Below are 288,358 nucleotides of genomic sequence, written 5' to 3'. Positions count from 1 at the left end.
AAAAGCGTGTACACATAATGGAGGAAGAGGTCAAGAACGTTGGCAACCAAGTACAGGGTAATTGAAACTGTAAACAGACAACAAGAGTCATCCGAAAGAAAGTAAGAGAAACAGAGACAGTTACCTGGAGCCAAAGAATGGAAACAAAAAGGACCATGGAGATTTACAAGAAGGAGAAGAAAGAAATTAGAAGGGAAAATCTGTATGATAACACAAGGAGCACTGCCTTGTTATTTGAGACTCGATCCGGTTGCTTAAGGGCAAAAACGTACTGGAATAAATATTCGGAAATAGGTTAGGCATGTGCATGTTGCAGTAAATATCTGGAGACCACTCCGCACATCCTAATGGAATGCGAAGGGTTCAGCCAGTGAGAACCGTAGGTAACGTACACCTTCCAGAAGCTCTTGGGTTTAAAGTGGAGCGAAGCGTCAACCGGTCAGCAGTCGAGATAAGCAAGAGACATTTAGAGTATTGGTGAAAAAAAGGCAGGGAATAAATCGATGCTACGGGATTGATACTACCCCCGCCCCCACCCTCCACGCTTTTCGCTTTCTTCGCATAGGCTGGTATAACGGACGCAAATAATAATAATAATAATAATAATAATAATAATAATAATAATAATAATAATAATAATAATAATAATAATAATAATAATAATAATAATAATAACAATAACAATAATAATAATAATAATAATAATAACAATGATGATGATGATGATGATGATGATGAAATGCAGGTAGCTTGGGTGGCAGAATGACACGTGACCTCGATCTCGCAATGTTCCTTGCTTCGGGGCGCATATGGGCTTGGTCGCTACGCGCCGATCGCCCTCTTAGCTTCATATAGCAAATTTGATTTCACTGACCCTCCTCGTTTGAAAGCGGATTCCTGAAAGAAAAAAAGAATCGGCCGACAATTTTTATTGTTTTCGGTTTAACCCGGAAACACTGAACCCTAACAAGAAATTACAGGCATTCCACTCTGTGATATCACATATCTTCGAAGATGGAATGGCAGCGAAAGCTGACAATCAAAGCTCTCAAACAAAAAGCAAAGTGCTTTCGCTGCCATTCCATCTTCACTGAGGGGGATGGTTGTCACTATTTGCGTTGCATGTCTGGCGTTGTTGCTCGTTCGATGGTGCCCGGGCTCGCGATTCTTGTTTTCGTTCAGCATCGCGGGAACGTTCTTCGTCGGTGGTCGTTTCTCGCCGGCGCCGTTTACATTCTCGTTGCTGTTCCCTCCGGCGCCCCTCGTACGCATGTTGTTTTTCTGGTGTACGAACTATACGTGTCTGCCCCATCGATAACGCAGCTGCTTTTAGCGCCGATACCTCTCCTGCTTATATACTGCGATAACCTTGACGGCGTGCTATTGTTCACGGCGAGCGTTCTATGTCTTCCGCATTTTGACATCTGCGCCGCCACACTGCACCCGTATGGATTTGTTAGAAATTCCTCAGTCCGTTTCTGTTGCCGGACGCCGAAAAAACTACGCGAGATTAGTCATATACAGCTGTCGCTGTAAAAATCGAAAAACATTCAACATTTTGCAGCGTGACAGGCTTTTGAGAATATTTCTTTAAGTGGAAACCTTCGATAATATTCTTGTTCCTTTATCTCGAAGCGTGATCGATGTCCATCTACGGTAGATGTTTTACCTTTTTGTTTCCCTGGCTCGTAAACCCATAACTTGCTTAGCAACTTGAATATCCTTAATATAATTTTTGTGGGCCGGAAATAACTTTAAACGTGTACTAATGGAGCTGTTAGTGCAAAACAAACTGACTAACAAACTAAAGAAAATGCCTAACGATTTCGGTACGCTTTAAAGATCGTTAGAAGTTCTAGGTTGATCCACATTTTTTTCCCCAACACTTCCGACTGTGAACCACAAGGAGGCTGGTCCCCTGTCGAAACTGTTGGGAAACTGAATCATTCACGTAGATGGATCACTAATGATTTATTTATTTATTTATTTATTTATTTATTTATTTAGCCAGACGAGTCCATGTGAGGTTAACAGATAATGAAGCCAAGGAAAGCATAGGGAAAATTATTTGATGATTTTAATTTAAATCTATAGGAATGATAACGTAAATGTAAATGAAAGTGGACGAAAAAACAAGCTGCCGCCGGCGGGCGCCGTTGGGTTCGGCGCCCGAAAACCGGATAATCAGTAAGGTCGTACCGGCATTTAAAGACAGATACCAATTCTCGGCTTATTGCGCTCACATCAAGCTGTTGTAATGTGATCGCGGTATAAAAACAGTATCTATCCCAGGATGCAATTCCTAGCGGCTATCAACAAGGTCTTCGGGAGGGGTTATCAGTGAAGTAACAAAATTGCTATAAAGTGTGGACAACCTCGTGAGTTAATGATCGACGGTAAGGCACAGATAGACATGATATATACATTTATCTTAAAAATGATTTTGATAAGGTTAATAACCGAAAATTAATACTTAACTAAAAGTTAATTTAGGAAGACAGGTTCATTTAGTCGTATTGAAGATTTCCTCACTGATCGCCGGCAGTTTGTTCGTATATATATATATATATATATATATATATATATATATATATATATATATATATATATATATATATATATATATATATATATATTTATACAAGGCAGAAACATATTTAAACAACGCGCGCAGCTTCGTGCGCCCCCTCAAGAGGACAACGGCGTATTGGAGGAAAAGACGACGAAATAATGGCACGTGTTTTCGCCGCACGCACTCGCATCGTAGGTGGCCGTTGTCGGCGTCTACAAGAAGAAGAGGTGAAGCGACGCTCGAGAGAGAAGAAGAAGAAGGCATTCCTGATGTCCTGTTTAGAGCGCGGCAGTGCTTTTTATTTACCCCCAGGGCACAAGTTAACCCACAATAAATAGTTGTGTCTGGACTCCCTTAACTGTTTGTTACAATTCTGGTAGAGGTGCTGGGTAATGATTTCCAGCCCAATTCGAGTTGGAGAAAGCAGCCCGGAACCACGCCATCTCAGACCCAACGAGCTCACGCCCGTCCACCAGCGCACGAGCCGTCGCCTACGTGGTGAGCCGCCTGAGTTTCCTCTTTTGCCGGAGCAAACTATAATAGCAGCAGCAGACAATACTGAAATGACATCCCAGACAGCCTCAACCCGCATCGTTGTTGATCAGCCGCGGACGCCCGAGCCTTTTCACGGCGACACCTTCGAAGACGTCGAGGACTGGTTGGAAGGCTTCAAGCGCGTCGCTGACTACAGTAAATGGGACGAAAACCGGAAGCTCCGCAACGTTTACTTCGCGTTGCAAGACTGTGCGCGAACGTGGTTTGAAAACCATGAAGCTCTCCTCCAGTCGTGGGATGACTTCTGACGGGAGCTGTTGGCCACGTATCCGAGCACAGACCGCCGGGAAAGAGCTGAAGCCGCTTTGCAAGCAAGAAGCCACAGCGGTCTCTTCGTTAGCAGAAGTGGTTCGCGAAGAAGTGAGGCAAGCAGTCCGCGAACAGCACCCGCCAGCACAGCCGCAAGCGTCGTCACCGGTACGGCCGACGGCATCGTACGCTGAGGTACTTAGAGGATCTGCAGGACGTACTTTTGTCGCGGCAACTACGCATGTACCCGAACCTTGGTTCTTGCCGACTCCGCCGGAGATGAGATTCCGGAAGGATGACATATGGCGCACTCCTGATAGAATCCCACGGTGCTACCACTGCGGCGAAGCTGGTCATCTCTGCAGGAGGTGCGAATACCGCAGAGCAGGACTTCGGGGGTTTTCCGTAAACGCTCCTTGCCCAAGAAACGGTGAACGCCCTTTCGAGATCCAGGAGCATTCGACAACGCGCCAAAGCCCGCAGACTACACAGCAACATCAACCTCGGTCAACAGTGCCGCTGAGGTATCGATCACCGAGCCCGCGTCCAACCTCAAGCTCCCCAAGGCGACGCCCCCAAAGCCCACGTCGGGAAAACTAATACCGGCGACCTGTGGAGGTGAGGCTGCTGTCGACGCAAGAACAGAGCCTCCGGCGCTGATTCCGAAATGCGAAAAAAGTGACGTTGCTTCCGATTTATGTGTGTTTATAGACGGCTGCGAAATTACTGCTTTAGTAGACACAGGCGCAGACCATTCCGTTATGAGTAAAGTACTTGCCAGAAGACTGAAAAAGTGCTGACTCCTTGGAATGGAGAGGACCGCAAATTCGAACCACCGGAAGACACCTTATCAACCCGGTGGGCAGGTGCACTTCTAGAATCGGAATACGCGGTTTTACATACGTCGCCAATTTCATTGTCCTGTCAGAATGCTCAACTGATATAATTATTGGAATGGACTTTTTGTAGGCGAACGGTGCAGTTATCAACTTGCAGGAATCCTGTGTGTCGTTCTCAACGAAGCACGCCATCGCGACGTTCGAGTGTGAACAATTTGATGCGCTTCAGATTATAGACGACGACGTCACGATACCCCCAAGATCCAGCATAGCTGTCGCCGTAAGAAGCACCGTATTCAGCGACTATGAAGGAATAGCAGACAGTAACACTGGACTCTTACTCGAAAAAGTGATCTGTATGGCAAGGGGTCTTGTTCGGCTGCGTGACGGGTGTTCGAATGTCTTCCTGACTAATTTTGGAAATGAAGTCCAGCATGTTGCGAAGGGAACCGTCATTGCCCGCCTTAACGATTATGAACAGATTACGGATTGGAGCCCTTCCGATGCTGCACTACTGGATTCTGACAGCGTAGACTCCATACTCTCATCCGTCAACATCGAAGCAGCACTATCACCGAGCCAGAAGCAGCAAATAGAGAACCTTGTACGAGAATTCGCCTCGTGTTTCTCAACGACATCGAAAGTCCAGAGAACATCCATCGCCAAACACCGTATCATTGTCGACGAAGCTGTGAGGCCTATTTGTCAGCATCTCTTCCGAGTGTCACCGAAGGAGAGAGAGATCATCAGCAGACAAGTCGAAGAAATTCGAAGAAATGCTTAGAGACGACGTAATTCAACCATCGACCAGCCCGTGGGCTTCGCCTGTGGTGCTGGTAAAGAAAAAGGATCAGACCTTGCGCTTCTGCGTTGATTATCGGAAGCTAAACGTCGCCACAAAGCGGGATGTCGATCCACTTCCGAGGATCGATGACACCCTCGATAGACTACGGGATGCGAAATTATTCTCCTCTCTCGACCTCAAAAGCGGATACTGGCAAATAGAAGTGGACGAACGAGATCGTGAGAAGACAGCATTAGTCACACCAGACGGACTATACGAATTCAAGGTACTTCCGTTCGGCCTCTGTTCTGCACCTGCCACCTTTCAGCGGATGATGGACACTGTGCTCTCCGGGTTAAAGTGGCGGTCCTGTCTGGTTTATCTTGACGATGTCGTGATTTTTTCTACCACCTTTGCTCAGCATGTGGAACGACTAAGGACTGTGCTCAAAGCTATTAGTTCAGCAGGGCTGACGATAAAGCCACAAAAATGCCACCTCAGCTTCCATGAGCTCCTTTTCCTCGGCCATGTGATTAGCTCCGAAGGCATCCGTCCTGACCCTGAGAAGACCGCAGCAGTAGAAAAGTTTCCTAGACCAACCGATAAAAAGGCCGTTAGGCGATTCCTAGGACTTTGTGTCTACTACAGGCGTTTAGTCAAAGAATTTTCGAAGATTACCGAGCCGTTAACGCGATTAACGAAAGGAGATATGCCTTTCGTCTGGCAAAGTGAATAAGAAGATGCATTCAATGAGCTACGACGGCGACTTCAAAACCACCCGGTCCATGCGCACTTTGATGAGGAAGCGGAAACAGACATCCACACAGACGCCAGCAATTTAGGGCACGGTGCTGTCCTCGTTCAATGGCAAAACGGAGAGGAAAGAGTGATTGCGTACGCTAGCCGCACTCTTTCGAGGGCTGAAACCAACTATTCAGCCACAGAAAAAGAATACCTCGCAGTAATATGGGCCATAGGAAAATTCCGACCATACTTATACGGCAGACCGTTCCGAGCAATCAGCGACCATCACTCATTGTGCTGGCTTGCAAACCTGAAAGATCCTTCTGGACGACTTGCTAGATAGAGTCTGAGGCTGCAGGAATACGACATAACAGTCGTGTACAAGTCAAGTCGCAAGCACAGTGACGCTGATTGTTATCACGTGCGCCGGTCGAATCTGCTCCTGTGAAAGATGGACACGACTTTCCGTTTCTTTGTGCCGTGACCACATCTGAGATGGCCAAACACGAGCAGTCTGGCGCCGAGTTGCTCCTACTCATCAGGTACCTTGAGGGACACTCCGTTCATGTCCCGCGAGTTTTCTGCCGGGGATTGTCATCGTATGTGATGAGAAATGGCGTCCTGTACAAAAGAAATTTTGAGCACAGCACAGAGAAATTTCTACTCGTCCTTCCTTCAGCTTTGCGATCCGAAATCTTGGAAGCCTGTCACGATGACCCGTCAGCAGGACACCTCGGAGTGAGCAGAACGTTCACCCGAATTCATGCTAAGTACTACTGGTCAACGCTATTGAATTCAGTACAGCATTAAGTACGAACATGTCGGAATGCCAAAGACGCAAAACGCTTCCAATAAAACCCGCAGGCCTCCTTCAACCAATAGAACCCCCAGGAGCCCCGTTCGAACAAGTAGGAATGGACTTGCTCGTTCCCTTCCCGACATCGTCATCAGGGAAATGATGGATTGTAGTAGCGAAGGGGGATGATGATACAAGGTAGAAACATATTTAAACAACGCGCGCAGGTTCGTGCGCCCCCTCAAGAGGACAACGGCGTATTGGAGGCGAAGACGACGAAATAATGGCACGTGTTTTCGCCGCACGCATTGGCATCGTAGGTGGCCGTTGTCGGCGTCTACAAGAAGTGGTGAAGCGACGCTCGAGAGAGAAGAAGAAGAAGGCATTTCTGATTTCCTGTTTGGAACGCGGCAGTGCTATTTATTTACCCCCAGGGCACAAGTTAGCCCACAATAAATAGTTGTGTCTGGACTCCCTTAACTGTTCGTTGCAATATATATATATATAGTAATCTGTCCTTGGAGCACCCGTCCCTTCGACTTCGACCCCCACCCGGACTCTCTCGACTCAAGACAGCAGTACTTTACCGACTGTGGCTTGGTGTCGCTTTCACAAGATCTTTCGCCTTCCGAGTCGGTATGGACGAGAGCGCGACTTGCAGTCACTGCGGCGGCGAGGAGGCTATAGAACACGTACAACGCGCACTGGCTGTCCCTCGCGGCCGTGTTGGCACGCCTTGACGACAGGCCACTTTCAGAACAGTCTTGGAATGCCGACATGAACTGTCGTCGTACCGACAGTCGGTCAAGGCTTTGCTGACCTTTTTACGAAGCAGTGGCCTATTAGAAAGACTATAATAATCCCATCCCGCCGCCCCTCTTTCTTTACGCCTTTCTCTTTGTCCCCTCTCTTCTCTCCGTCCTTACCTCCCCTCTCCCTTCCCCTAGTGCAGGGTAGCAAACAGGAGGCTATAACTCTAGTTAACCTCCCTGCTTTTCTCATTTGCATCTCTCTCCCTCTCTCTCTCTCTCTCTCTGTCCTTAGAGCTATGGTGTTTTTGATATTCATCAATGACCTCATGGAAGAGTCACCCTGTAGTTAGAGCAAGCTTATTCGCCGATGGCTGTGTGTCTTACGCGGAATTAAGCTCAATTAACGAGAAAACATTTTTAAGCAGCTTATAGAAAATGTAAATGAATGTTGCGACACAGTGGTAGATGTCTCTAAAACAGGAAGAAACAGTGTGTATGATCAATTTTGATCATTACTGACAAGTGTGAACTGCATCATTTCGCGAACTCATTTCAAGGTGAACCACTGCGTCGAGTAACCAGGTGCAAATGCCTTGCAGTGACGTTAACGTCAAGCTTCAATTGAACACTATACACATCAACAAAGTAGTAGGAAAAGTGACTAAGAAATTTGGTTACATTCGACGTGTGCTTATAAGCTCGCCTCCACAGCCACAAAACAGACAGCTTATATGATGGTTGTGCGCCCACCATTAAAGTATGCGTGCGAAATGTGGAACTCGTATGTCTAAAAGACAGTGAAAATTTTGAGAACTTGCAAGCAACCTCATAGGTGGAAAGTTTTTATTTTTCCGGGGAGGCTGGGGCCCGACCAGCTTTCCGAACTCCATGTATGTCTGTGTATAAATATAGGGGGTTTAGGTACATATATAGGTATATATGTAGGTACTCTGACGAAGGCTGGTGCACCAGCCGTTTATATATATATATATATATATATATATATATATATATATATATATATATAGGTCACCTATCGAAGAATATGAGAATTTACAAGACGTCATGGTAGGAGATAGTTCAGTTTCACAGCCCGAGTCCTCTCTCACCACCAAGAATCTGGCGTCTCTCGGTGGTATAATCTTTCTTCGGGTAATTGTCGCATACTTGGCTATCACTATACTGCTTCACCTTTCCGGTGAAACTGCTGCCTCTCTCTCTCTCTTCTTTTATTTTTCTGTGAGTCCAAGTATAAGCGCTGCTGCGCACGACTGCTGTTGATTCTGATTTCGAGTGAATCTGGCTTGGGCCTCATTTCGGTTACTGAGTGAATTATACAGGGTGCTCCAACTATCATGCACCAAGACTTAGAAGAAGAGCAGTAGCGTTACTCCAGCCGCCAGTAATTTTTTTGTTACTGAGATTTATTTCGGTAATTGCAATTAATTATCTAATTTGAGAAGTACTGTCCCAGTTATCAAAGTGTCCATGGGAAATTTGTAGTCACACCCAAATGACATCTAACTGCGGTGTTTCCTGCGACGTACTAATTGCGTACAATTTTTCCCGACTGGCAAAGAAACCTCACGAAATATGAAAAATATCATGTGACTGCGCAGCCACCCAAATCCATAAAGCAGCGCCTTCAAATAAATTGATTGAAAGCAACTGGATTGTATGTCGCAAACCCGAAGAGACAGCGCATCACCTTGATAATGGTACGAAAGGAAGACCAACAGCAGGTTTCGCATTTCGGAGCTATTCCTTCCTCTTATTTCCACGTCACATGCACCTATTATCCGTCTCTCAAAGCCCACCGACTGATCACATTGATAACCAAAGCCTCTTGATAATGCGGCCGAAGCGCCGCTCTGACCACGCACGAAACGCGAGAAGGAATGCAATGGGCATACAATGTTTCAACATCCAGGATCCGCTCGCACTGCATCGAAAGAGTGCGCGCGCAGCTATATTTCGCACCAGAAACTTGCTTCGGACCAAAGCCAAATTGACGTGACGGTTTTATTCTTCGTGAAAGTGTATGCGTGCTGTAAAAACAGGTTCGTGGCAAAAAAAAAAGGCGAAACAAACAGACCGAGAAGCGACCCACGTGTAGCGAAAAGGCAAAGCCCACTCGTTCAAGAAAGAAAATATACCGCTTCTAATAGAGCCGAATTGGCAGTCGGGATCCCTGCACAAAAAAAAGTACAAAATGAAACATCAGGTTTCAGAGTGCCCTTATTATATATATGAATTCATATGCCCCGTTGAGCAATAGCTGCTGAACCGCCGTGGTTTCTCAGTGGCTATGGTGTTGGGCTGCTGAGCACGAGGTCGCGGGATCGAATCCCGGCCACGGCGGCCGCATTTCGATGGAGGCGAAATGCGAAAACACCCGTGTACTTAGATTTAGGTGCACGTTAAAGAACCCCAGGTGGTCAAAATTTCCGGAGTCCTCCACTACGGCGTGCCTCATAATCAGAAAGTGGTTTTAGCACGTAAAACCCCATAATCTAATTTTAACAATAGCTGCTGCCTAGAGGGCGTGCTCGAATAGGTCTCCTTCTGCAGATATACGCAGTACTGAGTCCGCTTTATCACATCTTCTGTGGCTTTCTTGATGACCGACGCTGGAATTCTACGGCAGGCATCCGTTATCTTTGCCTTGAGCTAATCTGACGTCCGTCTTGATCATGTAAGCACGATCTTTCACATAACTCCAAAGAAAGAAATCGAACGGAGAGAGGTCAGGTGACCTAGCTGGCCAATATACAGGCCTGTGCCTTCCAATCTATTGCGCGTGAAATGTCGCATCCAGCCAGTTTCGTGCTCGGCTGCTGCTGTATGCGGGTGCCCCATCTTGCTGATGCCACACAAGTGGATCCGGTGACAGCGGAAATTCGCTGAGAAACTCATCAACCACTCCTCCCGGATTTCGTCCACGTAAGGCTGTCCAGTCAGTGTGTGATCGAAGATGGGACCGTGTATAGCAGCGGCGTAAATTCCGCGCCACACATTGAACAACCATGCACTACTGGTGCCAATTGCACTTTACCCAGTGTGGATTGGAGTCATTTCAATAGTGTGCATTATGCAAATTTACCTGGGCGTTTATACGAAAATTTACTTCATCTGTGCACATGATGTTGCTCAAAAAGTCCGGTTACGCATCGGCTTTTGTGACGACCCAATTCGAGAAATCTAGGCGATTCTACAGGTCCCTATCTTCCAAGCATTGGTGCTGGTTAAAGTGGTACGGGTGAAAGCCCGTCATTTAGAATCATCCAAACTGATGACTTGGAAATTAGTACCTGGGCTAGCATAAGGACTTGAGACCATAAATGGTAGAACATCCGTGCGTAGGCTAGGACTCAAAGATGGAGTCCTCCGCCACTGCTTCTTGAAGCTGCCAGTTTGCCTCAGGTTTTCATAATTTCTGACGATAGTCGATGCGTTTGGTCTACCGCCACACTTCCATGACTGATATATATTTGCGGCCTTCCTCTTGTTGCCATTTGCAGTTCCCAAGGCAAGGATCATGTTTTCCTTCTGCTCATTAGAGAAAGGCATGGCGACTGGGACGAAACAAAACGCAGCTCTAAACATTTCCACTGACGTTGTCAATTTGTTTTTGTGGTGATAGGTTTTGTGGCAAAAGAAAACCACATCCGTGCACTTTATGTACGCTAAGACAACAGCTATCGCAGCTTATTTCCAACTAACACTAAACGAGACGTGTTAATTCGGTCGGGGCGCGGCAGATAAGGCACTAGCTCGATCACGATGTTTTTCTCTATTTCCTTTATTTCGTCCTGGCTAACTCAGAATGAGCATGTTCGAGGGCGCTTCTTTAGAGTGCGGGGGGAAGCGCAGTCACGTGGTATTCTCCATATTTCGCAGGGTTTATTCATCAATCATAAAAAATTTGTACGCATTTAGTACGTCGCTGAAAATACCGCAGTTAGATGTCCATTGGCTGTGCCTACAAATGCCTCATTGACACTTTGTTAATTAGGATAGTACATCTCTAGTTAGATAATTAATTACAATGACCTAATTAAACGTCAATAACGAAACAATTACTGTCAGCTACTTCACTGTACTGGAAACCATATGCACTACAGTTTCTTCGAGTAACGCATTGCTCTTTCTTAAATCTTAGTGAATGATAGTTCATTGGGACACCCTGTATACTTTTATGACCTTTGCATGCATTTGACTATGTTTCCATCCCTAATAAATGTTATAAATTATTAGAAATGCTTTTTTTATGAGTCGTTAGCATTGCTTACTGGAAAGAGAAGCAATACTGAGACAGATATCATTCACGTGCATTTCACATGCCGTTGATAAAAGACTCTGTCGAAGGGGTCACTGAAGTCTATAGGTTTTTTCAGGGTCAAAAAAGCACGCAAAGCAATTTGAAGCGAGGTGAACATACAGCAACATATTCATTATCTAGACATAGGCTGTCCGTACCTTTAGAAATAATTGTTAATTGGCTGCCTCCTTCTCTGCCAAAATTTAAGTAAGTTTGTCCTATGTATATATTTAAATATGTTGTGTATGTACATAGTGCCTACAGTGGAAATTTAAAACGATGTTGAAGTGAGGAAATGCGGATGAGGAAGCCGTCACTATTGCTTCTAATGCGCTTGTCCTCCTATTGTCTGGATTTGCAGAAATAAAGCCAAAGTATGAATTAAAAGCCCTGCACGTCAGTGCCAACAATGATGTGGTAAGCTATTAGCCACAATAAAATTTCAAGTTAGAGGTCGAGGCAAGTCAAAAGAAACCTCAAATGATGTGGGTGAAAAAGTTCTAGTAATTTCTAGTTATAGTTCTAGTTCTAAGTAAGGGGAGGACGGGAGGAGGGAAGCTTCGGCACCGCCGGGGAGCGCTCAGCCCCCCCCCCCCCCTCCCCCCGCAAAACTCTGGAGCGTGCTCGGGCCCCGTACCTCGCCACCTCCCCCCCCCCCCCCCGCCCCCGATAGTCGGTGCTTATGGCGAACCTGCCTCTGTAGTTCACATTATCAAAAAAAGAAAAACGCTTTCATCTTTTCTGCGTATTCAGTCATTAACCAGCCAGTCTTATCAACAAGCTTCGGTACATAAATGCGGCAAAGACCCGAATGGGACGTAGTAAACATAATAGAATGCATCATGTAACCGCACAAAAACAAGGGACAAAGAAGGAACACACAAGACAGGCGCGGAACTTCAACGCAGTTGAAGTTCCGCGCCTGTCTTGTGTGTTCCTTCTTTGTCCCTTGTTTTTGTGCGGTTACATGATGCATTCCATTAACGACCACCAACTAGCCCGCTTATCCCTGTTAAATAAACATAATAGACATGTTAGCGAATGACGTTTTTGCAAGGATTGTTATAAATACTATTTTCTTTTTCTTTCAACCGCGCGTTATTGGAATTGTCTTCCAACACACATTGTAAACGCAAAACCTCGCCTCAGCTTTCTGCTGTTCTTTTTGAATATTTGCAACAGTATAGGATGTATGGTTAGATTGCTATTGTTTCTGGTTCTGTTAACTGTGTATTGTATGTTGAATGGTCATTGTCTGATCGCCGGTATTTGTTAAATAAAAAGTAGTAGTAGTAGTAGTAGTAGTAGTAGTAGTAGTAGTAGTAGTAGTAGTAGTAGTAGTAGTAGTGCGCGAAGATTATTGTGCCTATAAGTTTCTTTATTATTTCTTTGTCTCTCTCATTTTTCTCGACAGGCCACGTTAGTGCGGGTCGTCCAAGTGTCCCCCCTGAGCGGGTTTTTAAAGCGAAACTTTCTTAGCTTCTTCCTGTATTTTGGAGTTATAATCTGAACTGTGTCGACTGCGCAGGCGCGCACTAATGTCAAAACGCCGAGCTCCAACAACTCATGGAAATCGTGCAACAAGATTATATGTGAAGGTGCCCTCTAGGATGAGCAGACAGCTGCGGAACAAGAAAAGGTTGCCGTTGTTGAACACAGTTAACCCAAGTTTGTCGAGCGACAACACAGTTTTGCTTGTTTTTGGAAAGGACGCAGTTGCAGCTCGGCGCCGTCAGCAACTAGCGCATCTACAATTGCACCACAAGACAACACACAGACGCTGCTCGGCGCGGCAGCAGTAGCAAGCGAATTGACCTTCGTGCTGCGTCTCCTTTCAACGCGAACTAAGCGTTGAAAGCACAGCGCATACGAAGCTACCAGCATTCGGCGCACTTTGTCCACATCGCAGATCGCTTTCAAGATATGGGCGCCCACGCGGCGTACGCAGCAGCCGCTGGTAGTGGCCAGCCAAGTCCCAGTTTGCCCTTGGCTAAACTTGAAGGTCAATTTACGGAACCAGGCGTTTTCTGAGTTTTTACTTGGAGTAATAGAGCTATCGCTCTAATAAGGAAATGAGCCGTAAGCACTGACACGTCGTAATATAATACATGTGTAAGGATGTTTATTGAGCGAGTCCAACAAACGGGCGGTAGCTCGGAACAGTGAGCACGGAGAGCAAGATGGTGGTGTTCGAACGCCGGTCTCGAGCCCTCCGCTCTTGATGATGATCGGTATGCCATTCTCTTCCTTTCTTCATTACAATTGCCCCCGTCGAGAAAGGTGGAGCCATCCTGGCGATCTAACAGGTGGGTACAAGAGGGTCGAAGTACGGCTTGAGGCGGTTTACGTGAACAACATCACGTCCACGTCGACGACGGTCGCCGTGCAGCGTAAGAGGCTCAATGACATAGTTTACGGGGGAAGTACGCTCGACGATGCGGTAGGGACCATGATAATTTGGGAGCAGTTTGGACGACAAGCCAGGGGCGCAGGGTGGTACAAGCAGCCACACAAGTGCTCCAGGAGCGAATGTTGCGGCCGGAGAGTGATCATCATCGCGGGCGTTTTTCTGGCGTTGTTGGTCGGCTGTAGTAAAGCGCTTGGCTAGTTGTCGGCAATCTTCAGCGTAACGGGCCGCTGCTGACACGGGCGTGCACTCTGAGGTATCTGGTGCGTATGGCAGCAACGTGTCGATAGTGTGCGTCGGCTGGCGACCGTACAAAAGGAAGAAGGGGGAAAACCCGGTTGTGACTTGCGTAGCGGTGTTATACGCGTATGTCGCAAATGGGAGAACCAGGTCCCAGTTTGATTGATCAGATGCAACATGTGTCGCAAGCATGTCGCCCAGAGTCCGATTAAACCGCTCAGTGAGACCGTTCGTCTGAGGGTGGTAGGCAGTACACGTCCGATGCACAATGTTGCACTGGTGGAGAAGTGCTTGAATTGCATCGGAGAGAAATACGCGGCCACGGTCACTGAGGAGTTCGCGAGGAGGACCATGCCGAAGCACAAAACACCTGAGGATGAAAGAGGCGACGTCCTGTGCTGTCGCCGTGGGGAGAGCAGCGGTTTCGGCGTATCGTGTAAGGTGGTCGACAGCAATGATAGCCCATCGGTTTCCGGCCGTGGTCAAAGGTAAAGGTCCATAAAGGTCAATTCCAACGCGGTCGAATGGGCGTTCTGGGCATGGAAGGGGCTGCAATGAACCTGCGGCAGGATGCGGTGGTTTTTTTCGTCGCTGACACTCGTGGCAGCCGCGAATGAACTTGCGGACAAAGCGAAACATTCCGCGCCAGTAGTACCTTTTCCGTAAGCGTTCATAGGTCTTGAAGACACCACCGTGAGCACACTGCGGGTCGGAGTGAAAGGAAGCGCAGATTGTAGAGCGAAGCGTTCGAGGGATAACTAGGAGCCACTTCCTACCATCTGGCGAGTAGTTGCGCCGGTACAAGAGGCCATCACGGATGCTGAAGTGCGAAGCTTGGCGTCGCAGAGTTCGAGTGGTCGAAAGAGTGGGTGCCCCGGATAAAACGTCAAGAAGCGAAGCGATCCAGGGATCGTGGCGCTGTGCAGAGGAGACGGTGGCGACGTCAAGAGCTGACAATGGAAGGGCTATAGTGGATATGGACGCAGTTTCGGTGGATAGTGGTGACCGCGACAGTGCATCAGCATCGGCATGCTTGCGTCCGGAACGATATATAACGCGGATGTCAAACTCTTGAAGTCGAAGAGCCCAGCGGGCAAGGCGACCTGACGGATCCTTCAACGAAGACAACCAACATAATGCATGATGGTCCGTAACTACATCAAACGTGCGGCCATATAAGTAAGGGCGGAACTTGACAAGCGCCCAGACTATTGCCAAGCATTCTTTCTCGGTGACGCTATAGTTTGATTCAGCCTTGGTGAGCGTTCTGCTGGCGTATGCGACGACATACTCTGCGAACCCAGGCTTTCGTTGCGCGAGGACAGCACCGAGGCCGACACCGCTGGCGTCTGTGTGCACCTCAGTTTCGGCCGTAGGATCGTAGTGGCGCAGTATAGGTGGTGACGTCAGGAGACGGCGAAGGGTGGAGAAGGCTTGGTCACACTCAGAAGACCATGACGAGATATTGGAGGCGCTGCTTAGTAGTTGGGTCAAAGGCGCAATTATAGAGGCGAAGTTGCGCACAAACCGACGAAAGTAGGAACATAACCCTATGAAGCTTCGTAACTGCTTTAGAGTCGTCGGTTTGGGGAAGTCAGTCACGGCACGTAATTTAGCTGGGTCCGGAAGCACACCATCCTTTGATACAACGTGACCAAGAATTGTAAGTTTTCGCGCAGCAAAACGGCACTTCTTGAGATTTAGTTGCAGCTGAGCGGTTTTCAGACACGTCAGGACATGGTTGAGGCGTTCGAGATGGGTTGCGAAATCTGGCGCAAAGACAACAATGTCGTCGAGATAGCAGAGACACATGTGCCACTTCAAACCCCGCAGAACCGAGTCCATCATGCGTTCGAAGGTGGCAGGCGCATTGCAGAGGCCGAAGGGCATGACATTGAATTCATATAGACCGTCAGGCGTGACGAAGGCTGTCTTTGAACGGTCGGCCTCTGCTAAAGGTACCTGCCAATACCCGGAACGCAAATCTAACGACGAAAAAAACTCGGCACCTTGTAGGCAATCAAGGGCATCGTCAATTCTGGGTAAAGGGTACACGTCTTTTCGAGTGACCTTGTTTAGGCGCCGGTAATCCACGCAGAAGCGAATCGATCCATCCTTTTTTTTAACGAGAACCACAGGGGATGCCCACGGGCTTTGTGAAGGGCGAATAACGTCGCGTTTAAGCATATCGTCAACCTGGTCGGTAATAACTTGACGTTCCGCGGTGGAGACGCGGTAAGGGCGTTGTCGCACTGGCGAGTTGGAGCCGGTGTCGATGTTGTGAACAATGGTAGAAGTTCGGCCAAGGGCACGTTGGGCAACATCGAAGGAGTCGCGGAACTGGTAGAGCAGCTGGAGAAGAGCAGAGCGTTCAAATGGGGACAGTCCGTCTGCGATGGACGAATCGAATAGGTCAGCAGCTGGAACATCAGAAGGGGTAAGAGCACTGATGACGTCGAGGTCGCGTCGAGCTGAATCTTGCTGCACGGAAAAAATTTGGCCGATATCAATGGGTTGCACGCATCCAAGGGATTCACCTTTAAGCAGTCTGATGGGATATGGAAGAGGATTTGTGAGGCAGAGAGCGCTTGTTCCATTCGAAATAGAGAGGGTCGAATAAGGCAAAAGAAGTGGCTTCCGATTTAGAAGAAGGCGTGATGGTTCAAAGAATGCAGCTTCATCACATATGCTGTTGCAGAATACGGGGAGCAAAACAGCTGCTGTCGGCGGAATTTCTGTGTCTTCTGTGACGACTATTTTGTGTGCGGCTTGATGAGCGGGGTAGTAGGACTCGTCACACAAGGGGAAGAGCTCAAGTTCAGATCTGGCACAATCAATAACGGCGTGATTATACGATAGAAAGTCCCAGCCAAGTATAATGTCGTGCGAGCAAGAGGAAAGGACGATAAGCTCGACAATGTAGTGCTCTTTAGCTATAATAAGTCGAGCAGTGCAGGCAGCTATAGGCCGAACAGGGTCTCCATTCGCTGTACGTAAGGGCATCATCTCAAGAGGCGTGGTCACCTTCCGAAGCTTGCGGCAAAGTGTGGCGTCTATAACAGAAACGGCAGCACCGGTATCGACAAGAGCATATGCACGGATGCCTTCTACGAAAACTTCGACAATATTCGACGGCAAAGTTCGAGGACTTGAGCATTTCGACAGCGCAGTTCTTGCCTCACGAACTGCGGAGGCTAGTTTCCCTCATTTTCAGGGGCTGGTCGACGACGCATGGGCGACAAGGAGCGGCGACGGGGTGAAGGTGAGCGACGAGACGTGGGTTGCGGATAGTCACGTGAAGACGTGCTTGTTTGGGGACCCGGATCTTCATAACGAGAGCGGGGACGATCTATGTAGTTCGGTGAACGGGCGTCTGAATATCCTGGCGCGCGACGGCGGCAGAATCGGGCGATATGACCAGGGCCACCGCACGCAAAACAGATCGGCCGGTTGTCGCGCGTTCGCCAGGGATTTGCAGGGATGGGAGCAGACCATGTCACGGACGGCTGAATCGGGGCTGCAGCATACGACACACCATGGGGTGGTGAGGGCTGTTGAAGCTGCTGCCGCTTTACTACCTCAGCGTAACTAAGAGGCGCGGCGACAGGTTGCTGCTGAATGGGCACCGGCATGGCCTCGGAAATCTGCTCTTGAATGACGTGTCGAAGCGCGGGAGCCAACGGGATTGGTCGCTGCAGTTGCTGCTGTTGTGGGAGCTCCTGACGCTGAGCAAACGGCAGGAGAGACAACTGACGGGCCACCTCCTCACGCACAAATTCTTTCATTTGTGCGATAAGGTATGACTGGTCAGGCATGATGTCCAGTGCAGCGAGCGGTTGATTGTACGTCTGAGATGAACGTCGGGTGAGAGCCCGCTGCCTTCTCAACTCGTCATAGCTGTGGTAAAGAGTTACAACTTCTGACACAGTGCCAGGAGACTTCGCAAGAAGCATCTGAAAGACATCGTCGTCGACGCCCTTCATGATGTGCTGTATTTTGGCACTTTCGCTCATTGAGGCATCGGCGCGCCTGCAGAGATCGAGTACGTCCTCAATATAGGCGGTAAATGTTTCATTCGGTTCCTGTGCCCGTGTGCGCAGCCGTTGCTCGGCGCGTAACTTCCGCACGGCAGGGCGACCGAAAACGGCAGATATCGCCTCCTTGAAAGCAGACCAGTTTTCAAATTCCGATTCGTGGTTCGTATACCACAGCTTCGCCACGCCAGCCAAGTAAAAGTTCGCGGTACTCAACTTAGCAGCGTCATCCCACTTGTTGGGTCCACTAACTTTTTCGTAGGACGACAGCCAGTCCTCGACGTCCTGGTCTTCCGTACCCGAAAATACCGGGGGGTCTCGCTGGCGAACGGGGCCGGGACAAACGGCGGCCGGGAGAGGTGGCGGCTGTTGGGCTGCGTCAGCTTGCATGGTCGAGTGCAACGTGCGGGATCGGAGTTCCAGGGTGCCGACGATGTGCGTACCCAGCACGATCCACCAAATGTAAGGATGTTTATTGAGCGAGTCCAACAAACGGGCGGTAGCTCGGAACAGTGAGCACGGAGAGCAAGATGGTGGTGTTCGAACGCCGGTCTCGAGCCCTCCGCTCTTGATGATGATCGGTATGCCATTCTCTTCCTTTCTTCATTACACATGTAATATTTATTTGTTTTTTCAAATACCCTAAAGGCCCGGGCAGGCAGGCATTACATAGGGGGCGAACAACAGTAAGTACAAAGCAATGCAGCACTACGATGTGTACAGAAGTCGTTCGCCGTTAACAGCATGTTGAAAAGAAAAACTAAAAATATAAAGACAGATAGCAACAAGCATCAACAAGCATTCAATTTTTGCAGAGAGTAGCGTTATATATATATATATATGGGGGGGAGGGGTAGAAGGAAGGTTTCAGCTCAAAGTGACGTTTCAGGCTGGTTACAAACGCTTCGTAATCGATGACAGATGCAATGGTGGCAGGTAGAAGATTCCATTGACAGATAGCGAGGACGAGAGCCGAATGAAAGAAGCGATTAATACGAGCAAAGATGAGTTCGACTTTCAGTTGGTGGTCAATGCGTGGGAATATGCGATGCGCTAGCGTGATACGGGACATAGCAAAGGAAGAGTAGCTGTGATATAATTTGTGGAAAAAGGACAATGGAAAGCATTCTACGTCTTTCAAGAAGAGGTAACTTGGGAGCTTTCTTTATTTCAGTCACACTTACCGTACGCGATTAGTTCTTTGATATGAATCGAGCGGCTTTATTTTGAAGAAACTCCAATATAACACATGTTGTGTGTCAATACACCGTTCCCCAAAACTAAGAAGAAAGAAAAGATGTTATATTCGCTTACATGGACAGACGTGTTCCGCCTAATGTTCTCTTTTTCTTTGTTTTTGTGGTGTTCGGGAGAGGGGGGGCGGGAGTTGTCTACCATAAGTACTGTGGAGTTCGGACCCGGGCCCTCTCGCTCAGTCCTTGTGTCGACCGGCGTTCCCTATGCGCAACACATCAGTGGCAGCATGGCCTCCGAGATTGCGCACGTTGGCAGGTTTTGCTGCGGCCATCATAATTTAGGCCGTCCCATTAGACGCGCTCTTGCAGCAAAAAAGAAAAAAAAAGTAATGCGGCGTGCGTGCCCGTCTGCTCCGAGGTGGCGCTGCATGCGGGCTGCATGCGGTAAAGCTGAGCAAACGATGGAGCATGTTTTATTAGAATGCAAAGATATCTGCCCGGTGGTCGATTTAGGCACCTGTGGACTCCTTGAAGCTCTTGGGTTCAACGAGAGCTGGGGGAAAGTAAACATGTCCGCAGTAGAGATTAGTAAGAGGCGATTGGAAGATTGGTGGAAGAAAAGTAGGGAAACGACAAAAAACGGAGACGTACAAAAACAAAGTTCACAATAAGAGGTCAGAAAATTTGTTTATGGGAATTCATCGTGTGTGTGTTTTTTTAAACCTAGGTAGGACATTAGGCAGTATAATAGCAAGAGCTTAAAGGCGCGACCCACCGGGGACCCACCGGGGGACCCAAAGGGGACGCTCATAACATCCACCCATTCATGCCCGCGGAGATGGCCGTAAAAGGCAAACCACGCGAGATTTCAACGCACGCGTTGTCTTTATTTTCGCATGTTGCGGGAGATTTTGTTAGGATGTATTCCAGACAATTTTTCAGCTCTGCCTCTTGCTTTGCCTCGAACATTTTGCCCTCTCAACAGTTCAGGCCTTTTGTGTCGTTATTTTTTCCTGTACCTTTTTTACCCTTATCCACTGATTTTGTAATATCTATGAACCGTACTTATGCTATGTTTATTCATTTGTTTTTCTGAACAAATCATGTGTTGGTTCGCACACCATTCATTGTCTGAACTTGTAGCTTATCGTATAAGGCACACTATAATTGTTGCTTGCCTAGATTACTTTTTCACTTTACATTGCGATGATTCAGCAATTGGTATGACAATTGTCACGTTTTTACGCCTACTCTGTAGTGCGATGATGCTGGTGTAATATTTACGAGTATCTTACCGTGCGTGCTTGTTTCTGTTTGTAGTTTCATGTTGCGTCATATTGCATTGTGCGAATAATGCTTTCTTACATGAGGTTTCTTTTTTTTCCCTTGTTGATTGACACTTGTTTTACGTTGATGTGACCGTATTCCCACCATTTTTCAATGCCTTCCTGAGGGCAGGTAAGGTGTTTGTAAATATCATTAAAAAAATAAACATGCCGTAAGCAGGCATGCGGAAAAGTGACTAGTCGATGTAATAAACATTTTAATCAGTTTTAGTTATGGTAATGCCTTCTTGGGCGGTAACTACTTACACTATACATGAGTAAGTAGTTGCATAATCTATCTTTTCACATTTGGTCCACAACTGCTCGTTCCATCCAGTCTTGAGACTGCGGCACGTAGCAGGTAATGGCACGCACCTCACGCAGCAGAACACAATTTTTTTTTTAATCCGCAAAAATAACTTTCTCAAATCTTGTTGCGCCTTAGCTGGAACATTCTTTGTACGGTTTCACATTTCAGCGACACTTCATCTTGAATATTTGCCTTTGGACTGGCATATTATTAAACAAATGAATAAATAAGTTAATGAATAAATAAATTCTGATTCACACTTGCTAAAAACACGATATACCTATATGAGGCACGCTCTATTTGGAGGGCTCCGGATTAATTTTAACCTTCTGGGGTTCTCTAACGCGCGCCTAAATCTCAGTACACGAGCGAGTGTGGCAGGTTTCTGTGGGCGGATCATGCTAGGTCTTGCTTCACGCGTTATTACAATGGCAAAGTGCGCAGACGAAAGCAAACGCCGACACCAGCAGCTGGCTCGTTAAAAGTTTCAAAACCACCTCACAAAACGATAGACATACATATACCCCGTAAATCGGGAAGTATAGTGCGCTTCTGGCACATGAAGTCTTGTATATATATATATATATATATATATATATATATTTCACTTCTACATGCCCTGTGAATGCAGTGGGAGTATGTGCGTGGAAAAAATTCACCGACAATTAAGGTACTCCCTAATGCGAAATTTGAGCGCAGCTGTACAAGTGTTTTCATTTCGCTATATATTGGATGGCGCGGACAATCTGTCTCGTTTGGCTCGTTGCTCGCAGAGCCGAATTAACCGTGCTGAGGGCCCGGTTCAGAAAAACAAGGGGAGCCCCTCCCCCGCTCCCGCCTTACCTTCTCGTCATTTTTGAGACTTGACGTTTCTTAAAATTCGCTACAAAGAACACATGCCGTATTTACTCGAAGTATCTCCGGAGTGTTTGTAAACATCGCCTGGGCGTCTACTTTCTCGCAGAGCACGTGGAGAAATTGTCATCGGAATTTAACTATACCAGGAGACGAAGAGACATAGAGAGCAGTAAGATTTGTCGGGCTAGTTGGCCCATACTGAAAGAAGAGTAAATTTTTTAAAAACACTTTCGAATAAACAATCATAGATATTTTCACTTATGCACAGATCGTTGACTTTTAAGCATGTAATACATTTACATTTTTGTAGCAATAGCCACTTTTATAAGAGAAGGAAACGCATTCATATTGCACACGCCTTTTCTGCTAATAAATTGCGGAATAAATTTACATTTTTACAAACATCTTCTACTTCAACAAAGCGTAGAAAATAGGTTATGCATTTCGCTGAAATTCAACCTTTATTTGAGGCATATATATACGTATTAACAAGTTTTTTCTTTTTATTCATTTTTTAAGAAAAGAAAGAAAGGTATTTACACTTCTACAAGCGTTTTCGTGCCTTTTGCTGGGACAGTTTGTTGATGGGATTTTCAACATTGATCCTCCTAAGAATCTCCGTCCCCACGCTCAGCAGCGACAAATCTCTGAGGCGGCTGTGAGTCCTCATTGATCGAAACCTGTTCTTGATCGATTCCTGAATGGTCGTTCGCCAGTGCAATTTGTGACCATCAAGCACAAAAAAATTCTAACAGCAACATGAACATCTGGGAATGAACCTTCAAGCTTGTCACGAATTAGGAATTTCAGCATGTCTGCCACAGAAGAAGAGCCTTCGATGCTCGCAAATGAAATAATCCGTTCAAGCTCATCGGGAAATGTGCCAGCCAGACCAGAATCATACTTTTTCACAAAGTCCATTGCCTAGAGGCGCATCTGTGCTGGGGAAATTTAAGCAGTTCCAATCTAAAATAACAGCAAATTGCCAGCAGACTTCGGTGTAAGCGTTCAAGCGAGCTGTGAGAGCGGCAGGGAGATTGTCAATCAGGAAGGCGGTTTCACAGCGGAACTTAGCTGAAGGATCTTGTGGCTCTGGCGTAGTCGTGCCTTCAGTGCTGTCGTATCGTGTCGATTGTTTTCGCTTTCTCTGGGTGCTTGCTCTGTACGAAGCATTGTCCGACACTTCCTTCGCAAGCTTTTCAATTTCATCGAACCTCTCTCTTAAGCCGCATACACAATCACACAACGATTTCATCAGGCTTACGGCAGCATTGAATGACAGTGTTGGGCTCTGAAGTGCCTTGCTGGTGACGTTGAAGCGCTGCAAAACTCTATCCCCAAACTAGGCCATCAGCGCGATTTCCAGCGTTGTCATTGCCTTCGGAAAAGAATTTATCTCGCCCTTCGTTTCTGCTCGTTCATTCATCATAATCTTCGGATAGTTCTATCAGGGCTGCTTTGATTTCTTTAGAACCTGCCACGAGAGCCTTCATGGCGTGCGCTCGCACTGACCACAGCGTGTCTGAGACTTGCTTTGGGATTACCGCTGTCGCGTTTTGTTTCGAGTGAACCTGGAATACAACCCAGCGATGAGTAGACGCAGCAAAGAAAACGTATATACGCTGTACAAGCCCGAAAAAACTAACGGCTTGCCTACAAGGATCTACAGCATGCGTCCCGACCAGGTTAAGAGAGTGAGCAGCGCAAGGGATAAAATTTGCTCGCGGATTGATATTTTTTTTTAAATGAGCCTACATGCCGGAGTATTTGCCAGCCATACTGCTCGTGTTGTCGAATGACTGGCCACGACAGTCTTGAAAGTTAACTCCCAGATTTTTTAAGAAGTCTAGCGTTGACTTCGCGAGATCTTCCACTTTGTGACTGGTTATGGGTAGAAACCCGAGAAAATGTTCTTCAGGCTCGTCGTTAGCGACGTAGCGAATGACCACTGTAAGCTGATCCCTGTGACTCGAATCAGGTGTAGAATTAACAGAAAGAGAGAAGTACTTGGCACTTGCAATCTCGTAAGTGATTTTTTTTTCGGACTTCAGTTCCAAGAGCTTCTACAACCTCTTCCACAATGGTTGAGGAGAGGTAGGATGTCTTGCCACACCCAGCGTTCCCAATGTTCTTTATACGGGCAGCTAGGAAAGTGTCAAACTTGGCGATCAGTTCAAGAGACTCAAGAAAGTTACAATTTTGGGGAGACACGATTAAATCGTTAGATCCCCTGAGAGAGAGCGCTCGTTCTGCCAGAAACATTACAACAGCAACTACGCGCTGAAGGACATTTCTCCAATAAGTTGCCCGTTCCGAGTAATGTTCTTCAAGGGATCGAATGACTGAGGTTCTAAGAGAACGTCGCTTGCCTGCAGGTCAAGCGCGCATTCTCTATGACACTCACATCCCTCCTGTGTCTTTAACTTCACATATGCCTTGTTCCATGAACTGAACCCATCTGGCTAAGGAAATTGGTCCTTTCTTGCCGACATCAGAGTACAAAGAAAGCAATATGCGGATCCTTTGGAGGGACTGTACAGCAGGCATTTGCACAAGACGACTTCGCCGTTGGTGTGGCGAGCATAGAACATTTCTTGCTTGAAGTGGCGGTGGTAGCCCTTCGGTGACACGTCAGTTGGCTGAAAGTGCCTCTTCAAGCAAGAGTAATCACCTTGCATGTTTCTAGCATTTTCACACATATCCTGGGTTTGTGCCACCCAAAAGTTGACACTGGCTGCGTGCTGGCAAAACCAGTCAGCGGGATCCATAGACCTGCAAGGACCCTCACCAAGCAATGGCTGGCCTGTCTCGGTCGGGCTGCTCGTCCCTGGAGAAACAGGCTTCATCGTAGTTGAAGTGACTGGCGCAAGAGTAGACACGGGACACTAAAAAGGCGACAAGGATAAGCGCACACTTCCAATGGGTGTTTATTACGAAAAGGTATGTATATATACTCTCGCGCCTTTTTAGTGTCCCGTGTCCACTCTTGCGCTAGTCACTTCAGCATGGAATACCAACTATATAGCCCGGTATCACACCATGCTTCATCGTAGTGTGCGATGAAGTTGGTTCTTCGAACATGCTCGTTGAGGCTGTTGACTGTAAAGCCATTGACAAGAGTGTTTCTCTTGCGTCTCCTTCAGCACAAACAGCCCCGCTGAGCGCGTGGTCCGCTTGGTCACCTTCACTGGCCTCACTGGTCGACGGATTACTAGCCGAGCTGTTGTCGCTGGCAAAATAGCTAGAAAGCTTAGGCATTTTTTTTTCTAAAGTGTCGCTAATTCTTTTTTTTTCATTGCTGCCAATGGCGCTTTTGAGCGCCAGAGAGCTCCTTTTTCCGTAGCATGGTGCAGTCACAGAGCCTGCAAGCCAAGTTTACGAAGCCATAAGTAAGTTATGTGAAGTATGTTTTTTTACAAAATTACTTTTTATTAAGCGCGACAATGAAGAATAAGCTCAAAACAAATTTATGAGTTGCATTACGGTAATTTAACAACACAATGAAAATCGCAAGAAGAAAGCAGACATTGGCGACAAACTCGCCGACGCGAGTTTAACGCATGGTCCGGGTTTCTGCTGCTTCCCGTATACCAACTACTCTCTCGACATGATCCGGATCTGTCTACAATATGAAGGAAGTTCACAGAATAAGACGATACAACAGGAATTCAGTTTACAATAAGATCTTTAGGTCATTATTGTTCGCATATCCTCAGAACGTTATGCACTCTCACGCGTACTCATTCAACTTAATTACAGCGACGCTCGCTCAGTCCAATGAGAGGAGACCGACAGTCTCCAAAGATGGCAAAAACAGAGCCGAAAATGTTGAAGCTTGGCGAAACCTGCCGCTCTAAATAAGGTAGTTAAAGAAAGCTCGTACCTGTTAATCACATCTGATGCTTATGCATAAAATTATTTGATAATGATCGAAGCAACACAAAAGCAAACGCACGCACTCCTTCATTGCGTAATAATATATTCGTAATCTAAGTCTTCAAATGCTAATCCGCTGAATATTATTTTAATGTTCCCAAGGGTCTCGCAGGGAAGTAGGTTGTGCCTCAACCTTCGCAAAATAACGAAAATAGCAGCACTGCAACTCTCACAGGAAACGTGCACACTGTACTTTCAAGCTATCTTAAAGTGCCCGTGTCAATTATTCGACATCAAATATAATAAATGCGCTTCCACTTGTTTCCGATACTCACATCAGATGCAATTTTTCAACGTCTTACCTTTAAGGTCAGCAGATGATCCGATTTTCCTTTAGTAAATAGACAACGACGAGTACAAAGAACAGGGCAGGGTTCAGAGCATGAAGGTTTGACTGGTCGCGCGCACACACGAGATTTAGTCAACCTGCGGACAAAACTCTAGCGAAAGCTGCTCGCCGGCTCCGCTCTGTCTACGTCCACTATGGCGCCACTAGAATTTGAGCCTTCTGTAAGGTTTAGCGTGTTGCTAGTAGAATTTTCTCAACCGTTTTTTCGTCCCTCGAGCGTAGCTCGGATTCGGTTACTGAAGTTACCTTTTTGGCTACTTCCGCTGGATCAGCTTTTGCATTTTCCGCTGAAAGCGACGCGATTTTACGAGCTTGGCCTCGCGTCAGCGCCTGTACTACGCCCTCTCCCAATTTAAGCCCTTTGTCACGCAGTAACTGATCCGACCGATTCGAAAAAATATAAGGGTACTGCAGCGACAAAAATTTGGAAACTGCAGCCTTGGTCACGGGCTCCCCGAACGGTCCACTGATTTCGACTTTGGCCATGGGCAGACACACGCTGTGTTCTTCTACAACCTGTTTGATCCATGCTACTTCTCCAGTGAAGTCATCTACCGTCACGTAGGATGGACAATGTCCATAGTGGCGGCACTGTCTCGCAGCACCCGGCATGGTTTGCCATTAACTTGCAGGTCGTGAAGATGAAGATATGGGCTTAAAAGTTCCATATTCTCGTCTTTTTCATCCACGTAGGAGAAAACTACGCTAGGCTTCCCGCAGTTTACAGCGATATGTCCGAGTTTGTGGCACTTATAGCAGCGGATTGGTCTAAAAGATTCGAATTTTCTTTTCTGCTCTTTTTGTACGGTTTCCCCGTTTGATTTCTCCTCGCTGTTTTCTGAGGGCTTTTACTCCACGTCTACAGGCTCCGGTGGTCTAGTCACGAACCCTTTTTGAACGGAAATGGTTTCCGCGGTTCATTTCGAACGTCCCAATTTCCATCCCCGGCGTTCAGCTTTCCACGCGTTGCGTACTCTTCGGCTAATACAGCCGCCCTTTCCCCAGTGTTTACATTTCCTCTGTCTTGCACCCACAGCTTCAAAAATTGTGGGATGCTTCTGTAAAACTGCTCTAGACACATGCATTCAATAATCATGTCTCTGCTCTCATACGCTTCCGCGCTTTTCAACCACTCGACTGGATTGGCCTTTAAGCTATTTGCAAACACCGGATACCCCTCGCTATCCTCCTTGCCCGTGTTTCTAAACCTCTGCCGAAAAGCTTCGGCTGAAAGGCGGTACTTCTTCAAAAGACTAGCCTTAACCTTTGCATAATCATATGCATCTTGTGCACTGAGTCTGGCGATTACTTCCGCAGCCTCACACAGCAACATAGACAGCAACCGCTGTGGCCATGTACTCGGACCGAAGTTCAGCTTCTCGCAAATCCTTTCAAAATTTCCTAGGAACAAGCCTATGTTGTTCCCGACCTCAAATGGCTTTAACAGCCTGTCCATGCGGTATTATTCTGCCTCACTTGATCGTCCCAGAGCCCCTTCACTTCCTTGAGACAACTCCAAACGTTTGCTTTCAAGCTCAAGTTGCATTTTTTTTTCAACTTGCGTTCCTCTCTGTCCGGTTGTTCTCTCTCTCTGTCCCGTTTCTCTCTTTTTCTAAAATGTTCTAACCCAATTTCAATGTCCTCCTCACTGGCCTGTTCGGAAATCAGCTTGAGCAATTCCGATTTTGGCATTTGCTTGTGTACCTCTAGGCCCAGTTCCTCACCAACAACCAACAATTCGTCTTTCAACAGTGTCCTAAACTCCATGATTGCTGCTTTACTGCCTTGGTCCTGCTCGCTAAACCTAACTAGGGAAACACAACCTAGCTAACAATCAACAATCCAGTTTCCCTACTGACCTAAACAGAACAACCACAATATGAAGCCTAGAGAGTCAAAGCAAGAACCAAGCACTCACCGCAGACACAGCACCACGTCGCAAAGTCTGTCTCACCGCTGTTAGCCAGTTGTAATGGTTGGGGTCGGGCATGAAATAGATGGCAGCTGGCCCATGCCGTCGTCCAACTCATCCACGCTGAGGACGCGTTGTTGAAAGGAGGGACTTGTTCTCATCGAGAACGAGGAATATATGATTTATTTACAGTATCTACATGAGAACGTTACAGTTAATCAGTCTAGCATGACTGAGAGAGAATGAACACTCCGCAGCCGCGCAACCGCTGCTTATAAACACTCTGTCCTCCCTAGATCTCTAGGGGGGTGGGGGGGACGGCCGTTCAACCGTCGACCAATTCGGAGCGTCCAAAGGCATCGTAGCCGACGCGCCTTTGAAGGGGAGGGTTTACACACTCACTTCCGCACAGGTTTCACTGACCACACCAAGGTGAGAGGGTTTTCGCAGACACGGGTCTTGCCTCGAGCAGGCGCCTTTTGGTGCTAGAGTTGACCCCGCAGACGGTGGCCGCCCGCGTCTGTCCATTGACTGACGACTTCTAAGACCCGTGAGACGGCGCGGCAAAACACTTTGTTCCAGGAGTTCTACCGCTTCAAACAAGCCGTGATGGTGATGGCGAATACACTAACAATACATGGTCCGCCGACTGCGTGTAGACATCCCGGCGTCGTTCGGTTGGGGACGCCGCGCATTGTGGTCCTTACAAAGCGAGTCGTCGCAGCAGACATGGTGGTGCTAACGCGCTGGGGACTGACGTATTGTCGTCCTTTCAAAGCGAGTCGCCGCAGTAGACTTGGTGGCACCGTTCGGTTGGGGACTGTCGCTTCCCCGAAGATCGTCAGCGACTGTCGCTTCCCCGAAGATCGCCAGCCTCCGCAGGTCGAACGTATTAACGCCTTCACAGACTCTAGAGGCTGACTGGCGATCCTGAACTCTTGTTCCCTTACCCGGCTATTGGTCATTATCTTTGTCTTATGCATATTAACCTTCAACCCCACTCTTGCACTCTCTCTGTTAAGGTCCTCAATCATTTGTTGTAACTCGTCTGCAGTATTGCTGCATAGAACAATGTCAACGGCAAACCGAAGGTTGCTGAGATATTCGCCGTCGATCCCTACTCCTAAGCTTTCCCAGTTTAATAGCTTGAGAGAGAGGGGGGAGAGAGAGTAATAACGTTTATTTGCACTCGGAAAAAGAACCCCGAGGAGTCAAGAGTCTTCCTGTCTCTTCGGCTTGCTCCTCCCTTTTCAGCTGGCTGATGCTCCTTGGAGCTCAGCGGTGTCCAGGGCCATGCGGATGTCTTCTCTTTGATCCTCTTCCTTCGAGCTGGTCATTAAAATCTCCCAGGATTGTCTATCCCTATCTGGTTTACTGGCGGACATGATCCATATTATGTGGATCATGTCCGCCTTTGCCCCGCAGTGTTTGAAATTCATATTCTCAGTGTTACGGCGCCATCTCTTCGGAATGTAGGGGTTGCAGATCACCTCCGCTTGGTGTTGCCTCCATGTTGTCTTTTAATTCTTGCATACTTAGTTTCTTATGCGCCTGTGGCAGTGTTTTCCTTTCCATTCTATAATAAGTAAAAATTTCGCTGTAAGTGTTTATACCTTCTTCTTTCTGTTGGGGCTCCCTGGCTGGAAAGGCAGCATTGTTGCACCGGTGAATAAGCTCTCGGGCCAATGCGTTCGCTTTCTCGTTGCCGGAAGAGCCTTCGTGGGCAGGAGTCCATATAAGGTTTACTAATGCTTCTGGAATTGGTCCTTTCTCCAATACGTTAGTGCCTCTTTGGAGATTCTCCCTGCGGTATAATTCCCGATGGCTGTTTTGGAATTTGACACTATGATTTTGAACCCTTTTTGAGTCAAAGCTAGTGCTATGGCCACCTCCTCTGCAACCTCCACTCTGTTTTGCGTGGTGCGGCAGCTCTTTGAGTTCTCACCGTTAGCCTGTGTCGTCACTGAGAGGAAACCTGGTCTGTCTTCATATTCTACTGCATCCGTGTAGAACACCCCTTGCTTTTTATCTAGCGATTTTTGTGATGCTTTAACCCTGTCTTTCCTCCTATCCTGGTGGTGACTGGGATGCATGTTCTTCGAACGTGGTGGTATGCGCATCCTGTCTCTCATTTGTGACGGAATGACTCTTGTGTTTCTTACTTTGTTGTGGGTTTTGTATCCTAGTTTCTCTAGAATTATCAGACTACTTTTGCTTATCATTAGTCTCTGTTGCTGGGAGACTAGTGTGGCTTCGATCAACTCTTCTATAGGGTGTTTGAAATGCCCATGTTTAGTATCCTCTGCGTAGATGTGCATGGTGGCAGGTTTAGGGCTGTTTTAACTCCTTTCCTAATGAGCATTTCTATTTTGTTTTTCTCGGCCTTTGTTAGTTTAAGGTACGGTGTTGCGTATGTGATCTTGCTGATCGCGAAGGCCTGGACTATCTTGTTGGTGATTCTTCTGAGGAGTCGACATGTTTGGCTTACGCTCATTTCAAGCTTTCGGATCGTTTCCGTATATCTTTCATTGTCCTGAATGTGCAAGCCTAACACTCGTATAGCTTTTACGTTTGGAATCGTGTCCCCGTTAAGCATGAGTTTTATCCCATGGTTAGGGGTTTTCTTTTGCATTTTCTGTGGACTGATGAACAGAGCCATTAAAAATAGTGGTGTTTTTGACTTTGTAGCTGAACATTTAAAGGGACCACTAAAGCGAAACAATAAATCAGTTTAGACTAATGAAGCATTGTTTGAGAACCCTGCAGGCAGTCATTTCAAAATAATAGTTTGATTATTAGATGAGACAATGAAGGTCGAAGTATCAGTATTTGAATTTCGCGCCGAAATCCCGACGCCGGTACGTCACTGTGACGTCAGGGATTCCAAAGTATGTTTTAGCATTTGGGCCGCGTTGGCTGAGTAAAGGTTCCCGAAACTTGCCGTGTTTAATATTTGGTTTCTTTAGAACACAATGTAGTCAATCTGTACCGCTATATAATTAAGTAGGCCCTAGAAGGTGCCATCAAAATCCATGACGTCACAGCGACCAGGTGCGGGAACTTCAAGGAGTTGTCGCCACCCATCTTTCATTCACGCGCTTTTTCTGGCTTACTAAGAGTCTTATCACAGTAAGAGTGGTGTTTTTGGCGTCATAGAAAGGTAATTTACTGATGCAGAAGAAATCATTTTTTCTCTTTAGTGTCCCTTTAAGTCCGGCTTTTTCTAAGTGCTCTTCAATTCTGTTGATCGCCTTTTGCAGCGCTTCTTCTATGTGGGCGTCACTGCCTCTATTTATCCATAGGGTGATGTCATCCGCATAGATCGTATGTTCTAGACCCTGTAAGTCCTTAAGTTTGTGCGGGAGTCCCATCATTAGTGTGTTGAAGAGAGTGGGTGAGTGTACAGAGCCCTGCGGTGTTCCCTTGTTGCTGAGCTCTACCTCTTTCTCCTCGTTACCCCCTATACTGACCACTACCGTTCTGTCAGTCAGAAAGTCCTTTATATACTCGTAGGTACGTCTCCCTACGTTTAGGCTACTCAATTGTTCTAAGATTGCATTGTGGTCTACGTTGTCAAACGCTTTGGCCACGTCTAAGCCAATGATGGCATTCGTGTCCTTCGTTTATTGGTCGAGAATATGCTCTTTAAGCTGTAGCATGACGTCGCATGATGATAGGTGTGCTCTGAAGCCTATCATCGTGTCAGGGTACATATCTTGGTCTTCCAAGTACCTGTTGATTCTAGATTGTATGGCGTGTTCCATTAGTTTCCCGACGCATGACGTGAGGGATATTGGTCTTAGGTTTTCGAGACTGAGCTTTTTCCCCGGTTTTGGAATTAGGACTAATTTAGCATCCTTCCATTCTTTAGGGATTTTACCCTTCTCCCAACCCTCATGCATAAAATTGGTCAGGTTTACTGTTGACTTGTCGTCTAGGCTCCTCAATATCCGATTGCTGATTCCGTCCGGTCCTGCAGCTGTTTTCGTTCTTAGTTGATTCAGCTAGACCCTAACCTCTCCTACCGTGACGGGGCTATCCAAGAGGGAGTTTTCTTCCCCTTTGTAGTCCGGTAGTGTTTGTTGCGGGCCGCATTTAAGATATCTATCCTTAACTTCGGCGAACAATTGTCCATTACTGCCTTCGTATTTATACACTAGTTTCTGCATGGTTCTATGCGTCTCTGATTTGCTGCTTTGGGGATCTACTAGGTGCCTCATTAGTTGCCATGCGTTTGATTTACCAATTTTGGGATCCATCTTTTCCCATATGCTATTCCAATTTCGTTTCGTGAGTTCAAGTGCGTATTCTTCAATCTCTCCTTTCAGGTGCGCTAATGCCCTTCTAATGTTTCGATTGCTTCTATTCTCTTTCAGTTGTTGCTCTAGCTGCCTCTTTTTCCTCCATGGTCCGACCATTTTCCAGTCTACTAACTCTTGCATTTCATCTGCCTCCGCCTTCTCGGTGGCCTCTTCAACTGCTTCCAAGAGGGCTTTGCTCCAATTGCCTACATCTTTGAGCTCCTATTTTTCGACACATTTCTGCCTAAAGAGGTACCAATTTACCACTTCGATCTGCTTGGAGTTGGGACTTGGTATGCCGTGTTCTTCCACCGTCTCTATTCTGTGGTCGCTTCCCAAGTCCTCTCCCGTGTTACACCATCGTGCGGTTATGTGTCCCCCTATGAGAGTAAGGTCCTGTGTGGTGTCCCTGCAAATGCTATTTCCTTTTCTCGTCGAGATTTGAGGACCTGCTAGTGTTAGTCCATGCTTGGAGATACTATCCCATAATTATCTGTCTTTTTTGTTGCGAGCTTTTGTACCCCCAAGCCGTGTGTCGCGTGTTAAAGTCTCCGACTATGACTATGAGCAGGCACGTACCAAGGTGGGGGGGGGGCGAAATTAAGCGGCATATCCCCCTCCTCGCCCACGCCACCACTCCTCACACACATTCATAAAGCGCCGAAAAATCAATCGATTCGGCGGTCAACATTTTGCTGCCTTTTACAGCTAAAACTGTATATGACTAACCTTCCGTAGTTTTTTCGGCGTCCGTCAACAGTAAAAATCATCATGTGGGCCGATCCTGGTGATAGTGCAGAAAGAGTCAAGCTCGATGGCGCATACCCCTGTGGGCTCGGGAACCTGTAAGGCGCCCTTCGAAATCTTCGGGATGGGCCCACGTATGGGGAGTGCCTAATGCCTGCTTCACCTCCGCCGCGGGCCGGCCCGGCATTGCACTACCGTCGGGATCGGCCCACGTATGGGGAGTGCTTAACGCCTGCTTCACCTTTGCCGCGGGTCGGCTCGGCATTGCACTACCTACGGGCCGATCCGCAGCGGAGGTGAAGCACTTTGCTTTTTGTTTGAGAGCTTTGACTGTCGTCAGCTTTCGCTGCCATTCCATCTTCACAGAGTGGAATGGTTGTCAATTTTTTTCACTCTTCTTGGATGACGGTAGTTATCGGCATCTCCTGGGGTATGAGGGCCATCTTTCTTATCGATTCAGTGCCCGCGCGATTAAATCTAGATGAGTTCAGTTGTCACCATCTATTCAACGATCACGCGCATCGCTGTTGCTTCGTTAGTTCAACCTTCTGTGTTTAGACTGATCCAGGGACCAGGAAAGCGATTCGGTTCGTAGTCAGCTGGTCTGTATGCTCGTGGAACGAGTTGCGGCCGGAGAAAACGCCAGTTGCGTTTAACTTTTCCTTTTGCTTCATTATTTCCTCGAGTGACGGCTCGCCGCGACGCTGGCAGATCCTAGGAAATTTCATATACCCGCGACATGTGTTAGATAAGGTGGAAAATAAAGTAATGCGAAACAGCGTCCATCATCAGACCCTGCAAATACCGTTAAACCCAGACGCAATATGTCTGTCACCCGTTACCTCGCCTGGTTTTTCCTAATTGTACAGCACTTTTCGTGCAATATTGGCAACTGGAAACAAGAGTCGCAAGGAGTTGAGAAATTAAGCGATCTACTAAGGGAAAGCGCCGAGGCAACAGCTAAACAGGAAGGAAAAGCGAAAATTAACAAATTTAACCATTGTTTGTGAAAATATTTATGGATGAAGATCTTTTATTATAAAAGGAAGCAGTCAAAACGCAGCCGGAAGTGGAGAATAATGTTTGGAATGATGCTTCGACAGTTATCAGGCGAGCCACCTGACGTAGCCACTCCTCTGCTGTGCTAACATGGGTGTTTTCATAACCTTTCGCGGTGGGCGCAGTACGTCTAGAGTCGCAGCGTCCTGCGCTCTACGCGGGTTTACGAGACTGGTGACTACGCATCGCTACGCAATTTCCCGAATAACAACACGAGTCGGTTTTGGCACTTAAATTGGTAGAGCAGTAAACGAGGGATCCGAAAGAACTGTGATTGTTCCGCAAATATATATATATATATATATATATATATAATTATGGGGTTTTACGTGCCAAAACCACTTTCTGATTATGAGGCACGCCGTAGTGGAGGACTCCGGAAATTTTGACCACCTGGGGTTCTTTAACGTGCACCTAACGTGCGCCGCCGTGGCCGGGATTCGAACCCGCGACCACGTGCTCAGCAGCCTAACACCATAGCCACTGAGCAACCACGGCGGGTATATATATATATATATATATATATATATATATATATATATATATATATATAATTCTTCCAGAGCCAATTCAAAAGAACGCTACTAGAAATCTTTATTCTACACTTTAGCTTGTTTACTTGTTCTTGTCAGTGTTCTTCCTGCGTTGCTGTCATGCGCGAGTCCGTCTGATGTGGTTCCTTGTTTGTCAAGTAAAGGAGAGGTGTATCTCACAGGCGTACCTGTGAGGCACACCTTACTTCAATTCTCTTTTGCGGGTTTACGCGTCTTTATATGGCGAATGGTGGGCATTATTCCCATTTGTACTAGTAAAGGTACCTCCCCCCCCTCCTCATTTGCATACAAAAGTTACCTTGGTTTGCGCCCCCCCCCCGCCCCCCGAAAAAAAAATCCTGGGTACGTGCCTGACTATGGGGCTGTTCCCTGCAATATTTTTGGCCCTTTCGATAGCATTGGAGAGATTGTGTCTCCTTACTTGACCCCTTTCTTTATAGGTATCTTTATATATATATATATATATATATATATATATATATATATATATATATGTGTGTGTGTGTATATATATATATACTTTCACTATGAATGTGCCACCCACTGTGAGACAAGAGATATGAAACCTGAAAATGTATATAGATATGTGTAGTACACCTCTCATCAACATCCTGCCCTCGACAAGCATCATAGATGGCCTTCCTCCTCAAAACAATGCTGCGCGTGTGTCACCTACAAGCTTCGCGTCATTAATATCGTCGCACGGGCACTTTTTTATTGCGATTTAGAATTTGTCTGATTATTTATTTCTCTTTATTTATTTAGAGTTTATTTCTCTTTGATCGGGGAGGCGCGCCTGTGTGCCCGAATTGAAAAAAAAAAAGAAAGAACGGGAAAAAAAAAATTAATGAAATACGAAAAGGAAAAGGAAGCGGTTGTCATCAACACCGTCTCTTGGGGAACGCACTGCAATAGGAACGTATGTCAAGTGAAACAAAATGTCTGCCGTGTTAATTTTATCGTTTTACTTTCCCCAATATGAACACGAAAACATTAACTTTTCATGTTTTAAAATAATATAGCCTGAAAATTGATATTGACGATTAGTATGAATTTAATATCATTCTTTAATTACAAAATTCGATTTCAGTAGTCTTCCATTTTTACCTACTGTCACCCGATTCATGGCCGATCCCCCGTAGTGGGTTGAGCCATATCCGTAGGCACCAAACCAAACCATTGCGTTTATTCGTTTTTTGTTTTTATCCCAAAAACATTTGGCGCTTTTTTTTTTTTTCAAAAACGAAACAGAAACTTTTATTGTACTTAATGTAGCTGTACTATGGCTTAGGTATCTAATACTAAAATATTATGTGCAGTTTTTCCGTGGCTGTTAGCAAGTTCCAGGAGAAATTAATTGCATTCCAGAAATAAAATGGAAATTTTCTTTAGCGCAATAGGCGAATTGCTGGTTCACAACGTTGTGATCAGCATAAAATGGCTGCAAGTTTAGGTAGCAGAGCTCCGTCAAAGCGGCATAAATGGCACTTTGCTTCTTCTCAGAGGCAAGTACAAGCGTGTTACTGCTTACGATTACTTTTTGTGGCGCTAATTTAAACTAATGCTGAGCATATGTATTCCTACCTACTCTTGTCTTGTTGTTTCGCTTCTTTCTCTTCGCACAGGTGCAGCAGAGTTGTGCTCGTTGATGACGTTGCGAAATAGTTTCATGACCACATTTTTAAGCAAAAAAACATGACCTCCTTAAAATTTTGAAGCTTAAAGGCTTGTCCTCCATGGGTGTCTGCCCCTGTTCCTCATTTTTTCTTAGTTCATACATAAAACACGGCTGTGTATTCCTGGGCGAAATGCAACCGGGGTTTCATTTCCATGAGTCAACGCTTGCAAGCTTGGGGAATTGAACTGAGCTGTGACAATTTTTGTTCCTGCAGACGCTGTCAATAGTGCCTTAATCTTGTTTCATGGAATGCACAAGCTGCGTACGCCTTGTTGGTGATCATCGTGGTATCGATTCTGTCTTGCAAATAATGCAGCGAAATCATGTGTGAAAGAATACTGTCGTAACTGTGTCATGAAAGTTGTATTGAACACGTAGATGTGGCCATGACAGCATGAATGGGTGCTGTGTGTCGCTTCTATACTTAGTTGCAGATAGGATCCGGCGATTAGTGCCCTTCTGTTGCACCTTTCACCAATTACTCTTTCTTGTCTAATAAACGAGACTTGACTGTAACGCCATGTTTCTGCTTTGTCCTGTAGGCGAACTGATAGAGTGACGGAGCTGGCATCACCTCCGGGCTTTAGTTCATCCCTTGGACAAGGGCACAGTGAAGCTAGTCGTGAAACAGAAGCAAACCTTATTGTGAAGGTAAGATATCTTAAGTTCGAATATCTCGCAGTCGATAATATAGCGAACTGGCAAAAGACGCGAAGATAACACGAAAATGCCATATTTGCATAAACCATCCTGCATGAGCTATAATCTTTTCCCATATGTTGTTGCACTTTTTGATGGGGTTGCTTGCCCACTGATTCTCACCTACTCCTTCCTCATTGTCTTCATGCTGATATCTTCCACCTTAATAATTCATTGAAATAATTTGTTGCCACTTATTGGGCCAATCTCGTGTCCATTTGCCACCAGTCAGAAGTCATTGATTTCTTGTGGACATGTCCCTTCTCATTTGGTCAAAAGCAGTCAGAATACTTGCAAAAACTTCAGTTGCACTGTTTTAATGTCATGTTCACTGACTAAAAACATCATTTGCAGACTCACCCCCGTATTCAGAAATGCGACTTAAGTCGAAGTCCATGCTTGACCTGATTTAAATGACGCCTGGCGTTAACGTGCCCAAAGACGCTCACTGCGTTTCCTTCGGCGCAGTCACGATAGGCGTCACTTATATCAAGTCAAGCATGGGCTTCGACTTAAGTCGCATTTCTGAAGTTGCTTTTCCTAAATGGATTTTTCCAAACTCTCTGCTGAGTAAAGCGACATATGTAGCATTATAAGGTTTATGGATAGCAAGATATCTTTGTGTATCTTTGCAGTTGGCTTCGCAAGGCAAAATAGACATAGGTTCTCTGTAACCAAGGCAGAAATTGTTTTGTTAAACTATGTACTTGTTAATCACCATGCTTAGCATCATGTGCGTAATGATGAAATGCAACTTGGATAACGCATTGCAGCAACTACTGTGGTGCAGTGTGAATATATCTTTCTTTGAAGTGAGTGCAATATGTGACCTCTTCTATCAAATTTCACAGAACAAAAAAAAGGAAAAGGTTGTGGTCTTTCTTATTTATCTTTTCTGTATACATTGTTGTCTAAATTTCATATCTTACCAGTAATGCTCTGGAAATTATTCACTGATGATTGTGGGTGTATGAAGAGCATTCAATAATTTATCCACCTGAGTGTGAAGAAAACAAGCCCGCAATTTGAGACAAGTGTGGAGATGTTACGACAAGTCCCAAGGTAACCTATACAGAGTAGCTTCTCATGTCTGAAGAGACCAAGTACTGGGAGAACCCTGGTGTGCAGCAAGTATCTGTATGCTTGATCTGCTGCTTAGTCATTAAACTTTTTAATAAAGAAGGGAGAAGTCCAAAGGAAACCCACGGATACATGGCTGTAGTTTATGATCAGTCTACCCCATTCTCCTACAAAGTAAATTTTTGTAGTAAGCAATTCAAGTTGGGTAGAGACTCCATTGAAGACGATCCTCACACAGGATTGCCTGTGCAAGCAACTTCCACAGAAATGAGCAGGAAAATCGTGGATTAAATTTTGCAAGACATATGGTTTAAGGTCTTCAGATTAAAGTCTTCGGAATTGTTTTCTAGGGGGTTGCTGGGACCCAGCCAGCTTTCCACCCCTCTCTCTCTACACACACACGCGCACGCGCGCGTGCGCTAGGGTTATTGAAAAAGTAAGGGTCGCTTGCTTATATTTAAATATTTACACGTCAGAATAAAGTTTTTTTTTTGTGCAGTGCCATCAGTTAATTCTTTGCGAATGTAATGAAGTTATTGTTTTGGCTAAGTAGTTGTCTGCTTGTGGAGGAGTGCAGGTGACAATGTCCATGAAAATTGTTGCTCCCGCCTGTTGGGAAGTGCGAGCTGCAATTTGATTTTTGCATGCAGAAGGATCATCAGCTTCTCAAATTCATGGAGAGTTGTGCCTAGTTTATGGACCTACGGGGATGAGTGAAGGAAAGGTCAGAAAATCGGTGTCGAGACTTCAAAAATGGCCGCACAAATGTGCACGATAAAGAGCAGAGTGGCAGGCCCAGCATCCAGACCAATGGAACTTTTTAACAAGTGGACTGGGAATTGCGATTAGATTGACAATTGCCAGCTAGTGGTCTGGCTGATAAATTTCCTCTTGTTGGACGCACTACAATTTACACGATTGTAACTGAATAGCTCAGATATCACAAAGTGTGTGCAAGGTGGATACCAAAAATGCTTATCGACCAACTCAAACAGCAAAGAATGTCAAGTGGACGAGGGTTTTTGGACCGCTACCAACAAGACATAGATTAGTTGTTTTCGCATGTTGTTACAGGCGACGAGACTTGGGTATCCTACGCCACTGCAGAAACAAAACAAAAATCAGTGCAGTGCTGCCACTCTTCACCAAAACTAAAAAAATTCGAGCAATCTCCTTACTCGAGTTGGAAAATGATGGCTACCGTTTCCTGGAACAAAAAGGGCGTTCGTCTGGTTGATTTCATGGAACGTGGGACCACGGTTACAGCTGATGTATTGACACATGCACTTGTGTATCTTTTTCGGGTGACTGCTTTTCACTGTCATTACCACGTGACATCTGGTGGAGGTGTGGGGTATACATGATCTTGTTCAGTTGACGATAATTGATGCAGCAATGTAGGGTTCCGTACTTTTTCTTCACCAAGACTACAGGAGATGCCCTCAGGCTCTTCGACGGCTGGATGATGTCGTCATGCAGCATTTCATTTACTTGTCGCCTTATAGCTTCACATTCTCACTTCGAAACTTGGGAAGGGCTCTGGCAGAGTGGTTGAGCGCACTTTTCGGTTATTATGCGATGCTTTGCAACAGGTATTTGTCGGATCCTTGATGATGTCGAAAAGCAGTCCGGTCACTGTCAAAATCGGAAGGCAGTTATTCTATGACCGAAAAGGAATGCCTTGCCATCATTTCAGCTGCAGCAAAATTTCGCCCTTACCTATATGGCAGGGTGTTCAAAGTCGACAGTGACCATCACACGTTGTGTTGGCTAGCGAACTTAAAGGACCCATCAGGATGCCTGGTGCACTAGAGCCTCCTTGCCGACCATTATAGCAGATCGGGATGGATTTGTTGGGACCTTTTCCGACGTCAACATCCGGAAATAACTGGATCATCGCGACGATGAACTACCTCACCCACTTCGTTGAAACGAAAGCTCTGCTGAAAGGTAGCACAGCCAAAGTGGCAAAATTCTTTAAGAACATCCTGCTGTGACATGGTGCGCCAGAAGTCCTCATCACCAACAGAGGAACGGCTTTTACAGCAGAGCTCACCCAATCCATTCTGCAATACAGCCAGACAAGCCACAGGAGGAGAACTGGCTACCACCCACAGATGAATGGTCTTACGGAGCGCCTGAGTATCCTTGCCAACATGCTAGCAATGTACGTCGATGTCGAACACAAGACGTGGGATGCAGTACTGCCATTCGTAATCTTCGCTTATAACATGGCAGTGCAAGAAACAACTCAAATGACTCCGTTCAAGCAGTTTTATGAAAAGAACCTGACGACGACTCTTGACACCATGCTGCTGCATGTCACCGACAAAGAGAATCTCAACATCGCCACCTATCTCCAGCACGGCGAAAAAAACGACAGCTTGCCCGCCTGCACATCAAGAATCGACAGAGGACCGATAGCTGGCACTACAATCTTCGTGTTTGGGTTTGGACCCCAATATGCCGACGAGGACTTATTGAGAAGCTTTTACGCCGCTATTTCGGACCCTACAAGATCATCCGATGCATTGATGCACTCGAGGTCATGCCAGACGGCATTTCGCTATCACAGCGGCGGCACTCACGACCTGAAATAGTCCATGTTGTGCGACTTAAGCTGTTCTGCCAGCACTAACGAACTTTGGGACTTTGCATAGCTATACTTTGGACTTTCTCTTTTTGGACTTTCTTTTTTTTGGACTGTTACTTTCGACTTTGTTTCTTTGTTGTTTTGTTACTTTTGTTTAATAAGAGTTCTTTTGTTTTTCACTCTTCTGTTATGCTTGTAGCGTGGGGACGATGTTATGAGAGGGGAGCATTGACACATGTACTTGTGTATTTATTTCGGGTGACTGCTTTTCACCGTCACTACCACATGACAGTATACTGTGATATGTTCACCAAACTGAGATGTGCAATCCAAAATAGACAGCGTGGGAAACTGTCCTCTGGAATTGTCCTCCTCCATGGCAACGCGCATCCTCACACTGCTGCCCAAACCAACGAGAAGATTCAAGATTTTGGTTGGGAACTTCTTGATCAGGCACCCGACAATCCCAACCTTGCACCAAGTGACTATTTCCTCATCTTACACTTGAAACAGTGGCTCGGGGGACAACGCTTTCAAGACTCCGAAAAACTCAAGACTGCCGTTGTCAACTGGTTCAATTCCCAGGCGGTGAACTTCTGTGCACAGGGTCCAAAGAAACTGGTGCACCGGTACGAAAAGTGCTTAGAAGTTAGCAGTGATGTAGAAAAATGAAGTAGGCTTGTACTAAACTAAACCCCTTTTAGGACCAAACAGCCCTTACCTTTTGAATAGTGCGCACACGTTTGTGTGTGTGTGTGTGTGTGTGTGTGTGTGTGTGTGTGTGTGTGTGTGTGTCTTTATTTTCTGACGTCACAATAAACATGTCTTTTGTGTGTGTGTACGTCCTCTAATAAGTAACACTCTAGAAAAACATTCTGTGGATATACATAATACAAAATTAAGAAGCGGGCCACCCGCCATGGTGTCTTAGTGGCTATGGCATTGCACTGCTAAGCACGGGATCAAATCCCGGTCACATTGGCAGCATTTCGATGTAGGTGAAATGCAAAAACATCCATGTACCATGCATTGGGTGCATGTTAAAGAACCCCAGGTGGTCAAAATTAATACGGAGTCCCCCACTACAACGTGCCTCATAATCAGATCATGGTTTTGACACTTAAAACCACAGAATTTTAATTTTAAGAATGGAGCTTACAGATGTAGTAGCATACTCGGCAGGTTAGTAATGTCACATGCGGTCATTGTCGGTGGCAGTTGGCCGAAAAGGTGGCCAGCCACCACCGGCAACGTTCGCACGTGACATCACTCTATAAACCTGTTCAAACTAACCCGCTGAGGATGACAAGGCCGCCTTTGATGAAGGCCCTCTTATCGAAATGCTGGCCAGCCTTTCTGAAGCACTTTATCCCTGTTTATAACCTTTGTACCACGAATATATATGTATTTTCTTGTGTGAGCCTTTCATTGATTACATTATTGCGATTAATATTTATCGGCTTTGTCAATTTGTATGCAAAACATATAAATTCATGAAAAACTGCATCTTAAACAGCATCATTGTTTGAAATAGGCTGTGGAATAATGTGCAGGCTGGTGAACAGGTGGCATTGACGAAGGAACTAGCATTTTGCTTGGTGCTGCCAGAAATTTAGATATGTTGTAGCTGCACTAGTAGCTGATGCTTATTGAGACTGTCTAAATATGCGCTTGCAATAATTGTGAAATAAAGCTTCAGTCCAATACGCTGCATATTTTCACAGTGCATTTTTCAAAAGGGGGGCAAGGCACAAGATTGCTAGCAAATCGCTATGATTTGCGTACTAGATAGCTTCAATTTTGCATTAAATTATGTTCCAAAATTGTTGTTGCACGCTTAATTGGTAAGTTTTAGTTATTTACATGCTTGATCAGTGGAATTGTTCACACATGTGATGTCCACTGTGGAGAGCATAAAATAAGCCGCATAACTCGCATATTCCTATGTACATAAGGGGCGATATTTTCATTACTGATAAATATTAGTAATAAAACAGTTACTTTGTGAGTCATTAGTGCTGCCTAGTTGAAAGAGAAGGAATAATGCTGAGAAACTTATAATTCACTTCTATTTCGCACGTCATTGAAAATGACCCCACCGTAGGAATTGCTAAGTCTACAGGTTAATTTTTCGACATGTAAAAAAAGGCAACAGACGTGTGTGACCTTGTAGAATCATGGTCCAGCTGTTTTGCTGTTTATTTTGCTCAGTTGCATTACAAATTTCAGTTGCTTATAAAGAACCACACACTTAAGAATGGTGCCTGCATGTGACTCGTACATTGACACTGTTCCTCACAGGCTCTTAACGCTTTCAATCTCTCAACTGCTATGTGTTTCTTCATATTGTGTTTGTCTTTAATGCACTTTTATTGTGTTACCGAAAAAACTCGCCCAGCTGTTACTTTTGTTTAAGGAATTTTCAGCCAAGGCTGTACTTCCACCACATGCTTTTTAACTCCAGATGCATATTGGCCATAATGTTCCCCCATCCACCAAATTTGATATTGGTGGCTTATAGTTCTCCCAGGTTGGCAGGCTAGATTCTACACTGTAATTGGACGACACCCTCTGAACGTTGCCTACATATCACCAGAACGTTCCCCCTATATTCATGGTATATATACAACATGACTCGTTTATTCATTGAGGACACCCAGGTGTCATAAATAACATATGAAAATAGGGAGCAAACGACGGTTCAGTAATTATTTGCAGAGATCCTTGTTAATTTAGAAACATTAATGTTTCACCACACAATGCACATAACACGCCCCAGTTTTCACCAAATTGAAACATGTGATGTAGAGTCCTTTCGGGACATTGGGAGACACAGTGGATAACAGCTGTATAACACATTCAAGCACTTGATGATGGAAAGAAGTGTTTGGAATGCAGAATCTTGCAGATGCACTTGTCATGTTGTCAACTTCGTAGTTCGCCTGCACATTACTATAACATTTTCCCTATTTTCACGGAGTATGAAGAAAGTAGCTCAATTAATTCACCGAACACATCGGAGAAACTGACTATGAAAAAGTGGTAAGTATTTGTTTGCAAAACTCATACTCACGCCAGAAACGTCAATGTTTCGGCACACATTACACTTAATATCGCCCTCTGTTTTCAGCTAATGTAAACTCAATGTGAAATATAATTATCTTGCGACACTGGGAAACATAGCTGATAGTGGCATATGACGCTTTCGAGCACTTGCTTAAGAAATTTTTCGCAAATGGAAGTAATTAAGTGATGCTTTTTGAAAATTTTGCCCCTGCATCACGCATAATATGCCCCTTATTCTCTCAGAATGTCAACTTTGTGGCACATTGAGTTCTTTCAGGACATTGTGCAAACTTCCTGTAGAGTATGTAAAATACACATGTAAAGCTTTCGGTACACATCACCCATAACGCGGTACCCATTCTGTGCAAATACAGAATTAATACCACCTTTGCTTCTTTCAGGGCAGCGAAGAAAGATTGGGAGCGTTTTAATAATAATCTACACAGCCAAAAAACGAAGGTTTAGTAATTGTCATTTAGTCATTAATTAAGCAACATATTTGAACATTTTTCTGTCTATTGCCGCCAGCATTCCGTCTAAATATAGCTTAGTTATATAGGCAATGCACTTGAGATAGCATGCACACTAAGAAATTAAGTGCTTCTTGGGAGTCCTCACTTATTGTGTCCATGTTTTTTCAAGTGCGCTCGTATAACAATGTCATGAATTACCAACTAGCTTATCAGGATGCCTTAAGCTCCGAATAGAAAACTCTGTGAATTATTTAGTTCTCCCAGGATGCTATTAAAAGAACCATGTAACATTTTCGAGTGCTTCTAGTTGTACTAGTAACTTAGCTGTAAAAATTTGCAGAGCAATGTTGGAAGCAATGTGAACATTTAGCAACATATTTATTCTCTAAGTAGATGCTGCCCATATAACATTAGAAATGAAGATTAGTTTTCTAAATTCCTCTTTAATGAGCTGTTCTTTCAAATGTCAGCATTCACAGAAGTTAAGTGAAAATATTTATTAAAAAGCAGAGGGACACCCACATGAATAGTAATTAATAAGGGAAAGTTAGGAACAACTTAAAAGAAACCTCAGATGTTGGTGACAGAGGCCTGGCAATGACAAATTAGGCTGCAGGAAAGAAGAGGGGCTCTGTACCTGTTCCCCCTGTGAGACTTCGGAGGTTCGGAGGAACTCCTCTGCAGGTTCATTTACAATAATTCATGAAAAGTTGGGCATGTCGAAGGTTGGTGCATGATGGGTTCCAAGAGCATTGGTGCCATTCCAGAAATTTGTGGGCTTCAGTGCTATTAGGAGAACTGGGAACTGCACCATGATGACTTGGTCATTTTTAAAATTATTATTATTTAGTGACTGGTGACGAGACATGAATTTATTGTAAAAAAACCTGGGTCCAAAATGGAATCAGTCAGCCGCACCCAATAAATTTAAGACAGAGTAATCTGCAGGGAAAGTCACAGCAACTGTCTTCTGCAATGTTGAAGGAGTTTATTTTGAGAGCTAATGCCACATAAAAGAACCATAAATGGGGCAATCAGCATTACATACTGACTAATTGTCTGGAGGCAGTCAAGGAGAAAAAGAAGACGAAAATTGACTGCAGGTATGCTGCTCTTTCATGGCAATATGCCAATTCACATGTGTCATCAACCACGAGAATATGTGCTGCAGTAGCTTAGTGGCTATGGTGCTGGGCTGCTAAGCTTGTGGTTGCAAATTTGTTACGAGCTGGGGTAGCTGCATTTCGATAGGGGCAAAATGAACACACGCTTGTGTACTTGGATTTAGGTGCATGTTAAAGAACCCCAGATGGTCAAAATTAATCCCGAGTCCCTCACTATGGCATGCCTTGTAATCTGATCATGATTTTGGCATGTGAAACTTAAAATTTTATTCATTCATTAATATTAATCGTAAGAAGTCATCCGAGAATGTAACTTACAGAAGCTGAACCACCCCTGTGATGTCCTGACTTGGCTTTCTCTGATTTTATTCTGTTCAGTGCTTTGAAAAAAATCCTTCACAGACAAGTTTTCAAGCGATGTACACGTCAAGGAAGCTGTGATGACCTAGTTTGATGATCAGAAAATTTTTTTCAGAGGTTTAAAGTCACTGCAGGAAAAGTGTATGAAGTCTGACGAGCTTTCAGTAAAATATATTGAAAAATAGAACCATAATTTTACCAAAGGTATTTTTGTCCCTACTGAAGTTGATAAATTATTGAAGAACCCTCATTACCTAATACTGCATGTAATGCTGTATAAACTGAAACTCTGCAAAACCATGGTGAATGTGCTACCAACAAGATCAACTTAGTTTCAACACAATGGAAAATGTTTCTAGCGTGCCTACATACAGACCATTAAATGGCACTTTGCTGTACTGACGAAAAATTTGTGAATAATTTTTTAAAGCTTGATTCATGGTGTTTAATGCCGTAATACGCACTGAAAATAATCAAGAGCCCTCCACTGGTCCTGTTATGCTTTTTGCGGGGGACCATAGGGGAGGGCTCTTGATTAATTTTCAGTGCATATGGGTCCTTTAACGGGCACCTAAATCCAAGTAAATCGGTGTTTTTTGCATTCTATGTACCAACATCAGAATGCTGTCTTCATGGCCAGGAATTCATCTTGAGTTTCATCATATTGCTAGCCGAGTGATTTTCAGTGGACACTAAATGGTGACTGTAATTGAAGCTTCGTGATTTGCCAAGTAATATAAGCACCAGAAAATTAATAAAACAAACTATATTCCCTTAGAGGGTTGCTGAACCGCTTGTCAGGCTTGGTGAAATAACATAGTCTGCAGGTAGCATATTGACACGTGTACTAATCTTTATCGGGCGACCACGTTTCGCCGCTTAACAACTGTAATCGCACAGCGACGGACGCGCCTGCATGTATCCGACGTTTCTGGAAAGTTATCGATGCTTCTACCCGGCTGTCTGTTGTCGCCGAACCTTGTGTTATCTGATTTCATCGCGTAACGCGAATGGTGTAGAACTTTGTGGAAGGCACGCGGGTCCAAACGATTAGTCTGGAACATTCGAGGACTGCTCTATAAAAGCCGACGCGCTTGACCCGCTGATCAGATTCCCGACGATCGCCGACCGTGTTCGCCGTTATCGTTGTGTTATAAGTGTAGCCTGTTATTGTGGGCACAGGTTCGCCCAATAAAAGCTAGTTTTATATTCCACCGTATTGCTGCTTTTCTTCACCATCACTACCACGTGACATCTGGTGGAGGTGCTAGTGCGTTCATGTACCGAACGCCCCCGCAAAGCCGCGTTCCAAGCCCAAAGCCCGAGGACAAAACCAACATCGCCCAAGACCAGCGTGCTAGCCGCCGACTTCAAGGACTGCCCCCAGAGCACGGACTTCTACCTGAGTCGACAAAGAAGATCGTGGTCAAAACAACCCCAATGGCTGCCCCAGCGTCCCCCGTTATCCTACAACAACCTCGGGACCCACCAACCTTCCATGGAGCAGCGACTGAAGACCCGGAATCATGGCTGGAGACCTACGAACGCATCACGACGTTCAACAACTGGGACTCCGACGAGAAGCTGCGGCATGTCTACTTCGCCTTAGAAGACGCCGCCAGAACTTGGTTTGAGAACAAGGAATCGACCTTGACAACGTGGGACCTGTTCCGTAGCGGCTTCCTGCGCACCTTTACAAGCGTCATGCGCAAGGAAAGGGCTGAAGCTATGCTGGACGCCCGAGTGCAGCTACCAAACGAGAACGTTGCCCTCTTTACGGAAGAAATGAGCCGCCTATTCCGCCACGCCGACCCGGAAATGTCCGAGGAAAAGAAAGTCCGGCTACTGATGCGTGGTGTAAAGGAGGAACTTTTCGCCGGTATGGTACGAAGCCCACCGAAGACCGTCGACGAGTTTCTTCGTGAGGCCACTAGCATCGAGAAGACACTCGAGATGCGAAACCGGCAATTCGACCGCCATACCAACTCTACAAACTATGCCGGCGTTCAATCGCTGGCCTCCGACGACCTGCGCGAGGCTATCAGGGCAGTCGTACGAGAGGAGCTCCAGAAGATCTTCCCGTCGTCGCAGCCTCAAGTGGCCTCGATCGCTGACATCGTCAAAGATGAGGTTCAGCGGTCGCTTGGGGTTCCGGAGGTGCAATCTCAATTACTGCAGCCCCAGCCAGAAGCGATGACCTACGCCGCCGTCGCACGCCGTCAAGGTCCCCCTCCGCGACCACGCCAGGGCCCTGCAACGACGCAATTCCGTCGTCCGCCGCCGCCGCCGCCAGCACGCCCACCCGTCGCCCAGCGCACCTACGCGAGGAAGACGGACATTTGGCGAGCCCACGATGACCGTCCGCTCTGCTATCACTGCGGAGAAGCCGGTCATGTGTATCGCCGATGCCCATACCGGGACATGGGACTGCGAGGTTTCGCCGTCAATGCTCCGCGCCCGCAGCGAGGTGAACGCCCTCGCGATATCGCCGACTACCTCGCCGCTACTCAGTGGAGCTCGCGACGACCGTCGCGTTCGCCATCACCAGGCCGCTACCTGTCGCCGCAGCGCCTACCATTCACTGGCCCAGCCCGCGGCCGGTCAGCGAGCCCATATCCGGAAAACTAAAAGCAGCAACCGATGGAGGTGTGGTTGCTGTCCGTCGAACTGACGAAGACCCCCCGCCGCCGACGAAGACGCCGAAGAAACTACCTCGACAACATAACGACACGCCGCCGTCCCGACGAAGTCTGGAAAGAAAGAATGCGACGACGAAAGACGACCTGACGACGTCACATACCAGCCACAGGTCAACGCGACGCAGCCGTGATCCGACACCAAGACCTAACTGCAACGCCAGACAAAGAACCACCGACCTCGAGGTGCTTCTGGACGGCCACGCAGTTACTGCCTTAGTGGACACAGGGGCTGATTACTCCGTAATGAGTGGACACATCGCCGCCCAGTTGAAGAAAATTAAGACCGCATGGGAAGGCCCTCAAATTCGGACCGCTGGAGGACACCTCATCACGCCGACTGGAATCTGCACGGCAAGAATAACCATTCATGACCGGACTTATCCTGCCACCTTCGTTATCCTCCAACAGTGTTCACGAGACGTCATTCTCGGTATGGACTTCCTGGACCAACACGGCGCAATCATCGACCTGAAGTCGAAGTCAATAACGCTGTCGGAAGATAAAGCGATGCCGCCGAAGAGCCCTCGTAGTCACCACGCCTTGAGTGTGCTCGAAGATCAAGTGAGCATCCCGCCGCGCTCCAGCATTATTATTTCCGTCGGCACTGAAACACCCGCTGACGTAGAAGGTGTCATCGAGGGCGACCAACATCTACTGCTCGACCGTGAAATTTGCGTCGCAAGAGGGATCGCTCGACTCCACGGAGGGCAAGTGGAAGTTATGCTAACCAACTTCAGCCAAGAGTTCAAGCACATCAACAAGGGCACGACAATCGCATACATCGAGGAAATTGTGGAAACCAGCAATGCCTTTGTCCTCTCGGATTCAGCCGCATCTACCCCGATGAGCATTGTCCCCGAACCAGACTTCGACGTGAATCCAAGTCTTCCTATGAGTAAGCAGCAACAGATCAGAAGTCTTCTCCGACGATACAAAGACTGCTTTTCGACGTCATCGAGGATTCGACAAACATCAGTTGCAAAGCATTGCATAATAACCGGAGAGCGCTCGACCACTCCGCCAGAGCCCTTACCGAGTTTCGACGCGAGAACGTGAAGCTATTAGGCAACAAGTCGACGAAATGCTGCGCGACGACATCATCCAGCCGTCGAAAAGCCCGTGGGCCTCTCCTGTAGTCCTGGTAAAGAAAAAGGACGGAACCCTACGCTTCTGCGTCGATTTTCGTCGACTGAACAAGATCACGAAGAAGGATGTGTACCCCCTTCCACGGATAGACGACGCATTGGATCGGCTTTGCAACGCTAAATACTTCTCGTCGATGGGCCTAAAGTCTGGCTACTGGCAAATAGAAGTCGACGAGAGAGATCGCGAAAAGACTGCCTTCATCACGCCAGACGGCCTCTACGAGTTCAAGGTCATGCCATTCGGACTGCGCTCGGCACCGGCAACGTTTCAGCGCGTCATGGACACGGTGTTAGCCGGACTGAAGTGGCAGACGGGCCTTGTTTACCTGGATGACGTCGTTGTCTTCGCCGGACATTTCGACGATCACCTTAGGCGGCTTGCGACAGTGTTAGAAGCCATCAAGTTATCAGGGCTCACTCTGAAGCCGGAAAAGTGCCGTTTCGCTTACGATGAGCTTTTGTTCCTAGGCCACATGATCAGCAAATCAGGAGTACGCCCCGACCCACAGAAGACAGCTGCCATCGCAAAGTTCCCGCAGCCAACCGTCAAGAAGGCAGTGCGCAGATTCCTTGGCATGTGTGCCTACTATAGGCGCTTTGTCAAGGACTTTTCACGCATCGCTGAGCCGCTGACAAAGCCAACTAAATGTGAGATCGAGTTCAAGTGGGAAACGCCGCAGGCAGGCGCATTTCAAGAACTCAAACGACGCATGCAGTCGCCGCCCGTACTTGCGCACTTCGACGAGCACGCCGATACCGAAATACACACTGACGCCAGTAGCCTAGGCCTCGGTGCCGTCCTAGTCCAGAGAAAAGATGGACATGAAGACGTGATAGCTTACGCTAGCCGGTCGTTGTCAAAAGCGGAAGGCAATTATTCTACAACCGAAAAGGAATGCCTCGCCATGGTTTGTGCTACAGCGAAATTTCGCCCTTACCTCTATGGCAGGCCATTCAAAGTGGTCAGCGACCATCACGCGTTGTGTTGGCTAGCTAACTTAAAGGACCCTTCAGGACGGCTGGCGCGGTGGAACATCAGACTACAAGAATACGACGTCACTGTAACATACAAGTACGGAAGAAAACACTCAGATGCCGATTGCCTATCCCGCGCCCCCATTGACCCACCGCCGCAAGATGACGAGGATGACGACGCCTTCCTTGGCATAATAAGCGCGGAAGACTTCGCCGAACAACAACGAGAGGACCCGGAGCTAAAAGCCCTAGTCGAGTATTTGGAAGGGCACACCGACGTTGTCCCTAGGGCATTTAAGCGTGGATTATCTTCGTTCACGCTTCAAAACAACCTACTCGTGAAGAAGAACTTCTCACCAGTCCGCGCCAGCTACCTCCTTGTTGTACCGTCAGCGCTGCGTCCAGAGATACTGCACGCCCTACACGACGATCCAACCGCTGGGCACCTCGGATTCTCCCGGACGCTGTCGAGAATACAGGAAAGGTATTACTGGCCGCGTCTGACCGCCGACGTCGCCCGTTACGTCAAGACATGCCGAGATTGTCAACGACGCAAGACACCACCGACAAGGCCAGCTGGATTACTACAGCCGATCGAACCTCCTCGCCGACCATTCCAGCAGATTGGGATGGATTTGTTGGGGCCGTTTCCGATGTCAATATCCGGGAATAAGTGGATCGTCGTGGCGACGGACTATCTCACCCGCTTTGCTGAAACTAAAGCTCTACCAAAAGGCAGCGCAGCCGAAGTGGCGAAATTTTTCTTCGAAAACATCCTGCTGCGACATGGTGCCCCAGAAGTCCTCATCACCGACAGAGGAACGGCTTTTACAGCAGAGCTCACCCAATCCATTCTGCAGTACAGCCAGACAAGCCACAGGAGGACAACTGCCTACCATCCGCAGACGAATGGTCTCACGGAGCGCCTGAACAAGACCCTCGCCGACATGCTAGCAATGTACGTCGACGTCGAACACAAGACGTGGGACGCGGTCCTGCCGTACGTAACCTTTGCGTACAACACGGTGGTGCAAGAAACAACACAGATCACGCCGTTCAAGCTGGTCTACGGCAGGAACCCGACGACGACGCTTGACGCCATGCTGCCGCGCGTAACTGACGAAGAGAATGTTGACGTCGCCAGCTATCTCCAGCGCGCCGAAGAAGCCCGACAGCTCGCCCGCCTGCGAACCAAGAGCCAACAGAGGACCGACAGCCGACACTACAACCTCCGACGACGCTTCGTCGAGTACCAGCCTGGCGACCGTCTTTGGGTCTGGACCCCGATACGCCGACGAGGACTCAGTGAGAAACTACTCCGACGCTATTTCGGACCCTACAAGGTCATCCGACGTATTGGCGCTCTGGACTATGAGGTCGTGCCAGACGGCATTTCGCATTCACAGCGGCGCCGCGCACGATCTGAAGTGGTCCACGTGGTGCGCCTTAAACCCTTTTACGGACGCTGACGAACTTCATTTTTGTTCTTTTCTTTGCTACGAGTGCTTTTGTTTAATACTTTCGTTTGTTTGCAGCATCGGGTCGATGCTTTTTAAGAGGGGGGTATTGACACGTGTACTAATCTTTATCGGGCGACCACGTTTCGCCGCTTAACAACTGTAATCGCACAGCGACGGACGCGCCTGCATGTATCCGACGTTTCTGGAAAGTTATCGATGCTTCTACCCGGCTGTCTGTTGTCGCCGAACCTTGTGTTATCTGATTTCATCGCGTAACGCGAATGGTGTAGAACTTTGTGGAAGGCACGCGGGTCCAAACGATTAGTCTGGAACATTCGAGGACTGCTCTATAAAAGCCGACGCGCTTGACCCGCTGATCAGATTCCCGACGATCGCCGACCGTGTTCGCCGTTATCGTTGTGTTATAAGTGTAGCCTGTTATTGTGGGCACAGGTTCGCCCAATAAAAGCTAGTTTTATATTCCACCGTATTGCTGCTTTTCTTCACCATCACTACCACGTGACAATATGCTGCTGTGAACATCTCAGCCAAGGTTTGCTGTCGTACGCTGTGCATGGAGCTCGCAAGCGGATCACAAAGCCACTTTTCTCTTAAACACTCTCTTTTCAACAGAAGGCCCCCTCCTAACTCTTTTCTGGACACTTTATTTTATCATCGGACACTTTATTTCGTCTTTCCCTTAGACGACTGCTATTGGCTGAAAGCTGACATAAAGCTGCGGTCGGCTACATGGTGTAGATACCGCAGCAGCCACGAGTTCACTGGATAAGCTCACTGCGGCTCGCGGAGGCCAACCATGTTTGGCTTATGTTTAGCGTGTCGTAGACACCAAAGGCGGAAGTCAAGTGTCTACGTTAACATCCAAAATGAAATTTGAACTGCGCACCATGGTGATATTTAGAAGGCGGAGTATTGTGGGGGGGGGGCATGTCCCACTGCACCATAGCTTTCACAGTGCAAGGCATTGAAGAAGGAATGGGAGCACAGCGGAGGCCGTGTTCGATTGCCAATAACTCCACCTCTGCTGAACACATTGAAGTACTTTTCGCGGCAAAGTATTTATGATACAGCCTATTTTCATTTCAGGGCCATTTAAAAATGCCGAAGCATGGGTGCCTAAATTTGTACAAAAAGAAGTGCAGATTCCACAGTGAAGCGAGCAATAAAACTCAAGATGGTAATGCAGCTAGCAACAGTGGTAAGGGAATGGAACTGCTGGCATTAAAGAGACACCAGTTTGGACATATTCTTTCAAAACTATTTTTCTTTCATTTCACTAAGAGAAATCCTTTTTGGTACAACTCACATGGGTCAATGGGTATGTGCCACTCTTCATTAACAAAGAAAAATAATTGAAAAAATTGTTTTTGTTTGTTTTATACCTTATCAAGCCTCCTCCTTCATAAGAGTTAATGTGATTAGCATTCTTTGGGAACTTCACGCACTTTCAGGAGACTATCTCCCTTTCTATCAAACCGTTTTCCCACCAAATTCGGTGACTGGGTATTCCATAGTCTAATGGGTACAGTATCAGGCTTCTGTGCTGAGGGAACATGGTTCAAAACCAACCTTCGGATGAACTTGAGTGACTGGGTATGTACCGCCCTTCAATGAACCTCTTTGATGCCAACTTGGGTCACTGGGTAAGTGCCACTGTTGAATGACCAAAAAAAAATTGTAAGACCTTTCTTCGGTGTTTGGGTAGAATCAAACCTATATCATATATTCTCAGATAATCTTGTCTGAATATATATTAGCATATGTGCCACATGTGGACTTCACGGCGACGGCGCTAGATGGTGCAGCGTATTCAGTGGGAAGCGCGAGAGAGGAACCCGGCTGCATACAAGCTTCATACATAACACATCTATGCTGTGCCAATATGGTGTGTCGCTACATTGCTTCACCGCTAACCGCGTTAACGTTGTTCTGCCATGATTTTTGGGTATCGTGCAAGCACAATGTACTAATACAGCTCAGCATAATTTTCTAGTTGGTATTACTTGTAGAGTGTAAGTGCAAGGACATGTAAATTGTACAAGTGCCAGTAGTGTCAAGTGCCTATAAGCACTGCTGCCACATTTTATATCATTTAATGTTGTCCATTTAGAGAATTATCTTCCATGTTTATAATCACTAAAAAGACATTCAAATACATGGTGTGTGCTATAACAAACACTCATTCATCTTTTATCCTTGTCACTGGTCTTGTTATACGACACCACGTACCCGAGCACACGAGGGTCGGACCCTCCCACGTTTAACCGTGCGCGGCTTAGCCGTGTCCGGGAAAAGGGGGATCCTGGGGATTGAGCCGATGCCGGGTGTTCGGACCTTTAAGGCCCCCCGGCGGAGGCAACATACCTCTTTGGCCTCTGCTTCACGTAGACGGCACCCCCGGACTGACCCACCTGGGGGAAATCGGTAGTTGCCTTTTCCTGTCTCTCGCTCTCCCTCCAACCTTCGTCTTTCTCTCACTTTCCAGCTTTCCTGTCTTCTCCTGGCTTCCGATTACTTCCACTTTTTCCAGGCAGCAAGGGTTAACCTTGTGTGAATAGCCAACCTAGGTTATCTCATATTTGGTTGAAGTGATAACGTATAGCTGGCGTTTGCAGGACCTGTTTTTACAGTCCCTGTAGAGTCTTTTTGTAGGGCTCCACGGTGGGTGGCTGGCGTTATTGCCGAAAATTACATTATTCTATGGCTAGTTCCTTCCCTCCCCTCCCAGATCGCCCTCAGAAAAGAGGGCGCACCGAAGATGTATTTCAGTTTTTTGGACGACGAAAACCCAACTTCCCACGATTTCACGTCATTCATTCGGAAAAGTCAGATAAACAAGTATGCACAACCTCCCCATTTCTAGTTTTGAAGTCTTTAACTGAGGCTCTTGGTCCAGGTTACAAGGCATCAAGGATGGCAAGTGGAGATCTCCTTTTGGAGCTCCGTGATCTGAAACAATACGAAAAGTTACCCAATCTAGTGTCTTTTGGGGACTTTCAAGTGACAGTGACTCCGCACCGCACTATGAACACTACACACGGCGTTGTCTCAGATGATGACCTGCTTCAGCTGACAGAGGCAGAGCTCCTAGAGGGCTTCAATGAGCAAAATGTTGGTAATGTGAAAAGAATAAAGATGAGGCACGATGGTAAAGAAATTGCGACCAAACACCTAATTCTCACCTTCAATTCAAGTGTCCTGCCCGAATCAATCGAGGCCGGGTACATCAAGCTTCGTGTTAGGCGGTACGTGCCAAATCCGCTCCGATGTTTCAAATGCCAGCGCTTCGGCCACAGTTCGCAGAGCTGCCGGAGCCGCCAAACATGTACGAAATGCAGTGCCCATGAACACACCACTGAAGCTTGCGAAAACGCTCTCCACTGTGTAAATTGTGATGGGGAGCACGCCGCGTACTCACGGTCGTGCCCATTCTGGAAAAAAGAAAAGGAAATTGTTACAATCAAAGTCGAGGAAAACATAAGTTTCAAGGAGGCATGCAGGCGGGTTTCATACCTGCCCAAGAAAACCTTTGCCGATGTGACGCGTCAGGGGGCAGTGTCACAACGGCCTCCGGCGGCTGTCTGACCCACAAGCAGTGAGTCGGCAGTTACGCCGTCTGCCCCCACGGTGGTTGCAGCTAGCGCTGCTCCGCCAACCGAGCAGAAGGGACCTTCGACCCCGAAGGTGGGCGCAGCTGAGGCTGCCCCAACCTCCCCGGCCCCTTCCAGCGCTGGCAACGGCCGGCGCAGCCAAATCCCTCAGGGAGCCCCATCGACCTCCGAGCTGGCGGGCGCAGGGATCTTGCCCTCCGAGGCGGAATCCTCCCTGGTAACTTCTCGCTCGCAAGAGCACGTGTCCGGCGCCTCACAAGAGGCTATGGACACTACACCTATCCTCAAGGCGCACCAAGCGCCAAAGGGGCGGCGAGGTTCTCTCGAACGCTCCAAAAAGGGCCACATCCCCGTTACAGGGCCTGGAAAGAGCTCTGTAAACTAAGGCATCACTTCCATTTCCGTAAACACAGCACCAATTTACTTGAAATATGGATACACAAATTATTCAATGGAACGTCAGAGGTCTTCTTAGAAAGCTTGATGACGTACAAGAACTCATCCACAAACACAATCTGAAAGTGCTGTGTTTACAGGAAACACACCTAAAACCAAAATACACAAGCTTTCTTCGACAGTATGTTACTTTTCGCAAAGATCGCGATGCATCATCGGGCGGTGTTGCAATTGTAATTCAAAAAAGCATAGCGTGTCAACGTTCACAGCTAAGAACGGCCCTTGAAGCAGTGGCGGTTCGAGTTGTTCTGCTAAACAAACTTATCGCTATTTGCTCGCTTTATATACCCCCACATTACAAACTAAGCAAACATGAATTTCAGTCCTTTATAGATGAATTGCCAGAACCCTATGTTGTCCTTGGCGATTTCAATGCACACAACTACCTGTGGAGCGATCCTCGTATAGATACGCGAGGACGTCTTATTGAACAGTTCCCTTTTTTCGTCTGGCGCGTGCCTGTTGAATAAGAAGGAACCCACGTATTACTGTCTTGCAAATAGAACCTTTTCTTCAATAGATCTTAGCATAGTTTCCCCATGTATACTGCCTGAACACGAATGGGAAGTTATCAACAATCCTTACGGGAGCGACCACTTCCCCATACTGCTAAGATCACCTGAAGAAAACGAATATCCACCACAAGCTCCTAGGTGGAAGATTGAGACAGCTGATTGGGAGAAATTTAGAACTCTTACTAGTATCTCATGGGCTGACATGTCTTCGTTAGGAATCGATGCTGCAGTGGACTTTTTTACAGCCTTCATAATAGATGCCGCATCTAAATGCATATCAGAAGTAAATTGCTTGGCGTGCAAACGGCGTGTCCCGTAGTGGAACGATTGTAGGATCGCTCGTAAAAAACAGAACGAAGCGTGGGGGTTGCTGCGGGCCGCTCCCACTTCGGAGAATCTTGTTAACTCTAAGAAAGTAAAGTCCCAAGGCAGGAGAACCCGCCGACAGGCCAGAAGAGAAAGTTGGCAGAAGTTCTTATCGAGTATAAACTTGTTTACAGATAAGACCAAAGTCTGGAACAGGGTTAATAGGATAAGAGGGCGACCAACATATTCCCTCCCTTTGGTAAACACACAAGGCGATACCCTGCAAGACCAGGCAGATTCACTTGGGGAGCATTTTGAGAGCATGTCAAGTTCAACGAATTATTCACAATCTTTTCTCAAATATAAACAAACAGAAGAATGTAAGCCAATAATGAGAAAATCGAGACAGAATGAACCCTATAACCGGCCTTTCAGTATTGCCGAGTTGAGAGCTACATTGAACACATGCAAAAGCACTGCACTGGGACCTGACAGTCATGTATGACATGATCAGAAACCTACATACTGACACACAAGTTACACTACTCACACTTTTTAACACTATTTGGGCATCAGGATACCTCCCATCCACATGGAAAGAAGCAATTGTGGTCCCTGTTTTGTAGCAGGGGAAAGACCCATTCCTGGCGGTAAGCTATCGCCCGATAGCTCTTACAAGCTGCATGTGTAAGCTTTTTGAAAAAATGATTAATCGGAGACTCGTGCATTTCCTTGAACTCAACAATATACTTGATCCCTATCAGTGTGGCTTCAGAGAACGCCGGTCGACAACAGATCATCTTGTACGCATTGAAGGATATATTCGTGATGCATATGTACATAAACAGTTTTTCCTATCAATATTCCTTGACATAGAGAAGGCTTATGACACAGCATTGCGCTACGGCATCTTGCGAGACTTGTCGGGAATGGGCATCTGCGGAAATACGCTGAAAATAATTGAAAGCTATTTGTTGAATCGCATCTTCCGCGTGAAAATCGGCAACGTATTGTCACGACCTTTCACACAAGAAACAGGTGTACCGCAGGGAGGCGTGCTTAGCTGTACGCTCCTCATCGTGAAGATGAACATGCTTCGTGCTTCGCTACCACCTGCCATTCGTTATTCTGTCTACGTGGATGACATTCAAATTGGCTTCAAATCGTGTAACCTCGCAGTATGCGAGAGACAGGTGCAGCAGCTCTTGAACAAGGTTTCCAAGTGGGCAGACAAAAACGGATTTAAAATCAACCCCCACAAAAGTTCTTGTGTTCTTTTTACTAGAAAGAGAGGCCTGGTTCCAGATCCTTGTGTTACATTGTGTGAACATCAAATACCTATCAACAAAGAACACAAATTTCTAGGTATTATACTTGACTCCAAGCTTACTTTTATAAAGCACATTAAATATCTTAAAGAAAAATGTCTAAGGACAATGAACTTACTTAAAATTCTATCCCACTCAACATGGGGTAGCGACATGAAGTGTCTGATGAATGTTTATAAGAGCCTAATTCGATCACGATTGGACTATGACGCCGTTGTATATAACTCTGCCGCTCCGAGCGCACTAAAGATCCTAGATCCTGTCCACCATCTAGGTATCCGCTTAGCCATTGGCGCTTTCAGAACAAGCCCGATTGAAAGCTTATACGTGGAATCAAATGAATGGTCCCTCCATCTACAGCGAACTTACATCAGCCTTACATATTTCCTGAAAATACACTACAATCATCAACATCCATGTTTTAACACTGTTAACGATATGATGTGTACTACACTTTTCCATAATCGTCCCTCTATAAGACAGCCTTTCTCGCTTCGTGCGAGGGAGCTTAGTGATGAAATACATGTCCCACTCCTCGAGCTGCGCCTAATGCATCCAACCAAGTTGTTACCACCTTGGGAGTGGCAGGTCCTAGAATGTGACATATCCTTTTTAGAAGTAACAAAACACGCACCAGAGATCGAAATCCGAACGCATTTCTTAGAACTCCAGCACAAGCACTCCTGCGCATAGTTCTACACAGACGCTTCGAAGTCTAATGCTGGGGTGTCCTATGCTGTCATCGGCCCATCCTTCTCAGAATCCGATGTACTACATCCGGAAACAAGTATATTTACGGCCGAGGCCTACGCATTACTGTCTGCTGTGAAGCATATAAGAAAATCAATACTTCAAAAGTCAGCGATATATACAGACTCCCTAAGTGTCGTGAAGGCCCTGATGTCACTCTATACACACAAAAATCCAGTACTTAATGAACTATATTCCGTCTTGTGTAAAGTTTACATATCTAACCAGCATATCATTATATGCTGGGTGCCTGGCCATAGGAGCATCGAGGGTTAAGTTCTGGCGGACGAGATGGCCACGTCAATCGCATCGCAAGCTGTTTACCCTACCGCTGAGGTGCCTGTCACAGATCTGAGGCCTTTCTTGCGAAGGAGGCTGCAAGACCCCTGGCAACGCATGTGGGATGCGGAAACGGATAATAAGCTCCACCTGATAAAACCACAGTTAGGATTCTGGCCCTCTACCACAAAATCGCGACGAACAGATGTCCTATTCTGTCGTCTCAGAATAGGACACACATTTGGCACCCATAATTTTCTTCTCACCAGAAGTGAGCCTCCATTGTGTGGTAGATGCGGGGAGAGGCTGACCGTGCTCCACGTCCTTCTGGAGTGTCAGGAAAAGCCGAATCTGAGAGAATGAGACATTTTTCCTCAGCATACAGGCAGCACATTCCTCTTCGTCCTGTAATGTTTCTCGGTCCAGAACCGCTTTTTAATACAGACACAGTCCTAGGTTTCCTCAGAGATGTGGTCTTGCATGTTATTAGTCCCATGCATTCGTAGCGCTTCCTCTCTTTAGAGGATGCCGCTGGGATAGTTGTACTGTATAGCACATGCCTCCAGGCCCTTGTGTTTCAAGGGCTCTAAGGAGGCAGTAGTGCTCTAGCATATCTTATAACCTGATATATTTTTACACATCGTATTATTTTTCTTAAATGCATCTTAATGTTCATAGCACACGTCATACGTCATCGCCATAATCTTATTATACAGATTTTACGCACGTTAGCGCGACTATTTTTAAGGTTCCTTTACAGCCATGTCACACCATTTTCATAGAACGCATAATTACACTGCGAATTCATCACCAAGGACATGGCGCTCTTTGGCCATACCTGGCCCTTGCGCCATTAAACATCAATCATCAATCAAATCAATCTGGTCTTGTTATACCGTAAGTTATGAAATACCAGCTTGCTCCTTTTTTTTTTTTTATGTGCATTAATCAAAGGATGAGGTAAGTGATTTTATCACTGCAGAGACATTTGCTTGTTGTGGCAGTGTATATTTCTTAATACAGCTTTAGTTTTCTTCATGCATCTAGGGTATTTTGCACACTTGGTAACTCATATTTTGTGTGCTATATGCTTGTATCTTCTGTAAAGTTTACATTTATGTTATTTAATTTTCTTTGTGTTATGCAGAAATCCTGGGATGTAGCTTTGGCTCCATGGAAGCAGGTGCCTATGAACCTTTTCATTATGTACATGGCCGGAAATTCTATCTCAATCTTCCCTATCATGATGGTGGGAATGTTGTTCTTGAGACCTGTCAAAGCGCTCTTAACAATTCAGTCAAGTAAGTTATTCACACTAGTTTTTCTCATGTTGTTGCTTGTTGATAGTGTTTTTGTTTTCTGATAGCCTACAAATATAATTTGCACATGTGCTTTTTTCATGAACCAAAGGTATAAGGTGTTACGCACACAGTCTTTCACGGACACCATACTGTTGCCATATTTATTGCCATATTTACAGCTCTTAGCCATGCTAGATGTAGAGCACAATTGCAACCACGCCGTGGTCAGTGCATACCCCCTTAGCGACAACTGATGTTCTGAATGAAGCTGAAAGGTTCGATAATTGAAAATGTCAAATCATGTTCCCCTCTTTAGCTAGTATTATTACATGTTTTGCCACTGTATTAGCAGACTGTTCTTAAGGATGCCGAAGCGTGTGTGCCAAAGAGTGGTAGAAAAGAATGCCAAATCCACAGTGTGGCCAGACATTTTTGTCACACTTGTAGTGAGTACTGAATTGCATGCTACTGCAAGCTATTCAACTCCTTGAAAGAGCTAAGCCTGAGGAACAGTTCTGGTTCAGCAGCTACCATAAATGCTTAATTGCTATAGTGGAGGTCTCATATTAGTCATACGTATCCCCTTCAGGCGCCGTGTGCACGGTTGTGCTTGCCAAGATAATACATCAAAGGCATTGTTGTAAATAGTGATATTTAAAATGTGTCGCAAACATCTTGAAACAGTTGTGATTGAACCTGTACTCAAAGTGTGAATAATATGCATAAGGTGTTTTAGTAGAACAACTTGCAACGTAGACATGTAGTGGTTTGCTCTCAGTAACAGTATGTTATCATGCAACAGGTTCACGTCTTGCATTGTTCTTCACAATATTTTACACCCAGCTTATATTTCAACTGGCTAGTTGAATGCTTTCTAATTATGATAGTCATGAAACAGCTGATGTTCTCATATCCGACGTTTCTATAAAGAGTTCTCGCGTGGAGTCCGCATTCTGTAAATGTCTCAAAACTCACTGAGGCATTGAAAATTCTTGATCTCTTCTGCAGCAGTGCCTTTTCATGATTCTGAAGATGCAAAAACTTGGTGAACTAAATTTTCAATTGAAAAAATTAATTGGTGCTTGAATGGGATGCGCATTAACACTGAAGTGGGACAATCGTGAACTTCTTAAGGCATCCTTTTTTTCTCGTGAACTTCTAGGGGCAAATATTGTGCCCTACTGTCGATAATGAAATTAAAGAAGATGAAGATTCCAAAGTGCTTGTATATGCTTGTTTTAGAACCTTTTTTCTTGCAAACATTTTCAAGGAGGTGTCTTAGTGTGTAGGAGTTATTTCAAATTCTTCAATACTTCTGAACTGCTGTACACAGAGCTGTACTTAATAGTTGTGAGGTCATCAAAAAGGCAGTGGGCATATTCTACAAGCAAGGAGGCACATTAGCAAATGTCTTGCAACGTGATGACTTGGAAAAATTATTTTTCAAGTTGAGAGTTTCTTGACTTGTTTTTTGTTCACAATCTAGTGTTTACCATAGTTAGCAAACTTGCCATTTTAGGCTAATTTATTTGCAGATTATGTTACATATTATTTAGATTTCAGCAGTCTGACAACTTTCACAGAGAAATAATAGTGATAGCAATGCCTCCTACTGCTTTAAGTCTTTTTTGTTTATGAGGATTGCTGTAGAGATTGATTGATTGATTGATTGATTGATTGATTGATTGATTGATTGATTGGATTGATTGATTGATTGGATTTAACACCCCAAAACACTAGGGCCATCAGAGATGCTGTAGTGGAATGAGGGCTCTATAAATTATCAGCACTCAAAGCACTGTGCGTGCTTTTTTGTGCGTGCGTGCACCCAAAGCACTGTGCAACGTTTTTGCATTCCAACCCCTATCACAGTGTGGCCGCTATGATCAGGTGGTGAACGCACGAAATGCCACAGCCATTACTGCCCATTGTGGCATTGCTGGAGTGAAATTATTGGCTGTTACAAGCAAGGATTTATGTACAAGAAAAGCCACATGGTGTGAAACTGCTTGCGGACAAATTGATAATTCATCTTCTATGTTCGAAGGATTAGGGGGCTAGGTTTGATGATATGGTGCAATGAAAATTTTATGCAGCAGGGTATTTTTTTTTTTTTTTTTTGTAAGTGGAATGTTTCTGACTGTATTACATCAGAAAATTACCTTTTCTTCCTTTATTTTTTTTTGTGTGTGGGGAGGGGAGGGGGGGCATTCGTGCATACACACACCTGACACTGTTAGGAGTAGCATACTCTTCAGTGAGCCCTGTGTTTAGGCATTGTGTTTTCTGTTTCTCTCTGCAGCATTCAAGATGATTGAAGGAGGCCAAGCTATTCTTCAGAAAATAGTTTATCTTTTTGGCAACCTGGCATGTTTGGCCTTAGCTCTTTATAAATGTTCATCAATGGGCCTACTGCCAACACACGCATCTGATTGGTTGGATTTTGTAGAGCCTCTCCAAGTGAGCTTTCTTGCCTATTATTGTTTTGGTTATTACCTGGCATTGCTTTATAATGGTGTTAGTAGAAATTTTCCTGAATACTGATACACCCCTGTTAGTTTGTTTTGCATGTGTGATAAAATTTGTTGGAATAGTAGATGAAATCAGTGAAAATGTAGTTAACTTGGATAAGATAAGATTGATAAGATTAGATAGTTCAGTTGTAAGTATGCTTGCTCGATTTCGTTTGTATGATGATGTGCTGGAGCACATAAGCGCAGACAGAGAAGCCTTTAAGTGTTGACTGCTTTGGCATCATCATAACAGTTAAAGCTGTTACTGTACTTTTGAATTCGTGCCCCTCCTGATTGGGCCTTGTGGCCTACAGTATTCATTTAATAAATAATAATAGAAGGCATCTTGAAAAGCTCATTTGCATCCTTCTACTTTTCAATACCTTGGCTGTGAAAAACATCAGCCATTTCTTTACTGAAATGGCAGCACCTAATGTTTTGAACTCCCGCCAGTATTCACATCGAGCTCAGGGCAAACACATGTAGAAAGACTTTCTTAACTAGTGTGCACCAGCTGTTGATGGAAAGAAGGGGGTCGTATGGGTAGATGAAGCTGCCAACTGCATCTTGTCAGCAATCACATGAAGGTTCCATTATTTACTGCGTCCACCTATTATATGCAGTTTTTGCTGACTGTTTGAATATTGATCGTATTGTCTATGCTTAGAATTCTTTGCGTCATGTTTGAAAGTATAAAGTTGAACTATTTACAGCACAGTATCTTCTGTATATGGTTTCCATGTTTTAAGGAAGGGCCCACGAAATTAAGAATGCCTAGCAAGCACCTACTAATTTGCTGAGCATCGCAGTTGTGTCAAACATGCCATGACTAAACTGAACATACTTCATATTTGTTGTCACACGTATGTGGTAGCATGCGTGCCATTGTGTATATACTAAACTTGTGCAAGCAACCGATTACCAATTTCATGTAGCACGATTTTGCAACGGTTGCACAAGTGAGTTTGTGACTGATAAAATGTTAAAAACCCATGGCTTGCAAATTCAGTTTGTCATGCCAAGTAGAATGGATTGCCGATAAAATTGTTGCAGGCATTTCCAAGGCTGTGGCATTGCAGGGCCACTGTGCCATCTCAGTGGTTGATGGAATTCCTTTGTGGAGTGCTTGAAAACGATTTTGCTGAGACATTCAAGCAGACTCTTCCATTGGCATCTTTTTTTTATATTGCAGGCTTTCTTTCAAATATGGCAAAAGAACTACATAAAAAAATTTGCATGCTTACAAAAAGCTAGTCCTCAAAGGTGACCATGTGAATTGAAACATGAGACATCTACTTAATGTTACTAATTGACAAAATTTCAACTGTGTTAAGGCACGATGCTTCTAAAGGCTGCTACATACTGAAACTTTCAATTTCAGGGTATGTGCCATGCCCAGGTTTCACACGAATTCAGGTTATTCGCAAATCTCGCTTCCTCGTAAACGTCTGTGGCTGTTTATACATGTAGCACGAAAAACATTAAGGGTTATTGCCTTTCTCGTGTAGGATGTGGTAGACATAAGAATGCATTATCTGCGTGGGCACATATGCTATGGCATTCCGTCGCCTAGAAGATACACCACGAAAAGTTATATGGGCCCAGTTGATTCTTCCACAGACACGGGTACCAGTTGTGCCTGATAAAGAAAAAGCTCCCTCAGCAAGAATCGTGTGGAATTGTGAAAAAAGAAAAGTAATAATAACAATAATAATAATAAAGAAAAAAAAAGAACCTGAGCAAAGCAATACAAGCGACATGAATGCAAAGGAATAAGAAGGAGACTAGGAAATTAACTGGTGCATGTATATCTGTAACCTTTGAGGCACTTTCCACTGCATTCTTGATGTGGCATTGACTATAAGAGGTGTCAACAACACAACATTGTTGTAGGTTTGCATATAAAAAATTCTTCTAGCTGATGCCAGTATGAGTAATACATATTCAGAAACAAGTCACGCTTGCATGTGGCTTTTGTAAGTGAAGAGAATGGATTTCTGCATGCAGGTCAAAGCGTGTCTGTTAAAAATCTAGCCATTACATTTTTTTCTTGCCAAAAATCGAGTGCACAAGATTCGAGGGTGCTTTAAATATGGCTTCAGTTGGGGCTAGTTGGTACAGTATCGTTCTGTTAACTGCACTATAATTTTCACACAAGGGAGAAAAAAAAATTGACTTGCCATCCTGGCCCTATGAAAATGGATGTCCAGAAAAGTTGTTGAAAACCACCACTACAACAGCTGAGGGGGCACGCAATGCGTCATTGCTCAGGTCTTCCTCCGGCACATTATTCAGCCACAGGAGAATGTGGACGGGCAGACTTTCCCTGTGCTGGAATTCCATGGCAATACGGCCAGCGGCAGCACACCGCCACTGGTTGTATTGCCATTTTTTTACTTTTACCGCTCCTCGTATTCACGCTGCTCCTTGGGAGTCCTAACTATGCGTTGCCTACCCAGAGCGGTGATGCAGCAACAATGAATTTAGTTGCTAGGCTGGTTCTTTTATATATGAAAGGCTAGTGATGTTGCTCACAATGTCGCTAGCGGCGTTCACTGTGGCAGCTTGCACAACAGTAATCTTTACCGGGAAATGTATGTGGGGAGGGCTTCGTGCTTTGCTTTGTTATCATGTGCGCCTTATCATCAACTATGTGGTTCGGATGCTCGTTCTTTATTGAATTGAATGCTGTTCTGTATGTTGTATGCGCGATCCGAAGGACCTTTGCACTTTTCGCTTCAATTGCTAAAGCTTTTTTTTTTTTCCATGAGGGCGATGTCGCGAGAAATCCCGGCCTACTAGAGGCTCACAGCTTTGCTGTAACAAAAAAGGCGACATGGACAACATGTGCACACATGTTGCCTATGTCTTTTTTTATTCTCCCTTGAATAAACATTCTGGCACAGTTAACCTATAGTTGCTTTAAAATGAAATTAGGTACCTGATATTCATTGAAAATGTTTCTTATGAATAGTTGGTAGCAGGGGTGTGCGAATATCAAAATTTTCGAATACTAATCAAATACGAATACTTACTTCGAATATTGAATTGAATGTCAGATAATGATATGCACATGCATTTATTAGCAAGTTATTTTGAAACATCGCAATTCCATTGTCAATGTTAAAAAACCAGGCTAGTAAATTGTTATACTAAACATTGTGTATTTGGCTCATCTCAGCTTCGAAAATTTAGTCATTCCCGCTAGCTGTCCTCTCCAGCCTGTGCCTTATTATACCGCATCAAATGCCCGTAAAATCGGAGGCATTTGACCCTGTGCCAGTCGTCACTGTACGCACTTGCTGTGAAGCAATAAGCTCAGAATTCGGGATGGTGCTGCAAAAAAGAAAGAAAGAACGGTGCACCCTCGCTGTCCGCAAACTCGTGCCGCTTGCCACTGAGAGGCTGGCTTGCCTTCAATGTTCGGGAGTTTAGTGGCTAAGTGCGCTTTACAGGCAAAATTTCGCTAACGGCACGAAATCATCGCAAAATTCAGCACGAAATTGCCCCAATATTCTTAGAATAGATAGAAACAAATGCTAAGAACCGTGTTTTCTTCCGCACAGCCAGCAGTATATTTGATTTGATTCGAATATTCGTATCCAGCCGAATAATCAAACATTTTCGAATATCTATTTTTAGTATTGAATAAGAATAACAAAATTTATTTTTGGTATTCGTATTCGTATGTTATTCGAACTTTTCCAATATTCGCACACCCCTAGTTGGTAGCACTAGCATAAAGAAATGGGGGGGGGGGGATCTTTGTTCATTCTTGCTCTAGAGCAATGAGCCTGATTTTATTGTGTGTGTGTTTTGCAAAGAAAACATAAATTTGTGTGATAATGAAACATTGTGTGATGGTCTTTGTATTTTCTCTTTCAGAGGATTGAACATTCAGGAGGGGGTATCATATTGTCATGAACCAACGAACTTGGCCATGAAGCTGATCGAAGTTGTAAACAAAGTGCACATGCCGGGACTGAATGTCTGTTTTGTACTGTTCACTTTTCCTGTGTGCATGTGCTTCAACAGTATGCATCCCACATCTTATGCACATACATCAGCACTTTTGCGGCACTTTTTGCAGCTTATGTAAAGCTTGACATACACACAAGTGGCTCTTTCACTATTAGAATGCTGCATGGGTCTGGCCTTTTAAAGCCTAAAGGATAGCAAGTTTTCTGTATTAATGATGGTGTGCTCGTTTTTGTCCATGCACATTCTACCAATGCAGATGCAGAGGAAATAGCTCTGCACAGCTTTTTGCTGTTGTAATTTTAGCTGAAGCTATGGTGTATGGAGCTTTCACTTCTGATTTGTACACCTGAGGCTTTGTACAGATAGAGCACTTCTAGTAATGGCATCATAATAATGAGCTTGCCATGTAATGTGTAGCTCTGTTTTAGTGCAATTTGCTTAACATTGAATTTATTGTGCAAACATCGAGTAAAAACTATTGATGCATGTTATTATTGACTTGATTTACTTTTTGCCTTGTATTGCCAATTATGCTGAGCATGTGGTTTTTTTTAGCAAAACGCTTGTTGTTGAAATGAAAAGACAGTAGGACACTAGCAATGTGCGTATCTATGTTGATTAAGATGTACAAATCGATGTGCCAGTTTTCCAAGGACTTGAAAGAACTTGTACACAGTCATGCAGGTGCAAAAGGCTTGACACTCGCACACCTGCAGCTTGTGAAGTAAATAAATGAGAACGTTTGAAATGGTTTGTCGTTTTCATATTCTTCTTTTTTTATTTCCCCCTTGCTGAAATTAAGCTTCAATTGGTCAGCTCAGACTTGCTTGTACTATATATACTGTGAGATAATGTTTGCAACTTTGAAAGCCCTGGTGACCAGTCAGGCATCTGTAGCGTCAGTTTCTTTGCATCCACATGCAAGAGTAGCTGCATTATAATATGTGCATAACATGCTGTCCATACAATTGTTATCTATGCAAATCATGCAATGCTGTTTGAAGGCCTGCCCATAATTTTCAGCAACAATAATTGCATGTAGTGGCATTCAGAAAATGTTTATGTGAGACACTAATGTAAACAACTTCTTCTGGTGGATCTTTTTTGCCTGGAGTAAATGTTTTCGCGATACATAACTCTTGCTTGCAAATCACAATGAAATATGTTTGCAAGGGGCTTCCTGGCTGACGTTAGGAACATGTAATTATATTAGTACCCTGGTTGTGAAATCCACCTGCAGTGTATGCTGGCAGTATACATACATTAAGGGAAAGTCGTAGAAAGTTTTGCTAGATTGCTAGATCTGGATTAGAAAGTGGGTGGCTCCTGCCAATTTTGAAGGCTTATCCCAAAAACTATACAAGAATTCACCTGCACAGCTGCTGTAACAATGGGGACTGCAACAAGGACCGGTTGTGGCAAGTTTCTGATTAGTGTTTAAAAAAGAATTCACAATAAAAAAAAACTTGGCAACTTCTGTAGAAATTTCTGCACTGGAAAGACAAATTGCCAAAATCATTGATGTTGCACAGCACTTTGATCAGTGGTGCAGTTATTCAATATTCAAAAAAAGGAAATATCTCTGCTATAAGTCATTTTCTAGTGAAGATATAGAGTCCTAAAAGGTAAGCAACAAGTTAGCCTAATTTAATGCTTGCATATAGCAGCCATTTACGCATAATAGATAAATGGGGAATTGGTGTAGCCTTCATGTTAACAGAACAGCACATGGAAGAAAATCAACTGTACTAACCAGCAAATCAGGGTCATTCATGAATTGACAAGAGATGTTTATTCTGCTGGTGTTAGCCAGCAAGGGCTGCTTCATAGGTGAAGTGTGGCTGTCTTGATGCTAGTTGCTTTTAGTACAATGGAAGAGAGAACTGTAGCTCCTCGCCTAGATGGTACCTTGAATGGGTGTGATCGTTCGTCAAATGAGGGGGGGGGGGAGGTGACTGGTGTCAAGTATAAGGTTGGGGAGAGGCACAACTGTGCTTCATCTGTCAAGTGAGGCCCTGAACACAATGAAGAAAACCATCTAATCTTGTCGAGCTTCAGACATCTCTATGATGTGCTTAGGTGTTTTGCATATCGCAGAGATCTCCCCCATATGCATGTTGCATATCATGCGTGCATGATGGAAATGCACTTGTAAAATGTGATAACAGTGAAAATGCTGTAACAATGTGAAAGTGGTTGAAATTGGTCTAAACCGATGTCAAGTGGTGTGAACAGGTGTAAGTTATGTGACAGAACATGCCACTGCCAGTGCACACTGTCTTGTTTTTCTGTGCATCTTGCTTTAGCCCTGTTCCATTAATATCATTGTTTTCAGAATAACTACAATGGTAGCTGTTGTGCAGTTGACAAGATATGGGACTTTTAGGTGTTATGGATGATGAGCAACAATATGCTTTGAGGCAGTTCATTAGGAACTGCTCATGTGGAAGCAGATTGTGCCTGTTAATATATGCTTCATTCTAAAAGTTAACAGTCACTTAAGTATCCTTACATTATTTGAATGCAAAAGCATAATGACTTCTCCAAGTTATTATTTTACATTAAAACTCTACCTTAATCCACCTTGTTCTAATTTGTACTAAGCTTAATCCAATTTTGGTAGTGGGCCAGTCCGACGCCATGGCTGTTCACTGTAGGATTTTGCAGTGCGAGCCACAGCAGGTCTAGCACCGGGAATGTGACATCGTCACTTGGTCACGTGGGTTTTGATACCAGCAGATGATAGCAACGAGCTGCGGATTTCTTGCTTCATATGGCATATCAGGCTTTTGCCTTAATAATAATGAAATTACATGCTTTTGTAAGTAAAGCTGACAAACAAGGTTATGATAATTGCTGAATCCAAAGCCATTTTTGCACCAACAAAAATCTTGTATCAGGAGTAGATAACACTGCTAAGTTTGTTTGGTTTGCTATCACTTTTACATTGGATGTACTGCAATTTGAGTACAAGTGTATCATAGCAGCTTCAGAGAAAATCGACTATTTCTCTCTGCATTCAACTAGAAAGTCAATGTCCACACTATAGTGAGTAACGTCCTGGTTGGTAATCATTAATGTTTCCACTGTATGTCCAGTTTCCTGCTTTGCACTTGGCAAATTTGGGCAGTTGAAAGATGCTGCGTGTAACAGTGATTAACAGTGGGAGAACTAAAGAAGCCTCAGCCTGGAGCGCATACTAGTATAAAATGGCTAATTGACAGTTTGATATGCCTTCATATTAATGAAATGGCTCCAAATTGAGGCTATTCTTGTTTGCCTACTGTCAATTGAAGTCAGTCTCTTCCATAAGTCATCTTTCTTAACACAGATACTATGAAGGAATATAAATGCAGTGCTGTGTTGTTTGACTCAAATGCACTTTTTAATGACCAGTGTGCATGTTTTAATTTGGGAATTGAAACCAGTGAGTGCTTAAGACATGTTGATTTAGAAGGGGAGTACCGGGACTAGCCCCAATTTTGAGGCATGCATCTAATGCATGTGGCATCAGTGCTGTGATGTTGCATGTATAATTTGCTTACAAAGCTTTTTCGATAAACTATTTGGAACAGCTATGCACGTGCACCACATCTTTGGACTGATCGCAAAACTATGCTCAGGAATCCTGAATAAAAGCATGCCTTCAGTGCACACCAGCTTTTAATGTCAACTAAGTAGTTCAGCTAAATTAAAATAAAGCTTACTTGAAGTTGGTATTATTACACTATTCCTTGCGTCCACTGCCACAAGTAATGTGTTGTCAACATTATGTCTACTGTATTGTTTTAATGAACACGTCTGCAGAAACACCAGGTGTATAAGACTATAGTTGTGTCCCCAGCTACTATTAGTTGGAACTGATGTTGGTTTAGCTTTAAAAGAAATGCAACAAGGTACACATGCTTTTAAACATGCATGAATGTGTGCAAAAATGTGTGATCATATGTACCATTATGTGATATGACAAGCCCAACAACTATATGATGCAGTAGAGGCCTGACATGCTGAAGTTTTAAACACACTGTGGCACAAACTGGTGGTAAGTGACGAAGTTGTCTGGATAGTGCAAGCCACAGCTCAGTACATTGGCACCCCCTACTCACTCAAGACTTACCACAACCCTTGTGCTCACCTTAGCATATATGAAGTGGACCAAGCCTAATGAAGAGGCAATGCAATCAATGCCACTCCCTCATGCCCGTATCTCGTCACCTGTCGCCATCACCCCAACATCCACCCAGTGAAAACACTTCATCCGTGGGACATCCACATCATGTCCCAATATCTGTGCACTGTTTCGGAGAAAAATAGGACATCAACCAGACATTCAGTTTTGGATGACCTACTAAAGATGCCTCAAGGACATTGCATCTGGCACTTTTTTTTAGGCCTCACATGAATAGTTGACCTCCCAGAGGCCTTGTTTTTTAGTCTCCTCATGACAGAATTGTGTTTCCTCATATGTACAAATTATAATAACCTATCGTGTCTGGAGCTCATGTGTACATTGCACGTTGCAAATTTTCTGCTGCAGTTTAGTTCAAAAACTTCAGTTCAATATGCCACTTGTACCCAGAGGAAGGCCTAGAAGAATGAGGAGTGCACTGCAACGTGTGCATTTGTGTGCACGCCATAATATATACCTCCTTGCTGTGTGGGCATTCTGCCCAATGAATTTCAAACGTCTTCTGCCATCAAAGGCTCTGACATACTCATCCATTGGGCTCAATATGTCCCCATGATGTACTTCACGCACATTCAAGGGATGTCCACAAGATGTGTAAAATGTGGCCAAACAATTGTGCGAGGAGCGTCTGCTGGAAAAATTCAGCACATCTTGGAGGTACAGCAATATCCTCGCAGTGGATGATACGATTGCAGTCATCGTTCAGTAGCACCTGACAGGAGGTTGAAATTCAATAAATCTTCATTACTGCCCTTATATAGGTGTCCAGCAGACTTGTATGTAAGGAATTGCATGTAATTATTTACTTGGTAATGCTTACTGTAATTCTGTTACATTTTTTTAGTAACCAATTACATATAGCCAGTTGTCTCTTGACAAGACAAGCTGTAACAAGAGTTGCAGCTTTGAGGACTTGAAAGTGGTAGGAACTACAGTAGAATGCTTACAGTTGTGTTATGCAGCATCCTTTTGGATACATGTATTCAGACAGGCAAACCTGGGTGCTCAGTATTTCCACAAGTTATAATGCTGCACCATCTGTTTACCAATGAATTGAACAGGTTCTGGTATATCTGGATAGTGGCAACCACTTTGGACATTAATGCTAGGAAATCACATGCGGATGATTTTTCAGCTTTTCACTGACCCTAGTGGGAGTGCCTTCGATCCCCAGCAACAATTAAGCACTGCACTTCATACAGGACCCAAACACAACCGTCACGACATTGAGTAACCACAATCTTGTGGTTATTGCCACGCTGCCCTTCCCTCCAGCGCACACATCAAGCGAGTTTTCAGTGTTGCTGCCGATGCCTTCACAAGGAAACAAGGCAAGATGACCGACGAAAATTATAAAAAGCAATTAGTGAAGACAAGCAATGTGTGAAGGGCTGCAGAAGATGCACTGAAAGTGCCAGGCCAGCTCCTATTAATTGTATCTGTGCAATGTCAATAATAATTTGGAGGAATGTAACATGAAATTAGTCAATTAATTTTTGTGTAATTCCTCAATTACTTTAGTGGGGTAGTAGTCGGTAACTGTAATCAATTGCATTTTTGAATGAAGTAATTGTAATAAGTTAAATTTTTTCTGCAACGTTCAAGTCTGGTGCGCACAGAGACGTTAAAAGGTGTGTGCATTAGCCGTTTTTGGCTTAAACTTAAAGAAAACTGAAGCTAACAATGCTGTCAATTCTGAAATCATCATCAGTGCCACTTTGTAATTCAATACTTTTGCACACAACATTTTATTTGCACTTTCCGTCATCCATAGGTGGCACGGCAGAAGTTGAATATGGTGGGAATTGAGTTGATAGAGGCATCAAGGAAATGTACATCTTGAGAAACAAGCAGCTTGCGAGTCTTTAGTGCTGCTCGGCACATTGCTTGGCTTTTCTGAAGAAACGGAAAAATGTCTTGTTGAAGGTGAGGCTGTGCTTAATGCCGGCCATGTTATACCAACTTAATTGTTTATCACGGAATTAAAGGGACTCTAAAGCAAAACACTAAATCAGTTCAGATGGATAAAGCACTTTTTGAAAACACTGATGTCGTTAATTTCGAAATAATAGTTTGATTATTTGAAGAGAAAATGAAGGTCAAAGTTTCAGTTCTTGAATTTTGCACCGAATCCCCAATGCCGGTAGGTCCCTGTGACATCACAGATATCAAAGTATTCTTTCGTAGTATTTAGGTCACGTTGGCCCAGCAAAAGTTCCCGAAACTCGCCATGTTCAATATTTGGCTCCTTTAGAACACCATGTAGTCTATCTTTACTGTTAAATAATTACCTCTGCCCAAGAAGACGCTGTCAAAATCCATGACATCACACGAGCTGGTCATGCGAGCAGCAGCTCGCGTGATGTCGGGGAGGCTCCACCACCCATCTTTTGTTATTGCGTTTTTTTCTGGCAGACCAAGCATCTCATCGTGGTAAGAGTGGTGTTATTTTGATATTGTTGAAGGGTTATTTAATTACTGATGCAGAAGAAACCATTTTTCTCTTTAGTGTCCCTTTAAGGAGACCATAAACACCATAGTCCGCGCTGAGCTTCCTAGCTTGCAAGTAACCAGCACTGTAAAAAGCTCAACCCATATGATAGAAGTTGAACTTTGCAACGGAACTGGTGCCATAAACATCACTGCACTTTTTTGTGAGTAATATCTCTATAATGCTTCAGAGTAGGCACCCAGCAGTCAGTCGAACACTGAGCACGCTACCACTCACAGGTGAATGAAGCTCACATTGGTAGTCATGATGCTACCTAAAATAAAAGTTACATGCATTCGCAATGAGAGGCATGTCTCACGGTGATACTTTAGCTATGCAATGCTTCTTAAGGAACCTGAAATTACAGGGAAAGAGGTGTCGAATTCACAAAGATTTTCGTTTGTGAATGCTGTTTACCATTGGATGGCAACCTTTGCTAATGATACATTCGACTTCATGACTGGCTGGCATCTGCTGGCACGACCAGTTCTAGCGTAATATTTTGTGAATGTGGGCTCGGTTAAGCAGTGCCAAATAACAAGATGCATGCTAGGTGATCAGCTGTGCCAGCACAGGCTGTCTCATCGGTCAATGTGTGCGATAGTGTTTCCGCAGACTATAGGGCGATATTGTGAAATGTTGATGCATTAGGGTCATTGTTTTCCTTTTTTTTCCACAGAATTCTTTTGGCTACATTGTATATTTCTGAAGCAACAGCATTTCTTTTAAGTCACATTCACTGTGATTTGAACTCCTTTTCAAGAATGTATCTCTATCAATTCTCAAAAAAGCGAAGTACTTGACACACTGAATGCACTGCAATAGTCTAAACACTAAAGAAATGACCCTAGAAGAAGTATTTTTTGTTTAAATACTCACTGCACATGACCATTTCATCACTCAAGTTCTTCCCTATCTGCAGCCTTGTCGCCCACATCTTATTTTGTTTCTTAACCTTCAGAAAATAGTGTTTGCTTATTTTCACGGATATCCCACGGCATTTCTATTTTGGCATAATGAGCATGCGGTTATTTTTCAACCGTCAATCGTTTGTCACCATTCTCAAGAGCACTGAAATATTGTAGAAACCGCATAAGCCAGGAACCCATCACCACTCTACAGATTCAGAGAAAATTCGTGCAGTGATGCCAGTGTATCTGGAAAGGGGAGCAAGGCACAGCTGACTAGTGCCATAGAACATTTTTCAGAATCACTGCAGTGGGATGAACATGTCAACGTGATATTACAAAAGTTAGGTGCGATAATGGGAATTCTGAACTGAAACCGCTACTTAATTCTGAAGTCAATAAAATTGTTGATCTATAACGCCCTCTTTGCTTCGTATCTAAACTACTGTCATTTGGTCTGGGGGACTACTACACAATCGAACTTCTCTCGACTATTAGTAATGCAAAAAAGAGTTTTGAAAATAATTGAGAATGTGCCAATCCAGCATTCTACTGCGGAGCTCTTAAAAAAATTTAGAATAACTGCAGCACAAGACACATGAGTATAAATTGTTGCGTGAATCTAGCTTAATCTATGACTGTCATAATTCCCTCTTCATGGGGTTAGTAAATCTCCATCCAAAGGAAGTATCATATAACACAAGAACAACAGAAATATGGAATGTTCCGTATTGTCGCACTGGCTATGGTCGGCAAATGCTTCACAACAAACTTTCGTGTCTACTAAATGACTTAATAATGACAGGAAAGTAGCGGGCGCAGCATTTTCAAGAAAGGAAACGCAAGCAAGGCAGATGACGATTATTGTTGTGTGGCAGAGATACACTCCCAAGGGTGTAACTTTGCCTACACTCTAAAAACAGTTTGCACCCTTTGGGGTGTATATTTGTCCCACAACAATAATCGTCATCTGCCTTGCTTGCGTTTCCTTTCTTGAAAACACGGCGCTCGCTACTTTCCTGTCGAGAATGCTGCGTCACACTGATAACGCGCATGCCGTTCGTGACTGGGAAGTACCGGGCTCGCAGCGTTAAAGCAAGGAAACGCGGGCAAGACAGATGACGATTATCGTTGTGGGACAAATAAACACCCCAAAGGGTGCAACTGTTTTTAGAGTGTACACTCTAAAGAAAGCTTGCACCTTTTGGGGTGTATATCTGCCACACAACAATAATCGTCACCTGCCTTGACGTGTTTCCTTTCTTTAACACTGCACTCTAAAAACAGTTGCACCCTTTGGGGTGTATGTTTGTCCCACAACAATAATCGTCATCTGTCTTGCCCGCATTTCCTTTCTTTAACGCTGCGAGCCCGGTACATCCCAGTCACGAACGGCATGCGCGTTATCAGTGTGACGCAGCATTCTCGACAGGAAAGTAGCGAGCGCCGAGATTTCAAGAAAGGAAACGCAAGCAAGGCAGATGACGATTATTGTTGTGGGACAAATATACTCCCCAAAAGGTGCAAACTGTTTTTAGAGTGTGCGAGCCCGGTACTTTCCAGTGACGAACGGCATGCGCGTTATCAGCATGACCTAGCATTCCCGACAGGACAGTAGCGGGCGCGGCGTTTTCAAGAAAGGAAACGCATCAAGGCAGATGACGATTATTGTTGTGTGGCAGAGACACACTCCAAAGGGTGCAAACATTTCTTAGGGTGTAAACAAAGGTACACCCTTTGGAGTGTATATGCCACACACTCTTCACTCTTACAAAACTTTACACCCTTCGGGGATTATCTTGTCCCTCAACAATAATCGTCATCTGTCTTGCCCGCGTTTCCTTTCTTTAACGCGGCAAGCCCGGTACTTCCCAATCACGAACGGCATGCGCATTATCAGTGTGGCGCAGCATTCTCGGCAGGAAAGTAGCGAGCGCCGAGTTTTCAAGAAAGGAAACGCAAGCAAGGCACATGACGATTATTGTTGTGGGACAAATATACACCCCAAAGGGTGCAACCGTTTTAAGAGTGCAATAATCGTCATCTGCCTTGCTTGCATTTCCTCTCTTGAAAACTCGGCACTCGCTGTATACTTTCCTGTCTAGAATGCTGCGTCACACTGATAACACGCATGCCGTTCGTGACTGGGAAGTACCGGGCTCGCAGCGTTAAAAAAAGGAAACGCGGGCAAGACAGATGACGATTATCGTTGTGGTACGAGATAAGCCCCAAAGGGTGTAAATTTTTTTAAGAGTGCACTCTTAGATTCTCGATAGACTACAGTTGTGTCGACTCGATCGCGGCTTGCGGTTTCTCTTGAGCCCGCAGCACTGGCGGACCGACCGACACTTGCAACGTAGCCGAGACGGCAAAGCCGCCAGGCGAAGGGTCACGCCCGCGCCTTCGGCGCTTTCGTATTTGACTTGTCCGAGGACGATGCGGAACACACCTCGATATCGTGGAAAAAGCGTCGTCCGACAACCAGTCCCTAACGCATCAAGCGGATATGAGGCTGCAGACATGAGCTGTGGGATCCACGGGAGCGATACCGGTGACACGCTTGACGGGCACGAAGCCCGCCGCATATCAAACAACCAGGTCGCTTTGGGGGCGACTGCTCTCTGGGACCCCCAAGCCCCAAAGGGTGTAAATTTTTCTAAGAGTGCACTTTTAGAAAAATTTCCACCCTCTGGGGCTTATCTTGTCCCACAACAATAATCGTCATCCATGTTGCCCGCGTTTCCTTTCTTTAACGCTGCGAGCCCGGCACTTTCCAGTCACGAACGGCATGCGCGTTATCAGTGTGACGCAGCATTCTCGACAGGAAAGTAGCGAGCGCCGAGTTTTCAGGAAAGGAAACGCAAGCAGCTACTGTTGTGTGGCAGAGATACACTCCAAAGGGTGCAAAGTTTTTTTAGAGTGCACTCTTAGAAAAATTTACGCCCTTTGGGGTTTATCTTGTCCCACAACAATAATCGTCATCTGTCTTGCCCGCGTTTCCTTCCTTTAACGCTGCGAGCCCGGTACTTCCCAGTCACGAACGGCATGCGCGTTATCAGTGTGACGCAGCATTCTCGACAGGAAAGTAGCGAGCGCCGAGTTTTCAGGAAAGGAAATGCAAGCCAGCCAGATGACTATTATTGTTGTGGGACAAATATACACCTCAAAGGGTGCAACCGTTTTAAGAGTGTGTACACTCTTAAAACGGTTGCACCCTTTGGGGTGTATATTTGTCCCACAACAATAATCGTCATCCGCCTTGCTTGCATTTCCTTTCTTGAAAACTCGGCTCTCGCTACTTTCCTGTCGAGAAGCTGCGTCACACTGATAGTGCGCATGCCGTCCTTGACTGGGAAGTACCGGGCTCGCAGCGTTAAACAAAGGAAACGCGGGCAAGACCGATGACGATTATTGTTGTGGGACAAGATAAGACCCAAAGGGTGTAAATGTTTTTAAGAGTGTAGGCAAAGTTACACCATTTGGGGTGTATCTTTGCCACACAACACTCTAAAAACAGTTTGCACCTTTTGGGGTGTATATTTGTCCCACAACAATAATCGTCATCTGCCTTGCTTGTGTTTCCTTTCTTGAAAACTCGGCGCTCGCGACTTTCCTGTCGAGAATGCTGCGTCACACTGATAACGCGCATGCCGTTCGTGACTGGGAAGTACCGGCCTCGCAGCGTTAACCCTTTGAGGGTCGAATTATTTTGAAAAAAACTTTCCCAGGTGGTCAAATTAGTTTATTGCGGATCTTGAATCTACAAAATGTATTAAGTCGGGAATAAATTGTAAAAAATAATTAGGAACAGTATATTGGTGTCGGCATCACTCAGAACTGCAAAATGTTCAATAGTATTTCCGAGCGCACTGGTACTCCTTGAAACACGGGTCTACGCACAGCGCCTTATCGCAGTCTGCACACCTAAAATGCGTGTCTGTTCTCTTGAAGCGAGGAGTTGTGTTGGCGCACACATGACATCTCTGCGTGCGGCTGCCTTGGGCAGAGGTCTGAGGCACCCTCTCGCGTAAGCGCGTTAATTGCCGCGGAGAGCGAGACCTCACGAACGGCGCTGATAAGCAAGTGGTGATAAACAAGCTAAGAGCAGTGCCAATCAAGATAGAAATCAACTTCCGCCGCCCGTGCGAGAGCGTGCCGACAAAAAGAAAAATCACGTTTCGCGCGCCTCCGTTGCGATCACGCGGCGGAACCGAAACCGCGAAAGCGCGTTGCTACCGAGAGCGCGAGTACCTCGCGAACGGCGCTGATAAGCAAGCTAAGAGCAGCGCCAATCAAGATAGAAATCAACTTCCACCCCCCTGCAAGAGAGTGCCGACAAAGAAAAGATGGCGTTTCGCACGCCTCCGTTGCGATCAGCGGCGAAACCGAAACCGCCAAAGGGGCGTTGCCGCAGTCTGAGCGACGCGCTGAAGCCTGTTTCACATGATGCGATTTTCGTCGCACCGGAAGTGCGATTTCCGTCGTTTGCGATGAAAATCGCAGTCGCAGTGCCGACCCCCCGATTTTCGGCTGCGACCAACCGGTTGGTCGCACAGTCGCACCGTCGCACCGATCGCTGCGATTTTCCGTCGAAATTGCGCGAAGAGCTGTCAACGGAGCTATTTCGCCGGTTTGTTTTGGAAAATGGCGTCTGGCACTACAAATGCAATGCGCGGAGACGTGGATTGTCGAATTCGGTACGTACGCGAAGGGAGAATAAAAAACTTGTACCGCATATTCGATTCTCCCATTTATGTACATTTGTCGACACGGTACGCAGCAAATAAAGTGCATTTTCACGTTTGCTTCGTACGCCTTTGCGAGTTGTCAGTGCTAGGAGGTGTTCGATCCCCAGCAGACGACGAGGTCGTCACAATTTTCTTTTGTTGAGTAGCATGCAAGAATCGCGCTTACGGAGCAGCTTGGATTATTTCAACCTCGGCAAGGGCAAATGGCAAGACAGCAAAGTACCCGAAGTTTCAACGTTGCGCTGAACGCGGTACCCTTCAGTTGCATTTTCTTGTCGGTTTTCAAGCATGAATTTCCCGATGCATCTTGAAAGCTTATCTTGCCTCTTATTAAATTTGACAGAGCAAAAGTGTAAGCTGTCGTAATGAATTTGCTACGATAGCATTAAATCCGTGGCTTGAATAAAATATTACATGCGCGTTAAGTTGCACCTCTTCTCTGGAGATTTTTTTTTTCCTTGCACAGAAACCAATAAACATTGACTATGTTGCGGACTTTGTATCCTTACTGCATCTGTATGAACACTTGCTCAGCAACGTAATTAACTGTATAGCTAGTAGATTAAGTAAATTGCTTGCTATAGTGGCACAGTGACAACGTACCCTCCTGCACAATCATGTAGAACTCGTGCAACAATGCGAAAACCAGGCAAACAGCCTGTTCTTGTGGGGATAAAACAGTATAAAACGACACGCTGAAGAAAAGTAAATCAAAACTGTGCAGTGAAGTCAGCCAGTAGAAGCAGTTCTTGCACGTTCACAGCTGATCAAGTGTGCAGAAACATTCATGCCTTACATGTTTCTAGTAAGTTTCTAATAATTTTGTGATCACATATATTAGTGTGTAAACCCATGTAACGATATCCGTTGCGATTACTATCTTTATAGGTAATGAAATACCATGCTACTTGCAAGAACATATATCACCCGAGGATTTTAGAAATTTCTGCATTTCAACTATACACAATATGTGGTTTATTCAATAAAAGACCACAAACTGGGCTTGTTTGCAGTGACAAACTTATTCCAAACTTTACTTACATACAGGCAAGAAAAAAAATTATAGACAGACATATCGTTCTTCAATTTGTTCACCTGCCACTGTGGCTATAGCATTCTGCTGCTAGCACAAGGCGAGGGGTTGATTTGCCAGCCATGGAAGTCGCATTTTGATGGGAGTCATAGGTGAAAAAAAAAAAAGCTCTTGCACTTAGATTTAGTTCATCACCTTTCACTGAACCCTTACACTTCAAAATACTATTGCATAGGGGGGCATGCTTATGCACCAATAGAAAGCAAAGGGCAGAATTGTAAAACAACCATCTGTCGTGATAATTTGAGTGTGTAAATATTCATTGGATCAATATGTATTGTTCAACAGCACTGCACAAATAAGCATGATCAGGTCTAGCAAGTAGGAAGCTGGTTCTACAGATGTATAAATGTCAAGGCATGAATGCTCATGCTACATCGCACACATAGCACAAAGAAAACCTTTTTCAAGAGTTGTCCCTTCTGGCAGATATGAGTGGGCCATAAGCAGCAGAAACTTTATTGCAGGGCATTGTGTAATACCGCTTATGAAGGAATGAAGAGAGTGAAGAGGCTTTTAACAGCAGTACCTCATGCTACTCTAATAAGAAGAACGATGAGCAAAAACATTTCTGGTAGAGCACTTAAACAGTAAATTTCTGAAAGACAGAAAATTCCAGGTGAGAGTTGGAGGTACATTTGGCCCACACACACCAACAACGCGGGCATACTACAAGAAGCACTACAGCGTATGGTGTATTACAGTCTGTGGGAAAGCTATCTTATACAGAAATCAAGAATGATGCAACAAGCCCTCAACAACACTGCAGACTTTCTTGGCCAGTCTGGCCTCTCGCTTTCTGATAAGTCAGCTCATATCGACGGCGGAAAAAAAAAAGACTAGAATCAAGAACTGCCCCAGATTACACATTGTGATCCACATAGCTGGACAAATATGCCTGCAAGTCAACATCTACAAATCCTCAGCTAGTGTAAGCCCATGACGGCAGAGCCAGCACGTGGGTGAAACAATTATGCAATGCCTGGACGCAACTTCCACACCTGGTGAAAAGAATAATCTCGAAATAATGGGGGTGTACGAGTGGATACTATGGAAAATCACAGATGCTGTGCTTGTGTCCAAGGTATAGTACGGTATGAATTACCAGCAGCACACAAAAAAGACAACTGATCGAATACAGGCATCAGGTAGTAATAATAGGTCTTTCCAACTTTACCATGATTGAAGACCTCTATGAGAAAGAGCTGACGAACAAGCACCTAGACAGAGTAGAGTTGCAGCCTGCAGCAAAATTCTTTGTCTCAAGAGCTCAGAACCTCGTCCCAACATACTATGCCAACTAGCATATGAGATGCAAAGATGACTACCCCTCCCTTCAGAAACACAACCTCGGGAGTACCTGAACTTGAAACACAACAGGCCCATATCGTGAAATATGGGGGCAAAAAATTAGGCCAGGAGACTATATGCAACTGCCAAACACACAGAGGAGGTTGCTAATCATGAAGATGCAAGCAAACATAAGGCACATATAGTACACTGACCTGGCAATAGCAGTGTAACAGTAGTATGACACTACATAAAACTAAACCCCATATAAGTGAGTACCACTCCAGGTCATCCTACACCTATAAAAACTGAAATGAAAGCATTCAAAGCAGCACTTGTAGTGCAGATTACACCCTGTACAACACCCTGCATGAATCACCAGAAACTGTCTGGGCCTGCACATCATACAAGATTGTCAGGAAAATCAGGAGATTGACACGCGACTTGCAAGCACATGGCCAGAAATTAAATTACAGGATACATAGCCATGCAGATATTCCAGGACACAAGCGGGCTTATAAGCCCGACATAATAACTGAAAACTAGACGAGTTTGTGTGTATTCATTATTAACTAAAGCGCAACAGATTTCCCCAGAAAAAGAAATACATCTTTGAAGGATAGATAAAGATTGGTGCTTGGTGCAGCCAAACATAAATAAAAATGCTACAGAAAGAAAATAGAGAAAAATTCCATGTGCAGGAAAAAATCATTACAATTGCCAATCCTGCATGCCAGCACCTTTCAAGAAACACTGTTATTCCAATAGACAGACTGACAGCTTGCTGATGCAAGCACATTCTTCCAGTTCCATGCCATTGGGAAAAAAATGAGTTTCCTGGAAGGTAGCCACATGCACACTTGGTGATCACAATGTTTTTTTTTCCCTGGACTTGTATATCTATATGTATTTTCTCCCTTTCCTGCTTTTATGTTTGGTTTCATCAAGCACTAGTCTTTATCAGGTTTTATTGCTGTACTACTTTGTGGTAACCTTTATAGATCACTGCATTTTCACAATAAACCTTTTAATTAGAAGTTAACGTACCCTGTTCTTACTGCTGCACACTATACATTCTTGCTACATTGGCCAAATAAATGATTTTATAAGGTACGCAGAAGCATCATGAGGGCTATTAAAGTGACTTGTTGCAGTCTAAAAAAAATGAATAGCCCGGCTGCAAATGGCACCAGAGAACACATAGGACAAACAAGAAAACCTAGATGATCTAACAACCAAAAGTTTAATGTACACACCGAGTAAATGCTCGCTGACAAGCAATAGACTGAACATACACGAAAAGGAGAAGCAAAAATTCATGTGCGTTTCCCGACAGGAAATGCATCCATTTCTAACGGAGGCCGTGCTGACAAGATTAACCCAGCATTTTTAGATCTACAGCTTCCGTAATTTCTCTAGGCAGCCGATCTGCACAGAATGCTAGCTTCTTCCTCTACAATGCACGCTCAGATGTGGAGAGTGCATTGTAAAGGAAGAAGCTAGCATTCTGTGGAGATCGGCTGCCCAGAGAAATCATGGAAGCTGTAGATACAGACACTGGGAGAATCTTGTGTCAGCATGGCCGCTGTTACACTTTCAGAGATGGATGCGTTTCCTGTTGGGATCAGTATGGACACACATCAGATCTTGCTTCTGCTTTTTGTGTAAATTCGATTTATTGCTCGGCATGTTCAATAAACTTTCATTTGTTTATACACCTCATGATTGTCTTGGTCTCTAGCAGAAAGGTGTTCATTCTTTTTACAGTGAAGCTGTATATGCCTAGGCGAAACACTCGTGGTCCGATCCCAAAAACCCTACTGTAGGGGTATGAGCCATTGTTTAAGGGGGTGTGAGCCATTGCATTCGTCTTGCATAATGGACGGAGACATTTCTTGTTGGGTAGACATAGAAATGCTTATGCATTTCAAACATACATTTATCTGCGTATTATTGCAGGGAAGGGACACAGAGGGGGATGGGGTTAAGACAAGATCATGATGTCATTATTATCTCACAGCAAAGGTGTGGTGGGCCATTGGCTAGACCGATAGTGACGTCGTTTCTCTCTAGCAGCAGAGCGCGCGTGAAGCAGTCTCTCCGACTTCCCAATAGGTTCGAAAATGTGTCCCTGTATTTAATTAAATGAAATGTGCAGCCCCGGTGTGTCACTTCTTAACTACAGTGCATAACTGAGTCATAAACATTATGATTAACGCATTACAAAACACAAGTGCGTAACATAATTCAGAAAGACTTTGATGGACCCGCTGGATTACCACAATGAACCACTCACTGCACTTTCCATGATGGTGATCTTGCAAAGTGCAATGTGTGGAATTCCAAATAAACAATGTGATAAACCCAAGCCAAACATGTGCATAACCACATTAAGAAACACAGACATAACCAATAGTATAGAGAGACTTGAATAAACCATTGGAATTAACCCAGTGATAAACACTGGGGCAGCACATCTCAGCTTCGCTGGTTTACCGTCTGTACAGGGTGCATGGGCAGTAACTTTTTCTGTTATTGATTGTTAAGTATTGTATAATGTTGTGCCAGTAAAACACTTTGGGCTAGTTGGTGCAATGTATTGGTACTGCTCTTATTGCTGTTTTTTGTCTTAATGTTGTGCCTTTCTTCCTTTTGTAACAACTTTTTTATTCCCCCTTGCATAATACTCCAACCTTGCAGCCTGCGAGGTATATAAATAAATAAGTACATAAGCACGTCATTCATTCATCTGCATACACCTCACACCATTCCTTGCTCAACAAACGTCACTGTGTTGATGTCTCGCAGCGTGCATGTACTTTAACTGCCGTTTGCATTTCGGTATGGTTTGTGAACAGTGTAATGCATAAAGATTACATGACATTAAGGTTGTGACCTATGCGGTGCATAGCAAACCTCGCAAAAGATGACATGTTGGATGTTGAAAATAAGACAAATTGTATATATTGCAGTTACTTTAACAGCATTTAATTGACCACTTGACAAAAACTTCACTTCGCATAGATTCCAACACGTACACTGCATCTGCAGTTTTTTTTTTGCTTATTAATGTGGTCGTTACTGCATGGCCACATTGCAGATTTGAAAACAAAGTTAAATAAGTTTGTTTGTTGCAATATAACAATATGTGTAGATCACTGCGATTGTAACACCAGAACTTGATACAAACATGCACACTATAGGATGCCGACAAATGCTCAGGACAAACTCTAGAATGTTTGCATCCTGTACTTATGAAAGTGAACAGTTTCATTCCATGGCTGTCAATGAGAGGGAGAGAGAAAACTTAATTGTGTTCGTGGAACAAAAACGCATTGATAAGCTTAGAGATATAGTAATTGCTTAACACTCTCGAAATGAATAATTATAGCTTGCTATCGACATTGAATCAGCCTTTCGACAGCAAGAAAAGGAATCAGTTTTTCCAGCTCTGAACATTGAATTGCAGGAAGTGCAAGCAGGCAGACTAGCTTAAGAAATCTGGATGATTGCTATAAATTACTGCGAAGGAACTATAATGTTTTATAACATTAATAATATAATAATAATATTTATTTCCACAAGACAGGCTAACCGTGAGCGGCGTGCGAGGCTGAGCAGAAAGCCGAAAAATTCTACGGCAAGTGCGCCTACCGTCGGCCTAGGATCCTGCATGAGAATAGCGCGTATTGATATGGTCTTCTTGTTAGAAGTTCCGAGTATACTACCAGCGCGAGACACAAAGTGGACGAGAAGCGTGTCTTTTATAATGCTGTGTTACAACGTACAGGTTTCTACAAAAGTGACGGTAACTGCTCGAAACATTTGATGCGTCGGCTTTTGCGCCTTTAGAAATGTTTAGAGAGGGCTCCCATATATATATTCGCAGCGCAAGCACGGCGATGGATGAACCAGGCTAGCGCTAAGGTTGAATTTCACAACACAATTTTCATTCCACGTCCAGTAATCACACAGACCATTTGAGGCTTCGTTCAGGGGCACACGCGGGCTTTCGGGTTGGGGCTTCTTGTTGCTTTTGGCGCAAGAATATGGCTAGGAGCAGGCACCACATAAGCGCAATTACGGGCAATATACACGCATCATTTCTCCAGGAGCTGACGCCGAGCACGGGTAGCGCGAGGATCTTGTTGGGCTGACACGAGAACTTCGTGGCAGCCGAATTCCGAATACTGCATAAGCGGTGAGGGTAGCTATATGAACTTGTCGATAGGTCATCTTGTAGATTGTTGTAGCGCAGGCAGAACGAAACGGTCATAGAAGGTAGATAAGACAACACACAGCGCTGAACCACCTGCGAACAGCTGTTTACGTGCGCGATGTCGCACTGAACTACAGAAACCGCCGTCGCGCATTCCAAGACAAATCTTAACTAACGTTTTTAAATTAGTAAACGTACATATTATTTGCTTCTTGTCAAGAGAAGTCAATAATATTATAGTGTCAACGTTTTATTCACTACAATAAAAGAATTATGCAGCGTGTGCCACGAAACCTGGCAGTCAGCAACCCTGGGCGTCGCACCAGTCGCATTGTTAAAATCGCAATCATGTGAAATGAGCCCTCTAAAAATCGCATTGCGACGCGTGCGACAGCACCGATTTTCGTCGTTGCAGTCGCAGCATGTGAAACAGCCTTGAAGCTAGCAATCAGCTCTGTTTATCTCACCAAGAAGGTAGCACCAATTTCAAACGCATCTTGTAAGTGCTAAGAGGTGGCAGCACCTCCCGATGAGCGTTCATCGTCATTATGGCGCGAAATTTCAAACGGAGGGTCGGAACCGTACCCGTACGGAAAAGACATTGCGGGACAGAAAACCGCTGCCGTACATGTACGGCGAAAACCTTCAAAGGGTTAAAGAAAGGAAACGCGGGCAAGACAGATGACGATTATTGTTGTGGGACAAATATACACCCCAAAGGCTGCAACTGTTTTTAGAGTGAACGATAATCGTCATCTGCCTCAATTGCTTGTGTTTCCTTTCTTGAAGACGCCGCGCCCGCTACTTTCCTGTCGGGAATGCTAGTCGAGCTAATAACGCGCCTGCCGTTCGTTACTGGAAAGTACCGAGCTCGTCGCGTTAAAGAAAGGAAATGTGGAAGACAGATTACGATTATCGTTGCGGCAAAAGGGTGTAATTGAGTGCATGCATGTGTAGAATAAAGAACAAATTTTTGTTATGTCGTCAATCATCAGAGAGAAGTATAATGAGGTTACACTTTTCTGAATTTTTATATCTGCACTACGGTATCTGCACTTTGCATGCTAGAGCAATTAATGTCTAGTGTCTCGTGCAAGAGTTTAAAAAAAAATTAAGAAATCATTATTGATTTTAATTAGAACTTGTACCACTCTCGTTACAAAGTTTTCGCCAAGATGTTAAGAAAAATAAAGTACGAAGAAAGTTGAAATTAGCGTTTCCTTAGTTAACCTGACGCCTGTTGTATATTTCGTTTTAAGCGCCGTGTCTGGAGAACTCACGGGGAACTGACTTTTAGCGCTTTTAGCATTGCCAACCATGTGCCACCGTCATGGCGGCGGCCACGGATGGAGGTGTGTACGACTGCCTTAACTTGTAAGTTATTCAATTTTACAACTCTCTATTAGCCTGGTGTTTATAGTTACCAGATCGGAGAGTATGCGCAAAATAATATTATGCTGCCTGCTGCATTGCAGTATAAGCGCTAACTGCCACAACATACACCAGCTCATGCTGCAGTACTTACCACTTAACATATTATCTAAACGAAAGATGTGAAATTAACAATTTTGAATCGCTCGTTTTGTTTCTTAATTATTTTGTCGTTCTTATACATGCACTGTACTTTTTAGCTGCCTTACTGTCGTGGCGCTGGAGTGCTGCTGATATAACTCCATGAGTTCTGACGCAGCGAACTGGGTGGCTACGATCTCCAGTGTTTTGCAGAAAAAACTGATTGGTCTGACGCCTACCGAACAGCGCAGTGACAGATGTTTGTTGGATATCATGCATGCAGTGTCGACGTTACCACTCATTTGTGACCGTCCTGTCTGTGTCGGTTAAGGTGAATTCTGAAAAATGAGACGGAAAGCAGTACTATGGTGCCATAATGTCTAAGGTGCACGAAGTATATGCTTTGTGAGTATTATTGTTATTTGTGTGCGAAGGATCACGTTAGTGTACCTTATAGTATGCTTGTGAACGTTAATATTTTTATTGTTGTCATGCTGAAGTGCTCAGCCCAAGATGTAATTGTTGCTATAGTAGATGAGGCTTTTGTACGTTTGGGGATAGAAACCATATCCTTTCCGTAGTTACCTTCTTTAAATCAATTAGCTTTCTGCGAAGTGAAATCGGAGTTTCACAGTTCACTGTCATCGCTGCTGCTTTTCTTTTTCGCGCTACGATCAATTCAACGCTGTGCCTAGTAGTTAAGAGTAGTTAATTAGATTACATATGAAGTGTAGTACGAACAGTAAATGTCAAAGTGCAGGTGCGTTGGCTACTGCTCTGGCACCCCTAAATGAATGTCTTTGTGGTTTGGTTAAATTTAACTTGAAGTATGGTGAATGTAATGTAACAGTCGACTTCCATTAACTCGACATCGGCGGGATGCGGTAAACTAGGTTGAATTATCGGAAACGCGAAATAAAGAATGCATTTGGAAGTTCCCATAGGTTGGTAGTATCAGTGGATGCTCGCTCATCAGTATTTTTGCTGTCATTGTACTCGCGCTCATGTGCACTGACAATCGTCAGCACTCGTGCCCACTCATACTAGCCAACACTCGCTCGCATTCATAGTTGCTTTCATTCATACTTACCAGCACTCACTCATCCATACTCAAGCCCACTTATGATCGTTGACGCTCACTTAAGTTCATACTCGGGTCCACTCAAACTCACCGTTACTGACTTTCATGTATACTCATGTACACAATCACACCCTTCGTCACTCACTAAAGCTCTATCTCACGCCTGTGAATTAAATGTGGAGCGAGTATGAGCCAGTGCACTAGTGAGTGAGTATGCTGACTTAGGGAACTTGCTTCAAATTTAACAAGTATTTGTAATGCCTTGTGGTGGACTCCACCTGAATTTTAAGTGCACTGTACGAACTAACTTGCCAGATCACTATGCATGATAGAGCTTGGTTGGCATTGTCTACATGTGTACCTTCTGGCAAGACACAGCACTGTTGATACTTCAGCTGTGATTGAAACTCCCAGACTGCGGCTGCTGTCATATGGAAACGCCGCTTTTGGCATGTCATCATCTGTTGGTGGCTTCCTCATTTCTACATCGTTGTCAGTGCTAGCATGCTCTTTCATGCTGACTTTGCCTAGAACTGTATCAATTTTGTCCAGCAACTGCTCAACCGGGCCATCCATGTCTACACTGTCATGCAGTCATGTGAAACCACCATTCCTGAAAAACGGTTTGTGATTGTTGGTGGCTTGCCAGCCTTTGCACACTTATTTGAGCATGGAGAGCACTTTTGGTGTGACCGATAGTGTCTATATCCTAGCTGCTAGGAATCCATTCTTGATTCAATTATCTGGTTTTGCATTTCAATTTCATTTCAAGATTGAAATAAGCTCTTTCTCTATAGAAAAGCATGGGTGCATTTAAGCACTTTGGTTGAACTAGCCTAAACCCAAGTTAAACAATGTGAAATTAATCCTATATTTCACATTTGGTAAAAATATCTTTCTTTTGTCCAGTGCCATGCACAGACACTAAGGAATATTAAGTCATTTAAATTGCTTTCTGTATCCTTGATTCATTACTATCAGAGGTACAAAATGTTGCATATGTGTAACAGTAGGCAATAGTGGTACTAAACAAAGAATCTAATAACCCGCCGTGGTTGCTCAGTGGCTATGGTGTTGGGCTGCTGAGCACAAGGTCGAGGGATTGAATCCCGGCCATGGCGACCACATTTCAATGGGGGTGAAATACGAAAACACCCGTGGTGCTTAGATTTAGGGGCATGTCAAAGAACCCCAGGTGGTCAAAATTTCCGGAGTCCCCCACTACGACGTGCCTCATAATCAGAAAGTGGTTTTGGCATGTAAAACCCCATAATTTAATTTTTTTAAGAGAATCTAACAAACTGTTTTTCAGGTGTTAGGTGTTAATTTTAGCTCAGTAGGACAACTGATAAAAATGCTAAATGAAAACAAGTAATATACATATACAAATAAACCACTTCAAGTAGACAACTGTGTCCTACTGTTAAACCACACTTGCCAATAATACCAGTGTCACACAAGCACCTTTGAATGTGAATTTCCACTACCAGGTCCCAGTCAATTGTAAATCTGACGTCTGCTCATCATTTTTACTGCATATTAGGCAAATTTGTCATGTATGTGCTTTAGATTTGCTTATTGACACCTGGTGCGATAGAGGTCACCAAACTTTATCTGGTTTGTTGGACTATGCAGCAGTAATCATTGCCACTAGTGAATAAAAGTGCCAGTGTGACACTAATATACATTGCTCTTTAAGCCACATAATATTCTGTAAAAATAAACAGTAGTACCTTATTAATTGTCTAAGTTTATAGGCTAGAGCCTAATTTTATCGTGCAAAGTTCGCAGGATGCTGTAACCTGTGAAATAGTTGTCCATAATTATGTAATAGTGCCTGTGACTTGATGGGCAGCCGCAGCATTACTTGACTGTCCGGTGTTACCCAATTCTGTTAGCTGTGAATCCTCTTGTTATGGCATTTTTACAGATAAATTGCTCCAAATTGATGAGATTTGTTATCTCTGAGTTAATATTTGGAGATAAATTGGAGGAGCTTGAACATGATGTGAAAGTTCAGTCTAAAAAGATTGTGTATTCATTAATGGGGTCCCTCTTACTTGGAAAATTTGCAATGACAACGAACGAACACATGACAGATAACATATTTTGCATCACAAGTTATGTAATTTAATAAGAGAAACAAATACAATAGCCACAACAGATAAGTGAAGCAGTAAATGCAAGCCTTCTTGGTTTTGAAATAGAGGAGTGGGCAACACTTAGTGCCATTCGTAAATGCTTTAGAATGCTTTTCCATGCTTGCAATTGCACTGCCTTACTCCTCAGGCTGTGCATAATTTTATGGCACTAAAACATAAAAATTAATTTTTTTTTTTTGGCTTGCTCTACAATTACCTTTTATATGCACTCATTGCTGAGCGCATGAGCATCTGCACTCCACCTCCAACAGAATTCAACTTCCATGGCAGGGTCCTCGACTTTGTGCTCAACAGCAGAATGCCATAGCCTATAATAAATAACGAACTGACTCCACAAAGCAAACATTTGCAGTCACTCTACAAAGAGCCATCTCAAGTACTGTATTAGCATAGTGCGAATTACCGTGTGACTGGCTACTCAAGGAATTTTGCGTGCATTTTCGGGCATCTTTCACGCTTGGAAAAATAAACTGTTATGTAGCACGTATTGAGCAACCGAAAGCAGTCTCAGGAGTTTCTTGTGTTGCTCTGCAATTTTCTCATTGACACTTTTCATCTAAATATAATAGAGAAATTGATTAATTATGTGGTATGCAAGAAATCTGAATATCTCCAAGCGATGGCAAACAGCATTACCTTGGTCCTGTCCAGCTACGTAGCATTTTTATATTTTTGAAGTTTGGCCCAAGTGAAACACCCTGTACATTTGTAACATTACTGTAATGAACATAAGATATCCTTTGCATTTTAAAACATTACCTGTTCCTTTTACAAGAACAAACTACAGTAAACAAAATCTAAATTATCAAGTAACTACAGCTCTTGACGGATTCTCGGATGGTATTGAATTTTCTCTCTCTCCGATCACTTTTAAAGAGAGTTAAAATGGCATTTATTAGCTTGTGATTCATAAGAAAGGGAACAGATGGGCCCGAGATGTTGCAATCATATGAAACCAATAAACAAACCAAGGAACCCATGATGTTACTTAGTTTTATAGTTCATTATGTTCGTTGACATTGTGGTCTTTGCAGACATGATGTAGTTCATGTGTCGATTCTTGCATTTCAATTTCTGTTCTTCTGTTGGATTTATATCAAGCAGTTACTGCTTGTAATGTATGTGCCATTTTTTATGTATCTATGTATGACGTGTGACCTACGCTCAGTATGCACTTCCTGTACTTGCTGTTACAGTGTATTGTCATTTACTCTGTTGTATGTACTTTTGCATTGTTCTGAATGCAATGGACCCTTCAGGCTTGCCAGCATTTTGCCCTGGCTCCTTCCTTTTAGATCAGGAAAATAAACTTCAGTTCACTTTTGAATATAGGAGCTGGTCTGACATTTTTTAAAATTAATCAGTAATGTTGTATGTTAGTGACTGCCTAAATACGTGGTTTAGATTTAACCACTTTTGACAAAGTGTTGTTCAGTATCTTGGAATTTGTCCAAGACAACCACCTATTGGACCTATGCTCAATATTTTTTTCCCCCTCTTTGCATGGTGTGCCAAGTAGTAACTCAATGTAACTCTGCTAGAGGTCTTTGTAAGCAGAACCAGCTGCAAAGCTTGGGGGAGGGGGGAGGGGATTCTACATGGTGGTGTCGCTTCCACTAATACTGAGAATCACCCTTTGTTATGTTGGGGAATGGCTTTCGAAGGTGTGCACATGAAAAAGCTGCACAGTAAAAACGAAATAGTGGTAACCTGACAGATCTAAAAGGTTTGGCCACAAATTCTATGCATGCACATAATTTGAGGTAAAAAAAAATTCTCCAGAACCTATCTTACGATGACTGTCAATGGTAATGCATTTAGGCTTGAATTGATATAGTGACACAATCTATTACCACCATCGAAACGAGTTATATATGAGGCATATACTGCAACGAGATTTCTCTTTTGTGTTTCCCTAAGAACACTCGGCGCCATCTAATGGCGCCGCTGTGAAGCCTGCACATGACCTCCGAAATGCATGGTACACCGTTGCGTGCGAATACTGAGAAACGGTCAATGCCGCAACCGGGCTCCTCTCTCATGCTTCGCTCTGGACATGCTGCGCCACCTGGTGGCACTCCTGACAAGTTTGCGCATGGCCTCGGAGACAAATAGCGTGGCACGCTGAGAATTGTTCCCTCACTTGCACATACTCAGTGACCCAAGTTGATGAGAGGTTCATTGAAAATCGGCACATACCCACTGTATTCATGGCGCAGCTCGCTAAACCATTGGCGTGAAAGATGTTCATTGAAAAGTGGCGCATACCCAGTGAAATTGGGGTGCAGCCTCAAGGACAGGTTGCTGTCCTTGAGGATCCCTTGTAACGTGGGTTCGATTCCGCACAGCATTGGATAAATTTAAGGGGTTCTTTTCGTCATTGTAGAGCGGCACATTCCCAGTGGCAGGTACCTAGTTACCCAAGTTGGTGTCAAAGACGGTTCGTTGAAGAGCGGCACACATTTACTGGCACATACTCAGTGCTCCAAGTTGGGTCAAAGGGTTTCTTTGAACAGCGGTGCCTACCCAGTCCCGCATCTACAGTGACCCATGTCGGTGTGAAAGAGCTTTGTTGAAGACAGGCACGCATGTACACACAGGCACATACTCAGTAACCCAAGTTGGTCCAGCTTTTGCTTTCTAACCCTCTTCTCTCAGCACAGTAGCCCCATGCGCTACTCATTTGAACACGACCCAGTGACACAGGTAGGCGGAATAACAGATACGAACAGATGGATGGATGGATTTATGGATGGATACCATAAAGTGGCATGAAGTACCCTAAGAATGCTAACATATTAAAATGATGATGGAATGACTGCTGCCTGGGCTTCTGCCAGCTGGCAGCAGGTTGGCAGCAGGTTGGCAGCTCTAAAGTTGGTAAGGAGTAGCACTCTGTTTGAAAAGAGGTGGAGCTGTCTTTACATTCCAAGTTGTTAGCTTCATGCACCATTTGTAACTACAGAGCTTGGTTGATGTGAGTGCTTAGGGCTGTACCTGTGGTATGTGTTTCCCACCAAGCTCAAGCTGTGGTTCAGGGCCCCTTTAAAGAAAATGTTGCTGGCGATGCCACAGGAGCACTTGTTTGCTTGAACAATTCAAGGTTCGACTTTAGGTGGACAGGCAGATCATGGGAATAATATCTCTGTGCTTTTTTTGTGTTAATTTTTGAAAAGTGAGGTATTTCGTTTCAATGGAATATTATCTACGATTCAAGAAATAGGGGATATAGCACATTGTCTCAACACATTCAGTGGTATGTGCAATGTTTTGTATATTGGGTACAGTGATTTAATTTTACAGATCATTGAAATTGTCTGTTCTCCGCCACTACTGAATATTGGGAATGTCACCATATTTCAGTTGTCTTTTCTGCTGAGGTGCTGCATTCAACACTGCTGTCAAAATGTGAATCACACAAAATGTTAAACCTGAATTATGTGTCTCATAAGTGAAGGCTTTGAGTATGCTGTGAGCAAACGAATTTGTTGTTGCATATATGCAATGTGGGATAGCAATAGTTAAAGGGAAATCAGCTGTATTGCTTGCCAGCTCTGTGCTGATAGTTTTAAAGGGACTCTAAAATAGCGCCATTCTTACTGTGATTGTGCAGGATAACATGCTAGTTTGCCAGCTTCTTGTTGTTACATCTTTTGTGGAACCTCTGATAACACTATGTTCAGTTAATATATTTTTCACCAGTTTACACTGTTCAGTGTGGGTGGTACATGCTGCTTTTATTAGCAGACCAGCATCATAAACCTCTCTGAAAAGTGTGATCTGACACACACGCCTGCATGTAAGTCATGCGAAATTTTTTTTTTTGTAGTGTTGCATGTATGTGAGGATTCAAATACTGGCTTTGTGGAGCCTGCTTAGACCTCCATTATTGGCGGATTTGCCATCCAAAGCTTCAGCATCTATCAATGCATCTTTCACCTATTTCCTGTTTAGTAACAACCAAATTGAAAGACGTCCGTGCCCACTTAGCACTGTTTAATTCTTGATGTTGCACTGTACTTAATTCTGTGAGATGGAATCTTTTTCTGTGTTAGAAGAAATGGTAGCATACATTTTCTTTCTTTTCTCAAAATAATGGGGAATAAACCTGTAGCATGATTTTACTAGACAGAACCTGACTGTATTTTCCAGTACACTATTGTCATATGTACCGCAATCAAGAAGGAGCATCTCAGCAACCTGTGGTTTTCAGATGACATTGTCCTGTTCAGCAATGATGGAGATGAATTTGAGGATATTAGCTGGCAAAGTGTAAAAGTAGGCCTGAAAATTAATATGCAGAAGACTGTGACAATATTCAATAGCCTGGCAAGAGAAAGACAATTAAAGATTGGAACTCAGCCCCTATAATCTGTGCAAGATTATGTTTATCTAGGCCCATTAGTCACAGGGTATCCTGATCATAAAGAAATTTACAGAAGAATAAAAATAGGTTGAAACGCATATGGTAGGGATTACCAAGTCATGACAGGCAACTTACTGCCATCCTTTAAAAAGTAAATATACAGTCATTGCTTTCCACTGGTACTAACATATGGATCAGATACTTGGAGTTAAACAAAAAAGCATGAGCAGTACCTAAGGACTGTGCTGTGAGTGATGGAAAAAGAAAACATAGGTTTAACTTTAAGAGACAGGAAGACAGCAGTGTGGATTAGAGAGCAAACAGTGGTAGCCAATATTCTAGTTGATATTAAGTGGCATACGTGTAGTTGGGCAGGACATGTAAATCGTAGGGCACATAACCGGTTATTTATTAGAGTTACTGATTGGGTGTGCCTAAAGAAGGGAAGCGTAATAGGTGGCAGAGAATGAGGTTGTGTGATGAAATTGAGAAATTCGCTGGCATAAGATGTAGTCAGCCGGTGCAAGACAGGGGCAATGGAGATTGCCGGGAGAGGACGTCATCCTGCAGTGGACATAGATAGGCTGATGATGATGACCTCAATAACATTGTCATTTTATGGTGGTAGCACTTAAAATTTTAGTGAAATTAAGTGTAATTTTTAAGTGGGAAAGCGTGAGAAGAAAAGTGTAGTGCCTTGCACGACAGGCTTTGCAGCGACGAAGGCTACAAGATGGCTCCAGAGTAGTGTGCTACGTCTGTATGGAAACAAAGCGCTGCATGAGCGGAGGCTGTCTGCTGCGGATGCTGTGAATCGCGCCCATGCGTCATGATTAGCAAAGTAGTCGTGTCACTCTTCGCTCTGTTTGCAATGTGCTGCACGAGACAGATTGTCCGCACCAGCCAATAGGTCGCGAAATGAAAACACGTATACAGCTGCGTTCAAATTTCGCATTGGGGAGCATCTTCACTTTTATTTCCTTAAAGACCCCCTCACTGGTGGTATTACATAGGGGGTGGGGTTTACAAATGTTGTTTATTCTAATTAGTGGCCACATCAGTTCATTGAACATTATTAGTATTAAGCTTATCATTATGAAACGTCGATGAACAGATGATTTCGGCGATGTGACGGGGCAGGCCGTTCCATTCGGTTGATGATCGGCAAAAGAAAGATGCAGAGAAGGTTGTAATATGGCTGCGTGGACGAGTTACTTGCTAGGAATGCCCTGTACGCAGGGAATGGTGAGGGGGTGGGGCCAATACATATGATGCATGATAAAGCGAGCTGTAATAAAACTTATGAAAAAAGATTAATGAATCAGTGCGACCTCGGGATGACAGCATGTTTAAGGTGGACTGTGCTTTTAGTAGTGATGCACTGGTGTTATATGAATATGAAGAATGAAGGAACCTTGCCGCCCGATTCTGAATTATTTCGAGTGCATTGATAAGGTAAGTTTGATGTGGTGACCAGATGGAGATGTGCATTCCAGTTTCGGACGTACGAGCGTCTTGAATGCTAGTAGTTTAACGTGATGTGGTGCATGACGCAGATGGCATGTTAGGAATCCTAATGTTTGGTTAGCAGAGGCAGTAATGCGCGTTACATGAGCAGACTAGCCTAATTCGTATGAGAGGGTGACGCCGAGGTATTTAAATGTGTCCATTTTTTGTTAGGTAGTATTAGTAATATTATACGGTGAGTACAAGGGCTGATGGTGGCGAGTGAAGCACATTACATTTATTGGGGTTAAGGGTCATTAACCAGTTGTTGCACCAGTCTTGCACTTTGTTAAGATCATCTACTTAGGTCATAATTAAGGTTAAGGTCAAAATACTGTGGTCAGAGTCGTTAGTAATTATGCGGTAGATGACACAATTGTCAGCGAACATACGGATTTGAGAGGGAACATGAAGAGGAAAGTCGTTAATATAAATAAGACAAAGTAGGGGGCCTAGAACACTACCTTGTGGGATGCCAGATGTTATAGGGAGAGGCAGAGATGTGTAATTATTGGCATGCACTGACTGTGATCGGTTAGTGAGAAATTCAGTAATCCAATTTAAGATGTCGGGGTGCAGTTCCAGCTGGGAGACCTTTATTAATAGGCGTTGGTGGAGTAACTTGTCAAATTCTTTAGTATAATCCAGAAAAAATTGGGTGTTATTGATTTGGGTGTTAGCATCGACGTTAACATGCAAGTCATGGACGAACATAGCAAGTTGCATTTCGCATGACAGACCCTTACGGAAGCCATGTTGGGATGGGTGAAAGAAGTTGTTAATGTCAAGAATGTGCATGATTAGGGTGAAAATGACGTGCTCCATTATCTTGCAGGGTACGCTGTAATCATAATCGTTAGTGAATTTTTTGTTTGGGTTGTCATCCTCGCACAGCACTACAATTTCTGTACTGCGTGAAAAGGAATTTCGTGCATGTTGCTTGCTTCCTTATATTGTTTTAAGAATGTACAGTTGCGTACGATGTGAGCTGCAACATGGTGCCCATGGCCGAATTAGCCCCAAGAATGCACGGTCGTGCAGGCATACAAAGAATCTCAGAAGTAAACACTCTTACTGGTATTTATTAAACCAATTTTTCATATGTCGGCACGGCAGTGTAGTTTTGGAGCCGTTTCTACCACGGACACCATGTTGCAGCTCATATTGAACGGAACTGTACAATATAACTTTCAATACACTCTGCTTTGCTGCAGCATTGAAAGTAGAAATTATGAAGGATATTGTTGGCAGCCTTGCATTGTGTTCATATTGTTCTGCCATTTTTTTTGTGAGCTCGGCAAAAGTTCAATGTACCAACCTCCCATGGCTGGTTTGAAGGGCCATCATTCTGTTCACTGTCATAGGCAGTCATGAACTGTCGTAGACCTGTAATTTGAGTTTACGTGAAATGCTAGTTGTTTGGAGGTCTTGCTTATATTTTGATACTTCACTGGCTGTGTATTGAGTTCATAAATATGTGCTTCGTTAGCCATCACCTTCACATAAAATTGTATAGCCATATAGGATGAAAATCCTGTAAAAGTGATGTTCGTGTCAGCCATAAGCAGTAACACTTGCGTGATTGGCACTTGCACGCAAAGAAATCATTGGTAAATGGTCTGATTTGGCTAGGTAGTGTGGATGAGCAGGAATGGTTAGTTTGGCATTTTCCAGCATGTATATACAGCTGGCATGACTGGTAGAGCTGGTGTTGTGCATGTCTTGACTAATTAGGGATTCATGAGCAGAATACAGCACACCACAGTGAAAACAGATGGACAGAACATACAGAGACAGCCTTGATAACAGAGCTGGTTTAATAACTGGGGGTTGGCATGTCTTGTAAGGTGTACATTGCTGCTCCAGGCACAGTGCCAGTGTATGGAAGCATTCCAAGGATTGCGACAAAACTGCACTAAAGGGCTCTTCATACCAGGCCCCATGAGAAATTACGCACTGGAAGTTGCAAAGCTCCCTGTATGCACCGTTACCACACAATTTTTTTAAATTGGTTCATTATTAGAGGAGATAGAAGAAACTGAAATGTTGCTTAACCCTGCTGCCAGGAGGTGAGCTTCACTGCCAGCCTAGACTCCCGCCCTCTACCTCGTCTAGCATCTGCAAGTGACATTCATTCCCTGCCTTCTCCTATACTGGAGCTGAGGGACTGCGTCACGTTTACATCACAAGCCCAGCCTTTTCTTTCTCTTCCTCTCTTGCTGCGTGGCACACTTATAGTGGCAGTTTTGAGTGTTCTGTATTGGATGATTTACTGAAGTCGTGCCAAAATGAGTGATGTTGCAGGCAGTACATCAGATGTAGTGGCATTTGTGCATGTGGCCTTGATTCTCTGGCAGGATGTGGGGCCTCCTCATGAGGAAGGGCATACAGGACTTTGTTTGAAATTTCAGCTGCTTTTGCGGCATGCAGTGGTTTGGCAATTTGCAGACACAGTCATTGGCGCTTGATCCATGCACAGCTTTTGTCAGTTTTCTGTGACCAAACCTGGCGAGGGGCCTTTTAAGTGCTGTCACTTTTGAACGCCAGTAGTCACACACACTTCATTGCACATGACAAATGCTGTTGTTTGTATGCTCACTTTTCACAGAACATTTGATAGACAGGCCCCCTTCCCCATATGTTGGGTGGGCAATCAGCTGGTCAGTCCTGGGGTTCATCGTCACCTTAATTCAGAGCTGTTTGATTTTCAACTAAATCTCAGTATGACAGCACAGATATATGTGTACACATACTGCAGTTGAAGTCCTTCATAAGAAGAAAATATTTATACAACCAGCGCAGCTTATCTGACTTATTGCTTGAGCTAGCCTTCAATTGCTTAATTTTACAAATGTACTAAAATAAAAAAAATGTTGCAGCTTTGCCCGAAACGTGAAACATCGATTGCGATAGCAATTGATTAGACAGCTATATGAAGTAAGGATAGTAGTTTTATCCGCCGTATTCAACATGCCAACATTTGCTTACTAACTAAATTAACAAGCAAGGTGCCACACGCACTCAGGCAAACATGATAACATCTCACTCAGTGACCGCGGACTCTCGCTGTCAAAATGCTGGCGTGAGGAAGAGCAGCAGCAGCAGTGAGCAAATTGCCCTTCGTGTTGCCTCTCGCTTCAATGCAAACCAAGCGGCAAGAACAAAGCGCACACGAAGCCATCAGCTCTCGATGTGCCTTTTCTCTTTACTCACCACAGATTGCTTTAAGATAGGGCCCATGCTGCCGCGCTCAGCCATGCCATATGTAGCTGCAGGTGGAGTAGAACACCCCCTGGCTTTCTTGCGCGCAATTGTGGGTGGCACACTTCCTCCCTGTCTTCCTCCCTTGTGCACATGAGATCGAACCACCTTCCCTCTCGGCTCACCCTCGCACCCATAGCATACAGCGCTCCCATGATGTTATCACGCTTGAACATTATACAGAACATTAGGCGGTGGCGATGGCAAAAATGTACCTAGAGTGTCCATATAATTGGTATCACTATAAGTATGCTCATTAACTTGAAAGGGTCTGAAGGTGAGCTCGTTGGTATGCATCCATGGTAGAAAAACAGTGCTAAAAACATGGACAGAAGGACAGGACAAGCACTCGTCCTGTGTTCTTCCTTTTGTCCATGTTTTTATTGCCATTTTTCTACCATGGATGCCCATTAAATTGGGTGGGTGTCTTAATGATGTCTTCTTGCTCGTCATTTTTATTGTAGTGCATGTATTTGTGCTGCAACAGTAATTTAGGTGGGAGTGGCTGCTGTGTCGGTATTCTTTCCTTTCGTCTTTGTTAAATAGTGCAGCATGGTGCTATTTGGGCCACCAGATGTTTGTCCTATGGCATGTTAAAGGGATGAAGAATGGTGTCAATCAATTCAGTTGCATTGGTAGGTTACATTTCTAGAATACCAGAGAGTAAATATATGTATATTTTTAATGGTGTGGCAGCTGGTAAAATATCAAAAAGTAATTTTTCTGAAGGTGTAGGCTTTAAGAATCGCATTAAGCAAAAGAAGTCAGTGTCATAGTGAAAGGTAGATGGCACCATTACCTTGAATTTTCTGTCACGGCACATGGCACCATAGGTTGTTGCTATGTTGGGTCAGAGATAGTTAGTGGCTTACTTAAAACAAAGCTTAAAAACAAATGTTACGGTTCTAAGCAGACAAGGACGAAGTGAGACACAAACGACATATACGAACGCCAACTTCTAACTGTTTATTCACCAGAAACCATGCAATTCTATACATGAAACCTAAGTGCAAAGTAATCGCAGTAGAGATAAACTGCAAACTGACCAAGATTTGCCCTTTGATGGCAAATAAGCTGCCAGCTACATGCTCCAAGAAGCATGTCACACGCTACATCGATTGTGTTAGCGATGTGGTTTACAATATTCCCTTTGTGTTAACAAGGTGTATATTGGAGAAATGGGATGATGCTTCAACGATCGAGCAAGAGAGCACTGGTTGACGGTCAACAGCAACATGGGCGGGCACTTGGCAGACCACTGCAAGCGCTGTGGTTGTGTGCCACTCCTGGACAAAATGGCCTTTCCTAGGAAAGCAAAAAGCCGCACTGAAAAGGAGATAATCGAGGCTTTCTTAATAAAAAGAGCAGGAAATAAGTGCGTTAGCATGCCGTCACTAGCATGAAGTGACAAAGAAATGTAATTTATAAATGATAGCCTGTAATCTCCGCCAAGATTAGAACAAGCAGCTGCCTCATTTGGTTGGATGCTCGGATTGCGCCTGTAATGCACGCGTGCTCCTATGTGCCAGCTTTGATCATTCACTTCAGATCACTGACTTACGAGCAGTGTAGCTCTTATCCCTCTTGCTAGATTATTTCTACTGTGATTAGTTTGCACTTAGGTTTCATGTATAAAATTGCGCGGTTTCTGGTGAATAAACAGTTGGAAGCTAGCGCCCGTACATGTTATTTGTGTCTCACTTCGTCCTCGTCTGCATAGCACCGTTAACTTTCGTTATTAAGTCATGAACCAACTAGCTCAGCAACAAGTTTTGAAAACAAAGCACTGCCTTCGAGAATGAACTAAACTCAACTTGGCAGCATTTATAGACTCTAACAACACAAACTAGTTATAATAGATCATGTTTTATGAAGGTTCAAGAGCTTCTGCTTGAGTGGTGGGGCACTGGAATAATCTTGACCACCTCAGGTTCTTTAATGTTGATGGAAACCTTTTTTGGTACGCAAAAGCTTTTGCACTGTTTCCCCATTGAAAATTGACAATGGATCCCAGAAATAAGAACCCATGCCCCTCATGCTCGACAGCATAACACCTTAGTCACAGGTACTGGAGCGGCTCCTGCACAAAAAGTATGTTAGATCAAAATATATTGGCATCACATTTAGGCTACCAGCACCACAATCGAAATGCAGAATTTATAAAACAGAAGGCTGACCTTCAATTTCTGCACTAATAAGCCATCTCTCTCTGTCAGACAATTGTAGAGAGAAATTGAGAGTTCTGCCAGTCTAGCCTCATCAAGTGCTATTATTTAGTGTCCTTTTAAGCAGCTTGTCATGAAGCAATGCCAGCACAAACACTGTTCTTCTTTCTTATCCTTTACATGTTCTTTGTGATGGCACATACTGTAAGTGCTAAAAATTATGTAAGAAATATTAGTGTAATATTTCCAGTTTCCATACAGCCACACTTGCAGAAAATGTATCTTATAATGTGACTTTGGGAAGTAAGCTGTTCCGTTTGTGTTGCACTGCAGCTTATGAGCTTGATAACCAAGTTTGTTGCAGGTCTGTTCTCCTTCTTACTTAAAGCAGTTGTACCGTGATAGGTGTGTAATCAGTGATATCCACACATTCATACGATGAAATGGTTTGTTGACTTCATATTTCTTATGTTGCTTTAGTTTAAAGAGCATTAGACCTCTCATCTGCTGTTTCTTTGGCTTGTTTATAGCTTGTTGTCTGCTATCTATTGCACCTTTATTTTTCTCTAGGAAAAATTGCTTTCTTCACAAAACTTGTTCACTAGATTGTGTGCTTGTTTGAATTTATTTTTTCAGGTATAGCACACCTGAAAGGTACATCATTGAGCCAACAAATTCATCTGATAGGAGCCTTGTTATTGACAGGGTGTCCCGGGAGATCTCCCTTTCAGGTAAGCCTTTGTGTATGTATGTTTAATTCTGAACTGATGAACTATAGCGTGTCTTCTTGCACTGTGCTACAGGGTAGTTGTGTATACCGCTCTTGGATGTTTTAACTTTAGTATAATATTTAAAAAATGAATAAAAAAATTAGACTATGGATGTTGTCTTATACTATGCATTTGTATTGGGTTGTGACTCAAATTCATATTTATTTTGGTGTGATCTGTTAAAATACATTCAATTCATTTCTGAATGAGATGACTACCCAAAGTATTACTTTATTATAAGCTCAATTTGTTATGAGAATGTCACTGTTTGTGTAAATGTCTTGTGTTCATCAAGGTAACACTTATAAATTCTGTGCCCTACTATATCACCTTCACTTAATGAGGGACTGTTGCAGTGTTAAACCACAGCCATTTTTATGTCATGTAAAAGAGATTTTCTTTCTGTTCTGTTAAATAAATGTGCATGAATTGTTCTTAGTGCTCTTCAAACTATTCCGTACACTATTTAATGAAAGCTCTTGCTGTAACAGGAATGATAGTCTGGTGAACGTTAGCACTCCGAACATCCTGCAGTATTAGTTTAATTTCCTATGTTAAAACTAAGTGAAAAAGCGTCTACCACTCAATGGCTGCCCTGTCAACCAGGCAGAGCTTTGAATTTTTTCTTTCTTGCTTGGAGGAAGGCATTTAAAGAAAAAGGTAATGGTTATGCAATAAGGACATCCTTACTTTCAGTGTTTTTTCTTCTATTAAATGTGACAGAGCTTCTATATGTGTATATTTTGAGGACTGCCATTAAGTAATACCATAACTTTGTTCTGACTCGGAGACTAAGTAAATTGCATTTAATCCCGTCTGTGTTCTGGGTGAGCTTAGTTTGTCTTAACATTTTTATGTTAGCACTCTATAAGTACAGCTTGTCAATTACAATCGTGCCTAATTTTGAGTATTTCGGATGTATTGGCTTGCCTCATTTGTAACACCCATGCCACACTACTAGTAGAATAACTCGAAGTAAGTTTTGATTTATGCTGTTGCTTCATGCTGAAACCCATGAACATAGCATTACAGATAGGTGCAGTGTACACATTTGAGATACAAAAAATAAAGCTGTATGGCTTGCCATTGTTTTTTGTTTAAGTTCTTGAGCAGCGTGAAAAAAAGATATTTACCAAAAATAATCTCCAATAGAATAAGGACAACACTGGACTTTAGTCAACCAAGGGAACAGGCTGGCTTCAGGAAGGAATACTCTGCAATGGATCTCATCCATGCTTTCAATCAGGTTATCGAGAAAACCGCAGAGTACAATAAGCCTGTCTGTGTGGCTTTCATAGATTACGAAAAGGCATTTGATTCAGTAGAGATACCAGCAGTCATAGAGGCATTACCTAATCAAGAAGTACAGAATGCTTACCTTGAAAAATATCTACAGAGGTTCTACAGCTACCTTAATTCTACACAAGAAAAGCAGTAAGATACCTGTAAAGAAAGGGGTCAGACAGGGAGAGACAATCTCTCCAATGCTATTCACTGTGTGCTTGGAAGAAGTATTCAAGCTATTAAACTGGGAAAGCTTAGGAGTAAGGATCGACGCGGAATATCTCAGCAACCTTCGGTTTGCCGATGACATTGTTCTATTCAGCAACAATGCAGATGAGTTACAACAAATGATTGAGGACCTTAACAGAGAGAGTGTAAAAGTTGTGTAAAAAAGATTAATATGCAGGAGACAAAGATAATGATGAACAGCTGGGCAAGGGAACAAGAGTTCAAGATCGCCAGTTAGCGTCTAGAGTCTGTGAAGGAGTACGTTTATCTAGCTCAATTAATCACAGGGAACCCTGATCATGAGAAGGAAATTCATAGAAGAATAAAAATGGGTCGGATCGCATACGGAAGACATTGTCAGCTCCTGACTGGAAGCTTACCATTATCGTTGAAAAGGAGGATGTACAATCAGTGCATTTTACCAGTGCTGACATATGGGGCAGAGACTTGGAGACTGACAAAGAAGCTTGAGAACAAGTTAAGGACTGCACAAAGAGTAATGGAACGAAGATTTGCTAGGCATAACGTTAAGAGACAGAAAGAGAGCGGTTTGGATCAGAGAGCAAACAGGTAGAGATGATATTCTAATTGACATCAAGGGAAAAAAATGGAGCTGGGCAGGTCATGTAATGCGCAGGTTACATAACCGTTCGGCCATTAGGGTTACAGAATGGGTACCAAGAAGGGAAATGCAGTCGAGGACGGCAGAAGACTAGGTAGAGCGATGAAATTAGGAAATTCGTGGGCGCTAGTTGGAATCGATTGGTGCAGGACAGGGCTCAGGAGATCGCAGGGAGAGGCTTTAATCCTGCAGTGGACATAAAACAGGCTGATGATGATGACGATGAAGGCAGCCATGCCATTGCTGCTTTGCTGTTAGAAGGAAAACACAGCAATGTTGCAAGCAACATGGTGAAAGCTTTTCTCTTTGGCAAGGCATATGTATGTATATAGCCATTTTACGTAGGCTCTAGACTACACACAAGCAAGAAGCCGTAAATGTATTAGTACTTAAATAACTTGCATTATTAGTCTGCCATGCGGTGCCTGATGCTGCCTGATGACGTAATCTAAAAATAAAGCAAACTTTTTGTAAGAATGTTTAACAACAAAAAAAAAACAAACAAACTAGAGGGTGGATATAAGAGGCAGCAAAAAGCATAAATTCCTAGCCCCCATTTCTAAATATTTTTAAGCATTTACTTTTATTATAAAACATTAATGTATTTGTTGATATTAATTGTTTGATTGATTACCCGCCGCAGTTGCTTAGTAGATTTGGTGTTGCATTGCTAAGCATGATCCAGATTTTAGTGTGTGCAATAAATTAAATATCAAGGTTCTGGAGGCCAGGTAAGACCAAAGTTATAGGACGCACTTTTTTTGTAAAGTGATTCAGTTTAAAAACTTTTTTTAACAATTATGAGACCAATCTTGGAAAAAATGGACGCATTAAAATCACGAAAGTATGATAATCATTGATTGTTTTAGTTGCTATGTTTGCTTGGAAATTTGTCTAAGGCATGCCAAAAAGACTATTTTGGAGAGAGATAATGCATTATTACGTGATAGAAAAATTAATTTGGAGTTTTGCATGACGTGATGCAATGGAACAGGTCCCTCTGCTGCTCCTTCATTCACACGGGCACTGCATAGGTCAGAGGGACATCAGTGTTACCAGATGAATTAAGCTGGCGCATGTGTGGGAGCATGAGTTTCTAAGCGCTGCCACATGGGTGAAACCACTGAGCCTTTATTAATGAGAATAAAATACAAAATCAAGGATTCGCTCCTTCATCACACAGTTTTGACAGTGATGTGACGCTCTTGAGCCTGCATTTAGTTTATCAGCCAGTGTATGCACTGCATCGAAACCAACATCACGCAGTGTTAGAGGTCCCTCCGCTACTCCTTCCTTCATTCATATGTGCAGCGTGGAGATTGGAAGGACGTCAGTGTTACCAGATGAATTCAGTTGGTGCACGTGGGGGAGCATGAATGTTCAAGCACTGCTGCTCGAGCAAAACGGCCAAGATCACTATTAAAGAAAAGAAAATACACAAGTGGGTATTTCCTCTACCAGCGTGCAGTTTTGACAGTGATGTGACGCTCTTAGGTCTGAAGCAAATTTATTCACTGATGCATCATCATCATCATCATCAGCCTGGTTACGCCCACTGCAGGGCAACGGCCTCTCCCATGCTTCTCCAAATACCCCGGTCAGGTACTAATTGTGGCCATGTCGTCCCTGCAAACTTCTTAATCTCATCCGCCCACCTAACTTTCTGCCGCCCCCTGTTACGCTTCCCTTCCCTTGGAATCCAGTCCGTAACCCTTAATGACCATCGGTTATCTTCCCTCATTACATGTTCTGCCCATGCCCATTTCTTTTTCTTGATTTCAACTAAGATGTCATTAACTCGCGTTTGTTCCCTTACCCAATCTTCTCTTTTCTTATCTCTTAACGTTACACCCATCATTCTTTCCATAGCTCGTTGCGTCATCCTCAATTTGAGTAGAACCCTTTTCGTAAGCCTCCAGGTTTCTGCCCCGTACGTGAGTACTGGTAAGACACAGCTGTTATACACTTTTCTCTTGAGGGATAATGGCAACCTGCTGTTCATGATCTGAGAATGCCTGCCAAACGCACCCCAGCCCATTCTTCTTCTGATTATTTCAGTCTCATGATTGGGATCCGCAGTCACTACCTGCCCTAAGTAGATGTATTCCCTTACCACTTCCAGTGCCTCGCCACCTATCGTAAACTGCTGTTGTTCTCTTCCGAGACTGTTAAACATTACTTTAGTTTTCTGCAGATTAATTTTTAGACCCATCCTTCTGCTTTCCCTCTCCAAGTCAGTGAGCATGCATTGCAGTTGGTCCCCTGAGTTACTAAGCAAGGCAATATCATCAGCGTATTGCAAGTTACTAAGGTATTCTCCATTAACTCTTGTCCCCAATTCTTCCCAATCCAGGTCTCTGAATACCTCCTGTAAACACGCTGTGAATAGCATTGTAGAGAGATCGTATCTCCCTGCCTGACGCCTTTCTTTATTGGGATTTTGTTGCTTTCTTTATGGAGGGCTACGGTGGCTGTGGAGCCGCTATAGATATCGGTCAGTATTTTTACATATGGCTTGTCTACACCCTGATTTCGTAATGCCTCCACGACTGCTGAGGTTTCGACTGAATCAAACGCTTTCTCGTAATCAATGAAAGCTATATGCTATATATAAGGGTTGGTTATATTCCACACATTTCTCTATCACCTGATTGATAGTGTGAATATGGTCTATTGTTGAGTAGCCTTTACGGAATCCTGCCTGGTCCTTTGGGTGACAGAAGTCTAAGGTGTTCCTGATTCTATTTGCGATTACCTTAGTAAATACTTTGTAGGCAACGGACAGTAAGCTGATCGGTCTATAATTTTTCAAGTCTTTGGCGTCCCCTTTCTTATGGATTAGGATTATGTTAGCGTTCTTCCAAGATTCTGGTATGCTCGAAGTCATGAGGCGTAGTGTATACAGGGTGGCCAGTTTTTCTAGAACAATCTGCTCACCATCCTTCAACAAATCTGCTGTTACCTGATCCTCCCCAGCTGCCTTCCCCCTTTGCATAGCTCCCAAGGCTTTCTTTACTTCTTCCGGCGTTATCTGTGAGATTTCGAATTCCTCTAGACTATTCTCTCTTCCATTATCGTTCTGCGTGCCACTGGTACTGTATAAATCTCTATAGAACTCCTCAGCCACTTGAACTATCTCATCCATTTTAGTAATGATATTGCCGGCTTTGTCTCTTAACGCATACATCTGATTCTTGCCAATTCCTAGTTTCTTCTTCACTGCTTTTAGGCTTCCTGCTTTCCTGAGGGCATGTTCAATTCTATCCATATTATACTTCCTTATGTCAGCTGTCTTACGCTTGTTGATTAACTTCGAAAGTTCTGCCAGTTCTATTCTAGCTGTAGGGTTAGAGGCTATCATACATTGGCGTTTCTTGATCAGATCTTTCGTCTCCTGCGATAGCTTACTGGTATCCTGTCTAACGGAGTTACCACCGACTTCTATTGCACACTCCTTAATGATGCCCACAAGATTGTCGTTCATTGCTTCAACACTAAGGTCCTCTTCCTGAGTTAAAGCCGAATACCTGTTCTGTAGCTTGATCTGGAATTCCTCTATTTTCCCTCTTACCGCTAACTCATTGATCGACTTCTTATGTACCAGTTTCTTCCGTTCCCTCCTCAGGTCTAGGCTAATTCGAGTTCTTACCATCCTATGGTCACTGCAGCGCACCTTGCCGAGCACCTCCACATCTTGTATGATGCCAGGGTTAGTGCAGAGTATGAGGTCTATTTCATTTCTAGTCTCGCCGTTCGGGCTCCTCCACGTCCACTTTCGGCTATCCCGCTTGCGGAAGAAGGTATTCATTATACGCATATTATTCTGTTCTGCAAATTCTACTAATAACTCTCCCCTGCTATTCCTAGAGCCTATGCCATATTCCCCCACTGCCTTGTCTCCAGCCTGCTGCTTGCCTACTTTGGCATTGAAGTCGCCCATCAGTATACTGTATTTTGTTTTGACTTTACCCATCGCCGATTCTACGTCTTCATAGAAGCTTTCGACTTCCTGGTCATCATGACTGGATGTAGGGGCGTAGACCTGTATGACCTTCAATTTGTACCTCTTATTAAGTTTCACTACAAGACCTGCCACCCTCTCGTTAATGCTATAGAATTCCTGTATGTTACCAGCTATATCCTTATTAATCAGAAACCCGACTCCTACTTCTCGTCTCTCCGCTAAGCCCCGGTAGCACAAGACGTGCCCACTTTTTAGCACTGTATATGCTTCTTTTGTCCTCCTAACTTCGCTGAGCCCTATTATATCCCATTTACTGCCCTCTAATTCCTCCAATAGCACTGCTAGACTCACCTCACTAGATAATGTTCTAGCGTTAAACGTTGCCAGCTTCAGATTCCAATGGTGGCCTGTCCGGAACCAAGGATTCTTAGCACTTTCTGCTGCATCACAGCTCTGACCGTCGCCGTGGTCAGTTGCTTCGCAGCTGCTGGGGACTGAGGGCCGGGGTTTGATTGTTGTATTCATATAGGAGGTTGTGGCCAAGTACTGCACCAGGGTGGCCAATCCTGCTCTGGTGAGGGAGTGCGTTACCGGTTCTGGTCACCGGGATCAGGCTGCACTCCAGGCCTTTTTGTGTAATTTTATCAACACGCGACTTTTTTTTTAATCCGGTGGAAAATTGTGCGGCACCGGGATTCAAACCACGGTCCTCTTGCATGCGAGGCGGAGGCTCTACCTCTACGCCACCGCTGCACCTTCACTGATGCATGCACTGCGTCAATTTGTTTATTTATTTACTTACTTATTTATTTATTTATGTATTTACTGTATATACAGATACTGCAATCCCATTACGGGATTTTTGCAGGATGGGGATACATCATTATGACATGATTAGCCGGGCAAACAAAAGAAAAATTACATGTACTATCATGAGCAATATGAAAAGGAACAGAGGAATGCGTGGGAAACAGACTCGGAGCGATACGCGGATGGCGCTGTGAAAAACAAAGAGGGAAAGGAGGGCACTCTTCCACTAACTGTTGGCACTCCCACCACGCTGGCATTTCTACAAAGGAGCACTTTACTTCATGGATCGTCCGACAGCCGATAAGACTGTAATCGTCGCCAGTGACTTACACCGATTCATTTTCTTTTCTTTCATTCTTTTTTTTTTCTTCGCGCAACTGCTTGATAGTACTTTTAGACCAAGCTTGCCCTGTATTTCAAACCAATTCTTTATTTGAATGGACGCACCTGGTTGTGAGTGGCACCTCGAACAGCGGCGGCGCTCGAACCAATGGCAACAGAGGAATAGAATAAAGAAATTTTTTTAAAAAGAACATTGATAAACTGTCTCTCGTGCGACTTTGTTGCACGAAGTTCGTTCAGAAAAATTCATGTAGCACACTGCAGTGGCCCACGCAGAGCAGTCAACTCTGATTTTGTAGCCTCAAGATGCCTCGAGTGCCTCTTAAACAGCGGGAAGATATAATAGAAATGTCCAAAAGAGGTTATACGCAGCGCAATATTGCCCTCGTGACAGGCCGCCCATTGAAAACGGTCAACCGGATTATCCAGGCTTACCGAGACGAAGGACACATAAACGATGCGCCGCACCGCAGACGACCCCGATCAACAATGAACGACCAAGACCTTTGCATCGTGGCTGCCGTCAGCTACAAACCATTTCTAAGTGCAAAGGACGTTCGAGGTGCTCTTGGCTTGGACAACTTGAGCGACAGCACGGTACGACGAAGGCTTAGAGAAGCAGGACTGCGAAGTTGCATCGCCGCACAGAAACTTCTGCTCACCGCAGCCAACAAAGCAGCTCGCCTGAGGTTTGCTGCTGAACACTGCAGCTGGAGCGAGAGAAAGTGGAAGTATGTAGTTTTCTCTGAGTCCACGTTCTCGAGCCGCTGGGACCAACGAAAGAGAGTGGGGTGGACCGCAAATACACACTTTAGTCCGCAGAATATCCAGGAGGTGGCCGCCAGCGGACGCGTGTCTGTGAGCGTATGGGGGGGGGGGCGATCTCCCACGAAGGCCTAGGCCCACTGGTGAGAATTGATGGGAGGTTCACCAGTGCTGCGTATTGCACTCTGCTCGAGCACCAGATGATCCCCTATGTGTTGAACGGGCTGCACCCGGATGGGTGTTATTTTTTCCAGCTGGACTTGTCTCCTGTTCACACATCGAAGGACGTGGCGCGCCTTTTGGAAGAGCGAGGGGTAATGCAACTTCAGTGGTGCGCAAAGGGTGCCGACATGTACATTATAGAGCACGTTTGGGGCTGTATGAAAGTGAACCTTTCGAAGAGGTCACTAGAATTGGCGAACTCCGACCAACTATGGGAAGCAATAGAACATGAGTGGAAGCGCCTTCAGCGTGATACCGCATTCATCGAGGCTCTCTACGCGTCTCTGCCTCAAAGAATGGTGGCCGTCGTTCAAGCCGACGGTGGCATGACGCATTATTAGGCCACCAACAAACAAAACAAAGGACGAGCGTAAGCTGTGATGACGCTATTGCCTTATTTCATTTGCTTCAATATCTTTTTAATATTCGGCAAGCGCCAATAAGCTTATTTTGAACTCACCCTAAAAGACCATTTTTTTCCCGATTTACAAGATCTACCATAAATCAATATCGAAGTCAGGAACAGTGCTAGCTTTTGTAACGATTCGGCGCAAAAAGTTATCAGTGACGCAATATCTAACAGTGTTATCGCCGCCTGCTGGCGATGCGAAGTTCTGCACTTTGCAGACGCACTGCAGGAGTGCGAACAGTTGTTAGAACAGCGTCCCCCTTTCCACTTTGTTTCCAACGGTGGCCACTGCGTATCACCCACATAGCTGGGTCTGAGGGTGTTTTCTATGCGTTCCTGTGTTCCCTTTCATATTGCTCATAATAGTACTAGTAAAAAGACAATACAGATATCATGAAATAAAAAATACGCTTCGAGTACAACTGAATCAATGCATCTACTGCAAGTGCAAATGTAACAGAGCGAAAAATAAGAAAATTGCACAATATGGGACATAAACAAATTCAGGGATGGCTGCAACACCTCATCGTTGGACAGCTGATTCCATTCAGTTACGGCCCTAGGAAAAAAATGAGTATTTAAAGCAATTTTTGCAGCTAGTGAAGGGGGTAATTGTTAGTGCATGCCGTTGCCTTGTAGCATAACCTGTTGAAAAGGAAATAGTCTCAGAAATATCTACGCTGTAGTATCCTTTAATGAGCTGAAAAAAACATTTTAATCTGAGAACACGATTCCTTTGGGTTAGAGTTGGCAGATTGTCTCTGCTTAGCAGGGCTGTCGTCGATGTGCGCCCAAAGCTGTTCTATATATAACGAACCGCCCGCTTTGGAACACTTTCTACTTTATTGTCTTTTTTTTTTAGTGAAAGGATACCATATTATAGATCTGTAACCTAAAAGCTGATTAAAAATTTCTGAGTTCTTCTTTGCTGAAGTGAAGACAAAGCGCACACCAAGAGATGAAAATAAGAATGCCAAGAAATGTCTAGCCTGGCGTGTCAAGTTGCTAGACACTCGGAACTGCTGAATCCAGATTCTGTGCCTGCCACTCAGATGACTTGTAGTGCCGAAACAAAACATCTGACCTTCGTGGGAAGTCTTTCTCAGTGTCTTATAGTGGCATGACGTGCACATCATGTGATGCATGCTCCTCAGAGCAAACCATCGGATTGCAAACAGTCATGTAAATGCTGCTAAGCATGTCATCGATGTATTCACTGTCATCTCACTTCCAAGACAGATGCTGGCAGCCATTGGGATCACGATTGGGATCACTGTTGGAGTCATCCACGTGCATCAAGTTAAAATTTTCCTGTGAGGGCCAACTTGAGGATCAAAATAATGAAAATTCTGGCCCATAATATCTATGGGTACAAGCCAGGACTTGCACTTAGGATTGAATTATTCAAACAATCAAATTAATCAATGTCAATATAATGGAAGTCTACTGTATATGAATTAAGAACATCCATATGCTGCATAAACAGTGTAAATTTTGTTGAAGTAAACTTAATAAAAAAGTCCCCTCCTTAATGATGTAGCAAAAAAAAAAAATTGTGGCAGAACCCATCTCATGATGACTGTCGATGGTAATATGTTAGCATTGAATCAATATAGCGACGCAACGTTTTGCCACCGTCGAAATGAGTTATGTATGGGGCACATACTGCAGCGCGATTCATTTTTCGTGCTCTCTGAAGAAGACTCGGTGCCATCTAGCGCCACCGCTGCCACGAAGCCTGTGCATGGCCACCAAAATGCATGGTGCGCCTGCACATGTGAACGCTGAGAAATGCATTATGCGACAACCAGGCTCCTCTCTCCCACTTCTTTCTTGAAGTGCTGCGCCATCTAGTGCCACTGCCGACAAGTTTGTGCATGGCCTCCGAGACAAATAGCGTGGCTCGCTGAAAATTGTTCCCTCACTTGCCGCACACTCAGTGGCACATACTCAGTGACCCAAGTTGGCGAGAGGTTCATTGAGGAGCGGCACATATCCACTGTATTCATGTGCACCATGAATACGCTCGCTAAAGCATTGGCGTGAAAGATGTTTATTGAAAAGCGGCACATACCTAGTGGACTTGTGGCGGAGCCTGCTAAAGTGTCAGGTTTCTGTCCTTGAGAAACCCTTGTGACGTGGGTACGATACCGCTCAACATTGGTTAAATTTAAGGGATCTTTTTCATCATTGTAGAGCAACACTTTCCCTGTGGCAGATACTTAGTTACCCAAGTTGGTGTCGGAGATAGCTCATTGAAGAGCAGCACGCATCTGCTGGCGCATACTCAATGTTCCAAGTCGCCGTCAAAGAGTTTCTTCGAACAGTGGCACCCACCCAGTCCCGCATCTACAGTGACCCATGTTGGCGTGGAAGAGCTTCGTTGAAGAGAGGCACGTATGTACACATGCACATACGCAGTAACCCAAGTTGGTGCGGTGGTTGGCTTCGAACCATCTTCCCTCAGCACAGTAGACGAATGTGCTAAACATTCGACCAAGGACTACCCAGTGACCCAGGTAGGCGGGAAAATGGTTACGTACAAACACACAAACTAACATAGATAGATAGATAGCCATTGGAAAATGCAGGAAGTAGCGTTTACATTCACCATTTACATTTACCCTAATAATTCTAACACATTAACAGTTGTATCTTTCTTTTCTTCTTTCCAACAGCTAACCCTGACATTCCTCCACATGCAGTTAGGAGAACGATCTATGGCATTGTCGGCATTATCCACCTGCTTGCAGGTAAGTGTTTGCTTCACCATTAATATCCTAGCTATTTTCACAGGGCAGAATTTGCTTAATACAGCTATACAAAAATTTTGGCTCCCTGTATGCATTTTAAGGATGCAGGCAATGATTTACTGTGATTCTCATCGTTTTTACCTCCTTGTTTCAGGCCCATACTTGATTGTGATTGTTGAACGCCGAAAAGTTGGCGAGATCAACGGCCAAGTGGTATGGCGAATAAAAGCAACCGAAGCATATTCTTTCACAAGAACATCACTGCACCTTACAGAGAATCAGGCATGAAACTTCTAATAGTTTTTATGTATCTGAACATTATGTAAGAGGGTACAACCGTTGGCTAATTGTTGAAACATGATGTTGAAAAGTAAAATAGTACAGTAGACACAGAGCAGCAGAAAAACAATGCGAGCATGAAGAATCTTGTGTAGGTGTTCGTGTTATTTAAAAGCTCTCCAGATGCAAGTTCAGTGCTTATAGCATCTTGTCTTTAAACAGTCCTGAATCTGTTGCGCTATTGTTGCTATAGGAAATATATGGTCACTCCAGGCGCATTTCTGCTGTCGCCATTGCCGTGAAGTTCCGTATAAAGTCCAAGGGCGATAAAACTGTCGCCGCACACAGTATGCTGTATGTGCGAGTGAAAGTGTGTGAGGGTGAGCCGGCAATCGCAGCTCAATCTCACGCACACAAGGGAAGAAAGCGGGGAGGAAGTGCCCCGTCTTCCGTTGCATGCAAGTCTCTGGCGGTAGGGAGGGTGCACATGTTCTACTCCGGGCAGCTAGGGTGGCTGCGCGTGCCCCCCCAGGCTGCTGTATCTTGAAAGCCATCTGCAGCATGGACAGAGTCTGCCGCATGCTGTGTTTCTGCAGCTTAGTTTTCGTTGATGCGAGACACAGCACGAAGGTCATTTCGCTCGCAGCTGCTTTCTCACTCCAGTGTTTTGACAGCGAGTTTCTGCGGTCATCGAGTGAGATGTGTTCATGCTTGCTTGTGCGCACGTGACACCATACTTGTTAATTTAGTTAGTATGCCTATGTTTACAAGTTGATACGGCTGATAAAACTGTCATCCTTATTTCGTATAGCTGTCCACTAGTTTTCTATCGTAATCTATGCTTTGCCTTTCAGGCGAAACTGTGATCTTTTTTTTTTTAATATACAACATCATGTGGCCCCATTGTTTTCTGGCACTGATGTGATGATTGCTTCCCTTTTAAAGGAGTACTTATAGAAAGTTCTTGTCCTTTTATTTCTTTATTGAATAACTTTCGACCCAGTAATTACGCTATGGAGCCTCAATTCTGTAAGGTGTGAGGCCATATTCAGAAGTAAATTTTCTTGCAAAAGGTAGCTTGTTTTTTACATTATAGGTATTGCCAAACATTCAGAAACATGTTGCAAAACAGTTATGTTCCTATATTGATTAGTTTGGGAAGTACAGCATGTTTTTACACCCTTACCCTGGTATTGTGAAGTCAGTAATTTTTCTTATATGTGACTATTATTCTATTTCTTCTTTGATGTCTGTAATGTTAACTAGTACTCTTATACTTGCACAAGTATTATGTTTTTAGAAACTCTGGAAACGGCCACATGGGAGATGCCCGACACTTAAAGAATGTTTGTTGTTTATTTACTTTATTTTCGTTTTTCTAAAAAAAGTTTTGCTCCACATCATGTTAAGCAAAAAAATAACATTCTTTGGGATAAATATCTTAAAACGAAATTTTGTACACTTATTGCTCACATATAAATGCACAAAATGAATGAAGATTTAAAAGAGTTGGTGGAAAATTCTTCACATTACAGCTCATTTTTTTCAAAATATGAGGTCAAATCAGTTAATTTTTTTGCTTCTAGATTGTCACTGATGACTTCTTTAATATGCATAGCATTACATTTATCCTAGTTCATTGGATAGACCACACAAAATTAATCAACTCAACGGCCATGGTCATCGGCCATGTTGCCGGCACCTCCTCGAAACTTAAACTAGCAAAGCCTAGTTAATCCAGCACTGATTGCACCCAAATCACAGGACAAGTCAATCCTGGCAAGCTTGAAATTGTGATGTTCTACTGATAAAGATATTCTGCAGCTGCAAAGTTACAGCAAATATAGACAAAAGTGCTATCCTGTTGGTATCTCCCCCTTTTAAACTTTCTCTAGTTCTTGTGAGGATATTGAAAAAGATTGGTCAGAAATGCCTCAAGTCTCTTTTTCTCACCTGCTCATGTGACTTTCATCACCTTGAGCTTTAATACCCAGTCTTGTTTTATTCTTTTGTGTAGCTTCTGTTGTCACTAACTTTGTTAATATTTTTCCTTGTGTTTGCAGAACCAGTACAACAAGCAGTACACTGCCATGGTCCAAACTGTGTTGAGCACGCCAAACTTCTACTACTCCACTACTTATGATTTGAGCCACTCCCTGCAAAAACTGTACAATACAACACCCGATTTTCTTCAGATGGGGCTCATGGAAAGAGTAAGTGTGCTATGTGGGCAAGCCAGGTTCAGATTCGTGGTTCTGTAACTCAGCAGCATGGCTTACTCCATTTAAATTGAAAATGTCGTTCAGGCATGGTTGTTCGATTTTGTTTGCCATTCTGATTTGCTCATTTTGGTCTCCTGACAGTTGAGGTTGTCTTCTATTGGTGACGTTTGCTGTATCCAATTAGACTGAGCATGGGATTAGGAAGTGAAGCAGGATAAAGCTTCGGTGTCAAAATAGTATTTTGATCACCTTTCTTGTCCTCTCAGAGATCTTTAGCTTTTCGCATTAAAACAGTTATGCAAAACTGTAGCTAGGATTAGGAGTTATAAATTAAAATCTGAAAACACTGAAAGTATAGTGCTAAATTTATTTTTACGAATTCAGTTTAACATAAGATAAGTCAGTATTTCAGGATGATTTGAAACTGGAATAAAGGAAGTAGAGAATTGTAGTCTAAAATTTTGAGATCTTGTATGTATTGTAGCAGTCGAGCAGCACAGATTTGATGCAGAATCCATACTCATTTAGATGGGTAAAGCTAAAGATGCTGACTGTTGGCTGCTGTCTAAATTTGGAACAGCTACGTTATCGCTATTTGAATGAAGATCTGAGTGGCTCAGGAAGAGTGGAATTTTCACGCTGCGCCTCGCTGCCCTCTTGATGTACCGTAGAATAACATTTTGTTCGCCGCTAGGTAGAGGCAACATTATCGGAGCTACTAGAAGCTCGCAAACAAACATTTTCATGGCAGTACACCTGTCAGCTGCCTAAGACATTTTTTTTATTGCAATAGCAATTATATTGACACTACAGGTACATTTCTGCCGTCACCGTGTAGTTCCATATAAAGTCCAAGGGTGATAAAATCGTCGCTGCGCCATATGCTGTATGTGCGAGGATGAGCCGGCGATCGCAGAGCAATCTCGTGCACGAAGGGACGAAAGCGGGGAGGAAGCGCACTGTCTTCCTTCCCGTGCAAGGCTCTGGGGGGAGGGGAGGGAGGGGGTGTGCATTGTACTCCGGGCAGGCCCAGGTGGTCGTGTGCACCTGCCCAGGCTGCTGTATCTTGAAAGCAATCTGCGACGGGGACAGCGTCTGCCATGCGCTGTGTTTCCACGGCTTAGTTCGCGTTGATGTGAGACGCAGCACGAAGGTCAATTCGCTCGCTGCTGCTGCCGCACTTCCTCACTTCACACTGACAGCGAGTTTCCGCGCTAATCGAGTGAGATGGGTTAATGTTTGCTTGTGCGCGCGTGACACCATGCTTGTTAATTTAGTTAGTATGCCTATGTGTACAAGTTTATACAGCTGATAAAACTACTATCCTTACTTTATATAGCTGTCCACCAATTTGCTATCAGAATCGAAGCTTTGCCTTTCGGGTGAAACCGCAACTTTTTTTTTTTTTCACACAAAATGTCAATTGAAATGCACAATTCACTGTTTCTGTTTCATATAAATGCAATATTTACTAAATTTCTTTTTCCCCAAAGTTCATAAAGGCCAAGGAAGGTAGTACGTCTGGTGCACAGTGCGATAAGCCTGCCTCAACCCTTAATTTGCAGCTTAACAATTTTGTTGTCATGGTCTACTGCCTTCAGGATAGCTAATAGCAAAAACACTGACGTGTTGTATGTATGTTCTTGAGACACACCTCTATGCAGATGAAAAATAAGAGCTTGCTTAACCCATATATGCCTAGTGTCCTACATGTAGTGCACTTCTTTTATTGGCAACAACTCCTTACATTGTTAATAGAAAAGCTTGCGGTTGGCTGCGTGTATCCATAACACCATGTCTCTTCCCTGTGCAACCTTTGTTAGGTGTGCTTGGAATGGTTTCTGCGTAACAACTGCTGCAACATCGTGAATTTTGAGTCTTAGAGAAGTGCACCACCTCATGGTAAAAAAGCCCCCCCCTCAAGGCTGAAGATAATTTTTGACCACGTTGACACTCGTGATGAGGTGCACTCAACAGTCACCATTATTCTGCCTGAAAGCACGCTGCAGTAGTAACAGAAAAGGAAAGCAGTCATGAATACGCTATGGGCATGAACTATATGCCAGCGCTTTTGTAGGTGAAGCAGTAGGCAAAGCATTGTAATGCAGTGATGATGACGTATTTATCACTGAGCCACCAGTAAAATGTCAAAAAGTATGCAGAAAGTAAGTGCAAGCATCACCTGTATATGCTTTCCTAGCGCCTAGTCTTGTGGCAGGCTAATTCATCAAGATAGACCCTGTCTGGAATAATACATTCAATTTTTTGTCGCCAAAGAAGTTACTTTTTTTTGCACATAAAACCAACTGCTACGCCTAGTAAAATAATGTGTGCTTGGATTATATATGAGATAGGATAAAGAGCTTTCAGGTGCTCTCTTTTCTGTGCATCTTCCGTAAACTGATACAGTATTAGTGGAACATTGTTGAATTTAAAATTATGGGTGCAAGGTTGTGATTACCGAGTTGATTGTGATTCTGATGCAATCGTCTATCACTGCCAACGCAACAGAACTGCTCCAGTTGCATCTAATGCTCAAAGTTTGGAACGCAAGCACCTGATAATAAGACATTGGATAGAAAGTTACTTAAACGTCATGGTCAGGAGTCGGCGCTTTTTATAATCACCCGCTATAATTTAACAAGGGTGGAGTGTAGACTCGTCACCAAACCATTGCAATGTCCAGGGTGTCTACCAACCGGGAAAACTGGGAATTCTCAGGGATTTTGAGTAGTCTGGAAAAACTCAGGGAAAACTCAGGGAATTTGTGTCTCTGTCAGGGAAAATTAGCTGTAATTTTATTGAAAGGGTCGAAAGTCGCGGTAATGCTAGCTCGAGTAACAGACAGAAATCGTAACGAATCGTCTTTGACGCCCTGTCGTCGGCTGGAGGAGTTGCCAGTGTACAGTCAACGACCGACTTTCCGGATTCCCGATAATTTGGACGGCTTCACGGCACCACCACGTACCCCTAGAGTCAATGTATCACAACGTCTGAAATTTCGGACGCAAGAACTCTTCGCCGTCCAATTTTTCAGATGTTTCGCGTGACCCCAGGTCCGAAATGGCATTAATCAAAGCCACCACCGCTGCCATTTTGATTACCTCACCGCCTTGAACCGGCGCTCTCGCACGCAGATCCGCTGGCAGCCGTAGCCACCACTGCGGCAACGCTAGGCCTAGCTGCTTCGACGTTTGCTGTTAAGCTTCTTGCCTTTCGGTGCCGTGTTTCTTCATTTCTCCGCTGTCAGCAATAATTTTGGCTTCGAAGCTCGAAAAACACGCGCATTGCATAATGCTGATTTCCGAAAGTCAGTTTCGTCTCAGTGCAGTAATGTGACGCGGTGAAGCATTAGCAATGTATTGCGGTGAAGCTTTACAAGCGTAGGAAGGCCCAGGGGCAATTGTCACGGGACACGGATGTATTCCTTAATTTTACACGTCTGCACCCGCCCTCACCTGTCACAGTAGGAGCACCGATATGCCTATTAAGTGTACTGACAGGCATTCAGAGCTTTTTCAGACGTGCCTGGGTCGATTTGAGCCCTTAAAGGGAAGCTGAAGAGTCTGTCGAATTCAATAAGACGCTCATATACGGATGCGGGAACCTTATAAACCATGTAGGTAGAATTTGGTTTTTTTTTTTTTCAATTAGGAGCGACGTAATCGTCGGTTGAAATTGCGCTGTAGCTCCGCCCCCCGTCGAATGCCGCACGCTGCTGCTGACGCTGACGATGCGAGCGGAAACCGGAAACCGCGGTGTTGTGACGTCAACTCTAGTGTTTCGTTCCTTCGCAGCGTCCGCGACCGTGCCTGACCGCGCTTGTTTCTGCGTGCGTGCCATCGTAATCTGCTTCGATCGACCCTCCATTCCTTTGTTGGTGCGTCTGCGTGTATGTAGAGTGGTAGTCAACGTGAGTGGTAATCAACGTGAATGGTAGTCAACGTTGTAGTCAACAGATGAAGGTCACTACACCTACTGCATGAACCGGGAAGCTTTTCACGCGTTTAAACCGTCTTTGTAGATTGCCGACAGCTTTGGACAGCAAACAAATGCCGACGATCGCATCCCCGCTCACGTTCCACGAGGAGGCATGCAGGAACACAACACTACAGTTGTTTGACCGGAAACGACCTCACTAGATCGGCGAAAGATTGGCGAGATCACTAGATCGCTTTGCAAAAAACATACTCACCAAAGAGCATTTCCAACACGAGGAGATCCCAAGACTTTGCTTTCGTTCGCATCGAAAGCACTGCTCGCACCAGCATCGTTTGCTTCTTCGAGAGGCCGGCTCTTTGCAATCGGCTCGTACATGTAGCGAGTAACGCCGAACTCCTCAGAAATACGCAGTCTCTCTAAATTTTCCATTACCGTCTCAGAAAAACAGCACCAAACTACCTGGCACCGCGCTTCATGTGTAGCGGCAGCGGTCGGTTACTAGTGTTGACGTCACGAGGCACCCGACCAATCACAGGCGGAAACGAGACACGCGAGCTGGGCGTGTCCGCTGCTGCACTTTTCGTCTAAATAAAATATATTTGCGCTTTCTTTCGCTCAATTTCGATACGATATTCGAATTCGGAGGGTTGAAAACCATTATGTACAGATGTTCACTCATTTTTTCTGGAAAACTTTTCAGCTTCCCTTTAAGGACAGTAAAAGACATGGATTTATTTTTTCGGACTGCCTCATATTTCGGAAGTCTTCGCAGCCCCTAGGGGGTCTGAAAAATTGGACGTTTACTGTAAATTGACCAAGAGTATGATTCAAATGGTCTGCGGGGCGAATGCACGGCAAAAGGAGGACGAGAACAGAAAGGACCGACGCATTGAGGAATGAACGGGGAATTAAGTATGCGACCGCTTCTTTGAAGGAGCCTGAGATCAAAAAGCAAAGTGTTGGCTGACGCCGAGATGCAGGTGTCCCTCATCCAAACCAATATAAACTCTTTAAAGCTGTGAAACACAACACTGACGCGTCTTGCGCGGGCTGAGAGTATTTCATTTCATTTCATTTCATTTATTTACCTTAAAGACCCCACTAGGGGGTATTACATAAGGGGTGGGTGTACATAAAAAATATAACACTCAAATTTGTGACAACAGGTACTCAGTCACATTGGTAGAAAAAGATGATGGACAGGTGAGAACGACGATATTGCGAGGAAGGCCGTTCCAGTCTTTGGCTGCACGAGGAAAAAAAGATGCTGAAAAATTTACAGTTCTCGTACGTGTACGGTAAACTTGCAGTTGGTGACCAGTGCGAGGGGATATGTATGCGGGTGGTGTTATGTAAGGGGCACTGTTAAGTGATGAATGGTAAAGCTTATAGAATAGGCAAAGTGTTGCTATGCGTCGGCGGAGGGATAAAGCTTGCAGCCCAGATTCCGCTTTGAGGGCGGTAACACTGATTTCGTGAGAATAAGATGAGTGAATGAATCTGGCGGCACGATTTTGTACCGCTTCAAGGTCATCTACGACGCATGCTTGATGTGGGGACCATATGGGTGACGCATACTCTAGTTTTGAACGGATGAGTGACTTATAGGCTAGTAATTTAACGTGTTGGGGAGCGTTACGAAGGTGACATTTCAGAAAACCGAGAGTTCTATTTGCCGATGATATGATGTTTGTAGTATGTGCATGCCATGAGAGATCATTGGACAAAGTAACGCCTAAGTATTTAAATGATGTTATTGCTTGTATAGGTACGTTAGCAATTATGTACGGGAATGTAACGGGGTGCTTTTGGCGAGTAATGGAAAGAAGTTTGCATTTAGTCGGATTAAGGGTCATTAGCCAGCGGTCGCACCATTCCTGGACACGGTCTAGATCATGCTGAAGTTTTGCTGCGTCGCAATGATTAGAAACTGATCGGTAAATTACACAGTCGTCAGCGAACATTCGGATTTGGCAAGATAAGTGTTGAGGCAAGTCGTTAATATATATTAGAAATAGGAGAGGACCGAGAACAGAGCCTTGGGGTACACCGGATGTTACAGGAATAGGGTCAGAGGTATGATTATTAACAAGGACGTGTTGGGACCGGTTAGACAAGAATTCTTTGATCCAAATCAGAACGTTGTGGTCCAGGTTTAACTGGTTTAGTTTAAAAAGTAATCGTTGATGCGGCACTTTATCAAACGCTTTTGCATAATCTAAGAAAATGGCATCAGTTATTATGTTGGTGTCGAGGTTAACATGCAAGTCATGAATGAAAATGGCCAGTTGGGTCTCGCATGAGAAGCCCTTTCGGAAGCCATGCTGAGATGGATGAAAAAAGTTATTTTTATCGAGAAATGCCATGATATTAGAATAAATGACATGCTCCATGATTTTGCACGGGACGCTTGTTAATGATATGGGGCGGTAATTTAGTGGGGAATCTTTTTTACCAGATTTGTAGACAGGAACAACCTTCCCCACTTTCCAATCATTTGGCAAGTGACCTACAGATAGTGAATGAGAAAATAAAATACACAGATACGCAGTAATGGTATGTCTGGTGTTCTTTAACAGCTTGGAATTGATTTCGTCGACGCCTGTCGATGAAGAAAGCTTAATGTTATCTAACAATGATAAAATTCCATCATGAGTTATTGTGATAGCAGGCATAGTAGACAAAGTTTTAGCTGGTGTCGTAAGCAGAGGTGTACTGGGTTCTTTTGTGAAAACTGTGCTAAAAGCAATGTTGAAGGTGTTAGCGCATTCGAGGTCCCCGACGGTTTCTCCCAATTCGTTGGTCAGAGTGATAGCGCGCGATTCGATAGGGTTGATGACCTTCCAAAATTTTCTCGCGTTATCATTTAACAATTTTGTCAGATCGTTGTTGAAAAATTTGAACTTAGCATTTCTCACAGCAATCAGGTAGGCATTCTCGGCAGTATAGTACCGCTGCCACGCATTAGACGAGGCTCTTATCTTAGCAGCACGAAAGAAGCGCTTTTTTCTGCCTTCTAATGTTTTAAGTGTCTTAGTGTACCATGGCTTTTGGTGATTTTCACGGAAAGTAATTTTAGGAATGAATTTGTTGGCCAAGTCCTGTATTTTGTATTTGAATACCTCCCAGCTCTTCTGGAGAGGCATGCTGTAAAATTGGGCTTCAAATAAAGGGAAAAAATTTCTAAGCTCGTTGTTAATTGCGTCATAGTTGCCTTTTTCATATAGAAGGATTGTTTTCTTACGTTTTTCGCGCTGTTCAAGGCAGAACGAAAATTCGGCGTGGATAACCTTGTGATCACTAATTTCTTGCAGGTAAGTTATATGTGATAAGCTCTCTGGATTCGTAGTTAGTATAAGATCCAAGATATTAGCACTGACGCCAGCAACACGCGTTGGTTCCCTTACCAACTGAGTGAGATTGGCATTCAGACATAATTCTATAAAATCCTTTAATTCTCTGTGGTTCGCACCTGAGGGAGCTAGTTTCTGCCAGTCGATACCGGGATAATTGAAATCACCGAATAGCAATATATGTGAATTTGGATGTGCAGTACCGAGATCAATCAGAATATTGTTCAGCTCACTTGCAAAGTTAGGTGAAGTATGCGGAGCCCTGTAGCAAACACCAAGCAAAACGGATTGCGCCGATGAGCGAAAAATTAACCATAACATTTCTAAATCAGAGACGATGTCTAATGGTGTGCACGATAAATTAGGGCCCACAGCAATCAGGACACCGCCCCCTCGAGTGCATCTGCGGTCATTTCTGAAAACTTGGAAACCTGCCAAGTCGGCAAGTACTTCTGTATCAGTGACATCAGGGGTAAGCCACGTTTCGGTTAGTATAAGTATGCTGCTGTTTGAAGAAATCATGATGTTAGACACGAGTTCACGCTTAGGTAGGAAACTGCGAATATTTGTGAATATGACAGACAATGAAATATTATTTCTTGGCATGGTTTGGGGGCGGGTAATCACATTTTTCCGGGCGGACGATTGCTATAACAATTCTCTTACAGTTTCAGATACGCTATCAAACACGTAGCGCTTCTGTCCGATGTGCAGGGTTTTGTAGCGCAGATTAAATGGGGCAGATTGCTTTCTGGCAAATGCAACGAGCTGGCTGCGAGCAATTCGAACTGCACGAGAAAAATCTTCGCCAATACTATAATTGGTACCTTTTAGTTTCCGGGCGCTCGACAGGACAGTTTCTTTTGTTTTGAAAAATGTGAATTTTGTTATTATTGGACGGGGTTTGTCGTTCGAATGACGTCCGAGACGATGGGCGCGCTCTATCTCTTTTGTGTCGATGTGTACATCTAAATGCTCGCGGCAATGTTTAATGATAAGTTGTTCTGATTGTGCGTACGATTCAGGTGTAGTTTCAGGGAGTCCGTAGAAAACCAAGTTGTTCCGTCGCGTTCGGTTTTCCGCATCGTCAAAACGTGCCTCTAGTTTTGAAATTAAGCGAGTAGCTTTAGTTGCGTCGGCGCGGAGAACTTCTGTGTCTGTTTTAAGTGTTACAAGGCTTTCGTAATGGCTCTCAAGTTCGGTCATACGTTTGCCTAGGTCAGATACATTTCTGTCTGTCGCTAATAACTGAGATTTTAGATCTTGAACTTCAGAAATAAGCTTGGACTGGCCAGTAGATATCTTCTTTAGCTCTGCGAGGATAGCTGCAGTATCCGGACCGGGGTTAGTTTCTATATCACCGGAAAGTAGGAGTAACAGCGAAAAAACGACATGAAAACAATCAGCAAGAACAGCGTTAAGGCACTGTGGGCTTGGCAGCTGTACTAAGAAGTAGTTGTTAGACTTTTTGGCAAAGAGGCTGAAACGTTCACCAACCTGCATTACGAAGACGAACGGATTAGTGGCCTGCGCAGTGGCAAAGCCGCCAAGCCCACAAAGTGCCACTGGTGGCTGCTCCTGTTTTATAGCTGGCCCTAGTAGTGATGTTGGATGCGATGGGGCTTCCCATTCTGTGGCGAGGGGCAGATAATCCAAGGACGAGTGTGTCGTTCCAAAGACGGGTGAAGCGATGGCAGTGGCTCGTTGACGAGCGCCTGATACATCCACGCTGAGATGGATTGGTAAATATGAAGGTGCGGTCAGTGGCGTAGTCGCCAGTCCAGGAAGGAAAAGACACGCGATGAATGGTCCGAGCACCTGCATTACGAAGACGAACGGATTAGTGGCCTGCGCAGTGGCAAAGCCGCCAAGTTGAGGTTGAGGTTGACTTACAGTTGAGGTTGACTTACGAGCTGTTGAGAGAGAATCTCAATTGTGGCAAAGTTCGGGCCTCGTACCACTGAGCTTGCTATCAGTTGATAGAAATAGCTCATATTTGAAAATATTTGCTTCTGTATGCATCTCCTTTTTATTTGTATTTGAGAATGTCCAACTCGATTTGCAATTATTTTCGAATACATTTTATTTCCTGTGCATTTTAATAACCCCTCCCTTCTATTATTTTTTTGAATAGCATAAACACTACTCCTTAGTATTCAAGATGGATTAAGTCAGTTTCTTTTTTTCATATGCTTACTAGAGAGTGACAGCATCGGGTGATATGGTTTCAGCCCGTCTTGACATAAAACATAGTTCTGCATCACTCAGGGAATTTTGCAAAGGCACTCAGGGAAAACCTGGAAAACTCAGGGAATTTGGAAATGTCAACTTGGTAGACACCCTGAATATACTGCACTGGCATACGAGCAAGATGACATATATTTCGCTACTTGCATGCCTTCTTTATGTGTGTGAACGTGTTCTAGCACTACAGCGTAGGAAGTGATAAAACTGACCTGCTCCCATTTCAAAAGCCCATGTCAGCCATATACCAGAAAGCTTATATTTATAAGTCAAAGCATTCAAAGAGCCAACAGTATTTGCTGGAAGCACAAAATTGATTTGCCCGCTTAGACAAGATTGTGATTCTACACGATAGGCAAACAATCTGCTCCCACTGTCATAAGAAAACTACCATGCGTTGTGAGAAATGGGACACCAGATGTAGAAATAAATAGGTTAAATGTGATCACTCCGATAAGTAGTGCATTCGCCTAGTGTCCTATTAGGGGCAAGGACTTACGGAGTCACCATCTGTCGGAAGCGCGCCTCCCTTGCGTAGTATGAGGGATCACGCGGCACGCTCCTTATAGGTTTTGCTTACGGCGCTCAATAAAAACACCACGCAGCAGCCCTCCTGGACATTTCATGTAAGTACTCTTAAAACAAGAGAAGTTTTTGACTGCTGATGTAATAATCTTGGGTGAACTGAAAGCACAGAATCGTTTACAGATGCCATCTCTTTACTGAATACGTACAGTTAATGCCACTGCGCGCGGTCGCCGCAATGAAGTCTCCCGAACCAGATTCTTGCCTGAAATGTAGGCAAACGCTGAGAGTAAACTATGTCATGTTGAATTCCAGTGGCGGAGTCGGAGCAGCCGACAGACTCCGCGAGTGAGCACTCGACTCTGGTGTAGAGCAACGCCTCCAAATCCACGAGTGGAACACAACCTGCGCCGCCGGAGCAAAGCGGAAGCAGAACTTCTATCGCCGAGTTACCCAGGATACATTGCGTGTTGTCATTTCCTTCCGCTGTTTGCTCCCAGCACCGCAACACAGGTCACTTGTCTCTTCAGCGCCGCTCACCTGTTTTTTTTAAAAGTGCGGAATGGATATCTCGCCAGTCGTGACCGGTGGCGCCTCCCAGCAGACAAACGTGGTAAAGGAAATACATCACGCAGAGTTCCGGTCCACTCCACCGATTTTGGCGGATCATCTTTTTCTGCTCCACGGAGTGACTCTCGCTCTGAATCCACTCCGACTCTCTCATTGGAACACCTTACTCCCGCCCTCACTCTGTCATTGGAACAAACTTGCTCCGAAACGAGCAGAAAAATTTGCTCCGACTCCGCCATTGGAATTCAACATCAAATATGTTCTTATAGTGGGCTGTCTGTATAACCAAATGGAGCATAACAGAATGAAGCCTCAATGCAGCGATCGCACGGGTTCACAGTGACCGACTGCGCGTCTGCATGCATGTCCACGCACAATGTTTTGCTTTCGCTGTGAGCGTGCTTTCGCACTGTGCCATGAGCTTTAGGCCTCAGCATATGAGCATTTGACAGTACACTAGCAACCATTGTTGCCTGGACGCTATCAGATCTGTTCAAAAATAATTTCGTTATAGAGACTTCGACGCCTACGGCGACTGTGATATGCTGTTGTGACGATTCAATCTTTTGTTCTCTTCTAAATTCTTGGACATTTCAATATTATTTCTCAAGTTGCGTCGCACTGTATGTTTATCGGTCGTCTCAGCGTGCGATTTCCCTCTGCTTCATTTTCGTAATCCAGTGCTTTAATTCATAACACAAACATGACCATACGCCATGCCTTTTTTTAACGCGCTTCTTACCGCTCCCTTTCCATTCCAGTGAACTTGCCAAAATCTATTATCAACAAGTTCATAGACCTAATAAAGGGTCATGACATTAGCCGGGCAGCAGGCGCGGGCGAGCGTATCAGTGCGTGTTTTCTGCTACTCACCGAACATCGCGCAGAACCCGCGCCGTAGCAGAAACCTTCCTCGCGTGTGTGCTTGCTGCATACCCAAGTTGTAGCCGATGGCTGTCTGCCAGTTCTAATTTTCACCAGCCAAGCTTCACGCAGCTCCTTGCCCTGCAGCTACGTGTGAATAAGGCTGACAGCGGGCTTCGTTGCGTACGTCCGGCACTGCGGCACCGAGCAGTAGCCTACCATGCTGCACGCCTCCAAAGGCAGTCACTACCTATTATAGTAGTTCCAGATGTTGTCAAGTTGATACCCAAGGCGGTAAAGCCTCACCACTTAATCAGAACGGCAGCACAGGTGGGACTTTCAAAAGCTTGCTTCGGCGCTTCCGAAGCAGCCGACGCGGCCGCTGTGTCCACGTGATCCCTCATGCCACGTCACGCCGATGGATGGTGGAGCTCGCCCCTAATACTATGTAGGACGGCTCAAAACCAACAGTTACACAATAATTTTCTATCAATAAACTGCTGATACTACATTCTAATGCCTCAGAAAGGCTTTTTACCAAATGATACTTTAAAATTCTCAACTCGTCAAAGTTTAGGCATATATGGGTTAAACAAACTGAACAATTTTCACTGGGGTGAGAACGTGACCACCACATATATTAAAAATAGAACAAAGAAGCTTGCAGGCTTTGTCACCAAAACATCTTCTAGTGCTCACTGTCGTTTTTGCGAAGACCACTGTTGAGCGGGTACTCAAATTGATGTAAATTTAAAGGCACAGACTAATATTTGGATTTGTCTTGTTTTTGTAGAAGTTTTTGTTAGGTCAACAATATTTTTGAGCGGCCAGTTAAAGGATTAACTAATCTGTTCCTCTTCGTTAGGGCAGCACTCGTAGCAGTGCCCTTATTATCACTCTTTTCTTCTTTCCCTGGTGTGCTTATGGTAACCTTTCAAAGTCAGCAACTGACAAAGATGCTTGATGAAGGAGCGCTTGTTAATAATTGCTGCTTCCCCTTTTCCTAGATCTGGGAGGGTGTTCACATGTTTCCCTTTAAGGATTCCCCTTTAAAGAACAGCCTGTGCATCTATGCCAGATTTGTCGCTAGTCCATCTGATGGTTGTTTGTACCTTGGGACAGGACACCGACTTTCATCTTCGCATTTTTTGCCACAATAGCAGCTTTGTCCCAGTAAAGAATTCAAACAGGCGTCCAGCATATTTCCTTAACTAAACAAACTGTCAGAATTGCCTGAAAATATGTAAAAGCTAGGTTGCAGGTAATTTGCCAATAAACATACACTTTTCGGTGAAATGAATAATTGCCAAAAATAATCTGCAAGCTTTCATTCACAAAATATAATAGCTGAAAAAAAAGAAAGTCTTCTAGTGAACACTAGAAAGCTTATGCCACATTTTTCAAGCATGAAACCTAAAGCTACTTAAACCTATAATCACGTGGCAGTTCTTAGAACAAAGAGGTTATGAACAAACAAGTTTTTTGTTTCGATCTACATGCATGCTGAAATTGTGGAGTGTACATTGCAATATTTCTGGCAAACGACGCAGTGCACATCTTGACTCCAGGGTGTGTACTCAGGCTTGCAATAATCTTTTTCATTATCTCTGGTGTTCCAAAGACTCAATGTGAGCAGTGTACATATTGAAGATTGTTGTGGCTGAATTTTAGGATTGAGCCCACCTACCGTTTGATGTACACTAACACAGATTTAGTTGAAAATTGACACTGGAAGAGTTTACAGGTAAATACGTAGTTGCCTGCCATGCATTCAATCGCCAGCACATAATGACACTTAGGAGTAAACAGTAAACAAGAGTAGGAACATGAATTCACCAGTAGCTTATTGCATTACCTTGGAGCAAAACATATTTTATGCCTTAATTAGCAGTCATTTAGCAGGAACTTACTTTGTTTTTCCTGATGAAATTTAAATGCTTTCATGTGTTTGTGAGTTGGCTTACTTGTCTTTATCAACAGGCAGATCAGAGATTTGTGTGGAACCACCACTTGATGAGTGAGTTCAGCAACCAAGTAGAGGTATGTTGCATTAAACTGTAGCGCTTGAATGCCACTTAAATACTACTGTTTTTTTACTCTGCTGCAGCTTCGGAAGTTCTGCCTGCCTATTATTCATGGATGTATCCTTATGCTTTGTATACAAGGCTACAAAGGTGCTGCTGTGTTCATTGACATGCACTAGCCTGTATGACCACCTGTAACTCAGCGATGAACACTTGTCTGTGTAATTGTGCAAAGTGTGAACTCCTCTCTTCCCTCTCCTCTTTCGATCCCCTTCCTCAGTACAAGGTAGCCTACCGGACTCAGCCTGGTTAACCTTCCTGCCTTTCCCTCATGGCCTCTCTCTCTCTCTCTTTTTGTGCTTTGCAGGCAATTTTGTTACTTTTAGTTTTCTTTATTACCTGTTGTTGGAGTAGAGACACATTGTTGGTTTGGAACAGCATGCAAGTGGTGTAGGGTGGGTGGTGTAGTGTGTGTGGTATAGCTTATACATAGGGCCCTTCATTTTGGGGTAAACCCAATGATTCTCTATTCTTGCTCCCTGAACAGAATTTATGAAAATCGGGTTACCTGATTTCTCCCCAAAGTTTGACCTTTCATAAAACGTAATAAATGCAGGTGTTACAAAACTAATGAAAGCTGCCTACCTTTTATGAGCAAGTGGACAAGATGTATTACTAATATTCTTAATATATGTAAATACAGTATGTGCCTCATTTTCGATTAACACTCAAGCAAAAACCAGCATATATAAGAATACAATATATTCAGCCCCTGCGGTCATTGAGAGAGCGAAAGCTTGTCGCCTTTTTAGTAGCTGCATTGAAATGAATACAACGATAGTACACTGCATCACATTTCCCACACATGGCGTACATGTAAATGGCGGTAATGCGTTAGGAAGCGAATTAATGCAGCAGAGACTTTGCGTTGTAACCAGTAGCTGCGATGTTGAGAGGATGTTTGCCCGACTATATCATCTTCAAAAAAGGGTAATTCTGTTAATTTTGTTGCAAGAGTGTTTATTGGTAACCAGTAAAACAGGAGAAAAGACAAGGTGGAAAGGCCCAATAGGTCCAGGATAGACACAGAAATGCTTCCAATGCCTATGATAATGGATGTCAGCAGGAGCTTGTAAGATAAGGAAAAGCATCACACCTCCTGTGAAGCACGCCCTTGTGCAATAATATTTGTACTTTGTTCCTTTGTTAGAAAAGTGTAGAGAACATAGTAAGGAAGGGATCGCCTAACTCGCCTCTATTTGTTGCTTTTGTTAACATGGTTTCTTTTAAGTGTAATAATAATGCCCGACAATGAGGATTTGTGGATTTAAGTTCATCACATGATTTATGTTAAGTCCTCTTTGACATTTCATGTTTTTGTTAGTAATTTCACTTGTTTAAATAGCCAGTTTGTGTGCAAGAGGAGAACATGACTTGTGCTGATAGTTTGTCAAAGTTACCAAAAAAATTGCAAATTTTTGGCTGCCAAACAAAACCCCGAATCCTTCCCGGATTTCCTCATATATAGTAGCGCTCAACTTCAAGAAATGTAAAACCCTTAAATGAAAACCTCTACTTATATATAGGAGTGTTCAAATATTTGAAAAGTCAGAATATTATCGAATATTATATGTTTAATATTCATATTCGATTCGAAAAATAGATATTCGAAAATGTTTGAATATTCGGTTGGACACGAATATGCAAATCAAATCGAAATATATTGCTGGCAGTGTGGGAGCAAACACAGTTCTTAGCATTTCTTTCTATCTGATTTAAGACTATTGGGCGATTTTGTGATTTCGTGCTGCTAGCGAAATTTTGCCTGTAAAGCATACTTATCTTCTAAATGTTTGAGCTTTGCAGCAAAGCCAGCCTCTCAGCAACGAGGGCGCACTTTTTTTTGTTCAGCACCACCCTCAATTCTGAGCCTATTGCTTGACAGCAAGTGCAGTGAATGACGACTGGCACAGGTTCAAATGCCTCTGACTTTAACGGCCTTTGATGCGGTATAATAAGGCACAGGCTGGCAAGGACAGCTAGTCGTAATTACTAAATTTTCCAAGTTAACATGAGCCACATGCACACTGTTTTAGTATAACGGCTTACTAGTTTAGTTTTCTAACATTGACAGTGTAAGTGCAGTGTTTCAACATAACAAATTAAACCAACTTGCTTTATTCTATATTTGAAGCTAAGTATTCATATTCAATTCATATTTGAAAATTTTGATATTTGCACACCCCTACTTATAAGTATACTTATGGGCTGTGCCGTTTTCCAACTCCTGTCTGATAACTTTAGACCGGATTATAGGCAAATGCCTATCTTTTCCTGCGTGTCAGTGCCACATCCCTCTGGTGTATGTATGCAAATTATGTGTTAAGAAGTAGTTTAGCACCGATTTTATAGTGCCTATAAACGCCTATTTCTCTCCTTTGTGTCTATATGTGCGTATTTGTTCCTTTAATGCCTCAACATGCATTTTTGGGGCACTGTTTCTGTTTTGATAGCACATTCTTTTTTTTCCACGTGATCTGGTGGCATTGGCAGGCACTATTGCTAATTGCAGTGCACTTAACAATCTTACCTAGCAAGTAAGCACGGTCCTTGTCAATGCTACTTTAACTTTTGAGTGCCTCTCACCAATTGCCTGACACTGGTTAGCAATGGCACAGAAAAAGATCATGAAAAGTCTGCATCTTTCGCAGTGGACAGATAACTCCCATGTTACACTGTAGACTAGGATTTGAGGGAAAAAGGCATAGCATTTTGAAAAAGGGTTACTGTCGCTGGAGCTTGATGTACCCCCTGTGGCTACACCCCTCATATACAGAGATACATAATACTCCTGTGCTGCAATGTGTAATAAAAAGAGAAACACTTTGCTGAGACTAAATTCATAGCAACACACAAAAAGTGCTTAAGGAAGAGTTCTGAAGTTTACGAGTCATGACACAGCTACACCACGATAACGCAAGTTTGATAACATCCCATTTGCATTACAACAGCTGTCAATTAAGTTTGTGCAATGTTGCCGTCTGTGTTACGCAAGAAACATGATTTTTTTATGCTCAAAGAAATTTTAGAGGCTCTTACAGGTGAACACTAAAGAATCCCAGAGTGTGTGAAGCCGGCAAACATACAGAAATATAATAACACTCCAGACACCTTTGTGAACATTGAGCACTTGATTTCAGCCTACGAATTCTGCAGAACATGACACATGTCCTGGCGCTCTTTAGCCGGAGATGCCCTTGCACCAATAAAATCTAATAATCAATCAGTCAGTTTCAGCGTACAAGCTTATTCTGAGTGAAAAAAGGCACAATATTGAACTCCAAAACCTAGAGATGATAATTGTGTATTACCATTCTTTACAGAAACTTTTACAGAAAGATTTCTGAACATGTGCTATTCTATGCTTCTTTATCATACTGGAACATTTGTTGGCTTTAATTCATAAGGCAAAAATTTTAGCTTCTCTCATGTAACTGTTGAGCCACTTCCCTGGTGTATTTTGTGCTTTTCATGCTTGCTCTACTTTTTATGCCAATGTTGGTTGCAGTATGTGCATGACAAGAAAGCAGCCTCTCTTTTGCCCAGCAAAACCGTGTGAAGCAATGGCTTGCACAATATGTTCACTACCCGCCGTGGTTGCTCAGTAGCTATGGTGTTGGGCTGCTGAGCACAAGGTCGTGGGATGAAATCTCAGCCACGGCGGCCGCATTTCGATGGAGGCGAAATGCAAAAACACCCGTGTACTTGGATTTAGGTGCACGTTAAAGAACCCCAGGTGGTCGAAATTTCCGGAGTCCTCCACTACGACGTGCCTCATAATCAGAAAGTGGTTTTGGCACGTAAAACCTCATAATAATTTTAATATGTTTACTGCCTTTCAGACCTCGCAGGTGAATGTTACATCACTTTTCTTACCATGAAAATGAGCTAGAAACATTCAATACACATAACAGGCTTTGGTTTGTGAACAATTTATCGTGCCTAATTTGGTCCCACTCATGCTTAAGATAAGGCTGTAAGTGCCTATTTTAGGTGCCTATAACGTGTATTTTTAGTGCTTAAAAATCTGATTACTGATAACCATTATATGAAGGTGTGGGTTTTTAGTTCATGAATTGTGTGAGAAATTAATGTGATGGATAAATTACATCTTAGGTAGCAAAAAAGGTGATGATAAATTGAAGTACTTTTGTTTTCAGCAGTTGTGTTTGTGATTTGCCTTTGCAACCTTATCAGTGCAGGCTCTGATTGATGGTCCTTGACTAACCTGCAGTTGTGTACATCAAATCATGTGCCATCAATGGCCATGGTTTCACATTTGCACTCATTTCACGCCGGAGTTGCTATAGAGCAGGCACGCGCATGTTCATGAGGGGCTTGGACAGTGAAGGTCATGCTGCAAATTTCGTTGAAACTGAGCAAATCATAGAAGGAGACACTGCACGGAGCTCATTTGTTCAGGTAGGACATTTGCACCATCTTTTTCATGTCACCTATATAGATATCTCAGATTTTTTGCAGTAATCAATATAGTTTTAAATAAATAACAGCTGGTGACATTCCGTGATGTTTTTCATGACAGTGACAGGTTTTGACCCCCTTATTTGAGCATCAATATTTTATTTCATGAATGCTGATTTAGAGCTCATTAAAATTTGGTGGTTAACTTTTTGTTACCTTGCGTGTGTCTAAAGATCTTTTTGTTACACATGCTTTTCTTCTGCTTTTATTTTTCTATTTGCAATATTAAGAGCAAGGTGTAATCAGTTTAAAGCCTTCGGTAAAGTGATATGCCAGCATAATATAAACAGAACCTTGGTTCAGCATGCATTGATAAGGCAATGATGTGAGGTGCTCTGTTGCCACAAGGCAATTTAATTTAAGGACCACAGTAAAGGAGAGGCATGACAAGTTCCTGGTGTTATATCACCTTTTGCTGTGTGATGATGGTCTTTCCACTCGCCTTTCAGACACGTGGTTCAATTCCTTTGTTTTGGACTCAGTTGCCTAACCTGAGATACAAGCCTCCTCCAACCCTGACTTCAGGGCTCAACCATGTAAGTGTTGTGGTGTTGTGTTGTGTTCTTTATTTTGCATAGGCAGCTTTTTTTCTTATGGCACCACATAAACCTTTGTTATTGGACTTTCCAGCTCGAAGCATTCCAGAAACATTTTGACAATCAGATTTATACATATGGAAATCAAGTAATAATCAATCTGGTGAGTTGAAAATTTTCTTTTGTACTAATGTTTGGCAGGGCACTAAAGTGATGAAAGAAGTGACATGTGTTGCGGCTACTTTATAGCGGTTCATTCTGGCAAGGATACCTTGCATAATGAAGTTGTGTTGTAGGAATGTGTTCGGAATTTATATATTATGGAATGAATTAGCAGTTATATATTAATCATGTCTAAAGACACTATATACAGTAGAACCTCATTGATCCCATCACATGCAATTTCCCGACACCAGTGTTCGCAGTTGAGAACGCAAAAAGTGACCCAGTACAGTTACACCTCTTCCTTTACTGGTTAATGCGTTCCCGGAAAACGCAATCTTTTGGCACCAACGTTCAGTGCATTGCCAAATTGCGACCGTATAATATGTTTTTCAGACCCGTGTGAACTAGAAAAGCTACAAGGCATGTGCTATATAGAGAGCAGTAGCCTCCCACCACCGCAGCTTGCCCGCATACTCGCCCGCCCTTGTCGCATGAAAATACCAGCACGCACTCAGTTTGCTTTCCCGGTATGTACCAGCAAATCTCCTCGTGGGCTGTCACACATCAGACACATTGCATTCACAACTATTGTCATTGACACTATTGTGATAAGCATCATCACCTATCTATTTCGTAGCACGTGTGGCCTAGTGCCATTGAAAGCGTACTGCATGCTCTTAATAGGCGATAACCCAAACATGCTGTTCCCTGCTGCAGGTGGTGTGAAGTGAGCATCATGTTTTGCTCAGGTCGCATTGGCATCGTATTCTGGTGTCACCCACCACCTCAATTTCGTTTAGATTTTCTGTCGCCATCTCAAAACACCAGATAATAGGAAGACAACACATTGCATTTTGGGTTGCTCTGGCCCCAACAGCTTGACGTGCTCGGTGTCTCGTGCTGCAGTGATTCTTGCCAAGTGGGCACATCGGAACTTCTTACCAAAATTTGCTGACCCAGGCCGAATTTGAGGAGCGCAGATGTTAGCTTGCGGAAGTGGCAAAAACGACAATGTCTGTTTGCCACTCGAGCCTTACCAGCTCAGTGCACATCAGTGTCTCATGCTGTAACAATTCTCACAGCACTTCATATTATGTAGATGTCAGCTGCAGTAGAGTTTGCAAATTTTGAGTGACTATGGAGGTACATTTTGCCAGTCGTTACTTCATACATGTTTTTTTCCTAAATGTATGGACAAGGTTCTACTGTAGTATGTATGTATACATTTCTTACATTTCTTTCTTTCTGGTTGCAGATATGACTTTTAGCCCTTTTGGGAATGTCAGCATAGTGCAATCCAGTTAAAATGATACTCACGAAACCAAAAAAAAAAAAAAACTTATTTGTGAACTTGCATCTGAAGAGCCTCTCCCCTTGCCATCAAGATATTTATTAGTGTCTCTGCAGTCTTGGCATTATGTGGTATTAACCTAGTGGGCCTTTTCAAAGCTCATTCCAAAGACTACCTATTTGCTTGATCTGCTGAAAGTCACCTTCCAGTAGTGTAGAAAATAAAAGAAATCCTGCCTCCCAAACCCAGTTGACAGATGTTGATAAACAACCCGAAGTAGTGGAAATGCTCTCTGAACTCCTAAATGGCCAAAAGAAACTGGCTCTGTATATTGCTGAAATCAAAATGTTTCAATCGTCTGTCAACACGAGGTTTGAGACTTTGGAAGCTCGTGTATCTTCTCTTGAGTCACCCTCAACGTCTAGTGGTGCGCAGGATTCTAATGACGACCTACACACTCAAAGCCAGCAATTAAAAATGCTATATCAACTCTCTCTTGCAGAAGCGACAATTTAGAAAACAGGTCGCATAGAAACAACATTATTATACGTGGTCTCAGCAAGGGCCCTAACGAGAATCATGAGGAACTTTCTTCCAACATTTCTCCAACATTGTCCAACTTCGATTTGATCACGTGTTTATTGACAGGGTACGATACAATTTGGATAGCACATCCAATACTCTCGTCAGATCATCTGCTGGCTCAACTAAACCCACCGAAGCATTTGCTAGGACCAAATCCCCTTGACTTCATGGTACTGGCAATAAACTTTCCTTTTTAAACGTTAATGCTAGAAGCCTCATCAGCAATTTCTCTCAATTTCTTTCCTTGGTCTCGTCTTACTTGCCACATATTATCGGTGTTACTGAGACCTGGTTACATGATGGGGTGCATGATTCTGAGGTAGCCCCCCCCTTCCCCCCCTTCTGGTTTCAAGGTAATTCAGCGTGACAGAAAATTCTGGAAAGGAGGCATTGTTGCTCTGTTTCTTCAATCTCACCTTCACTTTTCTGTACTCCTTGCCCCAGCTGATACTGAGTCTTTGTGGTGTAAAGCTCAACTCGAAAATTTGTCTTTGATTATAGGCATCGTTTACCGTCCACCTGGTTTTAATATTGAGCATTTACACAATCTGTGTGAATTTTTGCAGTCATAATACTTCTTCATCCAACATTATCTGCATGGGCGACTTTAATGCTCCTGGTGTTGATTGGTCTTCTATAAAAGTAAGCGGACACAAAGTAGCCATCGGGCAGGAGTTGGTCCATATTTCATTGACCTGTGGCCTGCACCAGATCATTCAGGATTTCACTCGGCAAACTTTCGTCCTTGATCTTGTCTTTCTTACTACATCTCTTTTTAATGCCGGTTATGAATGCGATGTTATTGATGGAATATCTGACCACAATGCCATGTTAATTTCAGTTCCTGGCATCGTCCCTAAATCCAGCTATATCTACCGCACATTTCCTGTCTTTAACTGTGCTGATGATTTGGCAATAACAGAAGCCCTATGCGATTCTTTTCACGAGTTTGAACTAATAGGTACAACTAGTGATATTAATACCTTGACAAGTTTCTTTGAAAATCTTGTCAGTAGTTGCATCAACCTTTTTATTCCTTTAACCCTTTCAGGGTCAGTGACGTAAATATACGGCTCTGCGAACAAATCCAAAATGGTCGATGCCGTATATTTACAGCGCTGTCTGTATGTTTAAAAAGCGCGCCAATTTCTTAATGTTTTCTTTCCTGGCATGTGCTGCCACTATGTGGGAATACAGAGAATATTTTTCTCGCGCCTCGCTCTCTCGGTTTTCGTTGCATGGTTTGTTTTAGAGCTAGTTTGCTCCAGCGTGTCTATATACTACCGCTCGCGGGTGCGCGGCGGTTTGGGTTTTGTTCCGCGGGCGGTTTTCGCTTCTTGCGCTCGCAAAAGTGATGGCTATCTCGCTCTTAATCGCTCAAAGGGCGGTCGCCTGTTCCTCACTCGTTTAGTGCTCACAGGGGTGAGCATAGGAAGGATGCCGCCATGCATGCGTTTCCTTTTCTTTTCCTTTTTTTGGGAGACTCGCGATATCTAATTGCCTTTGGTTGGCGATAAGATGAAGATTAGCAGAAGTTTGTCACACAATACGTGTGACAAACGTGTGACTGCTCTTTTTTTTTGGTGGGGGGGGGGGCACACAGCCACACAGTTTTTTTGGTCTGCTCACCTACGCAGTTCGATTAGGCTATGGACGTAAATATGACTGTAAGAGCAGGAACATTTGAGACTTGTGAAATATTGTCGTGTGCACATATTCTAAGCCTTGAACTATAACAATGCATCAAATTTTTAATTCTTATAAGTTTATTTCCTTTCTTTATTGTTATTCATGAATAAAGAGTACATATATACCAACGCAAAATATCTTTTTCTCACTTTACGGTCACCCTAGAAAAATTACGGTAAATTTTTTTCAAAATAGGTCCCTAAGAAGAATTGGAATTTGCAATAAAGAAATCGACCCTGGGTGGTCACATATGGCAAAAAAAATTGACCCTGAATGGGTTAAAAACAAAGAAAACAAACACTGAAATTCCTTGGATGACTAGGGACCTTTTGCATTTATCACGTCGTGTAGCCAGATTACATTCATCGAAAAGCTCTGGTGACTCAACAAAACTCATGCAATTCCCTAGCGCTAAAAAGGAACTCTGTTCTAAAATGGTTGCTGCAAAATAATTTTATTACAAGGTAACCTTTCCGAAATTAATGCTGGTTAATCCCCGAAAATTTTGGAAAGCTATCCTACCACCTGGGTCATCCTCGGACATATTATTAATGTTGCAGTTTGATTCGCAGACAATAGCTTCTTCTTTTAACACCTACTTCCACTCTGTATTTATGACCGGTAATTCTGTAACCCCTGTTCTTGACTCCGAACCATACCCTACAATTGACGATATATAACTGTCTACTGAGGGTGTACTTAACTTAATCCTAAACTTAGACACCAAGAAGTCATTTGGTCCCAATGGTATCCAAACTGTTTTTCTCATTCGATACTCTCTTTGGTGCAGCAGATATGTAACAATTATCTTTAGAAAATCTCTCTCAACCGCCACCGTTCCTCCCTCGTGGAAACTTGCTTCAATTTTGCCGTTATTTAAGTCGGGTAACGTTCAATTGCCATCTAACTACATGTATAGGCCAATCTCCTTAACATCACACTCATGTAAATTACTCGAACACATTATCTTTAAACATATGGAATTTCTTGCAACTAACAAAATTTTATGCATTTTCCAGCATGGTTTTAGACGTAGCCTTAGCACTATAACACAACTGACAGAATTCATTCATGACATCAGCAGCTCTTTAGACATAGGTGACCAGATTGATGCTGTTTTTATAGACTTTTCAAAGGCCTTCGACACTGTCTCACACCCTAAACTTATGCACAAGCTGTTCGCTATACTAAAAAAATGCATCTTTGGTTGGCTGGATATCGGACTTTCTTTCCCAGCGTTCGCAATATGTATTTTTCAACTCTACTAACTCACCCTTGATGCCTGTTTCATCAGGGGTTCCCCAAGGCTGAGTACTGGGTCCTCTTTTATTTCTGCTTTATATTATTGATCTCCCCCTACACACCTCAGTTAAAATACGTCTTTTTGCTCATGATTGCGTTTTATATCATACAGTTAAATCTCCTACTGATCATGTTGTCCTTAAAAATTATTTTGCTGACTTCTGTAACTGGTCCAAAGCATGGCAAATGAATATCAGCCTTTCCAAAACTGCCTCCATGTCCTTTATATGACGCTCATGCCCTTCCTTCTTTGCCTATGCCTTTAACAATATTACATTAAATAGGGTCTTCGAATTCAAATATTCAGGTATCCTACTAACACATGATTTGTCATGGTCAAAACACATTGATGTCTGTCATCTGTAACAAAGCCCTTAAAAGACTAGGTTACTTACATCCTATGCTGCGTCTTGCTCCTCAAGAAACTAAACTTCTTACATATAAAACCCTTATTCGCCCCATCCTCGAATATGGCTGCGTTGTATGGAACCCATACAAACACTGTGACGTCAAAAAAACTAGAATCAGTGCAAAAAAGGGCAGTGCATTTTGTTTGTAGGAGATATGACGGAATTTTGGCCATCTAACTCTCTTCCCCTACTTGGTCTCACTCCTAGAGCATCGCAAACTTGAAAGCCTAAAATTCCTTCACACGTTATTCAGTTCTCCTCACCTCTCTAGATAACTACTTTTTCCAAACCCTCATGTACGAGGAGTCGCCATGCTCTAAATATCTCAACCTTTTTTGCCCGCACTGATTCTTTTAAGCACAGTTTTTTTCCATCAGCAATTGAAGTCTGGAATTCATTACCGGGCAACGTATGTTCACTACCACTGAAACAATTCACGCAAGCTTGTTCATAAATGTCGTATGTTTGTTGTTCATCCCAATCCTGCAATAGCCTCATTGAGGCTCCAGCATGTATAAATAAATAAATAATATATATATATAACCTGTGCACATTTAATCTATTTCTTGCATGTTTGTGTACACTTACAGCAGTCCTTTAGACAGCGTGTCCTAGAAAATACTCTCCAGTCTGTGTGGCAACATACTTTCAGTGGCCATTGGAGTTATACCAAAGTGATCACTCTCGTCGTCACTGTTGGTGCTCTAGCCTCTACTGTCACTGGTTGGGGCAGGCCTCTTTTGTGGCATCATCTTCTCTGGAATTGCCTCATAACGGGTCCCTTTGTAGAAAAAAGTAGTGTTGTCAGCAGTGTATAAGAATGAAACAAAAACAAAAACGAAACCAAACAATATTTTTGACCAGAACGAAAATGTAACCGAAACATTATTTGTTATCTTGTTTTGGGTTGAAACCTAAATATTTTTGATCGGTTTTCAGCTCAAGGGGAAAGTCAGCAATTCAAAACAACCAACGTCAGGGAATGTCAGAATTAGCGCGTATCTCAGGGTTCCGCATAAGCACATATCTCAAGCAGGGATAGTGTGAGTGATAACCGGTCAAGCACTCCACTAATCTAAGCCTGCCACTTCGTGCACCAGGAGATTGACATCATAGTAAAACCCAGGGCTTGCGCACTGAAGAGCTTATCATTTAGTTTTCTATGGATGCAATGCTTTGTTACCGAAGTTTTATTGTTCGTTTAAGTTCGTTTGTTGGAACAGCGGTGTCACATTTTAGCGAGTACACTCGATGTACTTCTGAGATCATGCTCAGAGCCTTGACTCAAGACACTAAGCATGACCTCAGAATTCATAATTCACTTATTGAGAAAAATAAACACTATGTATTTATTGTTGCTTCAAAACTTTTTGCATGGGAACCAAAACTATTATGAACCGTTACAGATAATTTTTTTTTTTCGTTCAGGAGCAGAACAGGAATGGAAATTTTTTCAGTGGAATGAAACTAAAATAGAACGAAAAACATTTCGTTTCAACACCCTGGTTGTCCGCATTCAAATAGTGAGACCTCATTGATATGTCCCTGATTTAAACACTTGTCCAGTTTGTACACTCGCAGTCAAGAACATTGGATCAAAATTAAGTTTATTAGGTTAATAGTAGAAAATGACATAAAAGGGCAAATAAGAGTCTTTGCCCCTATTTTTTTTAGTTAACATATCCAATCCCAGCGGTGGATCTTTCTTGGACTGGCCCGGCCTTATCTGCCTGTAGCTCTGCAGCACGGTGCTGCTGTTGGTTGTTGAAGATAACAGTTGTGCTTCACACATCCACGGCGTACGAGCAACTAAGTGTGATTCGTTTTCTATGGAGCAAGGGACGAACGGCCATCGAAATCTACAGGGAAATGCAGCCCACGTATGGGAAAGGTGTTCCGCTTTGAGAAGTGTCAGGGGGTGGTGTTGCGAGTTCGCAAAATCTCGTGAGGACTTGCATGACAATGAGTGTTCAAGGAGGCTGCGTGCATCACTGACTGACGACAGGGGCATCTCAAATTTAGTGATGCGGTGGCACAAATGTCTGAACTGGTGTGGGGACCATGTGGAAAAATAGTGTAAAGTACATAGTATAATACGTATACAGTAGAATTTCGTTCATACGTTTTGGAAAAAACCACGAGAAAAAAATGTACTAACCCGAAAAATGTACGATCCGCAGTAACTAAAAAAATTAGACTGAACTATTGTTGATATCTACATAATGTGAAGCGTCGCGCGGATCGTTGTGGCACGAGACACTGACGTGCGTCGAGCTGGTGGTGTTCCGGCAGCCAGAGACGCGTTTTGTTGTTTTCCTATTGCGTGGTGTTTTAAGAGGGCGACGGGAAACCCCAAAAGAATAGAGGTGGTGAGCGATACCGGATGCCACCGAAGCGAGACGTGATGACCACATCGCGCTGCCTGCAGCAGGGAATGGCAGTGCGTTTGTATTATTGCCTACTAAAAGTATGCTGTACGCTACCAATGGCACTAAGCACTATGCACCACGCGCTGTAAAATAGATAGGTGAAGGTACTTATCGCAATAGGTTTGGCAGCGATAGCTCTGAACGTGGTGTGCAACGACCCAGCTAGACATTTGGTACCAAAATAAACTGTGCGTGCCATTGTTTTCACGTGAGATGGGCGGCTATATACTATTCTAGATCATGCGCGCCTCGCGCCTTTTCTTGTTTACATGGGATCTAGCAGCCGGAAAATATATACCATCACAGTCTGCAGCAGGGAACGGCGTCGCGTTGAGGTTATCGTCTATTGAAAGCATGCGCTACGCTTCCGGCAGCACCATGTGCTGTGAAACAGATAGGCGAAGCTGCTATCGCAATAGGATTGGCGGTGATAGCTGTGAATGCCGCATGCGACGACCACAGAGAAGATTTGCTGGGACCGAAATTGGAAACTGACTGTGCACCGGCATTTTCACGTGAGACGAGTGGGCGAGTATTGCGGTGAAGCTGCCGTGGTGGGCAGCTATATACTGTTCTTGATCGCGTGCAGCACGCGGATACATGGGATCGAGCGGCCGGGAAACGTATCATACGATCGCAGTTTGACAAGGTACTGAATGTTGGTGCCAAAAAATTGTGTCGTCCGTGAACGTGTGAACCGGTAAAAAATGAGCGTAACTCTGTTGGGTCATTTTTTGTTTTCTCGGTTGCGAATGTTGGCGCCGCAAAAATGTACGTAATGGGAACGTATCAACGAGGCCCTACTGTATTTGTAATTATCTTTATGTACCTCAGCTGAACAAGTAACTTAGCGCAATAAAGACCCGCCGTGGTTGTTCAGTGGCTATGGTGTTGGGCTGCTGAGCACGAGGTCGCGGGATCGAATCCCGGCCACGGCGGCCGCATTTCCATGGGGAGAAATGCGAAAACGCCCATGTACTTAGATTTAGGTGCACGTTAAAGAAACCCAGGTGGTCGAAATTTCCGCAGTCTTCCACTACGGCATGCCTCATAATCAAACGAGAAGAAAGGGGGTTAACCGAGGGGCCCGATTTTTATTAGTCATATCATAAGAAGACAACAAACACTGACACCAAGGACAACATAGGGGAAATTACTTGTGCTTAATAAATGAAAATAAAGAAACAATATATTCATGGTAATTAAAGTGGATGAAAAAACAACTTGCCGCAGGTGGGAACCGAACGCACAACCTTCGCATAGTTGGCTTCTCATAATCAGAAAGTGGTTTTGGCATGTAAAACCCCATAATTCAATTAGCGCAATAAAAACCAAGGTGACAAGAACGGTGGACCAAGACAAGGAACGTCCACCTTTCTTGTCTCTGTGGTATAAAGGTTATAAACAGGGATAAGGTGTATATGTCCTAAAACTGTCAGTAAAGAAATTATAAGCCTAAAATAAAATAAGCAACCTAAATATATAACTGCGTTGGAGAGTTGTATCATTTCAAATCTTAGTTGCAGGAACAACATTGTTATTAAGGAAGCAGATAAGGGTGGAAGCACAGTTATTTGGCCAGTGAAAAATACAGGCACGAGGCTTACGGCCAACTAAACAACCCAAAACATTACCGTAAGCTAGATAACGATCCGACATTATCCTACACACTGAATTACCAACAGGCTGAAATCACTTTTGGCTGATGAATTGATAACACCGTCAGAATACAAATTTCTTAAACCAAGCAACAAAACTGCCGGGCACTTCTACTGCCTTCCGAAAAAATTAATAAAATTCCATCCACTGAACAATACACCGCTAATATTCCAGGTCGCCTGATTGTATCAAACAACACCCTGACAGAGAGCATCTCCACATTCCTTCACCACTTCCTTCGTGACTTGCCAAAAGCACTTCCGTCATTTGTACAAGATACGCCCCACCTGCTGAGAATTAGGGAGGACATTAATACTAAAGGCACACTACCCCAAAACAATTCTCGCAACACTAGATGTCATGGCGCTGTACACCAACATTCCAATCCCCGATGGTTTATCTTCGATAAAACAAACGCTGTCTAAACACAATGCACAACACTCTATTGAAGTCTACTTGTCTCTCCTTGAATTTGTTCCAACACAATACTTCGAATTTGAGTAGAGTTACTACCTACAAATACATGGGACAAGTATGGGTACGCCTTTTGCATCAACCTACGGGAACAAATTTATGAGAATTCTAGAAACAGATTTCCTATCACGCTGCACTGACAAGCCCCACACATACCTACGATATATAGATGACATGTTCATAATATGAGGTCAAGACAGTCTAGATAAATATGTAGCATTCCTGAATTATTTTCACCCAACAATAAAATTCACATCAGTATCTTCAACGGAGTGCATAAGCTTTCGGGACACAACAATATACATTGACACTGGGGCACTGAAGACAACGCTGTATAGGAAACCTTTCGACAAACAACGAACAGTACCTTGAATATACGAGCCACCATCCCAGACATTGCAAACAAGGCATCTTTAAAGGTCAAGCCACACTACTATGTCGCATTTGCTTTGAAAACCAAGACTACATAGATAGACTCTATCACCTTAAAGAAACCCTATCAAACAGGAACCACCCAAACAGTGCCCTCCAAAAAGCCTACACCGATGCAACCAAACTTGATGGAGCCGAGGTCCTCAAGCCCCGCCCTTGGATAACAACAACAACAACGCCTCTTTCTACTAAATTCTCAAACACACTCCCAAATGTGAACAACATCTTCAGTAAATACTGCATGCCAAACTAAGGACAAAGACAAAGTTGGGAACCGGTCCCTGTGGCTGTCCCAGGTGCACTACATGCAAACATATTCAATCTACTACTACGGTAAAAATTACAGCGTCGAATTATTCACACAAGGTAACTTCGAGTTTCACCTGCACGTCAAGTAACATAGTCTACTGTCTAGAATGTACTGCTTGTAGCAGACAATAGGTAGGTGAGACTGAACAGTAAATTCATACAAGACTCAACGGTCACCACGCAGATACAAAACACAATTTACCTAAAGCAGTAGCCAGCCACTTCAATGAATATGGTCATATATTTGACAAAGCAAGGATCTACATACTATAAATTTCCATTCACCTCGCGAGAAGAAATATACGGAATCGTACCTCATACACAAGTTTAAATGCCTACACCTGATGGGAATTAATTTGGCACGTGGCATCTTAGAATCTTTAAAACCGGTAACTTAAATCTGAAGTTCTCATATCATCAGCCAAGGCACAAAACACATTGTGCCACCAGCTAACCTTAATTTTTAACCTCACCTATTCCTCCATTTCCAATTTTTTCCTGCCTACTAAATTTAATATACTCTTTCATGTTTTTACGTTTATATCAACTGTATGATCCCTTTTCCAATGTACACCTGCCCCCGCCCGCTTCTACTCATGTCACCCTCCTATTTGTTATTCCTGTTTCGGTCCCCCCTCTCCTTTTCTTTTGGTCTGTTTTTTTATTATATATATACATTTTAAACACCCTCACCAACACATTTCAAAGTCCCAGACACCAGGATACCTTTTTCGGCGCCTCAGCCACACAGGGTATCGCCATTTCTGTATACCGCCGTAATGATACCTACGTTGAGCTACTGGGGCTAACGTCCCTTGAAAGACCATGCCGCTGCCTTCCAGCTACCCCATGCATTGCACCCCAGACTCCTTGTCGCCATCTTAACTCCTTCAAGATTACCTGATGCATTGCTGCCATGCTACTAAAGTCATTCTTTCAACTAATGTCTTTTTGAGCCTTTTTTGTTACTCGCACACTGACTGCCTGACCAGCTCTTCTAAAGCCACAAAAGACATGCTGCCAACGACACCCCTGAATGCTCCCTAACCTCTTGCTTCCCCAACACCTTCCCATGCCCTCTTGGCGTCTTTTTCCTCCTTTTCTTTCTTTTTTTCTCCCTGCCTTCCCACTCTCCCACTCTTGTCCCTTCATCTTGGGAACCACGCTTACAGACGTCAGGCGACAGCGCTCATTCTCTTTGAAGTCTCTCCTTTTACAACCAGCCTCCACTGACAACAACTGTATGTGACGTCACTCTACTAACCCTTTAAAACTAACATGCCGAGGATGACGAGACCGCCTTTGACAAAGATAGGTCCTCCTATCGAAACGTTGGCCAGCCTTTCTGAGGCACCTTATTCCTGTTGATAACCTTGATACCACAGTGTGCTATTCCATCTGTCAGCCGCTTTCTTGATTTTGGATTTCTTGTCTCTATGGTTTTTATTGCACTAAGTTACTTGTTCAATTACGGAAAACCAACTAGCCCAACAATCAACTCTTCTTTATGTACCTTATTTTGGCTAATAAAAGATAGGGCCATACACTTTCTGGTTAGCCCTTGTACTACAAATAAATATATGGAATGAGGCCTGAGAGGACAAGGCTATGGGGCAACCACACTGAGCATGTGGTACTCGCCAATGAGGAAATGCAAAACGTAAAAATAAACATTATACAGTGAACTCTCGTTAAGGCGAACTCAGCTAAGTCGAATTCTCGCATATAACGAACAACATGGGAACGTTTGTTTGGTTTTCCATAGACTCAATGCAAAAAGAAATCAATTAAGACGAACCACTCCAGACATGTTCTTCGGTTAAGGCGAAATTTTGGAGTGACCGCCACCACTACTAATCCTGGAGGCTAGGGTGCCTTGATGCGCCGTGCCCAAGGGCGCATGCATCCCGGCACCTACTGGAGGCCTGTGGCACACATCGCCTGTAGACAGAGGTGAAAACAAGAGGAATAAACAAAAAGAGGCAGTGACGTTTCACTTCATGAATGTGGATGACGCGCAAGCATGTGGGTGCTATAGCGCATACGAAGCTTTCGGCCTTTGGTGCACCTATGCCCACATCGCAGATAGTAGTGAAGACAGGGCTCTCGCGGCTGCACCATGCGCAGCAGCTGCTAGAGTAGAACGTCCCCTTGTAAACATTCGCTTACTAATTCAACTAACAAGCAGTGTCAGCGCTTACACTCAAACATAAACACATCACATTCGATGACCGAGGACGTTCGCTATCAAAACGCTGGTGTGAGGAATCGCAGTAGTAGCAGCGAGAGAAGCGACCTTCGCGCTGTCTATCGCTTCAGTGCAAACTGAGTAGCGAGAACACAGCACAGGCAAAGCCATCAGCCATCAGCCAACCTTGACTGTGCCCCCAAAGCAGATCGCCTTAAATATAAAGCCTGTGCGACCGCGCATGGGCAAAGTAAAATACCCTCCACCCTCCCCTCCCGAGTGCCATGTGTGTGACGGAAGACGGCATGCTCTCCCCCCCCCCCCCCTCTTTCTTCCTTAGTGCAAGCGAGATTGAGCCACTGCCGCCAGCTCACCATCGCACACTTTCACTTGCACACACAGCATACGGTGCGTGAGGACGATATTATCACGAGATGAATCCAGTACATCCATATCGCAAACGCAACCTGTAGAAACTGCCAGAAAAGGTCAATCCAGCATGCCTCTGCCTACGTTCCTCCTCCGCGACCCTTTGCTTTGTTTCCTTCCCCACTTCGCTCAACATCGCCTAGACTTTCTTCTAGGTTGCATTGCTTTGCCGCGCACTCAGCCTCTCCTTCGTACTTTTGTTTGCTCGGAGCCTACACCGATGACCTGAGAGGCAGCAAATACCTGCTTTAACTCCCTAGTGAACTTTTTCTAGCAGCACGAAGGCACAGAAGTATTTTTAAGGTCATTAGGTAAAATGACATCGTTTGTGGCTGTTCGCTGATTTGCACAGAAGCGCCAAACATCCATCATGGGCAAGATGAAACCAAGCAAGAGTACCACTTGAAAATAGTTTTCTATTAAGTTCAGCTAAATAAATGCTTTTTATGTCCTTTTCCCCCTGTTCTACTTCATTTACCGTTTTAAAGTAAGATATTTGGATGCGCCTGGTCATGTTGCCAATTATTCTTCTGATAAGACGAACAAGTTTTCATGGTCCCTTCAAGTTCGTATTAAAGGGAGTCGGCTGTATATATGTCCAGAAAGCACTGAATGTGTACAGCCACGTACACATACCATTCTTGCATGCTGATCCATTCTCAAAATGGTGCTCTTATTCGCCATGAAAAATGACAATGAATGAAGACACAAACACTTTGGTAAAGCATTCTGAAGCATAGCCACAAAGGAACACTTGTAAGGACGACGAGTGACCACTGAATGATGATGGCTCTTTGATTGCAATTACAATTCAGGAGAAGCTTGGCGGGTTGTTTGGTCATTTCCTGTCGTCATCGATTAAATAGCAACACAGCACAAAAAAAGGCTGCTGGCCTCATGTGTTCCCCACTTGATGTCATAGCCCGCATCATATTTGCACAATAAACCATTCGTGTTATCGATGGAACTTTTTTCTTGATGCAGGTTCCTCTTGGAATTTGGTCAGTTCAACTGCTCCAAGCACTTAAAAGATTCAGTGGCCATGATGTGTCTCATCATTTGCTGTAGTTCGTCATGAGGCATTGAGAGAGCATTGCTTCTCTCCCGCAAGGTTACTAACTGCAAGGTTACAGAAAAAAAATTTGATAGGTGCACATTTACGACCTGGGTGCACATTTTAGGATCTTTCCCCTTGCCCTTTGCTTGATCTTTGGAGACAAGTAAACTGAGAAGTGGCAGCGAGCTAAGCTTGCTGTCTGTCTGTATCATGCTTTTGTTAATTGCCGTCACAAGCAGAGAGGCATAGCCAGCTGCAGCCATGGCCCTGGAGCTTCCTACGGCTCTTTGGTTAATGCTGTCTGACGCAGCGTTTTGGTCTGACGGTCGTTGAAGAAAACTTTTGTTGTGCTGCACCCATGTGCCATGCTAATAAAGAATATGAGCAGACTTTCTTATACAGTCGGTGCTTGTTTCGACGGACCTTAATAATCCACCAAAAAAGGTCCATTAGTGTATATCCAAAGTCCATTCTATCCAAAATTAGGGCCGGAGTATGTTGCAAAATGGCGGAACTTGGCACATACCACTCTCTGCAGTGTTTGATTATTGGAAACCGGAGTCGATCACAAGAATGATAAATAAATCAACATTATAATGAATAAATAGATAGATAAATGGATTTAATTATGTAGTAATCGTATAAGCTCTAGGGGTGTGGTGCCTTGCTGTCCACTGTTTTCCGGATGCTGGCTGCCAGCAAATGGCAGCTTTTCTGCACTACAGCAACTCTACCATGCCCAATGGAAAAAATTGTCCTGCTGGCGAAAAAAATGGGTTCCAGTGATATTCCTGCCTTTTCAGCCAGCTCACCACTGTGCCGGCTGCCTAGCCTGAGTGCATTGCCGCCGCCGATGATACAAACATCGGCTACAGTTTGTTTTTCACACAAAACAGTGGTCGGTGGAATAAACTGATATCTTAATTTTATCTTTCAAGATGAGCGACAACCATTGTCAAGCCTGGGAACATATTCTGCAACGATCACTTTTGGCGATACCATGACTTCGGCTGTCAGGCACGCACTGATTGGCTGGTTGAGCAAAACCATTGATTAACTGGTTGAGCACTACGTCATGCAAAGGCGATAGTATCACCGAAAGTAATCATTTCAGAATACGTCCCATGTAGCATGAATGAAGGCTGCATTATGAGGCAAGTTCAACTCGGAACCCACACAGCCGATGAAGCTGACTACGCATGCTTCGTAGTCTTTGTAGTTGCACACTTTGTAATAGCAGTCTATCTTATTTCACGTGTGGGTTGATGCGACGAGAAATAAAGTGTTCTCGAAACTACGTATTTTGTGATTGTGGGCAGTTGTTCTTGAAGTGCCATATGCTACGGCTTCGAAGAAGTGGGTTAGGCCTTGCAGCACCCACTGCACTGGCTCAGAAGCAGTGGGCGGCAGTGAGCTGCTTGGAGAGCGAACGCTCTCCATAGCTGCTGGGTCGTTGTGCATCACGCAGTTGTGGGAAGCTTGCTGCTAGTGTTTTCATTCCTCAAGAAAAAGTGCATTTTCACCCCTTTTCACCCCTGGCTGAAAATAACCGCGTGCAGTGCACTGCCGTTCGCATGCATTGCCTCAGCAAAGGGCGTTTGCAGCACCATCTAGGCAATATTGCACCATCTATATTGCAAGATGCACCATCTAGGCAATATATGCCCAAATTTTTGTCTGTTAAAGCAAAGTCCACTAAGAGTGGAATTTGTTGCATTAATGATATGGACAGTCGAAACTAAGTGAAAAGAATGGTCTGTTATCTCTGAAAGTATGTTGGATGCTGATCTGGTACAACAGGTGTGGACTGTAAGCGGAAGTGCATTCCCAATGTTTCTTTCTTAGTTTTGGCTGATATACTTTAAAGTAGTTTCTGATACATTGCTTCCATACCTTTTCTTCTTTATTGAAATGTCTGCGGTATAGAAGTGTTGGAATAATAAATATGTAAAATTTAAAGTCCCTACATTTGACGCTAGCCGGGTATGCTCTCCCCTTCGAGGGATAAAAGTTATTTTCATAAAAGGCGCGATCGTCGAACTAAACTTTAGTATGCGACACCTACACAAACACCCTAGCTTTCTCCAGACTTATGCCAGCACTCCCATTGTTGGCAAATTTGCAGGAGGCCTATATTTATGGGTAAGAGCTCTGGAAGCACTATTTCCTTTTGTAATACAGTTGCAGCTGCCGCTAAAACGGTAGAAACTAGAGGCGCTCTGTTTAGAAACTTATTGGCAAGGGTGATTGTAAAATTAAATCTAGATAACTAATGATAGTAGTTGATGAAGCAGTTTTGTATGAAAATTACATTTCTGCTTATTAGAGGGCTGTTGTGAAGGATATCCGCAAACAGAACAATTGCATATATTCTGAAAGTTCAGATTTTATTTTTAGCCCTGAAAGAGTTAAAAAAAAAAACTGACTGTTGTATGTAATATGTAATACTATATTGTAGTATTACGTCATTGTAAGTGGATTGCAATGTGTATGTGTAATCCTACTTGGAGCAATACAATTCCAGTTCTAGAATATTCAGTTTTTAATGATGTCAAATTTTCCTAGGTTTCATTGGTATTTTGTGATGCTGATTGGTGCAGCAGCATCACATGAAGGACTGCCCTTGTCCTTAGCCTCATTTTAAATTCTCGACTTTGCGTCATTCTTTCATTAACCCTTTCACTACTGAGTGCTATATTTGCAAAAACTTCCTAACTATACCAATTCGTTTTATTGCACCAAACAAACACATAAACAAAAAAACAGCCCAAAAATATATTGAATACCTTTATTGCCGAACAGAGCTAAACAAACCCAAAATGCTAATAGAGACTTCACTGCAGAGCTTCAAAACTCTCAGGTAGCTGAGAAGGTGTGTTCATTGCTCTAAAGTAGAGTGGTATTATCACTTTGACGAACTCTGTTATAACTTATGCCCAAAGTAACTTATGCATGATAAAACCGAATTTGTATTTGCAGGTTTTAGTGTGGACGAGCCCAGCTTGTCCTCTGTAGGAACAGTACAAAGTTCTACGACAAGCCTGGCTTGTCCTCGGTAGGGAAAGGGTTAAGCTGTTCTAGCTATTATGCCAGGAATGTAGAATATTTTTATGCTTTCATTTGTACAGATTGATCAGAAGGGCCCTGAGAAGACTTTAGGAAGGCAGCTGCAAGAAGTTGTGAACCTTGCCAACAACCCCAAAATCAGGTGAGTCTAGAAAAATAACCTTCACCACATGTAGTTTTCTGCTTGAGCGCAGCCTTTTGCATGTTTCTGTAAACATATGTGCAGTGATGTGGAAATATTATGGGACTAATTCAGGCTGAGGCATTTTGAGCTGAATGCTTGTGTGTTATGGCTATGTATCTTTGTACTGTGTAAATCTGATTTATGGCATTTCAAACTTGGACAATTTAAAATTGCAAATTGCAGCTTATTTCAAACGAATCAGCAAAATTTTTATTAGCCCACTTTTATGTCTTGCTTTTACATCCCATGGTGGTTCGGTCGCTTTGGCGTTCTGCTGCTGAGCACGAGCTTGTGGGTTGAATGCTCGGCCATGGTAGCCATGTTCCTTTGGAAGTGGAAGGCAGAAGCGCTGGTATACCCAGATTTAGTACACATTAAAGAAACCCAGCTGATTAAAACTAAGCCAGAGTCCTCAACTACAGCATATCTCATAGCTGCAGTGTTGCTTTGAGATGTTAAACCTCGTGACTCGATACTTCTTGCTTCGCGTGAATTTAGGCTAGGCTAGTAAATTTGTCACATCATTAGTATAGCATAATGTTTTTTTTCTTTATAAATTCATGTTCTCTTATGATTCTCTTTCTTTTTTTTTCTTTCCTGGCACCTATCATACAAATAAACTCGTGCTTTTCTTGTGATTCGGTGTTTATAAATGTGTTCTTTTAATTGTACACAATAACTATATACCAATTTGCTGTACCGCAAGGTCTTTTATCACACAAAAGTCAGTGTGACGTTTCTGAAATGTGATGAGTGTTTTCAGAATGAACTTTGACCCAACTAACTGGAAGTCATTCTTGTTTCTCTGGCAGGTACGAGGCCTTTGACTTTCATCATGAATGTAGGAGGATGCAATGGGATCGTCTCTCTATACTAATGGAAAGGATTGCTCAGGACCAAGATGCTTTTGGGTGAGCCTTCAACTTTGCCTTTATTTTTTTCGTTTTCTTTTTGTCTATATTTTACTCAATATTACTACAGACTCTCTCTGATACTCATGGCTTCATTACAGGTACTTCATGATGCTTTACGATAGCTCAGTACCCTGTCTACAAACTGGGGTTTTTCGCACAAATTGCATTGACTGCTTGGACCGGACCAATGTTGTGCAGTCGCTTCTGGCAAGACGTAGCCTAGAGCAACAACTTCTGGTAGGCCTCTTTGTTGACTTCAACTGTTTCTATACGGCATCATGAGGAGCTCAGTGCACTCAACGCCATGTTTCTCATTTGGTTGCTGAGAACAAATATCCTGTGTTAGTAATGCTGCAAAATGTTCTTATATGAAATGCCAACTCATTTAGAAAGTCTTGCTGAACAATAATTTATCAACCGTACAAAGTCATAGTGGTGTTCTCAAGCCTTCTTATCTTTCAGAGATACTGTAAAACCTCATAATTCTGAAGTTTGTCAAACCGTGATTAAGCAGATTTTTAACATATCTAACAAATTACACTAAAAAAAGGGGGGCGGGGGGCACGAAAGATCTTTGTATAGGTTTGTCACCTTTGTCTACTTGCTGTGCAGTTATTTCAAGCACCCACTATTGTGGGAGTTCGGTAGTCTGTGTTACCGTGGGTCCTGTGGCTAAACCTACACAGCTCCTTGGAATCACCTCTGTTACACTTGAGAAAGCTAGGCATTAGGTACGATTACCATCACAAGATGGGTATGTTGGCAGCATATTAGTGTATTTCAGCTTTTTTTGAAGGGAGCCATGTGTAGCATAAACATAAGCATTCGTGGCATCATATGACTAGGAGCTCATCATGCTCCCACTCAGGAGCATTGGCGGTGTCCCCTCAAAGCAACAGGTGCCCACTTAAGGTCTTGTCAGCAGTGCTTGCTATTTGCATAGGCAATATAGCAACAGCAATTATGGCTTTTGGGTTCTTTATTCCAATTTCAAAAGGACCATATCGTCCAGCAAAGGATGTCACCTTGCCATTACCACGGAAACAACCAGCAACCTCATGCCATGGTTCATTGCTCCAACATTTTCATTGAAATAGCTTGCATGGATAAACATAGTGTCACGAAAGCATAGGTCAGGCTTTACAGTTTGCATTGTAGCTTAGGATACCACAAATATGCACACTGGTGCCAAGAACTCCAGGTGCCTTGCTGTGGCTCTTAGCGACCATAGCCCAAGTTATCGGTGTGTGGGTGTGCTGGTTGTTAAAGCAAAATTTATTATATAAATTTTGGAACCGCAGAAAGTTTAAAAAATATATTCAGGATTTCAAGTAGGCCAATAATGGTCTGTCAAGATGTTGGTGACAGGGAATTGTTGCTTGTTTTACAAATGCAGGAATGACCTAGGCCTGCAGATTAATTACTTCTCTTTCCACGTTAGCAGGAATTATTGAAACAGTTTGACATTTAGCATCACAGTTCATCTTCAGTGCATCTTGTGCATCTTCAGTTCTAGCTCTTTCCATATGTGCCATGGCAAATGATTGATAGTTTTTCAAGATGCTGTCAAACATTGCCATTGGAATTTCACTGCAGGCAATCACATGCCCTGTATGAATTGAAGATCACACTTTTATATTTTTTATCAGCTTTATCAATCTTTGATGCATTGAAGAATCTCAGAGTAAAAAATTTCTACCGAAGGCATAATCTAAATTGGCCTCGTGTGCCTCTTGCACTTTTAAAATCAAACACGAAATGTGCACGTTAGGGGACTTGGCTGTGTGTCCTTTAAATGACCAAAGTGGTGAAGACTTAGCAAAGTCTCTTGGTTTGCGTGATTTTCTCCTCTGATTGTTGTACTGCTTTACTTCATAAGGGGTGTGGCATAGTAAATTTTGAGACTGAACTAAGTGTGAGTTGAATAGTGCTACAAGTGAATCGAATATTGAATATTTTTTGTAATGAACAGCCTTTTTAACCATTAAAGAGCACCTAAACCACCCTGAGCGTGTAGGTGAGAGGCATTTCTCTCTCATGTTTGCAACCCTCTGTATGGCCACACTCTCCACCTTGCTGCATACTTCTCCAGGAGGCTCATGGGCACCACATCAGTAATGAATGTAAAGTTAGCATTCTTTTTGCGTGAAAAGACAATCAACTTCTGCTTAGTGCTCAATGTTTTTTGGCTACACATGGTTGCCGCCGCACAAGCAATGCAAAACTTGCTACACAAGGTAAAGTAATTTGATTGCACATGACAGGCAAACGAAATGATGAAGAGGCGTGTGACTGCAGTGTCAAAGCATGCTAGGAGATGAATCAGAACTGATATCCTTCATAAATGGACCAATTGACAGCTTTGGTGACGTCATGTTCATGGTCCATGTGAAGAAGGGACCGGAAAATCTCTGAGAGGAACACACGATGGATGGATGGGGGGGGGGGGGGGGGGGGGATTCTTTTACTTTGTGGCTTCTCCACGACTTGCAGCACTGCCATGTTCATGAAATCAATTTGATCTGTTACTGCTTTAACAGTCTATGCTGTTGTCCTTGTTATTTGTTATGTATACAGTATATAGCACACAGAGGCTCCAGTGCTAGTTTTAGGTGTATGGGTAGGCCAGTTATTTTGGCAGTAAAGCTGGTTGAGCACGCTAATTGAGCATGAGGAAGATAGTGGGTGTTTCCTGCCACGACAGTTATTGCTTCAGAACCCTAAAAGAATGCAAAAAAGAACAAGAAGCTTGCTACAAAAAATCATGACAAATGCTTTCTGCATGATTCAATTATGTATGCCTGTGCTTAACAACCAGCTTTCCTGCATAGCACACAGACACCAGTTTAGTTATTCTCACAAAAGTGCATACGTAAGCTTTTTTTTTCCATGTGGTCTTAATTGGAAAATATGAAAACTAGTGGCAAGATAAATATTTTATGTGTTTCACATTTTTAGTCTTAAGTACTTTTCAGTGAAATGTTATTTTTGGCTGCGCTTCTGTTTTTTTTTTTTTGTGCTTCTGTTAAATCTCGCATTTAAAAAAATGGCTTGCCAGCCCTGCGAAAGAGCATGTCCAGTGAAGCTGTTGAAAACCACCACTACAACTGCTGAGGGGGGTATGCAATGCTTCATTGCTTTAGAGTAATGGTAGTAATGAGACTAATGTTAATTTTGACAGCACGCCACCACTGGTCGTATTGCCATTTCTTTTTCCCTTTACTGCTCCTTGTATTTACGCTGCCCCTCGGGAGTCCTAACTATGTGTTACTTATCCATAGCGGTGCTGCAACAACAATGACCTCATTTGCTAGGCTGGTTCCTTTACTTACGAAAGGCTAGTGATGTCACTCCCCATGTCACAAGCTGCCGTTGCCGTGGCAGCTTACACAACAGTAATCTTTACTGGAAAATGTATGCAGGGAGCGCTACATGCTTTGCATTATCAAAAGCACTTTATTATAAATTATGTGGTTCGGATGCTTGTTCTTTATTGAAATGAATGCTGTTCTGTATGTTGTATATGCGATTCCAAAGAATGCGTGCCCCTTTTGCTTCACTTTGCCGAGTGTTTGAAGCCTGCTTCACCTCCGCCGTGGGTCGGCATGGCATTGCACTGCCACCGGGATCGGCCCACATTTTTGCCCACGTAGGTGGGCAAAAAATGCCGACTGACGAGAGGCTAACAGTTTCGCTGTAAAATTTGTGCAGAACTCATCTACAATGACTATCGAAGTATACAATAGCCGAAGCACGTCATCTATAAGGCGTGTACTGCAGCCGGGTTCCTCTCTTGCTCTTCCCTCTGGACATGCTGCAGTTTCTGGTGGCAGTGCTGGGAAGTCCACGTACACCTAGTGGCACATACACAATGACCAAAGTTGGCATCAAAGAGGTTCATTCAGGATTGGATAAAATTTTTGAGTAAGCAGACAGGGACAAAAGGGAGACATAGACACCACAATGCACTAGCTTCAATAATTCATTAGTAGAGTAGTTTGCTGGGCCAGTTGGTGCATGGTGAACATATAACGGTTTCCAGCAAGTACGGACGCGAGCACAAGAAGTAGAAACGGACAGGACAACGCTGGACTTACAACTCAAGTTCATTGTGAATACATTCCACAAATCTCTGCCATGCATGCGTATAACACCCATGAACAATAACAAGGTTTGTAGTCAAAAGATATACGCATACCCAAAAGCCAATTCATCCCCTTCCCGACAAAGGCAACAACACTTGGATTAACATGATAAATTTAGAAATTTAAGTTCTTTATCAGTGATATGAACCGAAGGTTCACTCACACATGTATGCGCGCCCAACTTTTTCATGTGGAAAGCTTCGCTAATTTCTCTAAAATTGGAGAAATTAGCGAAGCCTAGATACCTACACCAGACATAACACCCTGTCGCAGGCCAGTCTCGCTACAGCCAACCTTGTTCATCCATCGCACGCTTGAGAGCAGCACAATAACAATGCATAAGCGCCCCGTCACATGGTATTTTTTCATATTTCGCTGGCTTTCTTTGGAACGCGGAAAAAAGGACCACGTGAGATATTTCGTGTTGGAAACAATTTATTGAGAGGCTTCTCAAGGTGCTCTACAACTCATCACAGGGTCTGCAGCCAATACTTAAGAAGTTGATTAATTAAACATAACTGATCCGTTAGTTAAGGGGAAAATAAAAAATAGCCTGAGTAACTCTAGGCCAGTGCCAACTTCGGCTCAAGTTATGTGGCACAACCTGTATATTGTAATGACGAAGATAGCACAAACATTAATGCGGCCACGTGGCTCCTGAAGTAAGGAAGATAAAGACAAAAGAGTCGGTGCCGCTGCTTTGGCTCCCACTGTTGTTGGGCCGGGACTGCTTGGCTGTTCTCTGCGCTAGACCCGCTAACCATCAATAAATCTTGTAGCATTTGGTGGAGGTGCAGGGCACCCTAACGCCTCGCCCTCGAACTCTAGAGCCGCACTGTGCGCACCCCTACCGCCAAGACTATGCCAGACGAAGCAGGTGAGCAACCCACTTCAACTGGACCAGTGACCTGTGGTGCTGTTCATCAACGAGACCCAGCTGTGTTCAGTGGCACCACTGATACTGATGTCGACGAGTGGCTTCGTCGTATGAATGGGTGAACAACCACAACAAGTCGGACAATCCAACAAAGCTCACCAACATTATTTTTGTTCTTTCAGATGTCGCCAACCTCTGGTTCCGAAACTGTGAGGCCACTATTGCAATATGGAATGACTTTAAGAATGCTTTCGTGCAGGTATTTGGCCTTCCGGCCGTGCAAAAGCTTCGCGCTGAACAACGCCTCCACCAACCAGCACAACAGCCGACGTCATCGATCTCTGCAACCGAGTAAGCTGAATGATGACTGAGGAAGAGAAGAGTAAACAAGTCCTGAAGGGCATTGAAGGCGACGCTTTTCAAATGCTCCTGGCTAAGAATCCTACTACCGTTGTAGCCGTAGTTGCCTACTGCCAAAGCTTCAATGAATTATGCCGGCAACGAGCGCTCGCTGCCAAACTGTTTATCATGTGGCCTCCCTTTCCAGTTTGGCGACTGCTCCCGGACAGACTGATGACGAGTCTCTGCTGCCTCAAATCAAAGCCTTCATTCGTGAAGAGGTGGCCCACCAGCTCTCGCTGCTCCCTCTCACCCAGGAGCCTGTCCAACCTTTGTCCTCGGCTGTGCAGCAAGCCATCCATGAGCACGTTGCAGAGGCTTTTCCGCCGACCTACCAGCACGCTCCGATTGCTGCACCGCTGACATGCGCTCAAGTTGTGTCGTATCCTAGACCAGCAACACTTCCCTACCCGAGTCCGCCACCGCCGCCCAGCACTTCTCCCTGTGCCTCAAATGCCCCCTCAGTACTTCCAGCCGCAAGATCCGTGGCGCACACGGGACAATTGGCCGATATGCTTCTCCTGTGGTCTCGCTAGACATGTGGCACGCTTTTGTCACCGCCGCCTGCCACTTCCAGATGTTGTTGTTGATCCACACGTACCTGCAGCCCACCAGGATGCTGACTTGAACCCATCACCACACTTCTGGACTGGTCGCCAGAACTTCAGATGCTGTCATTCACCATCACCGCGTCGCCGTTTGATATCGCCTATGAATTGTCACCCGCCTTCCAACAAGGGAAACTAAGTGCTGCAGCTTCGGAGGCAAGAGCTGCACGATTGTCGAAATGGCCAAGACATCCGCTATCGCCGCAAAACATTATAGAAATAAAAGTTAAACGAGTCACTACATTCACACTTGTCGACACAGGCACTGCCATTTCCGTCATATGTGCGGCTCTTTGCCATAAGATCAGGGAGGTCACCACATGACTTTGTGGCCTTGCATATATATATATATATATATATATATATATATATATGGGCATGTTCAGATAAGAACGGTAATCGAGGTCCCATGCCCATTTTTTGTTTTCAATGAAATTTTTATATCTGATGGGCAAATGTGTCCACACAAAGGAATGAACCTTAGTTTTGCAAGAAACTTCGTAGTTTTCTCGTAAAAAAATTGTATGTCACAAGAGGTGGAGAACGTCGTTTTTGCCACTTCACAAAGTTGCAAGTTTGGAGCCTCACTGCATGCACAATAATCTTTTTCCGCACATAAGTACTTTTTCGTTACCTCTTTGCAATGTGTAATATACAAACGAATAAAAAAACTTTTTTTTGCTGTGTCAATCTTCTAAATAAACAATCGCAAACTTCGCTTCCGGAGCTATTCGGTGCAAAAAAGGCACTTTTCAGGGCAGCCTCAGGGCAAGATGCGTAAATATCTCCACACTTAATCTTTTTCTCAGTATTTTCCAGCTATTTTTACTCACTTTAGGCATGTTTTGTAGTTTTACACTTGACAGATATTTTTCAATATGGCCTCAAATTTGGCCGAAGATCAAAAACGTCAAAAAGGTGACAACTTTGACTTCGATATAAAAAAAAAACATCATCGTCGAATTTCATTAAAATTTGCCTGAATAATCCTCAATAATCGTTAATTCTAAGGTACCAAAAAGGTGTTGCATTATATTGTTTTAAAGTATGAAAATGAATACAAAACTGAGTTCATGTTTTTGTTATCTAGAATTGCTTTTTACTGCCTCTTAGAAATAGTAACTCTCAGAAATTTGTTTTAGCACTCACTGAACTTGGTTACATTTTATTTACCGCAATATCCGAACGATCCTCAATGTTTGTAGAGCTTCTACTCGCTTGTTAGCGGTGTTTTTGATGCGTCAAAATGGGAATAAATTCGCTATTTCACCTGATGTCTCAAGAACTGGTTGGCGGCGGTCAAACGTTTTTTGTATTGCCTAATTTATCATGCTAAGTTACACTGGTATGTACTCGATTCTTTAAAAATATTGGATCATTTATCGGTGCTTAGAAAAGTTGTATATATAAAAATGAATATTAATGTGTTTCGGAAGCCGACGTGTCCGCACCTGCATCTGTTTACCTCTGTGTTCAATGGTTCTACAGGGCACTGTCATGAGACAAAACGTCGTCTTCTGAGGGGGGCAATTTATCTGCAAGGTTTTTAATCAGCAGGAGTTTTAATTGGGACACAATTTACAAATGGTATGCCGCTTTATCTGCAGATTGCAATTCAGAAAATCGTAACAAGAAATAAACGGCAGCAGTTGACTTCGGTATGCGCACAGTATATTGTCCAGCCCGAAGCACAAACCAGATCACAGTCACTTCCATCCCGAAGCAGCGGTGGAGGCCACATGGATGCACTGCCTTCATTTGATTGAACGTACTTCCACATGTAAAGCGTCTGCACTCCAGGCACTTTCTTTGCCGTTTTCCATTCTTCCTTCTTCATTTCGCATTAAAGAACACCAGGTGATCGAAATTTCCGGAGTCCTCCACTACGGCGTGCCTCATAATCAGAAAGTGGTTTTGGCACGTAAAACCCCATAATTTTTTTTCTTCATTTCGCGAAAGTCTCCAAGCTCCCTCTGTGGGAGCTCCAGAATGGTGATGTTCTTTAGCGTTCCTTGATTTGCGTCAACGAAGCCGCTGGCTGTTTGTATGGCCTCACTTGCAGGCTTCCGCAAGTTGTGGTGTGATGCTCGATGTTTCACAAGCTCACCAACGCTGTCGCAAGCATTTTTGCCGTGTCCAGTGGCCGAAAACATCCATTTCGTCTTTTGACATTCACTGCGTTGTAGCTAATGAAACTGATATTTATTCTTGAAGTGAGCGGGAGCCCCGTCGCTCACATGTGTTACCTTAGTGTAGATTGGCGCGTTGTCTTCGAGGTGTGCTTTGATTTTCGACAGAGCCAAACATGCGTGAGCTGAATCATGAGACATATCATCGGAAATAACGGCGTAGTTCCGAGTGGATTTTCTTGACCTGACAACGCAGGCAAACACGGTGACCTGCTTCTTCTGCCAATGGTACGCTTGTACTGCGTCTGGAAGCACAACTGTGCACTTTTCGGCGAAATCAAAATGCAAAACAATTGAACCTCTCTCGCAGCTCTGTTTTTGTTCATGTATTGCTTTTGCTTGCACAAATCTGATATAGTTGTGGGGAATCCATTTCATGGTCATTCTTAGAAATTCTCTCATAAATGATGAAGCGGTCAGAGTTTTTTTAACTAGCTCACCGTATTCCCATGAAGCAATCAACACCTCGTCCTCGCTGCTCATATCAAAATTTTCCAAAGTGAAAATGTCATCTTGTGGACAGTGCTCACAATTCCTGAGGAAACATGACGCAGTAGGTTCCTGGCATACGCAGAGACTCTGCATATCATCGGGAGAAAGCGACCTTCCGGAGGCGTTCTGCAGTCCCACGAGGCACAACTGAAAGTTTGCACAGCACACGCAAACACACACTTGCCACTGTGGCGAGCATTTCACCCACTTAGGACGCAAGGATATGAATTTTATAAGGCTAACCTGGGAGGCAGGGTGAGCTTGCTTGTAGAGGCGGAATGCTTCTCGCAAGGACCGTGTCATGAACCATTTAGGTACCCATTCCTTCTCTCCCTTCTTTTAGATTCTCACAACATCCTTTTTGTTCGGTGTCTGTCTAGAGCAATCGAGTTCATCCATGGTGTAATATTCTAAAACGGTGGTAATGTCTTCGTGTTGTAGCTTACATCTTGTATATCGCTCCTGTGTTGACCATACGCCTTCTTCATCCACCATCTTCTTTGATTTTTGAATAACGTACCTCGTTGCCTCTGGAATAACTTCCTGCACGTATTTCACGGTTAGGTTGCGTGGTAGCAGTGTCAGCAGCTGGCAACGCTCTTGAAAGGACGTACACCTATTGCAGGCAGCATGTATGTTGTCTTCCCAGCTGCTGCATTGCGCACACTTTTCTTGTGACGCACGCGAAGTCTCTGGGATATTATATGCTGCCTGTATCCCTGATCGTATTTTCGTCACCATAGCTCTTGCCACCTCTTCCTGCTTTCGCTTTGCATAGGAAAGTCTGAGGTGTTTTTTTAGAGCGCTCGGTGGCTTTAGGGGCGAGATTTCGGAGGTAAGGCTGACACTGGAGTTTAAATTTTCTACGATTTCTTCTCCAGGGCGGAATTCTTCGAATGTTTCGGTTGACTCTGCCTGCATATTATCTATGTCTTCCTTGAACCGACGGTAACAATTCTGACAGATGAAGTCACTTTCTCGTACTCGGAGAGCTTCTTCGGCAAGTAGGACTTTTTTGACAGCAGCGACATTGAGGGTTTTACACTGCGAAAATTACGTCCTTTTTCAATTCTCTGTTTGTGCCTTTTTGAGTAGTCGGCACAAAACGTTCGCCGCGGAAATCTCTTCATGAATGCAAAAGCTCACCGCTTCCGAAGATTATCGTGGGACAGAAGAGCAGGTGACGGATGCAGGGCTCAGGGCTGCTTTTCCAAAAAAATGAGATGGACAGATTGATGGATTTTTAACACAGGCTGCCCGCCGTCGACACTGACGCTGCTTAGGTCTGGCGTACGAGCTGAGACTGAGCTACCAAGTATGCTTGTCGTGGGAGCCTTCGCGCACAGAGAAGCCACGTGAGCACAGAAAACGACCCCACATTCTACCAGGCCTGCAAAACGACACGCAAAACTCGAGATCCGTACAACATCCGCTCATCGGGCCTGTCTCGGTCAAAGGTCCAAGGCTGAGGTATAACTGCCAGGCGTTTGGTGCGTTGCAATGGAAAGATGATAGCGGCGGCTAAAGCCTCGGTGCGGTGGCGGCACACGTGGTGCTATGAAATTCGGGGTTGCGCCGGGCGTTATATAGCTATAGGAGCGGCTGCCAAGCGCGGTTCATCCATGGAGCGGCGGCAGCTCGTTAAAGGCATCTTGAGAGTAGCGATGGGTGCAATAAATGTTTGCATAAACGACCACTAACCACACGTCACTCCAAGATAACGTTCTCAAATATGCTTACAGTAATTTAAGTCCCACTGTTAGAAGAGTGCGAAAGCGAATAGGAGCTTTAGACCTTTGATTGTAAGAGAAAAAAATACTTAAAAATTACACTTATGAACTCGGCAACTGTAGCGTTCAAAATTTACCCACAAAAAGACAATACTAAATCCAGCTTCTCACGATAGTGCATTCTAAGAGAAAATACTGAGCAATCGTAGGGATTGAAATCATGAACTCAGTTTTGTATTAATTTTGATGCTTTAAAACAATATAATGCAACACTTTCTTGGTACCCTAACATTATCGAGTATTGAGGATTATTCAGGCAAATTTTAATGAAATTCGATGATGATGATTTTTTTAAAATCCAAGGCAAAATTGTCACTTTTTTGACGTTTTTGAACTTCGGCCAAATTTGAGGCCATATTGAAAAATATCTGTCAAGTGTAGAACTACAAAACTTTCCTAAAGTGAGTCAAAGTAGCTGGAAAATACCGAGAAAAAGATTCAGTGTGGAGATCTTTATGCATCTTGCCCTGAGGCTGCCCTGAAAAGTGCCTTTTTTGCACCGCATAGCTCCGGAAACGAAGTTTGCGATTTTTTATTTAGAAGATTGACACAGCAAAAAAAAGTTTTTTTATTCGTTCGTATAGTACACATTGCAAAGAGGTAACGAAAAAGTACTTATGTGCGGAAAAAGATTATTGTGCATGCAGTGAGGCTCCAAACTTGCAACTTTGCGAAGTGGCAAAAACGACATTCTCCACCGCTTGTGACATACGATTTTTTTCCGATAAAACTACGAAGTTCCTTGCAAAACTAAGGTTCATTCCTTTGTGTGGACACATTTGCCCATCAGATATAAAAATTTCATTGAAAACAAAAAATGGTCATGGGACCTCGATTACCGTTCTTATCTGAACATACCCATATATATATATATATATATATATATATATATATATATATATATATATATATATATATATATATATATATATATATATATATATATATAAAGGGAAAAAAAAAGAAAATGACTTTCTTGCCATTGAAGGTTCTATTCAACATTATTAAAGGAGAGTACTTCTGAAAGTTGCCCATAACTTTGCTAGCCTTCCTCTCCGCTACTTTAGTGTGCACAGCAAAAACCACTGGCAAAAAAAAAAAAAAACATTGTGCATACTTTCTTCATCCACATAGTAAGGGGGCAAAACCTAAAGTTGACATGGTTTACTTGATGCATGTTCCTCAATTTGCATAGTGGCAAGCATCATTGATAGTGTGATGGGGTTATGCACTTTGGTGCGTGATGTGTCAGTGCTGCTCATGCTTGCTGTGTTATTTCAAAACCTTAAAAATTTACTGCAGAGTATGGCCAGTTATGTCAAGAAATTGATATTGAAAGCTACTTATAAGTAGGGATGGGTGCTTATCCAAGCAACAGTGCTACCATGGTATTTTTACACCCTAATGAAATTTTGATGCCTTATGTGAAAATGTTGCCACTTATCGCATTTATTTTTGAGCAAGCAATATTGTTATTCTGCCTCCAGGTTTTTAACATGCCTTCTTTCCCTCTAGCGAATGGGTGTCCTGGTGCCTGGAGAGACCATAAAGCAGCATACTAGTTTTGAGGCACTGTACAAGAATGGTAAAAAAAGATAGCTTTGCTAAGTTTTGCAACTTGTTGCTCTTCTAATTACTGGCCAATATTGCAGTCTGGGCAGACAATGGTGACTTCTGCAGCATCCAGTATGCAGGCACTGGAGCCCTCAAGACCGACTTTACAAGGCAAGCCATATGACATCACATTAGCAGGGTGTTGGCATAGTTTGGTGTGAAATCTTTGGTGTATAGTGAAAATAGTAAATGCGCATAGTAAGATTGAAAAAGAAACAAAAATTTCATGAGCACCCCTTCTATCCCTATCTGAAATAAACAATTGGTCTTACAGGCTACATGGCATGCATACACAAAAGATTTTTGGTTCATGATTAAACTTTTTCTCTATGTAGTCGACTATGATTAGTATTTAAAAGTGTGCTGACTTATGCCATCTTCAAATTGGAAGCCTTGTTTAAAATATGTGGGCATATTTTAGGATATCTGAATGCTGTCAAATTACATGACAGGCCGAATTAACCAATGTCGAATTAGTAGAAGCTACTAATTGCATTACTAGGCTATCAAGAATGTGTAATGAGAAGTGTGCCATTTTTTATTTCATTTCACAAGAGTTCTTTTTTAAAAATTACCACACATGGCACATTAAACATATTAGTGTCACTTTTTGCCTTTATTTAATAAGGTGTTATAAATTCTGACTGCTGAAGCTTGCTTACAATTTAGCTGCGTGTCTTATTACACAAATCTTTTATACCTGCGGCAAATGTGTGTCTTTCAAAATTTTACTCAATCAGCTTGTCTGTCATATTCTTGATTATTTAAAAGATAGATTTAACTTAAAAGCCAACACTAGTTATAAATATATATATATATAAATAAGAACTTGTGTACCTGCCTTGGTGTCAAGTGCGCCTACATCTATAGTGCCACCCACAGTGCTCATAATGATATATATTATTATTAGCCAAATTTGTTGTCTAAGAAACTAAAGATACATGTTCTCTTTGTTTTAATGGCCAGAAAGCTTTCTATATTCATATTTCATTGTGCAAGCATTCTTAGGGCGGAAATTCTATCACATAGCATGTATATTATGTGTATTACAATTTCTGGCATCCACCACGTCTCTTTCAAGGACTGGAAAACGTACCTTCCTTGGAGCTATGAGAGATGGCTACAACTCTGCTGTCCGCTACATCAAGAACAATTTCAATGATGGCTTCAGGCAGGCAAGTTTCATTTTTTGTTGACTCATTAACTGCCTTTCTTTTGCGGGGAGCATGCCCTTCCTGCAGTGTAAATCTTGCTAAATGCAAAATCTGTTGCGTTGCAGGATGCCATTGATCTTTTCCTAGGAAACTACAGGGTCCAAGAAGGTGAAGGTGCAGCTGTTTCATGTCCACTTACAGTTCGCAGGGAAAACAAGTACTGGCTGGTAAGTTGAAAGTAATGCTTGGACATTAGATTGACATCAAGTAGCCCCTTGGCTGGCGAAATTTTTTTGAAGTGTCCCATTTAACTTACCATTCCTCTCACATGTTGCCATGCTACCGTTATCACTGGTATAGGCCACTCAGCGGGCCACATAATAATGAATAGAACAGAAAATTAAATGGAACATTACAAAATATAAGCTCTGAAGAGCGTTATTGCATTAAATTAGATCGGTAGATTACACTTCTAGAATACCAAGTAGGTAAGTCAGCAGAGGCTTGGTTAAAGAGAAAAGGTGAAAAAATAAGATTTTATTATTTGGGGCTATGATTTCAATGCAAAACTTAAGAAGGGAAGTTTAGTAATTCACTTTTCCCATTAACAAAAAATTTATTTTTACCAAACAAGTGCAAATAGAGTTCTTAAAACAGTAATCTACCAACCTAAAGCGATTTAGCATTTCTGTTGTGTCCCCTTCATATTTCTTTCCTTCTATATCATGCAGAAGTTTTCTTTTTCTCAAGCAGAAAACATTTTAAACACCCTAATTACTTTTTGTGTACATTATTTAACACACATTTCCTCATAACTTTTCTGCTTTTGTTCACCATACCTGAACATTCAAAAGTATTGCTGTTAGCCTTTTTCATGGTGTTGGGACTACATCGTAATCTACCAACCTAAAGCGGTTTAGCATTTCTCTGCTGTGTCCCCTTCATATTTCTTTCCTTCTATATTATGCAGAATTTTTCTTTTTCTTAAGCAGAAAACATTTTCAACACCCTAATTACTTTTTGTGTACATTATTTAACACACATTTCCTCATGACCTTTCTGCTTTTGTTCACCGTACCTGAATGTTCAAAAGTATTGCTGGTAACCTTTTTCATGGTGTTGGAACTACATTAAGTATAATGAAGCGTGATGCTTTGACAATCAAAAAAGCAAAATGAGAAAACAGTCCTCAGTTTGCGCCTTTCTACAGAAAATCTTTCTTGAACAAACTGTTCTATTAGTGGCGATGGTGACTGGAAGACTTCTTGATTTTAGTGCTCAGTGGTAAAAAGTGCCAGCCAGCAAGCCAGCAATGCGTTTTTCAGCTTGCATTTGCAAACTCAGTCTAGTGGTAAAGACCATAAGATATACTTTTCTTTGTGTGGGAAAGAAGCTAAATAGTTAACCACCTATTTATTTTCTTGCAACTATCATTTGAGACGTGTTGAATTGAGGGATCGCTCTGACTGCTATTGGCTGTTATGGCTGTTATGGTTCTAGCATAGTGATTCTCAACTCCCTGCAGGCACGGACCACCTGAGCTTGCTCAGGTGTAAAGTGAGGACAAGCTTGAGTCTACTATTTCTCCTTCCCCCCCCCCCTTATCTCTCTCTTTCCTCTTCTTTTTTTAATAAAGGCAATCACACATGCACAATAAATGCATTATCTGAGGGCCATGAAAGGCAACATGCATTCATAGCTGCTTTATACAGGGTGTCCCAACTATCATGCACCAAGATTTTAAAATAAGCAAATGCCACGTAGCTGGACAGAACCAAAGTAGTGTGGTTTGCCGTTGCTTGGAGACACTTGGATTTTTTTCTGCATTTTGCCTGATTACATAATTAGTCTTAATTAATTAATCAACTTCTCAAATATTCTAATTAGATGAAAAGCCTCAATGAGAAAATTGTAGAGCAACATGAAAAATTCCCAATACAGTTTTCTGTTGCTCAATACGTGCTACATAAAAGTATTTTTTCAAGCGTAAACGATGCATGCAAATACATGCAAAATTGCCACGCGACTGGCCGCTTGAGGCACTTTGTGTGCCTAATGTAACTTCTCAAATTGTAATAGTTGAGAAGTTGATTAATTAAGACTGATTATGCAGTTAGGCATAACACAAAAAATAATCCAAGTGTCTCCAAGCGACAGCAAACAACATTACTTCGGTTCTGTCCAGCTACGTGGCATTTGCTTATTTCAAAATCTTGGTGCATGACAGTTGGGATGCCCTGTATATCACACAGCCTTTGTTCAATGAGAAAGGGGCGCTTGTATGCTGTAAATGCAGGTGCTCGCATCACGTTCACCTGAAGATAGCCCAATCAATAAGTCTAACTCAACATCCGCATTAATATTTTTTTTTTTCTAATTCCATGTGTTCAAAGGAAAGAATGCAGCTTCTCAGATGGATCATTGAAAATCACTTGCGGACATGTCGCTCACTCTTAATGGACTCTGAAGACCCTTTGTTAGGTGCAGGCCAGATTGAGGGACATATCTGCAAGGCGCTCCAACTGTATACTTCTTTGATGCTGTAAGATGCAGCAATTCTCTTTACGAAGGTATTATTATCATTGTGGTATTCCTTGGAAAGCAAGTTTGGTACAATAACTGAGGTTCCAGTGTCATTAGTCTCTGCTGTGCATTCTTGGATGTTTCTGACCTTATTTGGAGCCATCAGCATTTGTTGCTGAGTTCTTTTCACTGTACAAAGTTGAAGTCAGGGGGAAGCACCAACCATAATTTGATTCATGAACATGCAGCTGTGACAGTTATAACTATGCTCCTCATAGTTAAGATGGGTAGTACCCATCCATCTTAACTAAATATACAACTAAGTACTATGTGAAAGCCTTATTGACTCGATATCCTCTTTTTTTTTCTCTCTTCTTTTTTACAGCTTCCGTGCTTACTGATGGTTGCACTTGGTTGTTGCCTTTATTGTCTCTGCTTCTTGGGAGGTAAGCAAGCTGAATAGCTGAACAACTTTTGGGTAAAAATCACCGGGCAAATTTTTGTAATTGCTGTCTTTATGATGTAGTTGTTTGGAAATGTTGAACCAAAAATTTTGAAATAGTGCCCTTAGTTTTCCTACCATGACTTCCTTTTGTTGTAGCTTTTAGTGAATGGTAGCTTCTGCAGGCCTTTTAAAAGATACTACATACGTGAGTAAATTTCTCTACCCTATTAGCCATTAGTTTTTCGTATTCCAAAACACCTAATGCACGAACCTTTGTTGTGGTTTTCATATGTTAGTTTGAAGTCTAATGTCATATTTCAACTTGTTGTGAGTACTACCCATAATATTAATAAATAAGTTTGTAAATATGGGTAGTCATTTTATATATAAAATGTTTTTGTTTCAGTTTTGCTTTGGCAGTGTGCTGAGCAGAGCACTTTACTCAGAAATGCTGATTTTGTTGCAATAAAGTGTAATTCCTTCTGCGTTGACATGCATATGGCACAAATTTAAAGCAATTGCTTTTTGGTACCGTTAATTACAGCGAAGTTACATGCAGTGATAGAAGCACTGCACAAGACTGCGTCCTGAAGGAAATGCTGTTAAATGCTGCACCTAATTGTCGTTTATCGCATGTATTGTGCCACGCCCGTGTCGACACACGCCTGTTCTGAATATTCGAGCATAAAAAATAAAAGAAAAAACGCATACAACTTTGTTGGCTCTGAAGTATATGAGCATATCTCAGGCGGGACCCGGAACACCCCTTCCTTTCTGAATCTGCCAGTGTCTATGGAGAATATGGCAGTGCTGTGGAAAAGTCTGAATAATCAGAGCGGATGCAAAAAATCGAGCAGCGACGGACATATATTGCAATAGGACCAATACATTGGCTAGTTGGCTAGAATGCACTTTTTTTTGTATGTGTGTGCATTATTGATGGCTATTTGTCACTCTGTGCACTTCCATGGCACATGATTTCTCGCTACCCTAAGTGCTGGATATTTGCAGTTGCTTTGCGATTCATTAGTGGTATCAACTACATGCCTTTTATTGGTGTTTTACATGTGCTGTGTGTAGTTCAGGAATAATTATTTTATATAGTTATGATGGCGCACAACTGTGAGGGCACAGCTGGTCAACACACCTTTGTGTATTGTGCATTTTATTATGACTAGGCAGCCCAGACATGGGGAAAAAAAAAAGTGAAAATGGGACGAGAAAATAGACATGGAGGCACAAGCTACACAACACATACGCTATTCCATCTATGATCTACGCCTGCGAGGACAACAAAAATATTGTCCTTGAATTAGGTAGCAGTACATATCAACTTGCGGGCATCAGTTAAGTAGATGAAATGTATAGCAGATGAAAGGGATAACGAAGCCAGTGACAGCTTGGGAGGAATGAACTGTGTATTTTTTATTATTGATTGTAATTTGTATTTTCTTGTGTTAAGCCCACTCCTGGAACAGTCTAAAGTGGGTCTAACAGTACTATATTAAACTTTTTATTGAAATGCAGAATTAACTGTCAATTTGGGTTTAATCTGCAATTATCTTGATTCAGTAATAAGAAATTAGGACAGCAAGTTGAAGAAAAGAAGTTGCATCTTAGTATAATACATAATGAATGCAATTTTTCAGACAGTACTTACTCATACAGTAACTTTTTCTGTTAACTGCATGGGGAGCTTTCTCTTTGCATCAAAGCAGTAAGTTACTGCTCCAAGCCCGTGTACTATGCATTGGGTGCATGGTAAAGAACCCCAGGTGGTCAAAATTAACACGATGTGCCTCGTAATCAAATCATGTTTTTGGCACGTAAAACCCGAGAATTTTATTAAACATTTTTTTCTGCTTTGAAGTGCAAATTTTCCTGCTCCATAAACTTATCCGAAAGACCAATTGCTGCTTCCATTATTGTATGTATATGAGAAATGATGTAGGCTTGTACAAGCAGTACTACATTCATCAGGATAGCTGTAGTCTCAGTATGTTTAAAGGATAGCACTCTTAAGGGGGATATGGAGCAAGAAGGTCAGTTTGTTCCTAGAGTTAAAAGTTCAGAAGGTACAATAACAGTACGAGCCTTTATGACAAACTTTATTGTGTGTATTCATGGAGGAATTATAGCTTGTAGAAGGCTTAAGTGACTTTGCATGCTTGGTCAAAGCTATCACTTCAAAATGTAAATAAGACTTGGCCATGTTTATGGCTTCTCTACCACTATTGCAAAGTGCCTCTATTGCCAAACATGAAGAAGGTTTCTGTGCTTCTGAGTTGTACAAAGAATATGTTAAATTGTTTTTATATTCTATCATTTGGCTTAGAGGAAGAGCTTTTTTTAAATCCAGTGTTTCTTTAACTGCTCTTTGTAAAAGCAGTAAAATTTGTACGTGTCATCAATGTTGCTGCTGCCTGAATTTGGTGTGTTTTAGTGGCTTTGGAAGCATTTGAATTGCAGGTTTTCTGGTTTTTAGTTGGCATCACTCCTCAAAGTGGAGGCTTTACATCAACTACTCTTGTCAGTAGCAGTGACACTTGCTTCTTCTGATGCTGTCGCACTTGTACAGTCACTGGCATACGAAAACCAGCCAAACGGGTAATTCAAATCAGAAGACCATGCGTGATGTATGGGACATATTATTGTGGTTGATTTTTAAACTTCACTGTGCAATATACGTGCCCTCGTAGATGATTGGCAGCACTTTTATTTGATACCAGCAAAATTCTTCCATTCTTGTTTTTTACTTTTGAATTTGAGCGGTCGCCTTCCATTTGCCACTGACTATATGTGCACTTGACTGCCAAAATATGTTAAGGAATAACTGATGATCACCATCCTTCATTGTGTGCAATGCCATTAGACAGTTCTTCTGTGGTGTCATTTCATTGTTACTAATAGCACTTTGCACTTTATGTACAAAAAAAAAGACTTTTTTTCCTTTTTACTTATTCTGCTGTTGTTAATTGTTGGCTTCCTTTACTCAGCCTTTGGAAATGTATTATTGAAGCATTATGATAATTGCAATTGTATCTGAGATTGTGGTAAATATGTGCTGACCTATTTTCTTCTTCTGTTTATTTTGCAGTTTACACAAAGGAGTACTTCCTGTACTTTTTGTTCTGGATGGCGATGACTATCCTGACTCTTATGGCCATAGTGTACTATGGAACTGAGTTTGTGGACTTTCCAAAGCTGCGTGACCTTACGCCTAGCAGAAGGTCAGACTAGCCTGCTTGCATGCACCTGTCAGAATGTTATTATTCTTCCTAATTCTCTTGCTAGTAGGAGCCTTGTTTAACAGTTCCACTGGCCTTAGGAGGCTGACAGTTGCAGCAGTGTATTGTGAGATAAGTGCACCTTTCTTGTCAAGAATAGGCGATATGCAAATCCTTCCAAGTTGTTATTTTTTTATTTGACTTGTCTGTTCGAAACTCTTGTCCAAGACTTCTTAGCATGTATGGGACTTAATAAAAGATATAACTAACATTACTCACCTGAGCTATGCGTTTTGCCTGGGTCTCAGTAGTAAGGACACCGTGGTCCTTTGCCCATTTGATCCACCATCTCACTTTGCAATGTATGAAGCATCTTCATAGGCAGCTTTTCATCATTATTCCTTGTTGTCTGTAATGTGTCTGCTACCTCCTTTGTGGCTCTGGTGCCTTTCTATGGTGGGTGGCTTTCCTTAGCAAGTACTATTAAGTTTTACAAGCAAAATACCTTGCTTGTCAATTTTTAAGGGGGCACTGAATTCAAACATGATATTGATCTAAGCAGGTAGCCTGACATCTGGCACACTTGCAGCATTTGTTCTTGGCTATAAGGCAACCTGGCAACGGAGAAAATTGAAATTAAAGATGGGACTTCTCTATTTTACCTGCCTGAAAAATGCACTGCCCAAATATGTTATCATTTGCAAGGGCTTTTTTTGCGTTATTTTGACTTGCTGCCATTATCCATGTTTCTTTTTTTTTTCTGCTGTCAGCTCATTTTACTTTTTGTGTGTATTTGCACCACTTACAGCATGTATGCTCTTTTGCACCATTGCTCATTTCTTTTTTGATGTTCATGGCTACATCTGTAGTATGTTGGCAGCTTCAGTTTTCATTGTTGGTACCCTGAGGACATGAGTTTGTATTGTGCTTCTTTGTCTTGATCTGTATGTTTTTTATGTACATGCATGCATTCAGCTAGTGCTGCTTCATTTGCATGGTACCATGCTATGGCACCAGGTAGTCTCACTTTCTCTGTATTACTTGTAACCTGCTTGTTCTTTTCTTTCTTCTGGTGCTGTCACCAGAGGCTCTGTGAGTATGCTTGCTTGTTTCTGCATTTGTGTTTCCTTGCTTTCACACTGTCACCACATCCCAGCTTTTCATTTTGTTTCTGCTGCTCATTGCCAAGACAGTGGATTTGGAGGAAGCTAGTTCTCTTTCTTGAGCATGGTGGTTGCATCAGTCATTGTCTGCACTTTCATAATTTTCGCACTTGTGAAGCTGTTCATAAAAGTGATGTATCTATTATTCTGGAACACTTAATTCCGTCAACGCAACTTGAGCTAATTTTGCCTCTAGTGTCCCTTTAAACTATTATTACACCATAGTTCAGATCATAATTTGGCAAGCTATGAAGCCTATGGGTGAAGTGTGCTGATTAGATCAAAGGGATCAATCCTTAGGCTGCCACTAATATCCCTTCACCTCTGCACAGGACAAAATCGGGTGGTGTCATCTGCGCATTTTAGTGAACTGTATGGATGTTCATTGGGCTTTTTTCGGATGAGAAGCACCTTCTACACAATTGCGCTAAGCCGTATGGCTACATTTAAATGTAGTTTCTGCAAGTCCACCTGCAAGCCTTTGGGGCTGTGCACTAAACCATGCTTGCCGCACTATGTTGTCAGTAGGCTGATTTAGGAAGCATGCCCCGAGTGATATTGCTCACCATGGGGCTGCACCTTTAGAAAATTCTGCGGCCTTTTCACAATCTGATTATGTGCATAATGTCTTGGGCTGCACATGCTTAGTTCTTAAAAGCAGGGCCGTTATTTTCTGGGCAAGATGAGATTCTTCCCACCTTTTGCACCCTGAGCCAATTTTATGCAAATTGACTGAAGCACAGTTTCTTCACAAAATGCCACCATCCATGAAATGTAATTGCCAGCTGATAGGGCGGCTCAAAGAAAGCACTCAAACTGCAGATTAGGTTCTTGGTTATGGATCTGATTCAACCACTATTAAATGCCCAGACACCTTTCCAAATGCCCAGGTACCTTTCCATAATGGTCAACTTGCATTGCCACACTTTGGTAACCTTATCACCATTAGATACCAGAACGCTACTGAGAAAATCTCAGTAATAAAGGTTGATTTGAAGCCACGGTGTAAGGTATATACTCGATCAGCCAGATAAATTAGCAATGGCAGGTGTACATCGGCCTGCTGATGGCAGCGGATACCTATCGGCAGGACGACGCAATTTCAAGACACAATAGGTTTTATCTATCGTTGCTAAAGCAACCGGAGCTTTGCGGGAAATGTGAAACTATTAAGCGATGAGCGAAAGTAGGTTACCGTGGTGAGGGTGGAGCGTGGGGGAGAGGGCATCACCTCGACTGAGCAGATACAGTAACTTGAGGCCATGTGCAGACACTGTTCTCTGGTTGCTTGTGTTATCCACGCATTCCTTGTCTGTGCAAAATCTCACCTATGTTCTAAATGAAGTTGCGTCGTCCCGCCGATAGGTATCCGATGCCATCACTGGGCCAATTGACAAGTGCCGTTGCTACTTTATCTCGTCGATTGGGTCTCACAAGCAAGCCGAGAAGTGTCCCCACCTAAAGAGTATATATCTTACCTGTTTGAAGTCCTCTCTCATAATGTGCTCCCAGTGCAACAGGACTCTTTCACATGCAATGTCTCCAGAAAGAATAAATTCAACTTAAAAGTGTTTAAATCATCAGTTATTCTATACCATTCAGTCAGTTATTATATGTACCATACCATCGGTTATTCTTACCTATACCTTTCCGGAAGATCTCTTCAGCTTATTTGCGGACATTTACATGTCTGCCAACATGGGGCCCTCAAAATTTGGTAGATTTGCTGAGGAGGAGGGGGTAGGGTGTGGAGGGACGGAAATGAAAAAAAATAATTTCATGCTTTATTTTCCGGGCCACAGCAACATCAGAAACGGCTCTGAATAGCTGCCAGTACTGTTATTAGATGTATCAGTGCTCATGCTGTGACCAGAAATGGTATATGTGTGCATGTATAATTAAAGAACACGTACTATGGCCTATGACAATGGCCTCTGTCCATTCTTAATATGCTTCACAATATAACAATATGGCATAACGGCAAAGCTAACTTACAGGGTTCTTCACCAGGCCCCATAGCAAATTTTGGGTATACACTGGAAGTTGTTACGTGCCCTCTAAGGGAGAAGAAAGGGGGTTAACTGAGGGGCCCGTTTTCATTAGTGATATCATAAGAAGCCAACAAATACTGACACCACGGACAACATAGGGGAAATTACTTGTGTTTAATAAATGAAATAAAGAAACGATAAATTAATGGAAATGAAAGTGGATGAAAAAACAACTTGCCGCAGGTGGGGAACGATCCCACAACCTTCGCATTTCGCGTGCGATGCTCTACCAATTGAGCTATCGCGGCGCCGTTTCCCCATTCACTTTCTTGGGCATTTATGTTTCCTAGTAGAACCCTGGGAGTGTTAGCCAGCGCCACCACTCACAGACCATGGCGGCGGATGTGGAGCATCCTTTCTGCCACAGGCATCACGAGAATGTAAGGGTTCAGGTATTTGTACGCGAAAAACATTGATTCACAGTGGAGAAAAAGAGCTAGGAAGCTTACCAGCAATGAATGAATGAATGAACTTTTATTTCTACCGAAAAGGGGCTGTCTGAACCCAGCCCCGGCACGCAGGCCAAGGGGGGATCAGGGACTGCCCCGCAGACTAGGGACTAGTGAAGTTGCTTCTTCACGGCCTCAGCCGCCAGGCAAATGGCTTGCTGCTGGACGTTTGGGTCTTCGCTCCGCAGCCAGACCTCCCAGGCTTCTCTACTATCTATGTTTTGGCTGATCCCTGGGGAACCGGCACATTCCCAGATTATGTGGTCTAGCATACCCCTCTCGCCACAATCTTTGCATTTGGCGTCATTTTCATCCCCTGTCTGTGTAAGATAGACCTAAAATGGGCAGATCTAATTACCGGCTTGCAATCGCCTCCATATGCGCGCCTCGTTGTAGGAGAGAGACCGATCCAGAGGGGGGAGGTTTCTCCTTCCAAGTTTGTAATGTTCAGTGATGTGATATGTGTATACACTATCTTTCATTCCCCCACCTTTGTGCAGCTCATTGCCGGGGACAGATTGGTGCGCGGGTATCCATGTAATGGATAATTTTCTATTAATTGGGTTACCGAGGAGTATGCGTCTAGCTTCCTCCGATATTCTTCCTTTACAAAAATTCCAAATAGCTGTTTTGCTATCACTAATGATTATGTTCGCCTGTCTACCAGTGCAAGCGAGTGCTATTGCGACTTCAGCTGTACTTGCATCTCTAGTGTGTGTATGCGGCCTGTATGGTGAGCAACATAGAGACGAAGAACGTCAAGCGGAAAGTCAGAGAGGCTGAGATAATCTCATGGGTGGTGGCAATGGAAAAGAAACCTGCCGTGAATAACTTCTTAAGAGGAGAAAACAAAATCAGGAAAGAAACAATTTACGATAACTCAAAGGGAAGCTCGTTACTTTTCGAAGCGAAATTCAGGATGCCTTAGAACACGCACTTGTAAAGCGAGATATAAGAAGGAAAAAGAAGCATGTGCTTGCTGCAGTAAAGCTAGGGAAACAATGGAGTATCACTGTATGTTTTATTAGAATGTGAGGATATCTGCACAGCAGTCAATTTAGGCATCACTGGCATCTTTGAAGCCCTTGGGTTCAGCAAAAGCAGGGGGAAGGCAAACATGTCCGCAATAGAGATTAGTAAGATACGACTGGAAGATTGGTGGAAGAAAAGTAGGGAAATGACAAACAATGGAGGCGTACAAAAACGAAGCTTGCAATAGGGGTTCAGAAGCTTTGGTTATGGGAATTCATAGGTTTTTCTTCCCCTTTTTTTTTTCTTTTTTAACATAGGTAGGACATTAGAAAATATAAGAGCTTGGTGGCACAACCCGCTGCCCCGTACCGAAGGTGACGCTCATAACCATTACCTAATGGAACTCCAGACCTGCACAGATATCCGGCTTCTATGGAAGCCATTTGCGCCCACTCTTGTTCAACCGTTGGCCGTCGGTGTCGCTTTTATGACCTGTTCGTCTGCTAGTCTATGCTTGACTGGGGCGGCATTGCAATTAGAACGGCATCTGTTGTGTTGTAACAAACTGCTTGCATGGTTGATTATTTTGGCGATCACAATGACAGTGATGTTACAAGGCTTTGATCGGTCACTTGGCTGCAAAAGTTGACTACCTGAACATGAAAAATGTCAGTGCATGTAGTCCGCTGCTCTCTAAAATAGCGTTAAACAGCAGCTCCTATTGCCTTTTTCACGCAGTAACAAACTGCACAGATATTGCACGTTAAGTCGCATTGTTTGTAGAGTTCGTAAAATTCACAACAGTGTCGTTGTTTACATTGTAAAGTTCCCTTCTGCACTTTTTAGAAACTGGAAACCACTGTAATGTTCGACAACAGAATGATTACCACTCATTTTAAAACTTAAATGTTGCCCGTGAATATATAGCAAGTTCAAAAAGAGAATTAGGCATACAGTTTCACTGCACCACCTTTGCACCACCGTTATGCTGCCGCCTTACCTCACAGAAAAACTAGCTTTGAAGTTTGGAAAGATTTCCGTGACACAAGGCCTGCGGTGCAGCGCTATTTAAAGCACTGGGATAGCTCTTGCAAGCTTTTGACTTACCTAAACATCGAGCAATACATATTTAAAGAAAGCTATGCTCACCTTTCCTTGAAACAGACTATCTATTTCTTGCATAAATCGGGCACAGGAATTACTTGCGAAAACTTTTATCCAATCCTCTGCCTTTCATTCGGCACACAGCAGTAAATCCTGATGTCATCTCTGACATTAGGCTGTCTGCAGTCAGCTCAAGAAAGCTAGATTATCGTATGAAAATTTTATCAAAAAAAATTTTCAATCTCTTATGTAGGCTAGGAAAGGGAAGATTATGCCGTCTAGCATTGCAGCTGCCATCTGTGGTCGTTTATCTTTCTTGCACCGCTTCTCCTCCTCTTATCTCACTATTCAAACGCAAAACATTTGAAAGGTTTGTTTTCTTTCTATATTTGTGAATTATTAATTCACCACCAATACAAACGCTATGTGCTTGACGAAATGTCTGCACGAGCGTTGCAACAGATCGCGGAAGCAGACAGCAGCGAACAGGTTGTAACTAGTGCCAATCTTGTCCGTATGTTATGTCCCTAGCGGCAGAACAGGTGAACTAGACTAGGCGTGCTGGGCAAGTGACATCTGTGGAGGTCTGGAGTTCAGTAGGTCATGCTCATGACCATCCATCCGTCCATTGTCTTCCAGATGGCTCAAAACGCATTCCATTAATTGGCGTCGAAGCTGTCTCGGCTGTTTATGTAGACCGTCTCCGATGCTGGCCAAGGGCGCTATTCTCAACACGCATGGCGGCTGCATGGCCACCATTATCCGCCATGTTGACTCTCTGATTGGCTGTGGAGAGCTCATGTGCCTTGAAATTTATGCCGGGAAATGGAATTTTTGCAAAATGTAATCTTTAGTTTTCATCAAGATGATGAAACGTGACGTGAAGCTGCAAATTTTATCGACCAATACATTTTTTTGGTCCTTGGCAGCTATATTGCGACGTTAGCTCTTCAAAAAGAAAGTGAGCGGTAGCGTACAGAAGCCAGTGCAATGCATCTGCAATTTCGTGAATATGTGGTGGCGATCCAAGATATGTGTTATGCCAACTTGCTAATTGGCTGAAGGAATATGCTGCTGGGAGCGTCACAGGAAGGGCCGTTTCGTAAACGTCAATTTGATGTTGCGTGATTTTGCGCTGGCCTGCCATTGCAGAGATTTTCCGCCATAATTTGTGGTGCAACGAGCCGCGCGAATTATGCTAATGAGCAGCCATATGCAATGGCGGCCGAGAGGAATGCGTATCGCCATATTTTCCCTGTTTGGCACCATGAAAACCTTTTGTTCATAACATGTGCTCATAGTATGTGCATCGCTCTCGCGTGGTGTTGGCATTTCTGTCTTGGGCCATCAGATTTTAGAAGAACGCGTTTATACAAAATAATATTGGTTAAACATAGCAAACTTTCTGCAACGTTGTCCACTTTTCACTGCTGCATTTGTATTGTAATCAAGATTAATGCCTTTTCGCACAATCAGAAGTTATGACAATGGCGTCTTTTTAATTTATAAAAAGAAATGTAAGTAAGGTGGCGCCTTAAAGTTTCCTTCCGCAGTGCGAGTAACCAGCGAAGTGAACAAGAGATGGCAGCGCCAGCACTTGCGTCATGCTAGCGGATATCTCTGGTGCGCGCAACACTATCGGTGATATTCGGCCTTTCTCAGCCAGTCGAGTCGGGCTCAGTCACTTACGTTTCACGAGATAGTGATAATGTGGCCAAGAATGTGTGCCGCATAACCACTGGTAGGTCGCGTAGGTTGTCTCAAAGAAGAAAACAAGCGCGTTGGCGCCAACATACGATGACTCATTCCATTTCCCGTGGACACGCATCCTAGCTAATGAAGCAGACGACGGCTTGTACGCAGCAGACGATGAAAGCGAGAAGCGTTTTTGGTGGAATAATCATGCACTTTGAGCTAGCTGCTTTATTTTTACTGCGGAGGAAAACTATTTTGCTTTACCGAGAACCTTACGTTCAGTGCCTTCATTTCAGTTTCTTAGGCAAAACGTCAAGTTGGCGTCATGTTACGAAAGCAAAATGGGGCCATCAGCGCCATTTTATTTGCGTCACGTCTACGTCACGCACCGAAGAAAATGGCGGAATGTCCACACACCCTTAGACATACTTCAGTTTCACAGCTTCCCTCGGGAGGTGGCCGAAGTGCTGGTCACGCGAACTAGTGGCGCTGCAATCACGTCTTTCGTAAAGCCCCTCTTTCGTCACTTTTGCCACTTCTGGTTTCACTTCTGCTTTCACTTCTGTATTCATTTCAGTGGTTTCGCTTTGTTTGTCCCTACTATGGTCATGTTAATGTTGTCTGATGTGCGGCGTTTTTTTTCCGGTGGAAATTTTCGGGCAGAAGTGTTTCGGCGTCTAATAACAGGAAGAAGTTTCCTATGCGGTCCTGCTTTGTCCACGGCTGCTCCAGCGGCCAGATGCAACGTGATGCTGGCTCTCACTTTTTTTCACATCGTGATGACAGCAGAGGTGAAATGTGTGATATATGTGAAAATGCATGCTGCTTTGAAAGAAAGAATGCCTCACAGATAAGTCCGACATGTGTGAACGCCATGTTGAGGACGACAATCTATATTTTCATTATTGAGAAAAATATAAATTGATTCCTCACGGGAAATACGGATGCTGGGTCACAGCGCAATTCCACAACTTAATTATTCCTGGTCTTCGCGAGCGCACCTTGAAGCCAAGAAATGTGATGGAAAAGCGAAGTTCACCAAGAGAAGGAGCTCGAGTGTCGGCAGGAACTTCGGCAAAAGTTTGCAGAGATGCGCTTCGATCATGCAGGTTTCAAACCAATTGTGCCTGGAATATTGTTGTGCTTGCTTTTAAAATATGCGCCACTGACTGTCATCAACAAGCTCACGACCGTAATTTTGCCTTCTGTACTCTGAAAACGAATTTATTGAAGACGGTGCCACATAGCAGCGGTATGTGGATCGTTGGACGTGAACCATTCACAATCATGTTGGAAGTTCAGCGCCCATCCTCTTCATGTATCCGTCCGTGTCTCTTTTGCGCTGCCGCATATTCAAATATGGTTCAGATGGCGAGAGCTGTTGTGACTGAGTGCTCAAGGTGGCGTAGGGAGCAAGGACGGCTTAAAGCCCCTTGAGGACGGTTGCCCGCAAGTCCTCATAGAAGTCGGGGTGGGGGTGTGGCAGCCGGAGCCTGGAACGTTGTTGAGAAGTCAGTGGCTATCCAACTTGATGAACCAGTTGTTCGGCATGTCGATGTAGAATTCCCGGACACCCTACAACCATGGGACGTTTGCCATACCGCATGAGGCCACGTCACTTGCCTTAGTAGAGTTGGTGCGCTGATGCTGGTATGGCTGTGCTCGGTTGTCCGGTGTCGCCAATTTGCGAGGGGCGGCGTGAAGAGGTTGCCAGCGTGGCCACGGTTTGTTTAGGCCAGCCAGCCATGGTGCCACAGGATCTTAGGAGCAGCCGCGGCTGCTCAGGTCGAGAGCGCTAGCGTGTCTGGTTGGGTTTGGTGCCTACGGATATGGCTCAACCCACTCGGGGCATTGGCCATGAATCAGGCCGAAGTAGGTAAAAAGGGAAGAATACTTAACTATAATTTTGTAATTTAAGAATGATATTAAATGAATACTAATCGTTAATATCAGTTTTCTGGCTGTATATATTATTCTAAATTTGAAGTTAATATTTCTGTATTCATGTTGAGGAAAGCAAAATGATAAAATTAACATGGCAGTCTCTTTGTTTCACTTATAAAATTAAATATGGCATCCTATATATTCCTATTGTGGTGTCCTAGTGCTGACGCCCCAAGACACAGTATCGTAGGAAGCATAATGACCAATACAAGTTGGCGAAGAGGACTTAAGTCGTATTCTGTGCACGTCGGACCGACGACACTCTATAAAGAAATGTTCCATAGTTTCAGGTTCATTGCAATAAAAACATTGAGGGGAAGGTGCCAAACCAGACCTGTGGGAAGAAAAATTAGGCATTGGTATTCGGCAACGCATTCTTGTGAATGAAACCTCAAATTTTCTTGTTGAACACCATCTGCTCTGCCAAGGGAATCTAAGGTGCTGAAAATCGGTGTTATTTAATACCCATGATTTGGCATGTTCTTCTTGAACACACATTTTTTTAAAATCTTGTAGCCATCGTGTATGCCGAAGGTTTTAGGATCCTGAGTACCAGGCATTTAAGAGATGCCGCCGCCAGTGCGTCTGCTGATTGCGCAAGAAACAAAAGCTTCACTCGATACTCGGGCCACTAATAACTTTAAATTAGTTGTTGAATAGAGTTTATTCACAATTTCTCGTCGTAAAATCGCTTGCGACTGAGTGGATGCCACTGTGAAGTTTTTGGCAGTCAGGGCCAGTCCACAGAGGGTATATATCAGGGGCAGGTACTGAGACTCTCATCAGCTGTTCATGGTTGAACAAAATATTACCACGTCTGTATGGTTTTTTACTTTTTACCTGTCATCGCTGACACGCTCGTTGTCTGATTACGACTTATGCATTATGTCATGAGTGCTGTAGCTGAAGAGACAGGCCCATCTAGTCAGATTCTGTGCACGCCGGGAATGCTTTAGTACAGTTGTCGGTATGCACATTTGTCTAGAGCGCTCAAACGCCATACGGATGGATTGGTAAATGTTATGAGCGTCCACTTTGGAACGGGGTGGTGAGTTACGCCACCAAGCTCTTGCTATTATACTCCCTAATGTCATACCTAGGTTACAAAAAAAAAAAAAAAAAACCACGATGAATTCTCATAACCAAATTTTCTGAGCCCCTATTGTGAACTCTGTTTTTGTAGATCCCCATTTTTTGTCATTTCCCTACTTCCACCAATCTTCCAATCGCCTCTTTGGACTGCAGGGGCGCCGCCTACATTTGATGCCTGGTTCCAGGTAGCTTACATCTGCGCTTGTGCCATGACACTGATGAAACTGCCTTAATCTTTTTCTTGCTGTTGCTGATTACCATGGCTTCAATTGCTGTAGTCGCCTGGAATCGTCGGTGATTGCAGCTGTCAAAGCCATGCTAACCAGCAAGACGAAAAAGAAGGCATTGCGTTCATCAGTGTAGTGGCGCATGCTCAGATGTAGGCTACCTCGAACCTGGCCTTATTGGTAGACGGTGCCCGCGCATGCGAGAGCACAAAGTTTGAGCACTCCAGACAAAAGACTGTGCATTCTCAAATGGACACGAGCACCGTCGATGGCTCTGGAGCTTACGATGATGCATGTCTAATTAGGGGACAGACTTGCGTAGGCGCTGTGTGTCCGAAGATCACCGGCTGTGCTGCCAATGTCGCGAATTTTAGTTTGTTTTGCATGCACATGTTCGTCTGCTTGCCTACCAGCACCCAGCACTTCCACGTGGCAATGTACCAGGTGTTTCTTTTTGTGCGAAGCTTTTTTTAACTAGGCCTCTGCCTCTTGCAGATAGGCTACCTGCCTAGGCAGACATTAGCAGCAAGAAACATTTTGAATATTTTGCTGTTTACCGAAAATGTGCTAATTTACTTTTTAGTTACTCACTTTAGGACACGTGTTGTAATTGCAAAATTGAAGACGAGCATTGGTGAAGTGATGCTGCTTAGCAGAAATCCTCTAAGACTAGCACCACTTCTTTTTTTTTTTAATTTCGGGCTTTTACGTGCCAAAACCACTTTCTGATTATGAGGCACGCCATAGTGGAGGACTCCGGAAATTTTGACCACCTGGGGTTCTTTAACGTGCACCTAAATCTAAGTATGCGGGTGTTTTTGCATTTCGCCCCCAACGAAATGCAGCCGCCGTGGCCGGGATTCGATCCCGCGACCTCGTGCTCAGCAGCCCAACACCATAGCCACTAGGCAGCCACGGCGGGTTAGCACCACTTTCGAGGTACGCGAGCTTAAAATGTGCTACGATACATTGGTGTTCTAGTCATCTAAAAGTGTGCCTCTAACAGTTCGGGATGATCTTAACTGAACGCTGAAGCATTTTTCAGCAGATTTTGTGGACAGGTAGCTGAGAAAGTTGTGCTGGGATTTCTGCTAAGCAGGCATGACTTCACTACTTCTCAGCTGCAATTTTGGAATTATAACATGTGCCCTAAAGTAGGTGATGAAATGTTAATTAGCACATTTCGGGTCATTAGAGAAATTATCATCGAAATTGTTCTTACTGCTAATGTCTACCCAGCCACATAGCCAATCGGCCAAAATGTGAGGGGCCTAAACATGAAATGTTTTTAAAATAAAGTGTTCCACATAGAAGAACACACCTGGTATAAGGCACTGCTGCACTTTCAGTTCCAGAAAGCCATGTTAAAAAAAAAACTGCATAGTTTTTACTTTTTCATCTTGTCTCTTACACAGGACATGTCTGTGCTGGGCTCACGCCCTACTTATCAACACATTTTTCACATGCCAAAGGCCGTACGGTGGTGACCGCAGTGAGAACTGAAACCTCTTGACAGCACTGAGATTGGCCTGCGCTACCCAAGTATTGTTAATCGCAGCTGAAGTAGCATAGCGACACGGCACTGGCTTGGCGTCCAAGTTCAGGTCTGCAGCCAAAGATCTTCTGGACTCTATGCTGGCCCGCCATGCTGTCATACCGTGCAGGCGGCCGCTGTATCTCCATTGTCTCAGATGAACACAGTCTCGCATCTGGAGGTTTGGTGCACATAATTTGTTTTTCGTGCTTAGCACAAAAAAGTACTCAAATTAAATATTCTGGAAGAAGCTTCGTATAAACTACTATATGCACTAAATTTTACATATTTACTATGAAATCTGTCACCTGACTTACGCCTGAACATCAGCCATTTTGCAGACTTCGAACTTAAGCAATATATGCCTAGTGTCCTACATGTAGTACACTTATTTTGTTTACAGTAACTCACATTTCCTATAGCTTGCGGTTCTCAGCCTGTATTCATAAGGTCATAAATTTTCTCTGTGAAAACTTTGGCAAATGTGCACCTAGACGTTTCCGTGTTACGACAGCTGCAACATCGCGCATTTTGGAACTTCGAGAAGGGTGCCATCTCACAGCAGAAAATTTACCAAAATTGATTAAGATGTAATTGATTGTTGTCGTGAATGTGAGAAACTGTCCTTAAGGCACAAAATGCATATACTTCAGAATATCTATTCTCTGTATTTGAAACTTCAACACTTGCAACGTTTGAAACAGCAGCGTCCTATATGTAGGACACTAGGCAGATGCTGTTTCGAGAGCCTATAGTAATGGACATCCTATGGCCTTGATATAGCCGGACGTTGTATCAAAGAGAGACTATGGTAATGATGAATTCTTGTCTCCCACATAAACTGTTTTCTTCCTTTTTGCTGGTAGGGAGGACCTTCCTTGATCACGCTTTTGCAAACAAAGCTGCACAAGGGTTGAAGATAATATTCAATGTTATTGACACTTATGATGAGGCACCTTCCGCAGTCTCAATTATTAAACCTGATAAATTATCCTGTGGTACACTCTTAAACAAATGTACACCCTTCGGGGTGTATATTTGCCACACAACATTAATCATCATTTGTCTTGCTTACATTTCCTTTCTTGGAAACGCTGTGCTCGCTACTTTCCTCTCGACAATGCTCTGTCGTGCTGTTAACGCACATGCCGTTCGTGGGTTGGAAGTACCAGGCTCGCAGCGTTAAAGAAAGGAAATGCGGACAAGACAGATGACGATTATTGTTGTGTGGCAAGATACGACCTAAAAGGTGTAATTTTGTTTGAGTGTAGTAACTGATGAGAAAAGCAGCCATGAATACGCCATGAGCATAGCGTTAACTATTCACCGGGCAGCACTTTTGTGGCTGACGCAGTAGGCAGAGCTCTTTAATGCAATGATGATGACACGGTTATCACTGAGCCACCAGTAAAATGTCAAAAAAGTTACAGAAAGGAAGCACATACGTGATCTGAAACTGTTTTCCTAGTACCTAATCCTGCAGCATGTCAATTCATGAAGAAGCAACCCTGACTGGAATAGATGCATTCAAACACATTTTTCATAGGTGGAAGTGATCACCTTGCTTGTAAATAATACCAACTACTATGCGTAGCAAAATAATTTATCTGCAACTATAGATGAGATAGGATGAAGAGCTTTCAAGTGCTCTCTCTCCGGTGTGTCTTTCCTAGACTGTTCAGCATTAGTGAAACTTCACTGGAGTCATATTCATATTATGGCTGTAAGCTTTCGATTACCGAGTTCATTGTAATTGTGATATAATCGGCTATCACTGCAAACTCTGCAGTACTGTCGCAGTCGCGTCTAACGTTCGGGGTGATGAACCCATGCATCCGGGAATAAGACATTGGATAGAAAGCAATTCATTGTCCTGATGAAGTGTCGAAGCCTTTTGTAATCACCCAATATAAGCTAACAAGGATGGAGGGGAGAGACTTCACGAAGCCATTACAATATACCGCACTGCTAAATGAGCAAGAAGCTGTATTCTTTGCTGCTTATATACCTTGATGCGTATGAATGCATTCTAGCACTACAGGGCGGGAAGCGATAAAGGTGACCTGCCCGCATTTTAAAGGCTATGTACCTTACACTATTTTTTCACATAGTCCCCACACCGGTTCAGACTTTTCTCCCATCACAGCAGTAAATTTAAGGTGCCCCATGCCATGTTGTCAGTCAGCGACGCACGCGGCCTCCCCGACTGCCCATTGTCACGCTAGTCATCACGGCCTTTTGCGAACTCGCAACACCACCACCTCACACTTCTCAAAGCAAGACACTTTCTCCATACGTGGGCTGCATTTCCCTGTGGATTTCGATGAGCGTTCATCCCTTACTCCATAGAAAACACTTCGTTGCTCATATGTTGTGCACATGTGAAGCACAACCGCCATCTTGAACAACTGACAGTAGCGCGGAGCTACCGGCAGATGAGGCCGGGCTTGTACAAGAAAGGTCCACCATTAGGAATGGATATGTTGACTTCGCATTTACAGCTGTAATTTGGCTAAAAAATAAGGGCAAAGGCTTTATGATTCGCGCTCGTGCATTCTGAAGCCTCTGAAAGACTGTATCAAACAAATATTTTTAAGTCAAAGTTTAAGCATATATGGTTTAAAGACCATTTATGCTTCGATGCTATTCATCCATTGACTAATTTGACACATTTTTGATACTTTTCTCTCTTACTGCCTAACCAAGCAGTGTGATTGGTCTTAGTAATGCGTACATTTTTGTGGAGTTCCAAAAACTCTCGACCTTCCCCATACACTCTAAGTAAAAAAAGTTTACACCCTTTGGGATGTATCTTGCCCCCAAAGAGTCGTCGTCCATCTTGCTTGTGTTTCCTTTCTTGAAAATTGCTGTCGCTACTTTCTTGTCAAGAATGCTTTATCATGCTGGTAATGCCCATGCTGTTCATGACTTTGAAGTACCAGGTGCGCAGCGTTAAAGACGGGAAATGCATGCGAGGTCATTGTTTGGCGACACGATAAGCCCCAAAGGGCGCGCACTTTTCTTAGAGTGTAGTGCTTCATATCCAAGTACCTCATAATAGTCTGAGCTTAAATACGAACGCGTGATTACTTTCGTGCAATAATATTCTGAAGGAGCTTCATGACGCAAATTTACGTCACCTCCACGATATTCAAATGGCAGGCACAGCAAAAGCTGCTAAAAGTAATCTGCTAAAGTAAAGAGGGAGGCATATCCCGTAATTTTTTTCAAGAAGCAATATAGTCAAGCTCAATGTCCGGGACGTTTAACATCGGTTGACCTCACCGATGGGCGAAATGCATGAGAAATTCAGTAACATGAATGACTGCTAACTTAAATTAAGCGTTTTCCTAGTTTTCCAAATGCCCTCCGAATTTGCAGTCACTGCGCATGTTACACTAGTATGCGCTTAGATTGGTGGCTGCTTGCTCAGGCAGAGAAGGAAATATACTTTTATTTTTATTTTGTACTGACCACACCTCTAGTGTTTATATGGGTAGATTTATCTTTTGTTTATGGTAGTATGCATGTGCAGCAGCAGCGTGAGGCTGCTTTGAAATAGGGCTGCGTTCCTTGTGGCGCACATTTATCCCGCTGCTCTTTTAATAGAGCTGGTCACTCTAGAGCACTGACCGAGTATGATGCCTTGTCATATATAGTTTCTACCACCGCATAGCGCAGAACATAGTGGGTGTATAGGGTTCCTAGAAGCATGCTACACTACGTGTGTAAATAGTGTCTGTATAACACGCCGGCTGTCAAAGTGCCGGCGCCTTGTATCGAGGCGCCTGTATACCCGCTCCAGTATCCTCTTCAAGGGCTTCCCGCATGAGGGGCAGGAAGAGGACGATGTATGCAATGCCGCCAGCTGCGCTTAGCGCTCCTTGTGCCCAATCTAGGCCAACGCATGCTTCCTCCATACTAGCGAGTCTGAAGGCGTGTTGCGCGAAGCCTTCAACGGCACACTCCTGCTTTGTGGCGAACTATTTTCTTTCCAAACATGGTAAACACTGTCCCTGCCTTCTGATTTCTCATATAGAGATAAATCAGGATACACAAAAATTAAGCTGGCGGGAATGCGCACTGACCTCGGAACGTGCTGGATGTTGGAAATGCCGATAAACATGACATATTGTTTACTCATTTCACCGTGTTCTTGTACTTCGACTTCCTTTATCGTGTTTATAGCAAGTATCATTGCAGTTTTGATACGAAGGCAAAGTGTGAAGTACCCAAGTAACCTTGAAAATTCTGATACGACATTAGAGCTGTACAAAACAGCTCTAAATGTTTTTTACAACTTTACAAAGCGCGCCTTACTTTCGAAAAACATTTTACTGGCCAAAGTTGGATAATGTATGTATTAGTCACTGTTGCATGCAAGCCAGAGGCAACGATTAATAAATGTCCAATGCCAAATGTGCGAGACATGTAGAGTTCCAGGAATCATTTGGATTTTAGCGCAGGCAAGGGAAAATAATTATGCAGAATGTAGGGAAAAAGAGGGTTGATCAATAGTAGTGGGCTTGAAGGAGGTGCACGTGCTTCGAATTTCGCTTTATGGCTAAGCAACATATGTCGGCCCGTAGCTGGGCGAGTCTGTCTCTGCTGAATGATTGGACTCTGACTTGGTCCGTGGTATTTTAAAGCAACAATTGGTTTGGTAATGTTGGTATGCCTACTTCCACGGTCCCGAATCGCTCGAGAGTTTAGTACATAAAAGCAAGCCATTATGTGTCTGCGCAGGTTCGTTAAAGGAAAAGACAACTGCTCAGAACATGAATCGAGATAACCCCGCTGATGGAATGATACCCGATCGTAGTGGCTAAAACGATCCATTTTTTTCTCACTAAACGTGGATTTGTATTTTAAATAATCATTAAAAGTCACAAAAAATGACCTTTGGTACCCCACGCGGCAAAAAGGTGAAGCTGCATCAAAGGTCCACCACGTGGCCTTCTATATACTAGTGAATGCGGTTTCTGGTCTTTTTTATTAGCATTGAAATGCAGTATCGTTTTTGTTGTTTTTACTGGCTTGCAATGTGCAGATAAGCCTTCGTTTGTAGTGAGCAGAAAAGTGGCACGGCCTTCGCCTTCTTTTTCGATGAGTTGGCTTGTCTATCGACAGAACAACGACGACGGGGGCCAGCCAGCCATGACATAGGCGTGTACTTGGGCGAAAACACTGTACAAATATAAGAAATGTCTGTACAACAATGCGAACTTATTACACCAGCTTTTTATTTTCAAAAGTGGTTTGAAGGGTCAAAATGTAAGTGGTTAACCACAGTCGCACTTTCTCCTGTGAAAGCAGAACGATGAGAAGCTTTCACAATTTGCGCGGCGGGCTATCGACATCGCTCTCGCTTCTTAGCGTTGCTGGAGGAGGGACTCTTACTTTTTTAGAGGCTGCTCAGATCGAAAAATTCTGCTTACTAAATATCTACGCGCTTTTGGAAGTAACCGCTGCAGATGTAAGGACTGCCGAGGGTGAGCCTTGCGTTGCACCGTAAAAAACTAGGTCCTTAAAGATCTGTTGTCGGTGCCTTTGATAATTATGTGGTCTTTGTCCATGTAATGTGGGCATTATAAGATTACTGGAATGCACATGCCGTGTGTGTGCGTTTCACATATATTTTCTTGAATATAGTTCTGAGTCAGTTTATTTTATTTATAATTACTACAATTGGGCCATTTAGTGATGCTTAACAGAGTAATACAGTGGCGAGCAGCTTTGTGGACATCGCCAGGAAAAAAGCGCGCTAGCTACGAACTTGAACATACAAAACACAAAATACAAGTTAAATGAATACAGAAACATTACAGTACTGTAACACTGGTAGATTACTGCTGTACCTTGTGGTAATGACGGAGTTCACATCTACTTTGATATATATATAGTAAGCGTGAATTTGAGTAAACTTGGTGTCTGTACTACAAAAGCGTGAATAATTGCTTGGCAATATTAATGCTACGCCCTGTCAGGAAAAGTAACAGGGCTAAGAAAAAATTAAGTCCTTGCTGAAGTAAAACATGACATGCGCGTGTTTACAAGGTCGTGTGGTCACAGTGTCAGCAGGCGCTGCTATCCCTGCAATAAATCAGCCCCACAAGTAGAAAAAAAATTCAGTATCATTTTTCATGAAATAATATGTGTAATCTTTATATACTTCCGATGCATCGCTCCGCAAGGATTATCCATCACTTTCTCACCTGCGATTTCTCTCAAATTCCTTGTAACCCAGGATAGTAATGCTTGAGGCACCGGCGGGCCTGACGGTTTACGCCTGATGGCATCTGCTTGACTTATGTGTTTTGCCAGATTTACGGTGAGCTTGAATAGACGCCTTTATTAAGCTCACACAGGTGATGTCATTAACACAGTAATTTAGCTGAGAAAAGTCATTTATTGTGCATTAAGTAGCTTGGTCACCTTCGGCTTCAAGGACAAAGATGGACCCTTCTGTGGTTTTGTTACAGGTGGACCTTCCCACATCTCTCGTCACCGAAAGAAGATAGAACTTGGGAGATATGATGAACATTTTGACATATTTTCTACAAGAAATTGTTGAATTGTTGGAGTCATTCAGTGTGAATATATTGTTTGACAGCACATCGCAGGATGCGAAGTGCAGAGGAGTAACACGTACGACGTTTCCAGCAGAGCCAAGTCGTTTGCCAAGGCAGAAATGTCGTACATGAGTAAACCTCTTCCTAGATTTTGTTTTATCGGGGAAACAGCCTTGCAGTTTTTCATTGCATTTATGTGCTGCAAAGCAGAGCCCTCGGCAAACATTTCATTCATTAAGAGACGTGCGAGCCCGATACACACACCGTTTGCTGAACAGCACTCTTTCTGCTTGACTATCTCGACAAATGGGCAATGCGAAGGTAATATGGTAAATCTGGAATTTTGATAATGGAAAAAATTAAAGGAAACACGTTGCAGCTACAGTTGCTGCATTGCCGCACTAGGTGTTCGAGTGTAGGTGCTCTGTTGCTGCAAAACACTGCCTCTCGGGGTCGCATCACAGCACTCGCGGGCGACCAGGGTCACCAGCTTCATGTCCTCCACAGCACCACAAGTGTCACTGCTATAAGTCCAGCAGGGGCGAACGGCGTACTGGCAGCGGCGGCTGGGCTGCAGCGGTACCAGCAGTTGGCGCTGTACATGTGGCTTAAAAGTTCTCGCGTTTTAGTCATCATCAGGGTCACAAGGTAGTCCACTTCGTGGTGGCAGCCTGAAAGACGTACTGCTTCGCGGATGCAGTCTTCGAACTGGACCGTGGCGCTGCTGGGAAGATGAGAAAGTTGCCTTTAGCTGATGACAGATGGACCAAGAGAACAGTGCTGCATGAAAGGCAGACACCGATAACGCCGTTACATATTCAACCGTTGCAATGCATTGCGAATGCTCCAAGTTTTTTGTTGTCAGCAATAGGATTAAGGTCATTAGCAGTCATTGCTAAAGTTATCCCATTGTTCTGCAAACAGCAGCGCCGAAAGTTTTCTTTTTCGTAATATACATATAGCTTATAAGCAAACGACTTTCAAAAGAAAAATATCCAGATACAACACACTTCTTGAAGTCTATGTAGAGCAAAACTTTGTTTATTGGTTACGCTTGTGTGATGCTCTACAAAGACTGGTTTGGTTTGATTTGATGTATTTTATGTAACAGTCGTAGTGGGACATGTCTATTCTGAAGGATTGGCCAAGAATGAGCATGCACCCACTGGCACATACTGAGTAGCAAAATCAAAGAAAATAAATCAAACAATGTGTTAAATATAATTCCCAATTACGTTAACATATCGGTGTGCTTTAGAGGTACCTGTGAGCCGACATTATATGTTCAGGTTTTATGTAGGAAGTTGTTTTTTTTTCTTTTGTTATGCTGAACAGAGGTGGTTATACTTGGTCAGCATACAAGAGTTACATAAGCCACTTAGCGGGTACTTTCACATAACCTTTGTACACTCCTAAAACGGTTGCACCCTTTGGGGTGTATATTTGTCCCACAACAATAATCGTCATCTGCCTTGCTTGTGTTTCCTTTCCTGAAAACTCGGAGCTCGCTACTTTCCTGTCGAGAATGCTGCGTCACACTGATAGCGCGCATGCCGTTCGTGACTGGGAAGTACCGGGCTCGCAGCGTTGAAGAAAGGAAACGCGGGTAAGACAGATGACGATTATTGTTGTGGGACAAGATAAGCCCCAAAGGGTGTAAATTTTTCTGAGTGTATGTTTAGGTTTTTTTTTTTTCTTCTTCATGCGAAAGCGTCAAATGGCCCATTGAGTGATAAAGGCCGGCGGGGTCTGTAGCAGCGAAACTTCCCACTGGCTGCGATGCCACGTCCCAAGTGCGCCTCGTGTGCTCGTGACGCTGGCTCGCGCTTGCTAGCTCGGGCCTCGACAGAGCAGTGGGGCAGGCGAAAGGGAACACCTGCCGCGGTATTGCGTGAGGGGAGAGGGCATTGCCGCAACGCCACGTCACCCTCGCTCTCGAAAGCCTGTGTTATCCGCGCGTTCCTTTCCCGCGCAAGCTCTCGACTGCGCCTCAGTAAGGCCAAACCAAAATGTGCCAAGCGTCTCGACGCGTTGCCCGCGCATTTATAAATCGAAGGACCGCTCAACGGCGTTCAATTGGACATTAATGCTTTCGCATTCACAAATCGTAAGTAGCACTTAGGTGTCTTTTATAAAAATGCAGCAAGCCGTATTTTTGCATAGGAGTTCCTAGGCGAGGTAGACTTACTTTGCCGCTAATAACGTGAGCTTCAGAAGGTTAGCAAAAACTAACTTTTTATTAGTGTCTCAGGGGCAGTTTAATGGCGAATTTGAAACCAGTCACATTTTAATGCATTTTTTACATCTTAAAAGTTGGACCTAATTTGAAATATTTATAATCGTATTTCAGCGGTAAATCCAGGAAATGTCGAAACCGAGCGCCGCGACAGCGCATTATAGGCGCCCCGCTACCATATCGGACCGATACGCCCCGTAACGACAAGCGCAGGGAAGTTTGTAACCGAATGTCTCGTCCAGTTTCGAGAGCTACGGCATGCTTTGCCTGCCAAGCATCTGCCACTGTGTGTCGGGTCAGGATATGCCGCGGCATGCTGTCATAAAAACTTCACCCCACACTTTACGGGGCGTTCCCGACTGACCCGCAGCCAGACGCTCTGTATCGATGTTGCCTCGTTTGAGCTTTGGAATTTGATGATGGATGTCTCGAATTAGGCGCGATATTTAAGATATTTAAAAGATGGATGTGCGTGAAAATGTCACTTAATCCAAATTTTTCATTTAGGCAACACCCCCAAGGCACTTATAAAATTAATTAATGTTCGTGAATTCGTCTTCTGAAGCTCACGTTATTAGCGGTAAAGTACGTCTGTCTCGCCTAGAAACTCGTCTGCAAAAACGCCACATTCGCTGCGCTGATTACGTTTCAGAGCTCAGCTTTCAGGCGCTCGTTCCTGCGGCGAGCTTCGGCGTCCCTCCTAACCGAGCGAAGGATGAAAGAGGGAACGCAGAGCGCAGCGGGGGATGAAATGTGGCGATAGCAAAGATTTTCGAGGAGGAAGGCGGAGGAGGGTGCAGCGAAATCATGCGGCGGAAAGCGCAGGAAGAGGGTATGGCGAAAGCGAGAAGAAAAGCGTAGTGCCGCGCAAGACGGGCCCTGCGGCGACGATGGCTACAAGATGGCGGCAGATTAGCGTGCACGGAGGAAGGAAACTAAGGAGAGGCCCTACCCCCTCCGCGCGCTAGGAGAAAAGTGTGGCGGAAATGACGTAGTAGGTTCTCATTTTTTTGCTGCTTTTTTATTTTTTTTGTTGTATGGCCACGCCTTTTGGCCACAATGGCGGCGTTGTTATGGTTTTGAGCGCTCACACGTGTTGCTCTGGTAGGTTTCGGGCTGTGGCAAAGGCGCTGAGTGGGCGGGTTTGCGTTAGTCACCGTGTCTTGTTGCGCTGTGTTACCTGCACCGTGCTCTGCCAGATGTTGCGCGAGCGCGCGACACCACGCGCAGCGCGGCGTGGTTTCGCGAAAGATGTAAACAAGTGAGGAGGGTGGCCCAAAAGGCGGAGCATCGCCATGAGCAACGCCAAATTCTGGCTTCACTTTTGCTTCACAAAGAGTGACGTCAGGGCCTCTCCTTAGTTTCCTTCCTCCGTGTTAGCGTGCGTCATCTTTCACCGACGACGCCACCGATACCATATATGGAAACCGCTGCGTGAGTGAAGGTCTGTCTGCGGCGGCTGCCGTGAATCACGCCTACCATTGGCGTAGCCAGGGGAGGCGGAGTTGGGGAGTCGAACACCCCCCCCCCTCCCCGTCGCCTGCTACACTACTGGAAATATGCCATGTTTCATTTTCATTTCACCAAATTAAAAAGAACGAAGTGCGATCAACGGTATTGTTATTATTATAAGGAAAACAACAAAACTTGCTTGAAACGCGTGCCATGTTAAACACCAACACATATGTTCACTTTGTGATTAACCCTTTCGCTGTCGGACGTTTCTGGCCGTGACGCACCCCCAGTGTCGGCTTGGTTTCAGGGAACGAGCATAACAGGGAATGAACATAGCAATTTATTTTTGATTATGATTGGTATACAAATAACATAGTCAATGCAATATGCACATTTCAGTGTTCTGCAGCTGTTGTTAGTAAACATCATCATCAGCCTGACTATAAAATCTGTTCAACATCCGAATCTGACGATGCGGAACCCTCTTCGTCTCAAGCGACTTTGTCCGAGTCCGAATCCGAGCTCGGCTCGTATTCTGAATCGGAATTCAGCCACCGCTCCCATGAGCAGACGAAGGTCCCGCGCGCCGAGCCATCCGAAAGTAACCGCGCGCAGGGAGGATGCGCTTTCAGTCGCCCGCGCAACGGAGAGAAATGGGACGTTGCGTGATCAAGAAGACAGAGGGAGATGGAAAAAGGCCAAACAAAGTTCGAAGGACTTTACGTTTACTGCTGCAAGTCGGAAGCGAGGGTGCGGCGAGAGAGCGAAAGCAGCAATCGAGTCACCCTTCTTGGAGAGGCAACGGCACGTGCGCCTGAACTTGACGCGCCGTAGCAGGCACACCAACAGAAGAAAAATAAAAACCTTCAAACCAGCGGAGATTACAGAACAACCCTTGAACCCATAACCACACGCGCGCGACGCATGATCCAGCGAACGCGGAGCCACCGCGCCACTCAGCAAAGAGAAAGTGGGGAGTGGCAGTCGCACCGTACTCTTCAATACATGGGTTAACACAGGTCGGAGCGAATATACGAACTTGTAGAAAGAGTCAACAGATGGCGTGGCCAATCCAGGAGCGCCTGCTTTTGCGCTCAGGCGCGAAATTTTGAACGCACGATAGAGAACGTACCGGTACGTCAGTGACACCGTGGGGGGGAAGCGCGATGACGTACCGGTCCGTCAGTGACAGCGAAAGGGTTAATCTGCATTCTGTTTTCAGCAAAAGCTAGGCTTTAAGGAGAAGTTTAGTGCACTCAAGACGAACAAGAACGTAGAAATGACAACACAGCTCAGATGTCGATCCTTCTGAAGCTAGGCTTTGTTTGCATCACTAAGTTTAATCCCGTGAGGAGACGCATGGTTGTATCCAAAACATTCTTTATTAAAATTCAAGCATCAGACTGCAGTAATCGTTATACACGTTACTCTATAAATATGTAATAGATACATACAATACTTAAGGCAATACAAACACCATAAAAATGCACTAGAATACAGATGAAAATTACCAACTGTAATTACAAAACATTATTTGAAAATATTTTCGTTAAAGGTAAGACAAGCAAGGACGACACCAAATAAACGTGGCACTATCAAAAATAACAAAAATACAGTTCTTTATAAGCACGCTAAATATCACGAGACGAACAACGAAGATTTGCATATCTTTAATTGCACTGCTCAGCATTTCATTGGCAACGTGGAGGCTGGGAGGCGACACAACGAACTTATTGGAACTATTCACGTATAGCGCAAACAGTCGTCTTTTAATATGGCATCTTTCGCGCCTTCGCTTTGGCGAAATCAGATATAGTCTGTTCGAAGGATAGATCGCGGAGGAGGTCAGTTTCAATGGACATGATAGCAAGCGAGTTCAACTTATCGTCAAGGAGGCTGGAACGAAGGCGATTTTTTATTAGCGACCACTTGGAAAACGATCGTTCGGTCTTAGTTTGCCACGGGTATGCTTAAGTACATTCGCAAAGCAATAGAAAGGCTCGGAAGCACACCAATAAGCTTTCTTTCGTGCAGCAACTTCATCATTCCCAGGGGACTCGTGTCCTGGCACACACAGTTGTGCAGAAAGTTCGCAAACTGAACGATTTCAGCGGAAAATGCTGGCTCCAAATCATTTTTGTAGGTTTTCACCAACTTCTCAGCTTGTGCCAGAGAGGCCTCGCTCCCAACTTCTGTCGGCAATTTTAAGAATCCGAAACTTTCACAGAGTTCAGTATAGGCAGCCTTTCGCACTCGCAAAGCAGAACCTAGACTGTCAAGTACAACATTGTAGATCTCTACGATAAACTTTTTTTCTACCTTGTAGCGCACTACCGCTTTTTCCGTCCGGGTGCTTACTCAAAACGACGCGTTTGCCCTCATCCTGATAACATTGATACTTAGCGTGCGTGCTCTCTCCGAAGATATAAAAAAGAGGTCGCAAAGAATTAACAAAGCCTTCTATAGAGCTCAGCAGGTCTACAGCAGTTGAAATGTCTATAGGCCTGGTTTCTGAAGTGCTACGCTCGTTTTGTCATTTTCTTGAAGAGAGTGCGCTTCGTTCCTAGTGTCACCGTTTTCTTCCTCATTCTTTGATATAGCTTCAAGGCAACACAAGACTGCATTGAAATTTTTCAGAATGGCCTTACGTGATTCAGCGTGTCTTGACCACCTGGTCTCAGAGAGACTTTTCAAAACAAGCTGCTGGCCAGTTCCGCCCATGCTGTCCAAAAGATACCTCCATCGCTTAGGTGAGGCAGCAAAGAACACACACTCTCTGAATTACAGTGAAAAATATGACTGTCTCAAGGCAACTGTCAACGCTACACGCGCCAACTTAATTCAGTTTGAGCTTGCAGTCCTTTGTATTTTCCTGACATATTACTCGCATAATCATAAGCTTGGCCCGTACAATCATCAATTGAGATGCCATTGGTCATCAAGAGGGACATCACGGTATCCAAAAGATACAATCCGGTATGCGATTCAATTGGAAAAAATCCAAGAAAGTCTTCGTACACTTTCCCATTTAAATAGTATCGTAAAACAACTGACAGCTGATCAACGTGAGTAAGGTCCGGAGTCGAATCAACAATTAAAGAGAAGTATTTTGCGCGTTTAACAAGATGTTCCTTGACAGCCTTTGCCATATGCTCGATAAAATGGTTTTTGACAGATACGATGGGTGACCTTTTTCTTTGTTCCCGTAGCGTTTGATGTGCTCCTCTAGAACGGGATCAAACTTCGCAATGGCCTCAAGCACTCCCATATAATTGCCATTTCTCGGTGAACCAAAAAATCTCCTCACTGCCCCTAAACGCTAGGTTGCGCTCAGCTAGAAGCTTAACTGCAACGACTACGCGCTTCAACACCTCTGTCCAACACCTTTGAGTCATCTTTTTCTACTTCTTTCTGGAAAGTTCGGCGGCAAGTATGACCTACTTTTTCCGTCGAGCGCGCGCGAGGGTGCGTAGCCACTAGGTAGGAATGTGCCCTGGAGACGGGCCTTTGTGTCCAGCTCTCCCAACTTCACCCTTCCACAACCCTAGCCCGAACAGTGAACATTCCATGCCCCACGGCACGCGGACAAAGCACGTGTGACGTCTTCTTTCCTTTTCAGCCTAGACTCTGCCATCAGACTCATCATCATCTGCTATCGGACTTATCCTCCTCCGCCCAGATTACCATCACGGTAAAGAAAAGTCGAATGGGAGGCACTGTTGGGTACTGCAGCACATCCTTTTTATGAAAAGGACAGCAGCGGAACTATTTGAGAGGTGGAGGGTGGCGTGGTGGTGACGAGGGGCAAGGGAGATTTAGGTCGTCATCCCACATTATATGTTTTAGGTGTTTCCCCCTTGCCCCTCCTCTCCAAACATCACTGGACAGACGGACTGACAGGAAACCACGAAAACTCTTCCAAGCAAACGCACCTCGCTTCGTAAGAAAGAGGGCCCCGCCGGGATGGCGGGGGATTCCTGTTTTTGCAGCTCGACAAGCTCTCCCCAAATGATCAGGCTAAACGCATGCTGTTACATTAGGCGGGGGGCCCCGTGTGCTCGTTATGGTTTTCTCGCTTCATACATGTCGCTCGAAGTTCCGTTGTCTATGGTTCCACATACTAAGCAGGTTAGAATAAATGGGCCCCTTCTCCTACTGTCCGAGGTGAGGCCCTGGGCTGCAGCCCCCTTAGCCCCCCCCCCCCCCCCCCCCCTAATCCAGAGCTGCTTCCACCAAATCCCTGTACAGGGTGTCCCAGCTAGCTTTAGCCAGAGTAAAAATATTCGAATGCCACGTAGCCGGACAGAACCAAGGTAATGTTGTTTGTCGTCGCTTGGAGATACTCAAATTATTTTCTTTTCATTCCGCCTGATTAGATAATTAGTCTTAATTAATTAAGTTCTCAAGTATTATAACTAGATGAAAAGTGTCAATGAGAAAATTTTAGAGCGGCATGAAAAACTCCCGATACAGCTTTCTGTTGCTCAATACGTGCAACATAAAAGTGTTTTTTCCGAGCGTGAAGAAAACCTGCAAATGTACGTAAAATTGCCGCGCGACTGACCGCTCGAGTCACTTTGCGTGTATACGCGGGCGTCTTTCCCGCTCGAAAGAACAGATTTATGTAAAACGTATTGAGCAACAGAAAGCCGCGTGCGGAGTTTTTCATGTCGCTCCAAAATTATCTCATTGACACTTTTCATCTAATTATAATATTTGAGAAGTTGATTCATTAAGACTAAATTAGGCGTAATGAAAAAAATAGTTTGAGCATCTCCAAGCGACGGCAAACAACATTACCTTGGTTCTCTCCAGCTACGTGGCATTCGAATATATTTAAGCTCTGGCTAAAGTTAGCTGGAACACCCTGTATACGGACATAAGAAGAGCGTCTCGTCACTGCCCGATCGCTCAACACCAGACGGCCGTGGCGAGTCGCCTAGCTAAGGCTCACCTACCACGTCGTAACACGTGCTGCTTGCTGCGGAAAGTCCGTTCTAACTAAACGTCTCGGCAATTTTCAGAATAGACGGGTGTCGGAAGACACGACACTTTCAAATCCCTAACCCGCCGTGGTTGCTCAGTGGCTATGGTGTTTGGCTGCTGAGCACGAGGTCGCGAGATCGAATCCCGGCCACGGCGGCCGCATTTCGATGGGGGCGAAATGCGAAAACACCCGTGTACTTAGATTTAGGTTCACGTTAAAGAACCCCAGGTAGTCGAAATTTCCGGAGTCCTCCACTACGGCGTGCCTCATAATCAGAAAGTGGTTTTGGCACGTAAAACCCCATAATTTAATTTTAACTTTCAAATCCCTGTGCTACTGGCCCTTATTTTACTGCGAACTACGATGCCGTAATTTTTACGAAGGCTTCTAAACGGAAAGCAGCCCTGCTTCGGACTGTCTGCCTCATCAGTTCCCGAGGGATCAAATAACAATATGCGTTGCGTGATGACTACAATACCATGATCGCAAGTTACATCCAGACATTTCATCAAGTCAGACGGCGGGTCACTGAAAGTGAGCGGAACTTGCATTATATGATAGTATCGAAGTTATAGCGTAAAGCTTCATTCCTGTACTTTTAAATCTAGAAATAGCATGCCCACAACGCAGCTAGCGTGTTGAGTGATAAGCGATTTGCAAAATAGTGCCCGCCCTCTTGCGTACGTAGCCGTGGCCGTACCACTCACTAGAAAATCTGAGTGGAAATCAACGGTTATCTCCACTGTTACCTGGGCTGCAACATGTCTGGCCTGCAAACAAGAAGACACACGATAGTGCGCTGTCTTGTTTCTGTTTGGCCCCGTTTTTAGCGCTGTTGGTTTTTCCACGTCATGTACCAGTTCGGTCATTGACATACATTATATAAATGCAATTCTGAAACGAAATTTTATATTCATTTAATATAAGCATTTTTAAAAATAGCATAAGGATTCAAGATTCAGGAATATATTATCGAAGTACATGTAATACATTGCATATGACATATAAATACAGAAGGTCTCAAAGTCGCAAGACTCGGAGTGAGACCTACTATAAAACCATACATGATCAGACAGCAACATTTCGGTAAACAGTGGCAAACACAGAAAATTGAGTTATAATATTGTTCATTTAAGCAAAAGATAATACATATATGCATAAATATAAGAGCACCTATTATGAACAACACGAAGTGCTTAGGAGTAACAAGTATGAGCACAAAGCCTTTTTAAACATTTTAAAGGATTTCTTTATGCCTTCAAGCAATGAATTCCAAAATGATACTGATGAGAAGTTAGCTGTAAACTTGTCATAGTTAGTCCTGGGTTTAGGTAAGAGAAAGTTATTTAATTTTGCAAAGCGAGTTGATGGTACATGAGGAAACTCATTAGTGTGTAGTAAAGGAATTGGAAGCCTTCCATACACATATTTATATATAAGAATGTCGAGAAAGTATCTGTTTAGTTACCCGCCGTAGTTGCTCTGTGGCTATGGTGTTGGGCTGCTGAGCACGAGATCACGGGTTAGAATCCCGGCCACGGCGGCCGTATTTCGATGGGGGCGAAATGCGAAAACACCCGTGTGCTTAGATTTAGGTGCACGTTAAAGAACCCGAGGTGTTTGAAATTTCCGGAGTCCTCCACTACGGCGTGTCTCATAATCAGAAAGTGGTTTTGGCACGTAAAAACCCCTAATTTATTTGTTTAGTTTTTGAACCGATAAAACACCATGTGAGTAGAGTAAGGAGGACGCATTGGACATAAAGCTGCTGAAGGTTATTATTCTTATTGCTCGATTCTGGAGATTCTGAATGGTTGATAAATGAGTAACGTATGTACCCGTTTCCCCAGGATGGAACGCAATAGACAATGTTGCTGTGAAGGAAAGCGTAATAAAGCGACAACAATATCTCAAAACGAAAGAACGGACGAACTTTGAAATTCCAATGACATATGCTGCTTTTCGCGTGAGCAGTGAGGCATATATATGCAAGTTAAACTTTAAATGTTCATGTAGTTTGATCCCAAGAAACATTGCACTAGAGGGAGCACGAATTCGAGTATCACCCACATAGACAAAACAATTGTTAAGGATAATTCAGTTGACGAAAATATGACGAAGTTAGATTTTTTGGCACTTATATTTAATTTATTCTCTTTGAACCATTCAACAACATTTATCAAATCTGTATTTAGTTTAAACAACATCGAGTCGACATCTTCATCGGCGGTTATTACAGTGGCATCATCTGCATAAAGTATACAGGAAGAATGTACAAGGCTTAGCGGAAGATCATTCATGTAAATCAGAAATAAAAGCGGACCCAGGATTGACCCCTGCGGAACACCTATGGTGATGGTTCGGGTATTAGAATAGGTACCAGACAGACACATGTACTTTTTGTTCACGATCATGCAAGTAACTACGAATTAGTTCTAGTGGGGCCACAGGTACACCGATTGACTCCAGTTTCTGCAGTAAAATGTCGTGCATAACCGAATCAAAAGCTTTTGAAAGGTCAATAAATACACCTCCAACGACATTACCGGTGTCAATGGCAGATTTAATTTTATCTGTTAGCAATATTAGACCCAATTCATTTGAGTATTCCGGTATGAAACCATACTGGTTATTGGAAAGAATACCAAACTTGTCTAGGTAAGTTCTTAAACGAGAGAGCAGTCAATCAGCCGAAGTGAACGGACGTGTCGTCGGCGCGCTCCGCAACCACCGAGACGACGCGACCTTCACCGACCGTCCTTGCCCGGACCGCTTTCGCCGGGAGTCATATGGGAAGCGGCTTTCTCGCCGTTTCCCACCGACCGCCTTTGTCCCGGGACTTTTTGCCGCTCCCCGCGCCTCTACAGCTCTGAAGCAGTTCCAACGCGGCTGCCCCTGCCGGGGCGCCCCCATAGCTGCCTTGGCGTGTTTTCTACACCATGAACCAAGAGCGCCAGGCGACCAGCTCTTCCGAGGCCCATGTTCTAAACGGGCGTGCAAAGGGCCTTCGGCCAATTCACCGCTCTCTTTCGATGGAGCATTTATCTACCGCAACGTCATTTTCCAACGAGCAGGAGACGCAATCGGCGACGGAGAACGCCGCCGCGCGTCCCTCGGCAACAACGAAGACGCCCGAGGTGGATACCGCGGGACTGGCCGCCGATCCCATCGTCGCCAATTTCCCCTCCAGAGTCGGAGTGTCCAGAGGTGGAAACTCCGACCGGAGAAAGGATGGGGGAAGATGCTGCCCCGAACATTTACGACGACAGAACTGACGACGACGCAGGTGGCTTTTCGAAGACAGTCATACATAAGCGACGCATCCGTCAAACGCACGCTAAGACGCAACCCTCCGAGAACATCTTGAGCATTCCGGACGCCTCTCAGCTTATCGTACGCAAGCACAGGCGGAATCAGAACCTGCCTCAACTTCCTTTGCACGATGAAAAGATAATTCGATCTGCGGCCTCACGGAAGAGTTTGTCTCGATAAGTGGACGCGCCCAGCTCTATGGAGTGCAGCCGGCTTGACCACCGAGGATCGTCAGAACATCATATTCCGACTGCGACCTCAGCAGAACTTGGCGATCATCAGCACACCCCAGTCACACGTAGCCGACGCATTGTGCAAGGTGAGGGAGCTGAACCTTGGTCAGCGGGTCTATCCCATCACAACATATTTTGCCGCCCCAGACAACTCATGCAAGGGAATTGTTCCTGGTCTTTTGCCCGGTACACTGTCTTCCAAGCTAGTCGATGAGCTTTTGGCTCCTGGAACTCAAATACTTCAAGCACGAATGATGGGTCAAACCAACGTTGCGTTGGTAACATTTGAAGGACTTAAAGTACCTCGCTACGTGCGTTTCTATAGTGCAGAACTCCGCTGCTACCCCCATCGACCCCGCCAACTGGTTTGCAAAATATGTCACAAGCTCGGCCATTGGGCTGATTACTGTCCTACGCCGCACGTGGTCATTTGCGCGACGTGCAGGACTGACAACCCCACCTCGTCGCATCCGTGCACCCCACACTGCAGATCCTGTGACGGGACCCACCCTACAACGGATCCAAACTGCCCGCGGCGTGCTAGGCAGACACTGGACAAAGCTTGGGTGCGGAAAGCTCTCGACAAAGAGCAGCGCCAGCTCCAACCCTCCAGCGACCCGACCACAACCACAGATACGGCGGAGACCCGAACGTCACGCGCCCCAACGAAGGAGACCAGACAAGTCTGGTCGGAGACCCGTTCGAGATCCCGTCGCAAGTTACGGACACGCTCCAAGTCTCGGCCCCGATCCCGCGAGGCATCGGTGCGACTCCCGGAGAAGCGCCCTCCTTCCCCATCTTCCCAACAACGCTACAAGAAGGCCCTGCAGACCAACGCCCCAGCCAAGGTGACCCTGGTCCCTTCAGGGGTGCAGCGGGCCCCGGAGAAGAAAACAGCAATGGAGGCGCCTCGGGAGGTAGGTCGGGCGGAGGGTCCCCCACAGCTCGCTCCGCCCCGTAAATCTCTCCCTACCCCTTCCCCTATTACCAATTCGTTATCAACTCCCGATCCTCTAATAGAAATAGCCCGCCACGTCGTGACATGGAAGCGCGCTGTGAGCGCCTGCAAAAACAAATGGACGCGCTGCTGGCAGACATGAGCACTAGTATGCAGGCGGCTCTGGACAGGATAGGACGCCAAATGGAGGACCTTCGAATAGGGATTACGGAGCAAGTGAAATCATGTATAGAGTGCACTTTCGCACCCATGCAAGTTCCTCAGCTTAGCAGTAACAACGAAAGCGGGCTTTCCGACCAAGGCTCTCGGCCGCAACCTCCAAATGTGGGCAACCGGCGCCCGCATCCCTATGCACGACCGCCTGCTTCCTCTCACGATGATGATGGCGCCGCGTAACGCGGAGCAACTAGTGGTGTGGCAGTGGAATTGTAAGGGATTCTGCCAAAAACGAGCTTCCCTACAGCAGTATATCGCCACATCCACGAACCCTCCCGATGTCATCCTCTTACAGGAAGTCAATTGCACCCCTTCTTTATCCGGCTACAGCACGCTCTCGGGTGTCTTTCCTCTTGTGGGAGCCTTACTTTCGAAACATGTTACATGTCGCATGCATACGACTAGCATTGACATTCCTCACCAAATATTGGAATAGTTACGCAAGGTAAACGCAGCGAGAGTCTGTTTATTCTCAATATATGCAGTTCCCCCCGTTCGCGTACGCACTGTTTTCAGCACCTACTAACAGAATTTGGTAGATTTGGACGCGTTTGTGGTTGCCGGCGACTTTAACGCTCCGCATACTGCGTGGGGTTACGTTAAATCGCAGGCTAAAGGGACCCGCTTATGGAAGGCCATCTGTAACATAAGATACGCACTGCTTACCGACCCAGAGCGCCCCACTCGGATAGGCAACAGCGTATCTCGTGACACCTGCCCTGACCTTACCTTCGTGCGCAATACTGGCCCAGTCGTTGCGCACTGGCCTTTAGAGGGGCACCTTGGTAGTGACCACTACATTGTGGCGACCACCTTGTCATTACGGGGTGCGCGCAGGCCCGAGCGAAATGTGCGTATAACGGATTGGGCGAAATTCAGGGAACGTCGCCAGGACCCACCTGAGGGCCAGGGGTACGAACGCTGGCTTGACACTCTCGCACAAGATCTAGAGGCCGCCACGTGCACACTGCACACCACAACCGAGACACCATAGACCCGCGTTTACTTCATCTTTGGAACGCCCGCAGAGGGTTGACACGACGATGGAAACGACAACACCTCAACCGCAAACTTAGGAAACGTGTGCCGTATCGCGTCATTGCAAGCCCGCCTATCGCATCACGAAGTGCGCATGCACCTACTGATTCGTACGGAATAGAAGCAGCCACGCTATCTTCAATAAACCATTCCATTGCTTGCACCTACTGCGTCTGTTGTTGTTACTCGCGCTACAGCAGTGGCGACGAAGATGGGATTTCATGTGAGCATGGTCAGCGACTGACAAGATCGAATGATGGCATCTCGCCCACCGGTTTTCGACGAGACGGTGAGCAGCTGGAGCACGTACAGAATACGGCTGGAAGCTTATTTTGAGGGCAATGGAATTACCGACACGGCCAAACGCCGAGCTCTGCTGGTGTCTTCATTGAGCGATAATGTCGTGCGCATGTTGCAAGGACGCCTTTCAACCGCGTCGGTAACAGCCAGACTTACGATGAAGTCGTTGAATACCTCGAGGAATATTACAATCCTCAAGTTAATGAAATAGCGGCGAGTTTCTCGTTCTTCATGCGCAAACAAAGGGACGGAGAGAGCGTTCGGGAATACATTGCCGACCTTCGGAGACTGGCGGAAAGTTGCAACTTCGGCAACTCGCTGCACCGTATGCTGCGAGACCGCATAGTATGCAGAATCAGGGACGACGACGCACGACGCTGCCTATTAACGCGGAAGAAGCTAACTTTTGAGGAAGCAAAAGAATTCGCCATAGCTTCAGAGAAGGCGCTAGGCGACGTTCGTGACATGCGAGAAGCAGACCCAGTGACTACGGGAACCAGCATCAATGTTGTACAGTCGCAGCGAGGACGACGACCCTGGACGAAGTGGAACACGGCAAAGAACAACCATTCATGTGAGCGTTGCGGCGGCCCCCACGCAACACACATGTGCCGTCATCGAAACACCAAGTGCCACCATTGCGGCAGGAAAGGTCTTCTGGCGAAGGTTTGCAGCAGTGGCCGCCCTCGAGAACGTGGTGCCTTTGCCGTCGAGGAAATTGAAGGTGAGAACGAAGAAAAAATGTTGCTTGCTCTTGTCGCTCACAGCTCCGCCGACAGAGCTACGTTGAAGCCTCTCGAGGAAGGGTTGACATGGCAGGGCCGGAAATTGCGAATGATTCTAGACACGGGTTCTCCGGTCAGCGTCATACCGAAGAACATATTTAAGAAACATCGCAAATGGTGGCCGGCACTGGAAAAAACGTCGCTCCGCTTAACATGCTTCCTCGTGCCATTGCCAGTTGTCGGCGAGATAACCATGAGGGTTCAGTCTGGATCGACTGTTGTGACCAGCACGCTAATCGTGGTGGCATGTAACGGACCACTGCTGTGCGGCCGGAACACGATAGAGGCCTTCCGTAAGGCGGGTGTGTCCTTCTGGGACGCTAGAACCACCTCAAGCAAGGGCCCCCCTGTGCAATTACACCTCAGAAGAGGAGCCCGCCCACATTTCTGTAAGGCACGTACAGTGCCTTATGCCATGCGCTCCAAAGTTTCCGCCGAGATCGACAGTCTTGTGCAAGACGGAGTGCTTTCGCCGATAAGCATTTCAGATTGGGGAACACCGGTGGTTCCGGTAGCAAAAAAGAACGGCGATATACGATTGTGTGGCGACTTCAAGTTAACAGTCAACCCGGCGTCTCACTTGGAGCAGTATCCCCTGCCCAAAGTTGACATATTTGCGGCGCTTTCGGGCGGCGGAGTCTTCAGCACTCTGGACCTACGCAACGCGTACAATCAGCTGCCGCTGGACGACGAAGCTAGAAAGACGGCGGTACTCAACACACACCGGGGCCTTTACTGCTACAATCGCCTAGCATTTGGCATTGCTTCAGCCCCCGCCTTGTTCCAGCTACGAATGGAATCGATTTTGCAAGGTTTGCCGAATATTCAAGTGTACCTCGGCACCATTGTGGCAGAAAAGGAAGACACATCGGTACTGCGGCAGGTGTTTCAGCGGCTTCGTAAACACAACCTGAAGTTGAACAAAGCCAAGTGCCGGTTTAGGGAAGCACAAGTGTCGTTTCTGGGGCACCGCATCGATGCCAAGAGTCTTCATCCTCTGCAAGATAACCTCGAGGCGGTACTGGCCGCGCCGAAGCCAACATCGGTAAGCCAGCTGAAATCGTTCTTGGGCTTGGTTACTTATTATGCTATATTCTTGCCCAACTTGTCAACGACGCTGGCTCCCTTATATCGCTTGCTGGCAAAGGGGGTATTGTGGCAATGGGGTCCATCCCAGGACAGAGCATTTAGAGAAGCAAAGAATGCCTTAGGCAAGGCTAAATTTCTGGTCCACTATGACCCGCGAAAACCCCTTCGACTGGAATGCGATGCCTCATCGGTCGGCTTGGGCGCAGTGCTGTCCCACCGCATCAACGGCGAAGACTATCCGATAGCTTTTCGCTCGAGAACCTTGACGCCGGCGGAGCGAAATTACTCGCAACTGGAAAAGGAAGCGCTCGCCCTAGTTTTCGGTGTGACAAGGTTCAGAGACTACCTTTTCGGCAATAAATTTTGTCTGATAACGGATCACAAGCCGTTGACAGGGCTGTTCCATCCCGAGAAACCAATTCCGCAGATGGCGGCGGCCAGGATACAGCGTTGGGCGCTCTTTTTATCAGCGTATCAGTATGACATAGAATTCCGGAAAGGACCATTACACGCGCATGCCGATGCTTTGAGCCGTTTGCCGCTGCCGGAGCAAGGGCACCCTGGTGAAGATGGTCCCGTCGAACACCTGCTACATGCGCAAGCTTTGACAAATTTTTCTCTTAGCGCAGAGCAGTTGGCAGACAGCACGAGCGAGGACATGCTCCTCCGACAGGTGAAGACGTGGATCGTTTGTGGTTGGCCAAACCAGCTGGGGCCGGAGCAACAGTGCCTTCAGCCGTACTTCACCCGCAGATACGAACTCACTGTGAGTAAAGGACTAATATACTGGGGTCTTCGCGTAGTTTTGCCCGAGACCGTGCGGGCACTTATTCTGAGAGAACTTCACGACACCCACCCAGGTATGACTGCAATGAAGCGCCTGGCCCGTACGATGTTTTGGTACCCCGGATTGGACCACGACATAGACAAGCTGGTACAAAGCTGCCAGCAATGCGTGCAATGTTGGCCCATGCCAGCGGTACAGGTCCCTTCAAGCTGGCCGAAAACGAACAAGCGTTGGTCTCGCCTGCATATCGACTATGCAGGGCCAGTGGAAGGTCACATGATCTTGGTGGTGGTAGATGCGGAAACGAAATGGATAGAGGCAGTACCTCTTAAAACAGCAAGTGCAGAAACTACAGTCGAAGTACTGCGAGGGATCTTCGCGCGTTTTGGTCTGCCCCATACAGTCGTTTCCGACAATGGGCCACAATTGAGCAGTTCAGCGACTAAAAGATTTTTCAAAGATAACCATGTGTGTCATGTTACCTCCGCTCCATACTATCCGCAGTCAAACGGATTGGCGGAGCGTGCAGTGCGCACCATTAAGGAAGGTATCAAGAAAAATAAGGATGGAAGTCTACTCAGTCGTCTTTCCAAGTTCTCAATTGCTACGCTACAGGGCAACACCGACTCGAGATGGCAAGTCGCCCGCGGAGATGTGCTGGGTTTTCAACCCAGGACCCGCCTAAGTGCACATTTTCCAGAGGAAGAGGTGGCACGGGATCCCACGGTGAGCAGACCCCCGGCACCGTTGCCACAAGTCTTTTCACCGGGAGCGCCTGTTTGGTCGTGGCAGTACAATCAGGCTTGCCAGAGATGGTTACCCGGCACGGTGACGTCAACAAGAGGTAGGCGTATGGTCATGGTGGACACCACAGGAGGGGTGCAGCGCCGTCACGTAGACCAAGTGCGGTCACGACTCGCAGCGGACGAAGTAAAGCAAGAATTCTACGCAACTCGACCTGGAGACAACCAAGTCGGAGTAATCAACCCTCTGCAGTGGAAGACGCTGAATCATCGTCAGACGGATCACTTGGTGCATCCCATGCTTCCAGTGAAGCAACCTCAAGTGTACCGACGGGCTTAGGACTTCCTAGGCGTTCTACGCGCACAAGGAGACCACCCGACAGGCTAGGCTTCTAAGGGGGAGGAAGTGCCGTATCGCGTCATTGCAAGCCCGCCTATCGCATCACGAAGTGCGCATGCACCTACTGATTCGTACGGAATAAAAGCAGCCACGCTATCTTCAATAAACCATTCCATTGCTTGCACCTACTGCGTCTGTTGTTACTCGCGCTACAGCAACGTGTAGATCAAATTACACGGGAATCCCAGGAGTATGTAGAGACCCTTACGAGGAATAACTGGTGCGGATTTTACGATCGCTTCTCAGGCTAATTGAGCACAGCAAAAACGTGGTCGATTCTTCGCTCACTCACAGACCCCACCACAACAAAGGGAAAAACGTTTCAACAGCTCCACACCCTAATGCACGAGTATACAAGGACGATGTCTCGACACTCCTGAGGGAGCTAGAGAATCATTTCATACCCACAGGCCTGCCGCCGCAGTACCCTGACTATCCTTATGTAGGCGAGGCGAAGGAATTGCTCGATGCAGACATCACATCTGACGAGGTGCGGGTGGTCCTACAAGACCTACGCCGCAACACGGCACCGGGAGCCGACCACATCCGATTCGCCACCTTTCGTAACCTCAGTGACGCGGATATTAATCACCTCACCCATATCTTCAATGATTGCTGGCGCAAGGGCATGCTTCCTGCAAGCATGGCGACACGCCGACATCACACTGATCCCCAAGTCGGGCAAGCCTGTTAAGGTTGAAAACTTAGGACCCATCTCCCTAACGTCCTGCATTGGTAAGCTGATGGAGCATGTACTCTGAATCGATGTAAGCAAAGCTTTCTGTGCGGCTTGCTTTGATGGTAACTGCGAATGTTTCATTTCGTCAGCGTTTGCTGCAATACGAGAGTATTGAGTTGACGGTAAATGTTACCTTGCGTGTGCCACTGCTGTTTGTCTGCGTGTAACACAGAACATACAGGGAAACGTGTTTGCTTGAGGCGTTATTGTGCGCCATTGGTTATAACCTATGAGAAGGTTGAGCCTTGTCGTTGCCTCACATGGCACATCGCATCGCGGCAGAAGTGTTGGCAGAATTGTGGGGCTGTACGTGCCAAACCACAATCGGATTATTAGGTACGCCGTAGTGACAAACTCCGGAAATTTGGACCACCTGGGGTTCTTTAACATGCATCTAAATCTAAGTACACGGGTATTTTCGCATTTCGCCCCCATTGAAACGTGGCCGGGATTCGATCCCGCGACCTCGTGCTAACGACGCTCTTTACGCAGCACTTTCGTCTTATGCGTAGTTGTGAACCGGAGTGAAGGGCAGGAGAGTAACACGCCTTCCCGGAATGAAACATTCGGAATAACCCTTTGTTCGATGGTTGGACATATGTCAAGGGCTCACGATATGAATCACCGTCAAGTCGGTATCAGCTTGCAAAGTGACAACTCAGATGAAACGTTTTCAACCGGATAGGTTTTTAATTATCATAAGGATGATTTCATTGAAATTTCCTTCCCTGCGATGACGTGAAAGCCGACTAATAAGCATTTAAATGTTCTTTATTCTGAAGACCTCCTGTTAATACAAGGTTGCTGTCTTTTACAACCTCCTAAATTAATAAGTTATGAATAATAAATTGCTGTGTCAAATGTGTAAACGCACACGCAAAAGAAGTCCTAATCTATTTCCCAGTATTGACTCAATGAAAATGTAGTACGTTTACACCGTCACGTTGTAGTGATGCGAAGAACAAGACAATTCCAAATGAGTCAGTCATGAATCTAACTCATTATAGGGAGAGCTTGCACTGAAAAAAAAATAAAAGCACAACGATGCCTGCGCGCAAAGTAGTGCTTCCTCTGAATCCGATGCACGTACGGATCAAGGCATCGGTTCATCAGATTGGAATGGTCGTAGTACATTGCAGCCAAACTCGGGCGCTCATATGTGCTCGAGAATGTACGCCAGTATTCGCTTCACGCGCGCAATCTGATTAGATAACGCTCGCTATCGAATTCGTGACAACATTCTTGATATTAGAAATACACGCAGGCGCGTCTTGAGCTAACCTATAACTTTGGAACAGTGGTTATACTTTAAGGAAAGCTCACCGAAAAAATAAAAATAATGCACAGTTCCTTTAAATATTGACTGAAACATAGTACTCGTGGTAGAAAGGGTCCCCAAGACTGCACAGTGGCGCCGATATACCAAAAATTCAAGAGCTAAATACCTTCCGATTACTGGTATTTACCAAACCAGCATTTCGTGCTTCAATGTAGCCCTGTAGTCCAGGGGCCAGTTCCACCACGGGCACTGTGTCGGAGCTTATATTTGACGTGACTGTACGTATGTCAGCATTAATTGTCCCAAAATCACAGTATATTCATCTTTAGGTCTTAACATTAGACAGCCAAAATATACACAGCAAAACCCTCATCCTAATACCTCAGTACTTTTCGTTCTAGCTTACATGTCCGCGCAGCCCCACATGTTATAAAGTACTGAAATTGTATCGAATCTTTCCCCCAAGTAGCTGTTTTTATTCCTGATGATGCCAGGAAACTGATGCCACCAACACTCAGAAATATAATCAGGAGCGCACAATGTTCTCGCACACCTTCTGTGAATTACAGTAGCGCTGAGGTGCTTCTTGTATAATGTAAGAGAATCGGTTGTAAAGGCATAGGTGCACGGTTGGGCACATGCGTTTCAGCTCATGAACTTGGTTTGCGCCAAGATAACCTCACCAAGCTTTTATTCTTGCTTTATAAGAAGCCTATGCACCATCAATATGCCGGCTGCTTTTAACTGCACCAAAGAAAACTATTACACCAATTCAAATATTGGTGACATCATTTTATAATTCGAGTGTTCAAATTGGTAACCTCTAGATGAGTAAGTTGAGAAGTTGTGTGCATAATTGACGAAGCTACCTTAATTAAATGGTCAATAGTTGATCTTAGGTGGCTAAAGAAAATGTGTAGTTTGGAGCCCGTCCTCGAGATTATCTGGCTGAGGGAAGAAACTTTGATTAAACATACTTCTGTAAGAGCCATGCGAACAAGAATTTTCCAATTAAACGCTCTTGGAAAGCCTAACTGACCCAGAAAAAGAACGTCTCTAAAGTCACATGAACAGCGCTTCAAGACGGGACACAAAGGAGGAGCCACACACACACTGCTCTAACAACTTGAAGCGCTGTTCTTTCTGTGATAATGAACTGACTAGCCCGTCAGTCAACCCTTGGAAACCTGTAAAGTCAACCTGACCGCACCTAGTCTATTGTGATGTCACCAATAGTATGGCTCCGTGAGCATGTTACTTGTGGCCAGTTCGCTTTCGATTTTTATTCACGCTGTTTCTTCAGAGGCAAGCAGTTGAAAGTTTTAGCATAGTATCAATATAGCAGCGAACGTGTGCCGCCGAAAGCTTGCTTGGACGCAGAAGTGACGCATAACGCAATGATGGTGCAGATTTAGCGCGTCGTTGGCATCAAGACAATGAATGCGCTGCCGCTGAGGGAAGGAAGATAACGAAAGTGAACAGCTTGGTAGCTGCTCACGTAGCCGTGCCGATGGTGACGGTGTCATCGTGACGAAAGCTAGGGCGGCGATATTAACGGTTCAGGCGCTTTTTTTTTGTGTTGATTTCGCTAAGTCTGGGTTTAACACGTTCACTGCGTCGTGCCCCACCGGTGGGTCACGCAACGCAGTCCAGCCGTGCTGGCGCAAACAACGAGGCGTTTCTTGCAGTGTGGCGACGATATGCTTCCACAAATGCATGAAAATGCGTTTCCACTATCATATCACAGATGGCGGTAGAGATATAAAGCGCGCCTGTATTTATTGACATTGGCGCTCGCAATGCGTCTGAGATAAAGCTGACGGCTACCAGGAAACGGCGTAGAAAATGTTCCAGCTACCCGCTCCAGCCTTTTGTTCAGGCGCTTTCCACATGCCCAACGTACTTTTGAAAAGCGCTCACAATGTGTGCAAGAGCTCACCTGAAGAATTAGTCTGTCCTATTAGCAATAACTTGGCTCACTCTCAGTGCCAAGCCTCGTGGTCCTCATCCTTGTGCTTTTCATTTTTTACGAGCATTCAAAAATCGTGATGGACTGTCAAAAATTCGACGGAGGTACAGAAAACCAGAAGAAAAGACCCTGCGGGAGAAGCGGATCCGCCGGGACATACGGCAGCCCAAATACGTTGCCATCCACTTCGTGCGGCACAGCTTCTGCTACAGCGAACGTTGAGTGTTCAAGCAGCGACGATGACAGCCTCGAAGAGTTATTGGAAAGTTCTGAACTGTGGGATGGTGAGTGAAGCGTTTGCGGTGAAGCGGTATCTGAGGATTTGGAAAATGGTGATGTTCAGGCTGCATTACCTGCCGAAAGCTGGAATGCTATAACGACTAGAGTTAGAGCGATGTCGTATTCGAGCCCTCCTGTGCTAATCAGCCTCCCGACTAGCAACGATTCTTTCAGCTTGCTTTTTCTTTTTTTGACTGATGACATTTGGGACATGATGGTTCATGAGACAAACAGGTATGGGAAGCAGTACATAGACTCGAACGTCCTACAAGAGAAATCGCGCGTGAAGAAATGGACTGAGACAAACGTGCAAGAAATGAAAGTGTTCGTTGGTGTACTGACCTGCATGGGTCTAGTAAGGCTTCCTAATCTGCAGCACTACTGGGCAAGAAGCGATCTGTACGGCGTAAACTGCATTCGCCAGAACATGGCCCGCGACCGGTTTCTGCTGCTACTATGGTTCTGGCATTTCGCAGATAACGAGGAACCGAGCGCACATCAGGATCGTGTCTATCGTATTCGACCCTTGGTGGAAAAAAATTAATCGCAATTTCTGCTCAGTGTTGGAGCCAGGCAAAGAGACTGTCATTGACGAAACGATTATTTCGTGGCGTGGGCGCCTCGCCTTTAGGCAATACATCCCTGGTAAAGCCCACAAGTACGGAGTCAAGCTATACAAGGCCTGCACGAAGGAAGGCTATACATTGAAACTGCAAATATATGCCGGAAAATCTGGCGCCATAGCGGGCATGGGGCATGCCGAAGAAGTAGTAGTAAATTTGATGGCTGGTTTCACTGGCTGTGGTCGCACACTTTTCGTTGACAACTTCTACGCGAGCATGCCGCTTGCGTCACGCCTGTTTAAAGATGATACATTATTATGTGGCACTCTCCGATCGAACCGATAGGGGCTTCCGAAGGAAGTTACACAAGCTACAGTAAAAAAAGGGGAAGTCGTTGGTCTTGAATCCCACAACGGCGTAAAGGTGCTGAAGTGGTTGGACGTTCTCATGATGTCAACGGTTGCTGAGCACGACGCCAGCCTTGTTGATACCGGGAAAAAAAAACGAGAAAGGGTGAGCCGATCATGAAACCGCGCACAGTCCTCGACTACAACGTGGCGAAAAAGGGCGTAGGCTACAGTGACCAAATGACGTCCTACTACTCCTGCCTAAGGAAAGGGCTCAAGTGGTATAGGAAAGCTGCGATGGAGCTCATCGTTGGAACTGCAGTTGTAAACGCATGGGTTGTCCGTTCAATGGTGGACGGTAAAACGTCGCCAATCATCGAATTCCGCGAGGAGTTGGCACGCGCACTCTTCGCCACAGCTCAGATTGAGACCGAAAGGACATGCGGAACAAAGCGCGCCCATACGCTGGAAAAGGCCGATGGACCTGCACGGTCTGTCCGAAGGAGATGTACTGGCTGTAGAACTCCTGAACATAGACTACGTTTTAGACATCGTGAGCTGGTGGCACGTAAGACGTTTAGTTACAAATGCTGTGATTTGAACAGTTTTTTTTTCTTCCGAAAATTATTCTGGAAGTACTTCAATAAAATGTCGAGTTTGAGGTCTTGTTCTTGAGTCTTGGTGCTTAGTGAATGCTGAAACGCAGGGTCACGTGGCGTTGCCCCACAAAGGGGAGCTGGTCGGTGGGTAGTAAACGTAGCAGGCAACGGCTTCAAAACGCAAACTCTTTATTGTGGAAACTTGTGCATGCCCAGGAAAAGAAAGAAGAATCGAGGGTGCGAGAGCAACAAGCGCCTCTGGCGGTTGTTCGGAGCAGAACGACCGAAACTCTTGGCCGCGCTCTAGTTACATAAAGCAGAAATTTTGTAGACAGAAAGGGCGCCGTTTTTCAAGGACATCCTTGAGAATGCGCTTCAGTCGCGCTCATTGGGGATGAAGCGAGCAGAGTCGCGGCAATAAATGACTCGATAAATTCTCCAGATGCCGTATGCTATAAGGATCTACTATCCATTTTGTTTTTATGATCCATTTGGCCCTTTACGTCAGGTCATTATTGTTCGATGACGTAGCCGTGCCGTTCAAACGTCCGTGGGAAGCGACCCGACTATTGGCTCATTGGCGACCGGACCTCACTATTGGATGCACCTTGCAGCCCATATTGAACCACAGCGCGCAACGAATGACGAAGGCTATCGTCAACGCGGGTATCTCCATGCTTTTCATTTCTGTGATTGGTCGACTGCTGCTTTTGTCTGATGATTCCGTCAGGCTTACGTCACGCGAAATGGAGCGGAAAATGGACAACGGATTTTTATAAAATGCGGCCCCAGGGGAAGCAACTTCCTAGAAATGCACGGGCCAAGTGAACCAACATGTTGATTTTCTGCGCTAGTAGCCCGCGCAAGCTGCGACCGAAAATGCCAGTAGAGCCATCTTTCAGCAGGCGGAAAAAACAGCCTCAGAAGTGTGCCCCACCGGTGTGTCACGCCGCCCTCGCGGAAAGCATCGGGTGACCCATCGGTGGGCCACGACGCAATGAGATCAAAACTATGATAACGGGCTACGCAGTGAACGTGTTAAATAAACTCTATCCCATTCATCCCCGAGAGTATATGTAAGCGGGGAAAGGCTCTCTCTCTCTCTCTCGCACACACGCGCGCGCACGCACGCACGTTCGCACACACACAAACGCAAAAACACAGAGACACGACAAATGTTTGCCCGCATTCACATTTACACGCGCCCACACATGCACACACGCACAAAAATGTACGCATGCACGCACACACAAACGCGTATGCTCCCACACGCACTTGTGCGCACGCAGATTCAAATACGGAGACACAAACACGCGCGCACACGCAAATGCAAGTGCACACGCACGCACGCTCAAGGCGTGCACATGCACATACACTTCCTCTCCTTCCTTGCTGCCTCACAAAAACATGCTCGTGCAAACAGACAGAATGACACTCGCTCTGCAGTTACCGTTCCAACTTCAGCTGTAATAAATCGCTTTACGGTTTAAATTTGGCGCTTTTTCAAATCAATGTGCCCTCTGCCAAGAGGGTGCAAAACAATTTACTCCTGTCGTGTGGCATAACCCCCCATCCCTGAACAAAACACTGCTTTAACACACCGTCAATGTTCCGACTAAGTGCCATAAATGCATATGTTTTTAGAAGGGACTACCCTCTCAGCGCAGTCAGTTGAAACTTGATACTCGGCCGATATAGATTTTACCCATTCAGTTACGCATTTGCATTTCCGTGAAGCTCCACAGATCCAGAATTTCTGAATATGCCCATGCTACAAGGCACGATGTCTTTTGTTGTTGTTGTCTTTTTTTAACGTAACACAAAGACATGTACCTGCTTGTTGTTATGTTGTCCAAGGAATGAAATCTGATAATAACAGCGATGACTTAACAAATGAGCAATCTATCGCTAAGCTTTAGGAAGTACAAATAGAAAATATGATATTTGAAGAGCACTCCTGCAAAAACCGAATCTTGAGTTTTGTGTTTCGGCTATCTGGTGGGAGACTGTCGAACTCAGTCCCACGTGCCATCGAAAAAAAAATTATACGCAGCAGGACGCGGAACGATAGGTGCGAGCGATTAAACGACTCGGCCATGGCTTCCAGAAATTCCGCAAGTGATACGCTCCGGTTTTTATAGATGCCACGTGAATTGGCACGACAATGTTTGAAAAATCGCTTTAGGGAACAGTGTTGCGCCATATGTAGCGACTCGACATATGGATCAATCGACTCCGGACTACATACACTGTAGCGGTTATTACGATAGCCGCCGTAGTTTTATCACAGCTATTGGTTTTGTCTCACAAATCGAGTGCCAATTTTCCTTGTTTCCATAAGCTTCCATTGCGGAATCTTTAACCGCTCTGGGAACAAAATTCTTGCTTTCCACAGCGTGATCACTGCATTTGTCTAGTGTGGATTGTCTTCTAGAACATGTCCGTCTCCTGCCTTTTTTCAATAATCGACCTGCAGCTTTAATTATTCGCGGAAAACCCTCTCGTTCCATTAAAAACGCACTAGCTTAGTGCCGCGGCCGCTTGGGGCACTAGTCGGTACGTGCCCAGAAAAGCTGGATATGGCTATATCCCTGGTCCATGATAATGATAGCGTTTGGGTTATTATGATTCTAAAATGTTTCAGCCGAGGCCACCTGTAAGGAAGGAAGGAAGAAAAAGTGGAGAAGGAAGGCAGGGAGGTTAACCAGTTTAGCCTAACCGGTTTGCTACCCTACACATGGGAGCGGGATGGGGGGATGAAAGATGGGGAGAAGAGATAGAGGGCACATAACACGGCACACACATCGTTGGTTACAGTCTGTCACTCTTGTGCGGTACGTGACATCACTGTCACAGCCGCTTGTCCAAGCCCGTATCCTTCATAAACTGAAGTAGTCCCTTCGTCGCCTTCAGCTGCGATGTCTTCAGTCGGCGATATGTGAAAATGGTTGCAACTGACAATGGTCTATTGTCAAGGTGCGCTAGAACGGACGCCATGGACTGTCTCTGAACATTATATTCAGGACAGTCGCACAGAATGTGTTCCATCGTCTCCTCGCAAAGACAGGCATTGCAGAGAGCGTTGTCGGCCATTCCAATGCGAAACGAGTAAGATTTCGTGAAGGCCACCCCTAGCCATAAGCGATAAAGCAGGGTGGCCTCACTTCGGCGGAGTCCAGTTGGCATACACAGATGCATCAAGGAGGGCAGGTCGTGTTGATGATTGCTGTGGTTGGTCTGGCTGCTTGGTGCGCACCATAGAGAGAGCGTGATCTCCCGTGCAAGCACTTGAAGTCTGCTGGCTGCGTCGGACCGTGAAAGTGGTATGGCCTCTTCCTATGTGTCTTCAAGAGCTGTCCGAGCGGCTTTATCGGCGTCTTCATTTCCGATGACGCCGCAGTGACTTGGCAGCCACTGAAACGTCACGTGATGTCCTTTCTCATGTGATGTATGGAGTAGGCATCTAATATCGAATACGAGCTGTTCGAATGGCCCGCGACGCAGAGCTGATAGTACAGATTGTAGGGCTGCCTTTGAGTCGCTGAAAATTGACCATTGTCGAGGTGGTTCCCGATTGACAAAACAAAGTGCAGCTCGAAGAGCAGCTAGTTCCGCAGATGTAGATGTCGTTGGGTGGTCAGTCCTAAAGCTGATGGTAATACCTCTTTCTGGGACGACTACAGCACCGGACGAACACTGCATGTTTGTGGAACCGTCAGTAGAGGCCACCTGTAAGTGTATCACCATGTGTATACGGACACATCAATTCGATCATTTACACCAGAATACCTTTTCTTTTACCCGCCGTGGTTGCTTAGTGACTTTGGCGTTACGCTGCTAAGCACGATGTCGCGGGATAGAATCCCGGCCACGGCGGCCGTATTTAGATGGGGGCGAAATGCGAAAACACTCGTGCACTTAGATTTAGGTGCGCCTTAAAGCACCCCAGGTGGTGCAAATTTCCGGAGTCCCCCACTACGGCGTGCCTCATAATCAGATCGTGGTTTTGGCACGTGAAACCCCAGAATCTCATCTAACCGTTTCTTCATTCTCTGCGCGCGTTTACTGCCAACGTGCTTTGTGTGAGTGGTGTCGGCGTGGTGGTTACTTTGATGGCTTATGCAAGTAAGGAAGACTGCATAAATAGAGCTTGTGACCATAGCCCGATGTTTTCGGACGGCGATGCATTTGTATTTTGTTGAAAGACTCCAGAAAAAACATGATGAAGACATTCGCATGAATAAGGTATGCATGTGCGCTTACCAGCATACTTGTTCTATGTGGTCGGCGTTGGAAGCATTAAATCTGTGTTTCTCTATCTGGTGGATCTGGTTCCTGCACTGTTGGAGTCCAGTGACAGCCTCCTCTGCATCACAGGCTGCTAACGCTGGCGACACCGCTGCAAGTAGTGCTGTATAAATCGTCACTTTTAGTAAAATCAAATGTGAAAAAAAAGTAAGAACGACGAGTCATTTTGCTAGGCGAAAACGTCAAGTCATTTAATTTCAAGAGGAGACAACACATATAATTTAAGAGCTATAGGTACTGCGCGAAAACTTGCGAAACGTATAAAAACTCGTTTGTACTCTGACGTGCTTTGCGCCGAATTCGGATCAGCTATACACCAGAAACTTCGTCACGTGCACTCAACACGGCGGTGTCACGCGCAGTTGCACCCTGTTCGAAGTGTGGCCGCCGCGGCCGGCATAGAACCCGTGACATCGAGCTCTACAGTGCAACGCCGCAGCCACTGTAAGCTACTGCATGCGGCTGGTCTCGCACGATGATCGGCGTCATCTGTTATGCCAATGACGCTACAGGAGCATTCATATGAAGCATTAAAGGATCGATCCCCAGGTTTTCTTCGTACGTCCGGCCTCAGTCGCAGCCTCAATAATAACAAAATACACGCGTTTGGTGGTGGGTCTTAAACCCGTGTCCCCCAGCGCAACAGCCCGATGCTCTACTCATTAGGCTACAGGCGCATGCATGGCATAAGAGAATACTAGTAACTTTCTCAGTTCTCTCTCGTGTAGGCTTTGAAACGTTTGGCGTGTGCGTCGTGTCGTATATGGTAGCAATTTATAGAAGTGAGAGCGCGCCAGTTTCCCCTGTTTTTCATTCTGGCAGCTGGCGCTTTGAGACATTACGCGACATTGCGCCACTTTCGGGATCAGCCCAGTTCGACCCATACGTAACACCCAGCGATGCTGTGTCTGCAGGGTGCGGCAGTAGTTTTCACACTCAAGTAAAAGCCTATAAATATAGTTGCTGTGCATTGTAACAAAATCACTTTTATGTTAACTTGGTGTGTTATGTTCTACAGACACAAATCCAAATATACTTTCCTAAATGTACACATTTTGTGCGAATTCAATTGAGTCGCTTCGGAAATACATCGATGGTGGCACGGATGTAGTCTTCGTCTATTTCACCTCTAGCTTTTTTCTAATGACCGACGAAGAGCAGCCAAATTCTGTTGAGGAGTATCTAGAGCAGATTGTGGGTTTTAACACAGGCCAAACTGAAGTAAAGCGGGCTTACATCTGGGCTCTGTGGGGGCCATTCTCATCTCTAAATGAAATCAAACGTTTTCGTGCGTCTATTGATGCAACACCTTTGCCTTGTGAGCCGGAATCCTGCTGGACCAGCAGCATTCCGCTCCGGCTCCTGGTACGTCCACTGATGGTTTCCGAAGTGTGATTCGGCCCAGTGCAGGACCTCTTTCTTGAAGGCATCTGCCAGATAATTTAAGCTGTTCACTTTGTCTCTATATTACAAGAAAACCAGCGGCATATTTCCATCAGAAGTGACTACCCCGAAAACCATCTCTGATTGAGGGTGAAAAACTCCTGAAGCAATCTTCCACAGACGTTGTCTTCTTTTCAGGCTTTCTGTCAATACTAATTAAAAAACTGCTTGACATTGAACACTGCCTCGTCTGTGAAAAGAATGCTGCGATTGCGTGCCATGCTGCCGAAGCGTTTGAGCAGGTCCTTGCATCTATACGACCCTGGTCTCCTTCATGTGCTCTGTGAGTCTATGAGCTTTCTGAACCTTGTACTTGTGCAGCTTCTCTTTCACAATTCTTATGACGGATCGTTCAGAAATTCCTTCGGTTTGGGCCATTTGGCATTTCACAACTGATTTCTATAGAGAGTGCGGAAACTTTTGCCGCGCCCTGTATACTTCACTGGTGTGTTGTGCATGTTAGTGTTTTCTCGTTCTATCAGCGCTGATGTAACGTAGGCGCTCCCTCAATCGCAGCCACCGCGATGCGCCCACTAAACCTGGTGTTTGAGTGTGACGCGTCGTGTGTTGTGCACTCGAGATGGCGTTACATGTTCTACTACGCATTTCATCGAGGAGGTTCGCAAGAATATGCGTCTGCTTCTGACGGCCCTCCCAACAACTGATTTGAAGTGCGCACTAACTGATACGTCAAAACATTTCATCAGATGTATTTTGCGGCAAAAGCTTCGCATTAACATATGGAAAGCTTGTCTGAAAAGTATCCGACCTTATTATTTTAGAGAAAAATACAGGGCTCAGTTTGGCCGCACTGTGCGATGTGACAGCATGGAGGTACGCACCCACACATGGAGGAAGAAAAACAGCTAGCAGGGAGCATTGCGTAACACGCGCAACACATATACGCATAGCTGATATTAAGACTAAATAGCCTATGCAAATCTAAGAGTTCAACAAGTACTCCGCTGTCCAACTCAAGAATAATTTCTATAGATGCGCCCGCCCGTCACGGTCACTCATGTCGTGAACACATGAACGCATCGTGCGGATGTGACAGTTGTATCAGCCCCCACTTCAATATAGTGTACCCATACTGAAACTATTGACAGTGAAAAACGGCACGAGAGAGAGAGAGAGAAATAGAAGTCAGGAAAGGCAGAGAGATTAACCAGAAGCACGTCCGGTTTGCTACCCTGCACTGGGGGAAGCGGGTATGGAGATGAAGAGAGAGAGCACAGTTCCGCGCACAGTTGAAGATTCGCACCGAGTCTACACACGGTTCCCAAGACCTGTCGACTTGAGGTATTTCAAGAGCGCTTTCGTGGCTTTCTGTGCCATCGACGCGTACGTCCAGGGTCCAAGGATCTTCATTACGGAAAATGGTCTAGAGTCCAGCTGGTTCAGTGTTGTCCAGAGAACTTCGCGCTCGACGTCGTTCAATCGTTTCTGTGGTTCCACAAGGGTCGCATATGCGCCTATTCCCCATTCCAAGCGGAACGAGTAGGCCTTCGTAAATGCCACCCCGAGCCAGAGGCGGCACAATACTGTCGCCTCAGAGCGGAAAATTTTGGATGGCACTTGTAGCTTTAAGGATGGATCTAGTCTATGAAGATGACACTTCGGGAGGTTGGGAGAAGACCAGTATTTGTGTGTCCTAGCTTTAGCCAGAATATGAAGCTTTCTTGCAGCGTCGGTTCTTGATAAGGGGATTGGAACTGGTCGGGCCTTCAGAGGAACGAACTACACAAGATACACGGACAATTAAGCACTTGTCCGTGTATCTTCCTTGTGTAGTTCGTGCAGTTTCACGCTGTCAGTAGTTTCATTATGGAATACCAACTTCCCCAACGTAGCGTCCTTTTGAAGCATAGTGTGTCCGGCACACCTCCCACGTTTCGTCCAAGCAGTAAATGCACCGGCTCCCTTCTCTCTACCTTGCGATGTTGCGTTCAATGAGTAGTCAGTTCCCGTGCACCTTTCGTGCAGGGTGTCGGTGGCGGCAGGTGATCACAGGCGCAAAACGTGGCTGCGGTCACCACTACCATGAGCCCTTCGTTGCACTGAAAGAGTCGTGCATGTGCCAACGTAGTACACATGTAACGAAATTGTCATACAAAATAGTCAGACAGCTCTTTCCCACCCGTGCTGAGCTGCTTTCGGCACAGTGTAAGGAACGCACGGTGAATCGCTTTCGCGACGTTCCTGACCTGGAAAATGGCCTGTGCGCTAACCTCAAACAGCTCGGCGACGGAAGTTGCAAGCTTCATCCACACTTCGATAAAAATTGAATTCGGGGGTTTTACGTACCAAAACCACGATTTGATTATGAGGCACGCCGCAGTGGGGACTCCGGATTAACTTTGACCAAGTTCTTTAACGTGCCCCCAATGCACGGTACACGGGCGTTATTGCACTTGGGCCCCATCGAAATGCGGCCGCCGTGGCCGGGATTCGATCCCGTGACCTCGTGCTTAGCAGAGCAACGCCATAGCCGCTAAGGCACCACGGCAGGTAATAAAAATTGGGATGCCGCAACTGCATGTAGCAATTCAGGATGAGCTGCGCGTTCCCGTTGTCGTACTCCCTGACAAACCGCGGCAGTATTGGCGGCGATTTCAACAAGCTCCGCAAAGAATGTCATCTCGATGTCACTTCGTTGTGATCGGATCCATGTTACCATCATGATTAATTGTCAAGGTTACTATGGCGCAATGGCAGAAAACAGAAAAAGGTCGCAGGGCAAGGAAAACCGGCGGTATAGGGTTTGTGAAAACTAAACCGTTAAGGAACCAGCCCATATCTGTTGCATTTTACTAAAAACAAGTTTCAACGGTTACTAAAAAACTGCGTAAGACCTATCATTCCTGCACTGTTAATTTTTGTTAACAGCGTTAACATTTTCACGTGAAACGTCTTTAAAATCGGTCAGAGTGAGTCGCTTAATTGTTAAAACTGCATGTAACGAGAACATGTTTTAGCATTGTTGCTTATACGTTTGCAACCGTACTATTCCACGCGCCTTACTTTGCTGTCGTTGTGTATATAGAGGAAAGGCGTCATTACTCGATCACACATGTGTCGTGTGCATAGATAGCGCCGTCGTCGTGCCACGCATGACGCAATCGGAGCTAAATTTAGCCTCTCGCTAGGTGTTCAGAGAGGCGTAGCTCGGCAGTTAGTTTGTCGGTCTGACTAAGCCATAATAGGTATAATCCACCGCACTCAAACCAGTGCTTATCACGAGTTACAACGCATACGAGTGTTCAATTTGCTGCAGAAGTTGCTCGCTTGCTCGGCTATGTGCCCTCTGCGTTCGACACGTAAGGTCCAGAAATGGCGTGAAGAGACTCGGGCCGCAAGACGAAGGTATATTCAACCCCTTTGACCACGGCGGATCGTGCCCATAGAAAGCCCAAGCGCAGGAGGTTTTAGTCCGCGCAAAAGCCCCAACTATCTACGAGTGCGGCGAGCTCGAGCGGCTCAGGGAAGCCTCGTGTGTCACTATTAGGGAGCTCATTTTTTTACCTGCCCAACTACCCTCTGCAAAATAAACGGACCCACTACGAATAGGAAGCGAACACGATTGCAAAGTTAGACCGTAAGGCGTCCACTAACTCTAGCATGGCTAAGTTGGACATATAAGCTTTCTAATGCGTGAATAAATGTAACGTGTATTTGGTTACGTCATTTCTGTACCCTAGTGCCCATACACCGTCTGCAGCAGGCACAACACGTTTCACGTACGTATCTCACTGCGTCTGCGTCCCTGATACAGCCTACCTGATTCTTTTTTAACTGTAATGTCCTGCCCTTTCTGCCATTTCGGATTTCTACAGCACAATTATTTTCTTGACCCACAAACAACGCATTTACATAGTTTGCTTTCAGTTCGTGGCTTTGCTTAAGATAGTAGTTTAACAGTGTGAGATACATTTCCATAGATTAAGGCGTCTTTCGGCAACTATCTTTTGTTACGCCGAGGCACAGATGTCAAGTGCACTGTTTTGTGGCCGGAGCTTGCATTGAATTCTTAGGTTGCATGGAAATACAGACGAAAATTTATTGACAGAACCATAGGAGATAGCACATGAGCAGCAGGGTCTCCCAATATATATGTATACTGCCGGTTATGAATTTTGCGGCCCCGTAAGGAGCCGCCTTCGAGCATGCCCACAGAATATGTGGCAGATCCGCCCTACTCATACATAATTTACATTGATCATTATATTGCTCTGGATAGAATATGCTGCAGGCACCGGGTTAGGATACATGTTTGTTTGCAGGAGGCGCCAGGCTACCGCCTGTTTCTTGGTTAGCTCTGGATGAGTTGGTGGGCACCAGACCCTTCCCAGCCGATAGTAATCGGTGATTTCTTTGTAGCAGACCATAGGGTTTCCTCTCGTTCCCGGCTGGGCTGGCTCACTTGCTCGGTGAATAAGTCCTCGAGCTACGTTCTGAGCCGTCTCGTTGCCGGGGAGAGAGGAGTGCGCGGGCCGGCATCCAAATAATTTGGACCGTCCCGCGAGAAAGTTCAATGAGGTAAATTTGGCGCGCTGCAGGAAATTCCCTGATTGCTGTCGGAGCGTATAAAACGCTGCATCGAGCATTGAATTCAATTTTATAATTGCTGATGCAAGGAAATGCATGAGCATTTGTGCTTGAAACATTGCACGTGCATACGAGACACACTCTGCGCTTACAAAAAAAAAAAAAAAGAACAGTCGAAAGTATATTTAAATGTTCATAAGTATTCATTCGAGAGCGTTGTCAGCGTTCGCGTGTTTAACGCAGACGGCGCCGGCGCAACAGCTGCAAAGCTCGGCGCAACGGGCGAGGGCGGTTTTTGGAGAGTGCACGAGGGTTGGCGAAAAGGTTCCACAAGAACGAGAAACGCCCCCGCCTGTTTCTCTCGAAGCTGCTCCGTTGAAATTTGGGTTCTGATCTTGCAAGGTCTCACAAGTAGGGATTTTTTTTAAGCACACGCGATGGCGTTTGCGGATTATCCGGTTAGCGGAGGCGTAAACATGAGCGGCTGGGTTGGTGGCGCAGAGCTCAACCAGAAAAACACCGAACTATTATTGCAGTAGCCAAGTGTATTCTATTTCGCTGCTGGTGTAAATTTATGGCAGCGACGTAATCGCGAACACGTTGCCCATTTAAATGTTTTTCGATAAGAACTCTGATGGAACATGAAAACGTGGCTATAAGACAGTGTGATTAGAAGACGCGCCACAAGACGCCGCTATACCAGCGTCCGGCAACCCGGTACTGCTCAAACGCCACTGCGTGTACCGGATACCCTAAAACTCTCTATTGACGAAGCTTTTAGAATACGGTACCAAAACCACATCCAAGTGTTGGGGGACGCAATCTCCAATATGGGCCCTTCGAGGTTTTTTGTGCTCGTTTCGCGTTCTTTTGTACGCACGGCGGCTTGCGTCCCCCAAAGACTGTACACCCAAAAACTCTCTATTCCACAGAAGCTCTTGGTCAGCGTGAGCACTGACATGCTGACAAGTTCTGCATTTTTTGCAGGAGGGGCATTTGAAAGAAGTTCGTGCTTATTCAGCAAGCCGTCCCAGCTTATAGGGTGCCTCGATGCGCAGCACACGCGCATCAAAGCGTCCTAACCAAGCCGACCCCACCGAAGAGCTCGCTAATTGTCGGCACCAAGTGTTTTGCTGAAGTGTTCTGAAATCCTGCAATGTTCGAGAACATTTTTTACTGCATAAATAATAAATAAAGATATATTGCTACAGCCGCTAGATCCTAACTTTCCTTTTAAATACAGCAACCCTCATCAATACCGATGCAGTGGTTGCCGAGAAAACCGATTTCTCCATTCCCATGCGTCTATAGATGGGAGCTCCAGAGCTAAAGCTTCCTTTATAACGCAGGATGGCGACCCCAGCAGAGGTGGGACTCCTGCGCCAGAGAAAATTGACGAAAATTGCGCCGCGTTCCGCCAGAACGGCTTTGGCATGTGTGTTCCGGCAGTGGCCGCGAACAGCGAGCGGATTCGTTCTCCGAACGCGCTCCGCCAGAACGGCTTTGGCACGTGTGTTCCGGCAGTGGCCGCGAACAGCGAGCGGATTCGTTCTCCGAAAAAAGTGCAGCCGTTCACATGCCGCACACCGCGCGAGCGCGCATCCCGCACAGAATTTTCGCGCTTATAACACTGGACTTTTCGGCGCTTCAGGCAAGTGGCCGGCGGGCGCTCCGCCGGCCAGAATACGGTTGAGTGGGCCGGGCGGCACGGCGCTCCCCATAGTTGAGGCGCACAACAACAAAAAGTAGGCTTACGGCGCTGCCAGCATTAGGGAAGCGCGCGCAGCAGCGCGTTCAGCGGGCGGTCGTCTCTAATGTAAAACTATGCCAGTCTGTTTTTTATGCCCATATGGGCGAGGTCTGAGCCATTTTGACGTAATGGCGGATTTGAAAAAAAAAAATTCGCAGTTTCGCCGGAAAAGCGAAGCATCGATCGCGATAGCAAATTAGTAGACCGCTATACGAAGTAAATATAGTAGCTTTATTGGCCGTATAAACTTGTAAACGTTCGCCCAATAACTAAATAAACAAGCATGGTGTCACGCGGGCACAAGCAGACATGAGTACATCTCACTCGATCACCATGGAAACTCGCAGTCAAAACGCTGGAAACAGGAAGCGCGGCAACAGCAGCGAGCGAACTGATCTTCGTGCTGCCTCTCGCTTCAACGCAATCAAAGCGGCGAAAACACAGCGCACACGAAGCTATCAGCACTCGGACTCAGTCCCGATTGCAGATCGCTTTCAAGGCCCTGCGCGCGCGGCCGCGCCATACCCAGCAGCCGCCGGAGTAGAACGCTCCCTCCCCCCGGTGTCATGCGCGCGACGGAAGATGACGTGCATTCTCCCCGCTTTGTTCCCTTGCGCGCGCGAGATTGAACCGCCAAACGTCGGCTCACCCTCGCACGCTTTCACGATCGCACATACTGTACAGCATACGGCGCGCGGCGACGATGTTATCGCCCCTTGACTTTATACGGAACATCGGCAGAAATGCGCCTGGAGTGTCCATATAATTGCTATCACATTAATGACAGATTGGAATGGCTTTGCGTTATACCAGCCCAGGGTTGATTGCGGCTCCCTGGTTCTGCGGTGACATATCTTGACCCAGTAATTGTTGCCGCGTCGATTGGACCCCATAAATCGAAAACATTTTCCGCTATCATCGTGAGCATCGGCGCGCGAATATATAGTTCGATCGTAGTGCCACCGATATTCTCGGCTTTATAGGAAAGCATGCGCCGTGCCGCCTCTCGACACACTCTTCCATATTCTAGTACACTATAGTTACAAAGCATGCTTCTGCTACGTGCTTCTTGTTCTTTTATTCTGTGTTCCTTCGTGGTTTCGAAGTGCGCTGCCATATTCCATTATTCCACCAAAATTCAGATTGGCCTGCTACAGACTGCTTCAGAATGAAATTTTATCTGCTCCAAATTGCTCAAAATTAATTTTAGTCTGCTCCAAGCTGCTCCAAAGCGCACTTCTACTTGCTCCAAAAATTGCTCCAAAACGACTTTGGGCAGTCCCACTCGTGCACCAGTTTGCGTTAGCCGCCTGCAAATACGTCAGTAAGCCGCCATGTGCTTGGTAGCGGCATGCAAAACACCTGGTGCAGAAGTCTAAGATAAGCTACGAAGGAATAATTTTTTGGATAGAAACTGCCAGTAGTTTTTTGCAGAGGCAGCGTATTGCGATATAACTCCATGTATACGTAACTTTTCACGCGCCAGTCAGTGGCGTAGTCGTTTAAGTAAACATGGCGGTCGATAATCGTTGATAGCCAATTCTTAAATGTTCATAGCCTGTTGAAAAACGTCTTGGAATGTCTTGGACTCCGCACGTCAGTTACGTGAAAAAGCGGCTGACTGCTATCTGTCACCTGTTCAGGTTCCTTGCAGGAAAAAGTTGGGGAGTATCTATACAGGCTATGTTACAGCTTTACATGGCGTTGTTCGTTGGATTCCTGCGATACAGCCTGCCTGCAATATCCAACACCTGCAAGACTAACCTGCGTACGATTCAGAGTATTCAAGCCCAAGCCCTTAAGATATGTCTTGGCTTACCACGCAGTGCATCAACGGCTGAAACCATTGCCCTTGCGCAGGATTACCCAATCACGACGCACATTACCGTTGAGACAATGCGGATGCATCTCAGGCATTATGCTAGGACCCCTTCCCACCACTTGGCGAGCCTCACTGCTGCAAGGCCCTGCTCGACCTTTAGCAGTATTGTCAGTGCACATCGTGCGTCGTTTACTTCAGGGTACGCACCTGCGGCCAAGCCAGCGTTTCCTCCGTGGTGTTTGAGCTGTCCACAAGTACATCTAATGATTCCGGGACTACAGAAGAAGACAGATCTACCGGCCCCTGCTCTAAAACAGCTGAGCTTACTTCTTCTGCACGAAAAGTACAGCAACCACGTGCACATCTATACCGATGGATCGACTACGTCGTGCAGTTCTTCTGGTGCCGTGGTTATACCAACGCGAGGAATGACACTGCGGTTCAAGACATCGCATGTCACGACCTCAACGGCGGCAGAACTAACGGCCCTGCGTCGAGCACTGGAATTCATTGATTCTGAAAGACCTAGAAAATGGGCTGTGTTCTGCGATTCAAAACCAGCACTACAGGGCACGCAGTCAGTTCTCCGACACGGATGTCATGACCAATTGACATACGAAGTTGTGAAACTTTACCATGATGTCCAACAAAAAGGTCACGAGGTCGTTTTTCAATGGATACCTGGTCACTGTGGAATCAGTGGCAATGATTCCGCCGATAACGCTGCTCGCACGGCACATCAAGGAGAGCACAGCGTTTCAATTCCGCTTTCGAGGACTGACGCTGCAAAGCAGCTTCGACACCTGGCACGCAGTCTCACAGTGACCGAGTGGAACTCACCAAACTTACGACTCACGCGACTGCATCGACTAAACCCCTCCCTGCAACTCCGACCTCCACTCGGACTTCCTCGACGTGAAGCTGCACTTCTCTGCCGCCTTTGGTTAGGAGTGGCCTTCACAAAGGCATACTCTACATTAATTGGAATGACTGACAGTGCAGCTTGCGAGGTCTGTGGCACCGAAGAAAACATCGACCACCTGCTGTGCCACTGTCCAAGATATGCCTCAGAGAGACAAGAACTTGCCAAAGCTTTCCAAAAACTGGACAATCGGCCGCTTTCTGTGCAGGTGCTGCTAGAACACCGCCCCCATCGCCCGTCGGCCCATAAAGCGGTGAAGGCGCTTTTGTGTTTCTTAAGGACGACGGGTTTGTGCGACCATCTGTGACCATTAACGCGATTTCTGTAAGACCACACGCGTCAGCGAACTCGCCGCAATTTCCTTCTTTCCTTCCCTCCTCTCTCTCCTTGTGATCTTTGTTTTCCCCTTTCCCATTCCCCCGGTTATAGGGTAGCCAACCGGACGTTATTCTGGTTAACCTCCCTGCCTTCTACTTTTCTCTTTCCTCCCCCCCTCTTGGAATGTGAATGTAGTCAAATTACCGAATTACACGACACGTTGATACGCCTCAGAGTTTATGCTGCAGGGCAAAGACAGATTCAGGAAGAAAGCTGCTCGCGGCAGCTTGACAACACGTAAACGCATCCCGAGTAAAAATGAAAAAACGCCCTTCGTCAGTTTCGACGTGGTTTTGACTAAGAGCTGCCCGCTGTCATTGTTGTAAGCCTTCTACAGAAAATTTACCCGCATTCGAAATCTTCCCGAGTGCATTTATTTATCTCTTGTGGCATTATGTAAGAGTACGCAGCTGCGTCTTCTTTATCTCCGCGAGGTATTCAGCTACTATGCTACGGCGTGTTGGCCCCAACCGATTTTCGCCGCTACTGTCGACAAGTGGCGCTCGGTGTTCAGCTCTGCTGCTTTTTCGTAATGGGCAAAGGGTGCAACAGAAGGTCCTTCGGCTGATGTATGCTTACGACGTAGTGCTAGTCGAGGACAATGCAGGATTTTTACAGAAAAGTGCGAATATGTGTGGTCATGCAACGACAAATCTCGGCCTTAAGTATTGCACAGAGAAATCGAGACTTATGATCTTTAATGAAGACATGAGCAATTATGTGGTATCAATTCAACAGCAAGTCATACCCATAGTCAAGCAACATAAATATCTTGGTATATACATAACCGAAAGAGAGACCTGCTCAAGAATCCACCAAGATGATCTAAGAATGAAGGGGAAGCGGAATGTAGCAATAATGAAACGGAGCACTTTGGAGCTACAGTAAATATGAGGTGGTGCAAAGAATGGAGAAAGGAGTAATTGTGTTAGCACTAACGTTCGCAACTGCTTAGCTATTATGTGCTTAAAATCAGACGTCTTGTCCGGGTTGGAAGTTCAGCAAAGGTCGATAGGCCGGTTGGCCTTGGTGGTCCACGGCGAAACCACAAATGAGGCAGTGCAGGGAGGCGTGGCTTCGGCCTCTTTTGAAGTCAGAGAAGTGCAGCGCAAAACTAGTTTTGAAGAAAGACTCAGGAACATGGATGAAAATAAATGGGCGCCTAAAGTGCACAAATATCTGTACCTCTAGAGCGTGGACATGGAGGAAGAGATCAAGAAAGTTGGCAGCCAGGTACAGGGTAACTGAAAGTCTAAATAGACAACCAGAAGTAATCAAAAAGAAAGTGAGAGAAACAGAGACAGTGGATTGGATGCAAATGATGGAAACAAAGAAGACCATGGAGATTTACGGGAATCGCAAGAAAACAATTAAAAGCGAAAATCTGTACGATAACACAAAGGGCAATGCCTTTTTATTTGATGTCCGAGCTGGTTGCCTAAGGACAAAAAACGTACCATAGCGAACATTCGCAATAGGAAGAGGCATATGTGTGTTTCAGCAAAAATGCGGAGACAATTAACTCAGTAAATCCTAATGGAATGCGAAGGTGTTCACCCAGCGCGACCCGTAGGAGATGTCCACCTTCCAGAAGCGCTGGAATTTAACGTGAAAGAGAACATTAACCGGTCAGCAGTCGAGATAAGATACGTTTAGACTATTGGTTGAAGAAAAGCAGGGAAGAAATTGATAGGACCGGGTCCGTTACAGGTAGAGGTTATGAGGAAGAGTGGTAAGATTAAGGAGACAGACAAAATGCTAGACTGACAAATATATATAGATTACTTGATTGGCTCAAGCAGGCTAGTTGACCATTAGTCGCCGCCCTGTTTTGAAGGAGGTGATAGTAAATCATCATCATCATCATGAAATGTGCAGTGTACGTGTAGAACCGTTCGGCGTGCGTTTAGCTTCTACCCTTTGTCCTAATCGTCACCCACCATAATAATCTTTCTTCACCTTTTCCTTTTTTTCCCGGCACAATGTTAGTTGGCTACAGGAGTGCAACTCTGGCTGAACTCTCCGCTCTTCTTCTCAACAAATTTATCGCTGTCTCTTGAATTCTACGTACGATGCATAGACACGATTCATTTTTTGAAGCAAAACTGCTGTTGCTCTTCCCCTCCCACCTCTCTTTATTATTATTATTATTATTATTATTATTATTATTATTATTATTATTATTATTATTATTATTATTATTATTATTATTACTATTGCGATTCACACGCTCTTTCTCTCTGTGTGCGCAAGTGACAACGCGTCGTGGCAGCATTTTGAAACGCCACCAACATTCTCTCAACGCACGACTGCTGGCAATCATAGGGGATCGACTTTTGATGGCGCTCTTGCTTACGAAATGTAGAAATGAACAAACGCGGTGCAATGCAGCAACTACTGAAACTAGATTTTGATGCTGCCGAACAGAAGGTTCATTTGTGGAAGAAAAGGTTCTGGGAAAGGGGCGAAACTGGGTTGTTCTTTCTATTTATTTTCTGTGATTTATTCATGTAACAATTTATAATTGTTTGCTTGATTCCTTGCTACCTTTTCTTTTTTTGCCTTTTATTGCGAACGGGCTTGCTCATAAGCGAGGTAGCATTGCTTATAAGGCTTAAAGTGTGAGCTATCGAAATCCTGTACCATTTCCTGGTTCGAACGCCTTCTGCAGTTGCCTGTCACCAACAAATGCAGGAGGCGACCTCCAAGACAAGGCCCTTTATGTTAACAGGTAAAGGTCCTTCTGTTTGTGCAAATTTCACTCTTCTCGCTTCATACAGGGGGGGGGGGGGGGGGGGCGCTGCGAGCTGTCATAAGGCTTAAAGTGTGAGCTATCGAAATCCTGTACCTTTTCCTGGTTCGAACGCCTTCTGCAGTTGCCTGTCACCAACAAATGCAGGAGGCGACCTCCAAGACAAGGCCCTTTATGTTAACAGATAAAGGTCCTTCTGTTCGTGCGAATTTCACTCTTCTCGCTTCATACAAGGGGTGGGGGGGCGCTGCGAGCTGTCAAGGAGAGTGGACGCATTTAATGTCGGCTCTATCGAATCGATGTCGATCGATGTCCTGTCGCCAAAAATTTGTTCTGCACCGCCCGAAACCAGTTGGACTAGATCCGTGAAGTTACCAGTAACCCGTGAACACCATTCTTATCCAGGTGGGCCAATTTTTCGCTGTTCTACGGGTCTTTATTCTGCAACAACGCGAACGCGGTAGGCGCGGTAGCCGCCGGACGCGGCACCAGACGCGGCCTCCATGGCTCTCGTACGGGGCTATGACCCAGACAGCATGCGAGAAATGGAGCTTTCGACCGCGGAGACGCCAGTTTTTGATGAAACTACGGAGTATACCATCCAGAAAAAGTTAGAACAGTGGGAGCGAGCAACCTCGACGCGCGCCCGTTCCGAACATCAAGGCAGCCACGGTGGCGGCAATGACGGCCACGTCACCACTCTGGCTCTTGGCAAGCAAGCTCAAAGTAAACGCTGGAAGCCACAAGTTCTGCCCGAATTCGCAACGGAAGACGCTGTGGTCATCATCAAGCCAAAGGGAACTCTCAACCTCGCACAATTTAAGGGCAGCAACCAGATCGGGGAAGCAATGTACGCTGCCGCCGGCATTCCGCGGGCGTCGCAGGCGCTCGCTATTTGGCCGGCCTTGGACCAGAATATAATTATTATTGACATCAAGAACGCCCAACTTATTCGTCAGGTCCTTGCGATCGGACAGCTCCAACTCGGAGAACAGGCCCGAGCGGTTCAAGCCTACCTCAAGTCATCGGACAACACAGCCGTGGTGTTATTCAAGTGGATCCTGCAGTCACTGAAGCGGATATTACTCAAGCCATTTATTCGCCAGAGGCTCCAGTAGTAGGAGTCCGAAAATTAGGAGAGACCAACGTAGCAGCGATCACGTTCGAGGGCCGGAAGGTGCCTTTCAACGTTTATTACTGGGGAGAAGCGGTGCCGGTCCGTCTTTACCGCAAGACGACGCCAGCTTGTCCCCGCTGCGGCACTATCGGACATCGCGCCGATGTTTGCCCTAATCCGCAGGCCGGTCGATGCCAGGCTTGCGGCGAGACGAATCTAGAAGAGGGCCACGAGTGTCAACCCAGCTGCCTCATTTGCGGGGGCCCTCATGCCACAGGATCAATTCAGTGCACGCAAAAGTACAGGAGAGGCGGTGCTGGAACTGGGGCCAGGCGGAAGCCCGTCAATGGAAAAGCCAATCAGCAACATCACTCCAGGAACGCTGGAGGAAGCGAAGCCCCCTACCTGCAAGCTCGGACGCAGGGCGAGACCCCTTCGCCTCGACCGCATGTGGGAGCCTTCAGAGGGGGCCTGGAGGCAGTCCAGCAGACAAGCACGATGGGCCACAGCTAGAACACAGTCCCGGAAACAAAACGAGCAGCAACAAGGTGAACTGGGCCAGTGTGGTTGCCTCCCCTCCCCTCACGTTGCCTAATGAGAAACTTAGGGCTGAGAACGAAAGGCTCAAGCTAGAAATACAAAAACTTAGAGAGAAGACGGCAGCGAACGATCCAGGAAACTCCAGAGCACTTCAGGTACCCTCAGCTCAGGCGATAGAGGAGGACAGCCCTCCCCCGCTGCCGTCAGGTAGTGCAACTAAGTCACCCCCTCGTATGTCAGAAATCGGCCGAGGAGCGTCGGGCGGCAGCGTAGCGTTGGCGGCTGCACCCTCGATAGAGGAGTGTACGACACGCGCAGATGTCGACTCAATTACATAGAAATTCAGTGCAAGGATGGAAAGTATGGAAAAGCGCATGCGGGAGGAAATCGAGAAAATGGAATGATTATGCTACCAAACCTACAGGCTAGCGTAGAAAGAACTGAAGAGACGCTAAGCAAAAAAATTGAGCAGAACTTACAAGGAATGACAGAGAATAAAATTCATAAAATGTTAGAGCCGCATCTTTCAAAACTCCATGCTTGCGAGATTAGGATCGACAGTAAGTTACAAGAATTCCCTGAATGCTCGCGCACTAAGACACACAGATTGACAGGAAAAGTGGGCACCAGGCAGATTGCGTCTGATGATGCGCTTGACCTGAGTATAGAACAAGGACTGACCTCTTCCAGTTTGCAATAAGGCTCGTCAAACTAAGTTAACAATATTGCAATGGAACTGCAGGGGTTTTAAACGTAAGCGGGAATCCCTGCAACAGTATGTGGACTGTCTAGATGAGAGGCCGGATGTAATCGCGTTACAGGACGTTAATGTGGCAGTTAAACGCAGGTCGTACAGTACGCATCAAACTAACACTTCGACTTGCATACTTGTACATAAAGACAGTACGGCTTCAACTATAGACCTCGAACTTAATGCTCAAATAGAACATGTGTTTATTCGTATCCTCCCTAACACTCGTTCCAGTAAAGGGGCGTACGTACTTAACATATACAGCCGCCCGAAACACAGGACAGCAGTTTTTGACGAAATTTTTCGGAAAGCAGTGCAGGCTGCAAAAACCGCACCTCTCATTATAGTGGGGGATTTTAACGCGCACAGCTTTCTTTGGGGTTACAACAACGAGAACGTAAAAGGCAGGAAATTGGCAGCAGCAATATCGGATATGGCTCATACTATTCTGACGGACCCGCAGCACGCCACAAGAATAGGCAACAGCGCTTCAAGGGACACATACCCCGATTTAACGCTATTCAAAAACGTTAAAAATTGCGAGTGGCAAAATACTCACGAAACCTAAGGCAGTGATCATTATATACTCAAAATTCGCCTAGACCACAACAAGCATACTAAACACAGGGGACAAGCCCGGCTTACGGATTGGTCGCTTTTTCGAGAGTCCAAGGGTCCTCAACTCGATTTGCCTATTGAAGATTATGAGCAATGGGCTGAGTCGCTGCTAGCTACCAGAGAGAAAGTTACGAGAACGCTGCACACCTCAGAGGATGTCCCGGCAGTCGACAACCACCTACTCCACCTCTGGGAGGCCAGGAGAGGCCTCACCAAAAGGTGCAAGAAGCAAAAACAGAATCGCAAGCTTAAAATCAAGATCGCTGAAATTACACGACAAGCAGAGAAATACGCGTGGACCTTAGCCAAGAACAACTGGACAATCAAATGCGACTCATTGAGAGGCGGGCTTGACATCAAGTCCACGTGGAGCCTCCTGCGATGCCTCAACGAGCCCAGCACGACGAGCGGAGAGCAGCAGCGGAACCTCAATAGAGCCCTCCACTGCTATGAGGGTACGGATGAGCAGTTGGTGGCAGCCCTGACGAGCAAATACCTCTGCACGACCAAAGATGACGAGCCTGTGTTGCAGTATCAAGGCAAAAGTAATCCAGAACTCGACAGAGACTTCGAAGTAGAAGAAATACAGGCGGCGCTACTAACCGTGAGAAGAGGTACGACGCCAGGACATGACAAAATTACGGTCGGCTTGCTCGCCAACATGAACAAGAAGATGCTAAGCCAGCTGACGGATTATATCAATGAGTGCTGGAGAACTGGCAAGTTGCCCCTGGCGTGGAAATCGGCAGACGTCAGCTTTATCCCTAAGCCGGGCAAAGAGGTAAATATTAACAACCTCCGTCCGATTTCGCTCACTTCATGTGCCGACAAGCTGATGGAGAAAGCAGTGCATGCTAGACTTTCAGCGTATTAGGAGGAAAACGATTACATGCCCCATACCATTTTTGGCTTCAGGGAGCGCCTATCCACGCAAGACGTACTGCTGCAGCTCAAGATGGAAGTTATTGACCCACCCAACAAACGCAGTAGCAGAGCCATCTTAACCCTGGATCTCAAGGGCGCTTTCGATAATGTGAAGCACTCAAAGATCCTGGAGAACCTGCGGAAGACACAGTGTGGAAGGAGGACTTTTGAATACATCAGAGACTTCCTACTAGACAGACAGGCTCATGTAAAAATTGAAGATTTTAGGTCCCAGCCAATCCCTATGGGCACTAGGGGTACGCCACAAGGAGCAGTCCTCTCCCCTCCGCTCTTCAATATTGCCCTTTTACATTTGCCTGAACAACTCGATCGCATAGAAGGAATTTGGCACGCCCTCTATGCAGATGACATCACGGTCTGGGTGACGAAGGGAAGTCTGGGGCAGATGGAAGAGGCGCTCCAAGAGGCTGCTTCGACAGTCCAAAAATATGCCGAGAAATGCGGACTGCGCTGCTCTTCGGAAAAATCGGCACTTCTAATCATGAGCAGACGAGAAGATGAAGCCCCGGTGAAAATTATGGGTGCACGACACTGCGATCCCTGAAGTGGAGACAGTGCGTATCCTGGGACTACTGGTTAACAACAAGGGTGTCAACGCAGCAATGATTACTCAACTCCGTACATCATGCGAACAAGTAATGCGAATGATCACACGTATCACCAATAAGACGTGTGGGATGATGGAGAACGACACTCTTCGATTGGTCAAAGCCTTTATAGTCAGCAGAATTGTGTACGTGGCTCCGTACCTTCGGATGAGGAGGTGCGATTTAAAGCATTTCGATGTCATGCTCAGAACAGCATATAAGAAGGCACTAGGACTGTCGGTCAAAACATCTACAGAGCGCTTGTGCAGTTGGGGGTGCACAATACAACAGATGAGATAATTGAGGCCCACCTATTAAGTCAATATGCCAGATTGGCAGGAACCAAAACGGGACACAAGGTACTGGAGGACCTGAATATCAGCTGTCCTTACTATACGGCAACAAGACAAGACATTCCGAAAGAGTAGAGGGGCAAATTCGCGACACTTCCCCTTCCTAAAAACATGCACCCAGAATATCATCAAGCAAGGAGGAGGGCAAGAGCCAAGAAGATGGACCAGATCTATTCTAAGTTAGAGGAAGCCTTCTTCGTGGATGCTGCGGGTCCGGTGGGAGGAGTCTCCACAATATCGGTGGTGCATCAAGGGCAGACGGTCAATGGACTTTCTGTTCGGCACGGGGAAATTGCAGAATTGGAAGAGGTGGCGATCGCCATGGCAGCTTCGCATCCTAGTTGCGAATACATCATTACAGACTCTCAAACTGCATATAGAAATTACACGCGGTTCCAAATTGCACCGCTAGCTTGCAGGATCCTCAAACAATCTGGGGTCTTCGCTTCGCGCAAAGAGCTGATTTGGGTGCCAGGTCACGAGGGTGTAGAGGGAAATGAGTGTGAACACGCTGCCGCCCGAGCTTTTCTCCCCCGGGGTCCCTCCTCCTCCGTTCCCGAAGACTCGGACTTCCCAGTGCCATTAATAACTTATGCAGACGTATTACAGCACTTGCGCTTATCGCGACGAAAATACCCGGGCCCGGCTAAGTGATTAGATAAATCAGAAGAATGTAATTTACGAAGATTACAAACCATGTCATTTAATAACCCAATCAAGCTACATGCTATTGCGCCACAATCCTTTTCGGCCGAGTATAAATTCTGCGGGCAGAAAGCAGATTTGTACCATATTGTATGGGCCTGCCAGGCTAATAGTGCCTTGGAAACTATAAAGCAGCCAACGTGGGAAGGATGGGAGGCAGCCCTGTCCAGCTCAACCCTCAAGGACCAGCGAGCCCTCGTGAAAAGAGCTAGGGCGGCGGCCTTAGCCAACGGAATTCCGGAATAAGGATCCGACCACCCTTATCCTAATTCCCCTCTCCTTTTCCTTTAAATAAAACGTTTTCATCATCATCGCTCAGTACAGTTGCAAATGACAACGACATATTCTGAGGTTTGAAAATGCTGTTAACAAGACTGATCCAGTGTTCATTGAACTTCTCGTTCAGCATTCACTTTGCGTGTGTTACTCTCACCCTGATGTTTTCGTAACCGCACTCCGTGCGTACTTGGTTGGCCTTTGCATCGACCTGTGCGCCTCCGCTAGCACGGACACAATGGAGCCCTTGGCAGCTGCCGGCAGCGGCCCTACGGCTACAAGCAGCTGTGCCGGCAACATCGCAGCTCCATCTCAACCCGCAGCATGCCGTCTACAAGAAGCAAGGGACGGCTGGCGATAAATTCAACGCATGTCTCCATTCTCTTTCTGCAGGGGGTAGCTTCTTTGCAAATGGCGCGACCGCGCCCGCCCTTGTTGACGCTTCGGTTAGAGAGACTGCGCATGTGCACGCAGTGGCGCATAGGTCAAAATAACCCAGCGGCAAAAATTTTATTTTCATTTCGCTGAGAACTCAGTATTGACGGACAATACTGCAGAATATCCTCGTAGGCTCAGTCGTTTAGTTTTGCTGACGTCAGTGTAACTAACTGTCATATATGTTATACTGCGCTCGTTCACGTTTCTTTATTTTGTTTGCAATTTTTGTCTTTAAATCCTAGGTGCTAATAATTACTTCAGACTCTTAGTAGTCAGAACGAATTCAAGAACTCAGAATTATTCGCCTTTTTTTTCTTCTTCTGTGCCTCTTCACTGTGGTGGAAGATTTATCTACGATTTCCAGATGAAAATATTTAAATGGGACCAGCAGGGGACGAACTGGACGAACTATTCTACGGAGTAATTCCGTGTTAGGCAGTTACAACTTATTGAAGCCAACAGAAACCAAGTGAAATTTTGACAATAAGTTTATCATGCTGGTTTGTGTTTTCACCTTGACTGGCTGCATTTTGGTCGCGCAATTTGTGAGTACAATTGTAACAACTAATTTTAGGAAAGTAAAACGTTCTAAAAGTAGTAATTCGAGATAGCAAAGGCCAAGTTCATGGACGCTGAAATGTAGGTTTTCGTGAAACTCGTTACCCTTTTATAAAGCACGGAGGGGCGGCAGAAAGAACGCATACACACAGAACTGCCTCTTCTGCACTGATTATATATGGATAACATATTTGCTTGGCGCGGTTGTATATAACCGAAGCTTCGATTGATATAAGTAAGTTGAAAGTTGGGGCTCTGCGTATGTTTATGCTCTGGTTTTCGGCCCTGTTGTCATGCATTCGTGCCTTATAAGAGCACGTCTAAAGTTCACACATTTAAAACATTCTGCAGAAAGACTCGTTGTGAATTAACAGTTCCCTTATAATTATTAGTGGTGCTGCAAAGTTCCTTTTTTTTTTCTTAAAGCGTAAGAAAAAGCTTTTTCGAGAAGGAAAACCAAATGAATAAAGACTCGTTGCTATTCCACAGCCATTTATGTGAGCGGAATGACCTCTAAAACGCCATTTGTCGCCGTCTTGGCAAATGCAGTGATTTAAAGTGTGTGCAACTATTGCACCGTATGGTGAAATTCTCGCTTCGAAGAATGACTATGCTGCTTCTGTTGAGTCCCATAATTACCCCTCAAATGCAGAGTTGTTTTCATCGGTCTTGAATTTAATTAAGATTTACGCGTCAGGTACGCGCTGATATAATGACTGAACGGATTCAATACACAGGCTCTAGCACAAATTGAACCAGACCTTTAATGAACTTTCCCTATTACGCAAAACCTCATTCTTTCACAAGGCAAATGGTTTGTTCATGCGTTTAGCAACTGCTTGGCAAGATTAGGTTTAGATATCTGATCGCGAGCACAGGCGTTCGAAAATCACCTACTGAATTCGACGCAGTTAGACTGGTGCATTATGCAATGAAATTCGGCTTTCTATTCGTATGTTCCTTCTTAAACATGTTAGATATGCCCGTACGAACGCGCACGCGGAATGTTCGTCGACGCGGCAGTGCTCAGATCACTGTTGCAGTTAATTTCACGGTTCTGCACTCCCGGCGGCGTCAACAGAGCCTGCTAGTAGTAGAAACCGAGCGGATGCTTACCAGTGATGAAAGTGACGCGGCTAATTGCGTGGGTCATCGTATGCGCGAGGAACGCCCATCAAATAGTGTGCAACTCCGGCGCGATCAGCCAGGCATGCTGGCGAACACGTTCGCAGCAGTGCGTAGTCGTCGCAGTGTGCAGCGCGCAGACGACGCCGAGCGACCGGCTGTGCACTGGAGCGCTCGCACAGCGCGACGGCGGACGTGACGCGCGGGGACGTTCTGCTCGCCTGGCTTTGACCCTCTCTCTCTTGAAGTACGCACGGATAGCAGAAATGCTCGCTTTGAGGAATCACTGAACCAGTGTGAATGGCATTTGTCGCATCTAAAAGGAGAAGAAAAATTCCCTATCGAGTGGAAGTCTTTGAATTTTGATTATATTCTCTTGACTGCATGTAAAAGTTACCAAACGCTGCATAAATTCGAAAAATTAGAACAGCAGGCTTACAACTTTGTAAATCCACTTCAAAAACAGATATCCCTACAAAGTGTCTTTGCTAGATAATTTAATTTAAACAGAACACGTGCATCTGTTGCCTCGGCTCTGTGAGCTGCAAAAGTTTTAAAAAATCTGGTGTGTGTCGAACCTATGTGTAATGTCAGATTTATCCACTCCAAATGGCCTGTCATATACAGGGTGTTTCAATATTATGTTGCCACTCAATATTTATCTATCTATTAATCACACACTAAACATGTCTGATATTTGCGTATACTAGTGGACATGTGGAAAATTGTTTATGCATGTGTATGTGTTAGCTGTGATTGCTTACTTCTTCGACGTAACTAACTGTTTCTTTTTTGTTTTTTTTACAGATGATGTTCCATAATGGCAGACCGATTAAAATTGGTGGAAAGAAGTGTTGTAGCAAGCTTGATGGAAGTGTACGGTTCACCGACTATGCAGTCCGTCGAATGATTCAGGATCGATTTGCACGTGACCTACCAAGCCGTTTAACAATTGCCGCATTCACAAAAAATTTGCCGGACGCTTAAGCTTCGCCTTTCAGAGTGGAACGCGATAGTATTCAAAGATCCCTGACTGCCTCTCATGCTTCCCGGCAACTACAGCTTATGTAACCGTAATGTTTACTGGGAAACGCCTGCGGCGAACGCTATGCACGAAGGCGAGCTTTCTGGTAGGAACGCAGCCTCTTGAGTGGGCCGCGATGCGGTAGAGTTACTGCATGTAACTCTACGATGCGGCGAAGGCAAGGGCCATCTGAAGGTGCTGCAAGGAACCGGGCGCGCAGCTTTATGGCCTTTGAGATTTGCGCGCGCAAATCTGGGAGGGCATGGCTGCTCTATGAATGGTAGAAGTGCTGGAAAAGGGTGTGTGTGTGTGTGTGTGTGTGTGTGTGTGTGTGTGTGTGTGTGTGTGTGTGTGTGTGTGTGTGTGTGTGTGTGTGTGTGTGTGTGTGTGTGTGTGTGTGTGTGTGTGTGTGTGTGTGTGTGTGTGTGTGTGTGTGTGTGTGTGTGTGTGTGTGTGTGTGTGTGTGTGTGTGTGTGTGTGTGTGTTTTAGTTTCCGGGTAACAGAAATATGTTTTCTCGTATATTCCAACTACAGTCCGACGCTATCATGTCTGTAGGTTGTGTGTAAGTCGTACTTTACGATTTTTCTACGTATTTTACCTTGAGAAATTCAGTTAGTTCAGTAACTTATTTGCGCCTGTGTGGTTGGGTATGCGTGCTTCGAAATTCCCCCGAAACGACGCCGGACGCGGGACGTCGAGACAGCATTTTCTGCGACACCGGGCCCTTAACGCTATCCCGCTAAAAACCTGTGGAAACGGTATCAGTAGCAAACAACTATCGAGGAAATGCACGACGTTCAAGATCGGGAAGATGTGATGGGAACGTTGCTGTTGTGCAGCAAGCCGTACGTGCAATCCATCGAAGTCAACAAGACTGGGCAGTTTTTAAACCGGGATTCTCCATACAACAGTGGTGGTGTATCTTGAAATACGACCTTGAGATTCGACCATATCTCGTTCAAGTCGTTCAATTTCTATCGATGGAGCAAAACGTGTTACAGTTGAATGTTGTCAGATTTTAGCCGAAATTACGAATATTCCGAAAGACATTTGGCATGTATTGGTATTCAGCGATAAGGCTACTTTTCAGAGAAGTGGATTTGTCAGCCGACATAACGCTATTTCTGGGAGGCATTGAAAATACTTGAGAAATTTGGGAACATGAACGTGACTCCCCTAAGGTGAATGTTTTGGCGCGCTGTAACCGCAGCTGGAGTAATTATGCCTTACTTCTTTGATATCCATACAGTGACTGCAGACATGTATTGAACGATGTTGCAGGAGTATGCCATTGATGAAATTCCTCTACAAATCCGACGTTTGGGCTTCTTCAAAGAAGATTGCGCACCACCCCATTATGCACACATTCGTGCCTATCTTGACCAAACACTTCCCCGTAGATGGATCGGTCGTGGTGGACCATTGCGTTGGCCTCCACAATCACCGGACTTGACACCTTGTGATGTTTGGTTGTGGGGGATGGTCAAGGAGCGTGTGTATCATAGGAAAATTTGCAACATCAATGACCTGAAGGATCGAATACGAGATGCGATATCATCCATTCCCCGTGAAATGTGTGTAAGGCGCGATACATGCTATAGTGTTAATCGTTGGTTTCTATGTGCTGAATATGGTGGCGAACAAGACCTAAATGTAAATTATATGTATATGGCTACTTTAAATTAAATGCACATTTTATGACCAGGAACATATCTGCCATTTGAGTGCTAACATGATTTTGAAACACCCTTATTTACAGTCTGCAGAATTGCGATATATGTTTTCCTTGCCGCGTTATGTAACTGTAAACGTCGCGTTTAAATTTTACAGCAAATTATATTACGCGCTTTTGAACCGTGTGAATTTGTTCCGAGTGGCCGTCGTCGAGTTAATTATCGGTTGCTACACGTTCGAGTTATATACCAGCTGTTTTTTTAGCTGCACCAAATTTTCAAAAATTGCCTGCGACAGATAGCACTATTTCAACCCTTGAGCTTTATAAATTACTCGATGAGGCTGCCCATTACTTCTACGAGAAATCAAAAGGCCTAATTGAATGAGTAACATAATTACCTTAATTACCTTTATTAATTAATCTCATTATGACATGCACTTGAATCTACGAATTGCAGTCGGTAAGTTCGCAAGGCGTATCTACAATTGGAACGAATTATCAGGACTACAGCAGTTTCGAGATATTAATTTTCAATGTGTCCGACGAAATCCATTGACGTTCTAATTAGTTTTTAAGCTTCAGTGCCTGAAACAGCGTCTTCAAAATGAAAAAGTGCATGGAACAGCAGTGCATTTTTACCGCAAGTTTGGCGGCGCATATCTTGAAACCGGTGCCATCCTAAGAAGTCGTTCCAAGTCGATATGCCTTGCAATCTCGCCGGCTGCAATTCGTAGATTGAAATATGGGCCGTAAACTAATAAATTAAAAAGTTAATTAGTGCAATTATGTAAATTGTTCAATGGACATTTTCCCAGTAAGCGACCCCTCTAGCGGGCGCCAGTTCTAAATTTGACGGGCACAACGCGAACGCTCCCGCCGCTTCTTGCCTCTAGGCAGAGGTAGCGCCTGACCAAGCAGTCACTCGCAGCGTTCCTGTGCGTTATTTTAAAGCGAAGCTTTTATATCGCAGAGATTTCTTTGCCTTTTCCTTCGACATTTGTGCCCCTGCTGCGCTGCTAGCTGCCGCAGCCGCCGCCGCCGCCGCCTCCTCCACTTCGTCTGCCCGCATCTATATACACGGCAGGAGCGTGGTAGAAAGTCTACATGAGAAACTTGTTCGGACCTTTCCATCGCGTGGCATGTGCACGATGCCCTCTGGAGCTCCCTAGGTGTCGCATGACCGCCCTCAAAAGCATTGCAGAAACGGCAGCGCTTACCTTTCGACTAACGTGCAAGTCCAGAGGTGACGTAGATAGAAGCGAGAGATGAGATAGGCGAATCTAATTAGACGGAATGCAAAAAAAAAATATATATATATATTCTATCCCCAAGCGACCGCACATAATATTACCTTGGTTCGGTCCAGCTATGTGAAACACCCTGTATAAGTTCGTACCTCTATAGCGTAATGCTATTGGGAAACTACTCCTAATGGAGCATTTTCTCTCCGAATTATTTATAGTGCCCTTTCAAGCACGCACATGCCAATTCTCTCTAATTTCTCGTAAAGTTACGAGTTTGAACTCGTTCTGCTATTTTACGAATGTGCGTTCAGTGTTACCAAAGATAGGTTGCATTAGCAAAAATGTTTTAAAGCTCTTGAAAATGGGGTGGTGCAAGGTTGGCAAAAAATTGACTCAGTAAATTGTGGTTTTACCTGCACCGCCCTCTTGCGGCAGCACAAAACACCATATACCGACAATACTTGCTTTAAGTTTATACCAGGCTATCTAGCCAGCACTGAGCCGAAAAACGAAAAAAAAAACATTATTTTTGGTCGAACCGGAACGTTACGATTTTTTTTTATTCCGAAGCGAAACCGAAAGAAGCAAAAAAAAAAAAAGGTTTACGGTTCAGGTTGGCCACCTTTTGTGGAGTTTTTCAACCTCATTTGTAAATACACACCATCTTCCCATGATATGAAAAAAAAATTCTGCGTATTGCGTCTGGGGGGCATACTACATATAGGTGTTGTGTTAACTAGACAATATTTGCATCACATCCGACGCGCGGACTCCATAGTGTGTGATGCGTTCAAAGTACCTGAGACAGTGGAGCACATATACTCGTTGTTTGTCCTCAGAATGAATGTGAACGGCAGCACTGATCTGAGCAGGCAGACTGGAAGGCATATCCACTTGAAAAGAATAGTGGGGATGGCATCATTTACGAGATACGCAACCTCAAACTTGCGGTAAAAATGCACTGTCATTACACTTACTTAACGAAACGGCCTTTTATGCATGCATTGAAGCACAAAAGTAACTGGATCGCAAAAACATTTCTCCGCAAAGTTAGGGAATTAATATCCCTAAACTGGTGCAATCCTGAGAATTCGTTCCAAGTGCTTTGCGAACTCCCCGGCTAGAATTTGTAAATTGAAATATGTGCCATAAGTAATTAGTTAAAATTTAATTAGTGACTTTTTGTTAACTTGTCGATTATGGATTTCAATTTTTTTGTGTAAGTAATGTCCCCCTCTTCCAGTACACCAGCCCATGAACTAGAATTAAACCACATGTTACAAGAGTCCTTGTTGGTGCATGTCGAGCTGATGTTGCGCAAAAAATACTACAACGAAGGTGGAGACAGGCGGGCACAGACGAGCGGGCACGAACGAACGCTGTATAGAAAGCCAAAATTTGTGCCTCGGTTTGCGGGATTATAAATTCAATACTATATTGAAACACCTATGGCATTCTGTTGCCACGTTTGAATATTGCAAGAACATAAGGGACAGCGTTTAGAATTTTCGACCCGCCGTGATTGCTTAGTGGCTATGGTGTTGGGCTGCTAAACAACGAGGTCGGGGGATCGAATCCCGGTCACGGCGTGAAATGCGAAAACACCCAATACTTAGATATAGGTGCACGTTAAAGAACCCTAGGTGGTCCAAATTTCTGGAGTCACCCACTACGCCGTGCCTTATAATCAAATCGTGGTTTTGGCACGTAAAACCCCATAATTTAATTTTTTTAGCGTTTTCATTTGATTGCACAAAGTATATTCTTTTTTTTTTCTATGCAGAACAAAATGAAGCTCGCGGGTGCTTGTGTCACCGGTATCGGCACAAGAGATCTAGTCGTGTTGATAGCGGCGAATAGAGGCAGCTCCAGCACGACGGAGCGTACGTGTACGGCCGAACACAGGTATATGGCCGTGACAACAGTGATGCCTCGAGATGTCCATTAACCATGACTGTAATACGGCACGCAACTCTGAGCATCGGCAGTTGCGTAGGCGAAAATACACGGGCCTGTCTTGCGTTTACCGCGACGTCAAGGTTTCTCCGCTCCATGCAGGTCGCAGTGTAGCACTGTCGTCTGCGTGCTGTGGTCTGCGCGCTGAACATCAAAATTGGGCCTCAAATTAGGGCCACATAGCGTCCACCTCCGCAAAGAGTAAAGCTTTATTAAAGGGATTACCACAGTGCATGGAATAGCGTTTTTTCTTTTTTTTTCAGAATGAGTGCTTGTCTGTAAGAGGGGAGGGGGGATTGGTCTGAAATAATTTTTGGGGGGTGTTAGTATCCTCTCGGGAGTGGTTGGGGGGGGGGGGGGTGCATAAATCGCTGCTTTCGCTACGTCGAGCGTCACTGGAACAGCATATTATTTTATTTGTTGAACGAGTTGAATTCGGCTCTCTCGATCAGCATGAGCACACCAAATCGAGAACTCTGGTATAAATTAAACTTGGTTTGGACTTAATATAATCAGACATCCATATAGTAATTCTATAACGTAAGACGCACTCGATGAATTTGACCATATTAGATGTAAGGAAAATCGACCTAATATGTTCTATGTTATAACCTAATCTTTGTTTTTTAGGTATCGGAATCACTTTAGCAATTTTCCAATCGTGAAGAATCCAGGCATTGTTTAGAGAATAGATGGTATTTAGAATGTCACAAGGAGATACTTGAATAAAATGCCATCTTAGTTACCGTAATTTCATCAGGACCAGGAGCTGACGAAGTCAAACATCGAACCACTTGCACAAGTTCTGGCACACTTGCTTTCATAAAGTATGTCGCAAGAGCTGGTTTTGGCACACTACAAGACAATAACGATGTTCTGCATTCTGGGCCCTTAACAATGCGTTCTAGTGATTCTGACATCTCACTTGACACAACTACACAGTCCATATTTACTGGTGATATGGAATAATTTTTGCGAGATCTCATATATTTAAAGAGCGCTCTGTTTCTTCCCAAGTTTTGAAAGAAAATTATAGCGTTGAGTATCATAATCTTATTTAGCTTTAGCAACTTTGCGTCTGAGTATGGTGAAGGGAAATTTGTTGCCAGATCAGTGTTGCGGGGACTGCGACTGTCTTCGCAGCGCTCTCCAGATATCATTGCATTACAAGAAACCTGGCTTTCAGTTAATCGTTTCATTTATGTAACTACTGCTCAGGTAGCACAAAAAAGATACATAACGTTTTTATACGTTTATCCGAGACGATAAAAACGGTTTAAAGAAGACACGAGTATGACAACTTCGTTGTTGAAACGTCGTATATGTCTGCTAATGTCTGGCTTAATTACTTTTTTCAGACGATCTAGAACAGCTCTTCAAAACGTACTCGAAAAGCTGGTCTTGAAATAGGATTGGGAAAGGCAAATAATCCCTTTGCCAGGGCTCTTCATATATGATTTCTAAACGCTTTTAAGACGTTATCAAAAAGCTGGTCTAGAAGTAGTCTTGAAAGGTTTACGATAATCTGAAGCTGGTTTTCGCGGTTTCCAAATGAGTCAAAGCATCGGTGTCTAGTGCTATACTGAACTCCTGGCGTAGTGCCAAGCACTGTTGCCTATAGAGGCAGACGCATCCTCGACCAAGTCACCTGAAAAGGAACATGTCCACGAAAATGAATCCGCAATGCCGCCTTTGGTATGCAGCAGCGATGTTTACAACCAAAATTGGAATGACAACCCGCTAAGAAATGGGCGCGTCTTGACAATCGGCCAGGCCAGGGCTTTTGTGCCAAGAGCGCATAAAATGAGCATATCACAAAGCAACACTTTATTGCAAAATGAATACTTATGCTGGCTTTGATCAAAATATATGAATATGCAAAGTAGATCGAATTAAAAGCACATCAAGAATGACTAAAACTCCGAGAAACAATTCTTAATGAACTAGAAATTGATCAACAATGACTAGAACATGCATAAACGAAATTCGTAAGTACGCATACAATGACGAACAGCAAGAACGCGAAGTGTGCTCAAGTTTCTTATTTTGCACAGTAAAGAGCACATGCTATCAGATGAACAGACCAGAGTAATTTAGAAATTGATGTCACAGTAACTGCAAGAAGCAGAATGAAAATGCGAGATTGAATCGCATGGCAGCTGCCTACAAGCAATGTTACCAATAATCTAGAAGCATGAAAACAACACAAATAGGAATAATGACACATGCCATCAAAAATCAATCCTGTGATAAAAACCAAACAACGGGAACATGTCAAAATTTAAAATATTGCCTGTACGCGGTACATCAAATATAGTAACGTTGAGCGAATTAAAACAACCATAAAACTAAAAAACAGCAATCAAGTGAAAGATATTATAGAATACTTAAAACAATGAAATCCGTGTAACAGGTGAGCACCACTGTAATGCAGAATACGATGAGACTGAGTAACGCAACATGACTAAAACAATCATAGTACTCTAGTACTCTAGTAGTATGAATGTGCAAGCCTCATTATTAGAAACTTGTATAAACCTGGAAATTAACCGGAATACAGGAAGCTGCGTTTCAGTAACCAAGGGAGCAATAGTCACAATAAATACGAATTGGTTTATATAAACAGCATTGTACAAAAGGCGCATATTTACTACTCTCGCAAAAACAGGCATAAGGTCGCAATGAATCATTTGCAAACCCATGAACACATTAGTACACTTTGCACACATCTCCAGTCTCCTAAAGTAAAAAAATTAAATTGGCTCGCCATCCCGGCCCTGCGAAAGTGGATGTCCAGCGAAGCTGTTTGATACGACCACTACAACTGCAGTGGGGGTATGCAACGCTTTACTGCTTTAGAGTGATGGTAATTTTGACAGCACGCCGCCACCCGTAGCAGTGCTGCAACACTGATATCAGGTGCTAGGCTGGTTATTCCATATACGCAAGGCTAGGGACGTCACTTCCCACGTCGCAAGCTGTCATCGCCGCGGCAGCTTGCGCAGCAGTAATCGCTACCGGGAAAGGTATGCGGGGAGCGCTACGTGCTTCGCATTGTTACCAGGCGAGCCTTATCATCAGTTATGTGGCTTGGATGCTTGTTTTGCGCTTGTTCTTTATTGAAAGGTACGCTGTTCTGTATGCTGCGTCCGTGATTCCAAAGAATGTATGCACAGTGCGCTTCACTTTGCTAAAGCCTCTGCCTTACGGGCGCACGAGCCATTGCTTCTGGCCCTGCATTGCCGCCGCGATCGGCCCACATTTTTGGTAACGGACACGGACCCAAAAAATGCCGACCAACTAAAGGCTAACAACTTCGCTGTAAAAAGCGCTCTAAATGACAAAGATTTCACACATCTAGCCCCGAGCAAATGCTTTACCAGTTCACCCCCACATTCACATTCAAAAATATTTGGCACACAGTCCAGGTAGAGTTCCACTGATGAACAGCTCGGGAGCACATCACTTTGCATATATAGTCTATACAGTGCCGCTAGCAATGGCGCTGCCGTGCATGCTGGTACTTGAAATGTTTTAACTGTAGACACACTTGCTGCCCTGGACAGGTATGGCCAGATATTTGAACTGGTGCTACATTTCGTCAAAGTGGACACGAAATTTTGCACTACGCTGGTAGTTTAAATGTTTTGAATGCAGATGCAGTGGCTTCACCAGAACGACTTGCCCACAAACCATCTCTGACACATGTATACGCTCACTCTTCACTTGAGAGCACTGAATTTTATGTGTTCCCTCTCGGTGTGCTTGCCAGATAAGTGGGCAGGCCTCACGCTCAAATTTTTGCAGCTTGTGAAATATATAGCAGCACATGTGAAAGATATACTAAATTTTATTACTTATGAAAGTGGCATGAGCACAAAATATGCAACTACAACATTGTATCCATATCATAAAAATAAACATAACCAATGCTAACTATAAAAATGTATTGCGGAAAGTGTTTTGAACAGGCTGTTCAATGAAATGGGCACATACGTAGATTCCACATTAAGTATACTAAGCATTTCAACTAAGTAATGACAATGTAAATTGCATTCACTCGCCCTTCTTGTGCTAGCAATCTAATTGCTTGCATTTCTTAAACGATTTGGAGGACGTCCTTTAAAGTAGATGAGAGAAGATGCCCCAATGTATATTTACATACTCTCCCGCCCTTTCAGCAGGGGCCACTGTGTTGATGCCAGTGGACTGAATGAGAACGATCAGTTGGCACATTGCAATGGAGCAAGAATTAAAGCCGCTATGTACTTAAGGTAGTATCGCGTTTTGTACGAGAGGAAAAGGGGTCAACCGAGGGACTCTATTTTTATTAATCATATCATGAGAAGCCAACAAACAAAGACACCAAGGAAAACATAGGGGAAATTACTTGTACCTACTAACGTAATTAAAGAAATCATAAATTAATGGCAATGGAAGTGGATGAAAAAACAACTTGCCACAGGTGGGGAACGATCCCACGTCTTTGCACGCGTATGTGGTGACGTGGTGTGCGCCTCGTGCATGGCGTGAGCATTGTGCGTTTCTGTTTATCGACTGTGAATCATGTTGCGCAGAGTCAGACGACGCCCTCTCTTTCGTTGTTCTATCGCTTGCTGGCTCGCTTGCTCGATATGCCACTCCGTCTCAAACAAGACCAGTGAACTGGGAGTTTCCACTGTGCATTTCGCAGGCCTTTCATTTCCTCCTTTCTTTTCGGACGCCGTCAGTGCCGCATCATTGTGGTCAGACGATCGGCGCGTCTGAGCAGGCGCGGTCACACCAAGCTATGCGCCCAAGCGTGCCGAGCCCATACCGTTGAGTCCCATGAATATCAACGCGAATAGCTTACCGTCTCCAGCTGTTTTTATGGTTGATAAGAGGTCAGTGGTCGGTTGTAAGTACTGTTGATGTGCAAGGAAAACGTTCGTTCGTTTTTTTTTTTTTCTCTCTCTTGCCAACTATATTTCGCTGGCTCTCTCTCGTCATTTCGTTCACTCGCTCGTTCGGGCTATTCGCTTGTACTGACATTCATCGACAGCGGTTTCTGCACATTGCTTTTGTATGCATTGTGCTCACAGTAGAATTCACCACAATACTTTCTGAAGAGCACTGTTCCTAGTAACGACTGCACCGATGTATTCCTTCGATACTATCAAAAGTGATGCTCGCTCTTTAACTCGATACCTTTATTTATGCGTAATATAAAAAAGCCTTATAAATGCATCGCATAAGAATGCTTGCGAAATGAAACAGGAGAAAAATAACATGCCGTCGGTAAAATGCATCTATTTGTGTAAGGAACTGAAAACAAAACCCGTAAAGAGTAATTAGGTCGGGCACTGCGTTCAGTGTGTAGCAGCTGTTTGAACTTTGCTGCGCCTCCATCAGTAGCTACGTGCGATGGCAAGTGGTTCCATTCGACGACAGTGCGCGGTATGAATGAATTTGTAAAACGATGAGAATGACATATCGGTCGTTTCACATTTGCATCGGTGGTCATGAAAAGAAAAATTTACTGCAGGCGTCTGGAAGAAATCGTCAGAAACAATTGAATGATGATAAAGTTTACAAAAAAGCGAAAGCTATTGAAATAGAGGATGCGCTGTCAGAATCAGCACTAACACCCGCACGGTCTACTGACTGGCAGCGCTCCTCCGAAGTCGATGTAGAGCCGTTGTCCGCGTCACAAAAAGCGGCTTCAATGTTGCTGCACTCGTGCACCATTTCTTCGTGGCCTGTTGCGGTGTCAACTTCATTTGCTATCGTTCGTCTCTTCTGACGTGAGGTCAACACCACAAAAGCTTCTTTTTCCTTGCCGAACTCATGCTAATGCAGGGCGAATACAGCAGCAATTGACACAACGAGTGCCGCTTGATCAATGGAGAATTCTCCCGCCAAGAACGGCGCCGTCGAAAACCCAGCACGCTAACTGAACAGATACGGCCAGTCTTATGAAAAAGTTTTGGAAAGTATTCACCCGTCATTTTTAAGCTATCCTGCTTGCGACGTTTTTAATGCGTCGAGTTTGGTCAAAAATCTGTTTGAGACGTTGAATCCATTAATACGACGTTTGAAGACTGTGTGCTACCTGGGCGACCTTTCCGCATGGACCGTCCATCCAGAGGCGGATGACTAGTATTATATTTATCGCGATAGCAATTCTATGGACATTCCAGGCGCATCTTTGCCGTCGCCGTGCGCCGTATGCTGTATGTACGAGTCATGAACGTCATGGCGTCAAGTCATGGCACACGAGAAGAGCCGACGATCGCGGCTCAGTCTGGCGCGCGCGAGGGAGGAGGGCGGAGAGCAAACGCGCCGTCGTCCGTCGCGCGAAAGGCCGTGGGGGGATGGGAGGGAGGGAAGGAAGGAAGGAGGGGGGGGGGCAGCGTTGGGCTCCGGCAGCAATTGCGTATTTCGCGATCGGGCGCAAGGGAAACTGACGATCGCGGCTCAATCGCGCACGCAAAACGGAGGAAAATGGTGAGGCAACGCGGGAGGGAGAGGAGGGAGGTGAGGCGGCTTCTACTCCACCAGCAATTGCATACTTTATGCGGCGGCGCGCGGTTGCGCGCGCCGTATCTTGAAAGCGATTTGAAGGCGGCTCATACCTTTGTGCGTGCTGTTTTACCGCCGCTGTTTGCGTTGAAGCGATATACAGCACGAAGGTCACTTCGCTCGCTGCAGCTGCCGCGCTTGCTCACGCCGGCGTTTTGCAGCGAGTGTCAGTGGTCATAGAGTGTGATGTGTTCATGGTTGCCTGTGCGCGCTGACACCATGCTTGTTAATTCAGTTAGTAAGCGCATGTTTCCAAGTTTATACGGCCGATAAAACTAATATATTCTTACTTCGTATAACTGTCTACTACTTTGCTATCGCAATCGATGCTTCGCCTGTAGTGCGAAACTGCTACTTTTTTACAACAAAAATTAGTCACAAGGCAAGAATTTCGTATCAGTATACGTACTTTGACGGTGAAATTTTGCGTTGCATATAAACTTACCAGATTGCTTGCGTTTTTATTTAGTAAACTTATACTTTCCCGCGGGTATACATGATACCCTATTTTTGGACTCCGCTATTACTTTATGCCGAAACGATGCAATTTTGGTTGGAGATATTAATTCTGATCATACGTGCTGGAGATTTAAAACTGACACTCATGCGGGAAACGCCTGTGGAATTATGCAATTGATAATAATATTTCGTGCCTAAATTCTAGAATTTTTACATTTTCTCGAGAAGAGTCTCGCTCAGCCTTTATCATTTGCAAGTTCGTTTCTTTCTAGTTCATCCTGGTCTGCCTTGGACTGTGCTACTGACAGTGACCACCTCCCAATAATGTTTTGATATTGCTTGCCTTATAATATCCTCGAGCTCTCATGTCCGAGCGTTTGTAAAATTTACTAAATTTAAAAATGACGTAACATCAGTTTTGACTGTAGAGCGCAAGAATATCAAAGCCATGCCTTTTTGCAGTGTTGAAAGTTCTGTAAAAAGAGCTGCATTTATTTGTGAATCTGGCAAGACTGCATGTTCTTTCAGTCTACGGTGGAACACCGACTACGCGCGAAATCTCCGACGACAGAAATGAAAAATGAAATTATGGGGTTTCACGTGCCAAAACCACTTTCTGATTATGAGGCACGCCGTAGTGGAGGACTCCGGAAATTTCGACCACCTGGGGTTCTTTAACGTGCGCCTAAATCTAAGCACACGGGTGTTTCCGCATCTCGCCCCATCGAAATGCGGCCGCCATGGCCGGGATTCGATCCCGCGACCTCGTGCTCAGCAGCCCAACACCATAGCCACTGAGCAACCACGGCTGGTCCGACGACAGAAGGCCGCTTGGAAGCAACTTCTGTATAACAAGTAAATGTGTTGCTGCAGAGTGGCTCGATCGGCAATTCCAATGGAGGATTTTGAGAGGCTCTACATTGTTGAGAAAGAATTGACATAGCAACTGTCTTTGTGCTTTCTTTTAAAGTCCTTTTTTGAAAGGCTGTCTTTTATATACTTCTTAGTACTTGACTGAATAAGTGAGCTAGTTTTCCTGAGCAGATGGGATCTGGATCGTTTGAGAAATCGGGGATCCATGTCATCCGAGTCTTGCGCGTCATCATTCACTCTTAAAACATTTGCACCCTTTGGGGCGTATATTTGTTTCACAACAATAATCGGCATCTGCCTTGCTTGCGTTTCCGTTCTTGAAAACGCTGCGCTCGCCACTTTCTTGACCAGAATGCTATGCCACGTTGATAACGCGCATGCCGTTCGTGACTTGGAAGTACATACATGGCTCGCAGCGTTAAAGAAAGGAAATGCGGACAAGACAGATGAAGATTATTATTGTGTGGCAAGACAAGCCCCAAAGGGTGTAAAATTTTTAAAGAGTGTTGAGGCCTTCTTACTGAATCTGGTTATGATCAACGGATGGCCCTGTAATTTGAGCCTCTTGGGGTGTGATTATCGGCGATACTTTTTCAGTTGATGAGTGCGGACGCTCAACATTCTGGGAAGTTGTACTTGTTGCAGCGGATGTGCCAAAAATCTGCGCCATGTGATTGGAAATGATTTGCGCTATCTACTCACAAAGCTTTGAGGCAAGATGCTTCACAGCCTTTTCCATGACCCTTTCGACCGCATCAGCAATGGAAATTGAATGTGACGCGTCCATTGATGCCGGCTGACGGACTGTGACGCCAGCGTATCCCTGTGTTCTCACCTGTATTTTAGCAATGGCTTCTCAACAGTATCAACGTCTGCTTTCGACGATTTCAAGAATTTTAATTTCTCTTGCCTTTGCAAAGCAATATGAATAATCTGTAGAATGAGCTGCGATGAAAAGAGAGCACCTTCTTTCATGGGTTTTACAGTTTCTATAATTGCGATCCTCGCCACAACTTTGACACTGGGAAGCAGACCTACATCCTTTTTATGGTATGTCCATAACGCCAACACTTTAGGCACTGAAGAGGACTTCAAAGATGTGCGATTTTTTCTTCTTCTTCTTATCCTGTACGCAAAATTTATAGCTCTTAAACCGCACTCTCCGCGGCCATCTGCAGGAATAACTGACTGCATGATGCATGTGGTAGCATCAAGTTACCAAAATGGTGCGACGTCGAACATGCCTCACAACTATTTGCTGCTTGCAGGTTACTAACAAGAACAAATGCGCTCCCTTTGGGCAAGAGCTTTGACGCGAATTGTAATTTCTTTCTATGCAAAAGTACACTGCGTGGATGCGGATCGTCATGACAGATACAATATTCGAGCCAAATTAACTTCTACATTTTAGCAGTTTTTTTATTATTTTATTTGTTATTTTTTCTTAGGGTAGGACGAATGGGGTAATTAAGAGCGTTTTGTGGTATGTTAGACATAGATATATTAAAATATTACTGCTGTGTAAAGTGTACACCTTCACACGTTACGAATGCTAATCAGTGCTGGAAAGTTGGTTAGATATCCTAGCCAACTGTGACGCGCACTCTAGTTTCAGCAGTGCTTGTGCCGCCTAATATATCTGCGTTGACATATCCTGCAAAGAAGCTCTAAGGGACGCCGGTGACAGCGGGTGGGGGGCGGATTAGAGAAGGGGAAGGCGACCACCCTTCCCCATACATCTTTGCTTAACGGAAGGGGAAAAAAAGGCTAATATGCGACGTGCGACAAGTAATCGCGTTTTCTCTTTAAACTTCTAATTGTGTTGCTTTTTTAAGCAGGAACCGCTTACATATATTTTGTCCAACTCTGAGCATCACTCACCTGTGTTCGTCGTAACCTTTATTTGTTACATGAACATTGATAGTTTCAAATGCTTTATTGTTCCATACTACTTCTCCGGCCAAATTACAGTCAATGCACGACGGACTGATATAATAAAGATACTGCATCCTCGGTTTGAAGATTTTCCAAGGGCGATAGAAAAAAGCGAAAACTTTTTATATAATTTAAAAAATAGATTCGTCGTTATATGTAAAACACGAAAACTTATTCGCTTGATCTGAACGTCAAAAAAATCATACAATAGACGCGCCAATGTTAACAAAAAAAAAGAAACGACAGACGGATGGTGGCTGGATGGATAGCCGTCGCCGTAGCACAAGTGGTAGTGCAACGCACGCGTAATGCGCAGGTTGTAGGTTGTTTATGTTTGTTTATTTAGTAAACCATGCTTGTTTATTTGGTAAGCTAATGTTTACAAGTTTATACGGCCGATAAAACTAATATTCTTACTTCGCAAAGCTGTCTACTAATTTGCTATCACAATCGATGCTTCGCCTTTCGGGCGAAACGGCAACTTATTCCAAGTCTAGAAATCCGGGACGTCGAATACTGCGGCGAAACCGACGCTGCGGCGATGCGGTCGGCGTAACTCTACGGAAAGTTTTTTTTTTTACCTTTTTTTTTTATTGACTGCTGAGGAATGCCTCGTTTTTCGCAAATTGCGCTTTAGACACTTAATCGCGACAACGGACTCGCGCTATATGTCGTGTTTGGTTGAATTCCGCTGGCTGGATTTTTTTTCCTGGGACGCTTTTGTAGACCCATTTAAAATGCATGAGGTCATCTTTAAAATGCTGATTGCAACGCAGCTAGAATTTATCCGCTAATTACACTCTAGTGGCATATACTCTATGGCTTCTTCTATATGTAGGCCCAATTTGGTTTTATTCCGCTGGTTGACTTTTTTTTCCTGGGCGCTTTTGTTCAGCTACTATGCGGCAAAGCAGCACTACAGGGGCAAGAAATTTGTCCGTCGTTGAAGTGACGGGAAAGGGCTCGTCGATCATGGTAAAACTCACGGACTCGTATAAGGAAAGATTTTACCATGCGCGGAAATTGAAAAAAAAAAAAGGCGCGCGCAGCCTGCCTAATGCTTGGGTGCCACTCCATAAAGCCGACCAAATGGCTTTATGGAGTGGCACCCAAGCATTAGGCAGGCTGCGCGCGCCTTTTTTTTTTCAATTTCCGCGCATGGTAAAATGTTTTATTTGATATTTAGAAAGATAAACATTATGTTCCATATTAACTCGTGAAAGTAATAAGTCTTATACTGAATTAATTAGCAATTAGCTCATTACAGAATAAGCTAATTATTAGGAATATATCAGTGATCGCAAGTTACTGACATACTATGCTAAGTTTTCTCTGTTTTACACATCATTAATGTCATGGATATCAAATTAAATATCATAAAAGCAGTTATTCAATAATGAGACCGGCTGGGAACTGGCATGATGAAGCCAGCAGTCATAAACCATTTATTTAACTTGTACAATGTAGTTTTTATTCGTGTACGTCGTCATTGGTGTCATTCTCACTCTATTTGAATGAGCATATTAAAATACTCTTGCTAATTGAGATTGCAAAGTCATTCAAACGGTGAATAATCTATGATTACTAGGTGTAGTAGGACTGAGTTACTAGTGATCGCGAATTACTTCGTTTAGCTTGACAGTGGTAGCCTTCATTCATATACGTCGTTATTGATACCAATCTAAAAGTAATTAAATGACTTAGGTTACCGCTGCTGAGCGATCACGCCCGGTTATTAGTGGTCACTAGTGATACGCTCATTATGATGTTCTCGTATTTTATATAAAATGAGCGTAACGCATGACAAATGAAGTCATACAAACGATGATTCAATTATATTAACAAGGAGATGGTAGGACCGAGTCACTAGTGATCACATATCACTTTGTATATAGTATAACAATTGTAACCTTGATTCGTGCAAGTCGTCATCTGTATCAATCAAAAGTGATTGCATGAGTATTTTGGTTACCATTGTTAATTGATGATGCCGAGTCATTAGTGATCACTAGTGGTACGTTCCGTTCAATGTACTCGTACATTTAAGCAGTATAGCGTCATGGATATCAAATGAAACGTCATAAAAACGGTAATTCAAATATTATAACTAAGACGGTAGGGTTGAGCCACTAGTGATCGCGAATCACTCTGTTTAGTATGACAGTGGTATCCTTGATGATGATGACGATGATGATGTGTAGAGTTTTTTTGGCGCAAGGGCCAGAGATGGCCAAAGTGCGCCAAGAGATGGTGTAGGAAAGTCGATGATGCGGTGAATGACAACTGTCAGATGTATCGAGGCTGTATGGAGGCCTAAAAGATTCCCCGTAAGGTACGTAAAATATACAAGTATTAAAGTAATGTCAAGGTCAAGTGATGTGAGCGATGACCATAAGATATATTCTAAAATGAAAAACACGACAAAAATGTGTTGGTTCCACTAGCACTCAACCGCCTCACTAAGACCCTTGAGCATAAGGGTCTGGAGGCACGTACTCTGCAAAACAGTGCGCTCGCAGCAATACCCTCTAGATAGAGGGAGGGCTACGAATCTATTGGGCTAATAACATGCAGCACAACATCATGTAAGAAGTTAAGCACTGCCTTGGCTTCAAACAGGGTTTCTGGGCCAAGAAACAGTGTTGGATGTAAGGAGATATGTTGTTTGTATGCCAAAGTGCGTTCTTCGCTCTGCTTCTGCTTCCCGGCACTCCAGCAAGACGTGGAGTACGGCCAGCCTTTCGCCACACCTACCACAGTAGGGACGTTCAACGCCAGTTAAAAGGAATGAATTGGTACCATATGTATGCCCCATTCTGAGGCGGCTGAAGAGAACTTCATATCGTTGTGACTTTGTTAATGATGGCCAGTTGCCTAAATGTGGCTTAATTACATGGAGCTTATTGAATCTTTGCTCATCCCACAAGTGTTGCCAATAACTCCTAATTATTTTGTGTAGGAATGGCTTCAAGTCTGTGGCAGGAACAGGTATGGACGGATTTTTAGATTTTCCTGCTGTAGACGTTGCCATTTTATCTGCAAGCTTATTACCCTCTATACAAATGTGCCCAAGAACTCAACATATGACAACCTGTTGGTTACACGCATACGTATTGTAGAGCAATGAATAGAGGTCACTTATTACAGCATTTTTCTGTTTTCGTAACAACTGTAACGTTTTAACGACACTCAAGGAATCTGTGAATACAATGGCCTTTGGGAGCTTTGCTTTCTTAATGTGTTTAGTAGCCGATGGTATTGCATAGGCCTCTGCCGTGAAGATACTAGTTTCCGGATGTAGAAAGTCAGATTCCGAAAACGCTGGTCCGACAGCCGCGCAAGAGACGCCGGCTTGTGACTTTGACGCATCTGTATAAAACTCTGGGCAGGTGTACTTCGACTGAAGCGTGTTTTGTAACACCTACAAATTATGTGTCGCGTTCAACGATTTGCTATTGCAACGGCGGTAACAGCTTTACTGGCGCCATTAGGTAATGTTCGAGGATTGGGGCACCCAGTTCATCACTAAGTCTTTTGACCCGCATTGAAAAGGCTCTCTCTCACTGAGGCTCGATTACGGAATAGTGCAGCACATCTCATATCGTTAACGCGTCTAGCAAGGATGTCGAGGGTTAGACTGTACTTTGAGCAAATATGTGAAACTGCTATATGGTCTTTGCAGGTGAAGGAACAACTCACTCGATTCAACGTATAGACTCTCAATAGGACTTGTTCTGAAGACGCCTGTGACCAGGCGGTTACCCAGATGGTGGACGGGATCCAGCGTCTTAAGTGCGCTCGGCGCGGCAGTGATATACCGTGGAACCGTAATCCAAATGCGATGGAACAAGGTTCCTGTAGAAGTTTAATAAGCACTTCCTGTCACTTCCCCATGTTGTATAAGACATAATTTTCAATAAGTTCATTGTCTTTAGGCATTTCGCCTTGAGATATTTGATATGTGCAATGAAGGTCAATTTCGTGTCAAGCACGATGCCTAAATCTTGTTTCCTTGTGCACAGGTATATCGTTGCCCAGGCACTTCTGTATTGGGATCTAAAACAAGTCCTCGTTTTCTTGCGAAAAGAACACAAAATTTTTTTTTTTTTTTTTGGGGGGGGGGGGGGGGGGGGGTAAGTTGAAATCCGTTTTGTTCCTGCCCATTTAGACACTTTGTTTAGGCTTTGCTGTACCTGTCGTTCACAAACTGCTAAGTTACATGATTCGAAGCCTAATTTTAAATCGTCTACATAGACAGAATACATAATTGCTGGAGGTAACTATGCATGGAGCGAGGTCATCTTAACAATGAAGATCGTGCAGTTGAGCACGCCTTTTTGAGGTACACCAGTTTCTTGTATAAACGGGCGGGACAATATATTGCCGATTCTGACTCGGAAAGTACGATTGAACAGGTAGCTTTATATAATGTTAAGCATATTTCCTCGAATGCCCATGTGCGACAGGTCTCGTAATATACCATACCGCCAGGTCGTGTCGTACGCCTTTGCCATATCGAGGAATATAGACAAGAAGTACTGTTTGTGTGCAAATGCATCACGGATGTTTGGTTCGATGCGCACGAGATGGTCGGTTGTAGATCGGCCTTCCCTAAAGCCACATTGAAATGGGTCAAGCATTTTGTTGGACTCTAGGAAATGTATGAGACGACGATTGATAATTTTCTCAAAACGCTTACACAGGCAGCTCGTAAGCGCTATAGGACGGTAGCTGGTCAGCAATGAAGTATCATTACCGTGCTTCAAAACTGGGATGACAATAGTCTCTTTCCATTTAGATGGAAGATACCAGCAGCCCAGATAGTATTGAAAAGTGTCAGTAGCCTGATTTGCGTGTAGGAGTGCAGATGCTTAAACATACCGTACGTGATTCTATCGGAGCCCGGTGCAGAGCTCTGACATGCTGATAAGGACGCTTTAAGTTCGGCAATGTTAGAAGAACGGTTATAAGGATCGTTTGGGCTGCATTTCCGGTTCAGAGGCTTAAGTTCTTCCTTGGCTTTATATCTCACAAAGTTAGAGCTAGACGCGCGCTCGAAGTGTTCACCAAGAGCGTCGGCCTGCTCTTCCAACTTGTTCCCTTCTTTATACACCAGGGGCAATGGATGAATTTATTGTCCCTTAAGCCTCCTTTGCCCGTTCCATACTTCTGCCTCCTGTGTGTGTGAATTAATGTCGGACAAAAATCTCTCCTAGCTTTCCGTCGCGTTCGCCTTCCCTGTGATTGAACGTTTTTAAGTTCGATCAAATTTTCTGCAGTTGGGGATCGCGGCGAAGTATGTCCCACGCTTTATTTTGTTTTGTTTCTTTCGAGCCTCCTTGCACTCATCATTCCACCGCGGAACTCGTCTTTTGGATGAGCCACCGCTTGATTGTGGGATGAATTTCGTTGCTGCCTCGATGATAAATGTGGTAAAATACCCTACGGCGTCGTTAATACTAACATATGTGATAAAATGCCGTGATAAGTAAGTCGATTCCTTAAAATAATCCCAGTCGGCGGAGGTTAGCTCCCACCGAGGCGCATGTGGAGGACATTCATGTTGTTGAATTAAGTTTAAAATTACAGGGAAGTGGTCACTTCCGCAAGGATTTTTAATAACGCTCCACTCTAAGTATGGGAGAAGAGCTGCTGAACCAATCGATATGTCTATAGAAGTATAAGAATTGCGCAACATATTGTAATAAGTTGGTTCGTTTTTAATGAACAGGCATGCACTGGTTTTTACTAAGAAGTTCTCTATGAATCGACCTCTCGCGTCGCATCGAGAGTCTCCCCACATCGTGTTGTCAGCGTTAACATCTCCCACGAGTACGTAAGGCTCGGGAAGCTGATCGATGAGGTTATAAAACTCCGTTTTTTCGAGATGGTGATTCGGTAGTATATAAATGGAACACACGGTTACCAATATACTGAAAAGAATTGTCCGAACTGACACTGGCTCAAGGGGCATTTGAAGGTCTTCATGGTGACAAGCTACAGACTTGTCGGCAACTGTTGCTACACCACCGGACGATGCAGCAGCGTCGTCTCGGTCTTTCAGGGAAATGGCGTATTGCCGGAGAATGTTTGTGTATATTTTAGATGTGTCTCCTGAACACACAGCAACATTGGGTTATGTTTGTGTAGGAGTTCTGTAATGTCGCCGAGGCTATGAAGTCCTCTAACATCCCATTGTAGTATTTGTGTCTCCATGATGTCAAAAATGTATGTGCTGTGTATTGAAGAAACGAAGATTAGCTCACGGGCCCTTTCCGGGCGCCGTGACGCGAGATTTTTCTTTTAAGGAGCGGTCCAGAGAATCCCGCCGCTCCTTAGGCGCTGGAGGCGCCACTTGGCTGGAAATTGTGTCCATCGCCTCTTCCGCGACGCTGGGCACCCGCTCTTTTGAGCGGTTTGTTTGCCTTGAGGGCCTCGCCTCAGGATACAAAACCCTGGAGGCCACCAGCCTTGAAGTCGATGGCCCTTTCTTGGATGACGGCACAGCGCTGGCTGCAGCCTCCAAGGGGGTGGACGGCATTGCCGCCGGCTCACTACGCGTGGGCGGAACAGCTGCGGGAAGCCGTTGTGGCGCTGCCACTTGACGCGCCACTTCGGCAAAGCTGTTATTTGGCAGGTAAGACACCCGCCTCCATGCTACCTTGAACGATAGGTTCTCTTTTACATTAATTGTCACGATTTCTTTATTTTCCAGAATGGGCAGGACCGCGAGTACGCGGAGTGCTGGCCGTCACAGTTTACACAGTGTAGAGCGCTTTCGACAGATTCAGCTGGGTGTTCGTGTGCACTGCATTTAGCACAGGTCAGTCTGCCTCAGCAGTTCTGGGAACTGCGGCCGGAATCTTTGGCATTTAAAGCAGCGGAGTGGGTTGGGAATGTACGGCCTTACTCGCATTTTAGTGCAACATGCCTCGATGGTTTCTGGCAGCATACTGAAACCGCATGTGAGAATTAGGTACTGATAGTGTCGATTAATTTCCCATCACGCCTCATTTTTATTCGTTTTACGTTGATAGCATTTTGTTCTTTCCATTCTTCCAGAAATTCAGTTTCGCTCATCTCCATCAAATCTTCAGCGGAAATAACACCGCGGATGGTGTTCATGGTGCGATGTGGGGTCCTTGAAACATGTCCCCGAATGACACTACGTTAAGTAGTCTTTCGTACTGCTTTTTGTGATGAAGTTCCAAGAGGAGGCCGCCACTTGCCAGTTTCGTTGTGTTATAGCCTGGGCCAGTAGTTTCGGTTAGACATTTAGAAACGAGGAAAGGCGAGATCATTCTCGTTGTCTTACCTGATTTCTCAGAGTGAATTAATAGCGGGGAAAGTTTTCAGTGTTTCGACCACAAAAATTTAAATACTACTTCGGTGCGTCCTCGTTTATGAGGGCGATCAGAGAGTTTGGGGAAGGAGGTAGCCATAAATAAACATGGGAATTTTGGCAGTAACGCGAGCCATCCACCATGGAGCCCAACATGGGAACGCCGCAGGTCTCATAAAATACAAGTCCTGCGGACGCCAACTGTATGTTTCCGCTATAACCAAATATATACAGCCAAGGTTGCATGGTTGTCCACACAAGGTTAACCCTTGCTTCCAGGAAGATCGTAAGTAAAAAGAAGTGAATACAGGAAAGATTGTAAGTGAGAGAGAAAGACGAGGGTTGAGAGAGAGGTTGGAGAAGGTTGGAAAAGGCAACTACTGATTTCCCCCGGGTGGGTCAGTCCGGGCGTGCCATCTACGTGAAGCCGAGGCCAAAGGTGTGTGTGGCCTCTGCCGAAGGGCTTTGAAGGTCCAAATACTCAGAATTGGCTCAACCCCCAGGATTCTTTTTCCCCGGACACAGCTAAGTCACGCACGATTAAACGCGGGAGGGTTTAACCTTCATGTACTCAGGTACGTGATGTCGCAACACAGTGGTAGTCTTCATTTATTCACTGTCATGTCCGTGAATCAGTTTCATTAAGCTTGCTCTTTCTGAATATATAGCAGACAGGGTCAAAATACTGGTGATCACTAGTGATTACATACACTTCAGTGTTCTCTACTGAACTCCTAACATTCTCACAAAATTTTGCTTGCCTCGGTATTCGAAGTTTCTTGAAGGAGTTCGGCTCGGATTAAAGTCACTGGGAATAAATCGGCTGGCGTTTAAATTAATTTGGGCAGAAGAACCTGTAGTTTGCATAAGCGAAACCAAGTGCCTCTGAAAACTTGCCCTCAGTGGTGCACCTGTTTTGCTTCGCAGAATTGAGCCAAACGTATGGTTGCTAGCAAAGGTCTGCCATTTCTTTTCAGGCGTGGCGGTGGAGGCACTCCTAATAACACCACCTAGATGTTGCTAATCATGCATGGTAGTTAAGAGGGAAGGAAGAAGGCGCTCCTAGCGCGCGCAGGAACTACTTAAATTTCTTGCGAGGAAAAAAAAAAACACCTCGCACCGTGACGCAGCAGGTGCTTCAAGCAATGACAGTGCAGGCTGCAGCATGCGGCCGGCCGAAGTACAAGCGGGAGGGGGGGGGGGGGGAGTGCAACTCGGACGTGGCGGGGAACGTACACCGTATCGTTTCTATCGCCTAGGTTTTGCTTTATGCCACGCGCTTTGTTTATTCCGTGTGCATGCTTAATTCTGAATGCAAAAGCTTTTAAAGTGAATAGCTCTATTTGTCTCGTACCCGCGGTTTCGTGGTGGTTAGTGGTGTTTCTTACGCTTATGGTTTTGTTTGTATTTGGTGAAGCCACGGTGAAAGTTGAGTCGATGTGACGTGACATAGGTTGCGCATGGTTTACGCCAAGAAAATCATTTCTGGCGGAAATCTGTGCCGCAAGCTTATTAAACTTTCAAAGTGATAGCTGCCGCCATCGTATGAGTGTATGGCTATGCTGTTGCTCCTGCGAAGGGCAGCGAAACGCAATGGGGGCTACCGTTGCAATGCGAGGGTTATTGGATAGGACGGGGGTTGGCGCCGAAGATTTAAAGGACGGTTGATTTTAAAGCGATAGCTGTGCACTATGACGTAGCCAAAACGGGTTTTAACGTTGTGAACGCAATTACAGTGACGGTTAATATGGCGGGTAGAGGCGACGTGGGTGCTAAAGCGATAGCCCTGTCGCGGCCCATACGCAAAACTGCTGTACATGATAACGTTCCGTTTGTACGACATAAGCAGCTTTCCCCCTTCCCCTCCCCCATAGAGCACCCCTTTTAAGGCTTCGACATTTAGATGCAGAAATAAAGACGTTTAAAAAAACCAGCTTTCCCGCTTTCAGAGGGATTCGTGCAGCCTCGGTGCGCGGCACTCCGTCATGCTCAGAGATGCTCAGAGACGCGGCGACGAGGGTGAGCGTATATAATGCTCCAGTGCGTATACAATTAAGTGAGACCGCTGCCCGGGCCGAGGGGTCAAAAGTGGTTAGGAAGCATGCGCTACTGCTGCTATGGTGGGAACGGGCCTTTGCCGATACCGATGGCATAAGAGCTGAAGCAAGCGGTATACGGCCGGTGTTTTTTCCGCCTGGTTGGCTTCTCAAAAGAAAGACCGAGCGATAGCATATACAGGGTCCCTATCCCTTAGTGTACGTAAGCCCAAGCCCGGAGTCCAACCTAGTTCGCCTAGGAAATTTGAGACTGTAAATTTAGCTTATGGTAAGTAAAAACAAAAAATAAAAATTACAATACGTAAGCCAAAGAATGTCGATTCCACTGTCAATCTGCATCAACTTGACAGCCATGCTACATATTGAACACATGAACACATTTATATAAACGCAAAAGAACATTCTCATAATTTATGCTCAGACACTGCCTTGGATCTGACGTAAAGCTCTCATTGTTCTTCTTCCTAAATAATTATAATATTACTAATAATAGCGTTAGTAGTAGTAGTAGTAGTGATTACTATCGTTGTCTCATTCGTTTTTACACGGTCACGGAAATGGTCAGTTGTTGTTGCTCAGCGGGAACGATAGACCAGCGTTGACATGGATTAAGTAGAAGAAACGAAACTGGCGCAAATTTGAGATGGAGACACTGCAGTACCTCAATCAATAAAGAACGCAGATAAGTTGACTCTTTATTGATTTAGAGGCTCATATGGCGTCGCGGTTTCTGTTACACATGACTGGCAGAAAAGCAATGCAGTTCTGGAAGTACAACGCTTTATATATAGTGTCACAAATTTTTATGCTGCCTCCATTTTCAGCAGATGGAACATGAAATCAGACGGAGGCAGTCACATAGACATAACACTCAAGGAGCGTGCCAACGACAGCTTACAGCTTAAGACTGTCAGGTACGTTTTATAAACTCGAAAATTAAATTCGCCGTCACATTTGGCTCGCAGATCAGTGAATTTATTCCTGCGCACCAGGGTTTCCGAAGGCGCAAGGAGTTATTGTTTCGGTCGTAGGACTTGTACATATATTTTAAAAAAGGTGAAAAATCGTAGAGTTTCGTGCAATAATTACTAGAGGGAACTTTGGCGCTAGTGTCTACGGTAGCTGCAATGGGAGCGGTTGACCCAGCATGGGAGTTATGGGAAGTACATGGATTTTCCTAAACTTTCTCCTTGTGGCTTTAAGCGGCTTCGTGACTTTCTAAGCTCGTCATTTTCGACAATGTACTGCGTAATAAATCAGTAAACATTATTAAAATTGTCCGACGGCAGGATTCGAAAATAGGACCTCTAGCACAGAAGCCATGATATTGAAACTATCACGCCACGGACGCATGCACGCATGCATCGACAAGCGATGTGAAACGCCCTTATGAATTTATCGCGGGCATGCTAATGCCTTGAGACGCTTGGCGCGTTTCGATTTGGCCACCTCGACAAGCTCAATCGTTGCAATTAGTAGCAATTGTACCTGTTCGCAGCGTCTTCTGCACTTCGAAGAGTATAGATTACTCTGAAATTTACCATAATGAAGGCATATAAAGCGCAATAAACAAAGCTACAAGAACGTCTGATCTCACAAGCACGAAGATCAGACAAATCCATGTACTTCCCATCATTTCCATGGTGAGTGAAGAACTGCAGCGCCAGAATTCCCTCTAGTATGTTTTAGGAAACTCTATGTGAAAAATTCCACAAAAGCATAGATCTACTACAAATCGCCGCGAAACGCCGAGGGGAGCGCGGGCAGGCCACTTTTTCGAGATTCTGCACCCGCTTTCTCGAAGCGCGACTCAGCCTCTAAACGCTTATCAATTGCAGCAAAACTGCTGATTCACAGTCGACGACTTGCTGGCCGTTCGTCTTCTGCGCACGGCGATTATCAAATCAACCATTCCCCGTTCGCGCTCGGCGCTGAAAGATGGTGGCGTCGTCCTGTTTTGTCTTTATTATGTGTCATATAGGCGCCTACTATGGGGGCCTCCTCCGGAGTTTTCCAGGAGGGGCTGAGCCCCCCGCCCTGACACACACACACACACACCTAAAGTGCCATTACCAGAGCTTTGTCACCCACATCCATTTGAGGTTTTTTTTTTACTTTCCTCAACATTTTCACTTGAAATTTTACTGGGGCTAATGGCTTACTGCATCATTGTTGGCGCGGACGTGCACGGCCTTTAATGTATGCTTTCGCTTTATTTCTGCAAATCCTGACAATAGGAGGACACGCGCATTAGAAGCATTAGAGGCGGCTGCCTCATCCGTATTTTCTCACTTCAACATTGTTTTAAATATGCACTGTAAACACTGTGCACATATGCAATATGTTTAAATATATACACAGGACAAAGGTTATTATATTTTTAAGGAGAAGGAGGTAGCCAATTAAAAATTATTTCTAAAAGAATCGATAGCCTTTGCCTAGAGAATGAATATGTTGCTGTATGTTCACCACGCTTCAGATTGCTTTGTGTGCTTTTTTGACCATAAAAAAAAAAACCTACAGACTTCAGTGACCCCTTCGGCAGTCTTATCAATGGCGTGTGAAATGCACTTGAATGTTGTGTCTCAGTATCACTTCTCTTTCCACTAAGCAGTGCTGACGACTCGGAAAAAAAAACAATTCTAATAATTTACAACATTTATTAGGGATGGAAACGTCGTCACATGCATGCAAAGGTCATAAATATATACAGGGTGTCCCAATAACTATCATGCTTCAAGATTTAAAAAAAAAAAGAGCAATGCGTTACTCGAAGAAAACCTAGTGCATATTGTTTACAGTACAATGAAGCAGCTGCCAGTAATTTTTTCGTTACTGAGATTTAATTAGGCAATTGTAATTAATTATCAAACTCGAGACGACCTATCCTGATTATCAAAGTGTCAATGAGGTATTTGAAGGCACAGCCAATGGACATCTAACTACGGTATGTTCAGCGACGTACTAATTGCGTACTAATTTTTTTTCCGACTCCGCCAAATATGGAGAATACCACGTGACTGCGCTCCCACCCGGATCATAAAGCAGCGCCCTCGAACAGGCTCCCTCTGAGTTATCCAGAACGAAATAATGGAAATAAAGAAAAACATCGTGATCGAGCTAGTGCCTTATCTGCCACGCCCCGGCCGAAGTAACACGTCCCGTTTGGTGTTAGTTGGAAACAAGCTGTGATAGCTGTTGTCTTAGCATAGATGAAGTGCACGGACGTTTTTTTTTGCCACAAAACCTATCACCACAAAAGCGAATTGACCACGTCAGTGTAAAGGTTGAAAGGTGCGTTTTGTTTCGTCCCAGCCGCCATGTCTTTCTCTAATGAGCAGAAGGTAAACATGATCCTTGCATTGGGATCTGCGAATAGCAACATATATATGAGTCATGGAAGTGTGGCGGTAGACCGAACGCATCGCCTATCATCAGAAATTATAAAAACCTGAGACAAACCGGCAGCTTCAAGAAGCAGCCGCGGAGGACTCCCATCTTTGAGTCCTAGCCTACGCACGGATGTTCTAGCATTTATGGCCTCAAGCCCTCATGCTAGCGTGCGGGACGTGGCCGCCCAGGCACCAATGTCCAGGTCATCAGTTTGGAGGATTCTGAATGACGACCTTTCATCCGTGCCACCTTAACCAGCAGCAATGCTTGGAAGATAGGGACCTGTAAAATCATCTAGATTTCTCGAATTGGGTCCTCACAAAAGCCGATGAGTCGCCGGACTTTTTGAGCAACATCATGTGCACAGATGTAGCCAATTTTTCCAGAAACGGCCAGGTAAATTAAACATGATGCACACTATTGGAGTGACTCCAATCCACGCTGGGTAAAGCGCACTCGGCACCAGTACCAGTGGTCGTTCAATGTGTAGTGCGGAAAATACGCCGGTGCTATAACCGGTCCCATCTTCGATCACATATTGACTGTATAGGGTTACGTGGACGAAATACTTAGAGTGGTGGATGAGTTTCTCAGCGAAGTTTCGCTGTCACGTCTTTCACTTCTATGGCAAGATGGGGCGCCAGCACACAGCAGCAGCCGAACACGAAACTGGTTGGATACGACTTTTCATGCGCAATAGACTGGAAGGGACGGGCCTGTAAATTGGCCGGCTAGGTCACCTGACCTCTTTATATTTGATTTCTTTCCTTGAGGTTATGTGAAAGATCGTGCGTACATGATTAAAACGGACATCAGATTAGTTCAAGGCAAGGTTAACGGATGTCCGCCGTAGAATTCCGGCGTCGGTCATCAAGAAAGCCATTGAATATGTGATAAAGCGGACGCAGTACTGCGTATCTGCAAAAGGAGACCTATTCGAACACGTCCTCTAGGCAGCAGCTGGTGTTCAACGGAGCTTACGAATTCATAAATAATAAGGGCACACTGAAATCTGTTTCTTCTTTCTTTTGTTTCCTTTTTTTTTTTTTTGTGCAGACGTCGTGATTGCCAATTCGGCTTATTTAGAAGTGGTATATTACCTTCTTGAACGCATCGATTTTGCCTTTTCTCTACACGCTGGTCACTTCCCGGTCTGTTTATTTCGCTTTTATTTTTTGAGACGAACCTGTTTTTGCAGCACGTATACAGTTTCATGAAAAATAAAACGATCACTTTAACTTGGCTTTGGTCCGAAGCAAGTTTCTGGCGCAAAATATAGCTTCGAGCGCACGCTTTCGATGCGATGCGAGCAAAGCCGGGATTTTGAAACATTCCATGCCCATTACATTGCTTTTAGCATTTCTTGCGTGGTCAGAGCGACGCTTCGGCCGCGTTATCAGGGGGGATATTGTTATAAATGTGGTCAGTCGGCCTTCAGAGACGGATAATAAGTGTGACGTAGAAGTGAGAGGAAGGAATAGCTTCGAAGCCGCGAAACCTTCTGTTGGTGCTCCTTCGTTGCCATTATCAAGGTGATGCGCTGTCTCTCCGGGCTTGCGACAGGCAGTGCAGTTGCTTTCAATCAGCTTATTTGAGGGCGCTGCTTTATGGATGCGGGTGGGAGCGCAGTCATGTGGTATTTTTCATTCTTCGTAAGGCTTCTTTGCCATTCGGGAAAAATTGTACGCAATTAGTACGTCGCTAAAACACCGTAGTTAGATGTCATTTTGGGTGCTTACAAATGCCTCATTGGCACTTTGAAAATTAGGACAGTACTTCTCAAATTAGATAATTAATTGCAATTACCGAATTAAATCTCAGTAACCAAAAAATTACTGGCGGCTACTCCACTGCACTGGAAACAATATGCACTAGGTTTCCTTCGAGTAACGCAACTGCTCTTTTTTTAAGTCTTGGTGCATGATAGTTCGGGAACAGTGTACAATTCACTCAGTAACCGGAATTAGGATAAGCTGGATTCACTCGAAATCAGAATGAACAGTAGCCATGCGCAGCAGCGCTTATACTCGGACTCAGAGAAAAAGAAAAAAGAAAAAGAAAAGGAGGCTGCAGTTTCACCGGGAAAACGAAGCGGTATTAGTGATAGCCAAGTATACGACAATTACACGAAGGAAGATTACACCACCGAGAGGTCCTTGGCTGTGAAATTGAACTGTCTCCTACTATGAGGTCATGTGCATACTCATATAACGCCGTTACTTCAGCGCTCAATTCTTCGAGGTCACAAGAAGTTTATATATATATATATATATATAAGACGAAGGGTTTCGCGCCAGACCCGAAGGTATAACATTCAAAAAAGGAAAAGAAAGAACGTTGAGGCATATGTTCTTACTGACGTTCCGACCGGAGGTCGGAGTCATATATATATATATATATATATATATATATATATATATATATATATATATATATATATATATATATATATATATATATATATATATATATATATATATATAATCTGTATGTATGTATGTATGTATGTATGTATGTATGTATGTATGTATGTATGTATGTATGTATGTATGTTCAGAAAGCTGGTCGGGCCCCCGCCCCCCGTAAGAATGAAAACTCTCTGCCTATGTTATGTGTGCTCTGTTTTCGTCCAGTACACAGCGTGTGTCATCGCGCGAATATTGAATCTTGAAGGTCAGTACTCCACGTGGTGTAAAAGCTACGAACTAAAGGAGATGTCCGGAATATCTGAGGTTGCATTACGAGTATCCTGTGCGTCAGAACAATATCCCAACACTAAGATCGGTTGAAGAGGATGCATCCAATGGCCTCCTTCTTCCCCGGCCTAAAACAGGTTTTGATTACTAAGTTATTCTCTTTACGCCACTAGTCTAAGTGTGAAAAACCACAAATTCTACCAAGTAACAAATGGAATCGTGGCCACTCGCCTTCACGTTAAGTGAGCGACATTGCAGCGTGTCCATCGGGCATAACAGGGGCGCATCAACTTTCTCGGGGCTCTCGAAGGCCGTCACATTAAATAAATTCATGAGACATTGGCTGGGCATTGACCGTTCGCACGTTTGGATATTTTCAGAACACAGTGTAGAGCGTCAATGCCAAGAACGACGATTCTTGCTGAGCCACAGCAAAAACAATCATCGACACAGCGACAATCTTGCCGAAACATTGCCAGAACAAAAAGTTCACCGACGATACGATATTCCTTAATGAGAAATTTGAGCGCAGCTCTATACGTGTTTTCATTTCGCGATATATTGTCTAGCGCGGACAATCTGTCTCGTGCGGCACGCTGCAAACGGAGCGAAGTGTGGCGCGACTGCCTCGCTGAGATCGCAAGAGGCAGCGCGTGGGTGACGCATGAGCGCGATTCACAGCAGCCGCCGCAGACAGACCTCCCAGACGAAGCGCGCTACTCTGGCTCCATCGCGTAGTCATCGTCGCCGCACTACGCTTTTCTCACGCTTTCGCCAAACCCTCCTCCTCCGCTTTCCTCCTCGCGTGTTTTATCCCCCGCTGCGCTCTGCGTTCGCTCTTTCATCCTTCGCTGTGTTCGTTCGGCACTCGCCGCAGGAACGGGCACCTAAGAGCTGCGCTCTAAAATAGCAATTTAATGTTTCCGACGGATAATTCGCCGTTCCCTGTGCGCTTTGCGAGCGTGGTTCGTGATCTCTAGGAACTTGCTACGAAAAGGTAGCTTAATGTTCTCGAGCACTGAATCGATGAATGACTTCGCCTTGGTCTCGATGGTGATGACGATGTACTCCTTGTACTGGCGCAGCAGTTCCGTGGTCAAAATACGGCCAAGCCAGTTGAGGGCAATCGTGGCGCCCGTGAAACGCGTGACGTCGGCCTCCCCAAATTCGACCACCTGAACGGGATGAGAAGGCACGTTTAGAACTTAATTTTTGTGTCTAGCATGCAGAAAACGATTGAAGCGGCGATACGCATGCCATAGTATCTTAACTTTGGCATGTTAGAAAGAAACTACCTTCTATGGGAGCGCGTAAATCACCTAATAGCTCGATCACGTAGGAAACAGGCTCAAACTGTGATGTCAAACATAGTCGTCATCGAGTACCAGTTTTTTTTTTCTTCTTTCTTTTAGACCACACAGAGTTTTACAAGACTGAGTTTGCAAGGCATGTCCACTTGAAATGAATACTGAGGATGGCACCCTTTTCGAGATATGCCCCATCAGCCTTGCAGTAAAAATGCACTGTTGATCCGCCTACTTTTTAAAGAAAACACCGTTTATTGCATTGAAGCACAAAACTAATCCAAAAGCCAGTATATTTCGTCGCACACTTTGGGAATTAATATTTCTAAACTCGTGTCTTCCTCAGACTTCGTTTCAAGTGTATACGCCTTGCGATCTCATTGGCTACAATTCATGAATTCCAATATGTGCCGTAAATTAATTAGTTAAGACATAGTGGATTTTGGTTAATGAGCCGGTTATACATGTAGATTTATTGAGAAAGTAGAATCCGCCTCTTCGAATAATCCAGCTCAAGAACTAGAATTGTGCTGTTGGCCACACAAGCGATTTTTTTTTAAATTTCTATATTGGGGGCAAGTGCCGTCACTGGAAGTACTGGCGGTGCAGTCGGCGTGACGCACGTAGCATGAGTGATGACGTAGCACAGCCGCCGCGTCGGTCGCCTTGGAATAGGGGAGCGGGCTGAGAGCAAAAGTGTTTTGCAATGCCAGGAAAGCTACAGGCACGCTGTGCTTCGCAACTCGTAATAATGATAAATTATTACGAGTTGATAAATAGTGATGACAAATAGTGAAAAATAAATAATGAGACATCAAAAAGAATTCGTAAAAAAAATTCATCGGCCCTTCCACTCCGTGAAGAGGGACGAGTAGCGAAACTGTGGTATGTTTTACCTCAATCGACGCATCTATATTTATATATAGGTACTATTTATTATTATTATTATTATTATTATTATTAGTAGTAGTAGTAGTAGTAGTAGTAGTAGTAGTAGTAGTAGTAGTAGTAGTAGTAGTAGTAGTAGTAGTAGTAGTAGCAGCAGTAGTAGTAGTAGTAGGGTCGCCTAGGCGACTTTGACGTAACCACAACACTCAACGCCCGCTGCTGTTAACAATGTGTATAGGAGGTAGGTGGCCGTTAAACCGAGTATCAACGCGAGCGACGATACGCGTTGACCGGGGCGCAGCCAAAGGAGCGCACGAAACAAAACACGTGTGTTTGTAATTTGCGATTTACGATAATTTGTAGTTAATTAGCTGAATGAAATTTGGAAGGACTAGAGTTTTATTCTAGCGGACAAACATTTGGGGATGTCCGTTTCCCTCCCGTAGAAGCCCATGTATTGACAGAAGACGGCCATTCCACGACATTTACATCTTCACTGTGAACTACGTAATTATTAAAAGTAGATGAAATTCGGCGTAATGTTGGAATCGTCTTAGCGGCTAATTGTCATTTAATGTGTTTCTGATTATTTTCGATAAAACAAGAGTTACAGCCGTAGACGGCCATGTATTGGCAGCAGACAGGAATTCCGTAACATTTACAACTTCACTGTGAACTAACTAATTATGACAAGTAAATCAAACTCGGCGTAAATGATAGAGTCGTCTTGGGGGCCAATTTCAGTATGATTTTTTTCAAGATACCTATATTACATCGAGAGATACAGAGCATTCGCGAGAAACTGGAGACGAAAATTTTTTCGTGTCGACGCGACGCGTAGACAGACGGACATCGACCACCGCGGCGGGGTAACTATGCAGGGTGTTCCAGCTAACTCAAGCCAGAGTTGAAAAATGTGCGAATGCCACGTAGCTGGACAGAACAAAGGTAATGTTGCTTAAGAAGTTGAACAAATAATTAAGTCTAATTACCTAATTAGGCGGAATGAAAAAAAAATAGCCTGAGTATCTCCAAGCGAAGGCAAACATTACCTTTGTTCCGTCCAGCTACGCGAAATTTGCATATTTCTAAACTCTGGCTAAAGTTAGCTGGGCCACCCTGTATACAGCTTCGATGTAAAAAAAAAATGAATCGTTGCGAAGGACTACCGCATGCCCCTACCGTTGGCGACGAACCCTCTAGCTGCATAGCGCAACTATTCGAACAGCTGCGAAAGCGTTATATGCCCCATTACGCGAAAATCCGGAGTCGGCGGCGGCAGCGTGACCGAGCGATGGTGCCGAACATGGCCGACGTCGCAAAGAGTAAGAACACGTAAAAAATGCTCAGATTGCATGACGTCACATTTCTCAGGGAGGATCCTGTAAAAAAAGTAAATGAATACCTTCGAAAAGAGAATTTGATATATTCCGGTGATAAAACTTGGGCTACCGGAGTGCGCGACGAGCACGCTTCCCCGACGCCACGGCGGCTCCACGGTTCTGGCTCATATCAAAAGGTGTGCCTAGTGCGTGCGTCGTTGGGCACCTGATGGCGCAGCCAATGGGGAGGAGGTGGCGCCACGTCATGAGTGTGTAAAATAAGCGTATAAATACAGACACTTCACCAAAGGGCCCATAATATTTTCGCATTCCCGCACGTAAACAGCCTTAAGCGTCTCTGCCGAATTTTCTTTTTATCTGACCAAATACTCACATGTGCTACGACCTAAAGTCCACAGCAGGGTGCAAATGCGTGCGTACGTATAGGTATTCCGCCTTCGTGACGGAAAAAAAAAAAACGTGCGCGGCAAACGAGACAAACGGACAGGACGCTGCCTTTTAATGTCCGCTCTTTTTGTCCCGCTTTCCTCACTGTTTTTTTTTCTGTTTTTTTTTTTTTCGCATGAAGCCGTATACCAAGCTCACATTCAGGCTCGTTTGCAATATACCGTGTTTTATTTATTTATTTTTGTTACCGAAGATTTCTTCTTTTTTTTTCAAAATCGAACTGAAAGCGCAATTCGGCGTGTTAAGGTGGATTATTTGAAGACGAACATTACTTCGAAAGTAAACAAAAGAGCGAAAGAAACAATAACGAGACGAGTACACAGGGCTGGCTAATTATTGTTCTACTAAGAACATTACTTCCATGGCAACTCGCACTTAGAGGTATTTATATTTGAAAATATTCACTAATTAACTTTTTAATTCAATTTATGTCACATTTCGGCATTGTGAAGACATGCCTGCTTAACGGTAATCCTAGACGGCCACAACATGTAGTACGAAATATGTCGGCATTCACGATATATTTCACAAAAGCCTCCCTATAAGAGATGGAAACGATACCTGTAACGTCAACGCATATTTCAGCACATTTGTGGGACAGATATTTCAAAAGTGATGTCATAGTCTCAGGATTTCTGACAGGTAGATACGACTTCCCTACGTCTCAGCTTAAATTCCGAAATTTCAACAAGTGAATAATAAAGGAAGTTAAAATCATCTTTTTAAATAACTATAAGGCAATTTGAATGAGTTTTTCGTTCAAGTAATGTCCGCCTCTTCGTATAGTACACGTGAACAGACCGAATTGCGTTATCTTTTACAGGCTATCCTGGCAAAAAATCCGTTCCACCTATAACAAACGAAACAGGCGGTATAGCGCTCGCAGCGAAATGGAAGTATCGCGCGATAGCATACATGCGCTCGTGCAACTGCTGGCTGAGTATCCGTGCGATCGCTGCATTGAGACAGCATACAACACGAATATATTTGATTGCTTCTTTCGTGGGGAAAAAAAACGTCACGACAAACTTCATTGCGACGACCGCACACAGTGCCGTGCATTAATTTTTTTCTTTTTCTTTAGGATACGGCGTGTGTGAAGTATTCTGTATTCGTAGTTTACTAAGGACCAGTCATATGGCAGTTTCGAAACTTGCCTGGCTTTGAAGGCGCTTACAGAAACGTTCAAGAGGGCGCACGTGCGCTGCTTTTTTTTAGCGCCGCCAGCGAAAATATGAGGAGCGCGCGGTGTTATCCCTACCACGTGTTATCCCCGCGCGCTTCCGGATGATGGCGCCCCTGTATGTCCTCTCGTATCCTCTCGCTCAGTAGTCTAAAAAAGAACGCCTGATAGATATTAAAACAAAAAACACCTAGCGAACGAGCTCATGCTTCCCATGATGTAACGTGTAATGACATTTATACTGCGAAAGCTTTGCACCATGCATCCTCTCTGTAGGATGCAGGGTTCATTCTATTCACTGTGCACCCCCTGGAACTGCAATGCGCCAGAACCATTCTCTTTTCAGTATCATATCTTTCTCAAATTGCCATCGCCGCCAGCGATACAACGCGATGACGCTCAGCTAACCACACAAAACTAACGCGCCTTTGCCAAAGAATGGGTCAACAGCTTGTCAAATAAATTTACCTGGTTTATCCTTTTTTATTACTCATCGTGTGCCAACTTCGAAATTTTTCATTCGTTTCAACAACTGAAAACTGGCACTCATAGTCACTGTTTCTGAAAATTCTGACAAGCAAGGGTACAGCTTTTAACACGATGGCTAATTAAGGGCCCCGTGTCGCATAAAATCCAGTGTCGGTGTCTTGCGTCGGACGTCGCTAAGCGAAAAATCATTCCGCATCCCTGACTGGTTATACCAGTCAGGGATGCGGTTTAGTGCCCGATAGCTGAGGCCTTGCCCACCGTTTTGGTGTACTGCATTTTTGTGACCAGGAGCTACACTTACTCAGAGTGATAATTACTCGCGGCGTAGATACGCGCCCCTCAAGTACAGAAGGGACGGAAGTTGACCTTCTGGCCTGAAGTTACCGCTACTAAATGATCGCCGTTTGAATTCCCCATCGTTTTATTATCGGCTGCAAGGAAAGCGAAGCTCCGTTCCGAAGGCTTCTGGACTTCGTTTTTCAGAATGCAATTGACGGTTTCACTTATCACAAAACATATTAACGATCACAAAAGCTCGGTCACCTTGAACTGTGTGAGCACGGGGACTTCATGCTGGACGCGGATCTCGATGCCGACCGTGAGGCCCGTCAGTAGAACGTCCATGTGCCCCTCTAGCTCGAGCACCGAAATGGGTCTGAAGTGATACATGCTTTTGATGAAAAGGCTGCCGAACGTGAGCTGCCCCTCGATGGTCACGGTGTAGGCGTTGCGTAACCGGAGCACAGTGTCCGCGGACCGACGCAGTTGGCTCAGGCCTTCCACGGACACATTGAAGATGCGGCCGCGGTCCATGACCACTTCGTCCAGGGTCAGCGGGTCCAAGGCGGCTGACACGCTCGAATCGCGTGCCAACCGCTCCACAATCAGGTCCAGCAGGCTGTTCGCCAACCACACGTCGCGGCGGTACGCTCGCTCCAGAACGCGCTGGTCCAGCTCTGGCCTCCGCACGAGCACATGCGCAAAGTAGCCGAGCCAGCCCCGTTAACAGCCCCGCTAACAGCCCCGCTAGCGATCCTAACACTCCTGCGCAATGCGACAGAAGGTTAGCAACACATATGCGACTTGGCACGATCAAACCAGTGCTGTATCCACCGAAGTTGAGCACAGCCCCGATGGTAAGCTTGCGCACAGCAACGAGAGCGTAAAAATGATCTGGTACTGGTCTCCGCAGTCATTTCATCAGTGCTTCATGGTGACCAAATGTGCCGTTTATATTTCGTATGCGTACAGTATTTAATAGTTTAGTAGTGACACAGTTTGTAAGCTAGCTGTAAGAGTAGAGAGCCACTTATTGCAACAGCTGAACTGCTCGGTGCTCGATTATGGCATGACGCCATTTATTTTGTTTATTTATTTGCATCACCAGAACATAGCGCGTTGAGCACCTCTGATAATGGTACCATTGCTCCCTAAAGTCATCGCACTGCTGCTCAAACGTGTCCACACACTCTTCCAGCTACTATGTTGCTGCGACATAATTGTATTATCCGGAAAACTTCACATTCAATCTTCTAAGATGGTACCATCGCCTTTTGGGCGTTGCCCTGTGCCCTCTACCCGATCGTGTTCACGTATAGTAGAGCCGCCTGGTACAATACTACACGACGCATTTTTGAATGCGATGCAATGCACAAAATACACAATATTACCACATTTTGGTGGACGCAAGCACTTTGGCTCAACAAAGCCGCGTCGTATCGCTCATTTCCCGGTTCGTCTGTTTCCCTTCTCAGGTAGTGACGTAATGTTCTATGTTGTTCCGATGCCCCCTAAGCATGTCAGGAAATTTGTCGCGCATAGGCGGTGTCCATCAGCGTCCCAAGTGTTACAGAAGAGTACTTACTCATGGCTTCCACAAAGGAACATAATATGCTTAGCCAAATAAGGCATTTCTGCATGGTTCAGTGAGCGACGCTCTTCAAAGCTTGTTCCTTTCAAGCACATTCAGGAGGCATGCGGACATCGATCAACAAACCCGTGTCGGTGCTAGAAGCTCGTCGTCTTCCTTTGAGTGCCATGTATTGTGTGTCGTCCTCTTTCGTATCGGACACAAGGCACGCGCCAGTCCTTGGCAGAAAGCCGCAATAAAAATCACTTTGTCCCAGCGATAACCTACAAAGTGATGCCTAGAGCGCATGAAAATGAACCAACAAAGAATCCGGTATGGAATCTTTTTGTAGCTTCGCAATATTCTCGTGTGGAATGCAACTTTTCCTTTCATGAAACTTTCTCCACCTTGCGGAATGAGCAAGGTTGACGCAAGAATTCTGTAAACGCCCAGTACTAGTATGTTCTATATCTTTCTGTCAACGCACTCGACGCATATGATGATGATGATGCCCCTTTAAAACATGGCACGTACCCGAAGTGGGGGATACGAGGGTCGTTTGATAAGTATGGCAAAAATGCAAGATATGGCGCTACAGTTCTGTTTTCTTCTAGGTGGCGCGCGAGAAGCACCGTTCATATGACGGCAGAACTTGTTTACGCGGGTACCAACAGTTAGTAAGCTTCTGACAGCCATTGGCACTGAGCTGTGTGGTGATTCCCGCCAGAATGGAAAAAGTTGAATTTCGAGCAGTGATCAAACACTTTTATTTAAAATACTGGACAGCTGCCCAAATTAAAGCCGAGTTGATCGAAGTTCATGGAGACTCTGCAGTATCACTGAAGACCATTTACTACTGGATAATGGAATTCAAACGTCGCCGAACTTCGACGCAAGATGAAGCACGTCCTGGATGTCCAGTGGAGGTCACCACGCCAGAAATGGTATCGGTATCGAAAATTTACGGAATTGTCATGGAAGACCGCCGACTGAAGGTACGTGAGATAGCTGAAACTGTAGGCATTCCGGAAGAGAGAGTTTACAATATTCTTCAAGAGGAATTGCAGATGAAGAAGGTCTGTGCACGATGGGTGCCGCGACTGCTGACGATCGACCAAAGGCGCATGAGGGCAGACATCTCGAAGTAGCGTTTATCGGTGCTTGATTGCAATCCGCAGGATGATTGCAATCGCAGGACTTTTGGCGTCGATTTGCGACAGTAGACGAGACGTGGATACATCATTACACTCCAGAGTGCAAACAGCTGTCAAAGCAATGGGCTGGGCCTGATGAAGGTGCTCCAAAAAAGGCCCGCCACAAACGATGCTTTCTCTTTCTTTGTGTGTGGGGGGAAAGGAGGGGGAGGGTTTATACCAGTCAGGGATGCGGTTCAGCCCGAAAGGTGATGGCGACTGTATTTTAGGTTTCAGGAATCTTTGTAGACTACTTACAAAATAGCAAAACGATAACAGGACCACATTATGCAACACTCCTAGCAGGCACGTACCCAGGATTCTTTTTCGCGAGGGGCCCAACCCAAGGTAACTTTCCTGTGCAAATGGGGGGGGGGGGGTACTTTACAAGTACAAATGTTTATAACGCCCGCCATTCGCCATAAAGACGCGTAAACCCGCAAAAGAGGAATGAAATAAGGTGTATCTTACAGGTACGCCTGTGAGATACACCTCTCCTTTACAAGGCAAACAAGGAACCGCATCAAATGGACTCGTGCAGGAAAGAAGCGCAGGAAGAACACTGCCAACAACAATTAAAAAAGCGAAAGTGTAAAATTAAGATTTCTATGGTAGCATACAACTTAAAAAAACAGCAGTTGACAACCAAGGCACACGGCTCACGCGGGGTTGTGTTACTTCGCCAGCCAATCACAGAAGCAAACAAAATCGTCGTCATGCGGTCTTTTCAAAATGGCGTCGTACTTGATACCTCCGGAGCGTCTGCTGTTCTTGAAGAGTCTTTTCATCGACGGAAAGAATGAGGTGTGCAACAGGCATGGACAAAGTGTATGGAGTCTGAGCATTTCACTCTTCAAAAGTCTACCTGCCATGGTTGCTTAGTGGCTATGATGTTGCGCTGCGAAGCACGAGGTCGCGGGATCGAATCCCGGCCACAGCGGCCGCATTTTCGATTGGGGCGAAATGCGAAAACACCCATGTACTTAGATTTAGGTGCACGTTAAAGAACCCCAGGTGGTCCGGAGTACGCCACTACGGCATGCTTCATGGTTTCGGCACGTATAGCTGCATAATTAATTATTTAAATCTTCAAAAGTCTGCGGTAGAGTTCATTTCACTGCTGAGCTTGTCTTACTCATGAGGGTTCACTGCCAACTGAAGTGCAACTTGACAATATACTGCATAGCAGCAGAACTGATAGTTGGGCTAGTTGGTACGAATTCATAGTAAAATATTTAGCGCGCACAATTGACAAGGACAGAGTGAAGCGCTCGTATGTCCCCCTTCACTCTGTCCTTGTCAGTTGTGCGCGCTAAATATTTCACTATGAATATACTGCATAGTTGCAGCGAAGCAAACATTTTATTTCAGTTGACTAAAGAATTAGGCATTCGCCATTCCACTATAATAGGCGAGAGAAAACGTATAAATTTATGCGCTAATAAATTTATTTTTGTGGCTACCGCCTGATTTGGGTAATAAGAAAAGTTTTAAGTGCGAATTATTTGTAGCCTCGCGGAGGAACAGTGGCTGGTGGTTATGAGGGCGTGTATGGGGCTTGACTGCAGACTTAAGTTGTATCCGACTATAGCAGCATTTTTTGAATTAGCTGTGGAAGAATTATAGAGAAATATACATTTGCGGAAAAAGCACAGTTCTTTTGGATCCCTCGTTTACTGCTCTACCAAGTGCCTCAACCGACTCGTATTGTTATTTGGGAAGTTGCGTAAAAATGCGTGGCCGCCAGTCCCGTATAACCGTGTAGAGCGCAGGACGCTGCGGTTATAGACGTACTGCGCCCACCGCGGAAGGTTAGAAAAACACCTATACATAGGCACAGCAGAGAAGTGGCTACGTCAGACGGCTCGACTGATAACTGTAGAAGCGTCATTCAAAACACACGGAATTGTTCTCCACTTCTGGTGGCGTTTTTTCTACTTCCTTTTTAAATAAAAAGATGTTGATCCATAAGGATTTTCATAAACAACGGCTAAATTTGTTAATATTCGCTTTTTCTTCCTGTTTGGCTGTTGCCTTGGCTCTCCCTTAGGAGATCGCTTAATTTCTCAACTCTTTGCGACTCTTGTTCCCAGTTGCTAGTGTTTCACGAAAAGTGGTGTACAATTAGGGAAAAACCAGACGAGGTAATGGGTGACAGTCATATTGCTTATGGGCTTAAGAGGAAGCATTAGCTCGGGTGCTTCCATCTAAACACATGTAAAAGGAGAATTCGTTATCTCGGCTACCACGGCACCAAATTTGACGAGGTTTGTTGCATTTAAAAGATATACTTAAAATCTAGTGACTTCTGTTTTCCAATTTCTGATTTAGATCGTCAATTTTTTATTAAAAGATTGTAAAAAAATCAGAAATTTTCAGAAAACGAAACTATTAAGTTTACAACTCTCTAAGTGAGCAAGGAAAAATAATATTGCAATTATGTGAATTGCATCTGATGTTTCATGTAAAGGGGACAACATTTATTGCTACACATGAATCTAAAAAATGCAGTAGTATGGAAATACAGCTTTTGCTGAACCCTTGTACACAACGCAACAAATTCACATAAGACATCAATTGATGTATCGGATTTGTTCGCTTTGAATTATCTATGGGTGCCGTTTACAGAACTGCAGTATCTGTTTTTCATGCAGAGCTATTAATTTATAAACTTCGTGCGTCTATCTTTTCCGAACTTTCGAATTTCTGAAAATCTTTTTCAGAAAATTCAGGCCATAAATCGAAATTCCGCTTCAAACAGTCCCTAGAATTTACCTTTTTCTCTGAAATGCAGAACATATTAATAAAATTAGTCCAGGGGTTATCACAAAAAAGCGTTTTTGCGTTTTATAGGTATTTGAATAGGCCGCGTCCGAGTTTGGCCCGAGCTAAAGCTTCCTAGCTCTTAAGGGTTATTGCATAGTTTGATGATGGACGCTGTTTCGCATTATTTTATTTTCCACCATATCTAACCTATATTGCGGGTATATGGTTCCGAGGATCCGCCACCGTCGCGGCGAGCCGTCACTCGAGGAAATAATGAAGCACAAGGACAAGTTAAACGCAACTGGCGTTTTCTCCGGCCGCAACTCGTTTCTCGTGCATACAGACCAGCTGACTACGAACCGAATCCCTTTCCTGGTCCCTGGATCAGTCTAAACAAAGAACGTCGAACTAACGAAGCAACAGCAATGCGCGTAATCGTTGAATAGGTGGTGACAACTGGACGCATCTCGAGTTAATCGCGCGGTCACCGAATCTATGAGAAAACTGGCCTTCACATCCCAGGAGATGCTGATAACTACCGCCATTCAAAAGGAGTGAAAAAGGCAGCAAAACGCTGACCGCCAAATAGCTGTAAAGTCTCAACATTGATTTGGCGGCGCTTTAGGAATGTGTGTGAGGAGTGGTGGTGTGGGAGTAGAGGGGGGGGGGGGGGGGTATGCCACCTAATTTCGGGATGGGGGGGGGCTCGCCCCCCCCCCCCCCTGGGTACGTGCCTGACTCCTAGATCAACTAAAAACAAAAAGAATTGCGCGCTAAACGACCTGGGCTGGCACGGAAAAAACTTTTCCACCGCACGCCACGTTGGCGCGCAGCTACGCCTAACGAGCCAAACCATACGGGGCGGTCGGGCAGGCGTCGAGCCTAGGCCTAACGCGTCGTCGAGCTAGAAAATGGCCTCCAACCCCAATACCTCGGTTGTAGAAGGCATGGAAATCAATCCGGAGGAAGCGGAGTGCTCAGGCTGGATCGAAGTCGTGAGCAAGAAGAAGAAACTTGCCGAGCGGTGTGATCCTAACGCGCCCACGTCAGCGAAATAAAGCGGTAATGGCGGCGCCCGCACTGCCGTACCACAGAAGGTATTGAGACGAGTCGCGGAAGCTTCCAGAATCGCAAACCTTCCTAGGAATCACTTTAAGACCATCATAAGGCTTCGTGGAGGACTGGATGTTAAGAAGACGGACCTTATTATTTTCAAGCGTGCGCTCGCCAAGGCGGCTTCCCTAACAGCGGAGCAGGTGTTCGACGACACGTTGTGCACGAACCACGTCCAGAACATTCTCGTGGTTGCCACACCGTTCGAGGCAAACGCGCGCGCCTACGCCAAGGTTCAGCAGATTTGTATGACAAGTGTCGTCATAGAAGTGGCGGCCTACGTGGCTGCGTCGGACGACACATGTAAAGGAGTGATCCGCGGAATTAACGTGGACATCAGTGAAGCAGAACTGACGGAGATGATCGTCAACCGGAGAAACCCCGGTGCTCTGGGGGTTCGAAGAATCAAGAAGACAACAACAGTGATCGTGTTGTTCGACGGACACAAGGTCCCCCTAAACGTCGTACGTGATGGTGTTCGCTACCCTTGTTCCTTGTATCGCAGGCAAGTAGACGTTTGTTATGCGTGTGGGGAATTGGGCCACAGGTCCGACGTTTGCCCGAAGGGCGAAGACCAGAAAAAATGCCGCGGATGTGGCATGCTCACACCACCAGAGGATCATCAATGTGATCCCAAGTGCGCCATCTGTGGTAGGGCACACCAAACGGCAGACCGCAAGTGCAAACAGTGCTTCCAGGAGCCATACATCGTGCGCCAAAGACGGCGGCGCCGCAGGCGCGCACAGCACGCGCAGCTGGCGGCAGGTACGCGTGGCTTCGACACAGCTAGCGGCGGAGAAGAATGTCGGGAGAGAAACCCTTCTACTCCCCCCGCCGCAACATATCGGCATCGAGGGGACGCTCCCGCTCCCGTTCCAGAGGGCGCCCCGGCAGCAGATCGCGCTCTCGCTCCAGAGGGCGCGACAATAGCAGCAGACGCTCCCGTTCGAGAGGACGATCGGGTTCCAGGGTCCGAATCCAGGAACCAATGTCCTGGGCGGACAAGGCCAGGATGAACATCCCAAGCCGCAAAAAGGTAACACAGGGCATCTCGCCGGAGCATAAAAGAGAGCAATCTGAGATTTTTTAGCTTAAGAAGGAAAATGCAGAGCTAAAGGAGGCACTACGAACGCTGAGGTCTGAGTTCGAGCTCTTCCGTAACTCGCGTGAACCCCGCGAAGTAGCCTTACCCATCCCAGTTCAAGCAGAAGGGTCGAATAAGCGCAAAGCTATTTCCCCCCCTGCGACCACGGAAAGAGAGCCCATGCAAACTGACGAGTCCCCCGCTCAGGACCCTAAGCCAGAGCCAAACCTACTCGCGTCTTTGAAGGTAATTGAGGAATCGCTCACGCAGATGAGAGAGGCCTTAGCCATTCAATCTAGCACTGTCGAGCATATGGACAGTAATATCTCCCACCTAACACGTAGAGTTGGCATCCTCGAGTCTAAAATGAAAATGATAGACTCTAGCAAAATCAAAAGCATCACCACTGGCACCATTGCAAAAGTAAGAAAGTACAGCAGGATCCCGATAACACGAGTTCCCTGCAGGCTCTGCTAGTTCAATAGAAATCAAAATGGCGGGACAAACCGGAAACCTAATTATCTGGCAGTGGAATTGCGCCAGCTTCTTAAGGCGCAAGGCTGCTCTAATGCCGCACGTCCTGCTCTTGCAAGAAACACTTAGTGAGAAGGTAAATTTATCGGGCTACCGTTCGGTTAGCCAAAAAGGAGAAAATGGCAGAGGTATCGCCACATTCGTCAGGAAAGACACCTCTTTTCAGGAGCACAAAGTCAAAATTTGTAACTCGGATGAGAAATCCGGTCTCGAGGCACAGTTAATTGAAATCATCCCCCACGGAAAAATCCGACGTACCATTTTCATTCTCAACTTGTACAGCTCTCCTTCCGTTTATAAGCATAATCTCCGCTCACTACTAAATAGGGTCGCAA

The 288,358-nt window shown here is 44.7% G+C and overlaps 5 protein-coding genes, 1 long non-coding RNA gene and 1 pseudogene across 10 annotated transcripts; 2 read left to right on the top strand and 5 right to left on the bottom strand.

The window, feature by feature from the left end:
- Positions 1-36,240: 36,240 nt before the first annotated feature.
- EMC4 (ER membrane protein complex subunit 4) lies at positions 36,241-68,006 on the top strand. Its single transcript, XM_050193227.3, has 5 exons — positions 36,241-36,345; positions 37,061-37,169; positions 60,606-60,759; positions 63,062-63,219; positions 67,158-68,006. Exons 1-5 carry the CDS (start codon positions 36,278-36,280, stop codon positions 67,194-67,196), a joined length of 528 nt encoding a protein of 175 aa, XP_050049184.1. The 5' UTR covers positions 36,241-36,277; the 3' UTR covers positions 67,197-68,006.
- Positions 68,007-87,459: 19,453 nt separating this feature from the next.
- Sac1 (Sac1 phosphatase) lies at positions 87,460-228,195 on the top strand. 5 transcript variants are annotated; one of them, XM_055061831.2, is made up of 21 exons: positions 87,513-87,565; positions 89,337-89,407; positions 102,881-102,975; positions 114,339-114,413; positions 114,568-114,695; positions 116,756-116,905; positions 130,393-130,452; positions 130,520-130,553; positions 134,731-134,918; positions 135,428-135,514; positions 135,609-135,677; positions 153,062-153,141; positions 153,996-154,094; positions 154,196-154,334; positions 166,113-166,182; positions 166,250-166,322; positions 167,293-167,386; positions 167,491-167,592; positions 170,274-170,334; positions 173,431-173,563; positions 185,673-186,053. In XM_055061831.2, the coding sequence occupies exons 2-21, from the start codon at positions 89,373-89,375 to the stop codon at positions 185,758-185,760; spliced, it is 1,860 nt and encodes a 619-aa protein (XP_054917806.1). In that variant the 5' UTR covers positions 87,513-87,565; positions 89,337-89,372; the 3' UTR covers positions 185,761-186,053. The 5 variants fall into 5 exon arrangements, with proteins under 5 accessions (XP_050049178.1, XP_050049175.1, XP_054917805.1 ...); XM_050193221.2 differs by lacking the exons at positions 89,337-89,407; positions 185,673-186,053 and adding an exon at positions 227,964-228,195 and having other exon boundaries at positions 87,460-87,565; XM_050193218.2 differs by lacking the exons at positions 89,337-89,407; positions 185,673-186,053 and adding an exon at positions 192,274-192,378 and having other exon boundaries at positions 87,460-87,565.
- Positions 124,174-126,263, bottom strand: LOC129380543 (uncharacterized). The gene has a single exon (XM_055061833.2). The coding sequence runs from the start codon at positions 126,031-126,033 to the stop codon at positions 124,858-124,860; it is 1,176 nt and encodes a 391-aa protein (XP_054917808.1). The 5' UTR covers positions 126,034-126,263; the 3' UTR covers positions 124,174-124,857.
- LOC129380545 (uncharacterized) lies at positions 139,143-176,440 on the bottom strand. Its single transcript, XR_008608666.1, has 3 exons — positions 176,364-176,440; positions 148,058-148,200; positions 139,143-141,737 (listed from the first exon to the last, which is right to left on the bottom strand). It is a non-coding gene; the product is annotated as an uncharacterized lncRNA (long non-coding RNA).
- On the bottom strand, positions 161,058-164,902 carry LOC129380544 (uncharacterized; annotated as a pseudogene).
- On the bottom strand, positions 191,015-242,806 carry LOC126545390 (uncharacterized). Its single transcript, XM_050193229.3, has 3 exons — positions 242,605-242,806; positions 220,941-221,088; positions 191,015-193,087 (listed from the first exon to the last, which is right to left on the bottom strand). The coding sequence occupies exons 1-3, from the start codon at positions 242,639-242,641 to the stop codon at positions 192,856-192,858; spliced, it is 417 nt and encodes a 138-aa protein (XP_050049186.1). The 5' UTR covers positions 242,642-242,806; the 3' UTR covers positions 191,015-192,855.
- A 31,891-nt stretch (positions 242,807-274,697) lies between these two features.
- LOC126543291 (uncharacterized) lies at positions 274,698-280,482 on the bottom strand. Its single transcript, XM_050190421.3, has 2 exons — positions 280,028-280,482; positions 274,698-275,005 (listed from the first exon to the last, which is right to left on the bottom strand). The coding sequence occupies exons 1-2, from the start codon at positions 280,295-280,297 to the stop codon at positions 274,745-274,747; spliced, it is 531 nt and encodes a 176-aa protein (XP_050046378.2). The 5' UTR covers positions 280,298-280,482; the 3' UTR covers positions 274,698-274,744.
- Positions 280,483-288,358: the final 7,876 nt, after the last annotated feature.

This window comes from Dermacentor andersoni, chromosome 1, assembly GCF_023375885.2.
Source record: "Dermacentor andersoni chromosome 1, qqDerAnde1_hic_scaffold, whole genome shotgun sequence".
Classification (NCBI taxonomy): domain Eukaryota; kingdom Metazoa; phylum Arthropoda; class Arachnida; order Ixodida; family Ixodidae; genus Dermacentor; species Dermacentor andersoni.
This window is presented reverse-complemented; position numbering and strand designations above follow the sequence as displayed.

Excerpts from the sequence above, each read along its gene's own strand:
- EMC4 (XM_050193227.3), top strand. The coding sequence starts at position 36,278 with ATGGCTGCAAGTTTAGGTAGCAGAGCTCCGTCAAAGCGGCATAAATGG. Across the intron at positions 37,170-60,605 it reads AAGCAAACCTTATTGTGAAG|AAATCCTGGGATGTAGCTTT; the intron begins GTAAGATATCTT and ends TGTGTTATGCAG. Across the intron at positions 60,760-63,061 it reads GCTCTTAACAATTCAGTCAA|CATTCAAGATGATTGAAGGA; the intron begins GTAAGTTATTCA and ends TTCTCTCTGCAG.
- Sac1 (XM_055061830.2), top strand. The coding sequence starts at position 87,522 with ATGGCGGCGGCCACGGATGGAGGTGTGTACGACTGCCTTAACTT. Across the intron at positions 114,696-116,755 it reads TGCACCTTACAGAGAATCAG|AACCAGTACAACAAGCAGTA; the intron begins GCATGAAACTTC and ends TTGTGTTTGCAG. Across the intron at positions 130,554-134,730 it reads CCTGCCTATTATTCATGGAT|TTGTGTACATCAAATCATGT; the intron begins GTATCCTTATGC and ends ACTAACCTGCAG.
- LOC129380543 (XM_055061833.2), bottom strand. The coding sequence starts at position 126,033 with ATGCAGGTGCTCGGACCATTCATCGCGTGTCTTTTCCTTCCTGGACTG.
- LOC126545390 (XM_050193229.3), bottom strand. The coding sequence starts at position 242,641 with ATGACCCACGCAATTAGCCGCGTCACTTTCATCACTG. Across the intron at positions 221,089-242,604 it reads CCGCGTCACTTTCATCACTG|CACTACTTGCAGCGGTGTCG; the intron begins GTAAGCATCCGC and ends CGATTTATACAG. Across the intron at positions 193,088-220,940 it reads CACATAGAACAAGTATGCTG|CAGCGCCACGGTCCAGTTCG; the intron begins GTAAGCGCACAT and ends TCATCTTCCCAG.
- LOC126543291 (XM_050190421.3), bottom strand. The coding sequence starts at position 280,297 with ATGGACCGCGGCCGCATCTTCAATGTGTCCGTGGAAGGCCTGAGCCAA. Across the intron at positions 275,006-280,027 it reads CCGTGCTCACACAGTTCAAG|GTGGTCGAATTTGGGGAGGC; the intron begins GTGACCGAGCTT and ends CATCCCGTTCAG.